General features: G+C 37.0%; 2 protein-coding genes across 6 annotated transcripts in view; both read right to left on the bottom strand.

Moving 5' to 3' along the window:
* LAMB4 (laminin subunit beta 4) overlaps positions 1 to 4,297 on the bottom strand; it is a 155,658-nt gene extending 151,361 nt beyond the window's left edge. For all 5 annotated transcript variants that reach the window (XM_027838868.1, XM_027838867.1, XM_027838872.1 and 2 more), the window contains exon 1: positions 3,876 to 4,297. The gene's annotated coding sequence lies outside the window, so the exon portion shown is untranslated. The remainder of the gene's footprint in view (positions 1 to 3,875) is intronic.
* Positions 4,298 to 27,693: 23,396 nt separating this feature from the next.
* NRCAM (neuronal cell adhesion molecule) lies at positions 27,694 to 179,296 on the bottom strand. Its single transcript, XM_027838633.1, has 27 exons — positions 179,260 to 179,296; positions 119,937 to 120,138; positions 115,170 to 115,275; positions 112,044 to 112,240; positions 111,117 to 111,239; positions 107,521 to 107,691; positions 106,933 to 106,989; positions 104,596 to 104,707; positions 100,961 to 101,145; positions 99,861 to 99,992; positions 84,069 to 84,212; positions 82,128 to 82,239; positions 78,345 to 78,511; positions 78,104 to 78,251; positions 76,261 to 76,385; positions 74,216 to 74,317; positions 69,524 to 69,721; positions 69,358 to 69,428; positions 67,058 to 67,283; positions 66,251 to 66,366; positions 63,712 to 63,916; positions 60,418 to 60,540; positions 59,553 to 59,729; positions 41,689 to 41,820; positions 39,424 to 39,502; positions 30,672 to 30,683; positions 27,694 to 30,108 (listed from the first exon to the last, which is right to left on the bottom strand). The coding sequence occupies exons 2-27, from the start codon at positions 120,025 to 120,027 to the stop codon at positions 29,871 to 29,873; spliced, it is 3,549 nt and encodes a 1,182-aa protein (XP_027694434.1). The 5' UTR covers positions 120,028 to 120,138; positions 179,260 to 179,296; the 3' UTR covers positions 27,694 to 29,870.
* Between the last annotated feature and the right edge of the window lie 91,813 nt (positions 179,297 to 271,109).

Raw genomic sequence — 271,109 nt, 5'->3', positions numbered from 1 at the left:
ATTGCACTGCTTTTCAAATCCTTTCTCGGACAAGGAATAGCTGTGTGTCCCTAGGCAAGTCACTGAGCCTTTGAGGACCTCAGGAACCTCCCTAGAACTTAACTGCTAAGTCATGGATAGGTTGAGACCTGTTGGTGTTGAAGGGAGATCCCCATGCTATTGAAATCTATGAATCTATCTATGTATTCATGTGGAAAAGGCATAAGAAAAGGCTCAGGTTACCAAATTTGATTCCGGTTTAAAGCAGGAATCCCTTTTACCACGAGTTACCACTTAGCAACCTCGAGGGAGAAAGAACTTACTAACTACTGAGGCAGCCCTTTCCATTTGGGGAAGGGAAGAGAACTGATGAGGAGAAGTCAACTCTAATGTTATGTTTTTCCTTATATTGAATTGAAATCTTCCCCCTTATTAACATCTGCCAATCAATTCTCAGTTTTGTTTTGAGGCCAAGCAATCTCAACAGTCAATAATGTCTATTAAGCAGCTGCAAACTGACAGGCAGTATACTGGATTGTGGAGGCACTAAGAGAAAAACAGACTAGTAGCCACTCACATTCATTTGGGGAAAACAATGTGTACACAAATAAGTAAATACAAATAAAATAACAGCTCCTCTGGTATACCTTTAACAAGCTGGCTGACTCCCTTTCCAGGCTTATTATTACACTTGACACACTCTACTTTCTAGCCAAATTGACTCTCTTACTGTGCCCTATACATGACATTCCATCTGTATTTATTTGTAATTGTAAATCCTTCTTGAATTAACTTCCCTTATAGGAGTTTAGGTCATGTGATCCTACCTATCTTTTCTTGGAAACTGTGAAATCTATTTTTCCTAAATCGAAGGTGTATCTCAGACCATACCAAGCTCTCCTCTCCTCTTCTATCATGAATTCTAAGATGTAGTCACTTTTGACCATCTGTGCCATCTTCTTGCTCAAACTTTTGCACTCTTTCCCATCCCTTCTAGAGTCCTCCTGGCACTACCATCACTGTCCATATAAATCACCAGAAGTGCATAATATTCTTCTTGTTGGACAAGTCTTAGGAGGTCCTTACAAAGTTCAAAAAACCAGCACATGTGTACGTATGTGTATATATTTATACATACACACACACACACACACACACACACACACACACACATATATATCTTCTCTCCGTCTCTCCATCTCCCCTCTCCCATTATCAGGTTCTAGATTCCTCACTTCTCTTCAGCAGGAAGTTATCAACCAATGCTACTCATCTCTTCTTCCTCCACGCTTCCTGGGATGATCTTTCAACTGGCAGAGTCTTTGGATTCACTGATCATTCCTTTGAGGACAAGCAGCTGTTCCCTTAGATCTCAGCCCAGGCTTCTGACTTCATTATTACCCTCAAACTGCTTCCTCTAAAGCTTCCAAGGGATAGAGACTCGAGCTGTGATTTCATTGATGTAGGGAACTCCCAGGTGAGGTGGCGCCTTCTTCCAAAGCAGGTTGGCACCTTCTCTGAAATACATAATCTTAGTGAGTTGCCTAGGACACCAAAAAGTTAAGTAACTTGCTCAAGGTCATGCAGTCACTATTGTCCGGTTGGATGTTGAATCCAGGTCCTTCTGGCTTTGAGGCTGGCTTTCAGTCCACTACCCTAGGGTGCCTCTCAGGTTAAGATTCATCTCTATAGTGTTGAGGCCCTCTTCTCTCTTTTTCATACTGAAGCCCTACTTCCATTTCTTCCTTTTTAAAAAAAAATTAATTATTACTTTATTTTTTCCCAATTACATGTAAAAATAATTTTTAACATTTGCTTTAAACATTTTTAAGCTCCCTTCTTTCCCTCCTCATTGAGAAGGCAAGCAATTTGATGTAGTTATACATGTGCAGTCATGCAGAACATATTTCCAAGTTAGTCATGTTGTGAAAGAAAACGCAGACCAAAAAAAGCCCCATGAAAAATCAAGTTTAAAAAAATGCTTCACTCTGCATTCAGTCTCCAACAGTTCCTTCTCTGGAAATTGATAGCATTTTTCATTGTTAATCCTTTGGGATTGTCTTGAATCACTGTACTGCCGAGAATAGCTAAATCATTCATATATGATCATACGACATTGCTGTTACTATGTACAACGTTCCTCTGGTTCTGCTCATTTCACTTATCATTATTTCATTTAAGTCTTTCCAGGTTTTTCTAAGAGCATCCTGATCATCATTTCTTATAGTACAATAGTATTCTATCACAATTACATAGCAAAACTTGGTTAGCCATTCCCCAGTCGATCGCATTCTCTCAATTTTCAACTTTTTGCCACCACAAAAGGAGCCGCTACAAATGTTTTTGTACATGTGGGTCCTTTTCCTTTTTCTCTGTTCACTTTGTTTTTGTTTTGTGCCTGTTTTCACAGTTAATTCTAGGGCCCTGTAAGTTTTCAGTTCTTCCAAGATAGTATGATCTAAAGAGAAGTGTTTTTACTACTCTCCTAGCCTGTGAGTGACCACAAGTACTCTTTTTAGCCCTGGAAACTGCCACCAGGGTCCCTGCTCCATTGCAACTACAAGCTCTGGTGTGCTAGCGCTCCTCTTCACTCTGGGCCTGGGATCCAAATCAGAGTATGGACAATGCAAGAGTCATGCCTCCAATGCCAGCAAAATGACCCCTGTAATCTTCTTCTGACCAGTTTTCCAACCCCCCCTTAACTTCTGTGGGCTGAAGGCTCCAGAAGCCACCATTGCAGCCACTGATTCAGTCACCCCAAAGGCATTTGCTGGGGCAAGGCCTTTGCTCCACTCTCACCCTGGTGCAACAGATCTTTCCTGCTGATCTTCTAAGTTGTCTTGGGCTGGAAAACTGTTTCACCCCATCCTTTTGTGGGTTCTGCCATTCCAGAATTTGTTTTGAGGCATTATTTAAAGTTATTTGAGGGAGTTTTGAGGAAAGTTCAGGCAAGCCCCTCCCTTTTCTCTGCCATCTTGGCTCCCAGCTGCCCCATTCTTCCATTTCTTAAAGGAAAAATTCACCGTACCTGTTAACCAGATGCTCCTTGAGCTCCTTCATCTAAACTTTAACACTAAACTCCAGTGGCTCCCTATCGCCTCTAAGATCAAATATCAACTCATCACTTTTTAGTTTCCACTTTTTCTGATGAAAGTTGTATAATGTCCATAATTATTAGTGCAGTAGCACATGTACATAACTTGTGAATAAGTAAATTCACATATATATGCAGTATGTGTGTGTGTGCAAAAAAAAGTTTTACTTACGGGTTATATAATCAAAAAACTTGGAGACCACTGCCCTAGACAACTTCTGAAGCAAAAGTCCTTACATACAGTTTCCTCCCTTTAGTGCACCTTTCACACAACTACTAAAATAATGACAATCCTTAAGCACAGGTCTGACCACTTCATTCCCGTATTCTAGAAATTTCTGTGGCTTCCTATTGCCTTTAGAAAAAAAACAAAAACAAAAAACAAAAACCTCTGTCAAAATGAACTCAAACACTACCTTCTTGGTGGTGCAATGAACAGGCCTGGAGTCAAGGATACCTGAGTTTAAATTCAGCCCCAGACACTTACTAGCGGTATGACACTGTACATGTTTATTTAACCTCAGTTTCCTAATCTGTAAAATGAGGATAATAATAGCACCTACCTCCCAGGGTTATTTCAAGGATCAAATGAGTAATATTTGTAAAGTCCTTAGTGTAGGTGCTTGCTATGTTAATGTTAGCTATTACTACTCTACGTGAAGCCTTTTCCTGTTTGCCTCAACCACTAGCATCTGCCCACCTTCCCTCCTCCCAAACTACGTCGTATTTAACCACCGGTAGTCATTCTTTTTAAATTTCCTCTTTATGTGCTTGTGTAACCCCCATCTCAAAGAAGCCTCACCTCATGGCCATAGGAATGTCCTCTTGGTGGAGACTGATCCCTCAATGCTCCACACCTGTGGGAGGTTGTTTAGCCCTTAGGGCAGGGGTGGGGAAACTGCGGACCCCAAGCCACATGTGGCCCTCTAGGTCCTCAAGTGCTGCAGGGGGGGGGTGGGGAACTCGCGGCCCCAAAGCCACATTTGGCCCTCTAGGTCCAGTGCGCCCGCCGCACTTGAGGACCTCTAGGTCCTCGAAGTCTCTCGTATAGGACGCCGGGGGATAGAAAAAGGTTCGACTTTCAGTTCTAGATGTTGGCTTCTTTCCAGAGTCACTTTCCTCAGGTAAGGACCTCTCCCTGAAGAGAATCCGGAATCCGGGAGCAGGTGGGAAGCCAGGGTCTTCCCCAGACTCTCTCTTCTCAGCTGTCGCCCACTGCGCCCCTCGCACAGGGCAGAGCCTTCACTGATGCATCTCCACCAATGAGGACTATTGTTGTTGGTCCTGAGTTCTCAAAGAGGACCAATGAGGAGAGACTTATGCAAATAAACCTTGAGCCTCAGATGACGCTGGTGAATTTGTACTGTAGTCCTGCGGGTTAGAACGGGTTAGAACGTGAGCTTGTAAGAGCAGATCTTTGCCTTCTTTGTATTTGTGGCCCCACATCCCAGTAGTGGTAACTTAATAATTGCTTGATTGATTAATTGATGCCATTTTCATGTTCAGAATCCTTCATTGGCTGGCTTCCTGTTTATAAACCTCGGGATAAACTACAAATTCCTTATTCAGACTCTTAAGTCCTTCCAAAATCTGATTCCAACCTACCTGTCCTACTTCGTTTCTCATTAGTGCCCTCAGACACTCGAGTTGGCAACCACACTGAACCATTTAGCTTCTTCCTAATCTTATCCTGTGCTCTTCTGCTTTCAGGCATGCACACTGGCATGGCCCCACTCACACTAACGTTCACATCCTGGTCCCATGCTTCTGCATCAACTGTGCCCCAACCATGCACTTCTCTTCCTCTTATGCCCCCACCATGCTTTCTTATTCCTGCATAAACATCGTTGCAGGTTCAGGACTGGGCCATTCAGATATTGAATTTGCCAGTTCGTCATCACTGTCCTCACATTCAATTCAACAAACATTTATTCAATATCTTCCATGTGTAAAGCACTGTGCCTATGCAGTGGGGACATCAAGGAAAACATGAAATAGTACTTGTCCTCAAGAAGTTTGCTATCTAATTGGGAGAAATAACAAACCGTCCATAGGTAAAGATAAATCCACAGTACACAGATAAGGTTATTTGAGGAGGGAAAGGACTTTAGAAACTAAAGGAATCAGGTAAGGTTCTCCACACAGGAAAGTACTTGATCTCAGTCTTCAAAGTGGATAAGGATTCTGAAAGGCGGAGCCAAGGGAGTCACCATTTCAGGAATGTGGGTTGATGGTGCAAATGCAGAGGCTAGAATATCTCCATAGGGACTAGCACTGGGATAAATCACACACCCGAGCCTGCTAGCTAGATGCATGGTCTGAGGTGCATGCCTCTGCATCCTGTCCCAATCTTCACTTTCCTCTTGGTTTATAAATTGAGGTTCATCCTAAGGAATAAGCTAAAGTCTTTGTAGAACCACACTCCCAAACACCCATAAACATCCAGGGATTTCACCCTAAATATACCTCAAATTGCCTAAGGATTCATACCTGAAAAAACACCCACAAATACTTGCACTGACTCACAGGCTCTTAGCTCTCACTTTCACGTCCCTCTCTAAACACCCTCTACTGTTTACTTGCACCACTAATCACTCTATACATAGGATTAACTTTCCATTCATGCTCCATTCTGGGCACATTTCTTACCCTAGGCTACACCTCAGCAGCTGGTTTGCCAAGTGCACCAATCACAGATTCACAGAAGGGTTGGAAGAGATTTCAGCAGTTATCCTGTCCAACCCATACTCAAAATGACTTCTCTCTGTATCTGAGAAGTTGTCATCCAGCGTCCATACTGCTTCAAGGCCTTCAAGGAAGTCTGACATTGTCTGTCACTGTCCTGCTGAAACTCCCAAAAGTTTTCTAGTGAACACTGGAAGGGGAAAGCCATTTAATGATCAGAAGAACCAGCTTACCTTAGTCATCTGGACTTTGATATATTTGGACTCACAGAGACAATTGATAAAGTTGAAAAATAATAAATGCTAACACATATATACTGCTCATTATGTGCCAGGCAGGTAGCTAGGTGATGCAGTTGACAGAGTGCCAGGCCTGATATCAGGAAGACTCATCTTCATGAGTTCAAATCTGGCCTCAGACACTTACTAGCTGTGTGACCCTGGGCAAGTCACTTGACCCTGTTTGCCTCATTTTCTCATCTATAAAAATGAATTGGAGAAGGAAATGGCAAACCACTTCATTATCTCTGCCAAGAAAACCCCAAATGGGGTCACAACACAACTGAAATGACTGAATAGCAACAAATGTACCAGGCTCTGTGCTAAGCACTTTACAAATACTATATAATTTGATCCTCACAACAACCCTGGGAGCTAGGTGCTGTTTTTATTCCCATTTTATAGATGAGGAAACCGAGGCAAACAGAAGTTAAATGATTTACCCAGAGTCACACAGCTAGCCAGTGTCTCAAACTGGATTTGAACTTAGGTCTTCCTGACTCCAGGACACATGCTCTATCCACTGTGCCACGTAGCTGCCCCAAGAATTAATTCTTAACTGAGGCAGTGGCAGATGGCCTCAGGCATCCAAAATGTTATTTTGGATTTAAAAGAGTATTTGTCCTAACTCTGTAAGACCTTTCTAATCACAGGAATGTGAAATAGTTCCTGGAAATAAAGCATGCTACATCTTACAAAAAAAAAATGAATGCTACATCTTCTTTGATGCTCCTTTCCTTTGGAGATATGCTGTGCCTGGCTCCTCTGTAAGCTGTAAATGGTTTTAAATTGATAACACTTTTATGTCTGCATAAGCGGTATAAAAAGCCCTCTCTGTGAAACTTAGTCCTTGGGGACAGAATTCTAAATCTTAGCCTCTTGGTTTTTCTTCCTTACAAATGCGCAAGATGTCTTGTTTCTAAGCATAATTTTCTGGGTGGAAGGCTCGATTTTCTTTAACGCAGTTCATCAGAGCAGTGCTTATGACACTGCAGTAATAGCTGTACTCCCACAGATCCTGCTGCCTGCCCTCCCCCAAACGTTAGCTGTGTCCCACAAATTGGTCATAAAGAACCACGCCAAACAGGAGGAGTTATGGGCCACATCTGAGTGAGCATCATTTTGAGTGAATGTGGCATCTCAATGCTGTTTTCCTTGACCTACAACATCATTGTTAGATCAGCTAGTAGTTCTAACAATGTCAGCTTTGCTGGGTATTTTCTTTTTTAATTAGAAGCAAAATGGTGTAATAGTTAAAGAGCTATTGTTGGAATTAGGAAGACCTAGGTTCAAATCTTGTCTCAGACTCTTAGCTGTGTGACCCTGAGAAAATTGCTTCACCTCTCTCTACCTTAGTTTCTTTATTTGCAAAATGAGGGTGGGGCTTGATGGACCCTAAGGTTCTCTGAGTTATGAATCTAATACCCTCTGACCTAGGTTCAAGGCTTAACTCTGACACATACTAGCTGTGTGACTATGGGAAAACTACTAATCTCTTCAGTGCCTCAGATCCCTCTCAAAGACTAGAATTTGCAGAGCAGGTGGTGACTTGTACTGGTAGAGCTAGTTTCCTTACTCGGTATTACCTACAATTAAATCACTGGTCCAGTCCAAAAACCAAACCAAAAAATAAGTTTTTATTAGGTTCAACTTTACTAGAACTTACATGCCATGGGAGAATAATCTTCAGGCTGACGGACCTGCAAAAACCAGAATTTGAACACTTGGTGGATGAAGCCCCACTCTCACAACAATCAATCAATCAACCAACATTTATTAAGTGCCTACTATGTGCCAGGAACTAAGCTAAGTGCTGGATCATAGATTTTTATAACAACTCAACCTCAACCAGACCTCCTAGTTGTGATCCACCACCAGCAGCTTCAGTCTACATTTATTTGGAGCACCCAAACTTGAAGAATAGTATATGTTGATTGATCCTTGCACCTCAACTCACACAAATACATGCCCCCGATGACACTTCATAGACAATGATTTGTCTCTGCCAAATACTGTCTGAAAACAGACCACGTGGGACTGTTCAAAACCTTGCATGAGGTGTCTTCACCTTACATGGTTGTAGATCATGATGTAATTTTTCCAATATTTTCGGTCTTGTGAAATATATTCCTGGGAAAAGAAACCTTTGGGAAGACCTGTTGAAATCCTTTTCCATTTTATTTTGTCTCTGGATGGCACTGGTACTGGTTTATTTCACAGATTTACCCTTATCCCAGTAATTTGTCATTTTAGTGATGGTAGACAATGTACAAGCCCTTGATTTATCGGAGGTAGTCACTCCTGGGTGACTGTGGGCAAGTTGTTGAACTTTGGCAGTAGGAAGAGGGGGACTGCCAAAGATCATACGGGGCATTGGCATCACCATTAATGTCTGCTGTATTGGGGCACACTCCTCTGGAACAAAAAGCTCTAAGTTTTCTGGAAGCAGCTTTTGTTTAAACAATGTGTATCTCCTGGTATGCTTTTTATTTTGGTCTCCTAAGCTTTGGGCATATTCCTCTGTTTTTTTACCTCTCTCAGTCTTATAACTGACTCACCTGCTCATTACTCATTGGACATCAGTGCTCCATAGTCATGTATCTAATTGGCCTTGATCTGACCTTTAGATTATGCTATTCTTCCTTCCAGAACCTTGCTTCCTCTGTCCCAGCGAGCATTATTACCCTTTGTTCATGCATGGGGATTTCCCTTGACTGTGCCTCATGTTGATTTTGCGTTGATAAATGCCACAGGTTTGCAAATACAGTGGTTAAGGTATCATCATATTGCTTTACTTCCATCAGGGGTGTCAAAGACCACAATTGCTGCAAACAGTGTTTGAGACTTTGAAGGTCACAGATTTCTAGTAGAGGAAGTGAGGAGGCCCCATGTCACATGTGGAGTCCCTTAGAATTTTTCTCCTGGTAGGTGAAGGACTTCCAAAAGTTCTTGGCCTAATGCAAGTTTTTTATATACCTTTACTTTTAGGGATTGCTCACAGATGGGCCATGGGTGCACACCATGCTGTTTCAGGCTACTCCATTGTCTTTAGTATTTTGATGGCTTTGTGATCTTATCAGTGTGGATATTCCCTGTTATTTGGGGAAGGTGCCATTTCCTTCTCCAGCTCATTTTATAAATGAGGAAAGTGAGGTAATCAGGGTTAAGTGACTTGCCCAGGCATACAGCTAGTAAGTGTCTGAGGCCAGATTTGAACTCAGGAACATGAGCCTTCCTGACTCTAAGCCTAGGTACTCTATCCACTGTACCACCTAGTTACCCTCAGAAACAGGAGCATAGTTCAAAAACCTGGAGCTGATGTACTTCTCTGAACCATAGGAGGCTTACTTATAGCAGGCTTCCTCTACTCTGCACAATAGACATGTTCCCTCTTCCGTTTCCTTTTTGGAAAATCCCATTTCCCATGCTTGTACTTTCTATTTGGTACAGAGGCCTTTTGCATTAGCCAAAATCTAATGTTTCCTGGTGTGTGACATAAGCAGGCCTTGGAGGGCTGCTCTGGTATGGAAGTAATTGCAGCCGCAGCCGGACATCCAGTTCCAACCCGAAAGAGCTGGGTATGCCAAGTGCAAGGATATCCTCTCCAAATGACAATTGCTAATCCTCCCTCTCTTCCCGCACCCTCTCCTTCCTCCTCCTGCCACGTCTTTACCATTGGATGCAAATAACTGCCTTGATTGGATCCTTTCCTTATTGCTGCTTCTCCCTCAGGATCCTTTTCCCAGGTGCATTGCTTTAGATCTTGAGCCTTCCACTATGTGAGCTAAAACACTCTGTATAATAAAAGGCTTATTGCTTTATACATCTATGGTCTGTCTGAAACGCATCTATGGTCTAGTCAGTATGAAATTGTCTGTATCCTATGCTTGCTATTCAGGATGGGGACAAAAATTATCTGGAGAATCTCACTATATGTAAAGAAATCCTGGTTGATTTTGGTTGTACATAGGTTATCTTCCATGGCAAGGGTAAACACTTTTTGTGAGTATACATTTCCCTTGCTCAGTATTAATAGTCAGAGCATCAAATAAAGTAATCTCTGTTGTTATACACCCACATAAAAAAAGAGAGACATCAAAGAGAAAACAAATGTTCTTTTTTAAAAGAAAGAACAGAGTTAAATGTTAATTAGTGGTAAATTAGAAAGACCCATAGATTTAGAGTTGGAGGATGTGGGTTTAAATATTGCCTCTGTCACTTACTACCTATGTGATCTTGGGTGAATCACATAACCTCTTTAGGTTTCAGTTTGTTCGTAGGTAAAACTAAAGGGGTAAAACTATATGGCTCCTTTGATGTCTCTTCTAGCCACAAATCTATGCTATTGCATGTTATAAATGTAAACTAAATTAAAAAGGAGAAAAGAAAAGAATAGTACTGATACATCAGAACAAATATTATGGAATCAATTGAATGAGCTAAAATTTGTGAAGAAATAGAGATGAAAAAACAAAACACACAAGATATCCTGAGAGATGTCCTCAAATAGATAAATGACATATTCAAGAATTGGCATTAAAGAAAACCACAAGACCAAATAAGAGTTTGAAGTTAGTAAAAAAAAAAAAGTAATCACAGAAGAAAAACAAACTAGAATTAAAATATGCTCAAAAAGATTAAAAGGAAATAATAAAGAAAATCATCAATATGGAAAATACATTAGAAATCCTCCAAAAATCTGTAGAAACAATCAACAACAGGCTTAACTATAGGAGGAAATGGAATTGTACACAATTCAGAGATAGCCTGGAATTATCTATTCCACAGAACTCATTATGCTCTCTGAATGCAGAAGACGGATAGTGGAGAAGCAAACAGCCTTCAAAAGATTACAGAAAGACGTGTGCACTTCTAGGAAATCTTTAAATAATAAGCCAGGGTCCCAGGCAAAAAAGATAACTATTTAAAACAATTTACACTTCTCAGTTCTTCAAACAACTTACAAGAGTTGCAGGCCAAAATTATAAATATTTAAGCAATTTATAGTTCTCATTTTAAGATAAGCCAGTTGCTAACGATAGTCTTAGAGCATCGTATTGACTGTTCATCAAAGGTTTCAGAAGAATGTTTTCGAGAAACATAAGGGAAAAAAATTCCAGGAAAAAAAATTGTTTAGTGGTAGTACTTTTAAGTTTTTAATTAATGATAGAAATAATGAAAGTAAGAAGGTGAATTTTCCCTTTTGCCAAAATGAATAAAACGAAATCTAATAATTATAATGCTATAATCAAATGTATTAATCCTCTCAATAAAATCAAAGAGAGTTACAGAATGAATTAAAAGGCTGATACTAACAAGATAATGTTTATAGGAAAAATATCTAATTCAGAAAAACAAATTTTAATTCCAAATAGAAGGCTGATCTAAAATTTGTCATGCTACTGAAAAATCACAAAATGGGGGAGGGGGAGAGTAGCACTAATGTTTTTAGATAAAGTTGAATTAAAACCAAGACGTATTAAGTGCCATAAAAAGATTATATAGTATCCTAAAAAGTTTTATATAACGTGATAGTAAATTAGTCTTTTACACATATGTATACATTTTTATATACATACACACATAAAAATATATGTGATAGTTCTGAAACAGAAATCATGACAGAAAATTATACGAAGGAAGAGATTTGAATTAAAAAAATTTATAACCTGGAGCAGCTGTTTAATTTGCTGCTCTGTAATGCACAGAGCTGTTCAGTTGTGTACTATACAGGTATCATTTAGATAGCTGTCAGCCCCCTCACTAGATGATGAGCTCCATGAAGCTAAGAGACTCTATCTTCTTTAATAGTTTCTGATCTGAGTAGGCTTCTGGCTGGTTTTTATACTCTAGTGGGGGGCAGGGACACATACCCTCATCCAAGTATACTTGGAGTGGAGGATGACCTTTCCCACCCCCTGTATTCTCATAGCAATGGCCATTATCCTAGTTTGAGCTCTTATGGCTTCTTGGTTGGACTTTGCAAATGTGTCCTAATTGTTCTTCTTGCCTCAGTCCCAATTGCCTCTCCATCCCAAGTCATTCAAACAAGAGATTAAAAAAAACCCCAAAATAGTATGATACTTAAGACTATCAGAATGTAATAAATTTGATAAAAATAAATAAGAGAAAAATAAAAGCTAAATAGTATGAAAAAACTAGATCTAATAGATACATGGAGAAAACTCAGTAGGAAAAGCAAAGAATAAACCTTTTTTTTTCAGAATTCATGGAACTTAAAGAAGAATTCACATGCTGGGACACAAATAATATATAGGTATATATAGAAAAGCAGAGAGTCTATTTGTTACATTTACAAACCATAACATAATGAAAGTGGCAGTAAGTAATGAAGCTATAAAAACTTTAGGCTCACATGCAAACTAAAAAAAATGACATTGCAGAACGATACTGTGAAAAAGAAAAAAAATTAATACTGTGGTCATGGGAGAATTCCTTTCTTTCCACAATAGCACAACTCCAATGTGTGGTTTTCTTTCTTCTACATAGCTTTGGAGGGGCATAATACATGGAATGACAAGCTTCAACTAACTAGTCATTTTGCAAGGTATTATTAAATGAGTTGATCTTTCTTATAACAATATTAGCTTACGTTTATTTAGCACTCTACGGCACCAGAGCTGGGAACAATAAATGGAAGTTGCAGAAAGTTGCAGATTTAGACATAATGTAAGGAAAAACTTGCCAACACTTAGAGCTGTTCATAGAACCGGCTGTCTCACAAGGGTGTGTGTGTGGGGGGTGGGATTCCCTTCATTGTAGGTCTTAAATCTGAGGCTGATGACCACTTATTGGAGATGCTGGGGAGAGAATTAGTGAAATCTGGGAAAAGTTGGTCTAAATGCTTTCTAAAGACCCTTCTAGCTCTGAGATTCTGTAGCTTCAATGTGTTTTCACATCATTATCTTAGCCCATTGTCATACCAGCTCTGTGAAGTACTTAAGTATTAAATTTGTTATTTTCCTCTAACATATCTATATCCACATCTATCTATGTGGGGTAAATAATATAAATATATTAGAGGTAAATACATATAAATAATATAAATATATTAGGGGTAAATTGTGTGTGTGTGTGTGTGTGTGTATGTATGTGTGTGTGTTTGGAAATTATTTGGAAAACTTTAATTGTATTTGCAGTTGAATAGCTAGTAGATGGTAGAGGTGGGATAGGATACTGTGCTCCAGATTCCAAGTTCAGTGCTCTCACTATGTTGTGCCTTTTCTCCAGTTGCACCAAGTTTCTTTGACTTTCTTATGTAATATGGTTTCCCACTGGAGGTGCTTTTTTCAGGATACACTCCATTTTATCCCATTTTGTTGCAGTTGTTCAGTCCTTTTCAGTCATATCCGACTCTTTGTGACCTCATCTGGGATTTTCTTAGCAAAGATACTGGAGTGGTTTGCCATTTCCTTCTCCAGCTCATGGTATAGATGAGGAAACTGAGGCAAACAGGATTAAGTGACTTGCCCAGGGTCACAGAGCTAGTAAATGTCTGAGGCCAGATAGGAACTCAGGAAGATGAGTCTTCCTGGTTTCAGGCGCAGCACTCTATCCACTGTGCCACCTAGTTGCCCAAATTTTATCTTACAGTCAGATTAAATAATTGCATTCCAAAGAAGGTTCAACTAGTGTGTAAACATTGCCAGGTAAAATGCCAGGATATCTGTCTCCATATTTTATATAGTTTAAAATACTATCTTTAAAAATTATACCTCAAAGATGTCATTGATATTTTGTCATTTTCAGTCACGTCCAACTCTTGGTGATCCCATTTGGGGTTTTCTTAGCAAAGATACTGGGGTGGTTTGTCATTTCCTTGTCCAGCTCATTTTACAGGTAAGGAATTGAGACAAACAGAGTTAAGTGTCTTGTCCAGGGTCACACAGCTAATTAGTGTCTGAGGCCAGATTTGAACTCAGGAAGATGAGCCTTCCTGACTCCAGGCCCAGCAGTCTATTCATTGTGCCACCTAGCTGCCCTCAAAGATAGCTAAACATTTTTAGGAATAGTTTCCTTTTAGGTTTCTTGCAGTATACTAGGCACAAAATGCACCAAGTGATAATTCCAAGGGATTGACATCTCAGGGAAATCTGTTTCATACCTGTAGTACAACTAAATGATCTCTTTTCCTTCTTCTCTGACTACTTCTAAACTGGGCTGGGTGGTACAGTTTCTTTAACCTGGTTTCTAATGCTCTGACAAGTTCTAACTGGCTCACACTAGTTTTTAATTTCTCAACATTGTTTCTTTTTGGCTTGTGCTTCAATTTATGATCAAGATGGTTGGATGATTCAGTTTTCTAATGCGGTTTTGTGTTTTTCCCTAACATATACATTCAGTGCTAATGCCTTCTCCAGTTTATCCTATATCTATTTTGTTTGTTTATAGTTGTTTGCATGTAGTCTGTCCTACTGGAATGGACTGGACTGCGAGCTTGAGAACAGGGATGGTTTTTGAATTTCTTTGTATCCCAGTGCTTAATACAAGGCCTGGGACATAGACATTTACTTAGTAGATGCTTGTTTATTTGACTTGCTTGTTGACTTGACAATGAAGACTTATAGGATAGGAATGAAATTGTGATGGCACCTCCAACCACCCATCCACTATTTTTCATAGAATCATAGATTTAGGCATAAAAGGGACCTCAACGATCATAGTGTCTTAAAAGTCTTAGTGCAGTTTTAAGCCATTAAAGCTAGCTTGAAACTGCAGTAGGAGTTTTGGGACATTGTATCCTCCATGAGTTCTTAATGTGTGGTCTGTGAACTTTTTAAAAAAAATGATACCTGTATTTCAATAGAATTGGTTTTCTTTGTAATGCTATGTATTTTATTTCATGCATTTAAAAACATTGTTCTGAGAAGGGGTCATGGGCTTTACTAGACTACTAAAGGAATCCATGACACAAATAAAGGTCAAGAACTGATCTAATCCAATCTCTTTATTTTATAGCAGAGAAAACTGAGGCTTAGAAAGAAGCAATGATTTGTCTAAGCCAGCCTGTAGTAGAACTGGGCCCTCTGATTTCAAATCCAGCACTCCATCTACATTGTCTCTCATCTTAAGATATCTGCTGTACATCTCTAATGCTGCTTCACTACCTAAGCTTCTAGGTAACTTCAAAAGAAATATTAAGAATTTCTGTAGCAAGAAAGTACACTGATACAATTAAATCTTCTATTACATGTAACGGAGGCATGTTTGATGAGAAGAGTACTATATTTCCCAGAATGCCTGGGCCCAGAACATGATTGTTAGTTGGGCTATATCCCAGGATTTCAATTATTTCCAGAATGTTCGAGTGGGCCTAGAGGGTGATTATGTCAACAGCGATATCGAGGGGATGACTGGAGATAGGAGAGCATGGTGGATACTATTATTGTCCTTGCCCATGAAGAGAGATTAGCCAGAGAACATGACACCACTATGGTTAGGATGAATAGTGTTTAGGACCAGTCATGCTATAGGAGTTACGTGGAGATGCGGAAGGAAAGAAGTGATGATATCAAATAATTTTCAAACACTGACAGGAAGGCTACTTTCATCGATGGTTAAAACCTCCCCTCTAAACTGGTATATGAATCTTGGAGAGATGGTTTCAGAACATTGTGGGAGGAAATGAAAGAGATTGAACTTAAACAGAAATATGTGTGAAATGGCTTCCCTGGTTGGCTTCCACCATGTGGTTTAGTCTCAATCAGATGCTTTACTGTTTTAATTCATATTCTTTGCTTGGCCTGTTAGCACGGTAATAACTGAATGCATTTATCTCAGAAGTCCTCAGCTGAATTGCGTAGGGGCAGCAAAACAGAAGAGGTGATATACCGGTTGAGTTAAAGTATATAACTGAAAATACCTCCACAAACTAAACCCTAATTTGTGTGAACTCCCAAGAAAGCAGAAAATGTTATCTATAAAAAGTGGATGTGCAGACATTTATTCTTACTATATCTTTACATCAGGTAACCAATTCAGTATATATATTACCCAAAGATATACTGTGTGTAATTTTTTAGGTCTTCTGACGAGTTTCTATAGATGTGTTAACCAGTGAGTTGATTCACTGAATATGCACTCATTTGTTTGTGCCTTGTAAATCATCGCTTCTATATTATCTTTTCCTATCGTTCCAGATCATTTTGGTCATTTCTGAAAGCAAGCAGCTTCCACAAAGTGTTAGGAAATGGGTCTGAACGACAGATAAAACTTCAATTTTCTTTTTCTATGGGAATTAGGGAGGTGCTTTGTTAGAAATTGGGTGACTTTCCAACTGTGTCACCCCTCTACTTAGTAAACTTCAGCGGTTCCCTATCCCTTCCAGGAACAAATACAACATGCTGTGGTTGGCATTCAAAGTCCTTTATAACCCAGCTCTCTCCTTTCTAGTCTTCTTATACCTTATACCCCACTATGTACTCTTCAGTCCAATGACACTGACTTGTCTCCTGACTGTTCCACAAACAAGACACTCCATCTCTCAGCTCGGGTCATTTTCTCTGGCTGTTCGCCATGACAAGAATACTCTACCTCTTTAATTCTGCCTATTGCCTCCCCTGGTTTCCTTTAAGTCCTAACTAAAATCCCGCCTCCTAAAAGAAGCTTTTCCTACCCCCTCTTAATTCTCTTGCCTTCCCTGTGTTACTCATTTCCTATTTGTCCTGTATATAACTCACTTTGTATATATTTATTTACATATTGTCTCACTCGTTAGACTGTAAGCTCCTTGAGAGCAAGGGCTATCTTTTGCCTCTTTTTGTATCCTCAGTGTGAAGCACCGTGCCTGGTACATAGTAGGGGCTTAATACATTTTTATTGATTATTTCAGGCTGAAGTCTACCCAGGTGAGTAGTCTTTTTCCTTCTTTGGATCTTTAATGATAGCATCAAATCTAAAAACCACTATTCTACATTAATGTTTTATGACAGTTCAATGATTTTCTGATACAATAGTAATTTTTTTAATCTGGGATTTGAAAGATTAATTTTTGCATCCTTGAGTGTGATTTTTACTATATCATGAGACCTATTTTTTCCCCTTATGACGCAATGCACATTTCCAACTTAATAATGAAAATCAATGGGAAAACAGGATAGGCTATTGTCTCACTGGGAATTTCAAAGTGTCCCCTTTGCAATGCTGCTGCCTATTAGCAGAACATTTGCTATCCTTCATCAGAATTACTAGTCTGCTTTCCTGAAGATTGATTGTAGAATCATAGATTTAGAGGTGGAAGTTCGACTTGGACTTATTTAGGCAGCAGAATCAAGAAAAAATGATTTTCTTTGCTAATAGAGACATTTTATGCAATGCCAGCTTATTGGACAGCTTGAAACAAATTATCTCTGCAGTATAGCTATCTCTAATTAAAGGCCACATTTTAAATCCTAATGTAATGCCAACTCAGGAAGTTGGGGCAGAGATCAGAATCACAGAATCTGGATTCCAAGGAATCTCACAGGTCATCTAGTGCAGCCCATAAATGAAAAAGATACCTCACCCTCCACAACAGTCTGGACAGATGTCAGCTAGTCTTTGGTGAAGATCACCAGTTCAGGGGACCCCACCACCTTCTCTAAGGCAGTCCATTCCACTTTCAGATAGCTTAGATCATAGGAAGATTTTCCTAAGACAAAGCCCAATTTTGCCCTTTTGCAATTTCTCATTACTCCTAGTACTGATTCAGGGGCCAAGTAGAAGGCATTTAATCTCTTCTCCATATGATTAACTTTCAAATAGTTGAGGACAGGTAAAACTTACATGATCACTTGCTACTGGCTCTGTAACCCCCAAGCCAGCCAACTTACTCCCTGTTTAGGGCCTGTGTTCTCCTGCCATTTTCTATGGATCCAAATTTTCCTTTAACTAATAACAATATTCATTTCTAAGGCACTTTTAAGTCCTTTTCACACATTACCCTCTCTCATTTAAGCCTCACAACTCTGTGAAGTAAGTAACATAGGTATTATTATCCCCATTTTATATGCAGAAGCAGGGCCAGACAGGATGACTCATCCATAGTTATGCAACTAGGTAGTGTCTGATCAGGTTTTGAACCCAAGATTTCCTGACTCTGTGTCGAGCATTCTCTCCACAAGGTACGTGACTAATGCTTAAGAAGTGCACAGTTATTGTGCCACACCCTCACCTCAGCAGATGTAAAGAGCAAGGCAGAAAATGCTCTTTTTTTTTTTTTGGTTTAAAAAAAAAAGTCAGGCTCTTCAAAATAGGAATGAGGATAAAAAGTCATTTTTAATTCATTTCCTTATCTGTGAAATGAACGGGTTGGACTATAACAGGGATTCTTAACCTGGGATCTATGAGCTTTATTTTTTAATACTTTAATAACCATATTTTAATGACTAGTTTCCTTAACAATTCTATGTATTTTATTTTATGAATTAAAGGACAAGGTCCTTTAATTAGAGATAGGTATACTGCAGAGATAATTTGTTTCAAGCTGTCCAATAAGCTGGCATTGCATAAAATGTCTCTGTTTTATGAATTTGACATTACTCTACCCAAAGTGTATTACTTACTCAATAGGCTTACTGGGTTTTTCTACCTCCATGATGAGCCCTGGAATACCATCCAATCTTTGTCTTTTGGAGTCTCATCCATTCTTCAAGACCAATTCCAAATACATTAGTAGAATGCAAACTCCTTGAGATCAGGAATTGGGGGTTGGCGTGGTGTGTGTGTGTGTGTGTGTGTGTGTGTGTGTTCTCAGCAAGTGCCATGTTATGTTAATTGAAGTGAATTGAAATGCTTCCATCTCTATGATGGTTTCACTGATTGGAAATTAACCTTTCCTTCCTGGGACCCCATGTAGCTCTTTGCTGTTCTCTTGTCCACTTATATTCTATTTCATATTATTTTTTAATTTTATTTTGTTCTGTTTCATATTATTATTACTTATTTATTTGCATTTTTGTATGGTTGATAGGATGATTGGATAAGAGAGCTAGAGCTGGAAGGGAACTCAGAGGTCATCTAGTTTAACCTCCTCATTTTATCACTGAAGAAACTGAGGCCCCGGGAGTTTAATTTACTACCCAGGTGTTATCAGAGGTGAGGTTTGAAGTCAGGTCTTTTGACTATAGATCAGATGTACTTAGTTCTATGCTATCTAGTTACTTGTGTATGTGTAGTTGCTTAAATATATCTACTAGTCCTTTTTTAGATTATAAACTACAAAAAAGCAAAGACCCTACTAATTTATCCTTGTATTTATAGCTCTGCAAAAAGTAGGTATTTAATGAATGTTTGTTGCATTGAATCAGAATAATGTTTGTCTATCCAGCAAAGTAAGCCTGGCACATAGTAGGTACTTAACAAATGTTTATTGAATTGAATTAAACTTCCATTTTCAGTCAACTTTAATTTTGTCATTGTAGGTACTACCTCCATGGACCTAGGGAGCATCTCTATCTGTAACTTAGCAGATGTTGTTTAAGTGTTGCTATGGAAAGCGTGCCAGACCTCAAGTCAGGAGGACCTGAGTTTTCAAATCTGGTCTCAGACACTTACGAGCTATGTCACCCTGGGTAAGTCACTTAACCCTGTTGGTTTTCTTATCTATAAAATGAGCTGGAGAAGGAAATGGAAAACCACTCCAGCATCTTTGCCAAGAAAACTCCAAATGAGGTCAGGAAGAATCGGACACAACTGAATCAGCTCAACAATAATAACAAAAATGGCTAAAAAATGGATCACCCTATGGCCAACCTGGCCATGAGCTTCTCTGAACTTAGCAAATCAGGTTTTCAGACAAAATCAATCAACCAAATCAACAAAAATCTGTTAAGCACTTACTGTGTACCAGGATCTGGACTAGGCACTAGGGATACCAAGAAAGAGGAAAAAAAATAAAAACAGTTCCTGCTGGGGAAGACAATATGCATTATTAATAGGTACATCCCGATAGAAGCTAACCTAGAGGCGACTTCACTAGCAGGTGGGTGGGGAATCCAAAAAAATCTGGTCCATCTTTCACGCCTGCCCTCTATAACATGCTTACTTAGCTTTTCTGCCTTTCCCACCTTGCAATCACTTCAGAAATTTCAGCAGCAAAGTTTGAACTGAAAGTGACAGAATTGGAGTCAAAAGGAGAACCGTGATCTCTTTCTTTTGAAAGATGATCATTTAAGTCACAGGCTACTTTCTTATAAATGCAGCCTAGCAAAGCCTCACCTTAGTTACCTGTCCCTTCTAAATGGTGTCTGCTTGATGGTTTACTGCTACTTTCTCCCTTATTAGGCTCTCCCAATTGTGAGTCTAATGGAGAGAACTTAATGAAACTGGCCCTGTATTAATGAGGCTTCAAGATACTCAAAAAGGGTTTTAACAAGGTTTTAGAAAGGGCTAAGAAACCTTTGCTGGGGATGACAAGTCATGATGAGCTACAGTGAAGCCTGAGCAGGGATTAATAAAGTCTTACCAAGACACCAAAACTAACAGGCCTTTAATGAGATTTGGTGAGTCTGAATGAAGTTAAAGAGTGGGATGCTTTACAGAAATCACAATCTTAGTTAGGGATGGCTCTTCTGTTCAAGATTCAGAAAAGATCAGACCCACCTTATAAAGTCCTGGGAGAGCTAACGGGACTGTGAGGAGGCTCAATAATTTAAGGCAAGTTTGAATTAGATCAACATGTCCTGCCCTTTGATATAATTGGCATGTTTGTTGAGTGTTTTTACTCTCCAGTTCCTGTCTCATGACCATCTTTAGCAGTTTCTTGAAAGAGGAAGAAGGGAAAGTCATGAGGCCTTGCATGGACCTGAGAGTTAGCTGCTGAGGTAAACCAAGCACCTTTTGATTAAAGAATCTGCCAGCAAAGTGTTGATGTCTTTGAAAGTCTGGATAAGCTGGGAGCTCTTATTGAAAGCTCGAAGACCACTAAGAAAATTTTTATTTTGTTGTTCTTGTATGTTCAGTCATGTCCCACGTGACCCCATTTGGAGTTTTCTTGGCAGAGATATGGAGTGATTTGCCATTTCCTTCTACAGTTCATTTTACAGATGAGGAACTGAGGGAGACAGGGTTAAATGACTTGCCCAGAGTCACACAGCTAGCAAGTATCTGAGGCCAGATTTTAAGGGACTTGTTCAAGGTTATGTAACCAGTTAATAGAAGTGTTAGGATTAGAATTTAGTTTTTCAGATTTCCAGTCCAGTTCTCCTCCAATATAAATAGTTTACCCATTGGGTTGTCATGTATTGTTGATAAGCATGTTCTTTAGTCATTGGGAATCTTGAAGAATAAGGTGTTAAAGGGAACTTAAAGAAATCTCAAAAACTTGATGTTGTAGGGGAGTGTGGCAAAACAAACAAACAAACAAAAAACATTCATGAAATCCAGATAGTATCTCAAAGGACTTTTCAAAATTCCACGGGCAGCTAGGTGGCACAGTGGATAGAGCACTGGCCCTGGAGTCCAGAGGATCTGAGTTCAAATCTGGCCTCAGGCACTTGACACTTAATAGCTGTGTGACCCTGGACAAGTCACTTAACCCTGATTGACTCAAACAAAAAAAATTCCAGACAAATTCCTGCCAATTAAAGCTGTCTGGGAATAGATTACTTAGCAAGTTCATCATCACTAGATGCATTCATGCAGGGGCTGGATGATAACCTGTTGAAGATGTAGATAGGCTTAATCCATTGAGAGGAGTATCAACAGAGGAAGGGTGAAGACTAGGTGACCTCTACTCTGAGATTCCATCTTAATTCAATTCAATTCAACATTTTTAAGTGCCCACTTTGAACATGTTAGTGTCTTGGGGGTAGAAAAATTATAGAACAATAGATGTAAAGCTAGAAGGTGCCTCAGAAGCCACTAAGTTCAAGCACAGATAGGGAAATGGAGGCCCAAAGAGCATCTCTGCCCAGGGTCATACAGTTAGTGCAGGAGGCAGTATTTGAACTCAAGTTTTCCTGACTGCCAGTGCAGTACCCTAGCCACTAACTACCTAGCTGCATACTAAGACATGTACTCTGATCTTAAGGAGCTTATAAATTAACTGGATAGAAAAGGAATATACGCAGATAAGTTTGATATGACGGAAAATGTGAAAAGTTCAAGGAAGAGGACCAAAGTGACAGGAGACATTTAAGGAGGGAAAGTCACTTTTATCTGAAAGTGGATTAAGGGAAGGCTTTCTGGAAGAGATGACACCTGAATTGGGCCCATGAAGAAAGGGAGGAAACCTCCAGAGAGGCAGTGTCATATAGTGGATAAAGCACTGAGCTCGGAGTCAAGAAGTTGTAGTCTTCGATTTTTTTTTACAAGCTATATGACTCTTGGCAAGTTAATTAATCTCACTGTGCCTCAGTTTCTGAATTTTTAAAAAGACAGAGTTGGAGTCCATGGCTTCTAAGATCCCTTTGAGCTTTAAATTGATGATGCTAAGAAGGAATGAGAGGGGAAGTTGGTCGTTCCAGTAGTTGGGGTGGGAGTTGAGGATGGAGACAGAAGAGGCAGGCTGCGAATGACTGATGGAGAATCTTGCCTAGGACAGAGAATATACGAAGGGAATACTTTGCAATAAGACTCGAAATGTAGTTTAGAGCTTTATTGTGGGGTACTTGAATGTCAGGGCCAGATTGAGTTTAAATCTTATTTAATAGGCAATGAAAGAGCTACTAAAAATTTTTGAGTAGAGGCAGAGAAGAATAAGAGAGTTGCATTACAAAGATTATTTGAGTAGAAATATGAAAGATGGCTTAAGAAGGTGAAAGACTGAAGGCAGAAAGGCTAGTTAGGAGACAATTACCACAGTCTACAATGGGAGTCAGCAAACTATCCTAAAGGGCCAAATCCAACCCTCTGCCATCTTTGTATGACTTGAGCTAAGAATTGTCTTCATATTTTTTAATACAACAAAACTTTATTTGAAAAATGTAAAAACCATTCTGAGCTTGCAGGCTGAAAAAGAGTAGGTCAGCAGCTGAATTTAGTCTATGGGTAGTAAGTATAGTTAATAAAAGATGAGGTTAGTTGCAGGGGGAGGGATGAACACGAGACAGATGTGAGATGCTGTGGAAGTAGAATTGATGTCAATCGATGAGTGGCAACTGATATAGTGGGTGAGGGAAGGGCAAGAGACAAAGATGACTTCAAAAGGTCTATTCAAGGGAACTGGAAAGATGGTGTTATTAATAGAAATAGAGTAAGGAAGAGAGTAGCTTGGGGCATGTGGGGAAAGATGAGGAGCTCAGTTCGGAATGTGCTAAAGTTGAGGTGCCAGTTGGACATCCAAGTGGAGATGTCCAGTAGGCAGTTGGAAAAGCTGGACTTCATTTTTTCAAAAAAAGTTTGGTAGAAATATAGAGTTGGGAATCATCTATAATAATTGAAGTCATGAGAGAGAGGAAGAGATCACTAAGGAAGAGAGTACTGAGAGAGGAAAGAGGATGTAGAGCAAAGACCTGAAGGACAACCACATTTAGGAGTGAGAAGAGGATTAGGAGTCAACAAAAGTGCAAGGGACAGCGGTAGCAGGTTCAAGTTCCTGGCTCTGCTGCTGTGTGACTATTCAAGACACTTTGACTTTCTGGGCCTCAGGTTCTGAAGGTGATCTGTGGATTCTTTCAATTAGCATATTTTTTCCTTGGTTCAAAAGTTTTGGGCAGTCTCCTTTTTCTTTCTCCTCCTCCTCCTCTTCCTTCTTCTTTGCCTTATGTTATTCAGGTTTTTGGCTTGTGTTCTCCTAGGAGACCCATAATCCATGAGCTGTCAGTAATCATCCTGCCTTTGAAATCATTACGTTTTCTTTGAATGCAGATCATGTTTTCTTTCAATGTTTTTTTGCTTCTCTTTTCCCAAATTGTCCTTCAGTTCTTCCAAATTGTTCTTCACTTCTGTGTATTTTCACCCCTAATCAGTTCCCTTTTTTGTTTCTCTGGAGAGATTTATCATTGTGCATTCAAGTTTTCCTATTTCGTGTTTTTCTTTTGTTTTTGTTTTTTTTTGCTGTGAAGGCCGTAACTTCTGCTTTTGCATTTTATTTCTCTCTTGAACCACTAAGGAAATTCTGCCATAGTTCCATGCTCTCCTGGGGATCCATAGAGTGTTCCTCATTAGGTATTGATTATATTTATTTTGTCTTGTGATATTTATTTGGAGATGTATGGACGTGTTTAGATGATCTGGAGGCCACATTTCTCTTTGGTTATTAATATCTTCCTATTTGGTTTATCTGTGGGTGCTCAAGGTTTAAACTGAGAACTTGGTAATTTTAGTCTTTTTCCCACCATATATTGTCCTGCTGCTCATTATCTGAATCCTCTTTGATGCCAGATCTCCTGAGAGTTGGACCTCAAAGTTGCCTCAGCCCCCTTCCACACAGGGGTATTCACTTTTCATCGGCCCTCAGTCTCTGTCCCAAGTGACTTCTGGGGGAACAGAACTGGACGTAGCCGGATGCCAGTTTTACCTACGGCCTAATAAAGCTCCCCCCACCCAGGCTGATGCCCTGCCCTTGTTCCTTCTGTTCCTTAATTCTCTGGTTGAACAATGCTATATAACAGCAGGAATACTGCTTTCCCAGGAAGAACAAACTTCCCATTTTAATGTACTTCCATCTCCTCCATATAAGAGGGCTTGACTAAAGAAGATAAGATATAGAACAATGATGTTTGGAATATGATACAAAATCAATACAGGATTAAAAATAGTTTAGTTGTGCAAGAGTGAGTGCAAGTTGAGGGAAGATAGCAAATATGAATAGTAGACTCTGCTTTTGTGATTTCCTCTACCTTTTGGTCCCTTGGGAGCAAAAGGGGAGGAAACAAATGATAAGATCTATCCAGGATGAAGGGTTAGCGTGATGGGAATGCTGAAAGGTCAAGAAGCAAGGGATTTAAGGATGGCATAGTGGACATTACACAAATGCAAGGAAGGAAAGAAAGAGGTGTAGACAATGGAAAACATTCTTTGACAAAGAATGGGGAGAAAAGAGTAAAGAATTCTTTATAGGGGATTCTTTATTTATAAAAGGACAATATGGTCAACTATTAATGGGAGTGTCTTAGGGGAGTGCAATGAGTCTTTGCTCAAATATCATGAAAATGAACAATATCTTTTTTTTTGTTGAGGCAGTCGGAAATTAGTGTCACACAGCTAGTAAGTGTCAAGTGTCTGAGGTCAGATTTGAACACAGGTTCTTCTGACTTCAGGGCCAGTGCTCTATCCACTGTGCCACCTAGTTGCCCCCAAAGTGACCAATCTTTAGCTAAACTTCACAAGTCTTCATATGTTTTATTCATGCTCACTGAGTAGAAGAATGTTTTAAAAACCCTATCCCCAAAGGGGCTATATCTATGAGGAGGGAACTTAGGGCTAATCCAAATACACACATATATGTATATATAAATTTTTATATCTGTCACTTTGAAAATGCTTATGGACATTATTTAAGGAATAGAGGTTTCCCCTTGAGGAGGTAGGAATGACAATATAAAAACAGGTATTGGCAGTTAAACAGAGCAAACTGTCAACTGTTGGATGGGCTTAGGGATCTTGTCATCCCGGCAAAGAGGAGCCTGAACTCAGGAATTAAGGGCAGGCAGTGGAAAGCACATGAAAGGTGACAACAGGTGGAGATAATCAATATAGGAGGGGCTGAGGGAAGCACTAAAACACAGTTAGTGGAGCTCTTAATTGGTCCAACCATTATGGAAAGTAATTTGGAATTATATTAAAAAATAACTAAAATGTCCATACTTTTTTACTCAGAGATCCCACAGGTAGGTGTATATGTCAAGACATAAAGGTCCCATAGCAAGGAAAATAATCATAGCAAAAGTTCTTGTGGTAACACAGAAATAGAAACAAAGTAGAAGCTCATTGATTGGCAAGTAACTAAACATGAATGAATGAATGAATGAATATAATGGATTAATATGCTTTAAGAAATGATAAATGTGAGGAGTTCAGAGTCATGTGAAGACATATGAAGTGATGCAAAGTATAGTAAGAATTACCAAGAAAACAATATATACAATGACTACAAAAATAAAAGTGGAAAAAACAATGACAAAAAAATTTTTTTGAATACCTTACTATTATAATGACCAAAAGTGGTCCTGGAGAAGAGATGAGAAATTAAATCTTCCTCCCTTTTTCATAGAGATGTAGGACTAAAAGTGTGTGACATTATACATACTGTCAGACTGTATTGATGTATTGGTTGCTTTTGCTAAACTGTGCCCTCCCTTTTCCCCTTCTTTATGCTATAAAGGGATGACTCACTGGGCTGGGAAATATTAGGAAATGAAGGTGATGGGATAACAAAATATATCAATACAAAATAACTTTTAACATGAATAAGACAGTAACACCTAACAAGATTTCCACGAGTCCCACAGAACCAATAACATTTCAAAGGATAAAGACCTAGAAAGGATTTTAGAGATTGTCTAGTCCAACCCCCTAATTTTACCTATGACAAAACTGAGGCCAGGAAAAATAAAATGACTTGTCACACAGGTAGTAAGGAGCAGAGCTGATTTGGAACTCAAGTCCTCTTCTTTCCTCTGAATCCAATGTTCTACTATACAGTTCTGGCATTAGACTTTTCAAGAAAAAAATGTTCCAAATTTCATCTTTACTAGTTGGAGACTCATTCTTTTCCCTGAGTTATTGCAGGCTTCAGAATCACTGAAAACTGTTATTCCTTTTCACGTATCTATTTCCTTTGCATTGGTTGGAAAATTTGGGAGCCCTCTGGTGGTGATGCCTAACATTTCTCATGTGTCTTGAGGATAATTAATGTGCACTTGGCTCACTTTCAAAAACACGTTCCTTCTATGAGAAACTGCATTAGCAATTCCTTAGTTTTAAGACTGCTGTTGTGGACTGGAGTGGAATAAAGGAAGATGAAGAGTGGAGAGAGAGTGCCCTCATCTGCCTGTCTGAAGACAGTTCATCAGACAAATATCCTTGTAGATGCCCATTTTAGGGTTTATTATATTTAAAAAATGTTCACAGAATAGATTAGGTAACATTTCAGAGCTGCAAGGGAAATGGAAATTGAGTCCAATGCAGAGAGTCAGAACTTGGATTCTGAGCAGTGGGGTAGGCCAGGCCGAGGAATGCTGTGATTGGGAGACGAGACAAATTCCTCCACTCCCCCCCCCCAATTAGGTAAAAGGTCAAATGGCAGAATATGTAAGTGAGGCTAAAGGATTGGGTTTTGGACTGATGATGCTGCAGAGGTGAAAGTTGGAAAGGAAGCTGAACACTGGGAAATCAGTCTTTTTTTTGGGAGGGAGAGACGGTGAGATAAAGGAATGTGAATGACAAATGATATACTAATTAACACCATTAGCTGAATTAAGTCTAAGATTCAAGTGTTTATCCAAGGAATGAAGGAGGTAGAGGGGGAGAGTCAGTGTTAGGGAATGGTAACAGTCAGGCATCCCAGAGACTAGGACTCAGGTGTAAGAAATTTAGTTCTTAGAACACCTGAAGTTTCACACAAATTTACAGAGTACCAAGTCAGGGATCCAGTTATTGGAGGTCATCATAGCCTCCCTGTGGGCCATGCAGAGTCAACAAGGAACTTGACAAATGACAACCAAGAATGGAAATTTTAAACCACATTTATTTTTTTAATTACAAAATCTGTTGCACTATTACAGAAGTGACCCCTTCATGCACAGATAAATTTAGCATCTACCATTACAGAAGAGTAAAATTGTACTTGTTTTCCTTCTGTTACTAAGAACATTGGTAAATCCCTAGTAACATTTATTTTTGTGCTCTCTGATCAATCTGTTTTTCTTTTTTTTTTTTGTCTTTTTTTTTCTTTTAGTATCAATGTGAAAGCTGATTTGGGAGAAGCAAATACAGTGCTATGAAAGAATATGTGGCCATCTTCATTTGGGATTCCTTCAGACTGTGCTTTACCTACACACATAAAAGCGGCTAGATGACTAAGGCCTATTGTACCTCACAGGCATTAGCTCTGAAGATTTTATCTAGAAACCTTCTGTTGATACATTAAACAGTTCACTATTTGTTTCACAGCAAAAAAAAAAAAGAAAAAGAAAAAGAAAAAAAGATGTATAAGTAGATGCTTTCAAATCCCATGCACTCCACCGGCTATCATACTTCTTACACAGTACAACATAAACATTTCGATTGTGTTTATTTGTATGTAACACCTATAAGCATATAGCATCTACACTTTAAGTGTATTTACAAATTCAACAAAATATCTACATATAAAAAGCTTTACTTAAAATTAAACTTGATGCAAGTTATGAGAAACCAATTTATTGGCAAATGAAACTGAGCATTCCTTCAACCATAGGTTGTTATAAAATTTCATATTTGGAGGTAAGCCATTTGATAGAGTTCATGAATTTGAGAGAATGCTGTTTTTTTTTGAAACTAATAACTGTAATCCTTTTAACCACTAGGCCTTATTAGCACTTGTCAGAGTTCTCAGATTCTGAAGTTGTCCATAACAATTTATATGCACATTGCTTAATGCTGTACATGGTTTCAAAAGTTGCCACCTGGGTCAAGTAAAGACTTAGAGGATCGTGAACAGCTGTAGGCATGGTGTCATGGCCTTTTGGAGCAAACAGATTGTTTTTGTTGATGTTTTGCCACCAGGTTGATCTCTTGCTTCCCTAGCTGAATTTGATTGTTTTTACTTTGTTTTGTTTTGTTTTGTTTTTGGAAAACATGTAAGGCTACAAATCATGATTATGTGCTCGGCTGGTTGTGAAGCTTTTCTTTCAATTCTCAAGAAACAAACCCTCAAAACACACAGTACTTTTATGCCTTTGAAATTGTGTTTCCATTTTGCAGCACAACGACTTTCATTGCTTCTAGGTTGTTTAAAAAGGTGCTTTTTTTTTTTGGCAATGATGGTAGTCCACTGATCCGCTTTTATCGCACCAACTGATTTTAGCAGGGTAGCATATTATGGAATGCATATTGTATGAAGGCACTGAATGTATCTTGCTCTGTGTTTTCTGGATTGTTTTTTATTTGTTTGAAGAAAATTTTAAATGGTTTGCTTTCAATTTGCTTCAGGACTGTACTGATTTCAAAATGCACTGAAATGCATGTTGTTTTTGCCTAAACAATCCACCATCTAGACGGTAAAAAAACAGAACACTGTACTGCTGTAATACTCGATAGATTTAGAAGGCAATAAAGTAATAGGAGCAAAGAGAAGGTAATAAGAATCTCAGTAAGCAAATGCAAGTGTCATACTTCACTCATTTAGCAATTCTATACTGTATATACTGTTCCTAATTGTCTTGCAAGAAGACTTATGACAGCTAGACATTAAGTCACCAATTTCACAACAATGTCCACAAAGACATTGAAGTTCTAGATAATACTACGATAACACTCTTGACAATGAAAACGGAATTCATATCTAGGGATTCAGCCAAGGACTGCATTACAAAATATCAAACCCTGTTTTAATAACATATACAGGTTTGTCTGTAAAATGTGGTAGCATTTTTCATGCATTGTACTGTATCTTCACCAGGAAATAACATTATCAGTTGTTGTATTATTTGTCAGTTCTGAAGAAATTTTTAAAAGATATGCATTTTATGAACGAAAAGTCTGCATTTTGTATTCCAATTGACACTAACATACCACTTTTACTGAGTTATTCATTTGTGTAAATGTTTGATCTATCTGTCTCATAGTATAAACATACAGTAGAAAGTAGCTTTTCTACCTACATGTTCACAGTGTGAGAAGGCTGACATACAAGTGCTTTAAAAAAAATATCACGGAGCATACGGGTGTGTCGGCAGTGAATTCAAACGTTAAACAAAGGAGTTCATGGCATTGACAGGAGAAGGAGCCTCAGAACTTTCATTTCCTTCTGCTGGTTCTTTCTCTTTCTTACCACTGTATTGTCCAATAAAGGAACCATCCTCATTGAACTGGCCATTTACCCCTTCTCCATAGTCAACCAAACTATCATCACTATCTTCCTTTTTCACGGTCCTGTCTGAAGGCGTCCGACTTCCCTTTTTTAAAGGTTTATGATCCTCTGCATCACTGGAGGAGAAAAACAAGACAGCAAAACACTGCGGTTAAAACCTATCTTTGTGTAGATTTTTTTTGAAACTAATAAACAAAAGAGCATGTGCATGCAGATTATGTCAAAGCTTATGCAGTCTCGAAGTACCCTAGCCAAACCTAGTCACCAAATTAATATGATGTGGTTGTCATGGAAATCAGGTACAGTGATGGTTTAAATATGAGCGCTTTAGTAGAGAGAATGAACTGCCTATGGTGCATGTTCCTTTCAATGAGAGATTTAATCCCTGATTTGAAAGCAATTTAGAAATAATGGCAAGCATTAAATAAGAAGGGGGTTGAAATGTCACTGAGAAACCACTGTTTTGATTCCCAAAGTTGGGGGGGGAAGCTTATGATAGGTATTGGAGTTAGTCTGTTAAACCTTTTAATCTCTTGGATTCCTTGAATATGAATGAAGAATGAATTTGGTTAAATGAAAAATATTGATTCTTTCTGATCTAGAAAAAGGAAGCAAAGTGTTGCATTTCAAATCATTTTGGTTATAGAATGCAGGCCAGGCTTACAAACTTCAACCTTACCTTTCAAGAGACCTACACATTCCATTAAAAGGGTGCAGAAGAAACAAATGAAAATAGCCTAAGAAGAAAAGCAAAATCCATTTCCTGAAAGTGTACAGTAGTTTATTTTTTTCCTGTAAGAATGCCAGTTAATGGGGGGTGAAGATTCATTAAGTTGTAAAGATATAATTTTCATTGAGTATTAAGTCTGTAAAATTACTCTCACATTGCCATATTCTGAATATTGTGAGTGATACTATGGAAAATTTTAAAAGAACACCTTTAAAAACACTGTTCCTTTCCTTCCAGTCTTCACTTGCTGCCCTCAAACCACACACACTTACAACACCTTCCCTTTTAATTATTCAGTTCTGATGGAAATCTGAGGATTAAATAAATCAATAATGTTTTGCAAGACTTAGAGTTTGCTTACATCTCTGCTCAAAGGTCTCAGTATGTTCTTTGGATGGAGTGAACTAGGGAGTGTGTTCTAATTCAACCTCACAGAATTATGATAGTCATTTATGACCTAGGTTCTCTTCGAGAATGAAGAACAAGCAACAACAACCCTTTAATAGATTACTTAAAGTAGAAAAAAAGAGAGAAGCCAATATACTTTTATTTTCTATTTCAAAGAATGGAAATAAGCGAAAAGAGGAAGCTTGTGTATGGTATTAAAAAAGGCAATCAATTGATCTTAGAACATCTTATATATCCTTCCCAACAATGTATTCTGATCAAGACCAACACTTTAGCTCTTTATCCACCAATTCACGTCAGAACTTTTTTTCAAGAAGGAATCTTCAGAAAATAACCTACTCTAACTCAATACTAGTAGGGATTTATATTTGATGAAGAAATTATTTCTGTAATGCAATGATTTTAGTTGCTAAAATATTGAACCAGATTCTTCCCCAAGAAACCAATTCTAGTAGTTAGGAAAGCATCACAAAATCTTCAAGTGGGAAGGAATTTTAGGGGTCATCTGTATCCAGCCACTGTGAGAATCTCTTACGTGATATCTCTGACAAATAGTCATCCAGCTTTTGTCTGGACACTCCCCATAAAAGGGAACTCAATGTGGCAGGACAATCCTTGTAGGGTCAGCTTTGTTAGAAAATGTCTCTTTATAATGAATTATTATCTGTCTCCCTATAACTTTTGCCCCATCAATCATATTCTATTATATAACATGTCTAATTCTTCTTCCAAATGATAGTCCTTCAAATACGTGAAGGCAATTGACATTTTTCCTGTAAATTGTATTCTGGTTAACATTTCTAGTGCCTTCAACTGCTCCTCATATAACATGGTTTCCAAATTACTATTCTATTTTATGAGTGTTCATTCTCAGACATAGTGGTCCAGATGTCACCTGACCACTGCAGAGTACAGTGGGGTTATTGCCTCCCTACATCTGGACATTGTGCTTCTATTAATATAGTCTGTTTGTGTTAGACTTTTTAGTAGCCAAATCATAAAATTGGCTTATATTGAGCTGGCAGTTTAATACTCCCATGTCCCTCCTTCCCCCATGTATTTTTTACTAAGTCCTGATGCCAGATGTCTCTAATCCCATAATAATGAAATTTATGTTCTGAAAGTAATTACAGGCCTCAATATTGATTACTGATATATTTCATCTTATAGTTGTTTTTTTATGGGGGGGGAGGGAAGAGGCATCACTTTAGTCTTTTTAGATCTTTTTGAATCTTGAGCTCTATATACTTTTTATTATCTGTAAATTTGGCAAGCATGCCTTCTATTTCTTCATTCAGGTTGTTGATAAAAATGTTGAATGGGACTGAAACAAGTACATAACCCTGTGTCATGCCCCTGGCAACTTCCTTTCATATTGATATCAATCTATGAATGAACAATATTAAGATATGCTTGTTAAACCAGTTATAAAATTCTCCCAACTATATTATCAAGAAACTCACATTTCACCATCTTGTCTACACAAATTACATAGGAGAATTTGTCAAATGTCATGTTGAAATTAACTCATGATGGGCTCATTTAGTGCACCAAAGAGATCATCATTACCATTTTTTCATCTCTATTATATTCATTTCTTTGCATGACTCCCCTCCTACCTCCTAACCCTAGACTCCACCCTGCAAACTCAAAAATCAAGATTGGTCATTCTCATTTCTTTTTTTATTCTGCCAGAAAAATGTGCATCAATACAAGGGAAGACGAATTTAATCTGAAAAGGAAGGAGGAAAACTAATCTGTCAGATAAGAAGCATGGATTTCTCTATTAGCTTCTAAAAACCTCCATTCTAATTTAACCCTTATTCAAAAGCAAGAGGCAGACCAAAAGAGAAGGGACAAAGTTTGAAAAACAGAAAAGCAATCCAGCTTACTTCAAGAATCAGAAGTAGGCTAGAGAGATTCTATTCAAGAAATAACTCTTTGATGAACAAAGAAAAAACCATTGTTTATTTTTTGGCTAGGCAATGGGGTTAAGTGACTTGCCCAGGGTCACATGGCTAGTAAGTGTTATGTGTCTGAGGCTGGATTTGAACTCTGGTCCTCTTGAGTCCAGGGCCAGTGCTCTATCCACTGCACCACTTAGCTGCCCCTACTAATGCAATCTTAAAAAGAATTTGTGTATTCACTGCACCCCCTAGCTGCCCCAGAAAAAGCCCTTGTTGAGTGTGAATTTTGTATTCTTGGTGGAGAATGTGAGAGCTTACAAGTCTGAAGCCTGGAACAACATATTAGTCTTTGGCTTTCCCATCTTTAAAGCTTCCCAAGGGGCAGTAACTTGGCAAGGAGAAGTAACTTGCCAAGTCTGATTTTTGAAAGTTTTCTCCTTCAACATAAATGTGTACTTGGAAACTGGAGGACAGACTATTTCAAAACCATGATCCAACTTGGCTATACTCTACTGTCTAACTCTGGGCTCTACAAGTGAGAAGTAGAAGTTACAAATGCTTTTAAAAACCATAAACAAATGGAAAACTCATTTCATGAACAGGAAAATCAAGTATTAATGTTTGACATCCCCAAAGCTTCAAAGATTAAAATTCCTTTTATTCTGAAATAATCCATAGCACATTATATTAAGCAGAATTGACTTGCAGCTAAAACCTTCCATATGTATTGTCTGCACCATTAGAATATGGGTTTCATAAAAGCAGGGGTTGTCTTGCCTTTCTATTTTTATCTCCAGTGCTTAGCATAGTGCTTTGCACATAGGAAGTACTTAGTAAACACTTTATTCATTAAGTCATTCATTAAAAACATTCATAACCAGTAAGGGGGACAAAAAGGGGGATAACATACATCACAATTTCTCATGCTGGAAGAAGGAAGGGCAATTTTGAAGCTTTGTTCAGTTAGAAAAAAGTAAAGGTGTATCTTCTTTAAACTGTTCTAACAATGTACTAGATAGATAAGTCAAACATTTCAGCAATGTTTCTTTCTTGATAAAAGCTGTCTGTTGGTAATTTTACCTTTCATATTTATTCATTTGGATGCTCACATATACCACAATTAATAATGATTATAATAACAATAATAATGATTTGTATAGCACTGTATTCTTCCAAATGCTTTTGTGTCCATTATTTCCCTCAGTAGGATTTCTGTTATCCTGCTATTTTGCATAGAACATTTCATGAAGACCAACTATGAAGATGTGGAATGTATTAGTCCAGGAAACACTCCCTGATGAATGCTCCGTTCCTTTGAAGCATATCTTCTTTTGCACTGGAAACTTGTTATAATAGTATCCGCTATTCAATGGTCTTTGATTTAATGTGATTTCCATCTAGAGGGATTTAGTTACTGAATTTCCTCACTTACAAGGCAGTTCTGCTATACAGAACCTCAGTAGAACATTACAGCAAAGCTCTGGTCTGTATTTTTCCTCCCCATGACCTAAATAATTAATTTCAGGGGGATATTATGATTTATATACAGTAGAGCATGCTCAGTAAGTGTCTATTGAGTGAAACTCAGCAGCAATGGAGAATGTGTTGGGATACTTCCTGAATCTCATGTCCTAGTTACTCTCTTGTATAGCTAAAGTGACTGACCATTTCCTGTATTACCTTGTCTCTTTAAGAAACAACAAATATCTATCATAAGGTATTCTACTGAATACATTTCTCTCCTCCATTGAATTATGTGATTGCCCCATACTACATAATAAGCATCTTCATCTCATATAGTATGTGTTAGTGAATGTATGACATGGGCTCCCTAGTCACAGGAATTACAGGATTCATACAATGGGAGTTTGGGTCAATGTAGTAGACAATAACTTTAATTGACCATCAATGGTATGACTTTTGATCTAGGTTCTTTTTGGTTTTAACAAAAGATTGATCTAAAGAATGAAAAAATACTTACACAGTTGGTTGCATTGTTTCTCTGATTTTTCTATATGCTAGAAAGGATGCAGATTCTAATGTCTGTATAATCAAAGAAATAAACAAAGAGAAGTGCAGATTTCTACCAGAGGTACCTGCATGGTATTGGAGCAAGGGTGGGAGGTGGTAGCGTGTACAAAACAAATTTAGCCATGGGAAGTCCCTCCTTCCCTCTTTTTGCACCTTGTAAACTACACTCTGGCTGGGCAAGAGTTGAATTACCCAGGGAGCTGCTGGCACTCCTTGGACTAGAAGGAATAAAGGAAGAATTAATTTTTTAAAAAATTTCTTGTCTTGACAGAAGTTTTGACTTTGAGCCTACTGGCATGGTCAGCATCCTATGATTTAGAGTTAGGAAAGCATGAATTTAATGAAAAGTGTCATGCTTACTGCTCCCTAGGGGTGCAAAGTATGAAAGGGACCCTGGTGATCCAGGGAAGGGAATGGAATTTTAATGTGTTGTCAAAAATGAATAATAAATAAATGAATAAATTCTACAGTCAACACCTGGAATCTTTTTTTTCCCATGAAGTGTGGCATCAAAAAGTCTTTTAAACATATTACGTGATAGCAGAATCAACCAAAGGGTAAAGTTCTGAGGCAGCGTCACTGAGGTATAAAAATAGTCACGAAGCTGCAATGACTGATTGACGTTTTTTCTAAGTGATTTTGCTTGTGGACTCTTCCTTGTGAATTTTCACCCTCTTTTGAAAAATTAAACAATTAATTAAAAAATATCTAAGACACTCATCAGAACCGTTAACTCCCTTAGGACCCTCCAGAGTGAACAATGTAATCACATATGTGATAAGTGTTTCAGTTTCATTTATAAAATTCTGGTTTACCACTCAAGAAGTCAAGAAATATAACTTTCCTTGACTGAGAAACCATATATATATGTACAGGTATGTAAAAAATTACCCCCTTTTGAAGTGTTTTGCAAACATATCACATATGAATTAACTTTGAGCTGTAAACACTCATGATTGTAGCACTATGATTATGCCAGCATTAGCATTACCCTTGCTATCCATCACTTTGGAATCCCAAAACATCAGAAGTGATGAGAAGATAGTCTCGAGCAGGTCCACACTGCCTTTGATTTATCTGCTCTGTCCCTTCAATCACAATTGGAAAGCCAGATTTAAATCCCAGAGTGTTTTGGTGGCGTGAGAATAAAGGTCAGCATTCCTTTCGGGCCTGCTGGACATGATCATGGTTGGCAAAGCTTTGACAGCAAACGGTTGGTGGAGAAGCCAAAATGGAGCAGTAGACCAAGTGCCAGATTCATTTCATGAAAGCCCAAGGATATTTAAACAGAACCAAGCACATAAGAAGCAGTATGCAGAAAAGCACTGATAAAATGAAGGTCAATCATTTATTTGACAAGCATACAAAAGTAATACCAACTTTCAGCAGATAATGAGGCATAGCTCCAGCAAGATAAATAAGACAACAGGGGACCTATTTTAGACCGAATAATCTGTACATAAATGAATTTTAAAAATAACTGCCAAGGTAGTTAATGGCCACTCTTGGGCGGGGGAGGGGAGAGGAACACATTCAGTAAAACACATGGAATCAGCATTGTGGACCATTCACCTAGGATAAGCTATCACCTACTTCAAGTGGAGGAGGAGGGGGATCCCTAGAGACTTCTATAAGGTCCTTATTGTGTACTAGAAAAACTATTCAAATGGGCAGGTTTGAGGGTTCATGTACTAAGGTCACCAAATCAACACAGAAGTCCTAGCTTGAATTTGAATATGTTTGTTAACTCCTTCACCTTTGCTAGATCTTTGCTTGTCTCATGAAATTTTAAGTCTTATTTTGAGCAAATTTGAAGAGATTTAGTATGATTTTGGTTAAGTCCTTCACCCTTGCTACTTATTTGCAAGTCTCAAGAAATTTTAGCCTCATTTTGGGGAAATTTGAAGAAATTTAAGTAAGAATTTGTTAATTACTTAACCTTACTATATACTTGCTTGTCTCAAAAAACAATTTAGTCTAAGAAGTTTCTGCTATAGGGAAAAATCAGAACCAAGAGAGGCAGGGTACTGGGAATTAGAAAGAAAATGTCTCCAAATGTGGGGGACCACTTAGTGAATGTTCTGCTCCCAATCCAGATCTAAGTTTTTGAACTTCTTTGGTAGCACATTTACCCCTAGTGATAATGAAAAAGAAATAACCAAAATGAGGAGTATGGATGCGCAAATTTTCCAAAATTTGCCAATGTGTCATATCACCCATACAAATAAAATGAAAACTGTCCTTTGGCATTCACAATAAGCTTTTTCTTTTGGTATGGAAAAAGTTTCAGTGCCACAGTATACAATTCACAGTTATGTACAACTCTTTTTCTCCCCATCCTAAATTAAGAGGTCTACAGAGACAGAGTAAAAAGGTCTTAATACATTATATAAACATATTTCAAAAACATTCTTTTGGACTACCAAAATCTTCACCTATGAAAGAAACAAATGCCCTCCTCAATTCAGTACTGAGACAAGCTTAACAAAGTCATTAATCTTTATTTAAAATATATTTGGGCAAGAACATATTTGCATAAATAGCAGATTAGTTTTGTTCTGCTGTGGGATATAAGGAATGCATTTCCTTAATGATGGAACCAAACCAAGACTAAATCATTAAAACTATGGTAGATGAAATGCTGCCTAGAGGGTCATAAGAAGTTTAACCATTGAGAGTTCTATACAACACTCTGGTCATAAGTATGTGGCTAATGGATTGGGTATAGACATAGGTATTACTTTTTTTTTTAAAATTAAGTTAAAAAAACAAAAAACAAAAACAAAAACAATTAAGTTCAAATCAAAGATCACAAAGGCTCTTTCTATATTGGCTAAGTATATTGTTTGACAAATGATTATTGTGTCACTTTCCAGTTTTACACTGGAAGGGCCTTTTATGATTCTAATTAAGCTCCTTAAGAATAGGGATGATTTCCTTTCTACTTGTATCTCCAGTATCTAGCACTGTGCCTAGCACATAGCAGGCACTAAATAAACACATGTTAATTGAATGACATTTATTTATTTATCTATCTATCTATCTATTTATTGCCATACCTCCCAAAAAAGGAAAAATCTCAAAAATCAGATGAGTTTTGGCAGGCACATTTGCTGAAATTATTTTTAAAAGCCTCTTGGCATTAAAAAAAAAAAACAAAATAGCAAAGGCTACACAATATTGTCTATAGTAGTATATACCATGGGAGAATACAATAAAATGGAGAATTACAGTGGCTATCACTTGGAGCCTGTGTAGAAAGCAGTGCTGGTGGCTTGGGAGAAAAATTGACTGTAGTTTCTTGATTGCTCCTCTAAGTCAATTTTGTGGCCTAACCATAGTGATTTTTTTTTTAGTCCTAGCTTCTGGTTACCAAGTTAGAAACATTCTTGGAAAAAGATCTTGCCATATAAAATCTTTTCAGGTGGGAAAAAAACAACACTTTTCCACTATTGATCTAACATATGCATGATCTTAATATGGATTAAATACTTTTTAAAAAGTAAAAATTATTTCTAGGGTTTTCATTTAAGGCTAAAACTGATATCTTATTGAAATGCAAATTCTTACAAATGAATATTTACATTCATTTGGCAAGTAACAGCAGTTTTTAAAAAATTAAACTTTGTAAAATAAGGACATTTGGGTACAGCTACTCTTCCAGGAGGGGAGACAAGGGTATTTCCAAGTACCAAGAATATTATTCCTTTCTTTTCATTAGGTTGTTAAGTATGTGTATGGTGGTAGAGGGAACATTTACATACCAGGTGCATGGAGGAAATGCCAGGGGACACTGAAATAATTTGTCTGTGTAATCATGGCTATGGGGTGCTCAATTTCTAGAACTGTATTCTTGGCCATTTCCATACCAAAAGATAACAGAAAGCAGGAGAGAAATGCCTTTTATTCTCTACCCCATCTTTGTACTGAATGGGGGCTCTCAAAGCATGTAGTGCTTTTACCCCTCATACTATTAAAAAACAACCTTTAACTCCAAGGCAGTAGGAAGGCACAAGGGGATTACAAGGCTCTGGGAACAGACAGTGTCAAATAATTCTCAGAAATATGGAGGAATACCAATGGATCTCTACGGAACTATGTCTTCCATCAATATCCTACCGCTAAGCCCCATAAAAAAATAGAAACATTTCACAAAGAGCAGAAATACTTTTTAGCAGTAAAGGACTTGGAATTTATACATTTTTCAAACTAAATTTATACTTGATATTTGAGAAAAGTGCCAAATGTTAAGAAGGAAACTTTCTAGGCCAAGAAAAATTTTCTGTTGTGGGTGCTTAAATAGAGTGCCTGACTGACAGAAAATATAAGAATGATGATGCATAGTAGGTACTAACCTGTATTCTCCAAAAGTTCCATCATCTTCCTTCATAGGCTGAATTTCCGGATCAGCATGTGCATCTTCTTTTTCTTTGACTAAAACATTCAAAATGGCATCATTAGCCATTGATGCTGGCATCTCCCTGTTCAAGATTTTTAGTTCTCTTGGTTCTTTTGATTTCCCAGTGTTATCATCATAATTATTTCTAGTATGTAGTAGATGTTCAAGGTATACAGCAGTTGGCAGTAAGTTTACTTTTATTTCCCAGAAATTGTGGGGGAGCTTAAGAAAATGAACACTTGGCAACATCTAAACATTTGGGTTTTTGTGAAAAGGTTTCATTAATGTGGAAGCCTTATGTTCCTTATGTTTCATAATGAAGGAAAATGTTTAAGGTTTCTACAGGGTTTATATTTAGTCTTTTTCACATGCTCTCATTAGGTTAATAGTCCATATTTAGAAATTGACCACTTTGCAGATTTGGCCACATAGGTCTCACTCCAATTTGGAGAAACACACGAGGCCCTTCAAAACCATTAAAGCTCTTAGATGTGATCTGTGATTTCATCGGCATGGTTACTGTCTCTACCAATGCAGATCACAACTGTGTCACAGTTTATTAGACTGTCTTCATGAGTTGATGTAACCAAAAAATCCATTATGGGGTGATGACAAAGGTAATGAACCTCTGAATTTTTCTAGAACGGTCCTCAGACTTACAGATATGGTCCTTCATCAAGATCATACTTAAAATTGAGAGAAATGATTATTTTAATTATATTAATAACAAAATATTAAAATCAGGATTGAAATTTTTCCTTTCTATTTCCTCATTCAGTGACCAGCCCTTGCAGGTCATTCAGTCAGACTCAGAAGGACATTGGTGATATATGATATTACCTAAATCCTCCAGGTACATACTCTGTGATCTTGGGTGGGACCCCTACCCAACTAGAAGACCTTACAAGTAGAATGTAATCTAGGTGAATTCTTGCCCTTAGTAAAAAAGCCCCTGTCCTTGGAAACCTCCATTAGAATTTAGGGTGATCCAGCTTATGAAGAAGAAAATCAATCAGACTGGTCTGGGTTGAGATGGATTCCTTTGTCCAGATTGCTGGAGGCAGCTGAGTCTCATGATCAAGTCACATTCTTAGCAGAAACTAAGACTTTTAGCCCACCTCCTCATTAATATGTCTCCCCCCTCATTAATTGTTCACCAACCAGTAATGATTTTCACCTGTCAGGGACACTTCCTTTTCCGAAGGTATTTAAACATTCAGGGATCTCCATGTTTGTCTTTGGTTACTGAGGCAGACCACGGACCATCGATTTATTGATTGTTTGCTAGCCTAATTAATATATTGATTATTAATTACCCAGAAACTCCATTTCTTGGGCTTTTCATTTGTCTCAAAATCTTTCTAGTTAATTAGGACCTACATAGCTAGCATAGCCTGTAAGAATCCAAGGTCACCTCTACACCACCAAGAGGCATCAGAGCAGGACTTTAGGAATGAATGGGTGAATGCAAAGCATTTATTAAATATCTGCTACGTTCCAGGAACCATAAGTACTGAGGTTACAAATTTTATAAAAATAAGCCAGTCTTTAGCTTCAAGGATCCACATGTACTGTGGAATAGTGGTCAGGGAAGAGCAATAGAATCCCAGATTTATAGCTGGAAAAGACCTTAGAAGTCTAGTCCCATGCCCCCCCCCCCTTTAGTAGATGAAGAATAGAGGACAAGGTTAAATAACTTTGATTAAAGTCATGCAACTTGCATGTTATTTAACCTTTCTTGTCCTCTATTCTCGAAAGTGTATGAGTTTTGATAAAAGATCTTGATTCTAAATATAGTACTCTGTCTACTATGCCATAATGTTTTGGTCAGGGAAATTACAGGGATGGTTTATTGCCGTATGTCTTATACAAGGAGAAATAAACAACCCTTATCTCAAGAGATTATGTAAATGCTGTTCTTTGGACAGTAAAGATCCAGAAAAGTATTCTAGGCTGCTCCTTAAAACTTCTTAGTTACTCAGAGCACTAGGAGGAGATGGGACCACTGACATTTTTTGAACACAGATGGGCTTACCCACAAAAACTTGTTCTTTCTCTTGAAAATATTTCTATTGTTGTACACATTGGGTCAAAAGAAAAGGTTTTGAAATACTGGCTTTAGGAGGACATGGGCACCCCCCCTTTACAATTAATGAACTGATCATGGTTTTAAGGTATAATAATGCAACTATAAATTAGCAACATGTATGTCTTCTTTTACCTGGATATTTACCACCCTTGTTTCTTCTGATGAAGCAAACAATCAGCAAAATCAAGATGAGAAGCGCAACAGCGCACATCAGACCAATGAACCAGCCTTGAGTTGCAATGTCCACTTGCCGGCTTGCCATTGCTGAGAAATGAGAGAAAAGGAGCAGAGATTAGAAATAGGAAAAAAAAACCCCTTTAATAATGAAATAATGTATCTGCATGAGTATATTATAGTATTAACATTTACATCATTTAATAAAATTCCATATTATAAAACCAGAAAGTAACAGCCAAGAGTGATTTGATTATTGCACTTTGAAAAAAAAATCTTCATTCATATTTACAATGTAAGTTTTCCAAGTAGAGGTTGAGTACTAATAACGTTTGATGCTTAAACTCCTCTTCTTTCTCAACTTCTGGGTAAATATCTGTTCTCAATTTCAGCATATTCCCAAAACAATGTAAAAATGCCTGCCATGTTTGAAGAGGAATATTCAAATGAAGTGGGACAATAATAGGTATTGAGACTGATTTTTAAATAAACATACCAAATTTTATTATAAACTCAAATGAGTACTGTTCAACAAAGCACCTTTTGAGGATGCATACTTATTCCGGGGTTGCTGCAGAAAATATATTTTCTCTTTGTGTAATTGCCTTCAGAGTCAGTTACGAACCATGTAACAAAAAAGTCTCTTTACCCTCACACTTCATTTTTATCTTTAAACAGTCATTAGGAAGGCACAAGCTGAGCAAAAACACCTGTACACAAACATCATTAATATCAAACTTCCCCACAGGTGACCTTACAGGAAGTCAATGGAATTTTGGGAAATTAGAGGTTAATATCTGTTACATATATTTCCCTTTATATTTTCTGGCTGTTCAACGTTATAATACAGGTTGATATTATTTATCATATTTAGTTGCAAATTACTTTTGGTCATTTAAAAAAAAACAATCAAGGGATGAAGACTCAAGACCATTAAGAATATTCTGAAAGTAATTCTAAAGAAGGAATTCCAAGTGTTCTGAAGTTCTGAACAAGGAAAACGTTCTTGGGGAGTAGTCCACCCAGGTGGCTACTTTGAAGAATACAGAACTTATTTGGATTGGATGGATTCTGGCAAGTTTTTTTTTTAATAAAATCAGTCTGTAATCCACTTTAAAGGAATACAATACTTTTGACTTAGGTTAATGTGGCTGGTTTAATGTGTCATTCAAAGGACACATGGGAAAAAGCATAGCATCAATTACTGGTCAAACATGTCCAAGAACAAGTAAATGAATTTGAATGAACATTAACTGATATCAATTTATTTTTTAAAGGAATATGCACTCACTCGTCCTCCTAATGTATTCAGAGAGAAGGGGGATATGTTCTCTCGGCCTCATAAAAATAGCTGTGTCAAGCTTTTTATTTAATCTGCGTTGAATGGCCCAGGCATGGTTAGCTTCCATAATCCTTGCTTTGCAGGATGATGCAGGAAATTGTGTTCTGACAAACATTATTTGGCCCTAGTTTTACAACATGCCCAACGTCTCATTTCCTGTCCTCCTTTATACAAAATGATAGGGAATACAATGTCTGAAGTGAAGTATGATTAATAGAACAAAAGATGTGTTTTTCAGGAAACAAAGTCAGAAATGAAATTATTTTGATTGTATTACAAATCAAATACCAGTAGTCTTTCTCCTCACTACCCAGGATCTATATTTGGTCAGAGGGGAATTTGGCCTGCATCACAAGTAGGGATCTCTAGTTAGCCATCTGCTCACTGAAGCTCAAATAACACAAATAGGTGCCCAGGCAATGACAATTAGAATAATTTAAAGTACCATCTGGTGCTACTCAAATAAATGTGATCACTGATGTAAAGGATGTGGATGCAATTCATTTAAATGCTCAACTGAAAACAAGTGTGAGGCTTTTGAGGCGTGGTACCCCATTACTCAAAAGCAAAAGTACATCAGATTTGCCACATGATGGTAAATATCCCACGGTCTCCCAGTCCTTCACCTTTCCCCTCTCCTGATTCCCTTCTTCTCCTTGAGGACCTAGCATCTTCCAACCTTTATCTCTACTGTCTTGCAGTTTAAACCATGTAGATCCTTATTTTTATAATTGGCCCCAATGTTCAAAATAGGGACAGACCTCAATTAACTATTCTGGTTCTTTGCAAGGCAAAATGCTTTATTGTCCTGAAAAGAAGTGTGGTTCTAATATGGGATCACACAGTTAGTAAACGTCTAAGGCCAGATTTTGAACTTAGGAAGATGAGTCTTCCTGATTCCAGGCCTGGCACTCTATCCACTGCACCACCTATCTGCCCCGTATATATGTACACACACATATGTATACATAATATGTTATGTATACCTATCTGTCTTTATATCTATTTATTTACCTATGTGTATATAGTTACACACCCTACAGTGCAATGATGTGTTTGAAGGGTAAGGTCTTTCAACTAGAGAAGAAATAGCTGAGTGGAATAAGGCTATTTGTTCTACACCCTGGCCCTGTTACTGAGGGACATTTTTCAGGAATTTTCATGCATGGACCTGTATTCCCTCCAGATGAATTTAAGCTCCTGGAGGACAGGGATATAGATATAGAGATATACACATGTATACATACATAGATAGACATAAGAAATAATAAATATAGCATATGTAATATAATATATTAAGCATAGATATTATATAACATGATTATAAATAATAAATAATTATAAATATAATCCCTGCCCTCAAGGAGCATAAAAGTATATGTAAAAAAATTTGGGGGGGTATTTGTATGGCTAGCACCTAGCCAAGCTTCTTAACACACAAAACAGATGGGATTTAATACAAGCTTGTTGGATTGGAATAGAATGAATTCTCTCCCATGGGTTCTATTACAATTTTAGGGGTTGGAGTAGCATACTTTAAAATTACTGATGATACTTTTTATTTTTAACATCACTGTGAGGCCCACCACACCATCCAGTCAAACTCTTTCTTGTAACAACCACCAAAAATAGTTGAGGAAAACTGAGAAAGCAACCATATCTAGCAGTGTGTACATCATTCATTCCACACCTGTAGTCTACCTACTTCTATGTCAAGAGGAGGGAAGGCACACTGGTTTTTGATAGGTTTGGAGATGGCATGAGGTATTTGACATCAACAAAGTCTGACAGACCAACATTAATTTTCTACATGGTATTGCTCATTAAATGCAAAAGGCATCTCTTGGGACACACTAAAATGGTGCTCCTTGAGGCTTTGCATTTTTGCACATACACCTAAAGATAGAAGTTTCAATATGGTATCATCCTACCATGTAATCATATTTATGGGTAAATTAACGAAGAGCAAGCAGAACAGAGATTACAACAGAAAGATGAATGAATTAAAAAGTACAACGAGACAAAAATAAAGTGAGAGCCCATACAGTTTTTTTGTATTTGTCTGACTTTATGTCAAGTAGGGAAAGCTCTGAAACCCAAGGTAACTTTAAGAGACATATTCTAAATTTTTGCTTTTTGCTTTAAGCAAAAATATTTTGTTCCCTCTAGTTTTACACAGAAACTCCGGCCACAGATTTTTTTTTTTCTCCATCACCAGGGGAATTTCTACTTGCTGTAGAGAAGATGTCAAAATCTATCTTCACTTTAGCTAATTTATTGGTGGGGGAGTTATATATCATCTTCCCTCCAGGGATTTCCAGGTGAAAATTTTACTCCTAATACCTGAGAGTTAAAGCATTAATTTCATGGAAGAGATTCAATTTATGATGCAAGGGCAAAAACAGAGTTAGATGGTTCAAAATTTTACAGAGATCTAGAGTTGGGATTCTATTTCTTCATTTTCCTTTCTAAACCTGCTATATATTAATGTTCCCTGCTGATACATGGGTAATTAGTCTATTTTACCAGAGATTCAGGCTACCACATAACCCTGGAAATCTGTTTCACGTCACATCAGAGTCTTACACAATTCTACAGAATGGCAGGGGTGAGGAGATAGCTGGGGACAGTGGGTGGAGAAAGAACAGAACAAATTCAAAGCTGGAAGTAATCTTAAAGTCATCCAGTACAATCCCTTTATTTTACATATAAGGAAACTGAGGAGTTAAATAGTTTGACCAATATCACATGGGCCATTAGTTGCAAATTTAGGCCTAGAACCCATGCCTTTTTTAGTCCTAGTCTGACACCTGCAGCTATTTTCTCCTATAGTTTTGAATTCCCTCATCCTCTCTTATCCTTCCTCTCTATTTTCCCCAAAGAGTATATGGGAACTTTTAACACGACTCTGAGGAGATGTGCTTGCTCCTTTATTGAGTTCTCTGACTGCACCTGGCCTGCATGGATGTCAGGGTCCTGGACCAAACAGAGTTCAGATGTTTTGCTACACTTCTGGTTTGGGGGAGAACTGTGTATGTGGGAAGTGTTATGAAGAATTCATTTAAGAGTCAGTTCTTCAAATTTTTTCTTCATAGAAATACCACTAGCTCACACACTGTAATATTACCGTGGAAAAGAAACACATCTAGAGTATGAGATTAAACACTATGCAACAAAGCAAACCCTCTACTTCCCCATCCCTCCCACATGGCAGCATCATCATGCATTGTGAAGGTCTCTACTCTTCGTATGGGTCACAAGCAGTGCAGGGACTACTTGGGTAGTAACTTTGCCATAAAGAAAAGGCTTTGTGAGTGCTTGGGTAGACAGCATAGGGACTAGAGAACACAACTTAGAAAACATGAGTTGAAGAGAAAGTGCAATGTAAAATGAAGTAGAGTAATTAATCGCTATTTGATCCATTTTTGAGGGAACCACTATATAACTTTTTGAAAATCATCATAGTCAAATAGATTAAATTGTTTGGAAAGAAAAACAGTACAGTTTTTAGTTCAAATTGGAAAATAAATGATAGGGGGCCTGATTTGGTTATAAAAAGCTTTCAGTGCTAATCAGTTGATAAAAAAAAGGAGGCAAAATTAGATGAATGATTTAGATTTTTTTGGCTAAGGTATTCATGTTTTTGTTATTATTATTATTATTATTTTGTGGGTGTGTAGACAGAGAACAGTTGTCAAACTGGCCCAAATGAAAACAAAATGCCCTGAAGCCTTTCCCTCTTCCTTCCTTCTTCCTCTTAGACAATGAAGGAAAAGCAAATAAAAAAGGCTGAAAGGATATTTTTGCATATAAAGGCCACACAGAGTAGAAGATGGTCAAAGCAAGTACAGTGACTTTTGATAATAAACTCCTGGGACTGGCAGATTTTACACAGATCAAGTTTTAGATCACGTAGGAAATTAAGCAATTAGCCAGGAGGACAAACTTTCAAGGCAAGCACTGATTTCTCTGTGCCTCAAAGCATGGCTCAGAAATGGAGGTGAGACTGAGGTAAGAGAAAAACCTTTTACATATTTGTTTTTGTTTTTTTTTTTTTGCATCTCTGAAGACAGTAGTAGTAATAAAAATTAAAAAAGAATAATAGCTAACATTTCTACAGTGCTTACTATGTGCCAGGTACTGTGCTAAGTGCTTTACAATTATTATCCCATTTGATCCTCACAACAACCCTGGGAAGTAGGTGCTATTATTATCCCCATTTTACAGATGAGGAAACTGAAAAGTGACTTGTTCAGGTAATAAGTGTCTGAGGTTGGATTCGAACTTAGATGTGTCTGACTCCAGGCCCAGGATTCTACCCAATATAACACCTAGCTGTGTCTGAAACAGCAGAGTAGGATTAACATACAGAGGAATGGATAAAAATGAATTCTAGGGAGAAAAGTTGCCAATATATATTTAAGTGTTGTATTTTTTAAAATCATACTCCAAATAATATTTCTCTTTAATTTTACACGTGCATATATTTATAATTAACAGATGTTCCCTTCTTAAAATGTTACTTTTTAAAATAGAAAATCCAATATCACTTTGATAATGTGCTTAAAAATATTCCTCAGTTATCCACACCATAGGAGCAGCTATTGTGATAAGGTCCTACTGTGGAAGCTGGTAAATGTCAAATTCCATTGTATAACCTGTACAATGCTTGCCTAGCAGTTACAACTCTATAATTTCACACGTGTACCTTGTAGGCTAAACTGATTCTGGTTATACCATTGAATTTTCAACTTTCTTTCTACAACATCCCCAGGTGATCGATTTAAAATCTTAAAGGCTTGTTAGTTGAGTCAATAATTTAGGGATTAGGATCTACAGGAAGTGAGTCCACAACTCCAATGCCATTTCCTTCATGAAATTTCTTTTTCTTTTCTTTTTTTTTAATTTGATTAGGCAATGGGGTTAAGTGACTTGCCCAGGGTCACACAGCTAGTTAGTGCTATGTGTCTGAGGCCACATTTGAACCCAGGTCCTCCTGAATCCAGGGCCGGTGCTCTAGCCACCGTACCACCTAGCTGCCCCCTCCTCCGTGAAATTTCTCCTGATTTCCTAGATAACTAATGACTTTCTGCCTCAGACTTCACATAGTACTTTTGTTTTATGACTCCCTAATGGATTTATCATGAATTATTGTATAATACAGCTATCTATTCTATTAATATAATACAAGTACCTTGAGGGCAGGGATCATGCCTTATCTAAATTTTGCATCTCCCGCAAAGCCAAGCAGAGTACCCTGCACAAAGAAGAGCCTTAATAAATATACATTGCATTGTGTTGTCCCCTTGACAACATACTTAGGCTCAGAAGTCTTGTTTAGGGGTGACAATGCAGAGACTCACAAATTTAAAGTGATTAAACTGAATCCTTATGACAGGGACCAACCAATACAATCCAAAAAGCATTTGCTGAACCTTTCTTCTATTCATGGCCCTAAGCTAGGTGCTGTGGATGCAAAGACAGAAAAAAATTTATGAATGATGATCATGAATATTGCATGAATACTTCCATTCTAAGATTTATTCAATGCTTTTCTAGGAGAATGGAGTCATATTTTCATGTGAAAATGTATGAAATGTGACAAAACATTATGATTTTATGAAAGTAAATAAAATACTAATAAGTAACCATACATTACTGTTACCTATTTTTATATCACACACCAAGGTATCATTTCTTTTTCAAAATCATAATATTTGAATCAAAAAGACTTGGGATTAAAAAAAACCAAACAAGCTGTATGGGTCATGTGCTTAGAATGAAACTTTTTGGGGGATCAACAAGTTGGGATGGAACATAATGCTAAGCATCACCATACTAGCAGACATAATAACTGTTTTTGTTTTAAAGGAGCAGGAAATGTGTTCACATTTTCATGAATAAATACAGACATTTTGTATGTAGAATCATGAAATGCTGTGTTGGAGATTATTCTGTCTGTTACTCAGTTAAGAGAAATGAAAACTAAACCCCAGAGAGATTAAGATGATTTGTTCAGAGTTACACACTTAATTAATAGCATAACTGGAATTAGAACTCATAGCCCTGGACTTCAAGACCAGTGTTCTTTCTCTATTCTTAAAAATCAACAGCATGATGATATTAACTCCTACTTATATGATGTGGTTATTTGTAATACAAATTACTAAAATACTGAGGAAATCAAGGTTTATAGGAAAAGTACTTCCAAACCAGAAAAGGCTCCACTAACATCACTTTACTATTTGAGTATTTGCACAGCAAGGCCTCACTTAAATCCAATTCACTTGCAAGTCATAGCATCACCTTCCTGATTTTGAGAATGAAGGACAAACAATAACAACAACTTTCTTTTTCTGATTTCCTAATATGAGCCCACCTTACGTGATGGGTACCTCACCTGGACCTGTATGAAACATATCCTCAGAACTCACAAAACCCGAATCCCCCTCAGCACCAACTCGAACTCTGTATGCTGTTCCTGGCAGTAGACCCTTTAACCCAAAGAAGCTCTGAGAACCATTTACAATTTCTTTTCTCCATTCTTCTTTGCCTAGGAAATTTTTCAAAAACAATAAATTTGAATATTTTAAAATTCTGGGAGTCATTTCATGTATCTAGAAAGGAAAAAAACATTTTACAGGCTAATGGCAAAACCTAGGATATATAGGTTTGTACCATTTTTAGATCTACCTGCTTCAGAAATATCAACGGTTTAAGCCCAATGCTGAAGGCAAATACTTCAGCAAATGGAACATCAAGAACAGCAAATGCCATGTTGAAAATGATTGCCCTGTTTTATGAATCAGGTGTTTTTCTCAGCAAGTTTAAACAACTCAAAACAATTGTTTGAACTTAAAGATTATATCTGATACATTTTATAGTTCCTTAATATTAAAGACAATTACTTCTGTATACCTTGCTTCATGTAATCTATATGTTTAACAGATGTGTAAAAAGAACTTTTTATAAACTGAAGCATATTTTAAACATACTAAGGAACTAGTTATTTCAGAGAAGTCTGTGCCCAGTCTTTTTGTTAAATAAATGAATGTCCCAATTTTATTTGTTTTATAAATTAGAGAATTTCCTATAAGAATTTTCTTAAAATGACATCTACCTTAAAAAAAATTGGACTTGTGATTTAAATAGGGTAAAGACTTCTAGGCTAGGAACTTTCTTTATCAATAGAGATCAATAGCTTCTCTATAATTTATATTGTTAGAGTATATGCTTGGGGTACAAGTTAAGTGACTTAGCCAGGGTCATATGGAGCCAGAATATATCAGGTCAAACTTGAACCAAGGTCTTCCTGACTCTAAGGCAAGATCTCTTTCCCTTAAGCTATATTGCTTCTCAGAGATCTATCTTATTTTTTTTTTTTAAAAAAAGCTATTACCATAACCTAAACAAAAAGTAAAAGCTGTATAAATACCAATTTCCTAGGACAACATTATAAATGGCTTAGAATTAAAAGGGGCTTTTTTTCTTAAATACCTATTACGGAATACAATCTCATTGAAATATATTGGATGGCTCTCCAAATGAATAATTTTTAAGTTCTTCAAATTTCTCATTCTATTTACTACATATTGGCAATTGGAATATGAAAGAATAACTGAATTCAAATCAGTTGTTCATATTTTGCTAGTCTGCCCAATTGAAACAACCCTTTTTCTTATTTAATATCTAATATACTCCAGTGTATTTGTTAACAAGACATTCAGTAATACATAGGGTGCATTCAATGGCACCTCATTTACCATAATCCTTTCTCTTCTCCTATACCTAGGAACAATCCCTTAAAATCTACTCCAACCTTGCTGATGCATTTATAATATTTTAAATATGATTTATGCTATTTGCATACAAGCCTCATTTTTACTACTAGAATGTAAGCTCCTTGAGGGCAGGGACTGTGTTGTTTTTCATTTTATATCCCTACCAAGTGGCACAATGCCTTGTGCAGCAGTAGGCATCTAATAAAAATATACTGAATTGAATTGAATGTATTATGGGGTTCAGATCCAACTTTCTGTGCCAACTATTGAAATGTGGTATCCTAATTATAATAGTAATAGCTACCATTTGAAAGTTTGCAAAGTGCATTAGAAATGTCATCTCATTTTATCTTAATAACCCTGGGAGGTAGGTACTATTATTCCCATATGGATGAGGAAATTGAGGCAGACAGAAGCAGATTCCGATTGCCTTGACTCCAAATCCAGCACTCCACCCACAGCATCACCTAGCTAGTAAAGAACCTACCAAAATAGAAATCAATTATATCACTTACTTTTTGTAGCATTAAGAAATATAAAGGATTTTCTATTTAGAAATCAAATATGATGGCTCAAAACACACTTATATTTTAATAACTGGATCATTCCCTAAATTAAATATGTCTATATGCTCCAAACCAAAATGGCCTTTAAAATGCCATTGTAATGACATTTGATATTTAATGCCTAAAATATCTTTACATTTATTTTAGAAGTCAGAATCAGTGAATGAAATGGTTCCTTACTCCCTGATACAACATATTCAACATAAAAGTGGACATGATCTGGTCCCTCATATTCCCAACTGATGTTGGCATAGGTTTCAGCGGCAACTGCAGTAACATTTCGGATCCTTGGATTAACTGGTCGAACTAAATACATGACAGAAAACACAAACACAATATTAAATTGCTGCTCCAAATACACAAGCATAAAACAAGATTCCATTTTTTTAAACTTCTAAAATATGGTTAAATTTGGAATATGATGTTAAAATGTAAGGTTCTTTCCTAGTCCACTGCAAAATAAAATAAAATCATAGAAGATCTTACTGATTGGAAAATTACAACATTAATAAATAAATTAACAATTAAATCCTCTACACTATCACAGAAAAATGTAGAGCTCAGTCCATGAATTCTACCATAAAGATCCTGAATAATGCAAATTGCCATGTCTGGATTGTCAGTCATAGGAAACATCACAGTATTCATTTATTGAATTATAATATAGACTGATTCAGTATAACACAACTTGTCCTTGAGTCTACTTCAATCCCTTAATGCAAGCCTCACAGAAAATGCTTTTGTAGCTATCCCTACCATATTTGTAATGAGAAAGAAGCTCACGGTACCCTTATAGAATGTTGGACGGCTAGTATGCATAGCAGGAGAAGTTGAAAAATGGATTTCTGAATATCCTTTAGCAGAAGAAATAAGAAAGAAGAAAGAGTAAAAAATTTTTCATAAGGCACACTACTGACAATAAAACAACCTTACCTGTCAAGGTTTTCTGATTACATATGCACACTTAAAATTCATACAGTTTTTTCCACAGGGATTTTATGCTTTATTCATAAAACATGAAGTCACAGAAAACATAAATGACTCTGGAAACTAAAGGCCTTACTAAATCAACTATAACAAAACCTGAAAGTTAACTTTAACATGACAATTATCTCAACTTTGGCAGTCTGTACCAAAGGGATTCAGCAGATTTTGACTCAAGGTTTATTTAAAAAAAAAAAAGAGAGACATCAACGTTATCTTTTTAGGTTAACCAGCCATAATCTTTTTATGCTGAGAAAGCTTCCTCTATGAGAGTAAATTATATCGTAGCAATGTATTAATTCAAACCTTGGAATTAAATTCAGAAGTATACTGCATCATGGCAGAAGAACCAGATAGAAGCTAAAAGCCTCTCTTGAAGTAGAAAAAGCAGACCAGTTGACCCTTGCTGCCAACAAGGATAAATGTTTCAAAGATGATTTCAAACCTAATCTTCTTGAATATTTAATTTATACAAAAATTATGCATATTGCTGACAAGGTAAAGACTCCTTCTCTGAAGCTAATTCACTTGTATCTTCCTAAACTGCCCCTGTTGCAAACCCAACAGATATTACTAGTACAGAGGAATATGAAAATTCAATAGCTATGCTAGCTATCATGCTACCTAACTGCCAAAAAAAAGGCAGACTCAGTGAGCTGCTAAGAACTAGGAAAAATGCATCCAGTAAAACAACTCAATCCACATATAATGCTTGTGTTATTTTATTCAATATTATGGATATTTTATTAAATTTTCTATGAATTTTTTAAATATCCAAGTTCTTGTAAATTCTAAAGTAAGATGAAAAATGAATTAAATTAGCTAAATATGCACAATTTTCATACACCTGAGGAAAGCCCTTACCAAATGGATCAACAGATTCATAATTAGAAGTGAAGTTCTAATTCATTACTTTGCTCAAATGCTTTGGGGATGAAGGTAAAAAAGTACCACTGGTTAGAGAAATAAATTTTATTGCCCTGGATTAATTTATTTACATCAAAAATGAAATGAGCCTTCTATAATTACATATGTGAAAACTCAGTTTTCATTAAGACATTTTGGAAACTGCAGTTGAAAACTGTAAATTACAAACACACATCTCTATTTGTATATTATATCAGTGTAAATTAGATACCGCACATAAGGGAGCTAGACCTTTTGCCGATAAATATTTTTAATAGCGCTTCTCCCAATTATTTATCTGTTATTCTTCTTCCTCTTTTAAATCAGAAGGGAAGTCATACCCTCAGATTGACTGATTAAGTGAATGAGTGAAAATGAATGAGTGAACTGTCTGTTCAGCAAGCCAAGACATAGGAAGAAGTTAAAGAAAGGGTTTTTAATCTATGGTTCAGGAAGCCTTGATGAAGTATTGCTATGGAAGTAGAAATAGAGCTCATCCTTGAATGGAAAAAGTTTGAATAAAAGAATAACAGAAGGCTCTTGTGTAATTAAAGTCACTATATATTAAAGTTTAATTATCAGTTATATGAGAAATGCTTAATTACTGATCTTTTACAAAAAAATCAGAGAATTGTTTACATGTAGTATAATACATAGTGATAGTCAATAAGCATTTATTAATTACCTATTATGTGCTAGGCACTGTGCTGAGCACTGGGGATATAAAGAAAGATAATTACTGTTCTCAAGGAGCTGGAAGCCTAAGGTGCAGAGACAACATGCAAGCAACTATATTCAAACAAAATATACACAAGATAAACAGAAACTACTCCACAGAGGGAAAGCATTAAAATTAAGAGAGGTTGGGAAAGTTTTCCTGTAGAAGGTGGGATTTTATCTCGGACTAGTAGGAAGTTAGGGAAGCCAGGAGGCAGAGATGAGGAGGGAGTGCATTCCAGGTACAAGGGACAGGCAGTGAAAATTCCCAGAGCCAAGAGATTGTTTGATGAATAACAAAAAGGCTAGCGTCACTGGACTAAAGAATACTATATAAATTTAGCATTTGTATTTCCTTTCCATATACATATACATGTATATGCAGCTATATCTATATATTTTCCTTATCTGCATTAATGCTGTTTCCTATCAGTAGAATAAGCTCCTTGAGGGCAGGGGCTGTCCTGTTTTTGTTTCAAAATCCCTAATGGCTAACGTAGTGCTGGTTACATAGAGAAGATGTTTATTAATTGTTAATGAAATTGAATTTTAATATTGGGGTCTAAATTAATTTCCAGGTGCTACATCTTCTGCTTATTTCTATAAACTCCATCATCAGCCTTTGTCAATTTAATTTAGTAGCTAGCCAAATGGTATTAGATAGAACTTACTGCTAATAATTTTTTACTTTTTTATCGTCATTAAACTAATAATTGCTATCTCTATCTTTATTATTTTAACTTACCAGTTATTTCAAACTACAGCAACTTATTTCCTTTAGATCAGAAGTTCTTAACTTGGGGTCCACAAACTTTTTAAAAAAATTTGGACAATTGTTTTTCTATATTTTCTATGTAATTGGTTTCCTTTGTAATCCTAGTATTTTATTTCATGCATTTATGCATTATTCTGAGAAGGAATACAGAGAATTTATCAGACTACCATGACTAACTGTAAGTGCTTAAGATGAAATAAATTATTTTTCTACAAAAAAGTTAAGAATCTCTGCTTTAGATTCTTAATTGCAGCTATTTTTAACACAGTTCTCTTAAGTTAATGGAATGATTCATCTAAGATTGAAACAGTCATTTTCATCGAAGCATAACCACACTTTGTTCATTAAGATCAGAAGTTGTGACACACATACCTTTTTCAACGATGTTAATTTTCTATGTATATATTTTACTATCATATGGATATGATTATTCAGAACAAAAATTTCAATTATTAACATACCATCTCTATCCCTTTTACTTCCCAAATTGTATCATATTTGGGAAGGATCCTTTTATTTAGAAGAGTCTGGAATTTAATTTCTATTAAAGGATGAACAACTATGAGCAAAACTCAGTTGGGAATTGTTTTTCAGATTTACTGAGTTGACTGTGCTGGGTCATGCCCGCGTTAGGAGAGGCTTAGACACTGTAGCCACAATATCAGGCTTGTACCACTAATCTATTCTTGTTCTCCGGAAAGAGGCCTTTCCCAGGCATTTTCACTTATGCAGAATGCATCATCACATTTTGGCAAGAATCAGTTATGAATCTAAACTGGAGCCAAGACATCAAAGAAAATACAGGATGTGGAACACTTTTCAAAATAAAACTCATAAAAAAGGAAAAGTCAATCTGAAGACATTCCTTGTAGAGAGATAATGAAGTCACAGGAGAAGTAATTCATATGTATAGTGAAGTCCTCAAGTGAGATCAAGGTCAACAGGTTACATGAAATGATTGCCTTTTTTAGGAAGCCATTGTAGGTACTAGACTTAGGAGAGATGGAAAGGGTCTTTTTGATGACCAAATTCATTTCCCATAATCTGTGACTCAGCTAATAGTACACAGGTATATTGCAGTAAAATCAGAGATAACCAATCCATGATACTTTTTAAAACAAGAATATTTTTGTCAAATATACTCATTTCTTTAAGATACTCAGGGACACATTTTATAAAGCATAATGTAGTTTTTTTTCCTTCATACCTTGTTAAAATATGCCATAAAATATTTTCAGACAATTTGTTTATATAAGAAAATAAATCCCTTCATCTTTACTATAAATATGTGACCAATGCTGAATTATCTAATACCTAGATATCTCTCCTGGGTGATTAGTAGAAGTTCATTGTAAATATACCTTACTTAAATTACATCATTTCACATCTATCTAATGTTTATAATTCCTGCTTATTTTCCTTCAGAGTTATTCAATATCCCATACAGTAGAGCATTAGTAAAAGAAAGTGGGAAAAGACTTAGCAAACCATTGGCATGATTTAGGAGGGAAAAGGAACTTTAGGAATAACAGTAAAGAAGTAAAACCTTGAAGATGCTGTACATTCGTGCATCAAACAGTAGGCTGATACTTTTACAGTTAGAAATTCATCTAATAGAATCCCAAACTGAAGAAATTAGTGAATTAGATTATATATTCATTTTAAGGAGCATCATTCTCCAAGTCATATACTAGGATCTTGTATGTGCCATATTAGCGTGCCATTATCATCAGCTGTCATGTGTAAGACCTCTTGATAACTGGCTAGCATTTGAGAAGGACCATCACTTGGTCAGGTTGTATAGCATACTGGTACACTAAGCACCAGTTATAAGTTAAATAAACTGCAATTAAGAAAAGGAATGCAACTTCCTAACTTGTTGCTCAATTTTAGATATCAGTCAGACTCCAGTTCCTAATTCCAAACAAAATTTGACTATTTCAGTCCTTAGCTTAATCTGCTTCTGCCAATTGTTACACAAGATATTTTCCTTTGATAATGCCTGTAAATTAGTAAGCTCAAGTGTTGGGCAAAGTATAAAAATGTCTTAAGGATGCCAGGAACAGAATTTACATATCAATATAATATTCTTAATTTAAGTATTTTTACTTCATGACATTTAAAGTACAGATCATTTCAATTAATATAATTCTGTTTCATCACAAAAGTTTGTTTTTTCCTATTTAAATGTTATTTTAAAAGTTTGGAAGTATTAACTGGGATTGAGGTCTAACTTCTTTCCCCAGCACAATATACATCCAATGCTGTGATGAAAAATCATCACTAAAATAGTATTAACTTAAAAGAAATACACTTTATAATAAATGTTGCTACAACGTATCAGTTCTACTAAGTCAAAGACACCTGAGTAACATTCTCACTGAAAGGTAATGGAACAAGAACATGAGCCAAGATACTATCCTTATTGGTCCATTTTTTTTGCTAGTTGAGCATGGTATTAAGTTAACATTAATATACTCAAGAAATTTAATTGAAGTTTGTTTGTACTATCTAACAAAACTACAATCTAATTAAACAATTGTAATTTAATTTAAAATACTATATAATACTTTAAATTTTCATCCAGAATGAAGAAACTTAAAGATAATACACTACCAAGATTATTTTTAAAAGTAGATCTCATGATCTCATTCAATCCTCAAAACCAAATCTGTTCTAAGAAGCTCTAATACCAGTAACCCCTCATGGACAAATAATATCTAAGTAATAAGTATGAGGATTCCATATAGAAAAGCTATTGGTTCTTAAATGATTTATCATTCTCATCACTTGGGGTTATCATCAATGAAATCACTATTCATTGACATTCTGTTCAAAAAATAAAATGCCTTAAGATCAGGATCCTTAAAAGGTTTTTTTTTTTTAAAAGAATATGATGGGAACCTACCTATGCAGGGAAGACAGGGGAAAAAGGATTAGGCATAAATACTGGGCTTGTCCAATTTGACCATAGTTATATCAAAGTAGACTAAGATGAGTTTTCTAACTTTTTCTGGTGAATTTTCTTGGTGAATTCATGGATTTTACACACATGAGAACAGAATTTAAATCAAGGGATATATACACTGCACTGAGTTCCTCCTTTCTTAGGCATTTTCTAGATTTACTTTACATTTCATTTCCCTCTATTACATATTCAAGACATGCCCTGTGATAATTCTCTCCATATCCATGCTGAAATTTCCCATGCATAACATTGAAAGTTTTGATCTTTATATTTACAAAGTCATGCAGGTGATTTATTTTACCTTTGTCTGCGCCTACAGCAGGTGGGTGAACACCAGCTTTAATGAAAGAAAACAAGAATAGGACACTATGAGGTTAGTGACAAGATGGAAGCGTATGCAGAGAGATTAGGAAAAATGCTTATTAAAATGCCAATGCACGTTAAGTATAATGAAATGAAATAACTAAGATATTCTGTTGTTCTAAATGAACCAAGAAACAAATACAAAATTACTATCCACACATCATTTAAGCTATATTATTTGTGCTTTGTGCTAAAGATTAAGACCAATGCAGGCTGAGGATATTTCAAACAATTTTTTAGAAAATATACTAACCAATTATTGCGTTTAAGAAAAGTTCTCAAAATTAAATGAGTAACTTCTAAAAAACTTTAGAAGTTAGAGATCTACAAACAATACAATACATTTGACGGTGTCATCATCATTTCCATAAAATCCCCCCTAAGTATTAATCATTCAAATAGTCAGAAAAATTCCAAAGGGTCATAAAACCTAAAATATGTATAGAAGACCCTTCTGGCTCCATTAAAGTATTGCTTTTTGCTCTGGATTCTTTAATGAAATGTTTTCCTTCTTCTTCCTAGTCAGAGTAGTGAATTTAAGGCCTTTGTCCAACCCAAAGAAAAATTAAGGGCTATTTAATTAGCCTTTAGAATGATTGGATTAAGGAGAAAAGGAAACTTTAGAGATCATCTGGTCCAGTTTCTTAATTTTATAAATGGGGAAACAAGCCCAGAGAAGCTGTGACTTGACACAAATATAGTGAAGCCCACAAGTCATGAACTCTCCCACCATACTGTCTTGTTACAAAGAAGATAGAGAGGAAGACAGACAGAGATACAGAGACAGAAAGAGAGAGAGACAGAGACAGACAGAAAGACAGAGATGGAGAGACAGAGATAGAGAGAAAGAGAGAGAAAGAGACAGAGATAGAGAGAGACAGAGACAGAGAGAGATAAGGATAAAGAGAGACAGAATGAGAGATAGAGACAGAGACAGACAGAGTGAGAAAGACAGAGAGAGACAGAGAGAGAGGACAGAGAAAGACAGACAGACAGACAGAGACAGACAGAGAGACAGAGACAGAGAGAACGACAGAGAAAGAGAGACAGAGAGGGAGAAAGAGAGACAGAGAGGAGGGAAGGAGAAAGGAAGGAATGAAGAAAAAAATGAAGGAAAGGAAGGAAGAAAGGGAGATAGGTAGAAAAAGAAAGAAAATTCAACCATCTAGAGAAACATTTTATTTTTTCCCCAATACTGTAATTTACACTTTCCAGTTTTCATGTTAAACTTGCACTAGTTTGCACTAGTTTAAAATATATAAAATAATATAATATAAAATAATGAAGAGTCACTAAAAACCTTTACATGACACATACAAGTATGTTCCTTAAAAAGAAAGAAAAAACAGCGTTATTAAAAGGCAAACACACGGACTTGTTGGACAGACATGAAGACTTTCTTTATACATACCCATCTTACCTTCATCCACAGTGGTCACAGCTTCCTCAGTAATTTGACTTCCAGATCCTGCTGAGGTTTGTGCATAGAAATAAAACTTGTAGCGCGTGCTGTAACTTAAATTTCTTAAAACCAGGCTTGTCATGTTGGCTGCAATTTTTAAATCTACCAAAGGGCCCAATTCATGTGTGCTGTTAACTGTCACGGGAAAGCAAACACATTCACAATTAGCTGGTATCATTTCATAATAGCAACACAATCAGCAATACTGCAAATAGCCAACCAAAGGCTCAAACCCAGATTATTTCTATCCTGTTCTTTCTATAGTCCTGTTCACCCTTTGTTTCATGGGGCTAATATTACACTAAGCTTTTAGGACTTTTGCAATGATGCATGTGATAAGTAGAAAAAAAGGTAGAGGTTGGGGGAGTGGTTTGAGAAATCCAATATGAAAAATTTTGGAAGATCCTACAGTGAGGGCCACAATATGGTTTCTTGACTGTGTCTTTAAATTACAGTTGTATATAATATTAACTCATAAATGTTAACTCAGAGGCAACATATCAATTTGGTACAAAGTTTTTATTCTTATTCTTATCATAGTGAAAGACTCTATTTGACTTAGCTAGCAGTGGCATGCTCATTTTTATTAAGTTTTGACCAATGATGGAAAAATTACATGGTCTAAATCTGTTGTTTTATTGTGTACATAATCTTTCCCTTCAAATGGAAATGTTGAGAGTATACTTTGACAATTATATTATACATACTTTAAAAAATAAATATTAATATTAAATATTAAAATAAATATCAATCAGCCAAGATGTGAAAAGACAGGTTTTTCTTCCCCCTTTTCCTCTCTTTCCCACTCCTCCTAGTAACTTACTTGGCTGAAACTTCAGGGTATATGCCGTCAAAATACCATTTGGATGACTCGGTGGATCCCATTCCAGAGTTAGTGAATCAAGGGTTGGATTAACAATCTTCAGAAAAAGAGGAGCACTGGGAACTTGTAATGAGAAAATAGGGTCAGTACCAATAATCTCCTCAAATATTGTATATTATACTGAAAATAGCATATTACACAACAGCATACAATACTTTCAATTTTAAAGCCTCAAGTTAGTTGTTTTGCTCAGTAGAGTTATTGCCAAGGGTTATCCAGTTCTAGTCATTTCTATATCTACAGCATCTTTTACATCTATCTTCTCTTTACTCCCACTGTCATCATCCTAGTTTAGGTTCTCATTGCATGTCCCCAGACCATCCGTTCTCATACTTTTTGGTCTCAGGACCCCTTATATTCTTAAAAATTACTCCGGACTCTCAAACATGTTTGCTTACATTGGTTATATCTATCAATATTTACCATGTTAGAAATTAAAACAGATACATTAAAAAAGTTATTAAATTCATTTAAAATAACAATAAGTCCATGATATGTTAACATAAATAATATTTCATGAAAAATTTTATTTCCCAAAACAAAAGATGAAGTAAGAAGAGTGGCACTGATTTTAATATTTTTGCAAATCTCTTTAATGTCTGGTTTAATAGAAGATAGTTGGATTCTTGTATTTGCTTCAACATTCAGTCCATTGAGAAGCTATTTTGATTGAAATATATGAAGAAAATTGGGCTTCAGAAGATATGTTCTTGGAAAACGGAGGAGTATTTTACTAGACAAATTATATCTAGGTACTATTACAAAATGGTTTTGACCTTGGGGATCCTTTGAAAACTCAGGGACCTTAAGGGGTCCATGGATCACACTTTGAGAACCACTGCCCGAGACCATCACAGTTGTCTTTCACATCTAACTTGTTCTCTGCTTCATTCCATCCTTTGTTTATACAACTGCCAGAATAATCTTCTTAAGGCCTAACCCAACAGATACTAAGGATCTGATCATATCACTCCTCTGCTCAACAATCTTCAATGGCTACTATGGCCCAACTAGTAAAGTTTAAATTTTGTCTGGCATTGGTATCATCTACTCTTATAGCCTAATCCTTATAGACCTTCCATGTACTGTATATTCCAGAAGAATTGGATGATTCCTTCCCTAAACGTGCTCTCACACATTCACATCTTTGCTCACGTTGTTCCTTATGTATACATACATTATTCTTCTTCCTATACTCTATGGTCTAACCAATCTGGCTTTTGCTGTTCCCTACACATGACATCTCATTTCTTGCCCCCTTGCTTTTTCACTTATCTGCATTTCCATGCTTGGAAACACTTCCTCACTTCAGCATCTTAGAAATCCTTATTTCCTTCAAGACTCATCTCAAACCGTACCTTCTATATGAAGCTTTTCCTGATTCCCCAACTCCTGGGACCTTCCCACTTAAAATTACTTTGCTTTTATTTTGTAAATAATCTGTACATGCTTATGTATGTATGTGCCTCTCTGCTTAAAGTCAGAGACGGCTTCATTTTTGTCTTTGTATTACCAGCACCTGGGACATATTAAGATTTAACAAGTGCTTGTTGGTTGCCTGAAATGTCCTCACGCTGCATTTTCACCTATAAAACTACACAGCCTTTAAAGCCCAATTTAAACGCTATCTCTTCTAGAAAGTCATGGATAATGAATTCTCTTATCAGACCTAACATAGGCACATTATATTGTAATTTTCTAATGCACTTATCATGTAATATTGTGTTGAAACCAGCTCACAGGCTCTCAAGAGCTGATTGTTAAAATTTCAGTTTGAGTATACATACCACAAAAATCGACAAAGGCTACAAGTCAGGGTTTGATTTATTTTTTGATAACTGATCACTGAAGACAGTATTAGAAAAAATCTTAATATATAGATTAAACTTAAAAGTTTATCAAGCATAATTTTTTCCCCTGGAGATCCAGTTGTTAAACCTTTACTAGTATAGTTCTGATTATAGTTATCTATGTTGGTGTTTTACCTGTTCTTAGACTGTAAGATCCTGGAGGTCAGGGAATATGTCTTATCTAAACTTTTTATCACCCAGAGCTTAGCATGGTGTTCTACACATGGAAGGTGTTTGATAAATTTTTTTGTATTTGTATTTATGTTATTGAAAATAAATTTAGTAAAGTTTTATCAAGTACTATTCTAAAACATCTTAATTTTTTTTATTTTTAAAAGTCACCTTTAAAGTCATTAAGGCCATACCTACACATGGGCCTAATTTTTTCTATTGTTCAGATGTCACTCTCTACAACAAGTTGAAAGTGCCATCTGAACAAAAGTAAAAAAAAAAAAATTTCCCCTTGATGAAATACTTCCTCTAAACCATTAAATGGAAACTGCTATTGTTTTTAAATAGAACACACATCTCCCTCCAAAATACTTATTTAATATGGTGAAAAGGAGAAAAGAGGAGCACTAAGAAAGGAATATAGAGAAGGAATGAATGACTTAGTGTCTCAGAGAAAAAGTGATGTATGCCAACCTTGCGTTGGAAACTCTGAATATCTTACTTGGCTGTATTTGTTTCATTGTAGTTTCTTTGTTGAAGTGTGACTTATCTTTGACTTATAAACACTTAATTTGACCCTGTAATATCTCCAGTTAGGAGTCAGTGGGGGAAAAAAGATGTTTCTTCTAGACCTAAAAAAAGTTAGAGAAAAGTGAGCAGGAGAGGACTCTGTATTCTAGGGAGCCCCTCATCCTCGGAGAATGTTGGATCTAGGCCTTAAGCATTAACAGATTGTTATCTCCTAATGGTCAGAGCTAACAACACTGTGGACAACACAGGTTTCTTACTGTGGTCTTCAGCTGGAGAAGGAAATGGCAAACCATTCCAGTATGTTTGCCAAGAAAACCCCAAATGGAGACACGAAGAGTCTGACACTACTGAAAATGACTGAACAAAGACATTTTGTTAGTCAGACATAAAAGTAATAGTCAGCTCCAGTACATCCAGGAATAATACCTAGTACAGAGAATGGTGAATGGAGAAGTAGATTTATTGGCTTCCCTAAAAACACATCAGGTAGGTGACTGCCTGCTCTGCCAACATGTGCTTTGCGATCTCTGTTTGTTGGGTTTTGGTGTGTACTCGTGTAGGAAAAGCAAATACTGGTTTCCAAAACAGAGACTATTCTGTCCTATAGGGCTCTCCAATGTGCCTCAATGGCTAATCTGATTATAACAAAATCCTCATTCTTTCTAGCATGTTAATCTCATACCTCCTTCTGGAGTATTGAATACTTGGTCAACACTGGCAGGCCCCTCCCCTTTCCCATTGACAACTCGAACATTCAGTATGTAATGGCTAAACGGCTCCAAGCCTGGCAACATGCCATGAGTCTTGCTGCCATTGAAGGTGAGGATTTTTTTCTCAACATGGCGCCTGTTCCTCTTAGATGAATTTTTCACTTTCCAGTAGTAAATCTAAAATGAGAGAAAGTAAGTTAGCAACATATGAAGGAGAGAACACTCTAAGGGGTTTGGGGCCAAACAAACATAGCAAATTTATATTCTTTCAGGAAAATTCCTACTTCCTAGATTTACAGCTAGATGGGACTTTAAAGGCCATCTGGTTCAACCTCCTCATTTTACAGATAAGGAAACTGAGTCTGAGAGAGCTTAAGAGATTTGCCCAGGGTCACACAGCTAATAATTGTCTGAGATAGGTTTTGAACTCTTGTCTTCCTGGCTCCATGAGCAAAAGGAATCTGAAGCCCACAGATCACTGGGAAAATCAAATTAGCTATAAATAATATAATGGTATACCTACAGTATATACAGTGCCAGGCCTAGAGTCAGAAGATTCATCTTCCTGAGTTCAAATCCAGCCTCAGATACTTACTAGCTGTATAACCCTGGGCAAGTCACATAACCCTGTTTGCCTTAGTTTCCTTATCTGTAAAATGAACTGGAGAAGGAAATGGCAAACCATTCCAGTATGTTTGCCAAGAAAACCGCAAATGGAGACACGAAGAGTCTGACACTACTGAAAATGACTGAACAAAGACATTTTGTTAGTCAGACATAAAACTAATAGTCAGCTCCAGTACATCCAGGAAATGGATAATAATGACTAAACTCAAAATCATTGGTAAAGAAGGATATAGTGATTGTAGAAAAGGTAATATGATGATAGAGTAAATTTTAACTACCCATTAATTTTATGTTTGGGAGAATCAAAAATGGATTATGGCAGTTTTAATATATTTTGTGCTTGCTTTATTTCCTTAACATAATAGCAAAATAGAAAAGAAGAACTTTTTTCATAATTACTCCAGAACTATCAGTTAGCATTAAACCAATTAATCAACAATTATTTATTGGGTACAGGTTATAATTAATTTTAGGATATAATATAGAAAATGAATGGTAGGAAATGATGTAGGTGAGAAAAATTCCACTTGGCTTTGGACGTCATCCAGCATATCATACCATTACTTGTTGTTTTCTCCAGCATTCCTGTGGCTTAACTAGGCTGTGCCAATGATAACTCATTGCTTGTGTGCATATTATTTTGTCATGTTTAATTTTCAATAAAATGAGCATGATAACAGTTAAAAAAAATAATTTCCTGGAGTCAGAATGAACAAGACAGAATGTTAAGTAGAGTTAAAACAGTCACTAGACATTTTATCACCCTTAAATCTCCATTAATCAGGATGGTTTGTCAGTGTAACAATGACCATTGTTCATAAGAAAGACCCTGAGGTACTGTAAGGACTTGAAGCGCCACCTGAATTATCAAAGAAAGACTAAATTGTGTGTTAGCTTTTGTCCCGTCTTGTGATTTTATCAGGTGTGGAACATTTCTACTCATTCTTATTGGCAGCTTTTCGTACTTATGGTTCTGGAGAGTTGCCTGGGCCACTGAGAGGTTAAGGTCATATAGCTTGTCCACAGGCTTCCTAATTCTGTGTCACAACTGGCACTTGAACTCATGTTTTCCTGACTCCAAGAATGGCACTCTGTCTACCACTCCCTTGGTTCTCTAGTTTTAGTATTAAGTACATTTTATCATATTACCATTTTTTGAAAGTTGGTAATCCATACATAGTAGTGTGCTAATTTCCAGAATATTTGATTATTTTTAGGCCAAGAAGAATATGTAATATATAATATGATATATGTAATATATCATATGATATATGATATTTTATCAAAAATATTTTATTTATTGTATGGCATTAAGAAATTCTTATCTTGGATTATCCCCTAAGACTGTTTAGGTGTGGGTCATAACTGAAAGCATCTAGAATGGATCAGATCCTTAAATCTATTTTCTAGATCTGAATATAGATTTTTCTAGACTGATTCTATTATATATTCTATACCAATATATTAACATATTCTATATTGACTCTACCAAATCTAGTTTTCAAACTCCTAATAGTTGATAACTAACATTTATATAGTACTTTCAAGTTTGCAAAGCTCTTTGGATATATCATCTCATTTGATCCTTACAATAGCCCTGTGAATTGGGTGCTATTATTTTCCCCATTTTATAGATGAGGAGACTAAGGCTGAGAAATGTTAAGTGACTTGACCAATGAAGCCTGTAAATGTCTGAGACTGTATTGGAACACTGGTCTTCCTGATTTCAAGTTCAGTAATTCTGAGCATCCCCAAACTTAGGATGCCATAACTGACACTCGAAGTGGACCTAGCTCAGTATGGCAAGCCTTGTCTTTCTCATAGCTTTGATTAAAAGACAAAGAAAAATTGATAGTGGTGGAAACAATGGGGAACTTTACTTGCCCGATAGCCTTTCAAGTGTCCTCGAATACTTTTTGGGGGTACTGGCTCCCAGTGCACCTCAGCCAAAGTGCTGTTCACCACATTCACATGCACATTGCTGGGAGCCACCATAGGTACTGGAAAAATGAAAGGAGCAGGAGTTACAAGCATGTAATCACATTATTTACTCTGGGTTTTATTTACAAAATTCTTGGTTTAGAGATGGACTTTAATAGTCCATTTCTAAAGGCTGTCAGAGACTGAAAGATAGTATATCTTAATTTGGTTACTGCTTTAGCAGAACAAAACATTTAAAAAATATAATTCTACTCTTGCATTCTGGACACTTTTCTTAAGCAAATATATTTTAAAATTCTGGCTCCCCAAGCAATTCTCTTCCAAGCATTGCCCATAGAAATAATTTCATTGCCATGAAATGTTGGCCTCTTCCCTCCCCTCTAATGACTCTCAGACACTGCATGACTGAGTGGCAGCCATACTTATTTTTTTCTGAAGAGCATAAAAATGCCAGTCATAGTGAAGCACACCTGCAATCCCTGTTACTGGGGGAGGTTGAGGCTGGCGGATCACTTGAGTGTGGGGTTTCTGAACTGCAGAACTCAGGTACTGAGCAGATGTCTGTATGAAGTCCAGCACTAAAATGGCAAGCCCCACAGAAGTAGTGGGCCCTCAGGCTTTAACAACTGGCCCAGGTTGGAAAAATAAAGTAGGTTGAAGCTTCAATATTGACCAACACTGGTAATCCCTGCACTTCCAAGGATCCAGTCTCCAAAAAAGAGCATAAATGAAAAAGAACAAGACACTCACAGTCTTCTCCAGAATGCCCAACGATTATCACAGGCTCTGGAGCAAATCCCACATCATTGAGTGCCTGTACTTTCACCAGATATGGAACAAAGGTTGGTGTGCCTGATACGATGTACTTGGATACATTTGCAACTACAACAGATGTCCACTCATCGTCACCATCTTTCTGGCGCCAGCTGACTTTATACTGAAGACCAGGTCCGTTAGAATCAAAACCTTTTAAGGGCTACAGAAAAAAACCCAAACAAACCACAAACCAGTAACAACATGAAAATCAAACCACAAGAAATAAACCAAAGTAAAGTGGTATTAACTTGCAGAAACTTCTTAAAAAGTCAGACTGCATCAATTATACCACACTAACATTTTACTCTTACCATAAACTCAGTTCCTAAATGTAAATAAAATCAGTAAATACAGAAAACACTGAAATCAACATTAGAAACAATTTCTCAAGGAACTGTCTTCTTTTCTAACAGTGATGGAAAACAAAGTTTATTGGAGATCAGAGTTTCAAAGAAGTTAGACTGTTTGTCACAATATAATAAATATAGGGAAAACATCTGGGAAGGGATGGAGATAAAATGAACAGTGAGATGAATGGACCTTAGACCACCAGAGATTTGGTCTCAATGTCCCCTCAATGAGGCGTGAACAATTAAGCTACATTGGTACATGCAAAAGAGTAAGGAGTAATAGAGGAGTAATAGAGAAAGAAGAGTTAGCTCTGCATCCTGACTTAGTAACTCTGTTTCACTAACAATCCTTACTCCCCCCCCCCCCACACACACACCCCTTCCTCCCCATTTACTCGTGGGGTTGCAGAATGCTACAACTGCATGAGACCTTAAAAGGCAATCTAGTCCAGGAATTCTTAGTCCAGGAATTCTTTATTTTATTTATTTATTTTTAAATAATTAATTAATTTATTTTTAGTTTTCAGCGTTCCCTTCCATAAGTCTGGGGACTTAAATTTTTTTTTTGAAGTACATTTCACTGCAGTTGGTTTCCTTTGTAATCCTATATATTTTGTTTTTATGCATTTATAAACATCATTCTGAGCAGGAGTCCACAAGCTTCACCAGACTAGGTTAAGAACCCCCGATCTAGTCCAATTCCCTCAATTTAACAGATGAGGAAATTGAACCCAGAGAAGTTAAATGTTTTGAATAGGGTTATACAGTTAGTTGGTAGTGAGGCAGGGAATGGAGTATATGAATTTACTAATTCTCTCAGGGATGATAGCTTTCTACCTACCCTGTGTACGTGCTGTTTGTCCTTCTCAAAGAGTACCATGACATCAGGGAGGTGATGCCGTGACATGCAAGTGAATTGGATTTAAGTGCGGGGGTGAGTGCCACCAGCCTCACTCTCTCCTCTGGAACTATCTGGGTCCAGTGGCCAGATACAGATCAAGACAACTGGAGATGTACCCAGTGCAGGTGCTGGTTCCTACAATCTACTTACCCAAGGCATGCAGAGTCCTATCCAAACCAGCACAGACCACACTCTTTATATATGTTACTTCATTCAAATGCTAACTTGTGTCATCTCTATTTCATTATAGAAGGGTTATGGTTAAGGTGGATTTGGGATCACAGAATTTATAGTTGCAAGGGACCTTGGCAATCTAAGTAAATCCCTCACACTCAGATGAGAAAATTGACTTGTTACATTTTATTTTGAGAAGTCAAACATATTTCTTGTTGATTTGACCCATCATTTGGTAAACATAATCATCAAGGATTACATTTATATAACATTAAAGTTTACAAGGTACTTTGCTTACACTATGTGAGGTGTGTATTTTAAATATTAGGGGTGAGAAAACTGAAATTCACAGAAATGGTGTAATGTTCCCATGAGCATATAGCAAATGACTGTTACTACATTTTAAAAATGAAAGTGCTAAAGAAGACACATGGGAAGACACTATCCTCTGCTCCTGTGCAATGTTGGTAGAGTCCATGGGTGGTGAATATTTTATACATTGTCATATATTTTCAATGTATTGATTGGCTTTGCTGACTTTTCTCCCTTTCACTTTTTCTTTCCTTTTCAAATAATTCTTTGTTACAAAAGATAGTTCTCTGGGAGGGGTAAGGGTACAGTTCTGGAAAAATAGGTAATAAATGCTTTGCCTTAATGCTGCCTTGCCCCACCCTCTGGGACCATTGCTAAAGATTCCAAATGGCAAATATATTTTTAAGGGGTCAAATGGGAGATTTAGGTGATGTAAAAACAGAATATGTCAATAAAATTTATTTTAAAAAATGAAGTTGTTTGGCTAATCAGCTCACCTGCCATGTAATCACCAAATTATCAGGCTCTGATCCTATTCCTTCAACAGCGGTGGGATTCTCTTCTGGTTCTAGAAGTTAAATAGTAATACGTGAGGATGCCCTCATCTGGACTTTTGGCTTTTGAACAGGCAATTCCTCTTAAAAAATAGAATCATTAATTTACCTGCTGCTTTTGTCATATAATATTCCGATGCTTCACTGGGCAGACTTCTACCAATACTGTTGACAGCAATTACACGGAAAGAATATTTTACGTAAGGAGAAAGTTTCAACTCTACTGTTGTCTGTGTTCCAGGAACATCAGTCTGGTGATGCCATATGCCTGGCTCATGCAAGGCATCTTCGTATTCAATGATGAAATCTAGCAAAAACAAAAAACAAACAAAAAAATCCGCAGTGAATTTCACCCACAGAAGAGACCTGGTTGCCAAGGATGAAAAAATGAATGGGCTAGTCTAATAATGTTAATGATAGCTGACATTTTAATAAGGTTTTATGACTTACAAAGTGCTTTACATAAGTTTTATAATTTGATCTGTCTGGTAATATGAATTACCTAACTTTGAAGAAAATTCTCATTTAAATAGCTACTACTTCCTATTGCAACCATTATTATCAATATTTAAACGTCCCAATCTATATGAGGTTTAGCAAATTAAAAAAGGTGTGGAATTGATCAGGAAATCTCCAGAAAATGTTAAATGTATGTGTGTGTGTGTGTGTGTGTGTGTTGCTGTGACTTAGAAGTATTAAACAGTTCTGGAAAAATAGTAATAAATGTTTTGCCTTAATGCTGCCTAGCCCCACCCTCTGGGGCAACTGGTAAAGATTCCAAGGGCAAGTATATTTTTAAGGATAGTTTAGCATCTTGAGATGATAGTTTTGACTTGTTCTCCTAGATAAGAGTTATCTTGCAAGTGGGTGGGGGGGGGACCCTTCAGGGCAAGTCTACATTGCTTTGAATGGGCAGGGGGAAACGGGAGAAAGAGGAGAGAGGGAGAAGAGGGAGAGACAGAGAAGGGAGGAAGAAAGAGAGATAGAGAAATGTTCAGTAGTGCCCCTGCTCTTATCTACTTCTCTTTCTCTCTCTAGCCATTATTTTCATCTCCTGGTTTGTCCCCTCTGCCCCCACCAATCACCTGATAACTTGACTTTGAAGATTAAACCAAAACTAAAAAATCCCATTATACTTTAAAAATCCTAATCATAGAATTAAAAATTTTAGATCTGAAAGGCTCCTCAAACAATTTACTAGACTGTAATTTTGATGAGGACAGGGTCTTAGTCTTATTTAAATCATGTATCTCCTTCAGTACTTAGTGCAGTTGTCTGCACACATTATGCACTTAATTAAGGCATATTGAATCTATAGGATTATAGAATGATTGGCTTCAGAGCTGGAAGCACCATCCTCATTTTATTCATGAAGAAGTGGAGACACAGAGATGTTAAGTGTCTTGATTTGCATTGGGTCACACAAGCTAATTGATAGTAGGACTGATGCCAGAAGCCAGCCTTCCTAAGTTCAGTGATCTCTGTACCTCTTCAGTCAGTTATCCTCATTATCTATCTGCCATATGGTATTGTTACTATGATATAAAGACAAGAATGAACAAGCTACTCAGAATACATCTTACAATTTGTGTAGGGTGGTTTTTTTTTCTTGTTCTTTTTTTTGGGGGGGGGTTCTGGACCTGTGATTTCACCAATATGGAGAACTCCTAGTATACAAGCTTCCTCTACCAACAAAGAATGGCAACTTGCCTGTAACTTAAAGACTTAGAGAGTTGCCTGGAACATTGAGAGATTAAGTGATTTGCTCAAGGGTCAATCAGGAAGTGTCAGAGGTAGGACTTAAACCCAGGTCCTCTTGACTCTAAGGTTGGTCTTTATCCACTTGGCGACACTTCCTTTTGTTGTACACATAGCAAGGAAATTCTGTCTCTCACCTGGACAGAACTCTTAACAACTACTAGGATGACAAATAACACTCTCCTAGTCTATATGTTTGTTTTTGGGGCACTCTCCTCACACGGCTCTTTGTGGCGTGGAGAAGTTTTAGATTCTTAAAGGCTTTGTCAGCAGAATGCCAGCTCTTGTAGTCCACCAAGCTGGAAAACTTTCAAATAGAGTCAGGTCCTGATTAGCATGAATAAGGACTCCCACAAAATGGCCGTGCGATTTGAATTTGCATCGCATATTTACAATGGACTAGTACCAATTACTCTATTCCACATAACTATGACTTCAAAGAATGACTAGCTTTATGGACAAAGCACCAGACTTCATGCCAGGCATCTGAGCACTAGCCCAAGTCCAGAGAAACTCATCATCAGAAGTTTGGCAAGCAGGTAACAAAATGTTTTGGCCACAGTAACTTGTGAAGACCATCTGATAAAGGAGTTGAAGGGTTGTAAACTATGTAAGAATGGAGTCCACAGTGATGAAGTTCAGGTCCTTTGACTATTGAAATGTTATATGTAGTATATTTAAATATTTGACTAATTCATAGAAGCTTCTTTCACTAACATTTAAAAGACATCAACTAGCATGCTTTAATATTTCTATTGCTATCTTTATGCTATTAAATTAGCAACTGAATTGCATTCTAATAAAATTCATTAAAATAGTTCAAATGACAACAGACTGGGGTAAAGCAGCAGATAGAAAAATAAACGTTGCCACATTTTGGCATATACTTCATTAATACATACATTCCCCTTCAGTATCCACATATTTCAACAAAATGCAACAGTTTGCATTCCCAAAATCTCATTTTAAATAGAATGACTCCTTAACAGTTGGTTTCCATGGACTGTCGTTAATCAGGAAACCAGGGCCTATGAATTCAGGGTACATCAATTATTATGTTGATGAAAGATTTCTTCTCAAAGATATCATTTTTGTTAATAGAAGGCTATTTCATGAGAGTAAAGTATAATGACATCCACAAAACTGTAAGGCAAACAGAACTTTACCATCTAATGATAGCTTTTAAATGTGAAAAACTGCCAAATTACTCTAAACAAATGATTAAATCTAGCTGATTGATTTAATTAGCAGTAATGTATAACACAGCTAGTTGATGAAGAATGTTGACAATTCAAAGAAGAAAAAGAAAACTATTGAATAATAGTAAAATCACTTGGGACTTCAGAGCACAGATAGCTTTCTCTATGGTTTGGCTGTGAAGGGAGAAATTACAGCACCATAGCTTAAAAGGCTGGTAGAGTCAACTGTAGGTTTTTTGAATTTTTATAGGATGGGGGAAATCTGGGCATGTTTGAAGGCAGTTGTTAAGAAGTCACCTGATAAAGAGAGGTTGCAAATTAGAGTGAGGGAGAGGATAGCTGAAAGGATCCATTCCTAGAGGAGACAGGAAAGTATCAAAGGTACTGTTCTTAATAGTGATAATGTAAAGACACATAATATTTGTGCACTGGGGAATGCTTTCAAATTTTCTTTAAATGTCTTCGTTTGGCAACAGTAAAATTTCTTTAAGGCTTTACCCTAATCAGATTAATTCTCTGGGCTCAGGTTAATTCATAAAGCTAAATTAATTATATTCCACTGTGGTATGGCCTATTAGAAAGAGCTCTGGGCTGGGAGTTAAGAGATCAGTTATACTCCTGGATCTATCACTAACTGTATTACCTAGTCAAATAGGCCTTCTAGATGTTCCTCATAAAAGGCACTTCATTTCCTGCTTTTGCAGTGACTATCTCCCATGCCTGGAATATACTCCCTCCACACCTCCGGCTCTCAGAATTTCTAGTTTCCTTTAAGGACCATCTGCAGTTCCACAGTGGCCTGTCCTGATTCCCTGCTGCTATTAGTGCATTAACTCTCTGCCTTCCTACCTCATAAACTTTTATCTATTTTGTATGTATCTGTATATGTACGTAGGGCAGCTAGGTGGCACAGTGGAGAGAGAGCTGGGCTTAGAGTCAGGAAGACCCATCTGCATGACTTCAAATCTGGCCTCAGACACTTATTAAATGTCTGATTCTGGGCAAGTGACTTAACCCTGTTTGACTCAGTTCCTCATTTATAAAATGAGCTGAGGAAGGAAATGGAAAAATGCTCCAGTATCTTTGCCAAGAAAATCCCAAATGGGGGCATGGAGAGCCAGACATGACTGAAATGATTCAATGACAACAACAAATATGTGTACATATTGTCCTAGCCAGACTGTGAGTTACTAGGGCAGGGACTTTTCATTTAGATTTTTGTATCCCTAGCACCTAGTGCAGTACCTGGAACACCACAGATGCTTAACTGATTGATTGATTGGCCTAGCAGCATCACTTTAACTACTTGGCTTCAGTTCAATTCAATGAACCTTTATTAAGTTCCTATTATGTACAAGGAATATTTGGGGATTAAAAAAAAAAGAAAAAAAGTAGTGGTCCTTGTTCTCAAGGATATTTCCTTATCCCAAGAATATCTGTTTTACCTACCTCAGAGAGCTGTCATGAGGTTCCAATGAAATGAGATATAACTATGCTTGGGGGGCAGCTAGGTGGTGCAGTGGATAGAGCACTGGCCCTGGATTCAGGAAGACCAGAGTTCAAATCCGGCCTCAGACACATAACACTAAATAGCTGTGTGACCCTGGGCAAGTCACTTAACCCCCATTGCCCAACAAAGAAAAAGCATAAAAGCACCCTATAACTGAAAACACTCCACCATTAACAGAAAGGTCTGGTAGGTAGATCAGTTTGGTGGTTCAGTCAAGTGACAGACAGCACAGATCCCTGATGGGAAATTACGTTGCACAAATCCAAAGTGCTTCAGAAGTTGGAAAAAAAATCAGTCTAAGAATAATTGCTATACAGGAAATGGCTGAACACACCTGTAATAGGGCTATTGTTTTCATCTCCTGGTATCCATGACAGTTGAACACTTCTTTCAAGAAGACTTGTCAATTCCAAATCAAAGGGCGGATTTGGACGATCTGCAGGTCAAACACATTCATTATGATCGATAATCTTAGTAAAGGAGACCCACCAGTTATTCACTCTACCATTCGGAGAGGAATAGGATGGAAGGAAATCTTACAGACATATCACAATTCAGTCTTAACGTGATATGCTACTGAAATGAAATGGAAATAACTGAGGTTTCTTGAGACACAAGCCACAGATGAAAACTTCCATTGAATTAATATTGCTGAGTTCCACTTGTTTGTTTCTCAAGTGAAGATCAATCATTTATAATTTTAAAAATGGAAGCTGAAATGTACAGACCACCATTTTCAGTTTGTGAGTTTCTCATAAACACAAATGGAAGTTTGTACAAGAAATCAAACCTTCATTCTATCAAATGAAAAACAAAGAAAAACAACTTCTAGAAATGAAGTCTGACAAATACAATGGAATTTACTAATTTCAGCATGCATATTTAAGCCAGATGCTTTAAGTCATTGCCTAGTAACTGCAGTGGGTTAGGGACTTGGGGAGGTACAGTTACCCTTGTATGACACCAAAATATACTTTATTATAATCATTATGTTACAAAATATCCTCTCTACCAGATTCCCACAACTCCCAGGCAATACCATGGAAAATGGTCCTTTAGTGTTCCATAGAATTAGTGTGCCATCCTGAATACCCACCTAAGGGAATGACTTTGACCTTGGAGATTAAAAAAAAAAGCCCGCAAAGATATCTTTTTTAACTTGTTTATTCATGCAGAAGCAGAAACAAAAGATACTAACAAATTAAAACCCCACTACCATATTACATATGACTGAACTTAAAATCCAAGGGACTCTGTACAAAATTAGATTTGCTATTCAAGTGCTAAATAAAAAAGCAGCATTGATAAATGGAAAATAATCTAGAAAGTCATTTCTGATTTCATTTCCAGGTGTCAGAAAAATCACATGTCATAAATGCATTATTATTTGTCATTCTTTAGTGATTTGTATCACATGAACATAAATCAAGCTAACTCTGTATCAGCAATGCAAGAATGATGTCAATGAATCTCTTTTGATGCTCTTTTTTTGGGGGGAGGGTACAATTTTCCAGAAATAGAAACCAGACATAACCCTTAAAGAACCGAAATGAAAAATAATTTGTGGAGTTACACATCTTAAATAGTTTTTTTCACTCTGCAAATATAAATAATAACTTTTTAAAGTAATGTATCATTTTTATAATGTTCTTGTCAAATTACATAAATTGTATCAAATGAATTGATTATTCAATCATCCATAAAATTTTTAGAAATGAATGATGCCATGCTGAGTAAAAGAAACTCCAATGTTAAAATGAAGAAACTACTTATGGTAGTAAATGACCAGCAAAATAAAAATTTGACGTATTTCTCCTTAAAGACAAACAATCAGTAAGTGGCATATAATGGAAAAAAAAATATTGATTTGGAGATGTGAAGTATGTTGAAGATAAGACAGAAAAAGATTTGAATTAGTTTACCGTAAACAGGAGCTGGAGTTGGAGAAGGAGCCAGAAGGACATTAATATAAAAGAATTTTTTTCAAAGTTAGTAATAGAAAGATACAAGATTTTACAAGCAGAGACTGTATAGTATAGAAATTATGAAATGAAGTTTACTTATGGAAATATGGCACTAATAATCACACAGCAGCAATGTAGAAAAAATTGATTTTTTTAAAAAATCATTCCATCATCTCCCTATTTGCTCACTAAACTATTACTAGTTACTCACTATGTATGTACACTACTAGTTGCTAAGTTTATTTGTATTATAGACATAATCTCAACGAAAAATAAGACAATTAGTTCTTAGTTGTATTATTATGCTATTCCTAAAATAAAATTGAGGTAAAGATTCACAATTTTTCCATTCTTTGCTCAGAAACTTTATGCATAAGTTGTCTTATATTTGTTAAGCGTTTGACTGTCTTCTTACCAACAACTCTAAGCACAGCACTTGCAGAAACAATGTCCAGAGATGTATTTGCTACACAAGTGTAGGTTGCATCATCTTCATCACTTATGTTCATTATAACCAGATGGTCGTTATCGACACTGAATCTACAAATGGAAAAGATTCAGAGTAATCCCAAAGCTCATTCACTGTACATATTTCATTATTATTTATAGGTACATTCTTAGCTCTGCAGAAATACCTTGCCACTATCAACACAGAAAAATGATGTTTCCACATTATAGTAACATTGTAGTTTTTATAGCAATCATTTTTGCATTTTTTTTCAAAGATGGCTCTATGCCCATGATCTTAATTATGCAGTTCTAGAGTATGGATCAATTGCAGAGCCCCTGATAAACAAAAATCAAAACTTACAAAACAGATATATAAACATGGTTATATGGCTTCACCTTTGTAAGTTTATATCTAGTGCCTAATACAGTGCTTAGCACATAGTGGGTGCTTACTAAATGCTTGTCAACTAAGAACTTGTTATTTACTATACCTATCTTGAGTGATAGTCAAGATGTGCATATTCCCCCAAGGGAAAAAAGTGAGAAAAGAAAAGAAAACCTGGTTTATCAACAAGAGGGATGGAAATATAAGTTTACATCAGTGGCAACAACTAGTTTCCCCAAGAGTTTGAGCCAAGTATGCTAAATATTTTCTTAGAATTTCTGTTTGGTTTGAAAACAATGGCATATGCACATATGTACTTAAACTGTTTTGAAGTTAAATTTTTTTCACATTTAACTAGAGTTGTCTTTTTCAAACATTTAAATCATTTATTTTTTTTTTCTTCAATCACTGACTAGATTTCTTACACAAAAAATTGAGGGAGAGAGAGGGAGGGACACTAAGACACAGAAAGAGCCAGGCAGGGCACCCAGGCTCAAAAGCATCTCAGAATTAGGAGCTTCTCTGCCTTTTGACTAAGAACAAGTATAGGTGTTATCAGGTCTCATTCAAGGAACACAGGTTTACATTTTCTGAAGTTGTCTAAAAGGGAGGCAACATTCCACCCAGAAGAGGGCAATGGTACTTACACAAAATGAAAAAGTTTTTAATGAACAGAATAACTGTCCCACAGGGAGCCTTCTCTTCACCATTAACTTGTTAAGGACATCACATGTATATATGATAGATAGTTAGATAGATAGATAGACAGACAGACAGACAGACAGACAGACAGACAGACAGATAGGTAGATAGTATAACATGTGACATCAGACCCTGGCTTATTACCTTCCTCTGTGTGCCATTAATGATGACGATTGCTAGCATTTATATAGTTCTTTAATGTTTCCAAATTGCTTTACAAATACTATTTCATTTTATCCACACAACAACTTTGGGAGGTAGGTACTCTTTTAAACCCATTTTGCACATGAGCAAACTGAGGCATACAGAGTGAATTGCTCAGAGTCATACAACTAGGAAATGTCTGAGGATGGATTTGAACTCAGGTCTTCCTGACTCTAGCTCCAGCACTCTATCCAGGTAGCCACCTCTGCCTCAAATAAAAAACCATGTATCCTTTGAAATTTCTGGTGAGGATTTGGAAGTCCTATGGTAATTTCAAGTACTCTATTCTCTGATTATAATTATCATAAAAACATTTATGTAGACTTCCATGCTGTTGATGAGATACAAAAAATGTAGATCAATATCCAGAACTTAAAGATTCTACCCCTGCCCCATCTTAAACTGAATAAGAGATCCACAGACTACACAAAAGTCAATAGCTAGTTTTAAGAGCATGGGACAAAAGAGAACAGAAAGTGAATTGGAAAATCATGAGAAAAAAATCTTTTGCAAATACCTTCCATCATTTGGCAGCTCACCATCATCCTTCAGCCAAGTGAGAGTAGCTATTAAAGTTGGATCATGTTTCACTTTGCATTCAAAGGAAACTTTGCCACCTCTTTGCACAACTTTGTATTCAGGCTGTTTAATGATTCTGGTGGGATCTGAAATTTATAAAGTTATTTTTAACCATTTGAAAAAGTAGGAAACTTGCTCGATGACACACGCCATTTAAAATCCAAGGCCGTCTGGCTTACCTTTGATTTCTAGATGAACATCATTTTTCGCCATCCCTAACTTGTTCCTTACTACACATGTGTATGTGCCTGCACTGTCTTTCTGAGCCATGGGAATTTCCAAAGTTCCATTGTCATGGAACACATATGTGTTCTCCTGGAGAACACTTCCTTTTGTTCCCTTAAACCTATGTAGCAAAAAGAATATGAAGAGAAAATATTTAACATTCATTTAAACTCAGACACATAATGCTCTGTTTTTAAAGGTCAAGGCAAACATTATCTGCATTTAAGTGTTAATTGTGGAGCTGGGCGTAATTACAATGCCTAGGAGCATTCATGGTTCTTTATGCATAAAAGTCTACATGTGCCACAGGTAAAATTAAATAAGCCCTGAAAAAAAAAGTGAGTACATTAGACAGCTTGACTGTATGTGCAGTTAGGTGCATTTAAAAAAAATAACCATGGGCATGTTAGCAATAATTTTAAAATGCTATAAAGCTGGCAAAATGAAAACGGCTCTCCCTGAAGGGTTATTTCCCCTCAGTTTCTAAAAGAAAATGGGAACTCTAGTTTAACACATAACTTCCCCTGCTAGGAACAAGGTAACTAGGAGATTTTAACTACAAGACAGATAGAAAGGATGCACGGGACGGCATGGATGGTGAGGCAATATTAATGACAGGAAGTGGTATGTTGTATTCTTTCAGATCCCAGGGTTGTGGCTGCCTTGAAGAGATGATATGGATAAATGAAAAGGAGAACTAGGCAGGGTGACCATAGATGTGGCAGTAGTGTCATAATTATATTCATTGGGGAGCCCACTATTTCCAATTTCTATTGTGTAGTAGACCTCTGTATGCCCCAATCTAGTTATTCTGTTCCTTCCCTTTCTGGAACAACTGCTCTCACTCTCCTCTCTGCCTTTATTTAGGCCAAAATATTCAGGGGAAAATGGTGGCGACAGTATTGATTATGAGCATATGAGGCTGTAAATGTAAATAGTTAAAGGAGGAAGTAGAAAGCATGTGGGAGAGTGAAAGATCACAGCCATAGAATCTTAGAGGGGAAAAGAATTTTAGAGTTTAATCTAGTCCATCTTCGCATTCGATGTTACTGCATTATTTCTACAGCATAACCGATGGGGGCTTACTATCTCATAAGGCAGCCTATTCTATTGTTGGGCAGCTGTGGGCGGTGTGGTCCAGTGGGAAAAGCGATGGATTTGGAATCAGCAGATCTGGGTTTGAATCTCAGTTTTGCTACTTACTACGTGTTTGTCCTTGGATGAGACATCTTTCTTTGCTGGTCTCAATTTTCTCAAGTATAAAACGAAGGGGTTTATCTAATTCAGAAGTGATAAACTCAGAACCAGCTACTGCTCATGCCTCAAACTAGATTAAAATATAATCAGGAAATGTTTAACAAAATAAATAAAAATACAATATAATATGGATAATGGTAATGGGCAGCTAGTTCAAAAGAGTTCAAATGTGGCCTCAGCCTAGCTGTGCCTATATATGTGCCTTTAGAATATAGTGAGTGCTATATAAATATCAGTTATTATTATTACCAATACTAGCTGTGTGACCCTGGGCAAGTCACTAACCTCTGTTTGCCTCAGTTTCTTCATCTGTAAGTGGGGATAATAATAACATTTACCTCCCAGGGTTGTTACGAGGATCAAATGAGATAATAATTGTAAAGCACTTAGCACAGTGCCTGGCACATAATAAATGCTGTGCAAATGTTAGCTGGAATCATCATTATTACTATTATAATTATTACTGTTAATTTTTGTTTTTTCTAAGTCACTATGTAGCCCACAGGGATCTGCTTTTATTTAAGTGACTCTACTGATATAAACAATTCCCAATGTCCTTTCCAGCTCTAAACGATGCCTGTTGTTGTTCAGTTATTTGGTCACATCTGATTCTTTGTGACCCTGTAGAGTGAGACCATAGTACACCCATACTGTCCATGGGTTTTTCTTGGCAACGATACTGGAGTGGTTTGCCATTTCCTTGTCTACTAGATGAAAGCAAACAGAAGTTAAGTGACTTGCCCAGGGTCACACAGCTAGCAAGAGTCTGAGGCTGAATTTGAATTCAGGTCTTCCTGACTTCAGGCCCAGCACTCTATCGACTGAGCCATCTAGCTGCCTCTATATGATGACTTCTCCCCCACCCCCTACTCTCCACCCCTAACTCAATATCATATTTGCCCTCTTCGTCAACTCCCTCAAATCTTTCTTCCTCAGATAATGACACTGACAATAAGGAAAGGAGCCCAGAGCTAGAAAGCATGTAGTAGAGGTCCATTCATTGGTTCTTAAGGGAATAGTTTCCTATGAACATCCTGGTGAGAGTGGGTGACACCCATGGTGTAGCCAGAATCTGCTGGATGACCCTGCAAAGATGACAGCTTGGGGCAGGAGGCCCAACTACCTGCTAGGACCATCTTTTCCAATTAGTGCATTCCTTTCTAGGCCTACATCATTGGGATGGGCCCATTCTGGCCATGCTTCATTCCCCTCCCAGCTGTGATTCTGACTGTTCAGACTTTGCTGCCTTGCCTCTCCTGGGTGGGTACCTTCTCTCCTCCAACTCTTCACTGCCCTTTTTTCATGAGTGGTCATGCTCTAAGAATTTGTCCTTAGCGACCAACCTTTTGGTTAGAAGATCATAGATCTGGAACTGGAAAGGACCCAGGAGGCCATCTAAGCCAACACCTTCATTTTATAGATGAGGAACCGGAGGCCCAGGGAGGTTAATTCACTCACCCAAGGTCACACAGGGAATAAATATGTGAGGTGAGACTAGAAACCAGGTTCTCTGACTACAGAGCTGGTGCTCCTTCCACTGTACCACAACACCACCCCCAATGGTAATGAAGCTTGTTTTGGTTTTAGCTAGGCGGGTACTCAGACAGCAGACGCAGTGTGTGTCTAGGATATTAATCAAAACATTTCTAGCTTTCTGTTAGAAGTATCAGTCTATTGGCTTAGCCTTTGGGATCCCAAGATTACCTCCATGTCATAATCAAGCATTAGAAGAGGACATTTGTGAAGACAACACTATTTTTAAATAGTCAAATCTTTGTTCAGGAAACAATTGCTTCCTTTACCAGTGCCTCTCCCCTCTATTCAAAAAAGTCCCAGGCTACTTCCAAGGGGTTGGCCACATGTAGCACTCCATTGAATGGGAGAGCTCACTCGTTTACAGGAGAAAAGGTCACAACACATTCAGGATAATCTTCCTATCCTATACAATTTAGCCAGTAGTCTAAGAAGTTTACCACAAGGTGTATATCCAATGTGCTGTGGGCTTTCCCCTCATTTTCTTGTCACTGTGAAGAAACCAATGGAACTTAAGAACTGTCCGTTTGATTATCTTTTGTTTTGACTACACAGCTGGCCATTTTCTTATCTTATACACAGTAACGGGATAAAATTCAGCATTAGTTTTTTTTTATCCTCTTTATTTTTTGAATAACAGGACAACATATTTGTAAGTGAGGCAATACAATCTATGAAAGCTTTCGAAAGATTAAGAACAACACATTTTGAGAAGCTTTGCACCCAAAAACATACCCACGGCATTAAGATTATTAATATGGCTATTTTTACAAGCTATTAATCTCTCTCTTTATTACATTCTTTTCATTTTGTGCTAAAGGTTGGTTTGTATGTTAATAAAACATTCTTTTTTCATTACAAACTAATAAAAAGAGGAAAAAAGATAAAAAAAAGAAAAATAAAGGAAAATAGGTCTTAACTTTTTAAAAATAGGTACTGTTCCTTACCATTCGATGGTAGGAATGGGAGAACCAAAGAAAGCACAATCTAACATAGCAGGCCTGTCTGTAATGACCTGATAACGCAAATTTGCTTCAGTAAGTATCCGTGGTGGTTCAGCTAAAATAGGAAAAAATGAAGAGACGCATTTAAGACTCAAAAATATAGTCATCCCTAGTATCTGTTTTTATTTTCTTGCACGGCTTCATGTTAAATCCTGCCATCTTAGTACTGGCTCTGTTACAGGTTGGCAGGTTAGCTTGGAAAAGAGCGGAGTTCTCCATATATTCTATGTTTATTGAGAAATTAGCACAAAGGACATTAAGATGACAATATGTCCTGGTTTCCAACACTTTCACTAAGACTTTCGGGGCTTAGCTATCTTTCCTGAGTTAAATGTTTAATTCTTTATTTCTAAAGCATTTCTAAAGGGTCGTGGACCCTTCTGGGGATTCTGATGAAGTCAATGGACCCCTTCTTAAACACATAAAATACACAGTATTACAAAGGAAACTAATTATATTGAAATTCAACTGTCAAAATTTATATTTAAATAAAACAGTTCATGGACTTCAGGTTAAGCACCCCTATTGTAAAGTATCTCAAATGCTGGCAAAACTTCCTGATTTTTGTTTTTGTTTTGAAAAGGGACACACCTACCTTAGGTAGTTAAAGAAAAAAAATCTTCTGTTATTATGAGACAATTTCTACAGAAAATAAGTAAAAAATATTGCTATTTGGGTAATTTGAATATTAGAAATAAGCTAATTGCTTTCCTAGAACATCAGATACAGAAATGGATGAAATAGAGATCTCATTAAATATCTATATATACACATTTCTTTCTTAGTTATCTAAACATTTTACCACAAATAAAGAATATATATTTTTTAATATATTCATGAATTAAGTAAAGGTCAAGGATATGAGTCCCATTTTACAGATTAAGAACTGGAAGAATAGGATAATTAAAAAATTTGCCAAGCCTGGGGGCAGAAATTATAGTAAAATCTGGATTTTAAAATTACTACTCAATCTTATGTTATTTTTCTTTTCCATAGACCAAGGAGTCAACCTATCAATCAACTAATAAGAGGACTTTTAAAAATACTTTTTTAAAATGTTGGGTTAACCTGTTCTTATTTAAAAAAATAAAGTCCTAAGAGATATGAGTGAAAGAGAAAGAACAGCAATTATGAATTAAATAGATAGTTACTCAGGCAGGCAGGTGATGTAGAGGGTAGAGTGCTGAATCTGGAATTAGGAAGAACTGAGTTCAAACCTGGCCTCAGACACATACTCTGCTTTGTATCTTCCGCACTGCCTAGTTTCATCTCTATAGAACAAAATGCTCCTCCCAGGATAAATTTATCACTTCTAAACTCACTATCATGCTGCTAACTCAAGCCTTGATTGACACAAACTCACTCAGCTTCTTCCCCTGTCCAATTGGCAGATGGAGCACCAAACTCCTTCTAATGCCTTCCTTTAGAGAGGGCAGAAAGGAGACTCAGCTTACTCCACTTTACGTCTGCTGCTCTGCTTGCTTTCAACTCCACAGAACAAGAAACCCACTGCTGGCACCCCAAACTTACTTTTCTGCCTCCTTTTGTGTGTTGTCTGCCTTTTTAGATTGTAAGCTCCTTGAAGGCAGGGGCTGTCTTTCTTCTTATTAATTGTTTCCCTGCCTTAGCATAATGCCCAGCATATAGTAGGTACTTAATAAATGTTTATTACATTGGATTGACCCTGGGCAAGTCACTTAACCTCTGTCTACTTCAGTTTCCTCAACTGTAAAATGAGGATAATAACAGCACCTAACCACCCCCCCCCCCTTGTGAGAATCAAATGAGATAATATTTGTAAAGAGATTAGCATAGCCTGGCACATAATAGGCACTATACAAATGCTTATTCACCCTACTCATGAACTATGAGGAAACACCTTACCCAAAACGTTCACAAATGCATTTGCCAGCAAGTATCCATATTCATTTGAAGCATTGCATTGATAAACAGCACTGGAACTTTCTTGAACATCAGAAAAGAGAATGGTATCACCATCTATTTTTCTGCTAGGATCATCAGGAGCCACTGTTTGGGTGTAAAAAAATAAAATGATTCCCCTTGAACTTAACTGTTTTAAGAAATGTATAAAGAACTTATAAGAGTGGAAATATGCAGTCATAAAATACAGACAGAGCTTAGGTAGGTGTTGAAGGAATGAGACCATGTGAAAAACTCAAGGTTTTGTTTGTTTTTTAAATTAAGGAGCTTATTCAGAGTCTGAATCTGATTTTTATTTTTAGAGCTGGAAGAGATGATCTATTCTAACAACAACAAAAATGTACTCCACAGTGTTGAATCACCATCTATCAGCAGGGCTAAGAAGGTTATTCATTTTCAATACTTATTCAGTCTTACGTGGATAAAGTGGACTCTGTCCTTATAAGATTCAGCCTGAAGAGTATTAATAGTATGTGTAATACGCTTTCAAAAATGGCAGTTCAGCTGAAAGGTACAATGTGGGCTTTAGACAAGTGCAAATTTCTTGAAAAGGAACCAGTGCACAGAATCAAACCAAGAAACCCCTACCTTGCTACAGACCATAGTTTCCTCATCTCACAAATGACCAGGTTGAATTTGGCGACCCCTAAGATCTCTTTTAGCTCTAATGTTCTGAGATGGTGACTGTAACTGCTGAGCTCTGTCCTCTCATCAAGCTAATTTTGTGGCTACATGCCCCATCCTCATAGTGTGCCCACACTCCAGCTACCAGGAGAGATGCTGTCATTTGAGTAACTCCACCAGCACTGGGTCCCTCTGTTTGAGGTCCTGAGTACTGTGAGAGTGGATGAACAGGGCAGAAGAGTGGTGTTTCCAGCAAGAAGAGGAATCCAGCTGTCCAAGAAAATTTTTATAAGAATATCCTCATCAACAAAATTAATACATTAGAATGAGAAACATATTTTCCTGTTTTAGAAATTTCTATATTCACAAAACTCCTACTTCATTGTAAATTCATTGAAGTTTCTAATATGTTATTGTAGCCAAGAGTTAAATTTGGCTAAGTGCTGGAACGATGTAGGCCTGCGCATAGAACTGACTGAGGCTAAGGATATGGGCTTGATAATGCAGCTGGTGGCTAACTAGACCTATGCCAGCTGTTTTTTCTTCCTCCTCTCTAACCCTTGATTGGTGAGAGATAGCACTTCATTCTAAAGACTGATGACTTCTGGTTTGGATTGGCCTAGGTACAAGGGGAAAAAGGGATAATGAGGATGAATTACAGCTAATTCCAAAGGGGAAGAACATCAAGAGCATGGATGCAGAAGTGAACAGACTTATGAAGCTAACTCTGGCCCAGAGGCATAGTTGAGTTAAACTGGTGAATATTAATTCTCGAATAATAATTATAAACTAACTGGGATGAGAGCTCTGGAAGGCATGACTGAGTGAGATTTGGGGAGGAGAAAGAGAGGAATGATTCCATCAAATCCCTGAGAAGTGGGAGAAGAATGGAAAGTTACTTTAATGAAGATAATGTCCTATGCTCAAATGCTAGGTGGAAACTATGTGTCTTGGCCTATGCACGTGCCCACACCTCTTAACCAGACATAAGCAGCTCAGTAAACTATTTGTAGTAAATTAGCTTGCTTTAAGCTACTCTCTGACCTCAGAAAGTCTCTAATGGGGGAGGAGGTGGGTGAGGAACAACTGTGAATAATAAAGAAAGAATAGATTGGAATAAAATATCTCTTTAAGACGATTGGATTTTCAGCGAAATCTTGAGTCATAAAGAGTGAGGACAAATCTATTCCTATTTCTATTGAAATAGAATGCAACTGAATGCCTAAATAATACATGAGAATACATCAGTGTCACCTCAGGCAGTAAGCATTACTGTGCTATTGGACAGAATACCCTTTTGATGAGTGCCAAACCTTAGGTCAAATCCTTACACTGTCTTTAAAAATTTCCTCTCAAATATAAAGATGCCCAAATGAATCTCAAAAACGAGTAACCAGTATCCTTGTCTATTAATGATTAACTAGATTAACGGAGCATTTAAATCAATTAGGTTATCCTCAGTTCTCACTGTAAATAGCCTAGCTATAGTAAATAACCACTATATTGTGAAGTATCTCAGTTCCACCCCAGGTAAAGCTGCTGTCCAATGATTAAAAAAAAAGATGTTTTACTCCTTCACTTAAAACCCTTCATTATTTTCTTATCTCTAAGACATGGTTCATATTAAGTTTACTATGTAACTTGAATCAAAATAAACTAAATGGTAGTCTTTCACTCTTTCTTTATTTCACCAAGTCCAAAATGTTGTGGTCATATTTATAATATAAAAATCTCTAACGTTTTTAAGACTAGTCCGTGTTACCCTGGAAATTCAATACAGATTATCAATACCCAAGACCCATTTAAACCCCTGCTGAGGGAGTCCCTTTCTGAGCCTCTTTCACATAAGGCAACCTTCCATGGATAATACAAATGTTCTTTAAAAGGGCATTATTCTACAATACACTCACAATCAATAACTAATTTCTGAAATCATATGAAATGTTCCACTCGATATAACAATATGAAGGAAATCCTGATGATGGATAAGCTTTAGAATATTTTGAAGTAGCCCCTTAGCCCACACCTGCTGTTTGTGAACCTAACATTTTAAATCAAGCCCAAGCCATAAGTTATGCCTTTAAAAAGCAAACACGCACAGGCACAGAGATATAGATACACACTCACATATAAAATATTTTTCTAGACTTCTCAATAGGTTATAGGTTGTTATCAACTGTAGAAATGAACATAAATTAGAGAGAACAATAAATGACCAAGGAACAGATTTGTCATATCTTTTGTAAGCAATCAATGCAAACCCAGAACCATTTTCAAGGGTCCTATATAGCTTCGCCTATAGTCTACACAGCTTTTTCATTACCTTTCAAAAAATCACAGAATCTCAGAGTTGCAACAGACATTAGAAGCCATCTAATCTAACAGATACCTGAACAGGAATCTCTTCCCTGATAACTCTCATAAGTGGTTAAGTAGCCTGCACCTGAAGAGCTCTAGAGAAGGAATTTAATATATCCTGGGGCAGTCCATTCCATTTTTGGTTAGCCCCAATTGTTAGGAAGCATTTTTTTCTCCTATAGGGCAGATCTCTATCTGCCTTGTTTCAGCTTCAATGCACTATTCAAAATTCTGCCCTCCGAGGCAAAGAAGACTAAGTTTTCCATATGACATCCCTTAAGATACTTGAAGACATTATTTACTCTTCCCTCCCCAAATATCCATGTTAAATATCCCTAGCTCCATCAACTAATCCTCAAATGGAAGATTCTCTAGGCTCTTCATGACCCTGGATTAACTTTTCTAAACACGTTATATAACATCAATATCCCATATAGGCACAATATGGAACAGTAGAAAGAATGTTGACTTTGGAGTCTGAGGAAACAGATTTGAATTCTATTTCTGACACTTAGTTCCTGGCACCTGCTTGATTTTGGACAAATCAGTTCACCTTGCAGGGCCTCAGCTTTTTCATTTGTAAAATGAATATATGAATTAGATGACTTCTAAGGTAACCTCTACTCAGTGTGTGCTGGTAAATGTTTAACAACCAGCTCTCTGGGGGGAAAAAGGTGCACATGATACATATGATAAGTTTAACCTGCAATATTTACGGTTTCCCATCACTTTCTCAAGTCTACACAATTAATAAAACAACAAATCAAGCCCTGGTTTGTAGTGTTAGCTGATATGTGGGTGTAAATGCTCACATATCCCTGCTTCTACCTCTAAATCTGATCTTTCCTAAAATGCAATGCTCAAAACTCAATACTCCAGGTATTGTGTAATTGGGGGGTGTTATCCTCCTGACTTCTCTTAATGTATACATGTTATCATGTATACACACATATATATATATCTTCCATGGCTCCTTATATATATATATAAGGAGCCATGGAAGATTTTTTTTTTTGGCTTAGGCAATGGGGTTAAGTGACTTGCCCAGGGTCACACAGCTAGTAAAGTGTTATGTGTCTGAGGCTGCATTTGAACTCAGGTCCTCCTGAATCCAGGGCCAGTCCACTATCTGCTACGCCACCTAACTGCTCCTCCATGAAAGATTTTTGAGCCACTAACGGTTATTGGTGACACATATGGTTAGACCTATCCACTCATATGATTATTTTGGCAATTGCATAAGGGACAAATGGGAAAGAGAAGATAATGAAATCAGGGAGGCCAGTTAGAAAGCTTTTGTAATAGGCCATGTAAGAGGTGATGATGGTCTGAAGTAGGATGGTGATCATATGAATGGAGGAGACAGATTGAGAATCAATAAAATGTGGCAACTAATTAGAAACAGCAGATTAACAAGAGGGAAGATTCCAAGATGATCATGAGGTTTTGAGTCTATATACCTGGAAAGTATGGTAGTAACACCAACAGAACAGGAAAGTTAGGAAGAATAAACAGTTTTAGGGGGAAGATGCTGAGTTTAATTTTAGGTGTGTTGAGTTTGAGGTGTTGGTGGTACAGCTGTCCAGGAGACAGTTGGAGATATGAGAATGGACTTCAGGGAAATTATTAGGACTGGTTTTAAAGATATGGAAGTTTTTTGCAGGAAGGTGATAAACATACGGGAACAGAGGGATCCAGAAGTCATGGGAATGAAGGAAGCTGATGCCCATTCTGAGAGACCAAGATGCTGTACAGGTTATCAGTATGAATGGGAAGTCACTAAGGGAGAGAAAGAAGACAGAGCTTTGGAAGATGCCCAGACTTTGGGGTAGTAGAGCATAATGAACAAGAAAAGGAGACTGAGGAGGTAAAATCAGATAGATATGAGGGGAACCAGAGACACAAATTTCAATTCCATTTAATAAACCTTCATTAAGATCTTAAAGTGTGCAAGATATTACGTGAAGCCCTGGGGAAACAAAGCCAAGAAAAACAAAAAAAAGTTCCTATCTTCAAGGAGTTTATATTTTCTTGGAAAACACTAAGAGAATCCAGAAGGCAAGAGAGGAGAGAGAGACCAGGTAGGGGGATGATCCAGAGCAATGACTGCTACAGGAAGATCAAGGAAGATGAAGACTGGGAAAAGGCCACCATATTTAGTAATTAAGAGAGCACTGACAATCTTTGAAAGAGCAATTGCAACTGAGTGAGAGGGTTAGAATCTAGATTGCAAAGGATGAAGAGTGAATGGGAGGTGAAGAAGAAAAGGCAGGGGGTATAAACTATCTTTTCTAGGAGTTTAGTGGTTAAAAAAAGAGTAGAGATATAAGATAATAGTTTGGAAGGATGACAGAGTTAAGGGGATGGGGTTAAGGGCAGAGGAGACCCAAGAATGGTTACATGATTTCTTCTCCCTTGTTCAGTGACTCAGGAGTTGAAGCAGAGAAAACAAATGGTGGGAGTGACCCACATTTGAGGCTTGAGCAGTAGGCTAGAGGTGCAAAGTATTCAACAGCAGATAGCACTGGGTAAAAGGAGACCAGAATGAAGGTGATGGACTTAGGATTTAAGGTCAGGGAAAGAGGAACGAATAGGTTTAGTATTAGTGTCAGTAAGAGAGGTGGAAGGATAGGAGATTAAAATCAGGACAATTTCAGGATTCAAAATCTTGGAACTGGAACATATTTTTTGGTAATGGTGAGTTTAAGGTACAATTGCATTTAGGGCAATTGTAGCAGGGTAGAGCCAGAGGTCATGGGAATTAAGAAAGTTGATGTCCGTCCTGAGAGACCAGGATGTTTTATAGGCTATCAGCTGAATGGGAAGTCATTAAGGATGAATATAGGAGTTAGGAGGGCTAAGGAGACTGTACACCAGCTTTCTCTTCCCCATTCCACTACTCACTAAGTCTCAGTAGTATTTATGAAGTCAAATTTGCCTGATTGAGTAATGAAGTCTAGTTCATCTCATTTATTAGCCATATTTTCTGCATTTACACATATGCATTTGAAACCATTGGGTTTTACAATTTTGCTCTTAAAAATGATTTGTTAAATTGAATAAATCATCTTAGATTTAAAGGCATTCAGGATGAGGTCCATTCTTGTCATTGATGCTTAAAATAACACCCCAGTCAGGTGACAAGTCCTGACAATTTTACCCTCATAATACCTCTCATGTTCCTCTCTTTCTCTCCTCTCAAACTACGACCATCCTTGTTCAGGCCTTAATCCTTCTCATAAGGACAACTGTGAGAGATTTTCCAACTAACCTTCCTGTCTCTAGCCTCCTCACTCTCCAAATTATCACAAAAATAAATAAAACACACAAAATAATCTTCCTGTTACATAGGTCTAGCTAACTATGTCACTCTCCAGCTTAAAAAAAAACCTTCAGTGGTTCCCTATGGAAAAACAGATTCTTCATCCTGGCACCCAAGGCCTGGTCCATCTGGTTCCATTTCTAACCTAATTTCACTCTAATCCCTTTCATATACTTTACATGCCAAACTGGACTATTAGCTACTACACTACATTGTCATGGATCCTTTTGCCTCATATGTTCCTCCATACCTGGAATGCACACACTTTCATCTATTCCTGTTGAAATCGTCATCCTCCAAGGCCCAGTTCAGGTGCCACCTGCTCTTTCATCACTGTAAGGTTCATTTTCCTACGACCTTTTTAGGATTTATAGAGTACTTTCTTCACTCCTATGAGGTTAAGTAGTGCAAAGATGATTCTCATTTTACATATGAGGAAACTGAAACACAGAATGCAGAAATGATTTGCCCACGTTTGTAGATATGGAAAAAGGTCAGAGTTAGAACTAGAATGGAAGTCTTAAAATTCTGAAGTCAGTGATCTTTTTACTACATTATACTGGCTTGTAAGCCTCCCAACAGAAAATGATCTCTCCCATGATAAATTTTCTTCGGGTGCTTTGTCTGGGTTTTCTCCTTCATTCTTGCTTCTCTGGAGTATCATCCATACTTGTGTCTATGTCATATATCCTCCACTCCTCTTAGACTGTAAGCTCCTTGAGGGCAGGGATTATATAAACTTTTTTTTTCATCTTTGTTTCCCCAGGGCCTAGTGTAATGTGCATTTTATATATTTTTTTTTGTTCAGTCGTGTCCTACTCTTTGTGATCCCATTTGGGGTTTTCTTGGCAGATACTGAAGTGGTTTGTCATTTCCTCCTCCAGCTCATTTTACAGATGAGGAACTGAAGCAAACAGGGTGAAGTGACTTGCCCAGGGTCACATAGCTAGTAAGTGTCTGAGGCCATATTTGATCTCAGAAAGATGAGTCTTCCTGACTCCATGCCTACCACTCTATCCACTGCGCTACCTAACTGCCTGTGCATTTTACATAGCTGACGTTGAATCAATGCTTGTTGAATTGAATCTCACAACTTTTACAAAGTCTGCTGGCATATACTAGCTGCCTCAGTTCATTCACCACAAATGGGAATTCGAACAGTTTCTCTTGATTCAGTGCTTGAGCGTTGTGTCTCAGGAGTACTTTGTTAAACCATAATATGATTTACAGTAGTGCAATTTTAGGAGTTTTCAAGAGCTGATCACCACCCCACAAGCCAAAGAGAAGCTCTGGGTCTGAATTATGTTGCTTGGTGGCACATGCTGAGGGAGAGAAATACCTCAATGAGGTGCTCAAATTCTAACTCCCCAGCAAAGTGAGAAAGGAAGATCAAGGATGGTCACTAAAACTAGGACACTGTTCCTGCATGTTAAAAATCTCCACATCAGACAGAAAACTTTTTTAAAAGCTTTTACATGGCCCTTTTCCTCATCAACTTATCAGAATGTCTGAACTCTTTGTCAGTTAACTAAAAGCCATCCTGCTGAAAATCCCCATTTCATCTTAATCAAATGGTCTCAAGATATTTGGGTTTGGCAAGATATTTCCCAGTAAAAATAAATATTTTCCAAAAAAGCAGTGAACAAGCTGATCTCTCCATAGGGGCAGAAGCTTCATCTCCACTAAATCCAAGAAAATATTAACAGTCACAGTGGCATAAGGAGGTCCACTTGGAAGCTGTCCAAGGTATGAAATCCATTTACTGTGCTACACCAGTGAAAATGTATGGACTTATTAAGTAACTACCTGCAGGCTTCTGTGTTGTACGGATCTTGCCAGCAACCCAAATCATGTGTCCCAAAGGGACAGTCTGGTGATCTAAGTCAAGTGTGTTTAATTCAAATGAACAATGAAAAAAAAAGAGCCCTCAGCAATAAAATCACTGCATGCACTTCAGAGGACCAGAGTCAAAGACCTAGGGGCAGTATCAGGTCTTTGGAGTTCTATTATTTTAGAGGAATTTTTTTTTTTTTTAGTGTAAAATCAACAAACCATCACTAACCACCTTTTCCCTCTCTTTGTCTCTGTACTCTGACCACTTTACAGTGATGGTTAAACTTTGTCCAATATCAAAATGATGGTATTTTTAAAAAGTTTGGGATAGGGACCAGGCCTATAATTTTATTGATACAGCAAACTCCCAAATAAGAAAATACTCACTACAAATTCTAGTCAGAACCTTTTCTTCAACTTAGAGAACTGCCTAGATAGAGCACTAGAGGTTAAATGAATTGCCCAGGGTCACAGTGTCAATATGGGTCAAAGGCAAGGCTTAAATTCAGGACTTAAAACCAGCTCTTCCTGGGCTTCTAGGCCAGCTCTGTGTCTACTACAACAAGTAATAATGATATTTTATATTTATAGGGCATTAAAAAATTTCCCAAGCCTTTTCCCTTGTATTATTTCACTTTCTCCCCATAGTCCTAAGAAGGAGGCATTATAATTATTATTATCATTATTATTATCACAATTTTGTAGATGAGGAATCTGAAGCAAAAAAAAAAGTCCAAGTGACTTTACAAAGGTTATACAGTTAAGTTGTGGTAGGCCCATGTGAGAAAGGATTAGTCAGGAGTTAGTCTTCCACAACAGTTTGCTTTATAAACTTTAAAGCACTGTGTAAATGTTATTTGTTTCTCCTCCTCCTCCTCTTCTTTCCTATTATTATCTATAGCAGACATCTGAATGATGGACTATATTTTTTCACTTCATTATTGGATAGGCTGTAAAAGAATAGTTTCTATAGAGGTTATTTAAGTCTTGACAATGAATAACTGAGGACTTCTCCTCCCCTGGTGAAGTTACTGTTGAGTTACTTTAGCCTCAGTCTGACCCTCACCACTCCTTTCACCTGTCTGCTGAGACCAAGTTTGAGCAAATATTGATTTGGAAGGCTCCTGTGGGGTAGAGGCTAGTTTCAGAGGTTAGGATATTCCACTTGAATTGCTTATATGGGATTTCTAGAAGGGGACGAGATGGGGTGGGGGGAAAACCATTCTCAGATGTTTTATAATATCATTACATTTCATAAACCATCCTTTAATTTTTTTTCTAAATGGTCTCATACTATAGATGAAAAGTGCTTATATGGATAGACAATTTTTTTTGTTATCACCTCAGAGAAGGCATGGAATATTAAATCAAAAGGCAAGATCCCTTTCATTCTTTGATTTTGCCTTCTGCCTCTGAAGTACCCTATATTTAGAATTTCATTATTTGAGGGTGTCTTTGAGATACCTAGGCAGTGGATTTATCTCTTAAGGATGCCTTGGTTCAAACACATTTCCTACTGATAGGCTAGATGAAAGACTTCTTGGAGTCAGTTACTTTTGCTGATGTTAGCTCAACTGTGCCCTTTTAAAATGTTTAGGGAAATCTGTGCAGAACTCCTGAGTAGCTGTAAGGAAAGACAGTGCTTGTCCATGTTCTTGTGCTATATTTCATTACACAATGTATCTGTCTAGAGTCAAAATGTGGACTAACCAAAAACCATTCCATTTAGGCTCTCTGACTTTTCTGTTTTATTCACAGTTCTCACCTTATTTCAAAGTGCTTCAAGGGTGGGGACAGCTTCCTGATAGACAATAATTGAATGCCTTCTCCAACTCATTTTCAAATCTCATCTCTCATTAAAGATTGCTACTTATAGTATTTAAACTCAATTCTCTGGTTCCTTGAAACGCAGATATGGCAGATATGAGATATGTCAGATATTCTACTCCATGACTTTTCCTTATGGACTTTCCCTATTTCCTTTTGAAAACCTAATGAAGTCCTAGTATATTTTCTACCTTTGTTCTTATGTAGACTCCATTCAAACCTCTTCCTTCCAGTTTTCTTCATTATCTATTCCCATTGTCTAGTCAACCTCCCAGACATTCCAATCAGAATTCTCCCTAAACTCACTTCAGTTTCAGGATCTTTTTACCAGCTCCTCCTCCAAACACCCAAAATTATTTGAGTGTATATAAGATCTACCCTGACCCCCACTTAAACGCTGAGATTTTCTCATGCCCGCTCATCATCACAGGCATCACTAGTGTTCAGATTCCTTAGGAGTCTGGCCTGTATGGCCCATCCCTAATAAACTGTGTCTCTGACTGAAAGAAGATTTGGGTTGAATTCTTTCAGGCAGGACCCGGGTGTCGTGATTTTGGGGTTGCAGCACCCCTAAACCTCTAGACCTCATCACCTTGTACATAGTAGCATTATATAAATGTTAGTGATGATGATGATGATGATGATGTACATGTTATCTCCTTTAAAGTTTTGTTACACAAAGACTTACAGGGAATATTTTTTAAATGATCTCCAAAGTATGAGAACAAAGTTGTTGGTTTTTTTTTTCTTCCACTACTGATTATCTTTTCCTTTTCCTTCCTAAAGTGATTCTTCATTACTGTCCTACCTGTGTCTGTCTGCTTTGTGGACCATGAATTAGGAAGATGTGGGTTCAAGCCACACCTCAGATGTTTGTTTACTAGCTGTGTGACCTTGGGCAAATCACAACCTTTCTGGGTCTCAGTTTTTTCATCTGTAAAATGAGGGGGTTGAATTAGAATCAGGGCTTCTTAAACTGTTTCTACTCATGCCCTTTTCCAGGGTAGGCAGTGTTTGTTGGTGACCTCTAGAGACTCTACCAGTTCTAATATCTTTCACCACATTTTAAAGGTTTTCATTTAGTTTTTCTCTGTCAAAAAGATGAAGACCCATCCCTGCCTAGTAGAGTACAGCTATTTTATCTCTACTCCCAGATTAGCAGCACCTGTAGTCTTTATGGCTATAAGACCACTGAAGAATGCCTTAAAGGTCCTACTGCCTATAAGCCAAAAGCTGATGAAGCTGGAACTCTGTCCTCTCTCCTTTGTCAAATGGACTGATTATCCTTTGTTAGGATTCACTTTGATGAATACAGTGACCCAACGGTAACAAAGAGACAATGCTTCATTTTCATCCAGATAAACCAGTAAACTACCAGAACTTTTATTAGCTGGGACAGCCAGAGCTTTGCCTCAGGTGATGCCTAGAGTGATGACTCACCACTTAAATCTGCAGATTGCCTTTCCTGTACTTCCCAGTTCTCTGTCTCTACTCCATCAACCAATCCTATACCACTACCTCCAGGATCAGAGCCTCATAGCAACCTGTTCCCAGGTCCTACCACAATCTCACTCCTAACTAATTTTTCTAGAGAACAAGGTGCCCTCTCTTCTAGCATGACTGTACCCAAACTTTCTGCTCCAAGTGAAAAAATCCCTAGTTGTGGTTCTGCAAAACACTGTTGGCAATTGTTAACTCCACAGGGAAAGAGAACTACAGAGGTTAAGTGATTTGTTCAATGTCCACATGGTAAGTTAAAATAATAGCTACTTTCAAGAGTTATTAGGGATGTGATTTAATTAGGACTACTGAGCAAACTAGATTATAGTGTTAGTAAAATGATTAGCCATCCAGTTCTTCTCATTTACCTAAGATCTTGTAGGAATAGATCTTATCCAATAATTTCATAGTCACATTAATAAATCTACATTTTGAAAAACAGTAACTGAAAGGCTATACTAATGGGCTATCTTAAACACCTCTGCATTTTGCACTTCAAAGTCAATGAATAAACAGACTCCAAATAATAGCATTGGCTCAGTAGAAAAAGCAGGATAAGAAAATGCTGTCCTGAAAGGAGGGGCTGGCCCTTGGTGGGTAACAGGACACAAGAACATTGCCGGATCCCCCTGTGAGGGCAGGGTAAATCACATTCTGTTTCCCTTTCCCCTATTCTTCACCTCATTGAACTAAAATCAGGTTAAAAATCCAGGAAAAAAGAATTCAGAACAGTACAATGACAGAAAGTAAAAGAGGAAGATATGAGCCTCAGGTCTATTTTATACCCAAATGGTAAAAAAGCCATCTCTTTCTTCCCTGTTGGTTGCCTCCATGATTCGCCACCCACTTGTCAATCATTTCTGCAGCCCAAGCAAGGCCAGGGATGAGTGTCTGATTTACCATGCCTTAGGGAAAAGGGATGCTGGGGAAGGGAGTGAGGCAGCCAGGGTTTCTCTGAGCTCTCCTTTCCTTCAACCTTTGTCTTAATAGTTAAGAGGCTATCTGGGCTAGCACTTTTTCTTCTTCCTATTGCCTCTTGCAAAATACCACCTTACTTTTTTATGTTTTACATACGTTACAAAGTGTTTTCAGATATATCCTCACTTGTCCTATGAAACAACCTTGTAAAGTAGACAGAGCAGGTATTATCACTATTTCTTTCCGAGTAGGAAATTGAGGTACAGAGAAAATGTCTTGGTCAAGCTTATATGCTTACTAGGTGACACAGCTGGGCCTACAATGGAAAATTCTCTATATCAAGTCCAGACTTTTCCTTTTCCTTTTCCTTTCCAGACTCCTTTCCTTTCTAAGCTTCCCTATATATTTTAAGGTAATGATTTGCTCCTACCATCTTTCATTCATATAGCTTTCAGAAGCAGATATCCAAACCCTATGATTACTTTGAAGATAAATCTTTAAATAAATTTAGTTCTTTAAGATAGAACTATTTAAAACACCAAAGAGATATTTTCTCAAGAACCTGTTCCCCCACCAATTTGTATGGATTACAAATTATCAATCAGTGCAAAGTATTGACATGTCTAGCCACTTATTTCCTCCATTCTCTGGGCATGGCATGAAAGTGATGTTATGAATCTTAAAGATTATGACATCAGAAACCAAGCTCTAAGCTTCAAGGCTCCTGCTCTAGGTAGCCCAGTCAAGCTGGAAGGGCTTAATGACAGAACTTTTGAAAGGTTCTCTGGACTAATATTTCTTTTCTTCTTCTAAAACTGTGACAGTGCTAGACTCTGCATCTTGAATAAGGTTTTTGGAGGCATGTGTTCAGAACATCCTAGGCATCCAGGTGGAAATGTCCTATAGGTAGCTATAAATGTGGGGCTCATGGGAAAGGTCAGGGCTGGAGATATTGATTTGGAAGTCATACGCATAGAAAAAATAATTGAAGACAAGCACATGATCGTGATTTCCAAGGGAGAGAACATAGGGAGAGAAGGGAAGACCAATAATAGAGCTGAGGCTTCACACTTGCTTTGTCAGCTGGAGGATGAAGATGGATTAGTAAGGAACACTGAGATGACATGATCAACAGAGAGGAGGATAACCAGTAAATTGGAGTGTCGTGGAAACCAAGGTAGAAGACAGTAGGTTAACATTGTCAAACGCTGCAGAGGCCGAGGACTGAGAGAAGATAATTAGATTTGACAATTTCTCAGTTGTTGGTGACTTTGGAAGGTGCAGTTTTACTGAAGAAGTCAGGATAAAAGCCAGATTTCAGGGGACTGAGGGTGATGAGAAAGTAGAGACAGTTAATAGAATTAAATTAGCATATGCCTTTTAGATGTTTAGTAAGGAATAGGAGAGAAATATGATCACTTGAGATAGAAAGGTTAAGGGAAGGTTTAAAAAATTTTTTAAGGGTAGAGAGAAGATAAGGAGAAAGATGCTGTGGCATAATGGATAAATGGCTGGCCTTAGAGCCAGGAAGACTTGGGTTCGATTTCCACTTCTGATACAGTCTATGTGACCCTGGGCAAGTCCCTTAATGTCTCAGTCTCCTAGGCAACCCTCTAATGCTACACGTTTCAGAGAAGGGATGAACTTGCAATGGCAGAGGGGAGTTTTCTCATCAGGGAGCTCCTTGTACGAATAAAATCATACATACACACACACACACATATTCCCCATTCCTACTCCTTTCCATATTATTATCCCTATCCTAGGGAAGACCTGAATATGTTTGTAGCTTGGTTAGAAGAAGTCAATTCAGTAAACGTTTATTAGGCACCTACTATGTGTCACGTACTGTGCTAGGCACTGGGGATACAAAAAGAGGCAAAAGACAGTCCCTGCCCTCATGGAGCTTACACTCTAATGGGGGGAGGAGGGGGGACACAACTTATACATATATAAAAGCAAACTATATACAGAATAAATAGGAAATAATTAACAGAGGGAAGACACTGGAATTAAGAAAGGGTTAGGAAAGGCTTCCTGTAGGAGGTGGGATTTTAACTGGGTCTTAAAGGAACCAAGGAAGTCAGGGGGTAAAGTGGAGGAGGGAGAGCATTCCAGGCACGGGGACAGCCAGAGAGAATGCCCAGAGCCAAGTGATGGGGAATGTTTTCTTTGTGGAAAAGCAAGTAGGCCAGTGTCACTGAATCGAAGAGTATGTGTTGGGGAGTAAAGTGTAAGAAAACTGGAAAGGTAGGAGCCAGGAGCCAGAGGAAGACACTGAAGATCCATGTGAGTAAGGAAATGACTGATGGAGCATGGTCACAGAAGAGATAGGAACGGATGGCATCAAGGGAATAAGTAGAATGCTTAACTGACTTCACAATCATCCAATCACACTGTGCGATCATAGGTTTACATCTACTAGGGCCCTTGGAGGCCACCTAATCCAATCTTCTTTTACAGATGAGGAAACAGAGGCAGGTAGGCTAAGTAACTTGCCTGATGGAACACAGATAACAAGTTGCAGGGATGAGATTTGAACTCTGTTTTTTTTTTTTAAATTCAAATCTAATGCTTTTTCAATGATACTATATAACAGCATTTTTAAAGTGAATTCATGTCAGGAATGAATCTTCTGGAGGCAGGGGATGAAGTGAAGGTGAAAACAAAAAACAAAAGAAATGACCACTCAAAATGCTCAGTAAAGAAAAGAGGATGGATGTAAATAGTTCAATCCCCAAACCACAACTCCATTGAGTCCATTCCTGGTCATTCTACCCACTCTTTTTACTGCTCGTAATGTTGTAGACCAATTTAATTTCTAATATTCTAAGATTCTCTAAGAATCTTCCCTGTGTTTCTTCAAACACTTCAGACCTTCTGCAAACAAAGAAACACCTAAGACCCTTGGAAATTAAAGAAGTTGATATTTCAGAGTGAGTTAAGCACGTGAAAGAGGAAATATTAACAACCTCCCATCAATACATATCACATCTATAGCACATAATCTGTATTATATATCATAATATGTCCTAAGTATTCAACAAAATTCATGTCATGATCGTACATGCATAACCTATATCAAATTGCTTACTGTCTTGGGGGAGGGATGGGAGGAAGGGAAAGAGGGAAAGAATTTGGAAATCAAAATTTTAAAAAACAAATATTAAAAATAGTTTTTGCATGCATTTGGGAAAAAATAAAATATTAATACAAAACAAAGTTTGTGTTGGGGAATTTTTTTAGTCTATTAAATTCTATGTCCTGCCTGAGCATCTAATGATGCTTAATTAGATCTGAGGTATTTCTATAGTCAGATATAAAACATAAGCAAAGTAACCAACAGAACTTACTTTCTATTGGAACACCATTTGTTAACCAGCTAATGCTGGGTTTGGGATTTCCACTAGCTCTGCAGATCAAAGTCCCATCTTCCCCAGGGGACAGCACAAGGTTTCTAGGAGCTGTGATCCAGTATGGGGCCGCTTTATTGAGGACAAAAATAAAGATCTGAATCAAACAAGCATTACAATACAGTGGTGAGAAAATGACTTAACCCTTTCTCTCAAAATTAATACTCTGCGCATGCATACTGAAACCCTCTACTAAAGTCCCACTCAGAAACCTCAGTTTACCATGGAGATGACATTGGGTCCTTCAAGGCTCTGCCAGTTGGATACAACCTCTGGCAGGTTTTATCACAAAAGAAATGCTTTGAGCATGGGTCCCATAAGGACCTGTAGTTCTGGTCTTTCATTCAAGGATCAACCAAGGAATCATAGAGAAGCTTATCACCATAATGTTGATCACCAAATGATTAACTGAATATTTTTGGTCACAATAACTCAAGAAAAAAATCTGCCCAGGAGGAGGCTGTTTGCAGCGTGTATGAATAGGAGGAATACCCATATTTCTAAAACAACTGAAATATTGATATAAATTATAAGAAATTTGTTTGATCAGGCTTCCATTTTCCACAAGCTAATCAATACTTGTACCCTACTTCAGATTAATACCATGGTGTTATGAAAGGATATCTAGAGAGTAATTCTAATAATTTTTTATTCTCAATATGATTCCCTTCATTTGACATTAACAGTAATTAAGAATTAAAAGCAGGACTGATTTGTCATGTGTCATAGGACAACCACGAGGTACATAAACGACTAAAAATAGAATGAATTTTGATCATTACTTCCTTTTTAAACTGAAGTAATTCATTGTTATTTTGATATAAGCTCCATTGCCAATGAGCCCTTTTAAGTGTTATACTGAATGTACCAAAAGTCTTAGTGCCATTTTAAAGCTTTACCACTATGAGCAAACACTAAGACTTTTGGGACACATTGTATACGCCCAAACTGTACAAAACCATTTGTTGCATCAAAGTTGATATTTAATTGATTGTACCTTCAATTTAACTAAGATGAATATATTTTAAACATTAGTATACCTTTGACTGTGACTGAAATAGTATGTTCAACAAAGCCTAAAGAATTTCTTGCTGTACACTTGTATTTCCCAGAGTCTGCCTCTGAAACATGAATGATATTCAGAGTTTTCCTAAAGTTTTTGTAAAACGTCCGGTTGACAGGTAGCTCTCCATCTACTTTTGTCCAATTGATCGAGGGAGTAGGCCTGATATGACAAAAAAAGATACTGATGTTGTAAAAACAGATGTGCCTTCATTTTATACAAGCATTTAAATCGTTTATCATGAGATAGATTTTATAAGCTCCTAATTCATTGTACAAGCGCTCAAATTTCACATTAGAATTTGTGGTGACCTCATACAACCAATATTTTGGTTACTTCTGTCAATATTCTGATTATTTACTTAAAAGAAATTACAAAACCATATTGCATAAGCTAGTTCCAGGATGATAGTTATCTTATGCAAATTGAGCTCTGATCAATGAAAAGGCCTTTGAAATTTCTGCAAGGTGTTATGTCAAAGCAATGGTCACAAAATGATCACAAAATGGTCACAAAAAAATGATACTCCATCAACTGGAGCCATCAATCTACAATGAACTAACTGACATAAACACCTCTTCTCATGAATCTCCACATATATTTCTATATTCAATTCAATTTGACAAATGCAAGTTGATAGAAATACAAAGACAAAAACAGAGTAGTTCTCTCAAACAGCTTACACTCTCCTGAGGAAACACAGTGCAAAATAAACATAGATAACATGAAAATATTAGGTATTTTATGACATCAAATGGAACCTTTCTCTTCTTACCAACCCTCATTGACTCTTTTGGCTTAATCTTGAAACATATATATGTATACATATATTATGTATATATATATATATATCTGTCTTTCTGCTCTATCTATCTATCTATCTATCTATCTATCTATCTATCTAATACTAGAGGTCTAGAATGGAAATGAGGGCTGGTTTTCTAGTTCCAGTATTTGTTCCTAATTTTATTTCTGGAACTCAGTAACACTAGTGGAAGAATTACTAGTATTACTTAATAATACTGGTGGGAAGTGCACACACATGTTATTTTAAACTCTTAGTACCTCCATTTTCTCATCTGCCCAAAGGGAGATAATATCTGCTTTCCTGACCTTATAGGGTTGTTGTGAACATTTTTTTAAAAAATTGTGTCTGCTTTTTTCATAAAATATTGGATTGAGTGACTATGGAAAAAATGTTTTCTCAAAGGAAAATAATAATAGCTAACATTTATATAGTACTTGATGTTTTACAACCATGCAAACATCTTTTATAATAAACCCAATCTGTGAAGATAACAAAGGAAAAAATTAAAGGCATCATATAAATGGAAGGCATTCATCAGCTTTCTATTATTTTACAACATAGACTTATAGACTAAACTGACTGAAGTGATCATAAAATCTCATAGGGAGAGTGGGAAGGATAAGCACATTTTATACATTACTAAATTTATTCTGACTCCTCTTTTAGCTGGAAGTTCTTGCAAATAAGGAATTTTTGGATGCTTTGTCCCTAGTGCCAGGCTTACTTGTAAAAGATCAGACCAGAGCTTTCCAAAAGTGGTTTTGCAATACATGCAGGGAGCCAGATCATCTGAAGGGATTAAATAAAATTTTAAAATCCTATTTTAATAAATCATAATTAAATAACTGCCAAATAGTATGGAGGGGGGAGAGCTGTAGTTATATTGTATAATAGGTTGATATATTAAGAGAGAGAAAGGAATCCAAAGATTATCTAGGCCAACATTTCTCTCTCCATTGTATAGATGTGCCCAGAGAAGTCAAGGTGACTAGCCCACGTTCATAGAGTTTCCAAATTAGTGTCCTTTCCACTATAAGAGTGGCATAACTCCAAAACGTCTGAGAATCATTGTATTGTACCCTATTCCTCCCTTAAAATCAAGCTAAAGTAGATCTGAAGGATGTCACAAAGAATACAAGAAAGCGGATATTAGGACTAGTTTGCTGGGTTCCTTCAGCAGTAGATGCCAGAGTGATTTCCCACACTGGCCAGGAGAGGCCTCCAAACACACCCTGGTAAAGGAAAAAGAATACCAGGAAGCCTATTCTAGGAAAGTCGGGGGCAGGATTAGAATGTGAGCCCAGTGGCTTCCCACACACAACTGCTGCGAGGTCAGGGAAAACACTGAGTGAATCATTTATGGCCAGCAGAGGCTCTTGTCTCTGAGATTTCAGTCGACATTGTTAATGGAAGAGCCAACAATAATATGTGCAACAAATTTCCCTTCTAGTGTCCTGAAACTTGTCTGCAGACTAGATGGCTCCTTAATGGTAAATATGCCCTGATGCTATGGAAGTTTTGTGGTATGCAGAAATGGGGGGTTCACATAGCTAATATTAACCAATTTCAGATCACTTATACTAGCTGTATGACCATAGGCAAATAATGTCACCCGTCTGAGCATCAGTTTTCTCATTTGTAAGATGGGGTGCCTGACTCACAGAATTGTGGTGAAGAAAGTTAGTACTGTTACTAATAACTACCTGTAAAACAGTAAGACATAGAGAACTAAGGAAAGAATAAAGGGAGTTTTGAGGATCATTTGGCACTTATGGTTTGAAGGTGACAACAATATTTTAAACATGGCAACTATATGAAATAGAAGAGACAACAGGATGTAGAAGGAATATTAGACTGGCAATCAGGAGACTTAGTCCCGAGTCTTGCTTTGTCAGTAATTAGCTGTGCACCAATGATTAAGTCCTTTAACTGCCAAATAGTATGGAGGGGGGAGAGCTGTAATTATATTGTATAATGGGTTTATATATTAAGAGAGAGAAAGGAATCTAAAGATTATCCTAAAACCTCAACTTTCCCACCTGTATAATGAGTGCCACGGATCATCTGATTTAGAAGACCCCCAGTTCCTAGGATCCTAAGACTCTTATGAAATCCTTAGGTAAGCAAATTTGATAGTGAGTTATAACCAATACAAACAATTAAGCCTTCTCCTAAGAAAAGAAATATAAGAAGCAACATATTGAAATGTTCAAGTATTACAAACAATGCAACATGCTATTTTTTTTTTAATATGAGGATGCTATTGACAGTGTGACTAGGGCTTACACTCTGTTTTGTTTTCCTAGTAGTGGTGATAGATTAAGGCTTATCTGGCTGTAGTCCCTTACTTCACTTACACGGGAAATGATGATAAAACACAGATATGGGGTCATTTCTCATCAAAATAAACATCTTTGTCTAGGTTTAACTTTTCCAAATTGTACCATATTAACTTAGAATGGAATCCCCTTTTGATGTCAGAATAGTCTTATGGCTTCCAAGTAGCTGAAGGATCTCAGAAAAATGAGTCAGCCAATCAGTCTTAACAGTCACAGAACAATAATAGTACCTATTCAATTGAGCTAAAAGCCAAAGGCTAAAATAAGTAAATATGAACTTATGCCAATCTTGTAAACTAAGCAGTTTAACAAATGTGTGATTCATCCTGCCTACTTTCAAAACACTTAGCAATGTTTCCTTGGCACATGCATAGCCTTTCATAGCCTATAATACAAAAACCTCTAAATAAGTATACTTTGATTTTTTTTTATTAGAAATATATGTTAGGACAAAAATCAACTCACAAGCCTTCTGCAATACACTCTAGGGAAAGAACATTTTCTCGTAACTCTTCTTTATGACTTGTGCGGCCTTCTGGAGTCAAAAGTTTTGGAGGCCTCTCGATATAGGACTTGGCTGCAGTGAAGAAAGTCAACAAATACAGAATCACATCTATAAGTAGCCACGGACACACGTTTCCAATTTCTTTCCCCTAAATATCCTAGCCTACATTCATACTCATTTCAGTTTGGAAGTCAAAAATTGGTGGCCACATACAGACTCATTGCCCTAACTTATTCGGCTAGACCTAGCAACGATTTATGTTGGTTGCATACTTGAGACGTTATTTTCACTACCCACCAATCTCCTAGAAACAGGAAGACTTTTAAAAACAATCTATAGGTTTACATATTCTTAAAATGTATTTACTAAGCTTTAGTATAAGTTATTATATTGAGTATATATACACATAGATAATATAGATAGATATATTTTATACATATATCAAATATATAGTCATATATGCCAAAGATAAATGTGTACATGTATGTGTTTACATACATATACACACATACCTATATCTGATCAAAAATGTGACTGAGCATTTTGAAGAGGGACTAGCTGATAACAGATGGTCATTCTGTGGCATTTGAGTTAACAAAGGGAATGAAGCTGCGCCTAGTGATACAGGCCTGTAATCCCAGCTACCAGGAGGCTGAGACTGATAGATCTTTTGATCTTGGGGTCAGGAGTTCAGCACTGCAGTAGACTAAACTGATCAGGTGTCCTCACTAAGTCTGACATCAGTAAGTCTGGTGGGGGGGGAGGGACTTGGCAGTAGGCTACCTAAGAAGGGGCAAACTCATATAGTTGAGTAGAGAGAAGGTCAAAGTTCCCATGATTAGTAGTCGGAAGGAACATAAGAGTAGCCCCAGCATTTCTTGCCTAGTGAGATAGGAAGACCCAATCTTACAAGGTCAGGGAGGAGGGGAGGAAAGGAATGATTTTACATTGTAAGAGAATAATCAGGACTTTGCTGAGGATTCAGAGATTGTGAGGAGGCTTACCCTATGTAAACCTAGCTCAAGTTATGGGAAATGGTTCTGTGGGGATGCAGATGAATCTGTTCTTTAATGGAGCATAAAGAGACAGCAATCAAATAAAAGTCGGGCCATTGTGCAGCAAACATATATTCCTTGTAACTGAATAGCATATGTTCAATTTGCCCCTTAATAGTTTTTAGTTCACCTTTAACTGTTAATTAACATGAATGTTGGACATTTTTTGTTGATAAAACTTGGATTTCAGGGGCCAATAATGTATATAAAATGTAAAACCAAACTCTTACCTGTTTTAAAAGTACAGTGTAAAGAAGGTAAATACTTTGGCATAATGATTATATTAATAGGGTATAATAGCTGGTTTTCCTTTCTACATTAGCTACATAATTTTTTTTACAGGTTCTAAGGTTTCATTGATTTAGGGCCCACCCAGTGAGAGAACTCTTTATCAATGCAGAACAGCACATATCTTCCAACTTACAGTTTCAGAAAATTACATGAGGATTAAGAGGTGAAGTGAACTGCCCAGGGTCCCATTTGTATGTGGCAGAGGAGGAACTTAACCCAGGTTTTTCTGATTTCAAGACTTTCTGCCTATCTACTTATATCACACTGCACTTAATATAAACATTCAGTAAGTACTTAAAATTTTATTGAATAAAAATAGATATTTATATTTATCCCTGAAAACTTTACAAAATCTTTTTATGTCTTGTTATAGGATTACTTGAACAAAAGGGATTGATTATAATAACTCATCTGTGTACATGTCAAGGAAAATAGTTTCATCTAAAAGATCCATAAGTGACTTAAAAGAAAAATGCTATTGCCATTTATATAAAATGAAAATAGATAAAATTAGGGAAATGCAATAATTTTTAAAAGCATCTACCAAGTTATTGGTTGCTGGGATTATTCACTAATAATGCCTCAAGATATTACTGTTACTTAACAAGTGGTTAGTCTGAGTGAACATTAATATGCCCTTCAACATTTCACTGAATGCACAGGAAAACGTGAAAAGAAAAAAAAAGAATAGAGAAGTTAAATTTAAAAATAATTTCTAGATCATGTGAAATGGTTCTCCAGGTAAACATACACAGCTAGAATGGAAGTTTTTACAATGTGAAAAATGTAAGTAATATTAAAAAATTTTTAGTAACACAATTTTAAAGGTTTCTATCCACAGGACTACATAAAATTTTAAAAAAGCAGTTATGGTTAAGTAGCTATGGAGGTGGAGTTAGTTTACTAATTTCTACAATGGAGACAAGAGCAGTTATGATCACCATAACTTACCACCGTAAAACTCAGAGTCACTCAAATTAGCAGTTATAGTGTCATTCAATTCATCCACTGAAATAAACAGAATATTATGAAAAATGCACCAAAAATAAGGGGGAAGGATTAAAAATATTGGGTGACAAAAGCAAACTGATAATGTCTAATGACAGTCTAATGACTGTCAGTTCTAGCAAATAAAAACTAGTTGTAGATATCACTGTCATGTGATCACTTTTGACCAATAAAATTGTGAACTTACAACTCAGACTTGAAGAAGATGATTAAAATTCAGGATGTGATAAGTCATACTTTATAAATAAGAACAGTACCAAAACTAAGCATTAGATAGCATGTTCCTTGATGAAACAATAGCAAAGACACACAATCATTGTTCATAGTGCAAATTTTAAAATATATAAGGTATCCGGGCATCTATTGACATTTATAATACTTATCACAATACTTTATTGGGATACATAGATAATTTCTTATTCAATAAACCTATTTAGTTCAATATAGGTGGTATATCATATATACATATGTGTCCGTATTTTGTATTAGTAAACCTGAATGAAATATAAATTTAGAAAATTTAATACGTACTTGAATGTACTTTCACAGAAATGGGTTGCTTCTGCTGGATGGTCTGAGTATGATTAAATCTTGCATAACAAATATAATCTTCACGAGTATCTTCTGGTAGCACATTAGAAAAATAAAGGTCTCCATTTAGACCTTGGGAAACTCTTTCACTTTGGGGAAGGCGTTGAAAAGCTGGGGAAAGGGAAGCAGGAAACTAAATATATACTCATACCATTTGAAAAATGCCACTTTCAACATTAGCAGAATAACTTTTTAGGCACTTTAAAATATACTTCATAAATATTGATTTTTCCATTCCCTCTCCCCACTTGAAAATTTCCTTTAAGTCCTTTTATATGTTCCTGTACAACTACTTAACAAGAGGGGATGACTATAAAAATTTATATGCGGAAATTCCAGCAATACAAAGATGTTAATAATTCATTGAGGGGAAAATGCAAAAAGAGAACAGTGAAGAAAAGTTCAGTATATAGGTCCTAAGGGTTTTATTATCAGTATATTTAATAGCTAATATATTACACACACACATACACAAACACTTCTGTTTACAACCTTACAACAATTCTTTGAGGTTGGCAATTGCAAGGATTATTTTACAGATAATGAAACTGAGGCTCAGAGGTTAAGTGACTAGGCCACATTCACATAGCTAGTGAGCATCATAGTGAGGATTTGAATAGAGATTTGCTGACTCCAAGGGCAGGTTTCTTTCACTGCATCCCACTGCCTCAATACAATTTGACAGATGATCTAAAGGCTTGTTACTCCTAATTGTATGGTAACTATTTGTGGAAGTTGTATTGATGAAATCTCTAAGGGTGACATGCTTAAACTGCATTCACATAGTTGTTGCAAATCATTTGCAAAATAGACAAAGGTTGGTGATAGTTTAAAAGTACCCCCATAATTCCATATGTGCTATATTTAAATAGAAATGGTAGCAACTCTGGTCTTGTTTCAGTGCTTTGTCACTTTACTTCCAACTTTGATCTAGATAGGGGTGTCAAGGCATGATCAAAATTTCAAGTGGAGGGAAAGGAAACAAACATTTAATAAGCACCTACCATGTGACCAGCATTGTTCTAAGCACTTTACAAATATTATCTCATTTGATCCTTACAACAACCCTGGTAGGTAGGTGCCATTCTATATTTGAGGAAACTGAGGCATACAGTGGTTAAACCACTTGTCCAGAATCACATAGCTAATAAGAGTCTGAGTCTTGATTTGAAATCAGGTCTTCCTGACTCCAGGCCCAGGCCTCTATCCATTGCATCACTGAATTTAAACATACTAACACCAGAGCCTAGAGGGAAATGACTAACTATTCATAAGTGAATCTATAAGTCAGTTTATTGTTCATGAATACCCAAATCAATCATGAAACCTAAGTTTCAATTCCGTATGGATCCCCCTTGAAAAATTATTTCACAGAGAATTTTGTCTTGAAAATTTATACGTATAACATATGTGTATATGTATTTATAATATATGTGTATATACACACACTTTTATATAAAGCATTTCAGTTGTCCAGGGCCCCAAGAATTGACACTTATGGGCTGTATGACTACAGGAAAATCCTTAAGCTTGTCAGAACCTTAGTTCAATTAGGTTCAATTCAAGTTGTATTTATTATGCATCTACTATGTGCAAGGCACTTAGATAGGCAGTAGGGATACAAAGAAAAGACACAAATACAGTCACTGTCCTAAAGGATCTTATATTCTATTAGGAGAGGGGGGAAGGGGGAGAAAGAGTGAGAGAGAGAGAGAGACAGAGACAGAAACAGAGAGAGATGGAGACGGAGATATACAGTGAGAAAGAAACAAAGAGAGATGGCGAGATAAAAATAGAGAGACAGAGAGGCAGAGACAGCAAGAGAGACCAAAACAGAGACAGAGGAGAAAGAGGGAGAGAGAGAAGGTAAGAAGAGAGGAGAAAGAGACAAAGAGACAGAGAGAAACTATTTCAAAGAGTTGTGAAGAAAACTCCTACCTTAAAACTTTAAGTCCACAACACGAAGGAGAGTTATTATTTTTACTACTGGGAAAGCCTTCATAGGTCCAATCAATTAGCTGTGTTACATAGACACAGTTTGCATAGACAATGGATAGAGTGTTGGGTTTGGAGTGAGGAAGATCAGAAATCTAATAGTGTCTCTGAAACTTATTAGTTCCCACGGGCAAGTCACTTAACCTCTTGGTGCACCAGACATTCACGAATACATAAACTGCGGAGAAAATGGTTACCTGTGTTGGCAGAGGGAATTTCATTATCTGGGTACCTACACCCATGAAACCATAAGTCTAAAACCAAAACCAAAACCATGTCTCACTGAGTTGTTGTGAGGCTCAAATGAGATAATGTGTGTAAAGAACTTTGGAAACTTCAAAGTGCTGAATCAATGTCATGTATTATTTCAATATCTAGTATGTATGTGTCCTTTCTTACCCTCATAGAATGTGAATGTTCCGACTAATGGTTAGGATCCTTCTTCTGTGGAAGGGAAAGACTAGTAAAGAGCTAGTGTCTGATAGAACTCAGAGTCATAAGATTACAGAATTGGAAGGAAACTCATATTATCAAGTCCAATTTCTAGCTGAAATGGAATTCCTCGTGTGAAATCCCTGAAAAATAATGATTTTTTCTAGACCTACAATGATAGAAAACTAGGTACTGATTCCTCTTCTGAACATCACTCAGTGTGAGGAAATCTTTCCTTACATTGAACTGAAAATAGCTTCCTTGCAACTTCCAACCACTGCTCCTAATTCTGCCTTCTGAAGTATAGCAAAATAAATCTAATCCTTCTTCCACCTGACAATCTTTCATATTTGAGAGGACAGCCATTATGTTCTTTCTAATTCTTTCCTTGTCCGCACTAAACATCTGTACTTCCTTCAATAATCCTCACGGGGTGGTAATGAAGCAAGCACTTTGTGAAATCTTAAACCATCCCTGTAGAGATGTGTTCTAACATAATTGTTATATTATTAATTAAACTAATAAGGGATAGCAAATTATTCTTGCAAATTTTGTCATGTATCAATACAAGCAAGAATTGAAGTTCTACTATTTTGTAAAACACAATAAACAGGAGTAAAAGTAGATTCCTTGGTGGCATATAAAAATAGAAAAAAGAGGGAGAAAGGGAGAGACAGAGACTAAGAGACAGAGAGGAAGGCAAAGAGAGATATATACACAAAGAGACAAAGAAATAGATAGAGACAGAGAGACAAATAAGGAGACACAGAAAGTTTGCTTTGTATTTTTTCTTTTGGGGTGTCTTCTCAGCATGTTTTCCCAAAGAACAAAATTTCAACACTGGAAATTAAAATTTGGGAGTCTTTTTCCCCCTTCAAAGACTAATGTTTTTGATTGCTATCTGAGGAAATTTTGTTTTCAGCATTCAATATGTATGACCTTGTGAGTTATCTTCTTAATTAATCTAATATGCAATGTAACTTAGATTACAGTATTTTTATAAGTATCAGTTTTCCTCTAGGAACTTAATTTTTTAAAAAAACTCACAAAAAGTAGTACCTCACATTAAAACAACAAAATGACATGCTTTAAATCTTCTTACAACTTACAATTGTCCATCCAAAATATGATAGGTGGTGGTAATCCAAGTGGGGGTCTGCAAGGAAGTATGAGAGACTGCCCTTTCAGAATTGTGATTTGTTCCAGTTTTTCTTTGGTCCACAAGGGAGATCCTATTAAATACAACATCAGCTCCTAAGTTAACCCTTCACTGGGAAATCTTTTAAAAAAGATACAGTTAAAGGAAAACGTCTCATAGTCTCACCCATTCCTCTCAATTCAATTTATAAATCTTAACCATTTATCCTTATGGAAAGAAGATGGGCTGAACTTCAAATTTGAAGTTAATTCTATGCAATTTATTAAAAATGTGAATAGTACTTATTAAATGCTCTATCAGAGAATCTCGGCCAAGATTTGACACTAACAAAAAAAATACCACACAAAACATCAAAGCTTGTTATCAGATGCTATTTTATGTAAAGTAAGGAATGAGGAAGCACATACTGTTTTGAAAAAAAAAAGTAACACCAAGGAAAAAATTCAAATAGATTTGATTTACATATCTCCAAATGCCTTATATATTGGATAAAATTCCTCTTGACCTCAGGAAACTTGTTTGTATAGAAGATAATTTAGGAACAGATAAATACGTTGGTTCTGAAAAATAATATTTTCTTTTCATAATGCCTTGTTACCATTTACTATGATTTTTTTCAAATACACATAAGACAAAAAAAATTATGTCGGAAAAAGGTTTAGATAATGAACTTGTTAGAGAAAACTGGAAAAGTGAGTGATTTTCTTGCAATTCAAAGGCAGAACATGAAAAGCTTTATTATTACAACATCTTCATTTTTGAAGGAGATTGTATTGATGATAAAAAAAACCCCCACAGTTTTACAAAAGCTGAGAATTACAAAAAGAGGAACACCCAAAAAGAGAAATAGCAGGTTTGATTTACAAGTTTTACTTACTGGATGGGCGAATGACAATATTATTAGAAATTGCTGCCCCACGTTCATTCCTTGCAGTACATTGATAGACTCCTTCATATGTCTCTGCCTTCCCTTCAATTGTAATGCTGATTACAAGGGTTCCTGAGTTGGGCAGCATTTTTACTAGGGGGTCTTTGTCTATGTCAAAATGAGTCCCATTGCGTGTCCAGGAGAAGCTACCATCAAATAAAAGACATGAGATCAGAATACGCTAAAGAGTTAGAAAAGTCATATCACTCTAAAAATTCCTTTTTAAATATATGTATATGTACAGTAGAATATTTAGATGTATATTACATACATATATACATACATCCTAATGGAATATTTAGATACATGCATTGTATAAATATATGTGTATATATATATATATGTGTATATATAATCCAAGGACTTGCATAGATTTTAATTGAGAACAAATTGTCCAATATAAAAGACCACAACTTTAGAAAATTATTCATGCATGAAGTGCTTGATTTCTGAATGATGACCTAGAAATAAAGTATTAGTTCTCCATTTTCAGGTCCATATCTTTTTTATAACTAACCACCAATAGGACTCAGCGGAGAAATCAAGCACGAAAATTGCCTGTCATTTTTCAAAAGAAAACATAGGAAGCTAGTCTGTCAGTCTTACTATTCCTAGAGCTTCATTAGCATTTTTATTATAGATGCCATTGTTCAGAGGGTTGGTAACCTGTCTGTAAAAATTTGCTCGGAGCTGAAATGTGACATTGAAAGCGTCAGCTGGAACTATGTCTTTTAATTGGTTAGGGCAGCTTTAAGTTATGGAAATGTAGCAAATTCCATATAGGGGTTGACTAATATTTCATTTCTTGCAAGTGAGAGCTGGGATTCTGCAAATATATTCTGCAAGTTGCTGGCTCCTGGCTAATTTAGTAAATTCCACAGGGAGCTATCCAAAAAGTCAAATGAGATTCTGATGATGTGTGCATACAGTGATTTATTTCATTAACAAATTCCTTGCCTTTGCATTCATAACGGTCATGTAATTCAGCACTTTATTTAGAAACATATTTACAGCATAGGCAATGACCGTGCTAACACAAGAGCACGTGTTTCCAAGTTGTACTTTTTTTTTTTAACTCTAGGCACTTTTTCCCTCTTTAATACAGGATTACAGATGGTATTAAAAATAAAGGTAACTATAAATCTAATCCACAAAAACAAGAGAAGAGGATTTTTAAAAAATAAAATTTCTGAAACAATAAAGCAAAACATATAAAATTGAAACAAACTACTGATTAAAAATTTGAACTGTTAAACCTCCTTTGGACTTTTTTTTGGCTTCATGGCTTCGGGCCAGGTGCCTCTGCCCCCTCCTTTTCAGTTTCCTTTTATGTGTTCTCTTCCCTTGTTAGATTTTAAGCTCCTTGAGGGCAGGGACTGAATTGTATTGGGAGCTTTTTGTATGTGTGTTTTCATTTTCATATTTGAATTCCTAGTGCTTAACAGTGCCTGTCACATAGTAGGTGCTTAATAAATATTTATTGATTGAATGACTGACCAGAAGATCAATGTTTTGACTTAGTTAATGGCTTTCTTTATTCAACATTTTCTACTTCTCTACACACTTAGTATGAACTCCAAATTTACATACTTTATTGTATGAAATCATACCATGTGCAAATCCCTCGATGCTTGCTTTAGATACTTTCTTACCTCTACCTCCTGAAATCTCTTGTTTCCTTTAAGACTCAGCCCCAGTACCTTTCCTGGTCTCTCCAGCTGCTACTGCCTTACAGGTCTGACTCCCAGATCACCCTATATTGGCTTTGTATGTGTTTTGAATATACCTATAAATGCACTTGTCTCCCCTATTAGAATGTAAGTTCTTTGACAGCAGGGACTGTTTTGCCATAGTCTTTGCATCCCTAGCACCTTTGTACCCCTAGCATGTAATATATCCTCCATAAATGCCTGTTGTTCGATTAATTCCCAATGTGGTGGTGATGCTGAAGGCTATGCCAGAAGAACACAGACTCTGGCAACTCTCACCATTTCTGAAGGCCTGGGTGACGGAATTCAAGTCTTTTATCCATGGGCCAAGTTTAAAGAGATTCCTCAGCAGATTAGCCATAAAGTGATGAACTTTTTTTTTTTTTTGCCAGAGAAACTCTCAAAGATCATCTACTACATTAAAGGGCATGGCTCTGTGGATTTCAATATCCTACATCATTGAAATTACAGACCTTTGTTGTATCTCCCACTATATTCTTCCATGAGTGCAGGGATCATGTACCCATCACCCAGAAGAGTGCTTAGAATGCAGGGGCCCTATATTGTAGGCTATGCTAAATAAATGTCTGATGAACTGAATGACTTCCAATTGCCTGTCTACTGTGATGGAAATAAGGTTAGTAATGGTGAACAAAGTCTAGGAAATATTTGGAGTGTCATTTGTTTCTCACTTAAAAATGCATATGTCGTAGAATCCGTAATTCTATGAGATTCTGTAAATCTCATAATTGGACCTAAGAAGTTATTTACCTCAATCCAAAAGTAAATAGCAATTCCTTCCTCTCTTCCATAATATCCAAAGATTTTCAATCCAGTCACCACATAAGAACCTCAAATAATGGAGAGACTACTAGCTGTGGAAGAAGCTAATTTTATTTGGGGGCAGCTTGGATTGTTGCAATTTTTTCTTTTCTTCTGGCTTGCATCAAGCCATAATCTAACATTATTATTCAAAATATTTTAAGTGATGTCTGTGTTATATTCTATATGTAGAAGCCTAACCATGGAATTCTGTATGAGTTTGGAGAACTATTTAGGACCATTTGAAACCAATTCAAGTGTTATCCACTTTGAAAGAACATAAATAATAGAAGAAACAAACAATGAGCCTAGAGAAAATTTCAGCATTTAGTATACTACCTTTGAAAGGCATAAAAAGCCAGAGAGACTAATACAATCTTAACCAAGGGCAGCTTGGACAGTCATATATAGAAACATCCAAATGGGAATAGCTTTTATTCCCAATTTGCTTTAATTTATATTTATTTTTAATATTTGTTCTTATGCTTGGAAATGTTCTTGTTTTCTCTTACAATTTGCAAAACATTTTTTAAAGCATACCAACCTGGGAGGAGGCTTTCCTTTTGCCTCACATTGGATTTCAATATTCTCTCGGGGGTCGATAATGTAATCTTTTGGAGATTGACGAATGATGGTTGGAGGTTGCACCACTTCATTGTTGAATAGAATAAACAGACGTAGAGCAATGAACAATTGTTTCAATATATTAATCAGTCATTTTCTCTAGAAAAACACTAAATTTCACAAAATTTATCCAAATATCCTTCGTATTTTTTATGAAGAGAATAGCTCTCAGTAGGCACTAAATCAAAAGTTACCTGGAACTATAAAGTTAATACATATCTCATTGTCAGATTCTTGACAGGCACATATTTATTTCCAAGCAAAATGCTTAGGAAAATAGTGATTAGTAAAAATTTTGTCAGTCACAAGACAAAGTCAGTTTATTTTCTGATGCAACAATGAAAAATTCCTCTGACTTAGGATCAAAATGTTTCAGTACAGTCAAGTTGAGGTAAGCTTTCACTATATCTTACTTATAGAAAAGATAAATTCACTAATGTATCTGGAGCCTAGATGGAAGGAAAATATACTTTAAAATATTGAAAATGAAATATGTGCATGGAGTTTACACAGTGACCTTTGAATTAGATGTAGAAGGCAGATGAATTATGAATAAAGACAATCAGATTCAGGATAAAAGGAATGCAGTTAGGGATGTTCTTAATGGGTGGTCCAGTGGATAGAATGGTGGGCCTGGAGTCATGAAGACTTGAGTTCAAATTTAGCCTCAGATACTTCCTAATTATGTGACCCTGGGCAAGTCACTTAACCTAGTTTGCTACAGTTTCCACATCTATAAAATGAGTTGGAGAAGGAAATGACAAACCAATGCAGTATCTTTGCCAAGAAAACCCCAAATGGCATCATGAAGAAACAACTGAAAAAACCCCCGAATCTTGCTTTTCAATATTTCCATTACAATATTCAAAGTGAGATGATAAACTGCTACCTAACCACATTGGTTTTTTTCTGTATGGCTAAGAGAGCAAAACTCTTCTTCATCATATGTCTCAGTTTGTGATGAAGAAAGCTTGTTTCTATATCCATTACTCTATTGAAACTGTTCACTCTAAGATAACAAATGCTTTCTGATTTGGAGAAACTACAGCTTTTGAGGCTAGAAAGAAGCACAAAGATCTAGTCTAAGCCTCCCCCTTCTATACATGATGAAACTAAGGTTCGGAGATCTTAAATGATTTGTTCAACCTAGAACCCTGATCTCCTCTTTCCCTGCCCACTACCTTTCCTATCACTCTTGTTGCTGTGGTTGTTCAGTCATCACTCCATGCGACTCCATGCACCTTTGTCCATGGGGTTTTCTTGGCAAAGGTATTGGAGTAGTTTGCCATTTCCTTCTCCAGTGTGCATTTTACAGTTGAGGAATTAAGGCAAATAGGGGTTAAGTGACTTGCCTGGGGTCACACTGCTACTAAGTGTCTGAGGTCACATTTGAACTCAGGTCTTCCTGACTCCAATCCCAGTGCTCTATCTGCTGTACCACTCTTTTGCCAGCTGATTCTCCCTTAAAATATTATCTTTTCTCAATTCTTATCTTGATTTACATTTCTGATGCATTTAACACATTCTTCTTAAAAGAATGGCCACCATGACATTAGAGTTTTTTGGATTTCCTACTCCTTTTCTAACCTTAGCATCAGTAAGATGCATTTGTCTCTACAATCATGAAAAGTCAATTCATGAAAAACTGAATGCATCTACTACAAGAGTTGAGGCCTTTCATTACTTGAAACTACACATATGAATCTTAAGAAAACACTTATATCTCAATATCAAAAAGATGAGTCTTTATTGCAACAGGTAGTGAATAGTTAATTTTATTTAGAATATTTTGGTTAGGTTCTCTCTTTTTTCTCCTAATGTTGGGGAATTTTCTCATGAAGTTGCATCAGATGTAAATAAAATCCACATGAGTAAACAAAGTGTCACTTTAGTAAAAGTAAAAAAAAGTGTTCTAAAAGGCTGTTGGGAGATATAATAATCCCTAGTAAAATGTACAAAATACTAAAGCTTCTTTGTATTCTATGAATGCAGTAGTTAGCCACAGCAAACACACACGCTCCACAAATAACCACAGTCATGAAATTTGGATTTTGTAACTTGTGACTTCAGCATTACAAAGTTATAGATTCTACTTTCACACTGTCCATCAGATAAAAAAGAAACTTACAATTTTCAAGTTCTTTTTCCCCCATCAGTATCAGCAGGTGAGTGGGCAAAAAAGGATTAAAGAAAATCAGTTGTTAGTAAAAAGGGAAGTTAGAACCTTAGAGATGAAAGGAGCAAACTCCAGTCTGAAGTTTTATCCCCCAAACTGTATACAAGAGGGTGATCCAGTGCTGTTCTAAGTGGCAGGAACTTGAATTAATTGAATGTATTTTACTATTGCTGTAGCTATCCATATAACCATGTGAAAGAACAAAAGAAATGCTTGAGGCAAAATTGAGTCTTCTGGAGACTCAAGAAGCTTATTCCATTCTATACGTGTTGCACTGGACAAGTAATTACTTTCAATTTGAAAAATAGCTGAAAACTACAATTAATCTGAATTGTCACATACTGTGCTGTCTGTCTCTGATCCTATTAGCACAGACACCACTATGCACATGGTGTCATCATCAGTGCTAGCACCAAACAATGTGACAAACACCGCTGAGCATCCATTTGGCTACAGTCTAATACTAGATCAAACAGGCCAGACCAGCAATGTCTCTTCCTAGGATTTTTCTATCCGATGGGTTAATCATTAAGTGCGTGCTTTGTTTTTTCAGAACATAAGAAAATTATTACTTTGAAAGCTCAGCTGTAAAGTAAGATTTTGGCCAAAGGTCAAAACTCAATTTAGGGGCAGATTTTTAAGCTTTCTCTCCCTTTCCTTTTCCTGCCTATCTGGCTATTTCCTCCCTTTACCAGTGACTACTCTAAAGAAAAGATCAGGATTTGGTGGAAGGGGGACAAGGGGCCATGCAGCTGGGAAGGAATTAAATCAGTGCAAAATTTACATTAGTCTCCATTGCTGCCCGTTATCAGGCTTGCAAAGGTTGAGACAGAAGCCTTGGGTTTATCTATGACTTTCTTCCATAGTAATTACGCTTCTCCATTAGCAAAGATAATTGGGTTAGCCGCAGGTGACTGTTTCCCTCAGACTGTGAACAGTTAGATTAGAGGAAGACTTTTAGCACTAGAATGAACAAAAGCATTTTTTTCAAGAGTATTTCTGTCCCCTCCATGTTTCAGCATGTGCTTAACTAGGGGGCACATACTGCCACCCCAGCAGGTTAAGAAAAAAAATTGAAATTAAAGTCATGTGATTAAAAATGGATGTAGACTAAAAAGGAATTGAAAATAAGTTGGAAAAATACTGGGTTTGAATTTTGATTTAGATTCTAGTGCCAGAGGAAAAGGGAGTGAGGTGCAAACCAAGCTTGTTGGTAGCAGCCTCTGTGGCAGAAAATGATTGTAAAAATTGAAAAGCCTCAGGAAAACGTTATCTTTCCCTCACCTTGAAAACATTGCCAAGTAGATGTTCCATTCAAAAAGTTAATGGATTTAAGAAGGTCATGCAGATTAAGGATAAGGCATAAATCAATGTGCTGGAGTTATAATTTTCCAGCTTCTGAATATTCTGTTTTTCATTTCAAGAAAGGGACCAAGATATAACCTGGAATCTTTTACAGAGGTGACACATACCAGAGAGAATATACCTGGGTCCAGATTAATATTAGTTGGAATAAGGAATTTGATGAAGTGTTTGCACTATTCAAAGTATAAATATATGTAAAATAAGGCAATTGGTTTCAGCCCAGTAGAAGTATGCAATGAAAATTTGAATAATTGGACCACTTTGCAGGATTCATTATTCGCACTAATCAGGACCTAGTTATATAGCCTATAATTCCCCATTTGGGAGAGAATAGATATAATATAGTCACTACCATTTACTCCCTTCTGCTCAGGATCCTCACAAATCACTTATCTTATTTTCAGTTTCTAACTTTCTCTGTAATTAAATTCTTCATCAAAGATGACTAATTCATAAAACTTCATACATAATGCATTTCCTAATTCTAGAATCACATGTTAAAATGGTCTTATTTTAAGATTCTTAATCCATTATCCTTAGCCCCCTTTTTAGGCACAGAGGAGAGATGAGTTGGTCAAAGACCACACCATACCCTCCACAGCATTGCCAGCACGGGAAGGGATAAGAGGCAGAAAAGGTTGATGGAATCTTAGCTAGACCCCCAAAGAGCTAGAAGTAGAAGAAGCAATGGAGCAATACCACCCACTACTCCCCAGGCCAAGGGCACCCACTGTCAACACTCCTCCCCTATATGAAAGTCATGCAAAAATATGAGTTGGAGAAGACATTATGCAAGCCCATTTTCTACAACATGCTTCCCCTAACAAAAGGACCAGAATTTAAGAATGCCTTGGACCAACATGTGTTAATTGACACAGTACATTTTTTTAAATCCATAAGGCAAAGAAAACAGAGATAGTTGGATGAAAATTTCTTTTTTGAAATTATGCTATTTTTGCATTAATTGGTGTACCTGTTCCTTCTAGTGTTAATAAATATCATGTGCTCAGGTAACAAGCAAATTCATTTTGATTTCATGTTTTCATGTGACACAGATCTTCTTCACTCCACCCATTTCAGAGGGACAGCTAATGCTGGGAATATTCTGACTTCTCAGCCTACAAGTTTTAAAACATTAATACTTACGATCAAGAGGGACTTCCAGGGCATTCATCACCTGGCACAGGAAGAGAATCAAAGGAGCTCGGCATACAGATAAGCTTTTCTTTGGGGGCATGATTTTAAGCTGCTTTAGCTTAATTCCTGCTGAGACAGGCAAACTGAATTTCCTTTCCTTGTTGCCACAACGGATCCGTGGGCAGTGCTTAAGTAAGTGTCTTGCAGGGGACTGGAAGAGAAGGATAAAAGGCGAATGTAATAATGTATTAATATGATTGAAATCAGCAGTAGAATTTCAAAGCTCAAAATATAGTTTTTATACTATACATGAAGTCTGAGTAGCCAACTTTTGTGTATTTAACTGTGAATGAAAGTCTTAAAAAACCCTTAATTTCTGTAGTTTATTGTATCTGTCTGTGTAACACAACATTTCCAATCTTTATCATCATGATTATTTCATTTAAAGACTTGTGTTACAAGTGCCTTTGGATATTACTGTGTTTTCTGTTTGGTTCAGAAAGCCCTAGGTCTAAAAAATAGCAGAAAGCAGTGTTTCTACAATCTAGAGGGAAGAGAGAACAAGACAATCTACCTCCAGACTCTAGACATATTCACTGACTGTTCCCCATGCCTGGATTACTCTTTCTCCTCATCCCCACCCTCCTGTCTTCCCTGGCTTCATTTGAGACCTGGCTAAAAATCCTACCTTCTATAGAAAGCCTTTCCTGAACTCTTATTGCTAGTGCTTTCACTCTATTGATTATTTCTACTTTATCCTGTCTGTAGCTTGGTTGCACAGTTGTTTTCATTTTGACTTCTCCTTTAGATGAGATGAGCACCTTAAAATCAGGAATTATTTTTTGCCTTACTTTGTAGCCCCAGTGGCTGGCACATAGTAGGCACTTAATAAATGCTTATTAACTGACTGAATACGCTAAAATTTCCCTCAAAATAGAAAACTTTGATTCAGATTACAACATACTGATTTACCATTCTAGTTCAGCCCCTTGATACCTTTTGCCTGAGCCATTGTAATAGACCTCTCTGCTTCAGATCTGTCTGCATGACAATGTGTATCATACACTATTATCAGATTGCTCTGTCTAATGCATAGAACCATATACTTTTCCATTTCCTTGTTCCAAAACCTTCAATTGGTACACAATGACTACTGAATAAATTAGAAAGTCGTTAAAGTAGAATTCAAGAATTCCCCTTCCATCATTTGACTGCTGAACCTTCTCTCCCTCCATTCCCTCACATGATAGCCAGCACTTAACGTGAAGGTTTGCAAAGTGCTTTTATAAATATTATCTCACTTGATCCTCACAATAACTAGAGGAGGTAGGTGCTATTATGCCTTTTTTACAAATTAGGCAACTGAGACAAGCAGATATTAAATGACTTGCCTATGGGTCTCACAGGAGTAAACGTCTGAGGCCAGGTTGGAACTCAAGTCTTTCTGGCTCTGGGCTCAATGCTCTATCTATTTCAACACCTAGTTGCTTGTGTTCTAACTACTTGGACTCTTCATTTAACTGAACTCTTGATTACTGGTCCAGTATTATAGTACCAATCATAATGATTTTTTTCCCTGCTTCAATGCAGAACAGTATAAACAACCTAATGGGTGATGAAAAAGGTCTTATAGCAGTTCAGAAAAACTTGCCTCAGTAGAATGTAGCCTCCTCGAGAATAGGTACAGTTTTGTTCTTGGCTGTCAATGTCTAGCATAGTTAGACTTATAGGCTTATAGGTTTAGAGGTAGAAGAGACCTCAAAGGTCATCAAGTCAAGTGGTGTCAAACACAAATAAAAATGGGGCCACTGAATTATATATAAGGATCCTTGTGGACTGTATATTGACTTAGAAAACTACAAATTAACATTATCTGTGTATTACTGTATTTTTACTTATTCTGTTAAATATTCCCCTATGGGCCACACTCAGGCTATATATGGGGGACCCATGTTTGACACCTCTGATCTAGTTCAACCTTTTCACCTTAACAGCTGGGTGTTAAGGAACTTGCCAAAGACTTAAAATATGTTTAATTGAATTGAGAAGAGAGAGAGCAGGAGTTGCAGTGTGCAGGATGTCCTTAGGGATCTCTGAACTTGGAGCTAGAAATTACCTTAGAGGTGATCTAGTTCAAGTTTGCTCATTTTACAAATGTCGTTTGTAAGCTATGACACCTATCTCTAATCCAGTACTTTTCTCACTAAACTAGGCTACTTCTTTCAAGGCCCTAGTCTGAAGCACAGGGAGGATTTGGCTAGATGATCTATCTATATATATATATATATATGTTCATCATAAATAATATACAAACTAGCTTTTACATTTTGAATGAATTGACTTGACTAATCATTAGCCAGTCACTAAGCAGTTTGATTTAACAGAAATCAATTCTGTCAAATAAGTTGAAATATTCTGTGTGTGTGTGTGAGGATAAACATGGCTAACATACACAAATGAAACACACCATTATGTATATTTGCATTGTTAGCACACCTCCTGGCTTCCCTGGATTCCTTCAAGTCCCAGCTAAAATCCCACCTTTATAAAAAAAACCAAAACCAAAAACCAAAAAAAAAAACCCCAAAAACAAAGATTCCTGATTTCCTAGAACAGGGGTGAGGAACCTGCTCTAGAATCTAGGACCTTCCCTCTGTTGATAATCTCTAATTTATCCTGTATATATCTTGTGCATGTGTTGTCTCCCCCATCAAATTGTGAGCTCCCTAAGAGCAAGGACTGTCTTTTACCTTCTCTTTATATCTCTAATGCTTAGCACAGCGCTCGGCACAAGTAGGTTCTTAATAAGTGACCAACTGACCAAGACTGCTATAGAATACTGCTCAGTTCTAAACAAAGACACTAAGAGGACAAGTACATGAACAATGGCAAGGGAAAAGACCCACACAAACCTTCTAATTTTGCCTAACAAACTTTTCTCATGTATTTTATGTAACATCTAGTGAACTTGCTTTCTTTTCTTTGGGACACAGAAACAGAAACAGCCCAAGGTAACTTCAACATGGAAAACGAGGATGGAATTGTATCAATATATTGCCAAACTAAATCAAAGTCATCTTACATGTTGGCATGTTCAAACTGCATCAAAATTCACTGGGCATCTACAGTTACCCCTTTCACATTGTGACTTTCCCCATCACGGTTTTGATATGTCGCAGGTCAGCATAAGAAATTAAATGGGAATTTTACCGCAGATGACATGTGAAGGCCAATTCAAATTTTACATTAAAGGCGCAGATAGGTGGCACAGCGCATAGCGCACTGGCCCTGGAGTCAAATCTGAGTTCAAATCTGGCCTCAGACACTTGACACTTACTAGCAGTGTGACCCTGCGCAAGTCACTTAACCCCATTGCCTAGCAACAAAAACAAAAAAACAAAAACAAACTTTACAATAAAGAACACTCATAAAAGATAAAGAAAAAATTCAGACTTCTTCTCCAGTAGAAGAAGAGGGCCAAAAAAATTTACCTGGATTCTCCAGATCACAGGGGCATTGTGCCCCTAACTCCTGCAATGTGGAAGAGATAACTGTATATTGCTTGAGCTGATTGATGAAGACACCTCCTAATTTTCCCATTGAAACGCTGATTCTGAATTCAAGCATAAGCTTCAAGGGGGAAGGAGGAGGGGATCAAGCATAGCACAAATTATCTACCTCTGCAGTTTTATCTACAGAAAGTTACATTGGCTGTAAGCATACCATGTGTGTCCAAAGAAAGCAAAACAGATCTAACAGCAGAGAAAAGAAATGGCACTTTAGCTGCTATTTTTGGTTCCTGCCAATGTAGCACTCTTGTTTAAGTGCTTAGGATTGAAAAGAGGTGCTAAAACTCTAAAGCTACAGACCTCCCTGAATTTCTCATATTAAATTGTGTCAATATTAAAAGTTCAGACTGATACATATATACATACGTATTCATACATATATGTAAATATATACATATATATGCCAGCTTCAAAATGTATTGCATTTTTAACTTTCCCTTAACACGTTCACCTCTCCATCTTTTATAATTGAGAAATTAATTTAGTAACTCACAATAGCATTCTTTTAAATTCAATAAACAAAATATGAGAAGATGAATGAATGAAGCAGGTAATTTAAAAAAATCTTAGAAAATTAACAGATTAATAACCTCTCAAATAAACACAAAAGTAGAAATCCTGAAAACCAAAGAAGAGATAAACCTAATTTTAAACAAAATGATGATCAGTTCAATGAGCATTTATTAAATACCTATTCTGTGCAAGGCACTGGGTTAGGTACTGGTCTGTTTTAAATCTACAAAAAAAAAGAGTGATAAATGCACAGTGTTAGTACTAAAAAAAGGCCATCCAGTTCACAACCCTCATTTTTGCTAATCAAGAAACTGAGGCCAAGAGAGATTAAGTGATTTGCCTGAGGTCACACAACTCATTAGTGACTCCTGCATTAGATTCCTGCCTCTTCATCTAAAACCTTTGCTATAATATCTACGTGTTCTTAAAAATAAGAATCTAAAAATTAAAATACGAAATTTAGGATAAGACTCACTTATTGTGACAGATACTAAATTCCCACAATGATGCATTTAAATGAACAAAGATGAGGGGAGGTCTCTCAGTAGTACCATGTTAGCTGCACCATTAGCCATGAAGTGGATCCATTTGTATGCAAACAGAAAGCAAATGCTCAACGCTATCCTCTGACTCCCGTACAGATCATATGAAAAATCACCCACACTCCATGCATCTGTACCATACCTAATTTTTCAGGCTATCAGAGGGTGATACCTGCGGATAGGATTAAGTCCTACGCACTCAATCATAATGAAAAGCCAATATAGCATAGGAAGTTCTGCCTTTCACTCAGTAGGAACGAGGGATGCTTATATCCCTCACAAAGAAAAAGTATTATTTTTATGCATGTATATATTTATTTATTCACATAATATTTATGGAAATGTCTTTTCTCTCCCTATGGGAATTCATCTGCCTTGTACTTCACCTTGGAAATAATGTATGCCTGTATTTAAGTAAAATGAGTTTCAATAAATCATATTAAATTATTTTTTAAAATACCAAAAATGAGTTAATGTGATTTCTGTTTAAAAAAACAATTTCCTTATAAATTAATGTTAAAATCATGCGAGACCTAATACGACATGCAATTTTTAATAAAGCACTTGCCAAAAATATAGATAACATCAAAATAATAATATTTATTTGAATAAAATAAATTAAAGGGAAATTGTTAATATAAGATATCCTTACTTATACAAACCTCATAGAGTAAAAGCAGGCCTCAATAAGCCTCACTGAATAACAGTAATCCACAAAAAAGGTTATTGCAGAAAAATGATACATTACTTCACATTTGATTTAATTTTTAACATCTTTTAAGTTATATATCTATCATAATGCAAACAGAAATTCTGAGAGGTAGAGTCCTTTTTATTAACAAAAAAACCCCACAATACATACCTTAACCATAAAATAAATGTCCATAAAACCGTAAAATAAATACATTGTTTATGTGTTTCAAGGTAATACATGCCTTTCTAAACAAAGGCACCATCACCTATTTCAACTACCAATGAAACAGACTCATTGAAAAACAAAACAAAAAATTATCCATGTTTACTCTTGGACACAACTTTCAAATGATGATTCTTTAAACAATTAGCACTTTATCCCCAAATGGAAAGTAATATTTTACTTACCATCTCTTCTAAGGCAAGAGTGAAAGCTCTTTAAAAGTACATCTGATTTATTACTTATATTCCTCTTTGGTTTATATCTGGTGTCATACATTGGTGATTAACAATAAGGGCTATACAATATGTAATATGATCTACTTGGTCTCTAAGCTGATAAATATTCTTATGTGATGGTTTGTCCTTTTGACACATTAATTACTTTGATGACGACCTATCAGTGGGTGGCATGAATGAATGATGAACATTCACATAGTGAATGATGTTAGAAATCTTATTCAGCAATTGAACTTACATAGCATAATTTATTGTTTACATTTCAAATTTTAAACATGAAAATATCAAGTCTCTTATTATTGTTGAGCTAACCAATCATAAATTTTGTGGCTATATCTACACAGGTCAGCAATGAAGGTGAGAAATATAACATAATTAACATACATGAAGGAAGCCATGAATTATATGTATATCCGTAACTGTAGAATAAGCCTAAAAAAATTAACTGTGGTATTATCTGAATTGAATTACAGTAATTTTTTTTAAATAAGGAGAATTTTTGAGGAATTAAGGTAGTAAGTATCAAAATAGAACCTTCCATAGAACATTTTCTCTAAGGTCCTTGGCAGCTTCTCTTAAGGTTTTATGTTACAATTAGAAGACAAAATGATTCTTGGGATATCATGTGTGGAGGGGTGGTTTCCAGTGATTGTTTGGGCACAAAAAGCAGATGTGTCTTATACGTTGAGATGTCTTGGACACTCTTTCCCTCCTACCTCACGCTCCCCAGCCTATCTCTTCCTCCCATTTCGCTCATTCAGACTTTAGCCTAATAAACAAAAGGATTTAATGATTTTAGTCTTTGATGTAAAAAAAAAGGGAAATCTTGGTCTACAAAAGTCTATGAGAGATACTTCAAAAGATCTGCAAAACTAAGCTAATCTATGTAAGATTCATGTTAAAGAAATTTTAGATTCAGGGATGTTAGGGGAGTTTCTGACAAGAAAAGAGAGTATTGAAAACTGCAAGGGTTTGTTTTTTATTGGATCTGTGACTTTTTAGGAAGAGCCCAATAAAAAAATTCCCTTTATCAATATATATTTGTAGCTGTCCTGCAATTTAGTATCTTTGAGAGATATCTGGGGAACTGAGAACACAAGTGACTTCCCCAGAGTAACAGCCAGCATATGTCAAAGGAGGGAGAAAAAAATTTTAAGAGATGTAATTAATTGTAACGCACATGTTTCTATCTGGATGTCAACTCTTCCCACACACATTTCTTACTTGACATGGTGATCTCAACAAATGAAGTGTTCTCGAATAAGATGACAATTGATTTGAAAGCCTTAAGAATATGAGTGGGACATTGTAAATAACATTTCACAGGGAGATGACTAACAGTGCTTGAGTTGTTGGTAAGGATGTGGACCTAAGAGGAAGCCACTTTAAAAAGGGCTGATCCTCTTCCCTTTCTCCTAATATACAGGGATGGTGCTTTTATCCACCATCTCCAATTCTTTTGTCTCCTCTTCAGGTTGGTGGTTATTGGCTCATCTTCAGGCCTAAGGGATTTGGATGGCCAAGGATGATGAAGATGGGAGAGTAAACAATGGAGGGGTTAGAATAAGAGATAGCTCTTGTTCAAACAATCTCTGTTCTTTTCTCTCTCCTACTTCAAATATTGGTGACTAGTCAAAATGTATTTGAAAGAAGTATGGTGTGGTGGACAGAGTGACTGATTGACTTGGAACCAGGATGTTTACCAGTCTCTAACTAGCTCTGTGATCACAGACAAGTCATTGTCTCTGTAAAATATATGAAGTTTTTCTAGGGATCATAGAGCTAGACCTTGAAGGAAATTTAGAGGCCATTAAAGCCAACACCCCTCACTTTACAGATGAGGAAATGGACGAGGTTCAACGACCTGCCCAAAGTCACAGACTGATAACCAGCAGTGGTTGGATTTGAATTCAGATTCTCTAACTACAGAGTGTTCTTTCTGAGCACTGAGATCTGAATTTCGGTTTCCTCATCTGTAAAGAGGGGACAACACATATACTTCTTACCTCAGTGGGTTGTTATAAAGAAAGTGTTTTGCAAACCTTAAAATAGTATTATGCAAATGTGAATTCTTACTAGGGTTGCAAGAGAACCAATTATGGAATCTTTCATAAGATACTACGACAGCAACAAGACCAAACCAAAAATCACTAGCTGAAAAGGAAAAAAAAATCTAAGGAAACACCCCATCTAAGGAAAAAAATCTCAGGAAACACTATACCAAATGATCAGTTTTCCTGGGGTTTTGTTTCCACTGAATTGCCTTTTTATTTTCTTGCAGAATATTACTTATTGTGAATTTTTTTCAATATAGAATACAGACCCAAACAAATTCACAATTCAATCCCTTGTAATGAATCATAATTGAAAACATTTAAGCAAAACAGAATAAAAAGAGTGATTGGGACAGATAGTGCATACAGCCTTATACTTTGCTTTGTTTGCAGTTTGTTAAAAGAAAGGAAGGATGTGTGCTTTAATAAACTAGTCCCATCTCTAACAGTACTGCCTGTGTGACCCTGGGCAAGTCCCAATCTCTTAGTGCTTTAGAAAACTCTAATAATAACAGGCATAGCGTGCCAGGCACTGTGTTAAGCACTTTACAAATATTATTTCATTTGAAATCTCTTGAGCTCTCTGAGGCAATATATTGAAAAGAAGGTGCCTAGCTATTTTGCTAGAGAGATTTCCATTTTTGGGAGACCTTACAACAATGAAATCCCAGGGCCAGACTCAGAAAAAAAGATATTACCAGTATCATGTCTTGTTTTTCTTCTTTTCTTTTTTAATTGAATGGACCTATTTTGGGTTAGTGTGACTGTAGCTTCCTTGTGGACATACCATTTCCTCAGAAGGATCAACAATCTGACAAATGGTTTTTAAAACTTCACATAGACTTGTATCTCTGAAAAATGAAAGGTATCAGGTGGTTCTGACTGCTAGCAAACTGGATTAAACTGAAAAACGAGGTTAGTGGAGTCCAGCTAAGTGCCATCTTAAGCATTCCTTCTTGATGATTTCCCATGTAGTAGAACATAAAACCTAAGAGCAGAAATGAAGCTTCGGTGCTTCTAGAGAGAACTGTCATAGGACAAAGAAATAACACGAAGAATAAAGATGAGATTCTGATTTATGGCCTCCTCCACTTCCAACCACTAAGAGTCAAATATTAGACTTGATGTCTGGGTGAATGAGGCCTTAGCTTCTACTCAATCTCCTGTAAAGCAGTTCATTGAGGAAAAATAGGAGAGGAAGCCAAGGAAAAATACAGTCTTGATTCTTCCCCTATTCAACCTACTTTACCCACTCTGTGAAGTAGAAACTAAATTAAATCAAATGGCTAATTTCTAAAATAGGAAATGGAAAGCTACTCCAAAGCTCAGATCTGAGAAATGGAAACTCCTCAATTACTGTATGAACTTGGCCCTTGATACTAGCTTCTAACACCCAGGATGAGTCATTTTTCCAAGCTCTGGCTTACTTTGCCTTTTGATCATGGGGAGGTTCTGGAAGTTCCATCAAGAGGGTAAGAGGAATGAATGGTAATGATGATTAAACTACTTCAACAGGAAAAAAAAAATATGTCATGGGAGCTGACTTTTCTAAATGTTATCCTTACACACTGCATCCTAGAAAAAAAATAAAGCAGAATACATCTAGGTGGCAGTCATTTTAATAGAAGCATTTTGCTGTCATCTGTTATTTTGGGTTTGTTTTTCCTATTAAACACCATCATACGATTATCAGTATCTTTTTGGAAAACCCAAGATAAATCAGGGGTACATTTTTCCCTTATAACCAAAATAGATCTCATCTCATATACACACTTGTATACATGTATGTATGGCAGCTAGGTAGAGAAATGGATAGAGCACTGGGCTAGGAATCAGGAAGACTCATTCTCCTGAGTTCAAATCTGGCCTCAGACACTTAATAGGGACATGACCCTAGGCAAGTCACCTAACCCTGTTTGCCTTAGTTTCCTCATCTATAGAATGAGGTGGAGAAGGAAATAGCAAACCACTGCAATATCTCTGCCAAGAAAATCCCAAGTGGGATCACAAAGAATCAGATATGACTGAAATGACTCAACAACATAGATGTATGTGGGTGAATGTACATAGGGAGAGAGTCACAGGGAGCTTTTAAATAAGGCCAACCTGAAAGTTAATGTCCTGCCTGAGTCAATGCTTTACTTTCCCATGCCAAAGGCAAAGCATAAGTCTTTGGAGCACTTTTGACTCCTGCTGAAGCTATAGCTGAGGAAGGTGTGGGCCTACATAGAACATCCCTCCAGAGTGAGGCTTAGAGCACTACCACTATCCCAGTACAAGGCCTGAAACAAACCACATTGTATGTTTGCCTACTGCCCCTCAACACTAGATTTGGTGTGTGTCTGTGTGTGTGTGTGCGCGCACACACGTGTATTTGTACAGTTGAAATTTAGTCAATATGGGTATCAAAGGTAGCCTTAAAGGGGAAAAAAGTGACAAAAGGCCATGGAATGTGTGAAAGGGAGATAGATTTAGAATTACAGATAGATGGTATGAATCTCAGATCTCTGGTATTTTTTTTTTTTTTTTGGTTAAGGCAGGTTGGCTGGAGTCACCTTTTTCTCCCCCATCACTGCCAAATCACTTACTCTGTGTATACACAGAGGGGTGCCACCCTGATCACATTAATTAAACGCCTTTTAAAAATGGACTTCTATGTAAGGGAGTATTGAAATCTTGATTACACAAGGTATATCTTGTTAAGGTACATAGGAGATACAGGGGAGAAACTATGAAGTGTTGCCTTTTCAAGTCACTGTCAGGGCAGGAGAGGGTAGAAATTAAATGCTTTTTAAAAATTAAATTGCTAGAATTAAATTAAATGGTAGAACTCCACTCTAGCCTCAGGCTGTTGTTTTTGTTTTGTAGTTTCAGACATGTCTGACTCTTCATGATCCCATCTGGGGTTTTCTTGGCAGAGATACTGGAGTGGTTTGCCATTTCCTTCTCCAGTTCACTTTACAGATGAGGAAGCTGAGGCCAATAGGGTCAAGTGACTTGATTAGGATCATACAGCTAGTTAGTGTCTGAGGCCAGATTTGAACTTGGAAAGGTGTTTTGATTTCCAACCCAGTACTCTATCCACTACGTTACCTGGATGCCCCTAAATAGCTTAAGGTTATTTTATGTCAAATACAAATCACAGTTGCCCACTGCTAGGCATTGTTTCAGGTATAAAAATTCAGGGAAAAGAAGAAAGAGAAGGAGGAGAGGGAGAAAAGGGAGGAGAGGAAAGAGGAGGAGGAGTAAGAAAAGGAGAAGGAGAAGAAGAAGGAGAAGGAGAGGGGAAGGAGAAAGGGAAGAATAAGAAAGATTTTAGGGGAGCAGTGTGAAAGGGGGAACATAATTGAATGTAGTTTATTAAACATTTACATCTAGTCTAATTCTTCCTTTTAGAGATGAGGAAGCTAAGGCCCGAGCAAGATAACTAAGATACTTGGCCAAGATCACTCTAATATAAAAAGTCAGAGTCCATATTAAACTTGTTATCTTACTTCAAATTCAATGCTCATTCTCCTGTACCAGGTTCCCTCCTGGTTATTCCACCAGGATTTTTATTATGACTATTATTATCATAAACTAAACTGCTTGAACTCTACTCCAGCTTGTCTAGTTAAATTAATTCCATTTACTATATGCACTTGAAAATAACAAAAACTGAAGGTTTTTAAAATGACATAATATAGACTTCATTTAAAACTGGAGATTTGCCTTCTATTCCAATGGAACTGGTGGCTCAGTAGATTGAGATCTGGGCCTGGATTCAGGGAGATCTGAGTTCAAATCTGACTTCGACATTTACTAGCCATGTGACTCTGGGCAAGTCACTTAACCTCTGTTTGCCTCAGTTTCCTCATCTGTAAAATGGAGATAATAGTACCTGTCTCCCAAGGTTGTTGTGAGGATTAAATGAGATAAAATATTCAGCACAGTGCCTGGCACATAGTAAGCACTATATAAATGTTAGCTATTATTATTAATCCAAATGAAGCTTTACTGGAATTATATTTCCTTTGGTAAATGTTATAACTCATGGTAAACTTTAATAGAGTCTTTACATAACCAGGTATTCAGATCTACTTTCCTGTGAGCAGGAAAAAGTTCTGAGATTTGACTGCATGGACTTCTGAGAGATGGACTCTTTGATAGATAGCATTATTTTATCCTCACACTGGGAGACTCAGGGAAGCTTGTGTACAGATATTTGGAGTTGAGAAGAGGCTGCAAAGACATTTGGTTTCAAACAAGATGAACTGGAGGTTCCTGTGGCGAACTAGCCACCCAGAACTTCTAGATAGCTGCCTCTCCATCACAGACAACGGAGAAGCTTTTGGTCAAAAGAAGAGCCCAGTTGTTAATTAAAGTGGGACATCAGCTCAGGTGTAGCATTTGAGCTATAGTACCATACTGTCTCAGCTATTTAATTCAATTGCATTTCTATATTTTTAAAGTGATGGTGTTTTAAAAAATCTTTTTAATTCAATTTTGTTTTCAGTTTCAAATTTTCTTCTTCCTCCTTCTGCTCTCCCAACCCGTTAACAAGGCCAAAAAAATGAACTCCTTTACAAATATGTATAGTTATGTAAAACAAATTTCTACGTTAGCCATGTCTTTAAAAGAAGAAAACAAAAAAGAAAGAAAGAGAAGAAAATGTGCTTAAATTTGTATTCTGAGGCCATTTCCAACTTTCCATCCAGAAGTGGAAGGTATATGTCATCATGAGTTCTCTAGAATTGTGGTTGGTCATTGTATTGACTAGAGGCAGCTAGATGGCTCAGTGGTTGACCCTGATGCTGGCCTTGAAGTCAGGAAGATCTGAATTCAGATCTGACCTCAGACTTACTAGCTGTGTGACCCTGGGCAAAGTCAATCAACCTCTGTTTGCCTTAATCTACTGGAGAAGGAAATGGCAAACCACTCCACAATCTTTGCCAAGAAATCCACATGGGCAGTATTTTCCACAGGGTCATAAAGAATCATATTGATTAGAGTTACTAAGTCTTTCAAAGTTGATTATCTTTACAATACTGTTGTTATTGTAGAAATTATTCTCCTGGTTCTATTTATTCCTCTTTGAATCAGTTCATACAAGTCTTCCCAGGTTTTTGTGAAACCATCCCATCTATCATTTCTTATAGCACAGTAGTATTCCATCCCATTCATATATTCTAAGCTGCTCAGTCATTCTCCATTTAATAGGCATCTCCTCAGAAATCACTACATTTCCCATATTTGCTTAGATTACATCTAGCAACATAGAAAATGAGTTTTGTATATGTTGCTTGATTCTTTAGGTTCAGTGAGTTTTAATTTCTATTAATAATTTTTATAAGTTCCTGTAATTTTGAAAGAATAACCACACCCCTCAGGATCATCCCTACCTTACCTTTCTAGGCTACTCAACAAATCATAGTGCAAGAATATGGAATAAATCCATAGTCCAAGACTATACTTCTCAGAATTCTACAAAACCATATATTGAAGACCTTCTATGCTCATAGGGAATTTAGTGTGAATATCTACTACATATAAAAAAAAAACCCTAACTAAAATGAAAAGAATTTACTCAATTTTACTATGTTACAGGTTTAGAAGGGGAAAGTACTTAAGATACAAGTTAATACAACTCTCCTGTCCTCCCACTTTCCATTTTACATAAAAGGAAACTGAGACTTAGAGGACCCAAGCCATTTGTCCAAAGTCACAGAGGCAGTAAGTAGCAGACTCAATATTTGATTTGGATTCCCCATCCAGGACCCATTTCACTTTACTACACTATGACTTGAAGTGAATAATGAACAATAAATTACTTTATGAGGCAGCTTGATTTCTTCTGAGAGGAATTTCAGAGTGAAGAAGTTTATGAGGTTAAGACTATTGTGACAAAAATAAATGAAGTAAAAAAGGTTAGTGTTGAACTTTTATGGGACATTTGTCATTTTCTTGTATAGACAATTTTATTGTCACTTGAAAGAACTATTTTCTTGAAGTTAGTGAAAATTTTCCACGTTTCATCCTACTTTCTTTCTGCCACGTTTAAGGTATCACTTACACTTCACTTGACTTCAAATTCAAATTTGTCTATAGCCTCATCTTTGTTCCCATTTCATCTTTTAGTAATGGCTGGTGAAAATGCTGCCCACACAAGTCAGACTGAATGTATCCATTGTATTAGGCTTTTGTTCTTCTTCCCATCAAAAGTCACTATTTCCCCTCCTTGATTCCACATCATTCGTCAGTCACTGAGTTATTAAAACTAGAAATGCTAAGTTAGATTTTGACTCACGCTCATCTTACGGAGATAAAAATAAGTCACGAAACTGGAGGTGGAAAAGACTCACCGAATCAAGACTTCTCAGTCGAATGAAAGATTTTTCCCCCCTCCCCTCACTGTACATTTAAGAAGTGGGCTGAATGACCCTCTGCTTTGGGGACCACATTGTGATAAAAGGATTGCCAAAGTACTGTGCTATTCCTAGACCTCTCCTCTTGCCGTGGTGCCAGGAACTCTTTTTAAAGTCTTTCTATAGCTTATTTTTGATAATGATCCCTGAGTTTTGTTAATATTTTACAGGATTTTTTTGGAAATAGCAGTGGTAGTATATTGCTATTACTGTCCAAACTCTGAATTTACTATAAACTTACTAATTAGATAGAGCCAAAATTGGCCTAGCCCACCGCCAAATACATCATGCCAGCAGTAATCTGTAGCTGTTGGTATTTTCCATGATGGAGAGATACATTAAATCACACAATATTACTTTTGAATGAAGGGGTTTTTTTTTTGTTCTCTCTCTCCTTTCCTCCCCTTCCTCTTTCTCTCACTTCCCTTTCCTTTTCTCTCCCTCTTCCTCCCTCCCCCCTCCTTCTTGACATAAGCATTCCTGTCACAGACATTTTGGTAACTAGAAGAAATCAATCAGTAATGCAGGACTTTCCCTATAAAATCTCTCATAGGCCCATGGATTTTCAATGCCTATGCAATGATTTTACCCAGTTCTTTCACTTGCTACCTTTGTGACTTTGGTCAAGTCATTTTTAGCTTTCCAGGCCTCAGTTTTCTCCTCCGTCAGACGAAGGTGCTGGACTAGATGTCCTAACTAATTTCCTTTCAGTTCCATCATCTTAGAGATCCCCATTGTTACATCTGATGTTGCCTATAACACACAATAATAGGAATAGCTCTTATTCTACAGTTCTTGAAGTTTACAAAATGCTTAAATTCCTTATTTCTCGTGATCCTCAGGCAGATATTACATTTTAACAGATGAGGAAACTGAGCCTTAGAGAAGCAGTGATTTGGTGATTTTTCCATGGTCACACACCTCTAAGAGTCAAGACTTACATACAGATCTCTCCTGATTCTAAGCCTTCTGTTTCTCATTCAAACAAGACAGATGCATTTGACACCAGATCCAGGCCCTCACTCCTGACAGCACCTCATTACCAGCAAAAGAAGTCTGGATTATCATATGAACTTTCTGAAGATTGTAATACATTCATTTTTTTCAACACATATAGTCCTAAATATTGAATTCCTTTTATTTAGAGTATGAAGTTTATATCATATTGAGTGTAGCCTCATCTAATATAATAAGGTAATTTATCATTTTTATTTAAAACTTTACAGATATTTAAATTTGTTTTCTCAGTTATCAAGGAGGACAAAACTTAGGAAATGAAGTTAGTTTTTCCTGGCATGGGGGGCGGGGAGTCAGTGATATGGAAGAAATGTTACTCTTTTTTCCTACCTACAAATTAATTTTCATGTTTTCTTAGCTTTGTCAAGAGATTATGTGATCATAGATTTTAGAGCTGAAAATGACCTTGGAGGGTGTCTTGTCTTACCTAACTGAGGCCTAAAGAGGGTAAATAAATTGAGCAAAGTCACACAGATGGTAAGTGGTAGTGAGGAAGCTGGGATTTTGGGGGTGGGGGCAGTAACTAGATTGGGTTTGGGGGCAGTGGCTAGACTCCAGCAACATACCTTGAATAGCAATAATAGGGTTGTGAATGGTCCTCTGTACCAAATTCATTGCTGTCTCCACTGTACCATATTGAGAGAATAATATAACACACTGTCACAGAGCTTTTTGTAGGATCATATGCATAGAGCTCCAAGGGATCTTGGTGGCCATCTGATCCAAGCCCCTCGTTTTTCAGATTAGAAAGACTAAGGCCCAAGCCGTGACCAAAATTATCCAGGAGAGATTTGAACTTAGCTCCTTTGACCCCAGAATCAGGGCTCTTGAAGGACTAGAGCTGAATCAAACCCTATTTTAAACCATCACTCTAAAAATAACTGAACCCAGGACTGCCAAGCAATATTGAAGACAAATTTCCAAATTCTGCCTGCTCCAAGAGCTAACTATTACCACTGTCACCAGCTTTACTAACAGAGGTCCTCTTTCCCAGCACTGTGATTTAAATCTATTATTTCTTCTCCCCTCTCCCAGGGAATATGACTAAATTAAGCCCCCATCTCTTAAAAAGGCATGACAGTTGACTGCCCTATTGTTCCACTCACTGTCTTTTATGATTTCTCTGACCGAAATTCCCTTCCACGGACACCACTGCCTATATATGCTGTTTCCTTCCTATCTTTCCTTCAAAAATGTGAACTCCTTGAGGATAGGAACTATCTCATTTTTGTGTTTGCGACCGTAGCGCTTAATACATTAAGAACGGGACTTGGAATCTGGAAAATCTGAATTCAAATTCCACTTTAGGTAGTTATTTAGCTGGGTGGTCCTGGGCAAGCCATTTAACCTGTTAGGCTTAGTTTTCTCATTTGTAAAGTGGAAATAATAGTACCTACCTTATAGAGTTATTGTGAGAATCCAAAGAGATAGGATATGCATCTGTGTGTATGTTCAGTCACAGAGTCATATCTGACTCTTCAGGACCCTGTGGACCATAATGTCCATGAGGTTTTCTTGGCAAAGATAATGGAGTAGTTTGCTATTTCCTTCTCCAGTGGATTAAGACAAACAGAAGTTAAATGACTCGTACAGAGTCACATACCTAGTAATTATTTGAGGCAGGATTTGAACTCAGGTCTTCCTGACTCCAGGCCCAGTGCTCCATCCACTGAGTCAATTAGCTGCTCCAACATATGTATAGCTCTTTGTAAACCTTAAAAAGCTATGTGAATGCTAGCTATCAATAATAATAAATGTTTTTTATTCATTTGAGTCTCAAATTCCTCTTCATATGCCAGCTTATGGAGTTCAGGGGCACATATGAAGTATGCATATAAAGTGCTGGAAATAATTTTGGATATCCCATAGTTCCCTAAGGTACATATGGAAACAGGAATCTAACAAAGATGTTTGGTTACACTTACATAAATAGAATTCTTCTCCTCCCTCCCTTTCTTCTCTCTCCTTGCCTTTATTCTTTTTTTCTGTCCCATAATTACATGTTTCCCTGTGAATTTTAAGAGTTTGGTGGCATTTTGCAAAGTTTAACAAAAACTATAAACTTTTAAAGGAAGATCTTTCCATTTCCCTGATAATATTTTTGTAATTAAAATATTACACTCCAAAACGTTTTAGTTTACTTAGTTTTAAAGAACAGATTGTTTGTGAATTTATTATATGCATATAACATACATATAATCCTAGGCATATTGTAACAAGTCAAGAAAAATACCAATTACCAGGATCTAACCAAGTGACAACCATTTTATAAGCTATTAATTCAAGGCTTGGGGGTGAAAAAAAAAGATTCACTTATTCATCATGAGGTGAAGCTAGTTCCTTCCCTAACATAACAATATTTTCCCTGGAGCAGTTATTGCATTAGGAAACAATGTATTTTAGTAAAAAAGAAATGCTTATTTACCCAGAATTCTACATATAATTCAATTTTAGCTTACAAATACACTACTGTCCTTATTCATAGAGCAGAAGCACAGAGCAAACTATTTTAATGAAACATATTTATTTCTTTTCAGAACGAGAATGAAAAGGATGGAGAGTAGGATAAAGACTGAACTTGTGCTTTCACTGGTACAGGGATTCTTGGGTAAAGAAACTCCTACCAATGCAAGTCAGGATAAACTCTGCAACTTACTGTCCTAGAGAGTTTCTTAGTGAGCTGAGACTTTCTCACTGTCACACAGCCAGGATGTGTTGTTAGAGGCAGGGTGTAGCCTCTCTTTACATTAGGAATGTATTTCAAGTTTGGTCTTACATCCTGAAGAGTAAGGTTTCACATTTTCTTCCAAAAGATGTGAGCTCCCTTCAGGACAGGGATTATTTCATTTTTTGTTATTTGTATCCTAGGTGCTTAGGGTAGCTAGGTGGTTCAGTAGACAGAACGTCAGGCCAGGAGTCAGGAAGACTCATCTTCCTGAGTTCAACTCTGGCCTCAGACACTTACTAGCTGTGTGACCCTGGGCAAGCCACTTAACCCTGTTTGCCTCAGTTTCCTCATCTGTAAAATGAGCTAGAGAAGGAAACGGCAAACCACTCCAGTATCTTTGTCAAGAAAATCCCAAAAGGAGCTTTGAAGAGTCTGACATGACTGAAAACAGCTGAACAATCCTAGGTTCCTAATCAAAAGATTTGGCACATAACAGGTATTTTAAAAAATGCTTGTTGAATGATTACTTGATGTGGCTAACTGTGAAATGTAATGGGAGAATGACCTTTTATGAAAAAAAATCACTTTGTCATTTATATTAAAACCTATACTAGAGAAAATAAATCATGAGGAAGAAGTGAAATATTATAAATACTATTTTTAAAATGGCATATGAAAAACTTGCCAAACTTCATCAAAAAAGTGCAAGACAGTGCAATTGATGACATAGCTGAATATTCAGAGCTTACACAACTGTACTTTATCTTTTGCAATTCATATATCAACAATTTTTTCTCTTAATTGAGGTGACCAAAGTACTTTCCAGCCCTCCTTCCAGATATTATGGAGTGGAAATATGGGGGACAAAGAAGGAAGACATTATATAATTCATGACATCCATTAGCTGTAAGACTGAACTGAAACAAAAATATAAACATCACTTTCATTTTTAAAAGACATTCTGATAGTGGAATGAATTAGCACAAAGTAGTCAAGAGCAGCTGAAGATGAATGGAATCCTAATGATTCTCAGGTCACAGTTGCCCCCAAAGCTCTAGGAGAACAAAATGTTTTACGAGATCTGGGAAACCCACTAAACTTAGATTGATAAATTTTATTGTTTGGATTAGAGAACTATAGTGCTGGGAGGGGGAAGAGGGAGAATGGGGGCTCAAGTAGGGAATAAGAAAGGAAAATTTGATTGGAAGGGGGCTCAAGTAGGGAATAAGAAAGGAAAATTTGATTGGAAGGAATATGGGGAGAAGGAGGGAGAGAATTTCTCATTGGGAGTGAGGGAGTTCATAATAATCTTGTTGACTCATCAGAATTAGGAGTTATGCTATCTTAGACATCAACATTATATACATCAACTTGTTCCATATTCAAATAGAATATAAGGAGAACACAATGAAAAAATTAGCAATTCTATTCATAGATGGAATGGCTGGCTACCCTACTCAAATTTAAGTTGAAGGTTTAAAGTCTCCCACTTGTTCTTCACCCTGAGCAATTAATTGCTATGACTCTAGGTATGAATAGCAGTGAAAATGAAAACTGAAGAAATTTTAATGAACTACATGCTATGAGCAACATATTATCCAGCCTGATAAATGAGAAAAAACTCTGATAAATGAGAAAAAAACTCCGATAAATGAGCCCCAAGCATAATATAAATTGGTCTGAGACTAAAAGGAATTAGGTTGAATTTTAGTAAAAGATTGAAAATATGGTTCATAGTATAGTATTCATAGAATTGCAGAATTCCCTCTACCACAAATGTACTGAACAAGTGTCATATGGTCTTTGCTCGAAGATCTTCTAATGGAAGAATCTGTTACTTTTTTTAGGCAGCATATTCCACTTTGGATAGCTCCACTTGTCAGGGAGTCACCCATTGCTTCTCACACTGTTTTTTCTTTAGTCCTTGTACTCTGTCCATAGAATCACAATCATTTAGACCTTAGAATTCATTCATTCATTCAGTTATCATTCAAACCTTTAAGAGTTTTACTTTGTGGACAGAGAACTATGGCAGCCAATGTGGGAAGGTACAAAGTTTAGATAAGATACAATTCCTATACCAGGGGGCTTACAGAGATTTCCGTGATATATGACTATATTGATATCAACCATATGTTGACAATATAGCTATTACATTTAACTATATATTCAACAATATATAGCTATATTGTGGCTCTTAGGTTCAAGAATTCAGAATTCAGGGGCAGCTAGGTGGCACAGTGGATGGAGCACATGCCCTGGAGTAAGGAGAACCAGAGTTCAAATCTGGCCTCAGGTACTTACTAGCTGTATGACCCTGGGTAAGTCACTTAATCCTGATTGCCTCAAAAAAACAACAACAAAGAATTCAGAGTGTTTTCCAGACATTAACACTCATGCACTTATAACATAGCACTGTAAGATTACAGGATAACAGAGAAGCAAACACAAAAAGGTCAGATGACTTATCCAAGGTCATACAGAAAGCATTGGTGTTTGGATAAGAGGCCTCACAGGAAAGTTAGAAAATTCCTCATTGCGATCAAAGCCTTCAAGGAATTCATTGTGGGCTTTCCCCTTTAGGGATTTTCTGCCCCTGCTTTGTAAGAACTCATCCCATGGATTCTTCTCTTCTATTCTGCCCCATTCTCAAACAACCCCAATTATTACAGATATCAGAGAGGATACTTCCCCATGGTAGGGCCCCTCGTCCACCATTTCTTTGATGTTTTAGATCCCCGCTGATCTATACCCTCCCCTGGTTACCTTTTTTCTCCATTTGCCTCAAAATCTATTCTCTGGGTCCACTCCATCTCACTTCCACAGGATTGCTGATTCCCTCTGTCCTGAGGTGGAGTAGATAGACTTTTCAAGTACCAACCCCCCCCCCAGGCCACACCCAGGACCAAGTTCCCATCCCCTTTCATAGACCATCTGTTTTTAACCCACAGAAGCATTCATCAGTGGAATCCTCTCCTACCACCAAAGCAAGGACTCCTTTCTTTCTCCCTTTTTTCTATTCTTCCCCTCTTCCACAGGGGTCATCTTCCCTCACTGTTAGCCCTTGATTGACTTTGAACATCTCACATTCTTCTCCATCTCCCTTCTCTCCCCTATTTTCATGTGTCCTCCCATGCTGACAGTAGTACCAAAAAAAAAACAACAACAAAAACCACACACACACTGATTCATCCATTGCCACAGTGTTTCCAGATTTTGTCCGGAATGTCCCATTCCTGCCTCTTTATTGTTATCTCCACTGGACTTCTGCCTTCACCCCTGTTTCCTCATATACATTTAGAAAGAAGTTTCTTCCTGCTCTTTGTGCAGTCATTCTGTTGTTGTTACTGCATCCCTGGCTACTGCATTTACTCACTCCTCACTCCATTTCTGTTGTTTGGGGTTGTTTCAGGAGCATATAATCTCTTAGGTTCTCATTTTCTTTCTAAAATGTTTCAGACTCTTCTGTATTATTAAATGGTCATTTTTTTTTCCATTTATGCTTAAGCTTAGATTTGCTGGGTAGGTCACCCTAGGCTGCATCCTGAGCTCCATTGCTCTTCGGAACACTTTATTCCATTCCCTCCTACATTTTCTGGTGGGTGAAGAATAATCTTGCTTTATTTGAATTTCATTTCTTTTCTATTTGAAGGCCTTTCTCCTGAGGACTTGCAGAACTTGTTGTCTCTGAATTGAATCATCAAATTTAATTGTTATGTGTCTTGAAGTTTGTGTCCTTGTTTTTATTTGTTTTGTTTTGTGGAGATGATCTGGAAATTCTTTCAAATGATATTTCATTTCTATGTTCAGAAGTTCTGGACAGTTCTCTATTATTTCCTATATTATGGTGTCAAGTTTTTTTGTCCTGTATTTCTCTTCTGGGAGACCTATCATCATTAGATTGTATCTATGAACCTGTATTTGAGATCAATATGTTTTGCTTGCATAGTGAATATATTTTCTTTGAATGTTATGTTATTTATTATTATTATTGTTATTATTTTGCTTCTCTTCTAGGTTGTCTTTCATTTCTGTGAATTTGCAATCCCAATCTATTGTTTTCTGTTTTATTTCTTTAGTGAACCTTGCCATCACAAATTCTAGTTTTTCTATTCTGCCCATTATTTTTTCTGTGCAGGACATAAATTCTACTCCCACAATTCTCATTTCTGTTTCGGAAATAAGAGAATCATTGGATGAAGAAAATGAGCAATCATTAGAATATTTTCTCTTAAATGTTTTTGAAAGTCAGGAAAATATGTTGTGGCTCCATATTCTCTTCAAATTCCATAGGGTCCCTTGTCTCATCAAGTGTTAGTTAATTTTTTATTTGTTTTTCAGTATTTATTTATAATTGCCTAAACTGATTTACTAGATGTGGAGGCCATATTTCCACTTGTTAATGTTTTCCCTCTTGATTTATCTGTTCATGTTCAAAGTATTCAAGTTTTCTTCTTCCTGAGATCTTGGGCAATTTCAGTCTTTTTTTTTCCTCCTTTTTTTTCTTTTCTATATTCACTTTCTGACTCCCTCTCTTCTAATGGTTGTTTCTTTGTGGGTTGGTTCTCAAAGTGTCTCAGTCTCCTCCCACACTGAGCAATTCATAGTTCACCAGCCTCTGTCTCTGGCCCAAGTGACTTGTGGGTGGTCAGAACTGGCCATAGCTGGGTTCTGTGCTCTTTTCCTCAGGCTTAATAGAATGCTGTATAACCCTACTCCTACCCTCACGCTCTCCCACCCCAAACACACATGGTTTCTTGAACTTTTCTCTCTGTTCCTTAGTTCTACGGCCTGGAACTAGCAGTTCAGAGAGCTACTGTGCTGGTGATACAGGGTTGTCCATCCTAGGACAGAAAATTCAGAGCTTTGTAGCACTGGTGCTATAGGGTTGCAGTCTCCTTTTGCTACTGAAGAGCAAATTTTCACAGCCTGGAGCTAGGTTTTCCACAGCACTAGAAAGAGGGGGAGGAGACTGTGGTGTGGGGATGGATTCTGTTGTAAGCCAATGTGTCAGGTCCCTGTACCTGCTACTTCAGCCTTAATGCCAGTAGTATGGGAGGTGGGTGAGGGTGTTGTTAAATGAGCTAAGGGTCAGTGAACATCAGTTCATTGTTGCTGGGTTTTTTTTAACCATTTTTTAGATTCTGGATGTCCTAGACCATGGAGACACCTGAAGTTGTTTTATATTTGCTATATAATTTCTATTTTGGAGAGATTTGAGAGTACATGGGGATCAGAGAATATATCTAGTCTTCTAATTTGTTATTTACATGACTAGCTTGATTTTCTTTTAAAAACTTTTATTTGCTTCCTGGATAATCCTTCTGAAAAATCATAAAATTTTTTTTCGCAAATGTTTTCTTCATCTTTAATATAAAATTATTCTAGCTTAGTAAAAGAACAATAATTATAACTTACTTCTAGGATCCACAATTTTGTCAGTGTGAGCGTTCACTCCCATAACATACACCATCACCTTTCTATAATGTGATAGATTGGCAACAAGAGTTACTGAGACCAAAAAATTCATTACCCTGTGGCTAACCTGGTTATGGACTTCTCTGAACTTAGTTTTGCTGGTTCTTGGGTGACAGGCATATAGTGTTGCTAGGTCCATACTGGTAACCTTTCTAGCTTGGAAGGACCAGTTACAGTTCAAGTTGCACTGGCACAGTCCTTCAGAATACAAATCATCATTCTTGTCACTATTATCATAGTCATTATCATCATCATCCTTGTCAAACATTTATTAAGTACTTACTGTATGTCAGGCACTGTGCTAAGCACTGGGAATACAAAGATAGGCAAAAACAGGTCTCTGTCCTCAAGAAGCTCACATCCTAATGAGGAAATCTACACTCAAATAAGCATATACATACAAGATATATACAGTGTAAAGGGGAAGTGATCTCAGAGGGAAGAAACTGGTGGGAGGGGAACTAGGAAAGGCTTCTTGCAGAATGTGAGATTGTACTCTTGTAGGAAGCCAAAGTCATTTACCTATCATGATGAGACATTGATGGCCTTTATTGAAAGAAGAAGAATATTATGTGAGCTTCTTTCTCTTTCAAACTGCTTGTTCTTTTATTTGGCAATTCAGTTCAACAAACATTTATTGAGCACTTAATGGACCAAATATTCTACTAAGGCTGATACAAAAATAAATAAGACATAGTTTTTACCCTTTAGGAGTTTATAATATAACAAGGTGAGAGGTGAGAAATAAAACATATAGAAGTTGAAGTAAAATATTAAAAAATGCATGAGATTTACAATGTACTATTTTAAGGGTTGTTTTCCCTTGCATTGTAAATGAATTATAAGTTTTCTATGTAACTACATTTCCATTTTAATATTTTTTTTGGTCAACTTCCTACATCTCCATCAGGAATAATCAAACAAATGATTATATCTTAATTTAAAAAATGAAATCAGTAGGCTTTTTCAGTAACTACTATTCACATTTCATACCTACTGCATTTTTCCATTTGCACAATTACGTTTTTTTGTTTTTTTTTTTATCTCTAAAATGATAGCCTGTATCTGTAAGAGCTTCTTCACACAGATGGCAATTTGTTAGCTAGACAGTTTGAAGATTAACATTGCTAATATCAGGATAATCTGTCACCTATGCAATACTTATAAAATTACTGCCATGTAATAATTCCATAAATTATCAGCAGTAATAATTTCACACTAATCATATCTGTTGTAAAGAAGTGACATGATATTATGTTAGAGAACAAAATATTATGCAATAAAAAGAAACACATCCTAAATATAACATGCAGTCAATTAGTTGAAGGTTTTCAACCTTCCACAAAGAGGTATTTAGACAAAGTCATGGCAATATTGAATTTTTTAGGGGGAGGGGCTCTAAACCTTTAATTTCTTCAGTGTAGAACTCTCCAGAAATGGAAATTTCTTCCACCTATGCTGACTAGCAACTCGGCTATAATTTATAATCTTAGAGAGTTGCCTGGGGCACTGAGAAGTTAAGTAACTTACCCAGGGTCACAAAGTATGAGTCAGAGGCAGAATTTGAACTAAGGTCTTCCTGACCCCAAAGGTTATCCCTCTATCCACTGTACCTTGCTGCTGTTTAAACAACAACAAATTTATTACTTCTCTCTTTTTTTTTTATTAAAACTTTGGTGACCCTAAAAAGGGTTAAAAAAAGGAAAGAGAAACAAAAAGTCTAATTATCATTCATTATTTCTTTTAAGTGTATGTTACTCTTAGAAATAGTAACATGTTACTTCACCTATGCAGGAGATGACTTGCCGGTTTCCGTAGAAAGGGTAAATAAGTGTACTGTACTACACTGCTTAGTTTCCTTTCTTTTTTTTTTCATTAGGAAAGAAATCTTATCCAAAAAAATTCTTTTCTGTTACTGAAGAAATGCTGTCTCTGGGGGAAGTGGTGATATAACCATCTGTTCTTGTGATACTTTTCCTTAGTTTGAAGACGAAGGATGACCTCTGATGAAAGCATGAATTTAACTAATTGCAATAAAGATTTCTCTCAGAATTTCAGTTATTAAAAAAAGTGATTTTCCTCCAACCTACATACTAAGCTTTTATATACCCAAGCTTTTGTTGGTTTATTGGCAACTGGCCAAAGTAGCAAATCCATGAAAGGGACTGGCATTTCTTTCCTGGCAGTCTGGAATTGGTAGGTCATCCTTTGAGGATTATTCATTCATGAAGAGTGGGTAGGGGGGAGTTGTGAAGAAGGGGAAAGAAGGTGAAGGAAGGAGGAGTACAATTACAATTGAAAACAAACTTCTATCCACTGCTGTGCTTGTTCACTGCTTCATAACCACACACATATTTCAAAGGAGTCACAGTCAATGATTAAAAAAGATTATTGAAACCTTCAAAATTAATTCAATGTATAATTCAGTCTAACTAGCCTAAGTGGCCCACTCTCCTCCCCCATTCCTAGGCAGACTACACCTCTGTAGATGAATTCAGATATTTCCATGAAAATAAGCACTTTGAATCCCATTTTACTCATTTTTGTATCATAAACTACTTTGATTCTGAAAAGAGCTTGCTTTAAGTTTTTCTTTTTCTAATTTAAGGGATTGTCTAATTCTTTTGACTAATACTTTTCCCAGTATTAGCCAATAGTATTCCCTCTTTAAATTCAACAAACATTTTTTAATCACCCTCTATGTACAGAGCACTGTCCTAGGTTGTGGGGATAGACATACAATATCTAGGGGTGGGGAACCTGCGGCTACATGTGGCTTTGAGGCCGCAGATTCCCCACCCCTGATTTAGCCAAAATATGATACTTGCCCTCTTCATGCATGCAATCTAGTCTGGAAATACAATGTACGTAGATACGCTATGTAATGCAAAATAATACACTGTAGGTACACAGGAAGTACAAAGTGCAAGGTGACATGTGAATGCCCTTGAAAAGGGGGAAAATCAAGAAAAGCTTCTGGGAGGAAGCAGCATTTAATGCAGGCTTTACAGAATGGGTAGAAATTCAAGAGGTGAAAGCTAGGGAAGGGAGTACCAGAAAGGGGGACAGGCATAGGGAATAGCATAAGCACAGTCATAGAGGAACAGGAGCACAGGGTTTGCATGGTGAACGCCATGCAATCCAGTTTGGTTGGAATTTCGAGGCAGCTGGTGACACAATGAATAGAGAACTGGACCAGGAGTCAGAAAGGCCTGAGTTCAAATCTAGCCTCAGACACTTACTAGCTGTGTGACTGTGAGCGAGTCACTAAAGCTCTCTTCTCTTCTATTTCTTCACCTGTAAAATGGGGTTAATAATAGCACCTGCCTCCCATGGTTGTTGTGAGGATCAAATGAGATAATATTTGTAAAGGGCTTAGCATAGTGCCTGGCACATAGTAGGTACCTAATAAATATATGTAAAAAAAAATCTTAAAGGATATGGAGGGGATTGGTACGAGATAAGGCAGGAAAGGCAGGATGTCATGAAATTATTAGAAAGTCTCAAATACCATCGTAAAAATTTAAATTTTCCTTGGTAGACAATAAGTAGCTACAGAAGGGTTCTGAGTAAAAGAGTGATCTGACCAAATCTATTGATAAGATAGTAAATTAGGCATTGATGTGACTACCAAAAGTCCCACTTTATTTTTTTAAAGGTTGTATAGAACAATTTTTCAGTGACTTTTTCTTATCACTTAAGTGATAAGAAAAAAGACTTTGAATTTTTTTTAACAGCAAAATGTATTGTAGATCAACATTTTAAAAAATACTTTTATAATACCATATCAAAGTTAGCTAAAGCTTCCATTGCTCCGTTTGCTATTTAATTCCAAGCTAAATTTATGGCATTGTTTGTCATTCTTTTGTATATTTTTTTCTTTCATGAAACAAAGAAAAATATAAGGAATTGATAAATAATACTTATCAATTTATGTAGCAATGGCATAATAGGAAACAATGAAAGTTTTAGATAACTTGGTTGGGTGCTATTATATTTCAGTGAAATTTAACAAACCTCTATGAATTATATGTGGATGGAGCGATCATGAAAAGGACTAAAAACAAGTCCTCAGTTCTCTCCTTTCTCTTAACCTCATACACTACCATGGCTTTCACTACCACCACTATGGAGTTGACTTCCAAAGTATTGAGGTACGGAAAAATCTTTGGATTTGAAGTGAGAGAACATGGTTTCATTTCCTAGGACAGCTAGGTGGCACAGTGAAGAGTGTGCCAGGCCTGGAGTCAGGAAAATTCATCTTCATGAGTGAAAATCTGGCCTCAGATACTTACTGTGACATTTACTGAGCTGTGTGACCCTGGTAAGTCACTTAATCCTGTTTGCCTCAGTTTCCTCATCTGTGAAATGAACTAGGGAAGGAAATGGCAAACCACTCCAGTATCTTTGCCAAGAAAACCCAAATGGGGTCACAGAGAGTCAGACACAAATTGAAACGACTAAGCACTGACATAGTTTCAAATTCCAACTCTTCTACTTGCTATGTACTAATGGGATGACTTTAGGCAAGTCATTTAATCTTTCATGGGCCTCTGTTTCTTCCTCTATAAATTAAGGAAGCTGGACTAGATAATCACTAAGGCCCTTTCCAGGTGTAAATTTCATAATCCATTTATTCAGCCCTGACCTCTCCCCATGAATTCCAATCCCATATTTCCAACTGCCTGCTTGATACCTCCATTTAGATATTTTCAAACTAAAATCATTATCTTTCTGCCCATATCTGCCCTTCCTCCTAACTCTCACATTTCTCTAAATGGTACCACCACTCTCCTAGTTATCTAGACTAAGCAATGGCAGTAACAACATTAAAATAAATTATTAGCCTCTCAAAGGGACTACTACTTTGAAGGACATTCTTGTTTGGATATATGTGCATTGATCTGAGTATCTATTATAGCTATAGCTTACATAAAATGTCCTCATGGATTTGAATTTCAAATCTCAAGAAAACTTTACAAGGTACAGAAAGTTTAAAAAAATAAAGATTAATAGATAAATGACTTCTACTCATATTTATTAACAAGTACATTTTATTTAAATAAGAACAAAATGTCTACTTAATAGCACTTGGGAAATTCAATTGAATTTTTCAACAATGCAGTATAGTGGCATGGTAGCACATTTTGAAATCTAGATAAATTAATACAAAAAATTTTAATGGATAACTATGAGACTCAAAAGGATAAATTTTAAAAAATAATTTCATGTGGATTCACTTGGTCATTGTGCTCACTCATCTCTTGGTTTAACGATTTGCTTTAAAATGGAAAATGTGAATCTTTTTTCATTCAAGCACTACACTGGCCATCTTAATGGCATGAGCTTGACAGGACCCTATAGCTCTACATTAGGCTCTCCTAGACTAGAATGGGAGAGAAAAGAGCTCATCAATATTCCCCTTCGATCAGAAAAGTGGTTGGATTATAGTAGCTGCTTGTTGCTTAATTCTAGACTTTAGAAAAGAGTGGATTACTTTCTGGGAGGGAGGAGATCTGAGTCACTTCTTCCTCTAACTATTTCATAGGCTTCAAAGATCATAACTTAAGCTATAAGGATATATTATTCACTAACGGAGAGTGCTTTCTTCCCTTCTCAATCTCAGTAGCAGGGAGGTCAGACTGCCATTCTCAGGTGAAACAAGTACCCTATTTGTAGTAATATCCACCATGTAATTTCAGCTAGAATTCAGGAATAATACTAGTAGAGACTTGAAAGTCATGTAATGTATTCTGTTTGTTTCAGTGAAGGCAGTAGCTAGATCTTTGGGATTTTGAGTATAAGAAAGCTTGAGTTTCATTAAAAAAATTTCTAGACAAACATAACTGAACTTGAAACTTTGCACTTAACTACAGATCTGAACTAGAAACTTAGTGATTAAAAATTCAATCTACCTTCTGAGTCCCAGTAGGGCTTCTAAGCCCTGCCAAGATATTATTCACTAAGAGGAGTGTAGATCTTACAATAGATAATACTAGTTATAGCAAGAAAATAGTGGTTGTGAGGATCCCCCAGTGCCTGGGAAAGACATGAAGAAATTTCCTCTCTAATGGTGTTAACAAGAACCTCTGCTCCAGTATGGAAGCAGAAAAATACCATATTTCTGTTTAATGAATATAGATTTAGTAAATTAGAAGATGGATAGATTTATAAATTACTCTTATCAAAGAGTGAGCACGACATAATAATCACTGACATTCATATTGGGTGCCCCAAAAGTCTTAATGCAGTTTTAAGTGATTAAAGCTTAAATAAAATCACTGAGACTTTTGGGATACCCTGTCTAGTGCTTCAAATCTATCTTCTCATTTAAAGCATAACCACCCTATTAGTTAGGTACTATAAGTTTAATTACTTCCATTTTTACAGATGAGGAAAATGAGACTCAGAGCAGTTATATAACTTGCCTTGTCATACAACTACCAAGTTTCAAAGGTGGATTTGAACCTAGTTCAATTTGACTCAGGTTAGCTATCTAGAACAGGCTACATGTGGTCTCGAGGCCACAGGTTCCCCATCCTTGATCTGGAACATACTACCTCTTTGACATCTCATATGACAACATTAATCATTGAAAAATGCAGTAAAGATGAGAAAACTAATATTGTTTTTTCTTGACATCAATAATTACAATGAAACTGCTGTCTTAAGTGGTATATAAGGCAGCAAAACTTTTCAATATAATTATTTTCAGGTATGGCATAGGCTGTATAATTAAACGTATAAAAATCCTTTATTTGAAATATTTGTGTTTTGCTTGTCCATGTCATAGTTTTCTTTGGTATCACCTATTGCAGGGGTGTCAAACTCAAATATAAATCAGGGCCACTGAACTGTACCTAAAGATCCCTGAGGGTTGCACATTGCGATAGAAAATCACATATTCACAATATCTATGTTCTGTTGCATTTTTATATATTTTGTTCAATATTTGCCAATTACATTTTAATCTGGCTGCAGCAGTCCTCGGGAGTGTTGTAAAACGCGTACTTTACCCTTCTGCCCTACAGTATCTAGCATATGGCACGAATGTGTCATTCCAAGATACAGTCTCTTTCTAAACACCACTTTCCTCAAGGTACACATACTTAAACACTTGGGGTAAGCAAATATTGATGTAGGATAGATAAATGGACACCCATGTTAACAGAAGTATATGTTTCCCCTGTTTGTAGTTTCATCTGTCTAAACATTTCTGATGGATTTCATACTGACATATGTTTCCTGAATGGCATTTCACAGAAGTTAGACAATAAAGAATTAAAATCCAAGCCTGAAAAAGCCAATCAAACCAAATGAATTGTAATCATTTGGGGGAACAAAATTGCATCAACATTTGAATATCCATTCACTCTTTCTTTTCTCATTCCAGCACTGTGCACTATCATTATCTATTCTTCTAGTCCTTTTGAAAAGGCTTTAGAAACTGCTGATAGTCATCAACTGAAGCAGCAAAGCTCTGCAACATTATTAGACCATGTCAAATATAAAAAAAGACACTTAACTATTGCAGACAGGGTTGCTGTTGCCAGATAGATGACATTACAAGGTTGGAATTACAGTTCTCACATCTGTGCAGTTTCAGGAAACAATATGTAAGTGAGCATGAACAAAAGTTTAGGATTAGCCTGATTACAAATGATCTAATACCTAAACTTTCTAAGCCAGGATCCAGACCCATTAGTGCTTGGCAGTTTCAGAAAATACAACATCTCAAAAATACAACATCAAATGAAAGTCAACATGTTCATTAGGAATACTCTTCTACTCTCTCTTATTTAGTCATTTCTGTTGTGTCTGACTCTTCGTGACTCCATTTGAGGTTTTCTTGGTAAAGATACTGGAGTGGTTTGCAATTTCCTTCTCCAGTTCATTTTACAGATGAAGAAACTGAGGTATACTGGGTTAAGTGACTTGCCCAGAGTCACACAGTTAATAAGTGTCTGAGGCTGAATTTCAACTCAGGTCTTCCTGACTCCAAGCCCAACACTCTAGCCAAGTATCTTGAATTAAACATGTCATGGAAATGGCTTATTATCCTTTTTGTTTGTTTTAGATTGCTACTGTTTGGTTCTCTCTTTTGAGTGATTAAAAAAACATTATCACAACGGGTGATAGCATTTTTATTATGCAGTTTTTATTGAATAATAGTGACCAGATTGATTACTAAATATGTATAGTTCGTGTCTTCTCTTCTATAAATTGAAAAAATGTTAATTATTAATAAAGTTGATTTCTTCCTTATAACTTTTAATGTACAATGAAACACAAAACCAAGGAAAGTATTGTCAACATTTTGTTGTATTCCTTAATAACTATGTGAAATGAATGGTCAGAACTGGTAAATGACCATATTATCAGTTTTGAAATACTGTGTGGTATATGCAGGATGATAAAGGATAGATTTAGAGCTGGGAAGAACTGTACATGTCATTTCATCTAACCCCCTCATTTTGTAGCTGAGGGAAGTATAAAGATTAAGAAAGGTATTTTATGCAAAGATGAAATGTCTAACATAGGTAGGGTCAGAATTTGAACTCAAAGTTTCTGTTTAATCTAGAACTCTTTCCATTATCCCACACTGCTGTATAAATTTACTGCATTTCATCCAAGGAAACATGAAGAAATTTTTCTATAGACCAACTTTGAAAACTAAGTTCAAACAAATTGACTTTCTCCAATGGAAAAATCTGGGGTCATAGATAAGGAAGAATTAACACTTCATCACCCCTAACATAGAAGTTTCAATCTGATAATATTATTAAAATGAACAGATTAAACATCATTTGTTCTAAACAATTAATATTTTCTGCCACATGTATTAAATAGTTCTTTAAAATATGATACTTTATAAAAAATAAAAAATGATACTTTACAGGTGTTTCCCCCTCTTTGAGGGAGGAAGGGGTGAAGGATATGAGGTACAAGTAATTTTTGGCCTTTGGGTAAGGATAATATTATAGGTGGAGGATAAGAACTTTCTTATGTTCTCTGTACCCTGGAGGGCTCTCCAGACAGATATATTGATTGCTGGAGTTAGAAGAGAGACTTTCAGCAATTTCTCTAGTTGTGAGTCTCTCTTGCATCCTGGAATTACTTTTGTATTCATTTTATATACCTTCAATTTATTTATCTGTGTAAATGCTGTATCCCCTAGTAGAATGTGAGCTCCCCAAAGGCAAGGACTGTCTTAAGTTTTGTCTTTCCTTCCACAGTACCCAACATTTCACCTGGGACATAGTAAATACTTAATTTTTTTTAATATAATTGAAAGTCTTATTCCAATGCTTCACAGTGGCACAAAGATAATTTTAGATTCTTGAAGACTATGCCAGAGAAACACAAACTTTAGCCAGTCATTCCAAGATGAAAAGGCTTCAAGTACTGGTTTAATATACTTATTCTTTCCTTGCTGATTACAAACATGCCCATCCTCTACCTTAAAGAATGCTCATTACATTTTCATCCCTATGAGCTATCGTATTTCTTTCCTCCCCTTCTGAAACTAATTGAAAAAGTCATTTAAATTTGCTCCATCTACTTCCTCTCCATTTAGCGACTCCGTTTGGTGTCTCCACCTCCTCTCCTCTGCATTCTAGCTTCTGACCATATCATTCAACCAAAACTTCTCTCTCCAAGATTACCAATAGTCTCTTAGTTGCCAAATCTAATGGTCCCTTCTCAATCCTCATCCTTTTTGACCTCTCTGTAGCCTTTCATACCCTTGGCCACTCTTTTCTCCTAAGTATTCTTTCCTCTTTGGGTTTTCATGACACTGACTTCTAGTTTTCCTTCTACCTGTCAAATGACTTCTTCCTGGTCTCTTTTACGGTGTCATCATCCAAGTCATATCCGCTAACTGTAGGTATGTCACAAAACTCTGTCCTTAGCCACTTTCTCTTTTCTCTCTGCATTCTCTCACTGAGCATCATTGACCTCACTGACCTCATCAGCACCTATGTGGTCAGTTATCATCTCTATGCTGGTGACTCCCAGATCCTTGTGTCTCTCCTGAACTCGAGTCCCACATCATGAACCATTTATTAGACATCTTGAATAGGATGTCCCATAGGCTTCTCAAATTTGACAGGTCCAAATAGGACTCATTTTCTTCCCCCTACCCAGTCCATCCCTTGGCATAGACTGCTTATCTATAAAATGGGGATTATAATAGCACCTACACCACAGGGATTTTGTGACGACAAGATCAGGTAATATATTTAGGCAACTGAGGGATACCCTCAGAAGATAGATTTGAAGCACTAGACAGGGTATCCCAACAACCATTACCATTTTGCAAACCTTAAAGCACTATATGCTATTGTTATTATTATCATCATCAACTGTATCCTTAGTACCTGGTACATAGCAGGTACATAATAAAGGCTTATTGATTGATATAAGTATAGGGCCAGGGATAGACTTTTCCCTCAGGCTTTCTAAGTGGTTTCTCTGACTCTAGTCTTTCCTTGCTTCTATCCACACTTTGTGTAGCTGCCCAAATATCCTTCCTAATTTACAAGTGTGGTAAGGTCATTCTCTTGCTCAAAAGCCTAGAGTGACTTCCTATTGCCCAGATGATAAAACAGAAATTCCTTATCCTGACTGGCAAAGCCTACCATGTTCTGGCTCTAACTTACATTTCCAGCTATGTTTCACATGCACCATATCATACCTCCTGCATTCCAGCTGAACTGAGCATTCTCTGGTGTCCGTGCATTCATGGAGTTTACCTCTCGCAATAGGAGTGCATCAGCTCCTCATCTCTGTCTATTAGCATTATCTGAAAAGTTCTAGCCCAAATGTCATGTCATCCTTAGGCAGTTTAGATAGCAGAATGGATAGAGCACTGGACAGGAAGTCACAAAGGCTTGAGTTCAAATTCTGCTTCGTGTACTTACTGGCTATGTGTCCTTGTGCATGTCAGTTGATTTCTCTGTGCCTAGTTTCCTCATCTGTAAAATGAGGAAGTTGGACTCAGCTTCTAAGATCCCTTCCAGTTGTAAATTTATAATCTTATGATCCTTGATCACCTCAGTTGGAGGTTTTCTCGCCCTCCTCAAATTTTCTTAGAGCACTCTGTCTGGATATTTCTTTCACTTCACTAGATTCTACATCACAGGGACAGAGGTAGAAGACAGGGACTAGACGTGGGATTTCGCTAGTAAGCAGTGCTTCCAGGGGAGGAGACCTCCTTTACTAATCCATGTTAGTACCTGCTCTGCAATCTAGAGTCTCAGTTGCCTAGAATATCTAGCAGATAAATGATTTGTCCAGGATCATGGAGTCAGTAGGTGATTGAGGTGAAATTGGAACTCAGGTCTTCCTGTTCCAAGGCAAGTTCTCTTTCCACCATGCCATGATGCTTTTCCTCATTCTATCTCACGTCACACTTATTTCTGCATATATTATATGTATCTGTCTTATTAAATAATAAATTCCTTAGGGGGGGAAGGTATGTGCCATTTTTTATCTCTGCATTGCCCTTGTACAGAATGGAGACCATATGTATATACTGAAATTCATGAAAAAAGTACCTTTTATGAAGATACAACTGTCAAGTTTCTTTCCCTTAATGACACAGCACTCAATTTTGTTCATTCACAAATTCTGTCCTTATCTGAAACTAATATTCCCCTTTAAAAAAAAGACAGAATTCCAGATCATTATTAGGTCAAATGAGTATCCTGGTTAAAAAAAAAAAGTCAAGAACATATCTCGTCACAGTCCACAGGCTGGACTAGAGAACATAAAAATCTCCTTCCCAGAGTTTCCATTCCCTGTTGGCTAATTAGCAGCCTTATTGCTTCAAACCACCAGCTGTATTTTAGTTCATATGGCTGACCCCAACTGAGGGCTACAATGGCAGAGTGAAAATGACATTTCTAATTGTCCAGCATGCTACCAAAGATTGAGTAAGAAAGCCTCTTTTCACTCTCCTCCCTTTTGATTAACCAGACTTACTTTGTAAATCTCCTTAATAAGTTCATTTGCGTAACCCGAGGCTAGGTATCCTTCCCTCCTGGACTGCTAAGCAGGCCCAGCTGCCTGTCTTCTGTCCAGACCACATGGAAGAGGAGTTGCTCAAAGCTTTACTAAACTTCTGGACACCTCTCTGTCCCTTTCTCTTAACTAAATAATGCCTTTTTATGCTATTAGAAGAAGCTTAGGGCTTCTTCATACATCCTATGCTATGTGCTTACTTTTGAAAAAAATTATAAAGCATCTGCAGGGGCCCTTTATAAAGTTGTATTACACTGTATTTTCTCTGCACTGCTTAGCATCTGGTTAACACAGCAGTGAGAATGGGACCCAAAGTGTAGCCAAATTGACTGCAAACCCAAATTACTGAAAGCATATAACATGGATAAACTAGTAAGTAGTGAATTCAATATAGCTGTCAATAAATAATAAATCATTGTTTGCAGCAGCTTTATGACAAATATATGAGATTCTAATCAGATCAGAGGAAATAAAGGGCAGAAAGCAGAGCTAAGAGCAGCCTTTGAGGACAGGAGTTTCAAAAAATAATAATAACAACAATAACGATGATAATAATAATAATAACAATGATAATTTCTGGCATTCATGTAATAGTTCAAGGTTTGCAAAATGCTTTATTTTTTACCTGTTGTCTTATTTGATCCTCACAGCAGCAATATTAGGTGGAGATTACAGGTATCATTATCCCCATTTTGCACATGGGGTAAATGAGATGGGGAGAGGTTAAACAATTCGTCCCCAGTCACATAGCTCACGTGTCAGAGATAGGACTGACACTCAAATCTCTTCTGACTGCAAGTCATATGCTTGAGCCAATTCACATATCTGCATCTTGCTCTACCAGTGACTTCAGTATGAACCCCAAGTGACCATTTCATATCCTGCTTTAACTGCTGTTGATGACCAAAAAGGGGGAAAGGGCTAGAGAGTCTGGATAAATCTGAGCAGAGTTTCCCAACCAGGAGATAGGCTCTCAATGCCTCATCTGGTTGCTTTGGCCACTGGTTGCTGCTGGTCACCCTGGTCATCTGAAGGATTAAGGAAAATGAAAAGCAGCTCACCATTACAAAAAAAAAAGTTGGGGTCATCTAGATTAGGGGGAAATAATTACTATCGCTGACTGAAAATCCTCCAGTATTCTGACAGTGGGTCAGTAGCATCTTTAAATACTGGTTGTCCCAAAAGTCTTTGTTCAAGTTTAAGCTTAGTCATTTGATGTCTTACTCCCAAAAGGTTTTACTTCTTTCAGGATTAAAAAGCATTTTGATCTCTGAAGGATTTGATGTTGTTCCTCACCCCCTTTGTTCCTGAAACCTTCTTCATACTTGGCTTTCAGGCTCTATAATGTACTAGCCTTGCCCTTTCTTTGTCTGATTTGTAGCGTCTCGGTTTTTTGCCCCTAAATGTAGGTAAATATATGCCTTTCTTGAGGTCTGTCTAGTTTTTCTTGGCTACCTTATCCCATAGTTTCAGCTACCAACTCTATGCAATGATTCCCAAATGTGTATCTCTTTCTTTGGTTTCTTTCTTGAGTTTCCATTCCTCATAAATTACTGTCTTCTAGATAAATCTACCTATTTATGGTTTTGCCAAAAAACCAGTATCTCCAAAGTAAAATTCACCATTCACTCCTAGTAAACTTATGGACTCAAGCACTGGCCCTAGAGTTAGGAGGAACTGAGTTCAAATCCAGCCTCAGACACATAACACTCACTAGCAATGTGACTCTGGGCAAGTCATTTAACCCCAATTGGCTCACCAAATAAAACAAAACAACAACAACACACACAAAAAAAAAAACCAAACCAAAAAAAAAAAACCAACCAAAAAACTAATGGACTCTCCTATTCCTTTAGTAAACCCTGCTCATAAGGAAGAAACAGAACATGCATTTTTTAAGCTCCTACTGCATGCTTATTTGATCTTATTTGACCTTCACAACAACCCTGGGAGGAAGGTGTTATTATTATCCCCATTTTATACTTAAGGAAACTGAGGCAAACAGGTTAAGTGACTTGCTTGGGGTTACACAGCTAGTTAAGTATTTGAAGCTGGATTTAAATTCATGTCTCCCTGACTTTAGGCCTAGGGTGCTATACACTATACCTAGCTGCCCAGAAAAAAATAACTCAGGCTTGTTCAAAATAAAATATAAATAACCAAATGGTTCAATTTGTTATCACTCCTAGGGATCAAAATCCAGTTCAGCAATCATCTATTAAATACCTATTATGTGTAAGCCACTGTCCTGGACAGTTGGAGAGACAAAGACAACAATAAAAATCTCTTCACCCAAGAGGTTACATTTTGTTGGAATTTTGCGCTGAAGAAAATTCTAGTGTAGCATCTCAGACACTAGATGACAAATGGAGGAAGTCCTTTGAAGGATAACAGCCCTTCTCACTACCCTTGGAGCCACAGCATGTAAGCAATTTCTTCTTCTGCCTAGACTGAGATCAATTCTGATGTTGGATAATAAAATTTAAAAAAAACACTCTTGTTTCAAATTTTATTATCCAGCTGGGCATGGTGGCCCAAGTCTGTAGTGCTTGCTGCATGAGAAGTTTGAGGCTAGTAGATCACATGAGTTCAGCAGTTCTGAGCACAGTAGGACTAAAGCCAAGTGTCCTCACGAAATCCGGCACCAATCGGGTGACCTCTCTCCCATCCTCTCGCCAGGTGCAAAGCGCTACCAGGATGTACAAGGATGGACAAAATGGCCTAGACTGGTAAATGAAACAGGTTAAAACTTACATACTGATTAATATTGCGATCTGGCTCATGAGTAGCTGCTCTACTTATAGCCTGGGCAAGATGGAGAGACCCAGGCTCAAAAAACAAAAACAAACCCCGACAAACAAATATTATTATCCACAAAACCCATTAGGTAGAAACAGCAAAGATGCCTGAATTCTAATTGGTCTATGTCGTTACAGTTGTATAGTGGTAAAAGGAATGGATTACTGAACATCTACAGGGAATATATTACATTTTTTCCCACAAATAATTCTCTATGCTTCCTCTTGCCACTGTAGAAACAGCTGTGGCTTTGGCAGAAACCTTGGTGTTTCTTGGAATTAGCGTGGTCACCTCTCAAGCAATGCATTCTTTCAATTCAAAAGTGAGAACTAGGCAAATATATGATATTTGGGGGCATAACATTTCTACTTAAAATATGTGTGGCTGGTCTAGTTCCTCACAGCCTCTTCTGTGTTGGTGCCAGAAATTAGTCACAGACCAAATGCCCAATCAGCCTTTGTAAACTTATGATTAGCTTCTGACTAAACAAAGCATGTGTTTGTAATGAGGATACTCACTTCACAAGGATGCAAGTTAAAGGGTTCATAGTGACATACTTCACAAAGACTTTGAGAACACTTTCTGTTCTTTGCAAATAGCAGTTCTACCAAATACAAATGCTACATTTGTTCATTCACAAGGGAGATGAAAGCATTTCTTTCGATTGTAAAAAGTGGAGGTGGGGTTCAAAGGTAATCTAGGGCTAAAGTACCCTTTATTTCTGCTAGTGGAATTTGGCAGTAAACTTGGCAAATAAATATTATTTTAGAATTTTAAACTTTAAATCTAGGAAACTAAGGATGTTACTCATAACTAAGATGAATTATTTGGGGTCACCCATCAGTAATTTGATTGAATTTAACCTTTTCTAAAGCCTCAGAATAAAGAAGAAACTACCATATCTAAAATTAAATATTTTGCAATTCAATTCTTGTGGAATTACAATGTCATAGAAATCATGGAAAAAGCACAGGACTGTGACTCAGGGGTCCTGGTTCCAATCTTACATCAGCTATTAATGAGTTTTGGGACCATGAACAAATAATTCACCTCTCTGGGCCTCAGATGTCTTATTTATAAAATTGGGATTTTGAACCAGATCTCTAATATTCCTGATAGTTTTAAGATTCTGGGAGTCCATTTCATTTAGAATTCATAGCAGTAATCCTCCATTTGTATCCTTTGAGAAGCTCAAGGTTGTAAATCTTCATTACTAATGAGTATATTTTAAAAATAAACATACTTTTGTTAGTGTCATATTAAAATTCCATAACTCAAGTTATAATCTGGGTAGGGGTGGCTTCACAGTCAGGCATATAGGTGGTGTGACTTGAGGGGCAACAGGAAATATTCCCCTAGACAAAAATACCAGACCCAATCAGTGAATTCCTAAGACTAGACACCTTTGTACCCCTTTAGCTTTTTACTTTAGAGAATCAACCATTAAAATGGAAGGTGAGTCACTAAAGCAATGATCAGTACCTCAAGAGGGATTAGCAAACAAGAAAATAAGCATCTTCCATAAAGTGCATAGGTATGGGTTGGATGGGAAACCTAGAGATGGAGAGGAGACTGACAGGAGAAAGGTAAAGGTACCCAAAACAGACTATCTCTTTCATCATTTGGGCTAGGACTGTCTCAGAACGCAAAACCTGGATTCTAAGGCAGTGTAAAGTGGCAAAGTGAGAGTATCTACTCATTTGGAAAATTTCAGGGAAAAAAACCCACCAAAATAATCCAATGATATGCCTTAGTTAGTTGAAAGCTTATTCAAAAAGCATTTCAGATGCAGAATTAAATGTCCAACATCCATTATTGTAAGGACTCCAACAAAGCATCATCCCAAATTTTCAAACATTATATTTACAGGATGTCAAAAATCTGGTCAATTTAATGAGGGAAAATATCAGTCAAACCAATTTCCTGCTAAGCATCAAAGTAATGAGTTGATTCAATGATTTTATTTTTCCATTTCCATAGTTTTTTTTATGATGTAAACAAAGGTATAATAAGTTGTAAGAACCTTTTATCTTCATAAAATGAACTCACATAACCTCTCAGAGTTTTAGGCACCTTTCTAAGATTATATCTATGTTGCAGAGAGGGCACTAACCTGCATGGAAAAGTGAATTTCTCCATTTGGAAATTATGCTAATGAAATCACAGATCCAGTCTCATCCAGATCCCAAAAATGAACTTGTACAGAGACCATTAGTTTTTAGGCCTCAAGCACTTGAAGTTGCTAATTGAGTTGAAGTGGTGGGAAATACAAAGATTTGAGGACCAGAATATTTTGGACCATTCTTTCCCCTCCCACTAACCCCATCCCTGCCCTAAGTACTAGTCACTTTTTAATTAAGATCACTCTTATTAAATCACATAAACTAAACAGTCACCATGTCCCAAGAGAATATGTTTCAGGCCTGTAGTGAGAATAATATTATAGTTTCTTTCAGAAACACGTTGATAAGCAAAATTCCCCAAACAACTAACAACAAAATAAAAGTACACCACAAACAAATGCAAAACAACCCCAGAAAACAATCTACCAAAGCAAAAAAAAAAACTTTTAGGCCTTGTGTACATTGAGCAAATATTTAGAACAATATAATGTTGTTTCACCTCATATACCTACTAGACCCCTTAACTACATGATATACATTAATATAAAATGAGTGTGTAGATCCAGGACTCCAGTGTTATCTTTGACTCTACCTCAAAACTCTTATCTATATCACTTTATCTGCAAACTTGGTGTAGATAGGCAAAGAGCGTCATCTAGCCAGTTGAAGGCTTTTGCTTTGAGTATATGACCTTATTTGTCATTTACATACATCAAATTGACAACCAATCGTAAGGCAAAAACAAAGCCTGTGGTCCCCCAAGGAGTGACTAATTAATCATTTTGGCCGATAACCTCCTTCTTGTATTAGGGCATATGGGCTTTCATAAAATGTTTCACTGGGAACAAGCCTCACTATTCAGAAACTACTGCCCCATGTACCAATTTATTCCTTTCTAAAACATCTGTCGGTCATTACGTAGACATGGCTAAAAGAAAAAAAACCTATAGAAAAAAGAAAAAAAATATTTCTTTAGAGAACATTCTGATTATGTATACTGTCATACTGTGTTAATTTGACCTTATTAAATATTGAAGGAGGCTATCTCAATGGGGAAGACATTAAAATATATAATTTTAAATTAAATCAATTCATCTTTCGTGGAATGCTGCCATGGAATATCCCAGATGCTAACGTTATCATAAACATCTATTTAGAAGAAAGATCATTTTTTCACATGTATCCTATCCTTTCAAATAGGGAGAGCCAGAAGCCAGAGTGAATCTCCTCAGAACAGATATTCTATACATATTCTGATAGAATATTTTAAACGCATAAAATAGAATCCATAGGACTAAAAAGGAAGCCAATTGTAATGAAATATATTTATCAAAATAGTTTTCATACATTCGTGGTACCCAGCTCAAGAACTCCGAGGAAATACCACATCTTTCCAGCAATGGTGGAAAATGAGACCAGAAAGAACTATGTCCAGTAGAGGAAGCCATGAAATTTAAATGTTCTTACATCAGTAAGGGAATCAGAAAGAGATGGAAGCATAAACAACACAAGAGACAAGAAAAACATGAAGTGCCTTATTTCCACAGCAGGTGATCCTTTCCCATCTTTTCTTGCTTCTTTTAAGATTAAAATCATAATACCGACTCTGTGGTGGTACAATAGAGAGACAATGCTTTGTGAATACTAGAGGCTCACCTAGGAAAACAATTTTATCCAATCACCAAGGAAATAAAAACATGGCTAATAAGGTGTGCAAAGTTTTATTTTAAGAATGCTCTTTTCTTTTTTTTTCAATCCAGTATTTAAATTTCTTTTCAATGTAATGTTTATTTTCCAAAGAAATGAATTCCATTGTCACAATAGGTAATAAAAATGAATTGTTTTGACTAATCATTTGCATAAAAAAGGGATAACTACTGGGAAGTGTAAGCTAGTCAGAGCTAAATCCCTAGAAATATACTCAGGAGATCTCTAGGAGTCAATGAAGAAAATCTAATCCTACCCCAACAATTACATAAAAAAAATACAGGGATCACATATGTGGTTTTTCAAGAAAAGATGAAGTAACTAGCAAGAATTTAAAATGATAACAAAACCTCTCCTCATCATTTGCAAAGAATTCTATGCAATTTAAGTAATTTAAAATTAGTATGTATATTGTTTTCCAATTCCAGTTCTAATAAGCAATTTCCATTTCTCTTACCAGAGGGAAAATTAATAAATGATAGAGTTAATTTCATTATCGAGGTCAGTCTTTTAGATATCAGCTTTGGAACAATGTAAGATAGAAAACATTAGTAAAATTGTAGAGTTCACATACAGACAACATTTGTAGAAAATGAAGCCACTGTTTTACTCATGAATCTTCATCATGTCTTGGTAGTTCAGTGGAACCCACACTCTGGCAGATCCTACCAAGTAATAGCTTTAAGTATCAGTCTGTTAGATGTCTGAGGACCAGCTTAAGTAAATTTGGGAAGTTTCACCATCAGAAGTTAGGCTACCAGGCAATGATTTTTTTTTAATATATCAATTCACATAACTGTTTACTAAGGCATGGAGATTTTAGGATCTGCATTGGTGGAAAAAGTAGCCATGCTGATAGAGTCAGAGATCTCTTTGAAGTTCAAAACTAAGAAATAATGTAAAGATGCAGTATTTCCCTTGGATGAGTCATACCCCACTCTCAAAGCTCTACTAATATAATTTCCATGAAAGGGACCATTAATTCAGAAGGATTGGTAACTGGCACCTATAGGTCACTGGGACTAATCAAGAACTAGCTAATATAAGCTGCTGAAGGAAACTTTAGAGAAGCTTAGGCATGCATTATTTCTCCACATCCATACAATGGACATAATAAATGAATAAGCATTTATATAATGCCTCCTATGTGTGATGCAAGACCCTGTGCTAAGCATTTCTTACAAATATTAACTCATTTACTCCTTCCAGCAAGCCTGTGAAGTAGGTGCAATTGATATTCCCATTTTACAATTAGGGAAACCGAGGCAAAGGTTAAGTAATTTGCCCAGGGTCATATAGCTAGTAAATGCCTGACCTTATATTTGAACTCAGGTCTTGACTCCAGGTCTAGTGCTCCAACAGCTGTGCTACTTAGCTGCCTAGTGGAAGATGGTACCAACTTAGATTTATGAATTTTTGAGCTTATCCTATTTAAGTGAAAAAATAATAGGAGGTTGAATGATTTTACCCTTATACATGTCAATGGGTCTGTAATCTCCTCAATATGGACTCTTCCTCTATCAATGCAGATTTTAATCTATTTGTACTTTTGCATTTTCTGTGATTTTTATACATGCTGTCTCACAAATCCTCTGTAGAGGATCTGCAATGGAAAGGACATTGAATTTGGAATCAGAAAACCTGGGTTCTAATCCTGGCTCTGCCACTTACTAGTTGTGTAACTTTGGGGAAAATCACTTATTCTCTTTATACTCTATTTCCTTACTTGTAAAAGGAAGGGGTTGGATTAGAGGACCAGTGAGGTCCTTTCCTGCTTTGAATTTAAATGATCTATGCAACGGGCTAGAGGACTTCTTCTTCTGTGTATTTTAAAATATATATACTAGTGCAGCATTTGGGAGGTCCTTCAGTTACCTTTCACTATTTTCATTTCCTAAAATATCACTTACATTTCTTCTTACACACAAGTCACTGATAATATGTTTCAACCTATTTATGCCCGCCACATGTCCTTCCATTGCCCTTTGGGTCATCAGCAATTTTGATTCTTCCAGAATTGTAGTGTTTCATAACTCATAGGCATACAGCATCATTGAGATAACATTGGCATGAAAAAAAATGGGTTTTTGTTTCAGGAAAAATCTAAGATCATTCAAAATGCTGCAAGAATTTCCAACATACTGACCCATTCCTTTTCTCTTATTTAATTTTGGTCCCAGATCATTCTGCAGTTGCCCATACAACTACATGTCATTACTGAGGTAATAAGTATTTTTCATCCATTTAGTTTTTCCTGTGTAGATTGTTACGGTCGGTTTTTTTTTTTTTTGAGTGACTGTGGTTATCAATGAGGAAGACAATCCAATCAGCAAAACATTATCCACAAGCAGAAGCATCTGGAGGACCTTACCACTAATAGGTAATCCTTCTTCCACATGGAGCATTTACAGGACGTTCTCTATGACAGCTACGAACACCTCTGGTATTTTCCTGTTTCATGACTTACTTGAAATTAGAGGATCAATGACCAAAGCTATTTCTGTGGTTACATCTTTCAGAGAATTTTATATGATCTCAACATATGCATGGAGTCTCCTTGTCAGAGAAGGGTTTTTAAGGACACATTTTGCTCTCCCGAGTAATTTTTTTTAAAAAAAATGAAAAAATAACAGACATTACAATTGAAATTTTACTTCCTTATCTTTCAGTCAGTTCTATGTCCATCAAGATGTGGAAATAATTTGTCCTTCTTATAAGTATAGATCATTATAATTAAGATACCAGAGATGAAAAAAAGTAGGCTGGTAGCTTCAACTATTCTCTCAATTTCTTTCTTTCTTTTTTTTTTGCTAATGAATTTTTCCATTTTAGAACACTGAGACCATTTCCTCTTTGACTTGATTTGGAGAAGCAAGAAAAATTATTGTTGCTGTTCACTCATTTCAGTCATGTTTGACTTTTCATGACCCCATTTGGGATTTTCTTGGCAAAGATACTGGAGTGGTTTGTCATTTCCTTCTCCAGCTCATTTTATAGATGAAGAAACTGAGGCACATAGGGTTAAATAACTTGCCCAGGGTCACACAGATAGTAAATGTCTGAGGTTGGATTTGAACTTAAGTCTTTCTGACTCCAGGCTTGGCACTCTATCCATGGTGCCACCTAGGGTAGTACTGTATGTTTATACTAAGAAACCATAAACAATTGTGAATACCCAAGTTATTTTGAGTACTACAAATACTCAAATCAATTACAAATGAACTGTGAGGGAAGATGCTATCCACCTCCAGAGAAAGAACTGATAAATAGAAATATGCATAGTATAGTTTCACATATATTTAAATATCTCTGTCAAATGTTGATTTTCTCTAGTGAGAGGTGGGAGGGAGACAGTTTGGAACTTAAAATGTAATGAAAAAATAAATAAAATAAAAAGAAACAGTAAGGAACTTAGCATCAAGTAGTGGGTGTAGGTGTGGCCTCAGATTCAAGAAGAGCTACTTCTCATATATATGGACTGTGTGACCCTGGGCAAGTAAGCCACTTAATCTCTCATTGCCCTCAGGAAACTCTCTACAAATAGCAAAAATGCAGCTGGTCTGTATTGGGAGAAAGAGCTACTTCATTGAATCATACATTGATGAAATTATAGCTATGTATATTAAAAACAAAGTCTCATGTGGAGGAGTTTCTTGATTCAATATGTTGGGAGACAGTAAGTTAGGTCTATTAGAGATCATAACATGTCTATAAGTAACACAATCTCTGTGCCTGCTGCGTCACTTTACAACACTAATTCTGAACATTGTGATTAATCTCAGCATGTTCCCTATGGTTTAATTGCCTTGATCTAGAAATATGAAAGAATTTTTAAATGAGAAATGCTTACTGGAGATATTACAGAGAATATTCCTAAATTAATAAGGTAGTTTTTTTTAAAATTCTACTCCAAGTGGTAGAAAATACAACTCTTTTCCTATAAAGTTAGCACATATTTGTCTGCTTAGAACCAATGACATATTGTCCAAACTATCATCTCAAAAAATGTTTCTGTTGACCCTTTTGAGTGCTATGTACAATTTCTCTTCATTGTTGTCCTTGGCATTTTCCCCTTATATCCACTACTTGCTGTGAAAAGAATTTTAGTTTGAATTGTGTACATGCTATACCCTCCTTCTCTCTCTATTACCCTACCCCCATTTAATGTTAGTTCTTGCCCTCTTCATTTTTAAAGCTATATACTCTCTCAGTTAGGATTGATTACATCATTTTTCTTTTTGCTGACAATAGCGCATCTTCAAGAAAAATCCTCCTTTTCCAAAAAGTTCTAGGATGCTAAAAACAAATTGGAATGATTTATTATCACAATTCACATTTCTCTTCCAGAATCACTGGTATCTCCAATGAGATCTTATGCATGATGGAAATGTGAAACAAAAAAAACCTCTCAGCTAATTTGAATAAGAAGACCAAGCAAGCACAACTGAGACATTGTAAACACATTTCATTTAAAAGCTTCTGCTTTAGTTTCACTTTATTTATATAAGTGTTGCATACCCCCTTCTTTTTCCATTCCTACTATTGCTACTGCAGTCTAGGCCATCATTACCAGAAGCTTGACCATGGCAATAGTCATCTGACCATTCTTTCTAGTCCCAGTTCGATTTACAACATTACCAGTTTAGTAATCTTCCATTTTGCAAATATCACCTCCCGTTCAAAAATCTTCAATGAATCCCCACAGCCAAGGGCAGAGGGGGGCAACCTGCAGGCTCCAGGCCACATGTGGCCTTCTAGGTCCTCAGGCGTTGCCTTTTGACTGAGTCTAAGTTTTACAGAACAAATTCTTTTATTAAGGGTATTTGTTCTGTGAAGTTTGGATTCAGTCAAAGGATCACACTTGAGGACCTAGAGGGCTACATATGGCCTCCAAGACATAGGTTCCCCACCCCTGGCTAAGAGCATATTGTCCAGAATCCTTATCCTGGAGCTCAATGTCTGAATGTCAGTTTACCATTCTGAAGTCACCTCTTATTTCCCTATACAAACCTTCTACTCCGAACTGATACAGTTATTCTGCCTGGATGCATCTATCTGTTCCTCCCTTCTTTTCCCTTCTCTTTTATTTATTTAAGTCTTCCTGGACACCTATGCATAGTATGGTTTCACATATATTTAAATATATGTGATTTAAGTATATGTGACTACCTTCATAGTCTAATAATTGTTCATTTCTATCCAAGTAGCACTCATGTGTTACTTCACAGAGTTAGAGACTGAGATGTTGAGTGATTTGTCTTAGGTGGTAAATAGTTTTGAATCCAGATCCTTTGTCTCTGAATCCAGAGTGTGTGTGTGTGTGTGTGTGTGTGTGTGTGTGTGTGTCTGTGTGTGTGTGTGTGTGTGTGTGTGAGAGAGAGAGAGAGAGAGAGAGAGATAGAGAGAGAGAGAGAGATGAGGATACCATTGGGGTGTTGGTTGGGAAGAGTCTGTTGGGTCAAAATGAAGGTATTTTTTAAAAGGGAAAAATACTTCACAATTTTCTATCAGCATTCAAAGCTTGTTAAAAAATGTTTACAAGGTTATTCTAAGTACCTTTGAGGGAACTAGGGAACAAATGTGGTTACAAGTTTTTAGAATTGACTATTTCCAATTTAGTTACAGTAATTAATCAATAGATAACTTCAGTTCAACAAAAATTTATTCAGTTCCTCCTAGGCTGGAATTGAATTGCCACAATAGTCTCCTTTTCCCTATTTCTCTAAGAGAATACTTCAAGTCATTTTTAGCAGCTGTGTGTTCTTATCACTAGGGTTTAACTGTGCTACAAGTAAAACCAGTTATGAAGACAGTTTCATGCCTTCAAGTAGAAAATAACGTTAAAACATATCTGTATTTAAAGTATTTATGAGAGTGAAATGTTACATAATAAAGATGAATATTCCAATGCCCTTGCAACTTGAATACATTTTTTTCCAGCTCATTTGAATCTTGTAGTTTTGTCTAATTGTATTTATTAACTCCTCAATAATTGTGTGATTCCAAGAAACAGCCCATTTGATCAATGGCATTGACTCAGTGATATACAGCAAATAAAAAACAGAAACGTAGAGGAACCAATTTTTCCCCTGTCTCCCTCACTCTCTGTCTGTCTCTCCCCATGTTGAAACGTCCTTTCTATTCTTTTATGGCCTTTCTTTTACCATGCTAGCAGTCTCTGTAAGCAGAGCTTTTGTGTGATACAGTATCAAAAGCTTTATAGAAAAAATGGATTAATTATGTTCACTGCTTCTCCTTTGTTTATCCTTTCTATACTTGCAGAATTTACGCAGACCAGGGGAAATGCATGTCTAATCACAAATGCAGACTATTCTTCTATGCATTTCTTATTGTAACTTGCCACATAGTTAAAGGGCCTTCTCTACTGATCAAAAAAACAAAAACAAAAAACAACTTCCTGAGATTAGTTTCCACAAACACATCTTGTGTGTTTCTATTATTTGTGAACTTGAACCAAAATTGCATCCTCCCATAAAATTTGGGGTGTAACATGAAAAGTTTATATATTAATACACACATTTTCTTCAGAGCCATATAATTTTTTGTTAATTATCAAATGTCAGATAGGATCTCTTGCCTTCCATGAACACTGAACTAGAAATGCTTCTGTCACTGGACACTTATATTTCCTGTCTACTTGTCTGTATTCCTGAAAGGGAATGAGCAACTTTTCATCCATGTAGTCTTAAGAGAATCAGAAACTCAGGGCTTGGAAGTTTGGAAACAAGCAAAAGAATTGTAGTGTCTGCAATAAATGAAAGCAAAAATGCACTCGTGTGTGTGTGTGTGTGTGTGTGTGTGTGTGTTTGTGTATGCACATGTGCATGTGTTTTGGGAGGTGATGTAACACTCTCTACTTCCAACCAAGAACTAGAATTGCATACATCTAAGCCTTTGCAAGAATAAGCGCTGGACAAAAACTATAACATAATAAGAAAAGTTGTATCTGTGATTGAAGCAGATTAATAATGAAACAACACTAGTTTGATGACAAGAAGAGGGTACCAACTGATATAACTAATTTCATCAAATAGATAACTGAGTACCTGAATGAGAATCCTTTAGACAACATTGCTCACAAAATATCCATCGCCTAGCCTTTGCCCAAAGACTTCCAATGAGGAAGAATCCATTATCTCTCAAGGGAACTTATTCTATTTTTGGATCACTCTGGTCAGTAAGTTTTTCTTACAGTGAACTGAAGCCTGCCACTCCGCACAACCCTTCCATAGAACCTAGTTCTATCCACCTTCTGGAGACAAGCAGTCCTGAACATAGTTGAAGATAGTTATCCTATTCTACCCTAAATCTTCTCTTTTTCAGGTTAAACATGCCCAATTCCTTCAATCAATCCTTGGATAGGAACTTAAGGCTATGTCTATTCTTTTTTTGCTCTTATCTGAGGGCACATTGAGCCTATCAAAGTCCTTAATAAAATATGGTGCCCCAAACCCTATACATGTTCTGATGAGGACAGAGTAAAATGGGACTATCATCCTTGATCTGTACACTGTGTCTCTCTTAATACAGCCCAAGACATCAGGGTTTTTTAGTTGCCATATCACACTGGTGATTCACATTGAGCTTGTAAATTCACCCTAGTCTGTTTTAGTCAAACAGATATCGAGCCCACCTTGAATTTGTGAAGTTGACTTCTTAAACCAAATGTAAGACTTTTTATTTATCCATATTAAATTATAACTTTTTTGCCTCAGCCTGATTTCCTAGCTAGTTGAGATATTTTTGTCATTCAGTGTGTTATCTATCCTCAGAATTATGCTTGATGAAATTGCAATAAGTATTCCATCTATGCATTTATCCAATCATTGATAAAAATGGTAAACAGGATGAGGCCAAGGACAAATCATCCCAAGGGCACTCTCATAGAGACCTTCCAAGTTGACATCAAGGAATTAATAGTTACTTTTGGATATAGGTATTTTCAGAACTCTGAATTTACCTAACTGAAATGAATGAATTAATAGTTATTCTTTGGGTCTAGTCATTCACCAAACTCTGAATTTACCAAACTGTATTGAAAACAGAAACTAACTATATATTTGGATACCTTTTTCTTCCTCATTTAGGTTATTGTGGTTCATAATAAGCATGTTGGTAGCTTTTTCTAAAAAACTAAATTCTAATAATTGAAAAAGAATTAAAGTGATAAAATATTTTGAAGAGACACAAAACAGTATTATCCATTCAATTCAGTGACTTTCATCTGTAATTTCTTTAATTGATAAAGTCCCAACTGAGTATATAGTAAGAGAAGACTATTCATATAAAATCCTTTTCCACTTTTATTTTTTTTCCAGTCATTCCATCCATACATAAACGTACATTTGTAAATGCCAAAATGTGATTGGACTGGCAACTTAAGCACTGCTGATTAGAGAACACCTCAGGTGCAGTCAGGGCATACGGCTGCATCCCAGGAACACATTAATCAACACATTCAAGGAATGCATTAATCAACACTGTGGCATAGTCTGGCATGCTCCATTGTTCAATTGTAACACATGAAAGAATACACAAAGCATGAATCTGAATGAGAATTTCTACAACGTTACTGGAAAAAAAAAAGTCTTCTCAGGGTTTTATGTACCATATCCTACTCAACCCTTTCAAAAGACATTGTTCTCTCTCATAACCCTAATAAGCCTGATTTTGTTTTCTGAATTATTCAACCATTAACTATCTTTATAGCTAAACTGTTCATCAAAAGTAGAAATATTTTCTACCAGTGTGAATATTTAACTTCATTTTTTTCTTTGCCTTCAAAAACTAAAGGCATGATTTAACTCTACAGTTACATGTGATGGCTACCTTTGACACTACCTTTAAAAACTAAAGATTCACTTCAACCTCCTGCTCTTTTCAGGGTTTCATTTGCTCAGTCCCCAGATAAACCTGCAGTCAGAATCTAATCTTTTCAATGAGCAGCCATGGATGAAATGTCTAGATGTCGGGGGGAGATGACAAGACACCCACATAGCACACATGCCTACTTTTAGGCATAAACTAAATGTTTATGCCTATTGGTGGCCATGTCAAAACTTGAGTCTACATAGTCACTTAGGCTTATATATGTATGCTTGTCTTTTCTCACTAGGCTATAAATACTCAAAGGGTTTAGGGAGGGAAGGGAGAAGAGGATAAGTATTTAGCACCTACTATGTGCCAGGTACTGTGCTAAGTGCTTTACAATTATTAACTCATTTCATCCTCCCAACAACCCTTTGAGGTAGGTGCTATTTTTATCCCCAATTTATAGCTGAGGAGAGGCTAACAGAGGTTAAATGACTTGCCCAGGGTCACATGGCTAGTAAGTGTCTGAGGCTAGATTTGAACTGAGGTCTTCCTGACTCTAGGCCCAGTGCTTTATGTACACCTGCCTCATACATTATTGGTTTACTCCAATTAAATAAATGTTGTTTGTGCTTAATAAATACTTAATTTTGAAAATGCAGGTATATTTAAAGGCAATGTGTCCTAATGGGTAGAGAGCTGGCATCATAGCCAGGAAGACTTCAGTTGAAGTCATTCCTCTGACAAACAGTGCTTGTGTGACCCTGGGCAAGTCACTTAATGCCCAGTGCTCTAGGAACTCAGTTTACAAGTTGAACAGAAGGTGCTGATTGGCATTGGTAGAGTTTCCTCTCTTGGGAGTTCCCTATGCCAATGAAATCATCTGTCCAGCACCCATCCCTAATATTGATACAACAGATCATTAGAAATATTAGCCAGATTATACTTCTAAATGATATTAAAATTAGAGCCATCTATAACTTCATTTTTTATAAGTCTTTCACATAAAACGTAATAATTTTGATATAGAACCATCATGAAGGACTGATTTGCTAGCAACATATTCTCTTCTGACCTCAGAAAACTTTTCAAAAGCATAAATAAAAATACAACATTGATAACATGTCAGTAGAGTGGCATTAGTAGAATATAAGTTCCCTGAGAGAAGGAGCTATCTCATTTTTGATTTGTATTCCCATGTCTAGTACAAAGCTTGATACATAGCAGACAATTAATAAATGTCTAATGATGATTGATCAGCCACAGTAAGTGAATGTACATCCAGATAGTAGACATTTTCAAAGATCTTAAGCACTAAGAACCAACCATCATTTACAATACATTTACTTATGTAATTCTCCCCTCTCCCTTCCAATCGCCCCAAATCAATTTTTAAGCATGTATTTTCTCTCCAAACATAGTCAGGGGAGAGAGATGGGAATTATGCAAGAAAATTGATTGCTGCTGCCACTATAGGTATAATTTCCTTTCTGGCTGAACCTCTGATGGGTTGTTTAGAAGAGATGAAAAGTGTTGAAGAGTGAATTCTTAAGCAATATTTAGCATGACAGAGACATTCATATCTCATGAATTACTCTTAAAAAGCCTTCAAGGGGCAGCTACAGCTGCTGACAACAAAAGCATCCCAATCTGGGGGGCTGATGTATATATATATGTGAAATAATGTGTATGTGAAATTGCATGGAGGTAATCTTCAAAATTCAGGGGACAAGGCATGAACTATATGAATAAATACAATATATTATGTACCATTAGCTTTTTGAGTGGAGAGACTTTGTTTTACTCATCTTTGTATGCCTTAAAATCTTGGCATGTACAATGGTCATAAATATAAATCTAGGAGGGATCTTAGAAGACACCCACTACAATTTATTATTTCATGGTTGAGGAAACTGAAGCCCAAAGTCAGAATGACTTGTTCAAAGTCATATAGATGAGCAGCGGCAGAGATGAAATTTTAACCCAAGTCCTCTGACTCCATGTCCAGTATGAGTTCCTTTGTACTTAATTAATGTTGAATTAAACCGATCTGAATATTTCTTGAGTGAAAGAATGAACATTAGAAATTGAGAATATGCTGTCGTGACTGGGCAGGGCTGAAGAGAGAATAAATTCATAAATTTTTAAAAATGCTGATTCAGGTTTTATTTCTTTTTAGTTGACTGATGCAAGTAATCAATAAATCACTGAGATGATAAAGATCCCAGTATTATTTTGTACAAATTTAGAACCAAGTTTCAATGTGCATTAAGACCTAATCATCATACATTATCATCTGGAGCCACAGCCAAAACATTGATAAGTATCAGTGTAAATGATACCAGAGTAACAATCATCTGTGTAACCATGAGCAAGTCACTTCATGTGTCTAAGCCTCAGTTTCCTCCTCCGTAAAATGAAGGGGCTGGACTACATGACCTCTAAAGGTCTGTTCTTAGTACTGAATCCTATGACCTTTCCTTTATGTTAAAACTCTTTCGTTTCAAACTTTTGGATAACAAAACTGATTCAAGTCTTCATTGTTGGATTTAATTACACACTATTAATTCTCTTCATCATAATATATTGTTTAAATGCCTTAAGTTGAAACAACAAAAACAAAAACATCACACCATGATAAAGGTTTGATTCTCATCAGTGAAACTCATTATTGATGAAGTATAAGCAAAACAGATTTTACAATGATATTGATTTGCTACTCAGGATATAATTTCTCTTCTCCTCCATTCATACATAATATTTACTTGGGAAAGAGAAAGTCATATGTGTTTTGCCAAAAAGAAAAACTCCATTCCATCTGCAATAAGTACCTCTAGCAGTGAATCAGATTTTTCTTTTCAAAGACATTATATAGATTAAATTTTAAAGTGTAACATGGATATTCTTTCTCTTCAGGGTAATGGACAAAGAAGGAAACCCATAACATCAAATTCAATTCAATTCAGCAAACATTTATGAAGTCCCTAAAACGTGATAGGGATAGAAAGATTAAAAAAAAAGATGTAAAAAAAAAGATGTCAAGGAAATTACATCTGTGATGTGGGTGGGGGATGAGGATAATATATAACAATGCATAAGTAAGAATAATACAATGTAGGGAGTGATGGGGGCCAAAAGAGAGATCCAAAGTGCTCTAAGAAAATTTGAGGAAGAGCTAATACTTTTAGCTAGGATGATCAAGGAAGGCTTCACAGAGAAGGTGGCTCTTAATTTGAACAGTGAAGTAAGACAGAAATGAGGATGGACTGTATTCTACACATTGACATGAATATACAGAGGACAGGAGATAGCATGCTAGATCTGGGAAACAACAGGTAGTCTAGTCTGGTTGGGATGTAGAGTGCTAACATCCAAAATGAGGCTAGAGTCAGATTATGAATTAAGTTAAATGTCAGGTTAAGAAGACTGCATTTAAACCTAGAGGCATTTTTTTAAAATCATGGTGTGACATGTCAAGACTTCTGTGTCTTAGTGAGATTATGGTGCTATCTGTGTGGAGGATATATTTGAAAGGGAAAAAAACTAGAGGCAGGAAGACCCGTCAGGAGACTATTACTTAAAATTGCTATAGAATGTATAAAATATTTGGGAAATTACCTTCTAAAATATACAAAATAACCACATAAATACAACTACAAACAAGTATTTACAGAAGTAAAGACAGACCTAAATAATTGAAAAAATATTAATTACTTATAGGAAGGATGAGCCAATATAATAAGGAGACGTATGGTAACAGGAGGCAGCTGGTGGCACAGAGGATAGAGAGCAGGGAGTCAGGAAGACCTGAGTTCAAATTTGGCTTCAGGCATTTACTAGCTGTGTGAACCTGAGCAAGTCACTTAACCTCTATTTGACTCAGTTTCTTCAACTATAAAATGGTGATAATAGCGCCTACCTCACAGGGTTGTTATGAAGATCAAATTTGATCATATTTGTAAAAGTGCTTAGCACAGTACCTGGCACCTAGGAGGTGCCATATAAATGCTCATTCCCTTCCCTCATAGCAAAAATGACAATATTATATAAATCTAAATACAACTAAATATTATTTAAATGCTTATTGATTTAATGTCATACCAATCAAACTACTAAAAGATTACTTTACAGAACAAGAAGAAATTAAGACAAGAAACTCAAGAAAAAATAAGGGGAAAATGGGATTGAAGGTGGCCTAGCAGTGCCAAATATCAAACTATACTTTTGTTGTTATTGTTGAGTTGTATCCAACTCTTCATGACCCCATTTGGGCTTCTCTTGGCAAAGACAGTAGAATAGTTTTTCATTTCCTTTTCCAGATCATTTTACAGAGGAGGAAACTGAGGCAAACAGGGCTAAGCAACTTGCCCAGGATCACACAGCTACTAAGTATCTGAGGACAGATTTGAACTCTGGAAGGTGAGTCTTTCTGATTCCAGGCCAGGCACTCTATTCACTGTGTCACCTAGCTGTAGTAGTAATATTAAAGTTGACGAGGATGGGACTGATATTTTTATACAGAAAAAGATTGTAGGAAGATCTGCAGGTCCCATCCCCATCAAAAACAATTTGATACTTGAAAAAAAAATAGATCAATCAGTGGACTAGATTAGGTACAGAACTTACAGAGAAGTAATTTTATCTCATGGTCTAGTATTCAATAAATATAAAAATGCCTGCTACTGGAATAAGGGGTGGGATGGAGGGAAAACAGATTTCTGTTGATTAAAAAAGAGAGAGAGAGGGAGAGAGAGGGAGAGGGGGAGAGAGAGAGAGAGAGAGAGAGAGAGAGAGAGAGAGAGAGAGAGAGAGGCAAAGGTATTACAGATGTGAAATGTTACACACACTTTTAGTTAAGGTCACTGTATTATTAGTTTTATTTAACTGGTTTACTTCATTATAAAGACCATTCAAGAAGTGGGAATGATATGTAAATGCTTGTAATGTAAAAACAAAACATATCAATAAAGCTTTTTTTTCTAAAGTAATAGTCCAGATGAGCTGTGAAAGGGATTTGAACAAAAGGTGGTAGCAAGATAAGCAGAAAGAAGGGGGCAAATGCATGAAATGTTATAGAGTGGAATGGACAGGACTTAGCAATGTAATTGGATGTGATGAAGGATATGGAACAGCCAAAGACGTTCCCAAGGTTTTGAAGCTAGGTATCAAAGAGGAACAAGAGTAGGGCAGTTAGGAATTGGGACAGGTTTGGGGGAAATCAGTGATTTAACAAGCATTTATCAAATATCTGTTACGCATCAGAAACTCTTCCTGGCACCTAAGATACAAAGGAGAAAAAAGAAACAGTTTTAGCCTGCTATTCTATCTGGGGAGACAAGATATACATTCATATGTATATTAAAAATAAATCCAGTGCAGTTTTGGGAGGTACTGTGGCTGGGATGGGGGGAAAATCGGAAAAGGATACTAAGAATTAATTCTAAGAGGTATGGCTAAGAAAGGAATATATTCCAGGCAAGGAAGAAAGGCAGTGAAAGTTTCTATTGGGTATGAAGCATTTGAGATTCTAGAAGGGCAGCTATGTAGAAATGTCCAGCAGGAAGCTGGAGATAAGGAAGTAAACTTCATGGAAAAGATTTGAGCTGGAAATGAAAATTTGGTAGTCATAAATGAATATATGGAAATGGATAAGCTTACCTAGGAACGAGTGTAGAAAGAAGAAAATCTAGAGCAGGTAGGAGGCAAACAATTGAAGAAACAGTGATCATATGATTTCAAAGGGCATCAAAAAGGCCCCAGTGCCCACTTAGTGGCTATTGCCTGAAATCTTGCCACTAGCACTTCATCACTTTGGTGTATGGTTCTCTGGAGGTACAAACACACTGTGCTATCAAAAAAAAGGAAAAAATGAGCCTGTGAGATAGTGACTTTGTCTACTTCATAATTTTGACTGAAGCTGGCTCTACTCAGAAGTCTCACTACTGTGGGAAAAGCTACAGAAAACTCTAAGGAGTTAGCTACATAAAAACTCTCTGACTATCGAGTCGAAGGTCAAATCCCTGAATAGCTTGGGCATGTCCTGAATAGGAGCAAGCTTCAGAAATGCTGAGAATAGCAGCAAGTCACAACAAAGTCGGGTCATTGTATTGCAAGGGAAAGGAATGGAGAAGACACCCAATATTTAGTTTCGACCAGATTAAACCATTAACAGAAAGAAAAATGAGACATTTTAGTGGCTCTGCTGGTGCCTAACAGCCAAAAAGTTAATTCAGTAGCCTTAAAAAAAAGGCAAGTCAAAATGATCACAAAACTAGCGGGCATTCAAAGAGGTGGAATTGTACTTTATTTCACTTGTTATTTCAGAAAAGAGGTTTTAAATCCCATGTCTCTCAAACAATAAGTAAAAGAGAAAATAAGGTACTCAGGCCAGAGAAACTCCCTTAGAGACCAGAGAGGTAAATGCCATCGAAAATGGGAAAGCATCTGCTTTAGGACCCATTACTGCTATTACTGCTAAAGGCACAATGCAATTCTTTATACCTGTTCCTCTTTGCTCTGGAAAGTTTTTTTTGGTATTGCTTTGTTTTGTTTTTACTTTTCTCTATTAACTGTCATTTGTAAGTCACCAACAGGGTACTGCTCTCTTTCCATTACTCTGAAGTATCTCATAACATATTAACTTACAGCTGAGAGACTAAGAAAAACTGATCTATCTCATTCTAAGTACTAGTATGGTATTTTAGAATATTGTGAGGTAATTTTACCCAATAACAGTAGGGAAACTTTTTCATCTTCCAAATAATTCTATTTGAATTGACTTACCTATACCTTGCTCTAAAGGGCACTCCTGTTAATTAAAGTGTTTCACATTATAGATATGTCTCACTTCATGCAGTAAGATCTTTCTTGAAAAACTGTATATTCAGGTTTAAGCCTGAAAATCAAGCCATAGGTTCAAGCCAAGAATCATAGGTTTAGAGTTGGAAGGAACTTTAAAGTTCATCTATGCTATCCTTGTCAACTGAAAAGACATACTTCAACACTTCAAACAGCCGTGGTTTTATCAATGTGGGTCGTTCTTCCCCCATATAGACTGTTAGCACTCCAAGCCTCAACAGATCATTTAAATGAATTATTCCAGAAGGAAAAAAAAACATGACTTGGTGGTCAACATTCTGGTGATGAGCTCCTTTGACCAAGGCTATTCCTTGGACCAGAATTGTACTCTGACAAGGGGCCTGTAAGAACTTTCACAGTTTGGCAGCCTTTAAGCACTCAGGGTCATCTCCATGCTATGATGGGATATTGGAGTAGGACTTTAGTGGAAACAACGAAAATATTTATCAGTTTTGCAATATGAAATGTCTGTGTCTCTTATGAAAGGAGACAAATACCTATATTGCCTACTTTGCAAAGCAACATTACTGGTTTCTTAGGCTTAATTGGTAGTTTCAGAACAGTTCTAAATTCTATCAGCTGAATAAATACCATTAAAACTGAGTAACTCATATGAAATCTCCTTTGATACCCAATGGAAATTGTAAGCCTATTTTGGTGTTTGACTCATTAACTTTTTAAAAAATCTAAACATTACCCCAAATAAAGGATTTCAGGAGAAAATAATATGAACTAATAGTTTAACTATCATAAGATCTTGAATGCTGTCCAGTTTCTTAGTTCAAAGTTTATGAGAAATTCCCTTAAGAGAGCTGGAGACATAAAAAGGTATAGGATGAAATGTCTGAACAATTACTCTCTCTCTCTCTCTCTCATAAATTCCATTAGACAGACATCATTGTTGAAAAAGGCTGTATACAGTTCTCTGTAGCATGTTCTAGATCTCCAAATAAGATTTTCTTCCCCATACTGGCAACAGATGACTATCAAGATGGCACTGAAGGCCTACCAATGCTATCTCTGTTTTAAAAATGGGGGAAGCAGAAAGCAAAAATAAAAGCTAACTTAAAAAACTTCCCAAATAGACTTTTGAACTACCTGACCTCATTGTGTGACTTGAGAAAGCATGTAGACAGCAGTATCTCAGAAGATTTTTGATATGTATTTGGTAGGGGAAATGACAACACACACAATTCTTTCCTCAGTCAAATAAATATGTGCTTATAAATTCAATCTCTAGTTCCTAAAGAGGCATATTTATTTACTCTTAGAGTTTCTGCTCTGAGTTCTGTTCTCTCTGCAAGTTTCACATTTCATGGTTTATTAAATCAAATCTTAATAGGAAAAGATATGGAGGGCTGCCTTGTTTTCCCCTGGAGATTTAATCTACAATCCAATAAACAGCAAAAATCGATGGTTTTGAGTTTATAGTCTTGTACTCTCATCTTAGAGCTTTTAGATGTGAAAATGTAAGTAAATATGAGAATAGGACATATCACATTAATAATAAATACAACCAAATTGTGCCATCTTACAGCATTACACCCTTCTTCCATTACTGCTTTTTTTTAAAAGAAGAAACAAATTCCTACCTTGTAAAATGGTCTTCTGGTGTAAGATGTTTTTTTTTTCTTTTACTCTTTTATGCCATAGGTCTCTTCAGCAGAGCCCTGTGAGTTGAGAAGCAGAAGATATAAATGTAAGCCAGACATTTACCAGTCAATCATATCTGTCAAGATGTTAACTTTGACTTGACTCCCTGATGGGAAACAGCAATTAGGGTTGTAGCCCTGGAAGCAAAGACAAACTGTGAATTAAATTTGCCAAAGCATATTTCTTTGAGTTAAATTAAATAAGACAGCTGAAAGGATATAAGAGCTGATTAGAACTGTGTTGCCATTATCCTCTCAAGAGTCACTACCCAAAGAAGTCACTGCTAAAATTATCCTTTCAAGTTTGAAGTAGGGAACTTTTGGAGGTTTGGCAATATTATCTCTAAAGTCAAGGGAAAAATATGTTTTCCTGTGTGCTTTAGAATACATCAAAATGTTTCTGTATTGAATTTGATAAAATTATCTAAGGTTTTAAAGACATGGGGAAACACTTTCGCAAGTTCACATTATACAATGCAAATGGTAGTGTCATGGAGATTAATGGATATCTATTATGAAATTTAAACTAAATTTATAACAATGAAGATATTCTTCCTTTGGTATTAAATTCCTGCTGATAAACTAGAACCTCTCTCTAAAGGAATATTGGTGAAATTCTGTAGGAAATAAAGGATTTATTTTCATCAGCATAGTATCCCACAGAAGGCAAAGAAAATACTTTTCAGTGATCCCCACAGTATCATCTCTTTTCTACTCCTTCTCTTTTTTCAAACACTGCCAAGTATGCATTATGTTAATAGTATTTCACCAAAAGGGAAACTGTGAATGTACCACTGGGTAGAGCTTGGAAGGACATGTATCTGAGTACAGATTTCAAATGGAGGCAATGGGAGTTTCTTTTTTTTATGTTTCAATAAATGCATTTTTACAACTCATTTCAGGGCAAAAATCTCATAGGGAGCATATGGTCTAATAAAGGAATGACTCCATAGCATCATTTGGGAAAATTGTTTAGCCATGCCTGCTTGTGTTAATGACAAGGATATTAATTCACTTTTGACTCTTACTAGGTAGGATTAAATCTCCAAGCCTTTGTTTGAAACCTTGAATGGTCCCAAAAACTTCTCAGTGATGGTTAATCCATAGTACCTGCTCATATACAGTCCATTACAAAATTACCTATTCATATGATTAGTAATTAGTAATTAATCAGACACTTCTTAAAGGTGAATTTTCTAAAAATTTTTGGCTATTATTCTTCCTTCAAATAAACATGTTAATTTGTTTCCCATTCCTCTGACATATATTTCTTTCTTCTCAGCACAATGGGAAAATCACACCCCCACACCCCCCCCACACACACACTTTAAAGCAAGAAATACTGGGCATCTGGGGCAAACTGAGTTGGACAAGGTGGACTGGTATGGTTGAGCTAGACTAGTAACAAATGTCATATAAGTTGAAGAGGCTGAAGAATAAAGTCATAGTGTTTAAAAGGGGTTAGGTGGAGAAAAAGGTTATGAGCTAGGAAGTGATGAAGTGAACTTTACAGGAAGATGGGTATTATTGAATATTGGTGACAGAGGAAGTATCTGAAAATGGTAATGAGGAGCAAGGAATATGCTATCTCCGGCTCCTGATCCTGTGCCTTAGGGGGTGTGAAAGGAAAAGTCACCCTTGGAGAAGTTGTCAAGAAACATAGTGTCTTCAGGAGTAAGCTAGATTTTAGTGGGCATCATAAGATGAAAGGAATGTGAGAGAAGAGAGATATAGAATGAGGTTTTCAGATGGTATAATGAAAAAGAAGGATAGAAGAAAGTAAGACCAGGAAAGGCTAGGAATGAGCTTACAAAGACAGGGAAGGAAGAGCAGATGTCATGTTCTGTCTTGCCACTGATTTCCCTCCTGAAAACTCCCAGTGATCTTGAGTAGCTTGTATGGCATGAGGTCCCCCCACCCCAGGTCAAGCAGAGGATTAGGGTTTATCTGCCCCAATAAAGAAGGGAGTTCAGGGGTGGGGCATGATAGACACAGATATAGTGTGGTTGGGTAGCTGGTGCCTTGCCAATGGGGAAAAAAACATGACCACTGGGCAGACGAAGCATAAACTCTTCTTCCCATGTGTCAGTGCTTACACCAAAGTCCCAGCTACTGGCTCAGAGGTAGGATGGGGTAGGGGGAGAATATTTCATTATTTTATGTCAACTTCCCACCTCCAACATCAAAATATGAATTTTGTTGTCTGTATCAGAATAGTGTTAGCTTTTCTATATAACAAACCAAAGCTAAAAATCAAAAGGTCAACATGAGATCAAATTTGCTTTATATGTTCTTGTCACAAAAGAGAAACAACACCTAGGTTTAAATATCCAACAAACCCTGAGTCATTTGGACTTTCAACATGTAGTCAACCACAGTATGAAGGAAATCAACTGTCTTTAGTTATAATTTAATGCAAACACTTGTCTCCTCTGATTAAAGAAAGAGAAAAGACTCCTTTAATAGGGAATTACCCACTGCCCACAATGTAATTTCAGGTGGAGAACTCTGCCTATAATTGCATGGCTTGATCTTAAGTACTGCTAGGTAACTCATTTCTCCTCTTTGAATGAGAATTCATAATAAACAACACAATCAAAAGTTTTATACTACATAGCAGTTTATACTAGAGAGATCAGCAATCAACCAGACATCCTTAAGATCCCAGCTATTCTGTTCTTTGTGGTATAACTCAGAAGATATTCCACATATGTCTTCCTCCCGTTTAGCTGAGGGTGATTTCTGAAAAGTGTCCTTGTTAAAAGACCCAGCAAGGGCTAGTTTATATAAAAATGCCAACATTTTACTCAAGTTTGACCTCTAGAGCCAATTCCATTTTCAATTTATTTGAGTTCAGAACTGTCCTACTTTCAAGGTCAAGAAAAGAAAAGTAGCTTGAAAATAATTTTCAAAATAACAAGTAAATTTGATGAATGAGAACAATTTTGTGATTTTATATTTACTATCATATAAGTCTGTAAAATTTCACATTTGCAAAGTTGTTTTGTTTTGGATGCTACTGTCACCTTTCGTCACTTACAAACTTATTTTCAAACTCTGTTCTTCAATCTTGCCAAATCCTTAACCAACATCAATGCTGCATTAGCCCACAAAACTTTTCATTTTTCTCTGCATTTCCTGCTTGTGACACATTCTTTGAATTGAATTTGGGGTCCATTCATAATCATGGCCTGGAGAAAAAGGGATGAATAAACAATTCTGTGGAAGTTGGCATTTATTTTTGGTTTCTCTGGTGCACGCAAATCACCCAACTGACTTCTGGTTTAGCTGAGCACCACTGAAAGCCAATTGCATCTTGAAACCCAGTTATATCATTACCTGTGACATATGTAACAAAATGAACTCCCAGAAAAATTAAGTATGAACGAGAATCAAACAAAAGTTTCCATGAGTCATTTTGCTTATTGCCTAGAGCACTAAGAAAGGACATGGAAAAGGGGGAATGCTAACCAGTCACTGCCCATACTCTGACCGGATGAGATTCAGTGGAGGTAGTGACTCAGACTTCTGGCATTAAACTTGACCTGTAAGAAGCCAGAGCTATTCATATGGCTCCTGACCAGATTGGGCACAATCAGGGCACTTGGGAAGAGCTTCACTCCCTCAGGGCACTTCTTAAAAGCAGGGACAAAAGCTTAACTGTGATGTATTCAGAAAGCCAACTACTGAAGCTGCAAGCTCCATGAAGTCACACATCATGTCTTATCTAAACTTATTATCCTCCAATTGCCTAGCACAGTGCTAGGCACATAAGAGCTTCATAATTGATTACTGCACTGAGTTGATTATATTGACCTGTGCACTTATCTTCTCTCTCCCCTTTCAAATCAGATATTCTGTGTTTCTGTGATTCTATGGTTTCTACCAATGTAAGAGGATTATAGAAAAATCTAAGTCCTGAAAGAGCTTAGTTGAAAGATTCAAATTTCTGTTGGAAAATGGAATAGACTTGTTTTGCTTGGTCCTAGAGATCTCACAATTCCACCTATCACCCCAGTGCCACAGGCAAAGGCAGGTCCCCAAATCTGGAATGTATGATCCCATTACCTCCAATTCTTGTGACACATTATTTTCTTTAAGGCTCAGCTCATGTGCCATATCCTATGTCTTTCCTGATCTCCCTATTCTCCTCCTCAAATGATCATGTTGATACTTAAATGCTCACATGTAGTATACCCATCTCACAGTAGAATGTGAGCTCCTTCTATTTATGTACCGCTTTACGGTTTGCAAAGCACTTTACATACATGATCTCAGTGAGTCCTTAGAATAATTCCTGGGAGGTAGGTGCTATTATTATCACCCCCATTTTACATATGAGAAAACTGAGGCTAGGAGAGATTGAGTGATGTGCCCCACGTGTCTGAGGGGGGCCTTTCTGACTCTGGGTCCAGCAGTCTAATCTACTGCACTAACTAGCTATCTAGTCCTTGAGCAATTTGTCTACTACACTAGAATCCCTCACTCTCTTAGGACTTAGTAAACTTCAAAGCACTACATATGTATGGACTATCCCTGGGTAATTAAAACCATTTTATTCTCTCTTATAACGCCCTGAGAATTGCAGTAGAAAATCAGGAAATCAAGCATTTACTCATACACATTTTTACTGTGTAACTTTTACTGGGCCTTTGCTGCTGCATAATCATATCTTCACTCAACCCATTCTGACTCTTTCCCCAACAGACTATTTCAAATCTTTTCCTCTTTCCTCGAGTCCTTAACCATACCTCTATAACCCATACTCAGAGAAGTTTTAACCTCTTACTTCACTGATAAGACTGAAGCTATTTTATGCTGAGATCTTTCAACTCCCCTGTTCCATTTTCCAATCAATCCATCAACCAGCACTATGAAATACTTACTATTAAAAACTTAAATATTTTGGTACATTTACTGTGTACCAAACACAGTGCTAGGCACTGGGCAGAAGTGAAATAATCCCTGTCCTCAAGGAGCTTACATTCTAAGGGGGAAGGAACCAAGTCAACATACACACTTACAGATTAAAAAAATAAAAGTAGGGTAATTTTTGAGGGGGTACCAGAAGGTGGTGTGGAATGGGATGGGATTAGGAAAGGTTTCATATAGAAGATAGTACCTGAGCTGAACCTTGAAACCAACTAGGAATTCTAAGAGAGAGAGTCAAGGAAAGAACATATTTAAGGGATGGAGAGCTTTACAAAGGCATGGAGATGGAAGACAGAATACCCTGTGGGAGGAAAAACAGCAAAGCTAGTTTGGTGGAACCATTGAGTACATGAAGGAGAGTAAGGCTGGAAAGGTAGGCTGAAGCCAGGTCACCAACTCTTCCTCTCTGGTCATAGAAGAAGAGCTGTATTTACTCCTCACCAAAGCCAAGCCCTCTATTTGTACCCATTTAACTATGCTCTCTTGCCTGCTCCAGGACTCCACAAATAATCCGTATCCTCACGCAACTTCATTCTTTCTCTCTGAACTAGTTACTTCCCATCTATGTATGAACATGCCTTAATTCTCATGCCTTCCCTTTGTTGGTTATTTCTAGTTTGTCCCTCACGGTTTGCATGTTATTTCCCCAATCAGATCGTGAGCTCCTTGAAAGCAGGGACTGTCTCTTGTCTTTCTTTGTATACCTAGGACTTAGTACAATGCCTGACACTTAGTCATTGCTTAATAAATGTTTATTGATTGACTGAATCCTAAAAATCCATCTCTGGGCAATTTCTACCCTGGTTGTCTATACTTGACCCCTCACCACTTTCTCTTGAAATCCTTATAATTGGACTTCTATCTCTATTATTTTACTGAAACTTTGCATTACAAGAATACCAATGGCCTCCCAATCACCACATTTGATAGTTCCTTTTTTTAAAAACTGCTCTTTCACCTTCTACCTTTTCTATAATTTTTGATACTCTTTACCATGCCTTTTTAGGAGATACTCCCTCCTCCAGGTGCTCCTATTCTCCTGGTTCTTTTATCTTTCTGATTTCTTTCTGTCTCCATTGGCTTCTCATTCTTTTTCTGATCCCTTGTTGTAGGCATTTCCCAAGTTTTAGTCCTAGGCCCTCTTGCCTGCAAGAAAATAATCTTATCAAACCCTGTCCTCTGACAATCTCTTTTACTCCTACAGCTTTTACCACTATGTCCCTGAAGGTCACTCAAACTATATCTTCAGTTCTCACTTGTCTTCTGAATTTTGTATACACATTTGCCACTGTGTGAAGACAAGGACGTGCCTTACCCCAAATTTTTATCTGTCCAGTGACTCGTACGGGCTTCTGCAAACTGAAGGTGCTTGATATTTATTAATTTACATTGACCTGTGCACTTAATCCTATACTTCTCCTTCCTCTATCCAGCACAAGGTCTTATAAAATAGTTTAATAATTGTTTGCTTAGTTAAATTGAATTAGGAGAACGTCCTAACACTTTTGTTGTTCAGTCATACTCTTTGGGGTTTTCTTGGCAGAAATACTGGAGTGGTTTACCATTACCTTCTCCAGCTCATTTTACTGATGAGGAATTGAGGCAGACAGGGTTAAGTGACTTGCCCAGGGTCACAAAGCTAATGTATCTGGGGCTACATTTGAACTCTCAAAGATGAGTCTTCCTAACTCCAGGCCCCACACTCTAATCACTGTGCCACCAAGCTGCCCTACTGCCACCTAACACTAGAATAGGTTACTGGAGGACACTGTAAAATCTTCTTTCCTAGAAGGCTTAAATAGGACAGACTGTCACTTTTACAGAATGGGTAGGTGTTTCTTTTATGATATTTCCCAAGCCTGTGATTCAATAGATACAGAGCATAGGCATGGAGTAAAAAATAAAACAAAAAAACTCTCCCCACAACTTCTGTTTGTTTCCTCAGGGTCTGTCACCATCACTCTTTATTATCCAGACAAATCAGAAACAGAGTAATTACTATTTGACCCTCATTTAATTCATAAGAATTCTGTCTGATGATCAAGGTAAGATCTGTAACAGAATTCCCCTGGAATTAAAAAAAAACTCTTAGGTAAAGTGTTTTGAAACTTTCAAATGATATTTAGCATAGCTAAGTAATATCATTATCATGCCAACCTAACTATATGATGGAGAAACTTATACGATCTTCCAATTCAGTTGGAATTCAACATATGCAAACCAGGAAAAACTACATAAGACATGATACATTTAACACCATTTGATCTTGTAACTTTGCAAAAGGTGACCATTTATTTGCTAAGTCACTTTGTGGGAAAACAATCTAATTGAACAAACACATGTGTTTTGAGCATAAAGAATTTCCAGTGAGTTGCTTAAGTGACTTTCTTGGACACTTACAAAACTGACCTGGATTGAGGCAAGGGCACACATTAATAATTTCACCTGAACAAAGGAACCAAGAGGTCTATTTTATTTATGTGCTTTGAAATATTGATGCTAATATATGCTGTTGTATGGATAGTGTTTAGGTAAGAATGAAGAGCAAATATGGAAATAAGAAAGTTCTGTCTTTTGAACATAATCATATTGCCACATGTTCACAATTTAAATCAACGTCAACGTGTACATCTAATAAGAAGGTGGCAGGTGTTTCTGTCAATTCCATATACAGATAGAATTCTAATAGTAATACAGGGGGGAAAGCCAAAACTTCCTTTTACACGTATAGCAAAAATATCTGATCTATGACCATAATGGAGTAATTTTATGTTGTTTTTTTAAAATCCAGAGAAGATGGATTCATGCTGACTTGGAGGCCAGGAATAATTTACTCTTCGTCTGATTAGAGTGTGGGGCCTGGAGTTAGGAAGACTCATCTTTGAGAGTTCAAATGTAGCCCCAAATACATTAGCTTTGTGACCCTGGGCAAGTCACTTAACCCTGTCTGCCTCAGTTCCTCATCAGTAAATTTGCTCTTCCTCTGGGGATTGGCTACAGACGCAGTTACTATGGGAGTCAATGGACCAAGGTCATCATTCAGGTCACAGGAACACAGTCCTTTTGGGACATGATTCCCTTCAATCTGAATGTCAGGAGTTCACTCTAGCTGTGGAGTTTGCTGCCACAGCAGTGACCATGAGGACTCAGACCAGGAGAGGAAGATACTTCTGGATGCCAGCAGTCCCCCAACCCAGACTGTAAATGGACCAGAGCCCAGTTAGCACAACCTGACTGTGGCTTGCACAGATGAACGAGGCCCTGCTATTCTATGTCCTTTCTATGACAGTCAGCTACATCTTTGGTGTGACAATAGCAGGAGCAGAATGAACCCATGTGGCTGCTCCGGCTCACTGAAAGAAGCTGCCACTGCTGTTACCAGTCACCAGCCAGCCTCATTAAGGGCTTGCCAATGACCCTGTCCCTTCTGTAGACTTGGAGCAAGTCTCCAGAATAGCTATTTATATAGACAGTACATTTTTTCTAAAGCAAAGGGGAGCTTGTGAAACAGTTTGAGGTCCTGTGAGGACAATTTTTGGAAATCTTCTCTCCTGTCTTCCTTCCTCTTATTTCTATATGCTTGTATAGAAAACTAATTTACTACTTATCAGAGAGGAGGAAAATCTACTGGAGGCCAGTAGAGGTGGTGGTGGAGGAAGTGAATACATGTCGGAGGCAATCAGGTGGTATAGCAGAAAGATTGCTGGACTAGGTACCAGGAAGACCTGAATTCAAATCCTCCCTCACACACTATCTATGTGACCCTGGGCAAATCACAATCTCTTCCACTTTCAGTTTCCCCATTTTATAAATGGGGATAAAAATACCACTTAGGTCACAGGGTTATTGTTAGGATCAAATGAGATAACATATGTAAAGCCCTTTGAATATCTTAAAGTGCTAGGTATTATGTTGACACACAGTGAGTTATGTATCCCAGGAAGACTTTGTGCTACATGGCACTGGATGAATGGGGAGGCGGGATGTTGGGGTGATGGGGAATTTAAAACAGAATGCCAGTGTGGAGATGAGGAGGTGGAAAATGGGGCCTTGGACATAAATCTCTTAGCAATTGAAAAGGGGGTAGAGAGAAGAGATTCGACTCTGACCTCCTTGGGCATCACTCTTCCATGCTGCAGCTCAGGCTGATACGGAGGAATTGGGAACTGTATTGATCTTTTGTAACTGATTTTTTAGGAGGAATTAGGAACTGTATTGGTCTTTTGTAACTGTTTTTTTTTTAATTTCTCACACCTACAGCTTTTACACATTTGGAACCTGGGCTGGTGATAAAGGACAAGGACCTGAATAGTTTATTTTTAAATTTCTTACACAATTTTTAGATGTTTGACTCTTTGATGATATTTGGTTTGGTTTGCTACTCACCACAAAGAACATCTATAAAAAACAAATAAATCTTACCTTTGATAGATACTGCCCGTGTGACTCCCTGAGCAAGACATTTAATCTTTCAGTGCTCTAGGCCAGAGGTGTCAAACACACAGGCACATGTGGCCCACAACACTACAGAGTGCAGCCTGAACCAAATTAAAACATAATTGGGAAATATTTAACAAAATAAATAAAAACACAATAAACACAGTTAATATTAATATATGGTTTTCTAAGTCAGTATGTAGCCTGCAGAGATCCTTATTATATGATTTAATGGCCCCATTTTTATTTGAGTTTGACATCACTGCTCCAGGCAATTCTCTTAGATGATAAATTGCATAGAAAGTACCAGCCTACACTGGGAGAAGCAGTTTCCTTATTTGAGAGCTCTCTATACCTAATGAAACCACAAATCCTAGTCCCTATGTATCCCTTTCAAATTCACAAACAGTACAGACACATGACACTTACTAGCTGTGTGACCCTGGTTAAGTCACTTAACCCTGACTGCCTCACCAAAAAGGCAAAAAACAACAACAACAAAATTCACAAATAGTATATATACACAAATGAGATGTCCAATAGGTAGTTGGATGTGTAAGACTGGATGGAGATCAGGAGAGAGGTCAGGGCTGGACAAGCAGTTTTGAGAATCATAAACATAGAGATGATGATTGAAACCATGGGAGCTGATGAGCTCACCATATGAAAGAGTATTGAGCGATAAGAGAAGAAAGTCTAAGACAGATCCCTGGGGGTTGCCCACTTTTAGAGGGCATGACCTGAACAAAGATCTAGCAAAGGAGAATGAGGAGTGGAAGGACATATAGGAGGAGAACAGGATAGAGTAATATCACGGAAATCTAGAGAGAAGAGGGTATCAAGAAGAGAGTGATCAACAGCATCAAAGCCTACAGAGAGGTCAAAAAGGATGAGGATTGAAAAGGGGCCATTAAATTTGGCAATTAATATATCATTGGCAATTTTAGAGAGAGCAGTTTTGGTTGAACGATAAGGTCAGAAGCCAGACTATAGAGTCAGAGACTGTGAGGAAAGGAAGCGGTGGCAATTATTGTAGCAGCCTTTTCAAGGAGTTTAGCCATTAAAGGGAGAAGAGATAGGGGATAATAGCGGATCAAGTGAGAAATTTTTTTTGAGGATGGGGAAGAAACTTGAAATATTATACTTGAAGCTTATACTGGCCTGTTCTAGTATAAGCTCAGATATTTATTTAAGCATTTATGTAGTATTTATTAAGTACCTGCTATGTACCAGGCATTGCACTAGGTGCTAAGGATATGGATACAAAAAAATGAAACAATCCTTGCTGTCCAGTTAATATTCTATCAAGGGATAATATTCTAACAGGAAGGAGATTCAAGCTGGAGCAGATCAAATTCCATTGTTTCACAAAAAGAGAAAGAATAATAGAATGAAAACATTTATCTCAAAAGGAGGTGGAAAACAATTTTCAAACAGTATTCTAGGTGTACTGGCAGTACATGGATCAGCTGGTGTCTTAGTGGGTAAGATCACTAAACTTCTAGGCAGGAAGCTCTGAGTTCAAACTCTGCTTCAGGCACTTACTAGCTATATGACCCTGAGCAAGTCATATAAGCTCCCACAGGTTCAGTTTCCCCACCTCAGTATTCTCCCCAAAAGGGGGATTATAATACCTACCTTACAGAGCTGTTGTGAAGATCAAACAGGATAACATATTTACAGAGATTTTCAAGTCTTAAAACATTATAGAAATGCTATTATTATTATTATTATTTTAATGGCATAGAATGGTTGGATGGGGCTATAGCTAGTTTCGAACATTTAGTTCTATACTCAGCATGTCTTAGGAAAGGATCAATTTTGTAAAAACAGTGAGTCACTCTCATTTCACAAACCACTTTAGAGCCCTGATTCCTCAATTCTGCTCCGAGTCAGACATGAGCTCACTAGGAGATCTCCTACTTTTTTATGTTACTCACAACTTCCTGAGTATCTGACATGCTTATTGAAGTGAATTTGAGGTCTTTTTAAAATCATGCTCCGGAAGGAAATAGATGAACAAAAACAAACCATAAGGGAAATTAACTTAGATGTGTTTCAAATATGACTCTAGCCTACTTTCGATGATTTTTACCATCTGTTTACTTCAATTTTAGTTAGCCTTTATGATTTACTGATAGGCTTTGCCGAATTTAATGATCTTGTTGAGGATTTTCAATTTTATGTCTCATTTTTCTGCAATCAAATGGGATTTCTTAAGGATGTGAGAAATTAACATCAGATCAAATTAACATCAGCCATGATATCACCCACTGATTTGGACTATGGAATTTTTCTTAGGAGCATGTTCCAAATCTTCCATTGAGGGTATTTCTATATTTTCAGGTAAGACAGAGTTCTCTAAACCTAGTAAATATGCTAGGCTTTACATAGTCTCACATAATAAGAGATTCTATGGTCTATGAGAAAGACCTGGTTTCAAATCTTAATACTTCTATTTACCACTGCTTGTGTGGCACTAGGCAAGTCATGACATCTTTCAGACCCTCAGTCTCTTCATCTGTAGAGGGTTGGGTTAGTTAATCTAAGGTACATTCTAGATGAAAAAAACTATAATATTATGAAATACCTATCTTGATTTTTCCTGCTACTTTTCAATGTGAGGTTATAAAATTCTGGTCTTGCAGAAATCCAAAATTCTATTAGTCCCTGGTGGCTAGCTGTGATTAATTAAGTCCATTAATTAATTAATGGACAAAGCTGTTCATTTAACAGCCAGTCATTTCTAATGTAGCATGACCTTTAGTAAATGAACCATCCCTTAAAAATAAAGTAATCAAGTCAGGAATTCAACAATGATATTAGGCAAATTACTTGTTCTGTCTGGTTCTTCATTTCCTTATGTACAAAACAGAGTTAATAATCCCGGGCTTCCTCATAAAGTCTCTGGGGAAGATTCATTTACTGTGCATTGAAGTGCCTTATCAACCCTTCTGGTGATATGAGTCCAATTTCATTTTTTCTGGAAGGTCACATCCATCAATGAAAATCCAGACGTTTAGTCAGAAGAGAATTGACAAAGCAGAGGACTTCTACCGGCATAAGCACCCTCTGACCTAGGGTCAGCTAGAAAAATCATAGCAGAGCAGAATGTGAATGAAGCTTTCATTTTCTGGGACAAAGTATTCAACTCAGTTCAATTCAATACACAAACATTTATGAAGTCTTGAAGGGACCATTCCATGGAGCATTCTCAGTTGCCCTTCATGACTCCTGCTGACCACATGGGACTTTGGGGCTGATTTGTGGTGGCTCAGGACTAGAAGGATTCAGCAAGTCCTGAATGGGTACCTTAGTGTTCCCGACCCTCCCACTCCCTATCCTGCAAAAGGAAGGAGAAGTGGAAGTCAGAATGCTGCTTCAGTAAAAAGAAGAAACTGATTCCAGTTGGGCTTCTTAGCTGTAACTCTCCCACATTGTCTCTAGGAGCTCTAAGTAGGGGCAGGGTTGAGGAACTGGCTATGCTCTTTCTTCCCACCCCACCAGACACTCCTATGTGGACTACATTAGACAAGCCTATGTCTTAGGCCATAATTTCTTTTTGTTTCTTTTCCTAAGCAGCTGACTCAGCATCAGTCTTGAGATATCAAGGGAGATGTGAGGTTGAGTGGTCTAACAGTCCCACTGGGTTGTTGTTGAATAGGGGTAAGGGAGGAGTGCTCTGGAAACTGTTTGCAGTGCTCTTGGAGAGGTTGGCCACCAATAAGAGGATGGGCCCAAGCCCGGCCATTTTACCAGCAGACATGTACTGGAGGTTGTCTGGACATTGCAAAAGCAAGGTGAAATGTGGAATGTCTTACTATCAGTCCTGCAAACTGCCCAGTGTTTTAATGAGGTTTAAGTATCAGCTTGTCAACAAATTTAAAGTAGTTATAAGTCAAGTCACTTAATCACATTTAAATAGCTTTGTTAAATGAGCTCTATGAGTCTTTTATTTAACATTTCTTTTGTGGATAGGATGTCTCATATTTAATTAATATTTTACATTGAGTATCTTTCTACTTTTCTCTTTTTGGGGAAACTTTTGACATTATCCATGACCTATTGTTGTTCAGTCATTTTCAGTCATGTCCAACTCCATTTGGGGTTTCCTTAGCAAAGATAATTGAGCAGTTTGCCATTTCCTTCTCCAGCTCATTTTACAGATGAGGAAACTGAGGCAAACAGGGTTAAGTGACTTGACCAGGGTCACATACCTAGTAAGTGTCTAAGGCTAGATTTGAACTCAGGAAGATGAGTCTTCCTGACACTCTGTGTACTGTGCCATGTAGCTGCCCTCCAGAGTAAAGGTTTAATATTCTGAAAATATAAGAAAAGGGAGCCCTTTCCACAAAAACCCAGGATCCTTATAACTAAACCTGGTCCAAACAATACGCCTAGACACTGAATAGGGAGTGGTGTAGTGCTCCAGCTCCTGTAAGCCCAGCAGCGATTCCTCAAGAATGGAGAAATACTATTCTATTAAAACATTCACTTCCAAACTCGCCATTTTGGAAGCATTGCTACTTTTGCCCATTTTAACTAATCCTCATGGATGTTCTTAACTTTATGCATCCAAGATCCTTTCAAATTACCAGTTTATCATATTCATTAAACATATTTGACCAAGGAGTACAAACCAGGTGTAGACTTTCCCATGTTTATTTTAAAGGTCACAGGATCTGAAGGCCATAGAGTTAGAGCTGAAAGGAAACTTAGAGACCTTTTTTTTTTCCCCAACCTCCTTATTTTCCAGACAAGGACACCAAGGCCCAGAGGGCTTAAATAACTTTGTTATGAAGATTCATAGCTTTTGGTCAGTTGGTCAATACAAAGAAAGGTAACAGATGATTCCTTTTCTAGAGGAGCTTACTCTAAGGGGAGACAACATGCAAACAACTATGTACAAGTAAGATATATAAAAAGGGATAAATTGGAGACAGTTAACGGGGGAAGGCATTTGCTTTAAGTGGGATCAATAAAAGCTTCTTGTAGAAATTGGAATTTTAGGTAGGACTTGAAGGAAGCTAGGGAAGGCAGGAGTCAAAGAACAGGAGGGAGAAAATTCCAGGCATGGGTGACCCTCCACTCCCATCGAAAATTCCTGGAGTTGGAAGATGGAATATGTTTCTTCAAAGAACAGCAAGGGGGCCATTGTCATTGGATTTTTAAAGTAAAGTGTAAGAAGAATGGAAAAGAAGGAGGGGACCAGGTTATAATGGTCATTCTATGATGAAGATAAGTTCTTTTTCCCATGAAATTATTCCAATTAGTATAGCTATCTTCACATAATCACTTCAATATAAGAAAATATTCATAAAAAAGATGATTTCTTAAAAAGAGATTCTGTTAGCTTCATCCCTTGATAATCCCTTATAGGATTTCCCTTTAAATTCACTTTCCAATCATAATCACAGCCATAATATTTAAAAAGAGAGGCAGTATAGTACAATGGAAAGAGAATTGGCTTTGGACTCAGAACACCTTGGTTGGATTCCTACCTCAAACACATAATTGGTGTGTGACCTGGGACAAATCATTTAATCTCTCAGTGCCTCAAGCAATTTCCTGTGACTGTAAATTCCAGACAGGTTAGTGCTGATTTGCATTAGTGGAGAGAATTTGCACACAATAATGAAATATAGGTCAGGATTCCCCTTAAAAGAAATGATCAAACTGCCACATGTGAAGAACTGACTTCCATTTGACCCCTGATACAAACTCCTTTTGGGAGAGTCCCAGTTGCACTGAAAGTTAATTTGGAGCAAGACTTCAGAGTGGAGGGTAGGAACTTGTCTCCTGTGCCCTTTTCCCTTTCCTTTCCATTTTTTTTTTTGCTATTGTTGGTTATTTTATTTTCATTTTCTTAATTACTTGGGTTTGGGAAAAGCCCTTGTGCAAGCAAGATAGGTGGTAACCTATAGAAACTTAACAAAGTAGTGTTTGCTTGTTGAATCTATATATGCATGTTTTTAAAGTGAATACAATTCTAGAACAATCCAGTCATGGGATATCTGGGCCCTCATAAAAAAACAAAAACTAAAAAACCTTAACTTTGGGAACATTCAGTAACAGCAATATTGTACAATGAAGAATTGTAATGACTTAGCTATTCTCAACAATACAATAATCTAAAATAATCCCAAAGGATTAATGATGAAGCATACTATCTGCTTCCAGAAAAAGAATTGATATTGTTTGAATACAGACTGAAGCATGTTATTTTTCACTTTCTCTCATTCTTTTTCTTTTATTGAGTCTTCTTGTACAAAATGACTAATAAGGAAACGTAGTTATTCAACCCAAGAGTTCCTAAGTTCAAGCATTTGAGGAGCAAGGAAATCTATATATTTTCTTGCTAATGTTACATAATATTGCCACCAGTATGTTCTGTTAGTGCAGGTGAATGGTAAATGGGGAGTGTTTTTTAAGTAGAACCAAAGTTTGTTTAGCTTTGGGGAGAAGTCTGATGAATCTAATGGGATATTTGAATATTCTGTTTCTGCATTCGTTTACAGCCTCCTATAAGTCCAAGACATCTCAAGCTTGTTCTGTGGTAGGTGAAATAAAGCCTGTCCTATATTCCAAACCCATTTTGTAAATTGAGTACTAAAATGAGAATCATGGAAGATCAAGGGTGATTAGACAGTAGAATGAACATGAAAGAGTAGATTCAAAAATTATAAGAAAAGAGCTTGAAATACAAGACAATCTAAGTAAGAAAAGTTAAGTGGAACAATTAGAGTGTAAAGTAGATTGATAGAATGTATTGATGGGTGGGGCAAATCGGTGAAACAGAAAGTTGCTGCAAGACTTAACTGGTTTGAAATAAGAAAAGAAAGTTGGGTAAAATTGTTAAATTATTAAGAGGTGATAAGCAGGTGCTTAGGGTTGAAATCTAAAGACTTTCACATAGTATAGAAAGACAAGGCTGAAAATTTTCACTTATGGAGAGGAGAGATGGTACAGTGACTTGCATCCATTGATGGGTGGCGTTTGCATTTCTGACAGCTCAATAACTGTAACCTATGCTCTTAGTGAAAGCTCATCCTCTTCCTGGAGAAGAAGGTGAAAGATCTTGAAGAGAGCCTCTCCACTGTCTAGGATTTGGGGGACAATTATGTGTTCCTAATGAAAATAGAAGTGAGGATTCCACGGGAAAAAGGGATCTGAGGTAGAGAAAGAAAGATATTACCTTTGTCAGAATACTGGAGAGTGGAAAAGTGTTACACAGAGGAGAAAGGGAAGGAAAACACAGCTACACAATTAAAGCTTAAAAAGAAACTTGAAACTATAGCTCAAAAGAAAGAAGAGGCCACTTTTCCTCCAAACAATGTTGTTTATGGACAACAGGCACATAGCCACAGAAGCTATCAGGCAAAAGATCATACAGTGAGGGTCACAGTTAGTTGGTGATTGCCAGTTCAGAGCTGCTGAAAAAGGCATTTGTTTTAAGGCAATTGGGGTTAAGTGACTTGCCCAGGGTCACACAGCTAGTAAATGTCAAGTGTTTGGTCTGAGATCAGATTTGAACTCAGGTCCTCCAGACTTCAGGGCCAGTGCTCTACCCACTGCACCACCTAGCTGCCCCTGAAAAAGGTATTTTTTGATCTGCTAAAAACAGAGAGGTCTGCTGTCTTCCCAGGGTGTGTAACTAAGAATAATCTTCCAAGACTTATCAAAATGGATAACATCTACTACCCATTTCTGGTAATTCATGTGAGCCAAAATGACAACACTAGAAGAAATCTAAAATGTATTGCCAAGATAATGGAATATTGGGCAAGAAATTGAAGCTTACAGGGGGCCTAGGTTGTGTTTTCCTCATTGTTTGACCTCATAGGCATCACTGAGATGTTGTGAGATGAAATCTATGACTGGATCACAGGTCTGGATTGGCTACCTAATTCCAAAGGAATAGAAAAAAGAAATGGGAAATACGAAGTGCTTAGTAAGAAGATATATTCACGGGAAGAAATCCAAGGATCCAAAGGCGGAAGCAAGACAGAGTATTTGCATGAAGGTCAAAGGAAGGAGAAAAAAAGTGATTTTTAATGGAACACCTGGAGAGTGAAGAAATAGATGAAACATCTGGGAAATAGACATGAATCCGGCACAGAGGCATGATACAGCAGTGATGGGAGATATTTCAATTATCCAGACACTTGCTGGAACTCTGTCAAAGCAAAGCAGCTAATAAGTTCTTGATTTACCTTAGTGATGATTTCTTTTTTTTTTTTCAAAAATAGAGGAATCAACAAGGGGAAATTGTAAGGTATATCTGGTTTTCACTAAGAGAGAGTAACTTGTTTGTGGGGTAGAAATGATAAGAACCCTGGTGGGTGGGTGGGGAGGGAGTGGCTACTCTTTCTTAGAGAAGGAAAGGAAATTGGGGTACAGTCTGATATACAGCCTAGATTTGAGAAAGTAGATTTCAAAGGGCTTAGAGAAAAGATAGATAGGATTCCTGGAACCAAAATGCTACAAGGGAAGCCATCCAAGAATGGATAATAGATGCTCAAAGATGAAATTCTGAAAGCACAAAAGGAAACAATTCCAAAAAAGATCAAAATTGAGATTTTTTCCCAAAGAGATCTATATATGAATACACAAGGATTACTTCTATTTTCTTTTTTTTTTTGATGAGGCATTCAGGGTTAAGTGACTTGCCCAGGGTCACACAGCTAGTGTCAAATGTCTGAGGCCGGGGTTGAACTCACGTCCTCCTGACTTAAGGGCCAGTGCTCTATTCACTGTGCCACCTAGCTGTCCCTGGATTACTTCTATTTAAAAAAGAATTGTATTCCCCAATTGATAAATGGTCAAAGGATATGAACAGACAGTTTTCAGATGAAGAAATTAAAGCTATCAATAGTCATATAAAATGCTCTAAGTCACTATTGATTAGAGAAATGCAAATTAAAACAACTCTGAGGTACCACTTCACATCTATTAAATTGGCTAATGTGATAGAAAAGGAAAATAATAAATGTGGGAGAATATGTGGGAAAATTGAAACACTAATGCATTGTTGGTGGAGTTGTGAACTGATCCAACCATTCTGGAGAGCAGTTTGGAACTATGCCCAAAAGGCTATAAAACTGTGCATACCCTTTGATCCAACAATACCACTACAAGGTCTGTATCCCAAAGAGATCATTAAAAAGGGAAAAGGACCACATGTACAAAAATATTTATAGCAGTTCTTTTTGTGGTGGCAAAGAATTGGAAGTTGAGAGGATGTCCATCAAATGGGGAATGGCTGAACAAGTTGTGATATATGAATGTAATGGAACACTATTGTGCTGTAAGAAATGATGAGCAGGTAGATTTCAGAAAAACCTGGAAAGACTTACATGAACTGATGCTGAGTGAAGTGAGCAGAACCAGGAGAACATTGTACACAGTAACAGCAACATTGTGTGACGAACAACTTTGATAGACTTAGCTCTTCTCAGCAATGCAATGATCCAAAACAATTTTGAAAGACTCATGCTGGAAAATGCTATCCACATCCACAACTACGGAGTCTGAATGCAGATCAAAAAATACTATTTTCACTTTTTTTGTTGTTTTTTTCTCTCTTGTGATATTTTCCTTTTGTTCTGATTCTTATTTCACAACATGACCAATATGGAAATAGTTTAACATGATTGTACATGTATAACCGATATCAGATTGCTTGCTGTCTTGGGGAGGGGGGGGGGAGGGAGGGAAAAATTTAGAATTGAGAATCTTATAAAAATAAATGTTGAAAACTAAAATAAAGAAAAACAATAAAAACAAGCTAATTGCTGGAAAGACAAGGGAAAAAAAGAATTGTGAAGAAAATAGAATCAAGACCAGGGAATAGAAGATGAATACAAAAGCATAACAAGATTCTGTAAAAATAGTTACAAAAAATATAAAGGTCAAAATGAACTGAAACTGGCAAGGGAAACCAAGGACAGCAGAAAGGTTTTTAAAAGTCATTTGAGGGAAAAGTTAGATCAAAGAAGGGATAAAATTTTTGCTTGGAGTAGATAAGAAAAAGAAAAGAGATAAGACAGAACTGCTCACTTATTACTTTGCATCTATTTTCTCTGCCAAAGAGAATGATCTTTGAACAGGAAATGACTAAAAGATAGTGAGAGAGTACCCAGCCAACCTTGATGAATTCAAATCACTTGGCCCACATAAGCTATAAACTCAGGTACTGAAAAAATGGTAAATGTGATTGTTGAATCATTGCCAGTGATATACAAAAGACTACTGAAAACAATTTCCACAAGACTGGAGAACAAATTTCCCAATTTTCAAAAATACGTAAAAGAACAAAGCCTATAAACTATAGGCCAGTGAGTCTAATTTCAATTCTTGGGAAAATTCTAGAATGGATCATTAAAGAGGTGATTGGCAAACATTGAATCAGAAGTGATGATTACAGAGATCCATAATGGCTTTAGCAAGAACAGGTCAAGACAAACTAATATTTTCTTTGTTGTCTGGATTACTAAGCTAGTAGATGAAAAGAATGCTATTGATATAATTTAGCTAGATTCTAACAAAAAATTTGATGAAATATCTCAAGCTATTCTTAAGGAGAAAATGAGGCAACACAGATTAAATGAAAAATTCAATCCAATGGGTTCAGAACTGGTTGTTTGACCAGACTTCAAGAGTAATTGTTAATGGCTTAATATCAGCAAAGCTTGAAGCCTGCAGTAGTATTAAGGATCACTGCTTGACCCTGTGCTAACATTTTTATCTATGACTTGGATAAGGGCATAGGTGGCATATTCATCAAACTCACAGATGACAAAAAAGTAATATGTTGAATGATGATTGGGATCCCAAATAAATCTTAACAGGCTAGGATGTTGGACTAAATCTAATAAGATAAAATTTCAATAGGCATAAATATAAGTAAAGTCTTATATTTAGGTTCAAAAAGTCAACTTTGCGAGTACAAGATGAAGGATGCGTATTTAGCCAGCAATTGTTCTAAAAAAGATCTGGGCTGTTTAGTGGGTTGCAAATTTGGTAAGATTCAATAGTCTGATGTGGTAGCCAAAAACAAAATGTAATCTTGGGCTGGATTAAGAAAGCCACAGTTACCAGGAATAGACAATTCATAGTCTTACTGCACTCTGCCCTCATCTGCTCTGGGCGTTGCAGTTTAAGATATTCATGGGGGCAGCTAGGTGGCACAGTGGATAGAGCGTCAGCCCTGAACTCAGGAGGACCAGAGTTCAAATCCAGCCTCAGACCAAACACTTGACACTTACTAGCTGCGTGACCCTGGTTAAGTCACTTAACCCCAATTGCCTTAAAAAAAAAAAAAAAAGACATTCATGGTGCAGCTGGGTGGTGCAGTGGATAGAGCAACAGCCCTACAGTCAGGAAGGCCTGTGTTCAAACTCGGCCTCAGACGTTTACTAGCTGTGTGACCCTGGACAAGTCACTTAACCCTGATTGCCTCACCCCGCCCCCAAAAAAGACATTCATAAGCTGGAGAGTATGCAGGAGAGCAATCAGGATGGTGAAGAGTCTTGGGTGTATAACTTACGAAGAGTGGTTGAAGAAATTGAAGAAGACAAGCATTTGAAGGGCTGTCAACTGGGAGAGGAATCAGACTTGTTCTGTCTGGCCAGGACAATGGGTAGTAAATTGCAAAGAGGCACTCTTAGGTTTGATGTCAGGGGAAAAAAATTTCCTGACAATTAGAGCTGTCCAAAAATGGAACAAGCTTCCTTAAGAGATGGTGGGTTCCCCTCTTTGGAACTCATAAAGCAAAGACTGGCCAATGCTTATCAGGTACATTATAATAATAGTTTACATTTACATAATGCTTCTTATTATGCCAGGCACCATGGTAATTATTATCTCACTTGATCTTCCCAACAGCCGTGGGAGGTAGATGCTATTATTAATCCCCATTTTACAGATAAGGAAAATGAGGCAAAAAGAGGGTGACTTGCCCAAGGTGACACAGCTAGTCGGTGTCTGAGGCCAGATTTGAACTCAGGTCTTCCTGACTCCAGCTCTCTACCCACACACCACCTATAGTGGGAATTCTTTTTGGGTACAGGTTGGATTAAATGCCTGCTGAAGTCCCTTTACAAATCTCAGGGATTCCATCATCTAGTTACTGACACTTAGGAAGTCCTAGACAGGAAGTAGATCTAAGTTTTATTTTCAGTTTTCCTGGATTAACTCCAGTTTAGGGCAAAGAGAGATGAGATCCCTCAGAATTTAGTCCCCCAAGAGTAGACTCAGTGTGTGTGAGTGCAGAACCTTGGGTCAGGAGTAGAAAGAAGTCAAACCATGAGTGACACTTGGATGACCTAGCCAAGAGATCTGCAAGCTAAAGTTCACCGCCTCGCAATGCTTCCGTATCTAAGCCAAAAACATAATACCAAAGAAACCATGACATTCTGACTTTTATAGGACAGGCCACGATAAGCCAGATAGGCAGAACATACAGTACGAGAAAATATTGAAGTACTGCAACATGGCAGTTGATGATGGAGAGATAGCAGCAGCCAATGGACCGTGCCGGCATGCTGGAGCAAACAGACGTGGGGTAGCTAACGGGAAGCAAAAGCATCATGTTTCCTAGGAGGCAGGGGCAAAGCCATAAACAGTGGCAACAGCTGCTAACCAAAGGACAGATTAAAGAAAATAATCAGTGTGGAAAGATGGCCGGTCTTTTCAACTCTGCGGTAGGAGCACTCTTGGCAGCTGCAGGTTTAAACATGAAGGGTGGCAACGCTCTAACCAATGACCTTCTTGATTACCATGGTGTCTTTTCCTAAGCAGGCTTATTTCTTTATTAGGATTTTAATTTTTAATATTTTTAAATTTCCTTTTAAAAATAAATTAGACAATGGTTCTAGTTCCTGGATTACCACTATATAACACATTATCTGTCCTTCCTCATATAACAGCTGACTTGCAAGAAAAATCTCTTTTGACTTCTGGGAAAAGCTTCCTCATCAGCTTGTGGTTCCAGCAATTTGCTTTTGGCATGTGGCATAGGCTCAGGGATACCAGGCTTTTAATCTCAAATAATTTTACACTGGGGCCCCAGAGCTCATCTTTTAGGTATAGTCAGACAAAATTTTTTTTACTACTAATAACTGTAATATGAAACATCCTTGAAATTCCTTCTTAAGCCAAAACAAAGACAACAGCACTTAATAGCATGTTCTGGTACTAGGCTTGTTGGCACAGCTCTATTTCTTGTGTGTGCCTGTCACTACGTTATTTGTCATCATTTTTTTTTCACAGAGGACCAAACAGGCTAAGATGATTTTTAAAAATCAGCAGTCCACATCTTTATAATCTCACAACTGATTCAAAACTATAAAGAACATAAGACCCCATTATATCTATTGCATACTGATTTAAAAGTGATTCAATAATCAATTGATGAACAAATATTTATCAAGCACCTTCTAGCAGCCAGGCACTGTGCTAAGTGCTGGATATACAAATAGAATGAATACAATGATCCCTAATCCCAAGGAGTTTATAGCTGGGTATTTCTACAGAGGAAATAAAAGGACTTGTCTAAAATAGCCTGACCTGAGTACAGCAGGAAAGGAGATTTGTATAAAAGTTATTTTTTGTGTAACAAACTTTCTTGGTTAATTGTTCAGTTTACATTTTCCTGAAATAGGTTTTTTCTAAAATGCAGACTTGATGATCCTTTTCAAATGAGGTATCTCCTACATATGTTACATTTTTGAGATTTTTTGAAAGTTGTATTTATGAGATAACTTTGCCCAAGCATCCACAGCACATTGATATGAAACAAGGTACAACACAAGGTGTTCCCCAGAGTCATGAAAAATGCTCTACCGAGAGTCCAAATAAAAGAATAATTTATGACTGATAAGAATCTTCGAAACTTCTAATCAATTACACATAACATTATACTAATCGCAACGCGTTCTGGAACATTGAAGAATCTCAGTAAAATCCATGGCAATATGGAAATGATTGGTCTAAACATACACACAAGATTAACAAAATGGATGACATTGACTGGTAGCTGCAGTTGTTATCACATCAATTATATTGATTTTGGACAGGTCCATAGATGGACAATAAACTGGATTAACAAATAAGTGGTATAATATAAAGATGGATAATCCTTTGGAAGTTGTTCAGTGTTTTTAAATGATCTCAGTTTTCTCACTGGAGCAAAAATCCACGTGTGTTTTTTTGTTTAAACATCAGTACTGTCCTACTAATGGTATGTAGCTACAAACATAATCTCAGGGGGAAACAGTATAATCTCAGGGGAAACAAATCTATATTATCAGTACAAAAACTAGTATAAAAAAGCTGCAGCTTGCTATGACTTGTGAAATACCAGGAGAAAGCACAGAAGACCTCAATATGTTGATTGAATCCCTGAAACAAACATTATAGATCATGCATAGGATGAGGAGGTATATAAAGGTTGTGATCTGTATCATTAGAAGCAATGCCCACATCAAAGAAATCACAGATCCATTTGAGTATTTCAATAACTTCAACCTTGTCCTTCTTGTTCCACAGTAATTCTTTTATTAATATATTCCAAACTTCCTCCTGTTTCATCAAGTTCCCAATTCCGCTTGCTTCCCTGTTACCCTTTGCCTTACAATCTTTATTCTCTACTCATATAATCCTCTCAGTGTCCTCACTTATTCTTCTCTCCTCTCCAGCCTAAGAGAAAGAGGTGGGCCTTCTCCTTAAGACTAACCTACTCCCCTCTGTTCTTGATTCTATCTCCTCTCATTTCCTCCATGATCTTGCTCCATAAACTATCTCTCTTGTGCATTTTTAAACCCTTCATCTCTATTGGCTTCTTTCCTTCAGCCTACAAACACCCTCAGATCTCTTTTATGCTTAAGACATAATCCAAAACCTTTCTCTTGACCTTGTCATCTCCTCAAGCTATTGGCCTATATTTCTCCTCCCTTTCACTGCCAAATTCCTAAAAATAGTCATTTACACGCTGCCTCCACTTCCTCACTGCCTACTCATTTCTTAAACACTGTCAATCTGACTTACATCAACACCACTCTCCTAGATCAACATTATCCGAGGCCACTGATGACCTCTTTATTACCAAGCCTAATGGTCTTTTTTAATGGTTTCATTATTCTTGACATTTACATAGCATTTGTCACTGTGTACTCCATTACCTCTGACGTTTTCATGTCCTCATCCTTTGGTTTCCCTGAACTTCATTCTCATGGTTCTCCTCCAAAATTTCCTTGTCTCTTACGCCAGGTGTTCATCTTTCTGTCATAACGTAAACAACAATATTTCCTAAAGTTCTGCTTTAAGCTCTCTGCTCTCTTTATGTACTTTTCCTTTATGATTCATTTTGTACCCTTGGCTTCAATTATTACCGATATACCAATAACTTCTGATCTGTTTCTCCATTCCTAGCCTCTTTCCAGAGTTGCAGTTCCATATTTCTAACAGTTTGCTGAATATCTCCATATGGAAATACTGCTGGCACTTCAAATGAACTATATATAAAAACTGAACTGATTAATTTCTTCCCCAAACCTCCTCCTCCCCCTCACTTTTCTACTTCTGCTTCACCAGCCTTACAGTCATTTAGGCTTATGACCTTGGAGTAAGATTTGATTCTTCCCTCTTCTTCATCCCCCACATCAAATTATTTACCATATTTTGTCACTTCTACTTCTTCTACCCACTCCCATTTCTACCACCTTGTTCAGGTCCTCACGTCTTCTCACTCAAACTATTGCAATAATCCCCTAGTCTATCCCCTTTCACATCCATTCCCCACACAACTGCCTAAATAATCTTCCTGATTATTACGTCACTCTTTTACTCAATAATTTTCAGTCATTCTCCATTTCCTACCAAATAGAATATAAAATCTTCGTCCTGACAATCAAAGCCCTACATGATCTAGTTTCATCATACTTGTCCAGCCTAATCTCCTCCTATTTCCTTTAATGTATTCTATTTTTCAGCCATATTAAACTGCTCTCTGTTCCTATTCTTATCTTGTCACATGAGGTAAAAAGAATATAGGGCTTATAATCTACTTCAACATTCTAGGAGATATAATATGGAAAAAGGTAAGTATAGGCTTGATATTTTGGGGAGGGGGAGAGTTCTAACAACTTAGGTAGATTAGGAAAGACTTCCCATAGGAGGTGGTACATGGTTGAGCCTTGAAGAAATCTACTCTTCTAGGAAGTGATCTTCACTTACAGGTGGTAGTACCTACATTGATGAGATCACAGATCCCTTAAGTAATCAAAATAATACCTTTTTCACAAGTTGGAAATTTGAGATGATAAAAACAGATTAGAGAAAAAAAGGTACCACTACTTAATTTCCATTTTTTCTGTTTTGTTTACCAAAGGAAATGATCTGGGGAGGAGAAAACAAAAGCAGTTAATAGTAAATTTAAGTGCAAGATAAGTAAAGCTATAGTAAGAGATTACTCACCTGCTCTCAATGAATTAAGTCACCAGGCCCAGACAAACCAGGATCACAGGACTTATAGTTGGAAAGGACTTTTAAAATAATAAAATCCACCTCCCTTCCTTCTGTACTTGAGAAAACCAACCACCAAGGAAGTTAAGTAACCTTCCAAGATCACACAATAAGAGGTTCAAATTCTTGTCCTCTGATTCTGAAGCCAAAGCTGCCTCCCTTACACCACACTATACCCAAGGACGTTTAGAGAACTTGTGAATGTCATTGTTAGAGCATCATACATGATCTTTGGGAAAGACTAGAGAAGTGGTGATAAAGAACTGAGGAATGGTAAGGATCGTTCCAGTTTTCAAAAAGGGGGAGAAAATGGATTGTTCAGACTATATAATGGGGAGCATGAGGCCAGTTCTGCTAAAAATCTAGAACAGATTATTAAATGAATGGTTTATAAGTACTTAGAACTGGAAGCAACATTATGAAGGGAAGGATAAGAGAAGTAATAGGCATTTAATAGTACCTACTATGTGCCAGTCACTGTGCTAAGCACTTTACAAATATTCTCTCATTTGATCCTCACAACACGCATGGGAGGTAGGTGCCATCATTATCCCCATTTTACAGTTGAGGGAACTGAGATGGAGGTTAAGTGACTTGCCCAAGGTCACACAGCTAGCAAGTACCTGAGGCTGGATTTGAACTCAGATATTCCTGACTCCAGACTGAGCACTCTATCCACTGTGCCATCTAGCTGCCTATGAGACAGCATGGGCTCCTTTATAATAAATCATGGTAGACTAACCTTTTTATCTTTGTTGACTACTAAACTAATAACTCTAGAAATAATATATTTGAATTTCAGCAAGGTATTTGCCACAGTCTGTCCAATATCCTTGTGGATAGATGAAGAAATATTGCTGAATAGCAGAAGATGGGTAAATTTAGGACTGGTTAAATGCCTGGACCAAAAGAGTAATGGTTAATGAATAAATTCATGTCAACAAGAGGGAAGGACTACAGTGGAGAGGTACAAGGGCCTGTTCTTAATTCTTCTCTGTTTAAATTTTTCATTCAGTGACATGGATAAATATGTAAATTTTACTATTATCAAATTTTTAATTGCTATGAACCTGACAGGTTCATAAGTGAACAGAATTTCAGGTTTATTGGATGACAGAATTAGACTAAACAGGAGTTCAAACATCAAGGAAGACGGGCAAAATTCAAGAAATCCAAATTTAATAGGGATGAACAAAAAGTTCTATACATGAAATTTTTAAAAATTGGCTGCACAAGTACAAAATGGAGGAAACATAGCCAGACAATAATTTATGTTTTAGGATTTTTGTAGATTGCAAACTCAATTAAGAGTCAACAGCGATTGGTGGAGTTGTGAACTGATCCAACCATTCTGGAGAGCAATTTGGACTTTATACCCAAAGGGCTATAAAACTCTGCATTCTCTTTGATCCAGCAATAACACTATTAAGTCTATAGCCAAAAAATTTAAAAAACAAAACAGGAAAAATAATCTATTTGTACAAAAATATTTATAGCAGCTCTTTTTATAGTGGCTAAGAATTGGAAATTGAAGGGATGCTTATCAGTTGGGGAATGGATGAACAAGTAGTGGCATGAAATATTTTTGTGCCATAAGAAATGACAAGCAGGATGATCTCAGAAAAATCTGGAAAGACTTAAATGAATTGATGCAGATTGAAGTGAGCAGAACCAGGAGAACATTGCACATAGTAACAGCAATATAGTATGATGATCAACTGTGAATGATTTAGCTCTTCTCAGCAATACAATGATCCAAGACAATTCCAACGGACTCATGATGAAAAACGCTATCTGCCTCAAGAGAAAGAACTGATGGCATCTGAATTCAGATTGAAGCATATTATTTTCCTTCCTTCCTTCTCTCTCTCTCTCTTTCTCTCTCTCTTTCTCCTCTCTCTCTTTCAGTTTTCGTCTACAAAATTACTAATATGGAAATGTTTTACATAACTGTACATGTATACAGATTACTTACTGTCTTAAGGAGGGGGGAGGGGAGGGAGGGAGGGATAGAATTTGAAACTCAACTTAAAAAAACAACAAATATTAAAATTGTTTTTACATGTAGTTGTGGGAAAATGAAATATTAAATTTTTTAAAGAAGAGTCAACAGTGTGACATAGCAGGTACTAAGCTAACAAAAACTTAGGTAGCACTAAGAGAAGACTACTGTCCAGAAAAAGGGAGACAACACATTTGTTGTATTTCATTTGTACTTATCAGACCACATTTTGAGTATTATGCACAGTTCTGGGCACCACAACTTAAGATGGGTATCAATGAACTAGATGAGTTCAGAGGAGAATCCATATATAGTCTTGATAACAGCTTTGTGATAGATTTACTAGTACCCCCATTTTACAGATGAGGAGACTGAAGTTCAGAGAGGATAAGAGATTTGCCCAGGGTCACATAACTAGTAAGTGGCAGAGGCATAATTTGAACCCTGTTTTACCTTACTCCAAGTCTAGTACTCTGTTCTTTTTACCACATTGTCTTCCAACACTAAAATTCTAGTGATAATAATAACTGACATTTATGTAGCACTATTAAGCTTCACAAAACACTTTACATATATTAGTCCATTTGATCCTCACAACAATACTCTGAGATAATTACTAGCAGTATTATTATCTACAATTTATAGATGAAGCTATAATCCTGTATGCCAAATGGAAGGTATTTGCCAGTTTGTTTTAAATATCATTTCCAGTAAAGAAACAAAGGTCTATCTTTTTAATGTCAATATTTTTTCCAGTGATGTTGGGTAAACATGAAAATATTTACTTGTATATATTACACAGGGTCCAAATATAATACACAGTGTCCAAAGAATGAAATCTACAAATTATCCAAACGAAAATGGAGAGTCATATGGAAAGTATGAGCAGGTTCATTTTGTTACCAATAAATATTATGCATACAGGATTTATCAAGGAGATTATGACCAGAAAAGGACACAAGTCAGTCATGTAGCAAGAATGAAAGGAAACTAACCTATAACATATATGGTGCCCTGGTATCTCTGCAAGGCAAGAGATTAGTGTAATGCCCCAACAAATGATAGACTTCCCACGGTAGATTCATGGACAAGAATTGAATATGATGAGAGTGTATGGATTCTTTACAATATGAATTGCTAGAGGGGGTATTGACATTGTTAAGATCACAAATCCATTGAAATATAAATTCTAGTTTAAAAAAAAACTTTCAGATATCATAGTTTTTTTTTCCTGTTTTTTTTTTCTTTTTTTGGTGAGGCAATTGGGGTTAAGTGACTTGCCCAGGGTCACACAGCTAGTAAGTGTCAAGTGTTTGGTCTGAGGCTGGATTTGAACTCAGGTCTTCCTGACTTCAGGGCCGGTGCTCTATATATGGCGCCACCTAGCTGCCCCATTTTTTCCTTTTTTTGAGAAAGCCATTTTGAGGTCATTCACAATGTCACCAGATTTTCTTTCATACCAGGCAATTTTATCTCATATTAATGGAAAAAAGGTAAGATGAAGCCATGTAATACTAATTATTTGCATGCACCTCTACTTTTTAGGCTTGGAAGACCTAACCACTGTAGCCTTGACTACAAAGTATGCTACTGTAAGAGTCAGTGGATTAGGAGAGTACAAAAACCCTGGAGTCATGTCTCCCCATTAATTATCTTTAATTCTCATTAAAAACTTTTCCTATTGAGAAATAGCATTTGGAATTCTAGTTTTGAAAAGATGAGTTCTATCTGCTTCAATTCTCTATCTTGCCTGATTAATAAGTTATAGCTCTCAAGAGTTCCAGACCTGGGAAAGGTGCCACACAGGATCTAAGTGATGACTTGGGCACTATGTATTAAGATCCCCTTACTTCTGTGGCAAAGTTGCTTGGTCAGCTATTACTAACACACTTTCCCCCCCTCAAAGAAAAGCCACACCATTTTCTCCACTGGAAATTAATTCCAGATAGTTCCTTAGCTTTAAAAAAAATTAATGTTAGACCACCTTCTAATTAATGACTCATTTCTATAATAGTCAAAGTCGCACAAAGCCCTTTCCCCAGAACAACCAGTGCCAAAGTAGAGAATATGAAATAAAGAGGTAGTGATTTTCTGGTCATGTTGGATTAAGTTGAGAGCTTTCTGGGGAAAAAAATTCCCATCAATTGTGCAGTTTGGCTACCTACAAAGAGGTTTCAAATTTGCTAGATAATTACCAATTCTATTTCATTTTTTCTGATGTAAATGTTATTACAGTGTGCCAGATAATGTCAATACTTAGGCACTCAGAAAAAAATGAGAAGGGCATTCTTCATGTTCTTTGACTTATTTTAGCATCCACTACTAATTAGAATTTAATGAAGATTAACAGAGGTAGAGCAAAGTCTATTGTTTGTTAAGTACAAAAATCTTAGCACTTTCTAAGCAAAATGCAACCTTAAAGGTTCCTATGGTATCTCCTATGAATTCATGAAGATTATTCAATGTTTTTGACAGAAGTCTCTGTGGAGATAATATGCTGAGTACCAATATTAAGCAAGTTATCAAACAGAGAGACATGCATCTTGGACAGATGCCACAGAGAGACAGTAAGCTACAGCTGGACAACAGAAGGGCCTCAGAATCGAATAGGAACAAATAGGGATGGACTGCTTTTTGGAAAGTACAGTATTTTAATGATGCCACACAAGCCCATGACCTTCTAGGTCCCTTCTAGAAATCTATCTATGGTTCTAAAATCCTACGAATTTTTTAACACCAATATTCTTCCAATTATGTCATAATTCAATCAATCATAGAACAGTTCAATCTCAGAAGAATAGCAATTTCAAATGACCTAAATGGAAATGAAAAGATGTATGGGCAGTCGACATAGAAGACATCAGCAAGGGCATGTGTAACCAGAAAAGGATGTGGGTCAGTTACGTAGTGAGGGTGAGGTACAATAGCTCTATGGGATATAGCAAAAGCAGTGAGTAGAGGAAAATTTATGTCTCTAAATGCTTACATCAATAAAATAGTGAAAGAGCAGACTAATGAATTGGGTATGCAATTAAAAAACTAGAAAAATAACAAATTAAAAATCCCCAGTTAAACACTAAATTAGAAATTCTAAAAATTAAAGGTGAGATTAATAAAATTTAAAGTAAAAAATACATTGAATGAATAGGAGTTTTATGAAAAAAAATAAAATAGATAAACAATTGGTTAATTTGATTTAAAAAAAGAGAGAAGAAAACCAAATCATTAGTATCAAAAATGAATATATCACTAACGAAGATGAAATTAAAGCAATCACAAGAAGTTTATTTTGTCCAATTATATGCCAATAAGTTTAACAATTTAAGTGAAATGGAAGAATATTTGCAAAAATATAAATTGCCTAGATTGGCAGAAGAAATAGAATATTTAAATAGACCTATTTTAGAAAAAGAAATTCAACAGGCCATATATGAGCTTCCTAAGAGGTTACAGCAGCTATACAGTTTGTCTTTCAATAAATGTACATATGAAATATTAAAACATTTATTTTAATTTTAAGAGAAAAATATCCAGCACGTGGGGTAGATCCTCAATGGGGATTTTATAGAACTACAGTGCCAAGAATTCCAAAAGATGAGAAGGCAATTTGATATAGTGGAAAAATTCTGTTTCTGTGATTTAACAGTGTGAAAGTCACTTCATTTCTCTGAGGCCTAGAATACTGAGGGTCTCTTCCAGCTTCATATCTATAATTTTATAATCCTAAGGCATGGGTGTGTTCTGATCTGTATCATTGAAGGGAGCGCCCACAATGAAGAGAACATAGAACCATTGAATTATTGAAGAATATATAGCTAACTAAATTATGATTAAACTATGGATGGTTTTTCAGTAGGAAAGTGGCTGCTGCAATGGTAATGGGAATGTATCAGAATGTCATTTTACAATTAATCTGGTATAACCAAAATTAATTGGGAGTGGTAGACCCATGATTTCATTGGTACAGAGAACTATTGCTAAGGAAACCCCCTTTACCAATGCAGATGGTCAGTTGCTCTGTAATTTATAGTCTTAGAAAGTTGTTTGAGACAATGAGAGGTTACGTAATTTACTGGGGGTCACACAACTAGTGTGATGGGGGCAATATCCTAACCCTTCTCCCATGCAAGTTAGACAAGCTTCTTTATAAAAGCTATTGAAATCATCAGTGACACTTGATTGGCTCAAGGGAAGTCACATCTTGGTTGTCTAAGTACAGAATAGCCACCAGAAACTCCAATTGCTCTCTGAGACTTGGCTGATGGATTGAAATGGGCAACTCAAGCCAAGGAGCCTCACTCAGCTTAATCAACACTGATTGAGGATGCTCAAGGTGTACTCAATGCCTACCCTTGTTGATTATTCTCCTGCTTAATGGCTTAGTAGATTTCCTTCTGTTAACTATTGAATGCCTACAAGCATATAATTTTGTTCCAATCAAACCTATGCGACCAGGGTACTAGCCTGAATCTGGCCCAGTCTACAACAGCCAGTAAGTAATAGAAGAAGGACTTGACCCTTGGTCTTCCTGATTCTGAGGCCACCTACCTATCTAGTACATCATAGACTATGGTACATGTGGCCTCCGCCAGTCTTAAAATACATATGTACCCAAATGATCAATTTATTCTTAGTGAAAAGAAACTAGATAGATAGATACATATCTATAGATATATATACATACATATATAAGCCTGTGCAAAAGATAGATACTTTGTATCTCTGTTCTAGTTTGTGGGTGTCCAAATATTCCCTATAGCCAAGAGTTAAGGCAATATCTACTTCAGTGAAATGATAATGCCTGAGAGAGCTATGACTAAAGAGGGCTTTCTAACAATCACTTCAGAAGGAAATCACTAGATAAGAGTATATTCTTACAGCCTTACTTACACTAATGACATGGAAGAGAGTACCTCAATTGAGGTTTGAAAAATTGCATTTCAACTGCAAGGCAAGATATTTCAGACAATGACCCTATGTAGCTTCAAGAAGAAAGTTAAGAGCTAACTGCAAATACAATAAAATTGGATAGGCGTGCTTAAGGAAATGGTGCATAAGTGAAAAGAATTAAACTTGAAGGCTGAGAAATGAGAGTCTTCCTTTAAAAAAGAATACATTTAGTGAATGTGCATGCATTAATTGCTTTTCCTCCAATCATGTTCAGGCTTTGAAAAGATAAAAATGAAAAAATGGTGCATATGGTATAGCAGAAATATTTTAATTGCAGGATCCAATTACCCTTAATGTGCTTCCAAGAAACATTGGACCTAGTCTATTCTATATTATGAAGAGAACCTTTCAAGTTGACCCATTAGCTGATCTGATGGATTGGCCTCATGCAAGAAACTGAAAGTTCCTAAGGGCAAGAATAGTTATAAGTGACCACTTGTGTCCAATCATGGCCTGTGGCAACTGGGAATGCCCACTTTTGACAGTATAAATACTCTGGATAGGTTAAGATGTAAGGAATGGAATATGATGAGGAATGGGGATGTTTTTTAAAGTTACCACTATGAAAGAGCTGTGGAAGGCGTAGGTCAGAGAGAGAAGGCATTAGCAACATGAATCATGCCCACCTCTAACTTCAGTACTTTCCATATTCGATATTCAACAATTCCATTCTTTCAACAAACATTTGTTAAGTACCAGCAATTTGTTTTTCACACTAATGGGAACCTAGCTGTTCTTTGTGTAATAAAACTCACATTTATAGACAGCTTTAAGGTTTTCAAAGCATTTTCTCTGCCACAAATTGGTAAAATAGGTGAACAACATGAAACTAAGTAAGGTTGAATGAATTGCCTATGCTCTCTCAGCTATTAAATGTAAGAGACTTGATTGGAACTCAGGTTCCCTGATACAAAGTTTAGTTTCTTTCAATTTAATTTGATTCAACAAACATTTATGAAGTACCTACTACATATGAGGCACCACATGAAGTCCTAAATATATGAAAGCAAAACCAATAGAGTTGCTGTTCTCTAGAAGCTTGCTTGCATTCTTTTGAAGAACACAACAGGTATTCTTGGAAGTAAATACAAGGTAATTTGAAGAGGGGAAGAGCAGTCACTACTTGGAGACATGGAAGGTTTCATAGAAAAGATTAACAACTGCTCCATGGTCTCCAAGGCACTGGGCTTGGTATCTTTGCTCCCCCTGGTCTCTCACTGTCTTTACTATTCTTCCCTCTACCCAGAAAGTTCTTGTATTTGACTTTGAAGCTACTGGCCTAAAGCAGTCTATTGCCAGCACATTCCTTCTAGAGGGCTAAGTACAAAATGGTTTAATCATTTAAACAAATACCAAACAGATGTTTCTCACTCCATTTTATGATAGTGCAGACAATCAGAAAAGAAGAATGGGGGAAGGAATTGTCCTTGAATAAATCACACAGTATCCCTGACGACCTTTGCCCCACTGTAGAACATTCCATACTAGAAAAAAATGATAAATTTTGGGGTCATTTTAAGTATGCAAAACTTTGGCCTAAATAAAATAGATATGTTGCAGCAGCCTAATCACAGAGAGGTCAATTGTTTTGCATTTTGCCTTGGGAAATTCTGAAGTGTTGGCACATGAAAATTATAAACACCATTATTAGGGGAAATATTTAAGGGTATTTCTTAAGGAAGAGTTGACAAACCCAAATGACACATTTAAAAATGTAGACCCAATTCCATTTTTCACATACAAGCATACTAAGGGTATTACTAATCACTGGAATATTGATGCCGGTGACAGAGTCAATAAAGAAGGCCCGTTAAAAAGCTCAGTACTTCATGTCAAATGAGCAGAGAGATGTCGAGGGAAAGTGCCAACAAGATCCTGTCTGTTTAATCAAAGAGGAGCATCAGTGAAAGTTTACACTATACCCTGCACATACAGAGGATTGTATTACAACTTCTTTCCAACAATAGGAATGTTTGCAGCAGAGAAGGGAGAATTTATTCTTGGCTAGAATTTCATTTTAAGGTAACATGAAAAATGTGCCAGTGACTAAAAAGGAAAAATATTCACTCAGAATTAATGAGTGAATACAATGAAAATTACATTTTGAAAATGATATACAACTATAGTAAACACGAATATTGGCTTTTTATAGTCAGCAACTCAAAATACTTGAACTAAACCTGCCCAAACATCAAATCTAAACCTCACTTTGTACACTTAACATCACCATAGCCCCACTAACCAGAAGGGCTCTTTAAGTCAACCAAATCAATGAACAGGGAACATTAAATTTCAGACAAGCCTTTAGAGCTGTGAACGCAATTCTCAGTTGGGCCTCAACTTTAAACAAATCATTAAAATAAATCATTAAGTGGCATCTGATATGAAGGCAACCACATCAATAGCAATCAGCAAAGCGAAACATCAAAAACATCACCCCCTCGTCACAGTGAATAAGCACAGATATTACCTTACAAATGCAGTTACACATTGCTCCTTGCCTTTTCCTTCCAGGAGCAAGTGGAAAACTTAAATGGAACTCCCATCACAGTACATTTCTGCAGACTAAAGCATCGGCAATTGAATCCCGCTGTGGCTGGTGTGTGTGCAGGAACATGTTAAAAGGACACTATTCTCAACAGCCAATCAAATTCCGTTCAGACCTCCCAAGCTTCCCAGTGTGATCAGCTAGGCTTTGTGGCAATACAATAGGGGTTAAACATTTCTCTGTATCCATTTAGACTCAGGCAAAAATCTGTTTAGTTGCTTAAAACTGTTTAGTGAGATAGCAAAATGTGTTAGGGCTTGGAACCAGTATTGCTTTAAGAAAGTAATTGACATTTTCTCTTTCTTAAAAAAAAAATAATGCAGTTTGAGTTTCTCGTTTTCTTTTATCTCCACCACTTTCAGTGTGAGAATGAGTTAAATAAAAAGTCCGTCTATTTCTGCTTTCACTACTCTCTTTTCTTTATTGGGCAAAATAGCTGTTTGAGAACCGTTTATTTCTTTCAGCACATCAATGTATTTCAGGCGGAGCCACACAACATGTTATCTACAGAGTTACAGTCACTCCTCAGTTTTCATTCATGAACACTGGGCAACCTTACCAAGTCTCCTTTTCACCTGAAATTCCAAAGTGGATTTTTAGCAGAATGACTAAAATTGGGGCTATCCTTACTTATGCCTTTTACTCCATGCTAATTACACATTCCTCAATTCTCTTTTTTCCTCTTGGCTTTTTTTTTTTTTTTTGCTACACTAATGCCTTTATGTCCTTTACTCTGATGGTAGCAAAAGGTTTCAGACTTTAATTAAATATTATTCGTGATAAATTGGAGATTCTGTGTATAATATTCAGTATTGCAACAGCCCTCAAAATATAGTCACTTTTTTCATGTTTTCTATGGAATAATTTAGTAAAAAATAGCTCACATTTATAGCTACAATTGACAAAGCACTTTACTGAACATAGTATTAAGTTCCTAAAATCAGATCAGCTCTACCAGGAGGAAAAATGGTAAATATCTCTAAAATGTACTTTGTACCATGTTAGATTTCTAGGCATGTCACTTCCTCTGAATCCTTGAAATGCTTACACAATTATGTACCTAGAGGCAGTATTAGGTACACAAGGCTGATTCTTTTTTCAAGCTCCCTAGTTCCCTGAAAAAATAAAACTAAGAGAGGCAGTGTTTTATGGCATTCACTAGACAGTTTGAGTTTCCAAAGTATTAATTTACCATGATTTCTAACCTCAGTTTATCCATTTCATAAGAACAAACCCCAAAATCTGTTCTCCATTTATTACAGTGACTGCTATGAACAATAGGTGGATATAGTTCTTTGAAGCTCTTTTCAGCTCTTCTTAAGACCTGCTCAGAATAATGCCTTTCTTCACAAAAGCACAACCAACATGTAACATAATCTCCTTCAAAGCATATTGTCAGGGAGATCAGCAATGACCACATCCACATGACCTCTGAAACTCAACCAAGCAGAGATATCAGAGCATTTTAACCATGCTCCTCCACTGCACATCTGTTTGTTTCATTAATCCATTCAACTTATTTAGAATTATTCTAATAATAGTCCTAAAATTAAAAATGTTTTATCTTCTGGTTTGCTTTTTTACTCCATTTTTCACAAAGGCATATCTCTTACATGACCAAATAATGAGAATGGGTGGAAGTGAAGAGAAGCTTTCAAATTTTTCCCCATTAAAAAGCACATATTCTGGGACAACTAGGTGGCGCGGTGGATAAAGCACCGGCCCTCAAGTCAGGAGAACCTGAGTTCAAATCTGGCCTCAGACCAAACACTTGTCACTTACTAGCTGTGTGACCCTGGGCAAATCACTTAACCCCAATTGCCTAAAAGAAAAATTAAAAAAAGAATGTAGGACAAAAAGCACATATTCTACTGTATATTCAGGTACTTTCCGTGGTATCAACTGACAAAAAACTAAATAATCAGACATCTGTGTCTGATTAGAACAGAGCTGTCCTATCCCATTCTACATGTGGCATACCTGTTCTATCCCACTCTACACATAATATCCCATTATAATAGCTAACTTTGAGATGTACAAAGCACTGCACTGATTTTATCCTCACAACTCTCTGAAGTGGGTGCAATTATCACCTCCATTTTATAGATCAATAAAATGAAGCTGATAGAGGTTAAATGACTTGCCTGGGGTCACACAGCCAATAATTTATCTGAAATGAGATTTGAACTTGGGTCTTCCTGACACCAAGTCTAGAGCTCATGCTGAGTGTGCCATCATACATGTAGTATAGCTAGCCCCCCCATACTTGTTGTATTACTCTATGCTACACATGTAACATAACTACACATTATATATGTAGTATGCCATGAATCATGCCTGAAAACATGATCTGTATTTGGTATCATTTATGTATTTCCATGTGTGAGTTCAGCCACTTTCTTATCCTTTACAACAGTCATTTCCTCTAGAATAAAATCTAAAAGTTCCAACACACACTCCCATAGCAGCGTCAAATTTAACTATTTCTTCCCTTAAATGTGTTGATGTAACAATCTCTTGTAAATGTGCTTTTCCCACAGGTGTAAGAATGGTTCACAGGCCATTCTGAAAGGAATTTCTGTTTTAAAGAGAAGAGTGCAAGGATGACTTAAATGTGTATTTTGAACTGGGATTTTACTGTGAACATTAAAACCTGAATGAAAGAAAGACAATTGTGATTCTGCAGCGTGATTGACCAAGCCTAATCAGCATTATTTCAGCACACTGCTTCACAACAGCTGAAGACCCATTGAACACTAAGAGCTTCTAGGGGCCCAATTCCTGCTCTATCTCCCACTGTGACCTGTTACTTTTCCAACAGTAGCTACTCAGTGGGCTACTCAAAACATTTTTCTTAAATGGAGGCACTGTGTTTAACAGGCACCTCAAAAACTGGGATAAAATCTGTCACTTGACCACAAGGATGGAAGCTGTCATAATAAAATACATTTATTGCAACTGCCATTCAAGAAGGAGTCTCTTTGAACTAGTTCTTTTTACCTTAAAATACATTTTCATTAAAAAAAAGTTTCAATCCTGACAGCAAAAGTAGCCAGGACAACAAGGGAAGCTCAACATTCATGAAAATGTTAATTGTATATATTCTTTAAGCCATCAGAATATTACCTAAATGGCGGTGCTTTATGAATCTTTATTAAATTGTTCGAAAATATCTTCTCACTAATAGCATCATTTTGAGGCCTTATTATATAATTATAAGAAAGGGGGGACAAAGCATATATTAAGCACCTACTATGTGCCAGGCACTTTGCAAACCATTTTACAAATATTATCTCATTTGATTCTCACAACAACCCTGGGAAGTAGGTACTATTATTACCTATATTTTACATTTGGGGAAACTGAGGCAGACAGGTTAAGTGACTTGCCCAGGGTCACAAAGTTAGTAAGCGTCTGAGGCCATATTTGAATTTATTTTCCTGATTCCGGGTCTAGCATTCTATGTACTCTTTCCTAGCCATTTCCACCAAAATACTCACTTTCTTAAAAAAAATTAAATTAGAACTTTTCAAAGATACCATCCACATTTAGTATATAATCTAATTTCATTCACAACTTTATGTAGTATGCAACAGAAATTTTCTATACCAGTGTATTTAGTGTGCTTTAAGAAACACAGTTCTTGAGGACCTTAAGTTACAGATGAGATGTTACTCTGAATTTGGAAAGAAAGCTTCCTCACCCAGAGTTTTCCAAAATAGATGTGTCAAACTCCCAGCCCATGGCCTTCAAGCAGCTCGGGAAAACTCCCAGTGTAACATAAACCAGGTTAAAATGTAGATGGGAAATGTATAACAAAATAACTAAAAATACAACACCATAGGTAATATTAATTTATTGTTTTCTACATCACTATACACCTGCAGCTATCCATTTGTATTTGATACCATTGTTCAATGCTGATGAAATCAAGTTCAGAACCAAATAGACTATATCAGACACATGCTTTTCCTCTAAATGTAATATAAAACCAAATTGTTGTTGGGCTTTTTGTTTATTCAAACCTGTGTTTTCATTGGGATAAAGAAGTATTGATCAGGAAACTGTCATTACAGGTTGACACCTTCTCTGCAATTTATAGTCTTGGAGAGTAACCTGGGGGTACTGAGAGATTAGGTGACTTATCCATAGCCAGTAAGGATCAGAAGCAGGACTTGAACTCAGCTCTATCCACCATGTCAATTTGCATCTCACCTTATTAAACTAGAATCTATGAAAACTATACAATGCATCTTGAGCCTTCTGGTTATCAAGTGGATATAAAAAAGCCAACAATTCTTCCAAAGAACTTTCTAAACTCCATATTGTAAATCTAGTATTAACATTTTCATCCTTGTTATTTGCACAGGTTTCAAAACCTCTGCTATTTCTTTAACAGGATATTCTACAGTTGTGATGATGAATGTTTTCCTTTTGAATTCTTTCATGGGGGAAAAAGAGAATGACAAGTTATTGGTTGAATGTGAAATCATTCGCTTTGCTAAATATAACCATGAACTGAATGGAAAAACTGAATATATCACAAGGCTTTTTCCCCCTCCTTCCCAGAAATAATATAATTTAGCCAGAAGTTCAGAGGCATAAAAGTGTGTCTTTCCCGAAGCTATTGCTCTGCATGGCTGAGACAAGTTAAGTACCATGTAATTTGGTGGCAAGTGCTACAGTAGTAATCTATTTCTGTAAATACAGGATAGCGGGTGCAGAAACCCCGCAGATGCTTTGATAGGGCAGCAGGCTCATATCCTGCGGCTTCCTCTTAATTTACTGATAGGCAAAATACCCAAACTGAGGAAGTAATTTTGACAGGGAGAAGAAATAGTGTTGCTATGATCTAGCAAATGTTTCAAGGAAACAGCAGAAATCAGTTTTCTTCTGAAACAATCTAACACAGAGACAGTTTAAATGCAATTTGTTTTTCTATGATCAAAAATACAAAAATTAATAATTTCTCTCTTAGAAGTATTCATGTATAAGTCCCCATTAAAAAAAGTAAAAGTGAATTACTTGGATCTTAAGAAATAGTTAAAATGTACATAGAGGTAGGTAGGGTTAGTTCTCTTTAATTGACATTATTCAAACTAATTCCACTGTCAGTGTTAATGTATGTGTCAAGACAAATACACCATGTTCTTCATTCAAATCCTACATCTAACTGCATTTAAAATCTTCTAAACACGAATTGGTTTCACACAAGTGAAAATGTTAACAGAGAAGTTTCTAAGAATAGCTAGAGGAACAATGTAAACCTGACTGAATAATTAGTAGGATATAAATTATAACAAGTATTGGAAAAGAGGGAAGTGGAAAGAGAAGAAAGCAGTTGTAGGGGATGGAGAACTACATGTTTCTCTAGGTCTCAACTAGTATAAAGATCATTTGACAAAAATACAGTCAGAATTCCCCAAGCAAATCATTTCCATTTCCATCACTGGTTGTAACATGTGAGACTCATTACCATCTTCTGGTAGTTTCAGTTGCCATGGCAATGACCTAACAAACAGCCATGCACAGCTGAAGTGTGTCCGAGTGTCTAAGAGATTTTTCCCCACCTCCCCACTCTCCCTCTTTGTATGTGTAAACTCACCCACTCTTCCTTTCCTCTTCCCCATCCTTCCTCCCCATCAAACCCTCCCAAGTATTTCCCCACATTTCTGGAAGAATCTGCATTTGATTCATAAATACCTTAGATGTCTAAAAGTTTCAGAATGATATTAAATTAAAATATATGTTTTAAAATGTAGACTATAAAGGGATTTGGAAAATTCATTAGCAGAAGCCACCCAAACCATGTCAAAGGAGAGAGACTGATCTTATTTTTAAACCTTTTCATAAATGTTCTCAAATATTTGGAGGGGAAATCTGAAACCTCCCACTAAAAACAATTCTTCTTTTTCAATGTCTCCCTTATGTTTGTTCCTTCCCATTCCCACTGCTACCATCTAATTCAGACCAACACTGCCTCACAACTAGACTATTTAAATAAATCTCCTTAATTGAGTTCCCCTTCTCTCTCATCTCTCCTTGCTCCAATTGATGTCATACTACTGCCAGATTAATCATCCTAAAATACAACTTTGAATATGTGTAACCCAAAGCAAACTCCAGTGCTTTCCAACTGCATATAGAATACAGTTCAAACTCTTTTGCCTAGCATTCAAGGCTTTTTACAGACAGTTCTTGCTAGTATTCTCTCACAACTTCCTCTCATATAAATCCTCCTCTACCAAATTGCCCTACTACATTCCCCTAAAATGCCACAAGCATTTCCACCTCTGCCCCTCTCAAAGTAGAGTATCTTCAACTCCCATCTCCATATGTCCTTTCTTAGAAGCTCAGCTCAATTGCCATCTCTTCAGTGAAGCCTTTGTTCGTGGCAGCAAACCTCAGTTATCCTTCATCTGCTGAACTGCCTTCAGTAATCAGAAGATATCATATATCTAGAGAGTCCTGGGCTATTTCTTGTGTTTTAGGTCTCTTGCCATAATAAAAATAAATTAAAATATTTTAAGATAAAATATGACATCAACAAAAAGTGAGACATAGTTTGAACACTTTTAAAAAAATTTAGAGCATTATGTGAGATCATTTTAGGCCAAGATGGATGTACAGTGCTCTTCTACAAATGCACTAATTATTGAGGATCTATCTTTCTTGCAATGTAACGATTACTATTATAATAGTATTATAATATACTATAATAGTGTTATAATGTTATATACATATGTAATATATCATAACTGTTAATATAATAATAAAGCATGTCAAGACCACTCAATGTTTTTGTTCCATAATTGAATGGTGATATCTGCTAAATTTGAGGAACCTTTTGAATTTGAGGCTAAGGTTAAACGCCTGCTTTCACATACACCCTCTCCTTTTGATTGGCCCTGTGTGGTACTTATTGTCCATCTCATTTATGTGATATTTAACTGCCTTTGATTGTTATTAATCTTTTAAGGTATATACATTGTCTCAACTAGATTGTAAGCCATTTGAGGGCAAGAACCCTCTCAAATTTCTTTCATCCAAAGTATCAATTGTACTGCCTTGCAAATAGTTCAATAAGTGTTTGTTGATTATAAGCGCACTTCAATATTTACTAAATATCATAAAATTCCTTCTGTCTAACCTAAATCCATCCTGTTGTAACAGGAATACAATGTTCTCTTTTCTGTCTTCAGAAGACACATGGTTTACATTTTATAATTTTCTCCCTTTACATCTACTTCAGTGATACTTGACTTCACCTGTACTGGTGATATACTACTTATATCAATGAAGATGTCAACCCCCTACACTAGGTTGAGTAAAGTACAGATACTCTTTCAATGAAAAAAGAAAGACATTCTAGACAAATAAAATATGTGTGAGGGGCAGAACTGGAAACGGATATGGGATCTTCATAGGAATGTGAGAAGACTAAACTAGAAAAGAATTAAACTGAACATCTGTAATCATTATTAAAATTGTCATCGAATAAGTGGTCAGCACCATGGTCAGGAGGAAGTGGTAATGTCAAGTGTGAGGGGTGGGAGAAGGAGGAAGAGGAAAATAGGGCCGGTTGCATTGCCCCAAAGTTAATAGTTGTTTGTGGGATATTTAAGGAAGGTTGTTACCTGTGAATAATCTAAACTACTGAAAATTGCTACATTATCAGTTTTTTCCAGGCACAGAAAAAAGCCAGTGAGAAGACATGGAGTTGGGACATAGATGTTTGGGTGTGAACTATATCAGCTTGACCAATGTAGTGGGATTTTAGAGTGTGTAGAGGGAAATGAAGTGTAAAAAGTCTGTAAAGGTAGGCTGGGGCCAGGTTGTGAAGGCTTTCAATGACAGAGGATTTTATATTTGATATTACTGGTAATAGGAAGACACTAGAACTCACTGGGTATGTTTATAGGGGTGGAGGTGACACGATCAGACCTAAAATTTAGGAAAAAAACTCATTTTAGCAGCTGATAGTTTGGAGTGGGGAGAGACTTGAGGCAGACAATCAGAAAGCTATTGTAATAGTACAAGCTTGAGGTAATGAGGACCTGCTGCAGAGTAATGACTGCTTAAGAGAGAAGAGGATACATATGAGAAATGTTATGAATGTAGAAACAAGAAGCCTTAACAGCAAACTGTATATGTGGGGTCAGTGCCCGTGGAGAGTTGAGGATGACGCCACGCTTGTGAGCCTGAGTTATTGAAGGAATGGTGGTGCCCACAACAGTAATAAGAATAGTACAGTAATAGGAAAATTGGGAAGAGGGAAGGTTGGGGAGGGAGTATATTCTATTTTCAACATGTTAAGTTTGAGATACCTTGCAGTATAGCCTATTCAACATATTCAAAAAGTGGAGCTGGAGCTCAGGAGAACATCTAGGACTGGGAATATAGAAGTAGGAATCATCTGCATAGGGATGATAATAGGACACATGGGAGTAGATGAGATCACCAAATGAGAGAATGATAAAAAAAATCTTTTTAGATATGACTTCCACTGTATTTCTGATGAGGTATTTGCTCTAAGATTGTTCCTTTACTGGATGAATTTGAGATCACCAATGTCACGATTATTTTTTCAATTTCTTGACTTCCTTTTCCATCTTTTCTCATTCCTACATTTCTTCTAAACATCCATCATCACATTTTCCCTTTCCTCTGTTCTATCTCTTTTTTATTTTTTTTTATTCTTGAGCTACCTCTTCCTGATGAGTGTGGCTTGAAGCTTCTTTTTCTCCCCCATTCATTTGCTTACAAAGGGAATTTCACCTTAGAACCATATATGTTATTTAATCCAGCTTCCCAGCCACAGTAAGAATCTCTTATACAATATCCCTAACAGAAGTTCATGTAGATTTCACATTACTATTTAAAGTGATGGAGACAGTCTTTTCTGTCATTGGACAACTGTCTTCAAAGTTCCTCCTTATATTGAAATGGCACTTGCATTTCTATAATGTCACCGAGTTCTTACCCTGGAAAAAAAGGAAACAAATCAAAGGTAGTGTGGTATGATACAAAGGGTATATTGGCTTTGGAGTGAGGAGCCCTGGGTTCTACTTTGGGCTATGAGGGAATATTTTTTTTTCCAGCAAAAGCCTCTAATGTGGTAATGGGGGAAGGAGAGAACCTCAGAAAACACATCAACCACATATTCATTAGCACAATCAATAGCCTATTTCATCGTCCTCTCCACCCAAGGGAACTGTGGCCAACTCAAATTGGTTCCTGAGGTCTCCTCTTTGCCCACAGACAAACACTATTCGACATGTCCTTGACAAGAATGATTCTGCCCTGTTTTCTCTCCTCCTCACCCCTAGAACATATATGCCTGCACATATGTGAGTATGTGTATATATGTATTACATGTATGTATATATACATATATACACACACATATAGATATAGCTATCTCTATCTATTCATCTTTCTTAAGGCCAGGGCCAACAGCCTGGACCCAAAAGTAATACACAAGAGTCACTTAGATCAGGGGTTCTTAACCTGGGATCCACGAACTTTTTTTTAAAATAAAACATTTTGATAACTGCATTTCAACATAATTGGTTTCCTTTGTAATCTTATATAATTTATTTTATGCATTTAAAAACTTTATTTTGAGAAGGGGTCCATGGGCTTCAGAAGACCACCAAAAGGAGTCCATGAGACAAAAAAAAGCTGAAGAACTCTTAACCTAGAAGAAATAGGGAAAGCCACTCTCAGATTGCTATGGACAGAAGGGATATCCATGGTTCTGAAAAATAAAATTTCTTTAATAAATTTTGTTTTGATACAGCAGATAAGCCTAAATAATAAACATGTAAAATTCCCATCAACAAAGTATGTTGTCATAAAACAGTCAAGTGAGACAGTATGAAACATGCAAAATTATGAGTAATTATTCACTGGTGGTAGATGCTATTATACAATTTGGTAATTAACCATTCGTTAAAAAAGGAAGGGAAGGTATGTGCTTGAACTTTAACAATTTAATACCATTATAGTGCATAATATCTGACCAGAGTTTTGTGGCCCCACTGAAAAGCTCTTAGCTTTCACATGGAGAAATAAATTTGCCAGGGATATATGGGCAGGAGGTGCCTGTTTTGTCATTACAATCACCAGTCAAGAGTTTCTCTTTAGCCTGCTTTTTTATGACCCGGGTTGTAACGATTACTCAGAAGGAAGCTATGAGGGAAATGATGACTGCCGTACTGCCCCAGTGGGCCACCCCCTGCTGCCAGACTCTCATTGTGTACCCTGCCCTCTCTATTTACGTCCCAGTAGGGGTGGGGACAGCCTCCTAACATTTCTCATCCGTCCTGCCATAGAACATCTGCGGCATCCCTTTCTATCAACCTTGTCTGCTATTTATGAGTACGTAGTAGGTAGGGTGGCCTATGCCTGGACACACGCTTCTCTGCCTTTGCTAGCTGAGATAACTAACTAGCCCTTTGACCTTATGCAATGTGGGCCCCACTATCCTTACCAGTAACATGAGGGGGTTTAGACTAGATTTTCTCTAAAAATACCAATAAGCTCTAAATTGTCTACAGTTCCCTCTTTCACACGATAATCCCTCAGATGTCTGAATACAGGCATTATCTTCCTTGTGTTTTTCGTTCGGGCTAAATATCTCTGAACCACATGGTATGGTTTCCAGACTCATCACCAATCTGCTTGTGTTTCAAATTTGTTGATAGTCCTCTAGGAACTCAGGACACAGGATGGAATGCAATACTTTTGACATACTTTGAGTGAAGGATCCAGAGTCAGTAAACTTGGGGTCAAATTACCTGCAGGACCTTGAAAAAGTCATACAGTAGCTATGGGGCTGTTTCCTCATATAAAAAAATGATACTAACATCGTCTAGCATTTATATAACACTTTAAGGACTGAAATGTGCTTTACATGTTATCTCAATTCATCCTCACGACAACCCTGTAAAGTAGGTGTTATCATTATTCCCACTTTACAGACAAGAAAACTGAGGCTCAGAGGAAAAATGACTTGCCCGGGGTCACATAGTTAATAAGTTTCTGAGGCGGAATTTCAATTTGGGCCTTCCCAAATCCACGTCTATTGTTCTCTTCCCTGTATGTCCTAGTTGCTAAACGAGAGGTTTTGACCTGATGACCTCTAATTCCCTTCTAGCTCCAAATCTGTGATTCTATGATCCTGTTACCTCCTATCACCTGGATTTTATCCTCCTATTCATAGAGCCTAAATCTGCATAATACCTCACAGTGCATAGTTCTGGAAGGAGATGCCAGGAAAAAGCAAGCTGTGACAAATGCTACCAAAGAAGAAGGCTTTGAATTCACACTCAGCAAGGTACTGTATGTTGTTCAAAGACCTGCCTAGCCTAGAAATCTGGCCACAGAAACTCTTGAAGACTGTCTACTAAGAGACTGGTGTCAAACTCAAATAGAAATGGATATGCAATGTTTTATTTACATATATGTATATACACATACCATACATACACACATGTGGATATATGTACATATATAATATGCTCTCCCTTTGACATTTTATCTTTCAATTCTCTTTTCCTCCAATTTTTCATCCCTCCTTTCACCCATTAACCCATTCTCTCATTTAATAGGTCTATTTTTATTCCCCTCTTAATACATTTTCTTCTTTTTCATTCATTCAGTTTCTTCTTCATTAACTGATTTTCTTCTATACTTCCATTTGATTATTTCCTTACTTTATCATTCTGTAGCTAACTTTCTCATTTCCGTACTTTTTTTTCTTCTTTCATACAACCTACATTACATTTATCCAGTTTTTTTTCTTAATGCTTTTTTATCTTACTCATTATTTTTCCCTGTCTTCCTTGGTTCCATCTATTCTTCTCAATTTCCTCTGTTTCCTTTTTCTTGCCACATTCTTGATGATAATAATGATGGCTAAGATTTCTATCATAAAGTTTACAAAAACACCTTACATACATTATCTCATTTGATCTTCACAACAACCCTGAGACATAGTGGCTATTATTATCCTGATTACCAGATAAGGAAACTGAGGCAGATAGCAGGATCACACAGTATGAGAGTAAGTATGAAAGGTTCCAAAGCAGATTTTGAGCTGTTGGGTCTTCCTGACTTCAAAGCCAGAATTTTATCTACTATGCCACCTAGCTGCCTCTGTCAATTCTATATATTTTTTATTTTATTTTTCATCTCATTTATTTTACATCTGCTTTCTACTTCTCATCCTTTCATTTGTGTATACCTCCATTTGACCATTTTATTATTCTCCCTTTAAAATGTATTATTTCTCCATTTCTTTTCTGCTTTTTCCATTTCCCAAACTTACTGTAGGGCTTTTCTTCAACTTGCCTTTCCTTTATTCATGATGCATGGAATAAGAAAATCATCATTGATTGGGATTGATCAATTAATGAATAAGAAATTAAAGATGAGGAATGAACCAATAGAATTAGAAAACTGTTGAAGGGACCATTTTATATATTTCTCATTCTTTCCGTGAACCCTTTTCCATCTCTATGCCTTCTCATTTCTTATTTTCCAAATCCCTCATTCATTTCTTTTTAGCCTTTTATTCTTTTATTTATTTCCATCTTTTCAAACATGTTCCAATTTGCAAAAGTTCACCACTGACAGCAATATCACCATGTAATCCTCTTACCCCATTCTTAGTGGTAAAATATATGCGTATAAAGGGGAAATTATGTGATTAAATATGGTCATTTGAGAGCACCAAGGAGGGAGAGCATGTCAAGGGAGAAGAATAGCATTAGCAAAGGCATGAAGGGAGGAGTGAAAGCCATGCATATGGGTATGGTAAAGAATTTGGTCTTCTTAGAGCAGAGATATTGTGTTAGTGAACATCAAGAGAAATGGATTGATAGAGTTGGGGAGGACAGTTTATGAAAGCCTTAAATGATAGGTTTTGTAGTTTACATCTGATCTAAAAGCAAGCCAGGGAAGACGCCTGAGAAAGGGGATAAGATGAAAATGCCTCCTAAAAAAAGTTTATCCCAGGAGCTTTGTGGAAGTTGGTTTGAGTAGGACAAGGAACTGTAGGCAGCTGGGCTTTCCAGGTTTGAGGGAAGCCAGAGACAAAAAGGTTGAACCCAAAAATTGACATGGAGAAAGATTGAGCATTATTTAGCTATTGATGAGGTAGGGAGGTTCAAAGAAAAGAGAGGAGTGACATTTTGTCATGTTTTTTCATCTTTGTATACCCAGCACATAGTATAGTACCTTATACATAACAGGTACTTAATATACATTTGTTTGTGGATTAATTTATTATACCTTGCCATATTTTCTTTATCTCTTTTACATAACAAAATAGCAAATATACACATAGCAAGGAAATGACAAAATGGGATTAAATAGAATAATTAATGAATTATGCATTATATAGCTGTCATTTACAAAAAGGGATATGTGGAATATTTGGGGAATGAGAAAATGAAGGAAATTGGTAATCTTTCCATTATCATATATTATAGCATTGTTTAAAAATCTGGGTTATGAAACATTGAGAATATTTGCATTTGCTAACTAATTAATAAATAAAAGATTGAAATTGCATATTTTATATCATATATTAAATTATATGGTTGGTTCTATCCACATACCTAAATTTACTGCTTTAAAATTCGTGCCAGTGTTCTAACACTGATATCATGTGCCATTTGCTTTTGTCTATAATGTGCATTAAACATCATATTGACTGTGTCACGAAAACCTTAATATATACACAGTCTTATAAAGCAACAAATGACATTATCACTGATTTAAAAAAATAGAGTTGGGGTTTGCCTCCTTCCACCACTACCCCTCAATTAATAAAGATAATTACTCATTTGAAGGCAAAACAAGACACAATTTTCCCTTTCAAATCTGTACCCCATGTGAGTTAATGTCTCCTGAATCATCTCTCTTCAGCTTTTTTGTTTCCTGTTCACTATCATGACCAGGGGCTGGCTGCTTGCCAATTTAGAGTCATTTTGAGAATGCTCCCAGGATTCAGCTTCAACTAGTTTGATTTCTCCATCTTTTAAATGCAGTGATGTTGTCCATAGATCCAATATACTTGGGGCCATTTATCTCACAAGAGGCATCTCCAATCTGAGTGGAATTTCTTACTGTTAACTCCAAGGTGGCAGGCTGAGAAGCTCCTTTTTAGAAGCTTTCAGATTTTTTTCTTCTCTCAGCTGAAGGACAGAAACTTTATAGCTGATACAAACTGACAGCCCAGTAGTTTCTTCTATAATGTTACATGGAGAACTGGGGTACATGTTTGACTGGTGAAAAATCAAACATCCCTGTATTAATTACCCACTGTTCCTTTAGCTACCCAATTCCATTATTTTCCTTTTCTTTTTTTTCATGCAGGCAGTACAGACAGCCAGCAGGTGACTAAGTTTGATGTAAAAAATTCTCATTTTCTTCCCTTTCGAAACAATGCTATTTTTAAATATGCATTTCATGCCTATGTGACGCTTTGCCTCCGTTCAGAAAGCAGAAACAAATTTACACACAGGATCATAACCACACTGGGCTTTTGGAGAGTACTGTCCCTCTTGGATTACAGATCCAGAACGGGAGACCCAGAGACCATAGAGCCCACTCCCCTCATTTTATAGCTGAGGATAGGAAGAGCCAGGGAAGTTAAATGACTCACATGAAGTCACACCAATAGTAAGCATCAGACACAAGGTCAGAATACAGTTCCTCTGACTGACTGCAGAACTCATGCTTTTTCTACTGCTGGGGACACCTGGGCTGCAAAGGAAAGACTTCCTTCCTTCTAACTCCCATTCCACAAAGTGTTTACATTATTATGTGAAACATAACCATTTCTAAGACTCTGTTAGTACACAATCCCTTTGTATTACCCCATGTCAATGAAACATCATTGATAGCATGTGCATGCTTTGTTCTAGTTAGTATATGAGTAGTTAGAAATGAAAGAGAACGATGGCACTTCACGCTTACTTTTTAATTCAAATGGTGCCTCTCTAAATAAATTCCTGACCTGGTTTTCTAGTTAATTACTGGTATTTAAAAGGTACTTAATAGCATAAAGCTTATTTACATAACTGAGTCAGGCAAAGCTGCTCTAAAAACTCTTAGCATTCTCCACTCCAAAGTCCCCTTTGCTGTCTAATCCAATTTTAGGGTTTTGTTGTGATGCTTCTGTTGTTTGGCATGTTTGTACCATTGGTATAAAATTCAGGAAATAGATGCCTTCTTTAAAGAAGAAAATTAATGGAAGTGATCAAAGGATTCTTAGTAAAAATTTTAGAGGATTTAAAGGACACACAACATGAAATGATTCTAAATAACTGGTAACTAACAAAACAGTACTACTAAAACAGTATAATATTTGTTAAATATGCATTGGTTCATCAACCTTGGGTTTTGATGGCAAAAAAATTAGACAAAGACTCTTGGGAAGACTTGAATGAACTATTTGATGCAGAATAAACAAAAACAGGAGCATGATTTATACAATAAATAACATTATAAAGAAAAACAACTTTGAAAGAATGAAGAACTCTGATTAATGCAAAGATTGACCTTGGAAGACTTATGATTTATCACCCTTCTGAATAGAGGGGTGATAGGCCCGTGATGCAGAATGAGACATACATTTTTGGATCTAAAAATGTGTGGATTTGTTTTTCTTGACAATTCTTATTTGTTCAAAAGATTGTCTTTTTATTTGGGAAGAGGTTTGGGAAGGAGGAGGGAACCAGTGGCAATGTTAACAAAAAAAAGAGAAATGAAATAAAAGAAAGTCATTGAAGTCATCATTAAAAATTCACAGAAAGAAGGAGAAAAAAGTTTCAGAGTAAAACACAAGCAAGCAAGACAATTTTGAAAGTAAAATGTTGAATTTACTGCATATTTTAAAAAGCAATTTGTTTTATATATATGTACATATATACACAATGTATATGTTATATTTATATATGTACATATATGCACCTATGCATATATACACATGTCTCATCCAGGCTAGAAGAGCAGCAGACACTCATATATATACACATGTATGTATATACATGTATATATACATACATGCATATACACACACACTATATATAAACATATACATATATGTCCATGTATATGTGTATGAGTGGCTACTGCTCTTCTAGCCTGGGGGAGATATACTCAGTCTCAAAAAAAAAACTACAACCAAATTAATTTCTAAGCTGAAAGAACAATCTAATTAACATATTACATGGAATATGAAATTTCCATTAAAAAATGAACTTCTTTACCAAGCAGTAAACTATAAAATATGTGAGTGTTTTGCAATATAACTTGGAAAATCAGCATACAAATTGCATTTGCCATATTTTTTTCAACATGCTACTCTTACTAAACTACCATGGAAAACTATGCCCACTATTATGAGTCTAGAACTTAAAATTTCTAGCAACTCAAGTATCTAATACATACTAACTTTACAAATGGGAGGCCTGTAGGAAAGGGTTTCCCATCTTTCATTACTCTTGTTTTCTTGCTTTTGTTGCTAGGCTAACTTTTTTCTGGGCAATAATATGACATGATAAAATGAAATGCCAATATTGCAAACCAAAATCTAGAGGAGACTGCTGAACTCTTTTTTCAAAAATCAATGTCTTGAATTATGCCTAGGACTAGTAAGGTTTAGGGTTAGAAAGGACCATTAGAGATCATCAATTCAAACCCATTCATTTCACAGACGAGTAATCAAAGTCTAGAGAGATTAGAGAGATAGGTGGTAAAGGTCTCCCTGAGAGTAGATGACGGAGCTATGACTGCAGACATAGCACTTGCTCTCCTACCATGCACTACCAGGTGATATATTTATTCAATGGGCAGGTGATACACAACAGGGAAGGTCAGATGAACATTGAGAGGCATAGCTGAACTAAGATATTTAATGGAAAAATCACACATCCAAAAAGATCTCAACAGGCTTAAATGATGGACCAAATCTAGATATATAAAATCTGGACCTGTGATTTAATTTGTATAAAAAAATTTTTAGTGTAGAAATTCACTTCACCAGTGAAGATTTGCAATCAGTCCATAAATTATTATCTTAAGAGGATTGCCTGGGACATTGAGAGGTTAAGTGATATACCCATAGTCATAAAGCCCACATGTAGAGGAAGGATTTAAGCCCAGGACTTTCTGACTCCTTAAGTCAGCCTTTTATAAACTAACCATGCTGCCTCTCAAGATAAAATATAATGAGATAAATACAAGTGTAAGGGGGAAGAATATAAAGTCCTACATGGGTTAAAAATGAACTGTAGAAGTACAGAAGATCTGTGGCTAGATAACAGTTGGTCTGGAACAGACATTAGGATTTTAATGGACTAAAAACTCTATGAGTCTTCAGCAACCAGAAAACCTCATGCAATCTTGACCTCCATTAATAGAAATCCAGGAGGAGATAGGCAGTGGTCCCATTGTACTCTGGGAGTCAGGCCTGATCAGATTACCTGATCATGTAGAATGGCATACTGCATTCTGTTCTGGGGATCACATGTTTAGGAGGATAGTGACCAGATGACATATATCCAAAGTAGGGCAACTGAGGGGGTAAGGGGATTAGAAATTATTAGAGATATTTTGCCTGGATAAAAAACAAACTGTGTACGAGGCATTTAGTTAAGTATAATAGGACATATAAAAATGGTAGAATAAAAAAAAACTTACTCTATTATAAATGACTTTGTCCAAACCCCTCATTTCATAGGTGGGCAAACTGAGGCCCAGAGAAGTTAAATGATTTGCCCAAGATCATATGGTTTTGTAGTAAGCAGAAATCTTACTAGAACTAAGGTCTCCTAACATCCAGGAAAGAAATGGTGTGGTGGTGTTAGTCAATTTTCAGGCAAAATTCCTTTTAGACATTAGAGTCTGAGCATATTTGAAAAAGTGACATGTAAAAATGGAAACTTATTCTTTGTGTATCTAGAGAGTAAAACAGACTTGGAAGTTGCAGAGAAGCAGATTTGAGATCAATATTAGGAAGAACTTTCTAACATTTAGAACTGTTCAATGATGAACATGAAGTGGTCCAATGATGTCACGTAACTTTTCCCAGTCATCACTAGAAGTGTTGAAGCAGACTAGTTAATTCTCTGTCAGGGTTATTGAGTTAAGGAGACATGAACTAGGTAAGTGATTAGAGTAGGCAGATTCTAAGGGGCCTTCCAAATCCAAGACTCTGAATTATAGAAGTCATAGGATTAAGAATTGATATGGTCATTGGAGATGAAATGGCTCAATCCCTGTATAATCCCCTCAAGTAAGGAATTTTACTTGGGACATTAAATGACTTGCCTAATACCAGACCCTCATCAAAGAGGGTTCACAGTTTCTTATGGTGATTGCTTACACCTCCAAACAATAAAAGAACATCAGGACAGTCTGCAGATACTGTTCACTGGTAGAGTAGAGATGGCTCAAGTTTGACCCTTGGGTGATTTTGGAAAGCTGTGAGTTAGGGGGAAAGAGTTTTTAATGACATGACTGAGTGTAAGATGAGAGAATATATGCCAGTGGTCTCAGGTGGGAGTGGAGTGTTAGAGTTTATATCTCTAGTCTAGACAATATGAAGACAAGTTTTGGGCCTTTGCCTGCAAATCCTTTTAGAGTCTTGTATACTCCATAACTAAAGATCCCTTAGGGACTATGGAGAACATTAGAACTAAGTCAATTTTCAGGAAGCAGGCACCTCTAGCTTGTACACACAGCTAGGGGGGATGGGGTATTGAGTCCTACTACCAAGCCCCATTGAGTGATTGTACCAGCTACAGACTGTGATGACAAGCCTTAGTGGATGTTATATCTGGTTGACATGCCCTAATAGTCTCAATATAGGGGGAAAGAGCATCCAGAGGGTAATAATAGAGTGAGAAGATGTCCATGAGGGAATACTTCTTCAATTCAATTCAACCAACCTCATGTGTATGGTGTACTATGTACAAAGTTCTATACTGGTCACTGGGGATACAAAAACAAAAAGAAAATGGCTCCATTAAGGACATTATTTTTTACTGGTTGGGTATAATATGCACACAAATAAGTAAATGAAAATTATATATAAGGTAATTTCAAAAGGGAAAATGCCCATGAAACAATAGAAAAAACTCCCTCCTTATGAGTCAGATTGGAAGATTCTTCTGAAGTTTATGAAACAGCAGATTTGGCTAGTTCAGAATACATGGTATACTTCTCTAATGATACTTTAATACAGGGGTGGAGAACTTGCAGCCTGGAGGTCACATGTGGCTTTTTAGGTCCTCAAGTGCAGCCCTTTGACTGAATCCAAACTTCACAGAACAAATCCTCTAAATAAAAGGATTTGTTCTGTAAAACTTGAACTCAGTCAAAAAGGCTGCATCCTAGGATCTTGAGGCCACAGGTTCCCCACCCCTGCTTTAGGAGAAACATAAAATAAAGTGTATGTGTGTGTACATGTGCAAGTGTGTGTGTGTGTGTAGGGGTACAGTGTGAGGATAGGATGTGTGTTGTCCAGAGTTCTTGCGTCTTACCTACCTGAGCTTACCAGACATCCTAGAGTGAGAAGCTTGAGTTTATCTAGTTCACGAATGTATATTTGAGGCTGAGCTCCTGATGGGACCAGGAGAGGTTGGGTTGAGGTCTCCAATCCCCAGGTGTTGGGGCTAGCCCAGGTCCCTACTTTTGTTCTTACCCCCTCTTGTATGATTCTAGCCTCTCAGGATAGAGATGACAAGCCATAGAAGACTGGCATAGTTTTGTGTTCCTGGCAGTCTCCGGATGGGAAAAGAGAGTGCTCATGGAGCCCAAACAGAACCAGAATTAGAACACAAGTGTGTGTTTATTTGTGTAGTATCTGTCATTATACCACTTCTACCACATTTTTCAAGTATCTGAAAGATTATTGTAGTGAGAGAAGCATCAGAGAAGCATAGATTTAGAGCTGGAAGGGATATTAGAGGTCATTGAGTCCAATGCCCTCATTTTATAGATGAATCTGAACCTGTCTGATTTATTAGCAAAATTTTAAGAATAATTGCAGATATTGATTCAGTTCAATTAAAAATGTAAATATATATTATGTAAGGAATTATACTAGATACCTGGAGTACTGACAAAATGTTTTTTTTAAAGCCCAAACATTCAAGGGGATTACATTCCACTGGGAGATACAACGTGTATACCAATAAAAAACAGTTTGAAGGGGAATAGAGAATTGGCAATGGGGAGGACTGGAGAAGGTGTTACATAGACAAAGTATTTGAGCTGAGCTTCTAAGAGTAAATGAGAGGAAAGTACATACCAGGGCTGGAGTTCAACCTGTTTAAAATAAATACAGAGATGGAACATGGAAAGCTAAGTTCTTGAATCAGCTAGTAGACTAGTTTAGATGGAACATAAACAATGTAAAATAAAGTGAAATAAGTCTTGATTGGCACACCAGAACCATACTGTGGGGTAAACTGGAACTTTTAAGCTATATCAGTGACAATGGAAGATCACCAAAAGGACATGAAAGCTGCTCAGTGAAGATGGAACAAAGACGCTAGATCCTATGGATGATGATAGAAAGAACATGAGAACCTGAGGCTTCAAGGATACTCATGGCTGTTGGTTGTCCCTTATTTTTTTAAGCCATCATCAGAATATTCTTCCAACACTGATGTTAGAGGTGTCTTGATGGAAGCTAGTCCCCAAGTGTAGTGAGAAGGAATGTGGACAGAGAACTGGCACTTTGTGGAGAAAGCCAATATTGATTAAGGAGGACTGAGACTCTTCATGTGAGAAGGCAATTTAAAGCTCAGGGCTCAGGAAGGTGTGTAATATGTAGTCAGAAGCAGAGTTGGCTGTGGGAAGCTCTTTGTGAGGAGGCTGAGAGAACTAGAACTTGAGAAGTTTAGGGTCAGAAGCTCTCGGATGCACAGGAATTTTGAGCTATGTTACAGGGCTTCTGATGCACTCTGGGTTCTGGTGTTTCCCCAGGGCATAGTAATGATGAATGACTACTCATCATACTATATGTCTCAATTAACAAGGTTCTGAGCTCTCTATACTCTCCACTAAGGCAAAATAGAGTCTCTAGAGAGGAGTAAAAATGGACATAGAGCTAAAGTCCTGAGTAAGAGCAACATGATAGAAAATGGGTCCCTAACCCATGATAGCAGAGGTGTAGAGGGGGTACCCTTCTCCTTTCTCCCCTCTCCTATCCCAGGCCACTGAAATCTAATCCAGTGGACTTGACAAGGATAGCTACTAGTGGCTTCTCCCTGAACCTGACTGTGTATTGTCTCAAGACTGTAACCCCCCAGAGAACATTCTGTCCTGTTTTCTATCTGTATCATCAGCCCTTAGTATGGTGCCTACCTCACTAGTGAATAAAGAATTTATTTAGTAGTCACTGTTCTCTAGGAAATGAAAGATGTAGTTTAAACTAATACCCTACATTGGAAACCTTTAAATTGTTAAATGAGAGACAAACCATTCAGTACTTCTCTAACTATCTTGACTTTATACCCTATACCCACAGTCTATATACAGATGTCGGGCAAACTTTCCAAATCTCGTAAGTTATCTGTGGATTTGTGCTTTGGTTTCTTATACATGATGGGCCATCTCATAAAACTCATCAATGAAAAAAGTCACTTGAAGCAGCAAAACAATGTCCTCTAGGAAAGAATGGCTGATTTGACTAGGAGAAGATTCAAAATTATAAGTTACAGTTCCCCAACAACTGCACATCAAAGCAAGCATTTGGAGAGAAGGTACCAAGAACTGAAGAATTATACCTCAGATATACCGGTGTCTTTCAGGACAAAACATTGTAAAATTACACCACCATCATCATCAATGTCCATACAGTATATTTCACCAGAGTACTTCCTTCACAATCACCTCATGAAGTAGAGTCAAAAAGTATTACTATCCTCATTTTAGAGATAAGAAAACTGAGGATTAATAAGCGTCTTGCTGGGGTCAAATTGGTAATAGTACTGGACTCAAACTTGAACTTAAATCTTCTGACTGGCAAGTGCTCTCTACTAAACTATGCACACTATTCACATAAAATATTTTTCTATAGTCATTCATTTACAAATTCAAATTTTTGTGAGAATTGGCATGTACTAATAATACCATTCTTTGAATTCTAGGGAGATAACAAAAGAAACAGATTATACAGTCCCTGAATCTGGCTGCAGAGTCAACCCATCTCCCGGATAAGTACACGATGAGGTAGAGTGTGCGAAGCCTGAAATGTGAAGGTTGTCCTTGCTTCCCAAACCCACCATGATAAAAATATTTTTTCTGGAAGGACAGAACTGACTCACTTTAGCTGAATGGTATGTTTCTGGAAAATTGCTTCATTTGAATTTTTGTTAAAATCATTTTAAATATAATTGGGCATGCACTACTTTAGATAATCATATGATTTCTTTTTTAAAAATTATCCTCAAATGTAACCTTCAAAATATACTTCTATATAGTGGGTTTATTTAAAAGAGGCACTTTCTTTAGTAGAGCAAGGATATATGATTTTTTTTTTCAGTGTGAAATTTTAACTATGAGATTTTAGGGGCTTAGATTGGAAGAAAAGGAGAGTAAATTAAATGAAAAGGAGGTAAAAGGATAAGGGACAAAAGTTTTTAAAGAAGTAAATAGGGGCAGCTAGGTGGGGCAGTGGATAGAGCACCGGCCCTGGAGTCAGGAGGACCTGAGTTCAAATCCAATCTCAGACACTTGACACTTACTAGCTGTGTGACCCTGGGCAAGTCACCTAACCCCACTGCCTAGCCAAGAAAGAAAGAAATAATAGTAGTTCCTTTATTGAGACAGATAGAAATCTGTTTATCTTAATAGACAGTGTTTGTAAATTTCTGTGGTTGAGAAACTCATTACTATGTGCTAACCCTCCCTGAATTTCAATAGGGTGGTTCTCAGATAAGCCTAAGAGATTATTACATTACTATTATTACAATAGTAAGTATGTATACGCCTGTACTAAGGTATACCTGGGATAATACATTTAAGTGAGATATACACTTAGTAAAAGAGAGAAAATGAAGAATAGGGTATATTCTTATCCAGCTCAATCTTTTTGGTATAGTTCTAATTGAAGGCAGAGGGATGGAAGGGATGATGTCTTGAGATTCCATATAGCTCTAAGGTTCCAGGAAACCTGTACATTTTTAATGAAAATTACATAATTACATGGCAGATCTGACTTATTAGTCATCAACAGCACAGTCATCCCCAATAGCTGTCACGAATCTAGTACAGGCACAGCTGTGCATCCTCCCTGATAACGTTTCAATCTCCTTCAGGAACCACATTCAAAGCTAGGAGAGGGGGCGGGGGGATAGAGGGTAAGAAGTCACACTGTGGTTATTTAAGAAGCACATTCAAAGCCAAGGGGGAGTGGGGGAAGCCACACTGTGGCTGTCCAAGAACCACACTCACAGGCAGGAGAGGTGGAGGAAGTCATAACGTGGCTATTTAAATTGTGTACTCTTGATTGAACTTCTAAAGAAGCCACCTTCATCCTGATTTGTAGTGATACAGGCCAGGGCTCTTAAAATGGTTCAGAGATTACTCTTTAATTCACCAGGCATCAAATTTAGTTTGCCAAATAGTAGTATTTGCATTTTGACTGCTAACACGAAACTGATAGAGACTTTGCATTTTATTATCAGGTCTCTGGAGCCACCTTGTCCTCCAAAATAATGAGAATTTTAATGCTTTCTTTGCAATATTAAGTGTATCTTAATTACTTAATCCCCCAATGGATGGCACACATACACATTATATGTATAATTCATTCTACAGTCCACAGAATGGTATTGTATATTAAAATGGCCTTCAGTGAAATGATAGGGATTTGGATAGGAACCAAACCTGCGATTTTATTCATATTGGGAATTCCAGATGAGGAAGCTCCCTCCACTAAGGCAGGTCAGCCCCTTCTCTGCAACATACAGTCACAAACAGTTGCCGAGCACTGAGAGGTTAAGTGACTTGCCCAGGGTCACACAGCTAGTAAGTGTCTGAAGCCAGATTAAAACTCAGGAAGATGGGTCTTCCTGACTTCAGAACCATCCACTGTGCCATCTAGCTGCCTTGCCTAGAGTAGTGAGTGGTTAAGAGACTTGCTCCAGATCACACAGTTAGTATGTGTCTGAAGCAAGACTTGAACCCAGATCTTCTGGGCTCAGAGGCTAGCTCTCTCTCCACCATGCTATGTGGCCTCTCAATGAAGTAATAAAATACTTTAAATAATTACTTAAATGTGTTAGGCTGTCATAACTATCATTTGTTCTTTTAAAACTACATTTTTTAGAGGAAACTACTTTCATATTAGTTAGATTCTGGGAGATTCTGAACTCAGAGCCTTTCTAGCTTTTTAGAAACTGCTAAAGCTTCAGGTGGGCAAGTACCCCACTGCTCATACCACAATGAGACCTCTAAATAGGACTTTTGTAGAGGATTAGTGTGCATTTAGGAAACTGCACAGTGCTTTCCATGATCTTTGACACTTAGATATTTTTTAAAGTCAAGTTGACAAGCACTTACTAAGTGTCAGATACTACATTAGGTGCTAGGGATTTTTTAAAGAAAGGCAAAAAAAAAAAAACCCCAACAAAACCCAGTCTTACCTCTTTGGGAGCTCAGAGTTATGAAGCATGGGGAAGCAACATGAAAACAACTATGTACAAACAAGATATATACAGAAGTTGGAGATTATCCCAGGGGGAAAACACTACTATTTTACTAGTGATGGCATATGATTGTAAAGTATGGAACACCGGGATCCACAAGGAATCATAATTGTGAGTCATCTGGAGAGATGCATGATGGCCACAATATATTAATAATGTCAATTGCAACGCATTAATAATGAGAACTTGTGTTTAGGAAACAGCACAGAAGACAGAATCTCAGAAATATATGATTAGATAAGTAGGGAAGTTGGTTATAGAGTAAGAGTGAAGGATAGCAGATGGACAGTCCAAATATTAAACTGATACCATGAAGTAGGAAATGAGCTAAAGGACGGCCTCCAGGTTGTTGGGTAAATCCTCAGTGGAGGACTTAGGGGAAGAAGTGGACAAGAATCAATCAAATGAAATGAGAAGGGGGTTTCAATCTATTCTAGTTGAAAGACATACCCACATCAGTGAGATCACAAACACATTCAAGTAGCAAAGGATTATTGATGATTTAGAGATAGATACATAGATACATATATAGTTATCATATACATATAAAACTGGTTTTTTTCTTATATGTTTGTTATTAATACTTGACAGTAACTAAAAGTAAACATGAGCTTCATTTTAGCAAAAGGTCTTAGATTAGTTAGTGGTAGCAAAACTTAGTTAACTTTCTTGAACAATATATTTTAAAGCACAATAGGTCATACCATTGTCCTAAATGAGCAAAACTTAAATTTTTTTAATATACATATTTTTTATTTTTAGTTTTCAACATTTGCTTCTACCAGATTTTGAGTTCCAAATTTTCACCCCATCTCGCCCCTCCCCCCACCCCAAGATGGCATGCATTCTGAATACCCCTTCCCCTAGTCTGCTTTCCCTGCTATCTCTGCCCCACTTCCCCTTCTATTTTCCTGTAGGGCAGGATAGATTTCTGTACCCCATTTCCTGTATTTCTTATTTCCCAGTTGCATGTGAAAACATTTTTTTTAAACATGTGTTTTTTAAACTTTGGGTTCCAAATTTTCTCCCTTCCTCCCTCCCCACCTACCCTCTTTGAAAAGGCAAGCAACTCAATATAGGCTATACATGTACAGTTATGCAAAACACCCATAGTAGACATGCTGTGAAAAACTAACTCTATTTCCCTTAATCCTATCCCACCCCCCATTTATTCTATTCTTTCTTGTGACTCCGTCCCTCCTCAGAAGCATTTGCTTCTGATTACTCCCTTTCCCAATCTGCCCTCCTCTCTATCATCCCCCTACTCTCTTGTCCCCTTCCCCTCCTATTTTCCTGTAGGGTAAGACAGATTTCCATACCCAATTGAGTGTGTATGTTATACCCTCCTTAAGTCAAATCCTATGAGAATAAGATTCACTCATTTCCTCTCACCTTCCCCCAGTTCCCCTCCACTGTAGGAGCCTTTTCTTTTCTGTTTTTTTTTGTGAGATAATTTACCCCATTCTACCTTTCCCTTTCTCCTTCTCCTTGTATGATCCTCTCTCACCCCTTAATTTTATTCTCCAGATATGACCCCTTCATCTTCAACTCACCCTGTGCCCTCTATCTATCTATCTATCTATCTATCTATCTATCTATCTATCTATCTATCTATCTATCTATCTATATATACATACATATAATTTTTTCCCTCCAACTACCCTAAAACTGATGAAGGTCTCACGAGTTACAAATATCATCTTTCCATGCAGGAATGTAAACAGTTCAACCTTAATAAGTCTCTTATGATTTCTCTTTCCTGTTTACCTCTTCATGTTCCACTTGAGTCTTGTATTGGAAAGTCAAATTTTCTATTCAGCTCTGGTCTTTTCACCAAGAATGCTTGAAAGTCCTCTATTTCACTGAATGGCCTTTTTTCCCCTGAAAAATTATACTCAGTTTTGCTGGGTAGGTGATTCTTGGTTTTAATCTTATCTCCTTTGCCCTCCGGAATATTATATTCCATGCCCTGCGGTACCTTAATGTAGAAGCAGCTAAATCTTTTGTTATCCTGATTGTGTTTCCATAATACTTGAATTGTTTCTTTCTGGCTGCTTGTAATATTTTCTCCTTGACCTGGGAACTCTGGAATTTGGCCACAATATTCCTAGGAGTTTTCCTTTGGGGATCTCTTTCAGGAGAAGATTGGTGGATTCTTTCAATTTCTATTTTGCCCTCTGGTTCTAAAATATCAGGGCAGTTTTCCTTGATAATTTCTTGAAAGATGATGTCTAGGCTTTTTTTTTTTTGATCATGGCTTTCAGATAGTCCAATAATTTTTAAATTCTCTCTCCTGAATCTATTTTCCAGGTCAGTTATTTTTCCAATGAGATATTTCACATTGTTTTCTAATTTTTCATTCTTTTGAATTTGTTTTACAGTGTCTTGATTTCTCATAAAGTCACTAGCTTCCTATTGCTCTATTCTAATTTTTAAGGAAGTATTTTCTTCAGTAATCTTTTGGACTTCCTTTTCCATTTGTCCAATTTTGCTCTTTAGGGCATTCTTTTCTTCATTGGCTTTTTGGACCTCTTTTGACATTTGGGTTAGGCTATTTTTTAAGGTGTTATTTTCTTCAGTATTTTTTTGGGTCTCCTTTAGCAAGTTGTTAACTTGCTTTTCATAATTTTCTTGCATCACTCTCATTTCTCTTCCCAGTTTTTCCTCTACTTCTCTTACTTGCTTCTCAAAATCCCTTTTGAGCTCTTCCAAGGCCTGGGACTGATTCATATTTTTCTTGGAAGTTTTGGATGTAGGAGCTTTGACTTTGTTTTCTTCTTCTGGTTGGATGTTTTGATCTTCTTTGTCACCAAAGTAAGATAATATAGTCTGACTCTTTTTGCGCTGCTTGCTCATGATCCCAACCAATTACTTGAGTTTTAAACTCTTTGTTAAGGTAAGAGTCTGTTTCCAATGTGGAGAATGTACTGTCCCAAGCTTCAGGGGTTTGTACAGCTGTTTTCAGAGATACTTCTAGGGATCTGAAAATTTTCAGTTCTTCCAAGGTGCTATGATAAGGGGTGAGGTGTTTTCTTTCCACTGCCAGAAGAAGCTCCACCACACCAGCGTTCCTCCTAGCCCCAGGACCGTCCCTCAGAACTGTTGCCCAGATCCAAGCACTGGTAAAGCAAGAGATTCCTGCCTCAGCCCTGGCAAAGAGATCCTTGCAATCCCCCTCTGATCAGCCACTCGATTCCCCCTCAGTCTGTGGGCCAGAAGCTCAGGAGGCAGCTGCTGCTCTGAGGATGGCTGACACCTAGCTTCTTCTCTCACCACAGTCACAGACTTTACCCACTGACCTTCTAAGTTGTCTTTGGCGTTCATGGGTTGAGAAGTCTGGAAACTGCCACAGTTGCCCACGATTCAGTACTCTGGGGCCTGCTCCAGGGTCACTGTGGCCTGCGCGCCCATGCCGAACTGCGCTCCTCTCCCAGCCCGGCGCAATATACCTTTCCAATCAGCCATCCAGGTTGTCTTGGGCTGGAAATTTGTTTTACTCTGTTTTTTTGTGGGTTCTGCTGCTTTAGAATTTGTTTAGAGCCATTTTTTGTAAGTATTTGGAGGGGTTTGGGGGAGAGCTCTAGTAAGTCACTGCTTTCCCTCTGCCATCTTGGCTCCACTTTAAATTTTTTAAAATGGAAAGCTTAAAGCATTTTATATCATACAAAGCAAAAGAAATCTGATGCTGAAAGATATGTTTAATATCTTTATAAATTTACTTAAAATAATTTTATACCGCAGTTCTTCTTTCTTAACTTAAAAACCTCTTTGACTAACCATTGCAAGCAAACATATTCTACACTTCAAAGGAAATTATTGTGACAAAGCCAAAGGGTAAAAATATAAAGAACCATGTTCCAGTTATAGCTCTAATGATGTGTTAATGAGTGACCACAGGCTAAATGTTTGACCTCTTTGGCCCTCAGTTTTTTTACCTGAAAACCAGACAGCATAATTTGAAAGTCCTTCTCAAGGTCATATGCAAATCATTTACTACTATAATAACAGCAATAATTTAATAATTATTATTCAATGAAATATTAAGCAGTTAGAAAATCATAAAATAATTAGACTAGAAGAGACCTTAGAAGGTCACATAGACTAGCTGTCTCTGTTTCAGACTGAAAACCATCTGCTCTGTTCACCAAGGAGTTCTATGAATTTGTCTGATTTTCTAATATTATAAGATATGTACCTATTTATAATGACTTTTATCATGAAACCAAAGAAATTTCCACAATTGTGCCTTCTTCTAGGAAGTAAAACTCAAGTTTTCATGCTTTTCCTTTCTCTTGTTTCTCCCTCTTCTTCTCTATAGTGGTTTTTACCCTTTTTGCTTGTTTTTCTCCCAATCCACTTCAATGGCATTTCTTCTGTCAAAAAATGCGTTTTATGCCCAAGACCATTATACTTTCATTTTAGAATTTGAGTGTTTTAAGTGACCTTTGAGAATAAAAGCTAATCACTTCATTTTGAAGAGGAAACCCAAGATCAAACAACAAGTTAATGCCTGAGCCAAGAGTAAAATCCAAGTCTTCTGACTTCTAGTCCATTTCTTCTTACACGATACCATTCTACCTCCAAGCCCCCCCAATTTCATAGCCATAATTTTCCCACTCTTCCTTTCCCTTAGGCTCTATTGTCCCCAAAAGACCCTCTGTGGTGTGTTCAGAGATCCGATTCTACTACTTCTCCTTCCCACACCTCTCTCGGTAAATTGCCATCTCTCCTACCATGCTCTACAACCTTATGTCAGCCTTCACCAGTGATTTACATAAAATATTCTAATATGATGTCTCTGCTTTGCCCTTATTCTTTCTTTTCATGGAATTGAACATCCTCTTACCTGTCTGACTGTTCTCTGTTAGTCTCCTTTAATGGCCATGACCCTCCCATCAACTCTAGGTATATCCAAGGTTCTATCCTGGGCTCTCTTCTCCCTGTATTCTCTCACTTGGTAATCTCATTAAAATTCATGGACCCAATTATAATCTTTATGTAGATTATTCCAAAATCTAAAATCTATATATCTAGTCCTAGTCTCTGTCTCACATGACCAAGTGCTTATTTACACATTTGAAACTGAGGTGTCTGTGAGATCTCTAAACACAACATAGCCAAAACAGAATTCATTATCTTTCTCCACCCCTCCCCCGAAAAAACCTTTCACCTTCCTAAACTTCTCTTCAAAAGAACTAGAAAGAAAAGGATGTAATTGAAAGATACTATGGAGATGGAAATGACAAAATTTGGCATAGGATCAGATATGTGTGGAGGGGGAGAAGGAGGAGTCAAGAATAACATTCAAGTTGTGAAACTTGGTGATTGGAAGGATCTCTTCTTTGATCTCTTCTATATGAATCCTGTACATACCTATATTGTGCAGGCTGTCTCCCATTTGAGGATGTAAACTCCTTAGTAAATATGCTTCTGTCATGCTTGACTCCTCACGCTCCCTCACCCCACATAATTGATCATGTGCCAAATCTTGTCATTTCCATCTCCATAGATATCTTTCAATTTTGTCTCCTTCCTTCTATTTACATAACCACCGCTCTGGCTCGGGTCCTCATCACTACTTACCAGAATTATTGCAATACTTGTCTGTCCCTCAAGTCTTTCCCCCTTTCAAATTGATATTCACACAACTTCCAAAGTTTTGTTTTTTCCCCCTAAAGATCAGTTCTTCTCATGTCATTTCCTAGCCATCTCCATACCATGCTGCCTCCACTCTGGCCATCATCCCCATCTCGTACTGGCTTCCAAACCTGGATTCTTTCCTTAGGATGCTGGCACTGATAGGTGACCTTCTGTCTTATCATGCCTAGAACTTGGCAAATGGTTTCACCTCATCAATTCTGCACCATTTCCACATCATGCAACCACCACCACCTTCCTCCTTTGTGTTTTATCATCCCCTATTAGAATGTAATCTTGAAGGCACAGACTAACTTGCTTTCTTATATTTGTATACTCAGTAAAATCTCTGGCCCATAGTAAGCCAGGCATTAATAAATGAATAAATGTATCAATTCAATCAATAGGTAATTATTAAATTAATAATGAAATTTAATTAATTTAAAATTTAATACATTCTTTTTCTATTCATGTTACCTACCCACTTATCTCTCAATAAATTCCAGTGGATCTCTTTTACCTCTAGAAGCAAATATAAATAGAATTTCTCTATTAGGCATTTAAAGTTCTTCACAACCTGGCTTTCTTATCTTTCCAGTCTTCTGACTCACGATTCTCCTCCCCACACTCTACTATCCAACCACATGGGCCTTCTTGATGCCTTACATACCCGACCCTCTTTCTTCTATCTCTGTGCTGTCTACACTGACTGTCTCCTGTGTCTGGAATGTTTTTCTTCCTCACTTCCACCTCTCAGAATCTCTGACTGTCTCCAAGACTCAGCACAATTTCTACTTTCTGCAGAAGGTTTTTCCCAGTCCTTCTCTAGCCCTTGCTACTATCTCTCCCCTCTAAAGTTACTTTCCATCTACTTTGTAGGAATCTTGTTTATGCCAATATTGCGCAGACCTGAGAATGTAAACTCCCCCTTGGGAACATAAACTCCTTAGTGTGTTCCTTAACAATAGGAATTATTTCATTCTTTGTATTTGTATCCACAGTGCAAATCAAAGTGCCTAACATGTGGTAGGTGCTAAATAAATGGTTGCTGATTGATTGAGGGCTAGGACTGTATTTGCTTTTTCTTTGTATCCCCAGAATGTAATTGATTGAATTTTTGAGCCAGAAGAAATTTTAGAAATCACAGGATTAAAGCAAGAAGGAACTTTGGGGATCATATAATAGAAATCTCTTATTTTACAGAGTAGAAAATTGGCACTTTTAGAAGGGTAATTGACATGCATAGCTGGTTGACAGATCCAGAACTAGAACTCAGGTCTCCTGACTGCCAAGACAGTGTTTTCTACTAATTTCCTGCAGCCAATTTAATGACCTCATCTTGACTTGGGGTTAAAATAAAGTAGAGGGATTTCAGGGGGCCTGTGAATTTAAATGGGAAAAAATTACATCTTTATTTTCACTTACCCTCTAAATGAAATTAACCATTTCCTTCACTTATGAATTTTTTTTTTAAATCTGAGAAGGGGTCCATATGTTTATCAGACTGACAAAGGGATTAACGACACACAAAAAAGTTAAAAACCCTTACTCTAATCCAGGTATTTCCATTTATGACTATGGACCTTATTTGCTATTGATTTCTTTGTGTATAACTTTTCTAAGCTTTAGACCCTTGGCTTTTTGCCTGCACTCTGCTATCTTGTGTGATATTGTCTTTTTCCTAGATCATGTCTTTCCATTTCCTCCTGTGCTTTCTTTATTTAGGGCCTTCCTCCTAATCAATGAACTTCTTTCAAGAAATGATTGCTTAACTTTCAAAAAATTCTACCCATACACTTTTTGTTATTAACCAGCTTATTAAACGTCACTTAAATGTAAATACAATAAGAAAGCATAAAATGCAAGCTCAGGCAGGAATCTGATAGTTAATATTTTTTAAACAGTCATCTTAGTTTTACCTAATCTCCAAGATTTCTAGTAACAGAAAAGATCAATAAATCAAAAAAGGCATTTACTGAGCTCTGGTTGGGTAAAAGGAAAATGCACTTTATGTTTCAAGTAGCATGAAACTACTGTCATCAGCGATCAGCCAAAAGAGGGGCAAAATGGAGGAAGACACAAAGGTTGATCTATGTAATGTATAAATTAATCAGCTGAGGCCTAAACTCAGGGAGGAAAAATGATTCATGTTCTCACTTTATAAAACAGCCTGAGAGTGAAATACTCAATGCTGCAGTCTAAAAATCTATTGAACCAAAAGATGCAGAATGATTGTTTTTAAAGAGTAATTATTACAGCCTATGAAAATTATGTCTTCCTGAGGAGCCACAGGCCTTGACTTAGATTGGTTTGAGTTACATGCACATACCATGATGAAAGATGGTCTGAGACACTGAATGTTTGCCTGCCAGAAATTTGTGCAATGGCCTAGATTGGAATTAATGCAGACATTTTTTTTTCTGTAATCATTACTATTTTAAAGAATCAGCATGACAGCCAGGAAATGATGGCCTAGAAAATAATGAGGGAAAAAAACCCTCAGACAGGAGTTTTAATTTATTAATAGGAGTAGGAAAGAAGAGAATAAAAGTATACTTTGTTGATTTTTTTTAGCAGTTGTGAGTTTTATATGTTTTACATGTACATTTAAAAACATGCTTGGTACATTTAAGATATTTTTAAATTTTATCATATCAAAGTATATTTTAAATTTAAACAGACTGTTCATTGCATGACAAATCTTTTTTCTTTTAAAAAAATGGCCACAGAAGTTCCAACTTATATTGGCAACATTTTAAGGGACTCTTTTCTCTCTTTTGTCTCCTACTTGACATAATGAGGCATCTTCATTTGATGAATCATGTTTCATTGTAGGTAGTGAATACATGTCCTTAGGAATTTGAATAGAATAAATATTCAAAATTTTCCATCTATGGTGTTCTCTTCAGTTACCTATTTGTGGAAGAAGCTAAAAAATTATTCCTTCACTTATTAAAGATCACTTCAGCATATAGGAAAGAGCAGCCTCAGGCATGATAAATGGCTCCATTATTCCCAGGAAAGCAATTTACAAACAGTCTTGATAAGTCAATGTAGTCAAAACATGAGTATTTCTAGGCCTGCCATAGTTTCCATCCCTTTTTTCTTGCTTTTTTTTCATTTAATATGGTGTACTCGCAAATAAATCAGGAACAATTACCCAATCTAAACACAAATATTTAACAAATTCTGCTAGACAAAACTCTGGTCAGTACCTCAGAAACCAATATAACCATTTAATAATTGCGATGGTACTATCCGCCACTATTTTCTTAACCCTCTCCCCAAAGAAAATAAGCAGCATGCTTTGGCCAGAGTTTACTAAGTCACTGGGCCAGGCAAATGAATAAGGTCTTGTGCTTTAAACCTACATTTCCCATTCATGATCACTTCTTGCCCAGACAAAAAAAAGCAATTTAGGTAAGTGCTCATTTGCAACCACATATGGACTTCCTAGGTACTACTCCCCACTGGCCCCCCTCCCCACACACACACACACACTCCCCATATATGCCATCATGCATCATTCCGCTGTAGAACGCACGATTCTCTTGAGATTTGGATGTGCTTTCACGTTCAATTACTGTATTATATCCAGTGCTCTGCTCCCTCCTGCTTCAACTGCACCCCTGCACTTTCTATGTCACTTCTGCCTGTCAAACGAGGTTTGTTTTCCCTATTAGTAAAATCAACACAACAGTGACTCTAGGGCATATCAATATGCCGGATGCCGTGGTTGTGGAAAGCTGCTTGCCTTAGGACAAAGTCTGAAGGTCCCGCCAGCATGAGCACACTCATATGATGTCCCTGAGGGTGAAGATCTCTGGAAAGTGAAGCAATTGAACACATTGCACAAAACTGTATTTTTAAATTCTTTCAATCGCAACCTTGTTTTTCAAATCTGTAATGATATGTTTAACAACCCTGCCTGAAATTCTGGCTTCCAGAGAAGGCTTGCCCATTTGCTATCTCTTTTAACTCGTTTATTGTCACCATAAGGGACTGACTTACAAGTGGAGGTCATCAATATTCTAAAATTCGAAGGACGCTGAGAAATCTCAATATAAATATTTTTTGTACATAACAGATCCTTTACAAATATGTTGAAATGAGTTGATATATGTATATATGCACACACACACACATATATACATAGAAACATGCCCCACCTCATATTTATGTGTATATACATATGCACACATGCAAACATACACACATCACATACTGGTGCTAACATAGGCTTCTTCTAACATAGGCTTCTCCTGAATATGAGCTATGATACTAAAATGGAACTCTCACTATAAAGATGTATATCTGTATATGTATCTGTACACATACACAGCCAGACATCTGATGTAGTGGATAGAGAATCAGGAACACCAAGGTTTAAATCTTGCCTCTGACATATACCAGGTGTGTTTGGGCTCACTTAACTTCTCAATGCACCCAAGCAACTATCTAAGACTGTAAGTTGTAGACAAGGTGCCAGTCTGCACTGATAAAGAAAATTCCTCACCAGGAACTCCCTATATTGATGAAATCATTAAAATGTGTATATGTGAAGAGTAGATACAGATACACACACATATACATACATACATACACATATATATTTCACTACACATGCACACACGTAGTCAAATATAACAATGATTATAAACCACACTCAGATTTCATGAAAGCCAAATTTGAGTTATGAATGACCTATATTCAGACAATACAGTGTGTCCGAATGTATGTATGCTCCTCTGGTAAGAAAGGCTCTTCAGTTTCCAAGAATCCCCTACTAAAATGTAAACATTCCAAAGTTGGGAGGGGGCCCTGGCTTAAATTTGCATCAAGGGATACCTTAGTGGAGAGAAGTTGACAGAAAGCTGAAACCTTTGAATTAGGATACAATACAGGTGTTTGAAGAACAGGGATTTAGGGAGAAATAGGTCTGACTGTCAATTAATAGGATCTGAAAAAAATAATTCTCCTTAGAAAAGAGGATGTGAGGTAAGTCATGACTGTATGCAGTAAACAGGATCCCATGCCAAATCAGGATGGAGTTTACTAGGTAATAAAATCCAAAGAGTTAGATTAGGTGTTGGGAAAAGAGTTTATAGGAGCAGACCAAAGATGGAGAATAGGTTGGAGCTGACTAGAACAAGTCTTGGCAAATGGCTGGCTCTGGGGGTTTGGGGACAGTGAAGCATAAAAGGTAATACCTTCATAGCTGCTGTAAAAATCAAATGAAATAGCACACATAAATGGTTTGTGAATCTTAAAACACTATATAAATATTAGTGATATACCTATGTCCAGTTAGATATCTTGGATAGACATTGACCAGAACTGATCACGAGCCAGAAGTTGGACTAGACGGCCTTTGAGAAATTAAACAATTCTTTTAGTGACCCTGCAAACTTTTCCTTGAAACAAAAGTTCATTTTTTTTTTGTCAACATGTTTTAAGTTCTCCCTAGTTCTGAGTGTGAGCATGACATCCAGGTTTGCAACTAAGAAGTTATTACTTTCTATGCTTCACTCTCCCCAACCCCCCCCCCCCAGTCAGCCATTTGTCAAGTCTTGCTGTGTTTACCTCCACATCTGTCCTTTTATTTCCCCTCGAAGTCTATGTGGGCATATATACATGTATCAACTCATTTCAACATTTTTTTTTTTAGGCAATTGGAGTTAAGTGACTTGCCCAGGGTCACACAGCTAGTAAGTGTCAAGTGTTTGGTCTGAGGCCAGATTTGAACTCAGGTCCTCCTGACGTCAGGGCCGGTGCTCTATCCACTGCGCCACCTAGCTGCCCCATTTCAACATATTTTTTAAAGGATCTATTTATTACCCTACTTCAGGCCTTCATCATGTTTTCCCTGTCCTATTGTAATAAATGACCTTCTTTAATTATTTATTGATTCCTTTCCCTCATCCTCAAAATAATATAAACTCCTTAAGCACAGGGACAGTTTTACTTTATACTTTTATCCCCAGCAACTAGCACAGTGTTCAGCACATAGTAAATGCTTAATACGTACTGGATGAATGAATGGTGCAAGTGAATAAAAAATGAAAAGTAAGAATCATAATCATAAATATGATAAGAATCATAAACAAAGGGGCCCTTTCAGGGCTTGTCTCCCCTCCTGAGTTACCTCAAGAAGTGGCTCAAGAGGTAAAGACACAAGATCTCAGGAATGGTGTATTAGAAAGCAATCAAGTTTGATGTTTGATTGTTATATTTGTTTACTTTTTATCAAAGAATTTCCTCTCAGAGATAAACCCTAGAGACATTCTAATTGCACTTAGTATCTAGAGAGTCTATTAAATATTCAAGCTCCAGTCCACAACTTAGTGTCCTTAATTAGGCTAACCAAGGTGGATAAGTAAAAGGGACTCATTTGGGTTCAATATTCCCTAGAGATACTTAAGTGGGTCTGTGGTTTTATCCTTTTCCTGAGTTGATACAGAAAGCTACCCCTTTATGACTTTACATATTATACCATTGATACCCAGTATTTCCCATAAATCCTCCATTGAGGTCTTTTCTTGTTTTCTTAGTATTTTACGCATGTGTCACTCTGTTTGTCAACCTGTTCTCTCATCCTAACTACGTGTCTGGTCAGTCTCCTGACTAGCCACTACTCTCAAGCAAGCCATCACTGGTAAGATGCTGCAGCCTGCTTATTCACTATCCATCTTGCCATGGCCTTTTAAGTCAATTTTGATTTAATTATTTCAAGATATTGATGTTACATGACCACTATAAATCATCAGTAGAAGGATATTGTTGTTAAAGAGATGGGCTTTTGAAACAGTGAGCATTTTGGGACCCCTGAAAGCAGCCCACCAATTCCCAATGCAGTCCAGTCTGATATCCTACTATGTGGTTTTGGACCAGAAATTTCTCTTGGAAAGCAGCTGAAGAGAAACAATGAGCTGTGGCACATTGAGCATCCCCCTACATTGATGAAGTCCCAAGTTGAGATCAAAACATCTCTCATCTATCTATCCAACCATAGATGTATACATCGGTATCATGTCTAATATTCATCCCCTACTCCATAGAAGTCCATCATTGTGAGGGACTGTCTGATGTTGGCAACTGCCAGGTGGGCGCTGTGGCAAGATTAGGGTAAGATCTGGGTATTTGGAAGTCGAGGCAGGGGCTGTGGTAGGCGGAGTCATGGTGAACTGGGATGGGCTGGGTACGGAGAAGCCCTGAGGCAGTGGGCAGTGCTATGTGAAATAAGGTGGGTGCAAGGAAGTAACCGGAGCTTGTGCTCCTGAGGCAAGGGGCGGTGCCACGTGGGAGTGGGACGGCAGAGGACAAGTTCCCTTTGCTTAATCCCCTCCCTATATGCAACGTCAACCCCAGTCGCCTCCTTCCTGTGACCTTCCTGACTTCCTAGGTCACGTACTCTGTCTATGCACTAATCCTAGACGCCTCCTTCCTGTATCCGGTCCTAGCCTCCTGCGTCACTCCCTCTCCCTTGGTGTGCTAAACTCAGACAGCCCCTTCCAGTATCTGACCCTACAATCATTGGCTAGTAGCAGGCTGGGGAGGAGGGGCTAAGTAGGTACTTAAGGAATGGGCGTGGTCAGATCATGTGCTCTCTTTGCTCCTGCTCTGTTGCTGTGGCCTTCCTGCTTGGCCTTGCTGTGATGCCTTGTTGTGACGGCCTCTGAATAAAGCTCTGGTGTTGGCGCCTCCTGATGGCTCGTCTCTGTGTGTTTATCTGGTTGGGGACCGAAGACTGGTGAGTGAGTATGACTCTGGCAGCCTGCTCCTTATAGGAGTGTTCGGCGTGGCTGGCATAAGGTCGGCGTGGCCGGTACACATCATGACCAAACATGTTTCATTTAGCTGTTGCTAAGGAACCCTAGGTCTTAGTGAAAATTAGATTTCTTCCCGTGTTTCCATGGCTTTAAATTCAGTGCACTGCAAAGAGGCAGTTGAACTGACAAACACTATCACTGAATAGATTCTCCAGTAGAAGGAGCCTGGCCCAAGAACATGAGTGGAAATTTAACTCTGGTAGATTCACTCCTAAGTGATCACCATAGTATATAAAAGACTCAGGAGTTTCTTGAGAATCCGCAACCTACTAAACAGATGCCCTTTGGTAAAAACCTCTCAATGAAATTCACAGAAAAACTCAGAACACCTTGATGGGAACAATTACGGAAACCTACTCAGAGCACTGCACATAATTCACCTAAGAAAGGGTCCTTAGTAAAATGGAGACAGCCTAATACCAATCGTGACTATAGTTTTCATAATTTTAACAAGAAAATAAAACCATGTTAAAAATGACTGAATACAGTCTATGGGTTATTTCCTTGATGAAGACACTTTAAAATCTCTACTCCAAAAAGTAAAAGATATGAGATATAAGCCTCATCAAAGCACATTATTATAACTTCTTTTATTACTTAATTTATCATATGTTTATCATTTAATTTGTTTTAGGAAAGAACAGAATTTTCAAGAGCTATGATCCCAATTCCAATTACTTCTAATTATCAGAGTAATTCTGTGTTCATGAAAAGGTAATTAAGAAAATACCTAATTTATAAACTCATTTGTGCACATTCATTTTACATAGTATCTGTTCAATAATCCAATATTATCTAGATATTTTAGTTACATAAAAATAAATCCAAAGTAATTTCAGGGGTGGAGTGGAATAGGTATTAAAAACTAGGGGAAACAGGAAACCCTGTTAGGAGATGGCACATGAGATGAGCTTTGAAGGGAACTAGAATTGGTGGTAAGGAGGAAGAATATTCCAGGCATGAAGGACAGTCTGCAGCAAAAAAAGAGAGAGAAAAAAAAAAGATTGCAATATAAAGTCTTCCTTGTACAAGGAATTACAAGTAGCCAGTTTGGCCGGAATGTAAAGTGTGAGGGAGGAATAAAGTATAATCATCCTGGAAAGACGGGCTGTAATAAAGGGCCTTAAATTCCAAATAGGAATTTGTATGCTATCCTAGAGGCAATAGGAAGCCATTAAACCTTCTTGATTGGAAAATGATATGATGAAACCAGCACCTTAGTAATAACATTTTGGCAAGGATGTGAAAGATATAATGGAAAAGGGAGCCAAGAAATGGGGATACCAATTAAGAGACTGCTGTAATAATCTGGATGAGAGATAAAACAATTAGATGCATTTAGAACTAGTTGAATGAATGAACCCAAAGAGTTAACTATTTAATAAATCAATGCCAACTTGAGGAAAGGTCTGTAGTGGATTCTGTCCTTGGCCTTGTGCTGGTCAAAATTTTTTTGATAGCATGCTTGTCAAATTTTCAGATAACACAAAGCTGGGAGAGATAATTAATATGCATGACAGAAATATTTCATTAGGCTAGAATAGTTAAACCTAATAAGATGAAATTTTAAAAAGGCAAGTATAAAATATTACATTTGAAAGGGGAGAGAATCAATTGCATAAGCATAGGATGGGGGAGGCATTCCTAGACAATAGTTCATGCGGAAATGATCTGAGGGTCTTGCTGGATTGCAAGCTGAAAATAAGTCAATTGTGTGACAAGGCAGGTAAACAAGCTAATAGAAGCCTCCACTATAGTAAGAATGACACTGCACCTGTAATAGGGGAAGGCAGGATCATTCAGCAATCTGTCCTGATATGACAACATTTAGAGTCTTGTTTTCAGCTTTGGATACTAGATTTCAGGAAGGATATAAACTATATAATATGCTCAAAAGAGAGTGATTAAGCTATTGTGCGGACTAGAAATCATGTCATATGCAGTTGGAGATATTTAACCTGTAGAAAAGAAGACTCTATAAAATTGATTTCTTTAAGTATAAGTTCATGAAAAAAAGCATTTATTAAGTTCTTAAAATGTGCCAAGTACTGTGCTAAGTGAAGAGAATATAAAATACAAGAAGAAAAGACAGTTTCTGCCTTCAAATAGCTTACATGCTAGACAAGGAGAGTGGTGGTCAGGGAAGGACATTTTGTTCCTAAACTATATGGGGATGGTGAATGGGACCATAAGGCAATAGATTGACACAACCTATGCAGATATAACAGCAGAAGGTGATTTGGTTTTGGTTCCTGGTTCTGGAGCTGGGATTTGGGGTGGTGGTGTAGAGAAGGGTAGGGTAATGAACAGTTACCCAAAAAGGACAAAATAGCTAGCAAGGCTACAGAGAAACTAGCTGGAGAGTCAGAAGCAAAGTAAGGCAGAACTGGAGCTTTCCTGAAAGAGTGGACTGGGAAAGACAGTCAACAATCAGGAAGATGGGACCCGGGAGCAGGAACGTGAAGGGCCATCATATGGAAGAGGAATAACATAATTTCACCCTGGAAAACAGAGCTAGTAGCAAAAGGTAGGAGTTTTAAGTGACCAGACTTTTCTTTCTTTTATGAAAAAAATCCCCTAACAATTTAGAATTACTCAAAAATAGAAGAGATTACTTCAAGATATAGTGGGTTCCCCCTTAAAGGATATTTTCAAACAGACTTTGAAGACTACTTTTGGGGACTGTTATAGAAGAGATTTTTCTTAAGGTAGGAGTTAGATTCAGTAATCTCTAAGGTCTCTTTTTGTGATTCTATGTAACACTCTCTCATTTCAATGACTCTATGATCTCATCACCGTTGGCATTCTAACAGCACAAATCATAGCCTAAGCCCTTTCATCCCCTGAGACTACAGCCAATATCTTCCTATAAATTGCTCACAGGAGACCCAAACAATCAATCCAATCATGCCATCTAGATGTGGATAACAATAGAGCATCCAGGACTGTCCAGTGGTTATCCCTTGCTTTCACCCTGTGACCAGCCCATCTTTTGTTGTTGTTGTTGTCATCGTTTTATCACACTTAACTCTCATGAAGTCCTTTATGCCAATTCACTCTAGGGCTATCATTCATTTGTAATGTATTCCAGCCTACTTATGACCACCATGTGCCTCTGCATTGCCCTTCAGGCAACCCACAACTTGAATTCTCCAGAGACTGTGATGTTCCATGACTCACAGCCTTATGGTATCACCCACAAGAAAAGCACTACTATTAAAAAATGTACCCTTGTTTCAGGGAGAAGATGTGTAATATCATTAAGAATCAGTCACTTTAAAAAAATATTCAGTACTAATGCAATACACAATAGGTATCATTAAATAATCAATCAACAAGCATTTATTATGTACTTACTATATGCCAAGCACAGTGCTAAGCATGGGTGATACAAAGACATAAATGAAATATTCACTGTCCTTAAAGAGCTCACATTCTAAGGGGATTTCAGGGGAAGATAACAAGTATTTACATAATGCATATATATGTATATGTGTGTGACATACAAAATGAATACAAAGTCATTTTAGAGGGGAGTATATTACCGTCTAAAAAGTAAGGAAAGACTTCATTTAGAAGGTGACATGAGCAGAGTCCTGAAGAAAACCAGGGAGTCTGAGATGCCAGTGCAAAAACTTAGAAATAGAAGACCTTCTTTTTCTTTTTAATATATATGCATTTATTAAGAGCTTATTATGTGTGAGGAAATGAAAGGGTGGGGAGAGGGAGAGGGAGAGGGAGAGAGAGAGACAGAGACAGAGACAGAGAGACAGAGAGAGACAGAGAGAGAGACAGAGAGAGACAGAGAGAGAGAGAGACAGAGAGAGCGACAGAGAGAGAGAGAGAGAGAGAGAGAGAGAGAGAGAGAGAGAGAGAATGAGAGTAGACCAGGGAGTGTGGAGAGGATAAAGTGTGTGCAAAAGTAGGAATAGGTCAGATTGTGAAGAGATTTAAAGTGCAAATAGAGGCATTTATATTTGATCCTAGAAAAGGGAACCATTGGGATTTGTTGGGTAGTGGAGGTGGAAAGTGGGGGGTGACATGGTCAGACTTGCACGTTAGGAAAATCACTTTGGGGGCCATGTGGAGAATAAATTCTAGAATGAAAAAGAATTGAGGTTAGGAAACTAAATAGGCAGGCTATACAGTGGTTACTGACCACAGCTTTATTTCTTTTCTTCAGAATTGCTTTCAAGTCCTAAATTGTTGGGTCCAAACTAATTTTCAGATTAGTCTAATTGTATTTTACCAGGTAGGCTGAAGATTGTGAATTGTTCAGAGGAAATAAATGCCTTTGGTTTACTTAAATAAAAGCAATTCCTTTCAGAATCTCGAATATGCTTAAAAGCTAACATCCCCTTCAGCAAAATTCTTAAGCACTCAGACCAAGGAGTGGCCACCACCTGGCAGTAGAGTGCCAGAGGCTCACCTGTGGCTGTCAATTGATTCTATCTTCACACACTCCAGGCCAGGAGCGAATAGCCAAGAGGCTTTTTTGGCTATGGTAAGGAAGCCGCACAAAGACCAGAGAACGAGAAGAAAATCTTCTGCTACACAAGGAAAGAAACAGACCAACAATACAAAAAGAGTAGCTGCCTGCCCAGCCAACTCAGAAAGCCAGCTCTTAAATGGGAGTGGGAGCTTCCTGCGCCATTCAGCAAAGCATCTGGGGCTCCCAAGAGTGGGCATGGAAACAGTGTAACTATGAATTCGCAAGGTCTTTTAAAGACTTGGAGGGGGTAACTTGGGACTTTTCTACAAGGGGAAGTTAATTTATGAAGTTACTCAAAACAGCTCTGGAAGTAGAAGATGCCACTTTTCATCAGTATTAATAGAAATTGCAAAATAAAACTACAGAAGTATCGGGGGAGGGGAGAACGAAAGTCCCTATGCATTTTCCTCTTAACACCAATTCACAAGTACAACCACTGAACTCTAGTCAGGGAAGTCCAGATTTATACTCCCTTTCCTTCATAGCTATGCAGAGAAAAGAGCTGTCTTCTTTATGGCCAGTAACACAGCTATAATTTCTGTAGAACTACACTTGATTTTTTTATTGGAATAGTACAAAGGCAGGATTGTACGGTAGATGAGAGAGCTGACCTTGAAGTCAAGAGGAGAATCAAGCACCACTTCTAACACATACATACTGGTTTGTATGGCCCTGAGCAAGTCACACAACTTTGCAGTTACCCAAGAAATTCTCTAAGACTGTAAGTCTCAGAGACGCAGCAGGGGCTGTGAGGGACTGTCTGATGTTGGCAGCTGCCAGTAGGGTGCTGTGGCATGGGTAAGGTAAGATCTGGGTATTTTGGAAGTCGAGGCAGGGACTGTGGTAGACAGAGTTGTGTGTACTGGGATGGGCTGGATACGGAGAAGCCATGAGGCAATTGGGCAGTGCTATGAGATAAGCTGGGTGCTAGGAAGTAGCCGAGCCTGAGCTCCTGAGGCAAGGGGCGGTGCCACGTGGGAGTGGGATGGCAGAGGACTGAGCTCCCTCTGCTTAGTCCCCTCCCTGTACGCAACGTCATCCCCAGATGCCTCTTGTGACCTTCCTGACCTTGTGCAGCACTGACCCAGTCCCCTCCTGAGTCTGACTTCCTAGGTCACGTACTCTTGTCTATGCGTCAATCCCAGATGCCTCCTTCCTGTATCCAATCCTGGCCTCCTACGTCACTCCCTCCCCCTTGGTGTGCTAAACTCAGACAGCCCCTTCCGGTATCTGACCCTACAATCATTGGCTAGTAGTGGGCTGGGGAGGAGGGGCTAGGTAGGTACTTAGGAACAAGCGTGGTCAGAACACACACGTGCGCTCTCCCCTGGCTCCTGCCTGTTGCTCTGGCCTTGCTGCTTGGGCTTGCTATGATGGTTTGCTGCGTTGGCCTCTGAATAAAGCTCTGGTGTTGGTGCCTCCCGATGGCTTGTCTCTGTGTGGTGATCCGGCTGAGGACCGAGGACCCAGGAGTGGGTAAGACTCTGGCAGTGCACTTCTTTTAAGAGAAGTGGGTACTGGCGCACGACTGGCAGAGGGCCGGCGTGCGGCCCGTATAAGGGGCCACGTTGGAACTCAGGTCTTCTTGGCTCCAGACTCAGTTGCTCTATCCAATACACCTCCTAGCAGTCAACTAGTGTGGTAGAAATATGATATTCTCCTGGTTCTCCTTCAATTTCTCTGACTACTGCTTCTGTTTCCTTGGCTAGCTCCTTCTCCTCTTCATTACCCCTTAATGTGGCTGTTTGTCCCCCTGGTCTCTCCTTGACTCTTTATACACACATACATAATACATACATGTGTGTACATATGTATGTGTATATATGTATATATTTGTGTACATATATAAATATATATATATATTTCCTCCCTTAGCAATCCCATTCACATCCATGGCTTTTATTATCACTACTATATGCAAATGATTTCCAGAGAGAAGCTCTCCTAGGAATTTCATACCTACATCTCCAACTATCTGCAGGATGACTCAACCCCTACCATCATCTCAAACTCACCTTGTCTAAAATCAAGCACAGGGTATATACCACTAACCCTGCTCTTCCTCTGACTTCACTGTTTATGTCTGTGGCACTATTTACACAGACTTTTATATTCATAAGCTTTAAGGATATATGAGGTGTTCAGGGGGAACTAGAACCTCTGGTGTGAGGGCTGCTAAGCCCTTTCCAAGGTTGCTCATCCACCTTTGGGGTCCAACTAGTCACCCAACTCTCACCTGCGGCTCTAAGAAGCTATAGTATGCACAGCTGCCACACCCCCATAAACCGTTTTAGCAGATGGCTAAACCAGGTTGAGGGTTAACCAACAGGCCTCAAACCCATCAGTGAGTAAGGGGATATCTACCCCAAGCATGAGAGTGGGTAGATGAGAACAATTTGTTCCACTGGCCATGAAGATGGCTGAAGCAGGCGCTGTGGAGCACTTAGAGCTTGGTCAGACATCAAAGATGCTACGGTCATCCACTGTATCCCAGGCCAGTGCCAGTTATCCTGACTTTTTGTATTGCCACTGGACTTCGATGCCTTTGGAAGAGAGTGAGGCTGACGACTTTGTGCAACTTCACCTCACTTAAATCCAATTCACATGCAAGTTAAGACATCACCCCATGATGTCATTGGTCCTCTTTTCAAAAAAGAAGAACAAACAACATCCACACAGACTTTCATATTCATAAGCCTTATCTCTGAGTCTCCTTCTCCTTCTCATACTCAATTAGTTACCAGTCCTGTCAAAGACATCTTGACAAAGTCTCTTGTATCTGGTCTCTCCTCTCTATTCACACTCCCACTATCTCAGTATAAGTCCCTTATTATTACCCAACAGGAAAATCATCAATGGCCTCCTTAGAGGTCTTTTCACTTGTACTCTTTTACCCCCTACTCCAATTCATCCTTCTTTCCACTGCCAGAATAACCTTTCTTAGTTATAACCATTTCATTCCTTTGCTTAATAATTTAAGTTGGCTCTCTATTGCCTCCTAAGTAAAAATCAGACTTATCTGTCTGGTATTTAAGGCCCTTGGCCCAATATTCTAGCCTTCTCCTAAATTACTCCCTTCTACTTTATGTTCCAGGGAAGACAGGTTATCAGGTAATAAAATTTTTGGCTATAGTGTCTCATCAAGATCATCTATTAGGGCATGAAGAAGTTGAAATACAAAGGAAAATAACATAAGCTTTATGAAATAGATCAGATAAGAAAACTTAAGACTTTGATGAAGAGTCTATTAGTATATACCCTCATATTGGTGAACCATCTCTACTTTGATTCATGAAATGGGTAATTATTACATGAAAGCTTTGGGTAAACACTGTCTCATTTTTAAAAGAATTTGTAGAAGCAGCAAATGGACTGTGCTTTCTAGAAAGGCTTGCAACTGAAATAAGGTTGAGAAAAAAGAATAAGGTAAAGAGAGAATATAGAATTCAACAGCCTATTAGTATTTTAAGAACTATAAAGTGGTTTTCCTCTTATCTTTTTTATGATTAGTACAGGATAGCTTTTTCCTCTAAAAACCTAGGTTTGTGTACATTCTTTTTTTTTAAGGCAGTGACTGTGTGTTTATTTTGTCTGCAAGTTCCAAAGGAGCGGTTGGTACAGTGGGTAGAGAGGAGACTTCAAAGTTTTAAGTCTTGCCTCTGACACATCCTGCTTAAGTGACCCTGGGAAAGTCACTTCCATTGTAATGTTTTAGGCCAGGGTGTCAAACATACGGCCCATAGTACTGTCCAAGAGTGGTCTAAACCCGATTAAAATGTAATTTGGAACTATTTAACAGAATAAATAAAAATACAACAAAACATAGATAGTCTTACATTTTAAAACTGTCAACATGCAAATGATGGCCTCCATTTCTTTTGAGTTTGGTGCTACTTCTGTTTACATTCTTTAATCTGATTCCTAAGCAATTAACTGATTGGAAAAAAAAAATTCTCTAGACTCTTTAAAAAAAGCATTATGTGTTGATCCAGTGCTTTTGACAGAGAATATCACCCAGGTTCTTAGTCATAGAAGTGATTATTTTGGGTACATATAAATTAGGCATCATAGTAGAATGATTTCTTTCTAAATAGAATAGACATTTGTATTATAACTAAGAAACAAAAGAGTGACATTCTAGTTAGTTTATAAAAATAGAATTTTAAAGATATTTAAAAAGGCTTAAAGTTTCAGAAAAACATTTAAATACATGTGCATGTGTATATATTTACAATGCTGTGGATACTCAATAACATCTTATAAGACTTGCTGTCTATTCCTTTGAATTTGTCATCCTTCTTTGAAAACTGCTCAGTTTCTCCACTGCCTTTTAAAAGTATGCATGCAATACTCTAATAAGAATCTAATGGATACAGAGCATTGAAAAATTAATTCCCAGTCATGGCAAATCACTTTTCTTTGAATATATACTGAGGTACATTACCAAAAGGAATAGACATTTTCCAAAACCATTTCATATTGAAACCAACCAGTTTTAGTTAGCATTAGATATAGCATATTGTATCCAGCATATACTTTTTCTTCTTTTCTATTCACCTAACTTACATATTTCTATATTTCAGAAAACAAATCATAGTAGTGTCAAAATCATCAAAGACATAAGATTGTAGAAACAGAAAAAATAATTTTTCCCTAGTTCCATTTTGCAAAAAGTAAAATGGAAGGGTTGGTGATAAGGGAAGTTTGAGATAAGATACCTAGAATCAAACAACTGAAAGGAAAACAGACATTGTCACATCTGAAGCTTTTGTTTTCTATTGTCAAAAATCTGTGAGTTCTCTAATCAAGGGAATTTTACAGTCTTAAAATGGGTGTACACTAAGTTAGTGATTCATTTCTGGTGCTCTATAACCACTTGTTCCTTCATCCTTTCCTCATTGGTCCTTCTTGCTAACCCCACTGAAGAGACTTTACATTTGTCTGTTTCTTACCTAAAAAGCAAAGCACTGTACTCTAACTACTTCTGAACACAATGTTTCAGGAAGATTTTATATCTGCTGTGGATAAACTTCAATCAGGATTAATTTCTTTGTGTTATAATAAGAACCATCAAAAGATATTTTAAAGTCATGAGATTTAGATTATTTAGCAGTTATCTATTTATGCATTATATATAAGCTTTGAAAATGTAAGCTAGAAAGTCCAAGACCAGTGTGAGAAGCTTATTACGGTATAAATCTGAAGAAAGACCCTGAGGGGAAACAGAATTTCCAGCTAATATTACAGAGAAATTGTGAAAAAGTCATTAATTCATATTATACTATTTTGCTATTCTATTAAGTAATGCATAAATAAATTCACAGTCACCATTTCCATTTCAATATGAACAATAACACATTATAGCAGTAGCTAGGGGTCAAAAGAGCTAATGAAGCTACAACATAAACCTGAAATCAGAATAATTCTTTGTCAGTCTCCAAACAATGACAACAAAATGAATAAACAATGAAAAACCAAATGTCTAATACATTCTTACTGCTAATAATTAACTTGAAATTATTTGATTAAAAATCTGCTTTCACTCTCGCACACATAAAAAAAGTACTGCAAAGTGCTGATACCAAGTGTAAGATGACCTTTATGTCTAGAATTTATTTTGCAACCACAGCCCTTGCTCAGCATTTCCCATCCCATCACTTTCCAAAATCCAGAACTAAGGACGGGCACAAGATAACACATATCTAGCTTTAAATAGGATTCAAGAATGTTGGAATATTGCCAGCTCAAAAATGTCACCCTGACAACTCACCTTTGGGTTGAGAGAGGTGATGATTAATAAGCAATGATTTGGAGAGATCCAGAGTTTCCCTTTTTTCTATAATCCTCATTTCAATATTCAGTCTCTTGAAGGACATTGAATTAACTCTGCTCAGTCTTGGTCAGACACCACCCAACCTTACTAGGAATCTCTAATCTAAGGTGAATTCCACTCAATCAAGCTTGGGTGGAGGTAGATCTAAACTGCCCAAGACTGGAGGTGGTCTGGCTATAGGGATAGTCTCTCTTTCCAAGAGTGACATGATATCACTCTCAGCCCCTCATTGGAGTAAGCTCATTTCTCTTTGTAAAGTCTACCTCTCATTAATTGTTAGTTTTGGAGGCAATGGGGATTAAATGACTTGCTGAGGGTCACACAGTTAGCTAGTAAGTGTCTGAGGCCGGATTTGAATTCAGGTTCTCCTGACTCCAGGGCCAGTGCTCTACTCACTGCACCATCCAGCTACCCCTCTCTCATGAATTGTTAACCAATCCGAGTTGATTACAACCCACTGGAGCACCCACTTCTCCAAGGCCATAAAAGCCTTGAGCCCACTGCCATAAGGGCCATGGCATTCAAGAATGCCACTGACCTATTTTATTAAAATTCTAGCATTATTAATAAAATGACTAATTACTCAGAAATTACATCTCTCAGACTTCTTAAACATCACAGGGGGAATGCCTGTTTGCACTCCCTTCCTGAGCTAGCCTATCCCTGCTATGCAGAGAGCATGCAGCACTGTCACAGAGGAAGTTAGGCAGTCAATTAGTCAATATACATTTATTAAGTGCCTACTATGTGCCAACCATTGTGCTAAGGTATTACGTGATATGAAGGGCAAGTCGGACTCACATACTCATATAACATCTCAGATCCCTTCCTCATAAATATTTATGATTAAGGGAATAGTGCTAAATAAGTGTTTCTCAGGCTTTTATAAAATAGTCCTCATATTTACTTGAGAAAAGAAAATAGCTTCCCTACATCTCTGAAGTAAGACAAAAAGGAATTCTTTTTGATACAGGCTACTTTTAGAGAATGAGAATCTGTGTATATGTGTCTGAGAGAGACAGAGAGAGACAAGAGACAGAGACAAGAGAGAGAAGAAAGAGAGGAGAATGGGAAGGAGAGAAAGGAGGGAGAGAGATAGAGATAGAAGAGATGGAGAGACAGAGAGAGAGAAAAAGATAGGAGAGAGGGAGAGGGAGACGAGACTGAGAGAGATAGAGAGAAAGAGAGAGACAGAGAGAGACAAAGGGGGAAGAGAGACACCACCACCTTGATAATTTATAGCCCTCTGATTTTACATACCATTCTATGAATCACAAAGAACAATTCAATATTAACAGTACAACAAACCCACAGCTTTTTAAATCTAAATAAATTCTAAGTCAAATTCAGAATTGCCATAGATTTAATTTCTACACATTTAAAATTCATAGTTATTGAAATTATAAATAAAAAAATATTCTGCTTGAAAGTTTTTTTTTAGTTAAGATACTTAATGAATGCATTTTTAAATGGAAATTTAGGTAAGGAAGTTTAAATGCTGTGAAAATCCATCCATTCGCTGGTAGAATCAGTAAAGTTGTGCTTAAAGATAAGGGAGTCAAAATAAACCCACATTTAAATCAAAAGCCCCACTAAAAGGTATGTTTTATTTTTCCTTGTCAGAACTGAATAGAGAAGTTTTGGAGGAATCAGCAACACATTCCCTTACAGCAAAATTGAAAAGTGTTTTAGTTCAACATCCTGCTTTTCAGACACCTGAGCAAATTTTTGAGATCAAATCAAAGGCTTTTAATGAGAAAAAAATGGATATAGTGTGAAGACAGTGGGATCAAATCTGGGTGGTTTGGTTTTCAGCCCTGTATGCCTTATGATTAGTTGTGTGAGTGGGCAGCTCAGTTCACTTCTCTCTCCTGTTAATTTTTCTAAAAGGAGAGGAATTAGACTAAATTACTTCTAAGGTCATTGTGGAAGAGAGAAGCAAAGAGTGCCAGGTTGATGTAAAAGCGCTGGTAGGATCCTGGACTTATAGATGCAAGGGATCTTAGAAATTATTTAGCTCAAGTGAAATATAAATGAAATTAATCAGGCTCAAGAGAACTACATTGGTCATTATTTTCACGTAGCTTTTGCCTATGTTGTCTTTAAGATCTGTCATGGGAAACAAGAAAGCAATTTCCTGCCTCCAAAAAGGAAGCTGGACAGATTCCCAAGGTGTTCTCATTTTATAGGTGAGGCAAAAGGAGGGCCACAGAGTATAAGTAACTTGGCCCAAGTTTATACAGGTAGTAACTACTGGATCCATTAAACTTCTTAAGTACATTCCAATCAAAGTACAGATTTCAAAGTTGAACAATGCTACTTTGATAATTCCTCCTGAGGATTTTTGAATTCTAAATTTTTATCCATGACATTTCTCACTTTAATATATATTTTCCAAAAACTAACTCGAATAGATGGTCTCAAACAGGAAATTTCACAACACACTGGGCATTTGCAGAAAAAGCCAAGGGGATGGAGCTTGGTTCTATCCTTCTAAAGTATCTATGAGAAATGTCCATTTAATATCCAAGCAAAAGTTGCTCTCCCTAACTAACTTCTGTTGTGTTGATAAGAAACCTGGAGCTGATTAAAAACATTCTACTAACATTCAGAGTCCATCTTTGATAATGGCTTCAAATAAATTTTACTGAAAAACTTGAGGAAGTCATTAAAATGTCCCTTGTGGGGGAAATCTAATCAATAATGCCAAGAAAACAAAATATTAACAGCAAAACAATAAAACAAACAATATAGTCAGAGAGAAATGCAAATATAATGTTATATAAGTGAATACAAATGCATATAAAGTGAAGGTTAACAAATTCTCATTTTAGTGCAAAGATAGATTGATCTAAAAAGCAAAAACAGGGATCATTTAGTATTAATGACAATTAATAACAATGAACTATATTGTGTTTTTTAAGATTTGTAAAGCACTTATTTGATAACTCATTTGATCCTCATATCAACCCAGGAAGGTATGTGCTATTATTATCATTGCCATTTTTTCAGTTGAAGAAAATGAAGCTAAGAGAGGTTAAGTGACTTGCCCAGAGTCACAAAGCTAGGAAATATCTGAGGTGGCATTTGAATTCATCTTCCTGTCACCAAACAATCATCTATGATAATCAATAGAAGCACAGGGGTAAAAAATAATTTGGAAAGCATACAGGTGCTCAGAAGATTGGATTACAAATGTCTGATAGAATGTATAAACAATTTCTCCTTCTACTGGAAAAAATATTCGAAGATATGTATTTTTCTGTCTAAGAAAAATTAGGTCATTAGGTCAGGAATCCAACCTCCAAGTTTTGTAAGAGCAAGGGCATCAAAAGAGTCAAATGATTCCCTTCTTAAAATCTGATACAGAGGACCAAAAGAAGATAAGTCCCAGGGATAGCTGCAATGGAAAAATGTATGAAAGTACTATGCTATTAAGTACTTGTTTAGAGAACATAGTCAGGCTTAAGAAAGCAAACAAAATTAACTATTTCCCTCTTTTCTGGAGAGATAGAAAATCCTGTCCTTCCTTACTTAGAGACAGTGTACAGGGCAAAGTACTCCCAGGTCATTCACTTTCTGCTGACTCTGAAGATTCTCAGACAGACCCCCCACCCCCACCCCCAAGGAGGGATCTTCAGCAAATATTGCCTCCTGGGAACAGTATTTTAATACAGATTCCTATGAAAGAAGACATATAGAATAGATTTAGAAGTCAATTTTTTTGACTGTTCGTTGGTTAACACTATAAAGATTCTATTCTACTTTCCCAATAAACCTGAAAAAAAGAGATTTGGGTGACTATCAAATTCCATGAGTTAATTACATGCTATTATTGCATTAAGGAAATGATGAGCATTTCAAAGGAAACACAGGCAAAAGAAAAAAAAGTAACTCAAGTCCCAATGAAATATAGTATAGGAGTGAATGAACTACCCTTAAATAATAATGTACAATTCTCCAGAGAGAGACATCAAAAAGATAAAGAAAAAAATTGATCTAATTCTAGTTATAATACTTTACAGGAATAAAGCACATTTGACAATCACATAAATAATAAAGGTCATTGTAGGGAGTCATTTGCAACCTAAAACAGGCCAAATACGAATTAAGCCATGAACAACTAATTACAAGACCAAGTCCAGTAATGTTAAAAGGAATCCGGAAAATTTTTTAAAGTGGTGCGGAGGATTTACAGGGAGCTTTGAAGTAAAAGGGAAGAAATTCAAGGCACCTGGGAAGAAAGATGGTTCTAAACAAACGATTGTGAGAAGCCCAAAGTAAAAAATAAAAAAAATGCAATGAAATCTAAATTAGATGGAATCCAACTAATCAGAACCTACAATTAGAGCTTTTTTTTCTTCCAATCCATGCTTATGAGTAAGAGGCGAATTATACAAAAACAATCTGATAGTAGAGACTTCTGTTAATAAATTACAGTAAAAATAATCTATGGGTTCCAGGGTTATTGCACCTACAGCTCAGTATAAATACTGTTTGGAATAATGATGCCAAGTCAAATCACCTCCCCCCCACACAAAAAAATCAAGTTATCTTCAAGGTATTGTACTTATTAAGTCATAGATGCATTCTAATAAATATAAAACTATTTTGAACAGCAGGAATGAAAATGAAACTAGTTTTTTTTAAATCTCTGACAATACTATTTAAGATTACTAAACGAAGTTTATGAAGTTAGCATTTTCTCTATGCTCTAGCATTTTCTTTGATGTTCTACATCTATTTATGTGATAAATGTACAAGGCCTGTCATATGAATGAATCATAATGTAGACTAGCAATAGGCAAGTCCAGTAGGAACTAGAGAAAGTCTTCATTTACCTCACAATGTAAATTTAAACTTCTTTGATTTTCCCTGGTTCTTTTCAGAATTTTCTTAGCATATATTGCTGGTTTCTAACTTTGCATAAACTTTTTTTATGGAAAACTTGGGTGAGTCCCTAGAAATTCTGTAAAAATGAAAATGATTTCAATTCCTTCAAATTCAAGTAGTATCTGAGTAACGAAGTCTTAATATATTCACATATTTAGAGGTGGTAACTATGTTAATTTTGGGGTTATGCTCATAATTGAAGGCATGGATCAATGAGACTCATTCCTTTATAACATTCAAGCTTAAATGTGTGATTGAAATCTATGAACATCGTTTACAAATTATACAGGGAAAAATTAATAAACCATTTTTGCTAACTGATTTTCAGTCATCTTAGAGCAATGTTCCTTTTCCAATTTGTTGCTTCATTAGATTTAAATTATGTAAATTGTTTCTTTTCTAAGAATAGCTGCTCTATTAAATACAATAAGATCTAAATTACAAATACTTAATGTACTTTAATTAAACAAAAGAATAATCCAAACTTATTAGTTTCTGAAACTTCAGGCATATCCTAATGACACTGTGACAGTTAGAATTATCTTTTATTATTCATTTTAATAATAAAAGGAAAATATGGATTTTAATTAATGTTTCTAGGACCAAATCAAAGTGTTAATCATAATGATGTTCTCTTCTTGAAACTCTTAGAAAACTTTCCATTTTTCTTGTAGGTCAATGGGAGTGAAAATTAAATAGTTTCTCCTATTCTCTCTAACAAGCCAAGCAAGGTTAAGTAACAGAGCAAGTTCATTTATTTGGGAAATTAGTTAAAGTGTCTATGTTGTTCCTAACAGCTAATTCACTACTGGAGTCTAAATGACCTTCCAAATACAAATAGCTACATAAACTGGCACAGCCAGCTAATTCTTTTGAGGTATAAAGGATATTAATTTTTCCTGGGTAAAGATTTCTAAACAGAAAGGTGTGATATTTTTTGGCATCACACGCACAAAATTAGGCCATAGTTCTGATAATTGGCAGCATGAATATTATAGGTACAGTAATTATTTGTGTAAAATAGGCTGAAAATTTACATTCGAGAAATATACTGCAAATATCAAGCCAAATAAAGCTCATCATTCCCTGAGGCAATCAGAGAAATTAAAAGAGTCAGGCTTCTTAGTCCATTTATTTTTCTCCTACCACAGAACAATTGGTCTCTAAAGGAGGTTCTCAAGTGCTTTCTCTAACTTGGCTTTCAATAATTCCCTTGAAAGGCTTTTTTCCTAATACCTTTTCTGTGAAATGACTCAAATATCTGACCAACAAAAACAACAGGAAATTTGTCTCTGTTCCTTTTTGGATCAAACACATATTATGAAAGCCAGATGTTGCTTATTGGGTCACCTCAACAATCCTTTCCATCCATCTTTCAGATCTTTGCAAATGGCTCCTCTCAGTTGTTAAATATTTCTATCATAAATAAGTTCATTAAAATAAAGTATAAGCTGAATATATATTCATTTCAATATGTCCTTAGGGCCCATGTTATTGGATCATTTTATATGGAAAGAGCAATGTCATTATTGTACTTCTGGTACCTTGAAAAGAGTCCAAGGTTTCCAAGATACTGTTTGGCAACTCCACTGTCTGCACCCACTTCTAGGGCACAGTTCAAAAGCAGAGAAAAGTACTTTCATTTGAGACTGAGCAGGAGTCTTGAGGGGTAGCTGTTCGGTGACTTCATTCCCTATACCCCCTTCTAGGTTATAGCTCAAGAGGGAGCAGGGGCCCTGAGGACCAATATCACTTCTGGTCCTAAAAGATCAGGGATCCTGAGAAACAGTATCACTTTTGGTCCCAACAGAGCAGTGGCTTTGAGGAGCAGTATCAAATGCAATCTCAAGAGGTGAGGGGCTCTTCCTGGATAAGGACAAAAGTGCAGACCAAGAGAGCAATGACCACACATCTCCCCAGATCACTCAACCTTGGAAGCACCACAAATTTCCAGCACCCATCCCCCCTATCCCAAACTTGCTCTGAAAACAGTAACGTGAAAAAAAGCCTGAAGTTAGAAACAGTGCCTCTTTCTACCCCATCCCCATGCTGGGAACAGAACCCAACTTTAATATAAAGTTCAAAATCAAGAAATAGTGTGGGAAAATGAACAAAAACGATAAAAAGCAACCTGATCATAGAATGTTACTATAATTACAGGGAAGATCAAGACACAAACTCAGAAGAAGGCAATGAAGTCAAAAGAGCTACAAGCAAAGTCTCAAAGAAAAAAGTGAATTGGACACAAGCCCAACAAGAATTCCTGGAGGAGATAAAAAATTATTTTAAAAATCAAGTAAAAGTGGTAGAAGAAAAATTAGGCTAAGAAATGAAAGCAAAGGAAGAAAATTATTAAAAGATGACAGTTTGGTAAAAAGAGGCACAAAAATACTGAAGAAAATAACACCTTAAAAAAACAAAATTGGCCATATGGAAAAAAGAGGTAAAAAAAATTCACTGATGAAAATAATTCCTGAAAAAAGCATAATTGGGCAAATGGAAAAAGAGGTACTTTTTTACCTCTTTTGCTCACTGAAGAAAATAATTCCTTAAAAATTAAAATTGGCCAATTAGAAGCTAATGACTCCATGAGACATCAAGAAACAATAAAATAAAGTTGGAAGAATGAAAAAAAATAAGAGAAAACATGAATTATCTCATCAGAAAAACAAGTGAGCGAGGAAACAGATTACAGAGAGACAATTTTAAAATTATTAGATTACCCAAAAGCCATGATCATAAAAAGAACATAAACATTATATTTCAAAAAATTATCAAGGAAAACTGTCCTGGTATCCTTGAACTAGAGGGCAAAATAGAAATTGAAAGAATCCATTGATTATCACCTGGAAGAGATCCCAAAATGAAAGTCCCCAGGAAGATTATAGTCAAATTCCAGAGCTCCCATGTCAAAGAGAAAATTGTTCAAGAAACCAGACACAAACCATTCATATACCATGGAACCACAGTCAG

This window comes from Vombatus ursinus, unplaced genomic scaffold (genome assembly GCF_900497805.2).
Source record: "Vombatus ursinus unplaced genomic scaffold, bare-nosed wombat genome assembly UNPS02014830.1, whole genome shotgun sequence".
Lineage (NCBI taxonomy): Eukaryota > Metazoa > Chordata > Mammalia > Diprotodontia > Vombatidae > Vombatus > Vombatus ursinus.
The sequence above is the reverse complement of the archived record's forward strand: the minus strand, read 5'-3'. Positions and strand labels throughout refer to the sequence as shown.

Coding starts and splice junctions, on each gene's coding strand:
- NRCAM (XM_027838633.1), bottom strand. CDS start 120,027: ATGCCCCCAAAGAAAAGCTTATCTGTATGCCGAGCTCCTTTGATTCTC. Junction 74,318..76,260: donor TGCTGTGCTTAGAGTTGTTG/GTAAGAAGACAG, acceptor TTTGACCTGCAG/ATCGTCCAAATCCGCCCTTT. Junction 59,730..60,417: donor TACCCTGAAGTTTCAGCCAA/GTAAGTTACTAG, acceptor TTCCCGTGACAG/TTAACAGCACACATGAATTG.